This window comes from Saimiri boliviensis, chromosome 13 (genome assembly GCF_048565385.1).
Source record: "Saimiri boliviensis isolate mSaiBol1 chromosome 13, mSaiBol1.pri, whole genome shotgun sequence".
In the NCBI taxonomy this organism is placed as follows: domain Eukaryota; kingdom Metazoa; phylum Chordata; class Mammalia; order Primates; family Cebidae; genus Saimiri; species Saimiri boliviensis.
In genome coordinates, this window is record NC_133461.1 from 93,111,426 (window position 1) to 93,338,452 (window position 227,027).

Here is a 227,027-nt window from a genome sequence, read left to right on the forward strand (position 1 = left end):
CTCTACCTTTTGGGCTCAAACAATTCTCCTACCTCAGCTTCCTGAGAAACTGGGAATACAGATGTGTGCCACCATGACCAACTAATATTTTTGATTTTTTTCTGCAGATGAGATCTCAGTATATTGCCCAGGTAAGTGTTCAACTCCTGGGCTCAAGCCATCCTCCTGCATGGGCCTCCCAAAGTGCTGGGAATACAGGTGGGAGCCACCACACCTGGCCTGAATATACTATTTATAAATCATTTATAAAAAATTATATAATATAATGATAAATCTAAACTTCATAGGACTATTCAATTTGAGATTTCTTTTTTCATTAGTTCTCTTTATACTGAAGATTCTAGATAAATAGTTACTAGGAAAAACAATAAACAAGAATAAGATTTGGAAGTTAGGGTAACCTATTTTAGATACCTAGTCATTCACTGAACAAGTACTTACTCTGTCGAAAGTGCTACTGTAGATACTGTCCAGCAAAGAACAGTCTATTTCCATTTGCCCTTCTCTCTTGTGGCAGATTGTTTTTGCCACGATGGTTATAACAACATCTCCCATTCTACCTGCCCATCTTAACATGCGAGTTGTCACTCCTCACTCTGAGAGGTGGGGACTATCTTCCTCTTCTTCGAATCCAGGCAGGACCATGATACAGCAGGTTAGCCATGCTTCTAACCCTAACTGCTAAGGTTAGGTCCTACAAGTTAGAACAGTTGCTGCCTGGCGCTCTTTGGATGATCACTCTTGGAACCCAACTCCCACACTGTGAGGAAATTTAGGCCACATGGAGAGGCCACTGTGTTCCAGTATGTGGGCGTTTCAGGCAGAAGTTCAACAGCCTCAACATCACTACCCAGATATGTGAGTATGGAAGCTTTAGAGAATAACTCCATTCTTTCAGTTGAACCCCAAAATCATGAGAAATAGTAATACGATAACATACTTATTCTAAGCCACTAAGTTTTGGAGTGATTTGTTATACAGTGATAGATACCCTACTCATTTTATGAACATAAATGATCCCTACATTTAGTAATACAATACATAAAATTTAGAATGATCTCGCTTCTTACCTATTTTACTAAACTAAATGATACCATGTATATGTCATTCTTTGAATGTCAATTTAAAAAATAACAAATTAGGCCGGGCGCAGTGGCTCACGCCTGTAATCCCAGCACTTTGGGAGGCCGAGGCGGGTGGATCACGAGGTCAAGAGATAGAGACCATCCTGGTCAACATGGTGAAACCCCGTCTCTACTAAAAATACAAAAATTAGCTGGGCATGGTGGCGCTTGCCTGTAATCCCAGCTACTAGGGAGGCTGAGGCAGGAGAATTGCTTGAACCCAGGAGGCAGAGGTTGCGGTGAGCCGAGATCGCGCCATTGCACTCCAGCCTGGGTAACAAGAGCGAAACTCTGTCTCAAAAAAAAAAAATTATATTCAAAGTGCTTTCTATGTGACTTTTAGATTGTTATTGATGAGATAAATAGATTTAAAGAATTGTTCAAGCAAGAATTTCAAAAAAATTGGAACCTTCATGACTTGCTGGGACTAAATCACACTTGCCTTGCTTATTGTTTTTTGTTTTTGGTTTTTTCCTTTCTGCCTCATTTTTAAGCCATCTGACTTTCAAACTTACCCCGCAAAATCTGGTGCTCTTCTAGCTTTCCTCTCTCAGTGTCTGTGGTCATCACCCGTGTGGTTGCTCAAGCCAGAGGCTTAGGAGTTGTTCTTGACCTCTTTGCCATCTGACCATTTCTTCCCAAAGAGCTTCTACATTTTTCTGCTTTCCATCTCCCATGGCATGATCTCAATTCAACAGAAACCTATCAATTGTTCTCACCAAATTTCTAGTCTTTACCAATTCTTTACATCAGAATACAAATCTGGTCATGTTACTGCCCTGCTTTTCTTTCGTTTTTTTTTTTTTTTTTTTTTTGAGTCTTACGCCGTCGCCCAGGCTGGAGTACAGTGGCATGATCTCAGCTCAATGCAATCTCCGTCTCCCAAGAGAGAGGCTGGTTTCTAGTTTATGCATATTGAATATTAGTTGAACATCCTGTCCTCCTCTCACCTCCACTTGCATACAGAATTTATGCGGTCAACGTCTTCTTTTGCTTGTCATTGCAACCTTGGTGTTTACACAATTTGTAGCAGAGGCTGAATCAATATTGGTTGAATTAATATGTGATTTGGAGCAATTTGCTTAACCTCTCCAGACTTCAGTTAGGGTTGCACTTTAAGCTTCTCAATTCTTTCAATAGAAATAGCACCAACTGCAGAGAAGATAAAATATTTACCCTCTCCTCCCACCTCAAGAAGTCTGGGATAGCCTGAAACAACTAATTACAGTTCTGATATTTCTCTGGAGTTGCTTTGAAGTTTCATGTTTTGTCTTAAAAACTTGTTTTATGATTCCTTTTACAACTTTCATGTTAATATTCCATACCATTATATGTCAGTATTTTTTTTAAATTAAAATAATTGTATCTCAAGTCTTCTAATAAAATGAATGGCATTGTACCTATTACCTCCAGGCCTATGCAAACTTAAACCAGTTTGACAAACTCAAGTATTCATTAAATGAACAGGAAGGCTCTCTTTGAGCCAAAAGTTTTATGATTCTTGGATTCCAATGAGTTGAACAGCTAATATTTACTGAATTCCTTTCATGTTCAAGTCATAGGGGAGAATACAAGGAACAATGAGATGAACTGCCTTGGAGAAGGAGTTATGATGACAAGTCATGGATATGTACAAAGGTAATACTATGAGGCAGTACAGAGTGCCAAGTGAGTACAGCAGCTTGTTAATGCAGAGGAATTCAGAGTGACTGAGTCCTCTAGGCCTCAGTTTCCTCACCTGTAACATGGGTAACCAGGCTCATGCTTTTATATCACAGGATAACTATAAAGCTCAATAACATAAAATATACCTACATACAAATGAGACACCATCTTCTCAGAGTGGTTTTGATCACATGGATAGGAAACAAGTTGATAGACTAGCATAGCAGAACAGCCTTCATGAAGACACAGAAAAAGAAATACGCCCCAAAGATACAGGAAACTAAAAATGACAATCTTTATGGGGTGGAAAGCTCAAGCAAGGGAGTTATCTCTGAAAAAGCAGGATATTGCAGGCCTTGAATTCTAAGTTAAGAAATGTAGAATCGCTACTGTGGATATTATTTTTAAAAGATAAATTCCTTGGTATATAATTTGGTTCCTATTTTGACACAGCTGGGAACATTTTGGCACAGACGAAAGGGCCATTTTAAATACTTCAACTCCTTTAAAGAATATTAAAAGGAGACTTGAAGAAATCAGATAATTGCTTGCAGAGATTGTCAGGATGATAATATTGCTAAAAGGGTAAAGAAGAGAATATGATTGTTTGTTTAAGTGAAAAACGAATTGGCATTATGCCAGATGTGGGCAAACGGAATAGAAGTAAATTTAAAAAGAGTTTCAATATAATTCTTGATGCTTGGAGGCAAAAAGCAAATGGCCTTCAGCGTAATTTGGAAGAAATTCCAGCATTATTGAATGAATAACACATGGCTTAAATTTTAATCTGAAAGCTCAACCAGTTCTATAAGATGAAAGTGTGGCATTGGTAGAAGAATGAGATTTTTGAACACAATATAGAGGAAACAGTACCTGGTGATGGTAATAATTCTACATATTCAGTCATTTAAATGAGATTTTTGAAAGTCAACTGAAAAGAAAATACACTGTTAATATGCAGTATCAGCATTTGTTTAATGGAAGAACCTAAGTGCAAAACAAATCTTTAAGTTTCCAAAAAGCACATCTCTTTTGCAAAATATGGAAAAGTCCACCAAAGAGTGCTGAAACCATATACCTTTGGGTGCTATTAACGGTGGCTGCATTTGAGCAGTGTATAGTATGCTATAATTTTTGTACAAAAGAAAGAATACATCTTCTTGTTAGCATGTATATAAAATAATAAAATAACCCTGGAAAGATACAAAACAAACCTGTAATTTTGGTTTGCCTCTAGGACATGTGAGTGAAGGGGAGAAATTTTTTATTTAGGTTTTTCTTTTTTCTTTTTTGAGACAGAGTCTCTCTCTGACGCCCAGTCTGGGGTGCAGTGGTGCAATGTTGGCTCACCTCTGCCTCCCCCGTTCAAGAGATTCTTGTGCCCCAGCCTCCTGACTAACTTGGATAATGGGAACCTGCCACCATGCCTGGCTAAGTAGAGACGGGGTTTCACCATGTTGAACAGGCTGATCTCAAACTCCTGACCTCAAGTAATCCACCCACCTCAGCCTCTCAAAGTGCTGGGACTACAGGAGTGAGCCACCCCGGCTGGCCAAGAAATTTCTTTGTGTATCATTTTGAATTTTTGAAGTTTGAATCATATAAGTGAATTTTATAGTCCAATAAACAGACAAATCAAATGACCTCAAATAAAACGGTTATCTCTGATATGGCTTCTAGAGTTTGAAGTTCACTTTATTAATAAATAAGTCAACTTTCCCTACATACTCAGATGGGTAAAACAGTAATCCTCCTTCTCCAGCACATTCTTCCCAAGCTTTTTAGTGTGCATCAGAATCACCTGGGGACTGTTAAAAACAGATCGCTTGGCCTCATCTTCCAGATTTTCTGACTCAGACTGGCTGGGGCAAGTCCCAGGAATTCTCATTTCAACAAGTTCCCAGGTGCTGCTGCTCCTGGTTGTCTGGGAACCAAAATCTGAAAACCACTGTTCTAGCAGTTACGTTGGCAATGAGTCACTGGTGCTGTAAAACACTTCACATTCCAAAGCAGAAATAAAAATGTACATGAACTAGAAGTCTGCCAGGCACAGTGGCTCATGCCTGTAATCCCAGCACTTTGGGAGGCTGAGGTGGGTGTATCACCTGAGGTCGGGAGTTCAAGACCAGCCTGGCCAACATGGTGAAACCCTGTCAATACTAAAAATACAAAAATTAGCCTGGCTTCGTGGCGCATGCCTGTAATCTCAGCTACTCCAGAGGTTGAGACACAAGGATCACTCGAACCTGGGAGGCAAAGGCTGCAGCAAACCGAGATTGCATCGCTGCACTCCAGCCTGGGCAACAAGAGCAAAACTCTGTCTCAAAAAAAAAAAAAAAAAAAAAAAAAAAGTCATCAGGCTCTAGAGAACATAAGCAAAACTTTATAGACCTAAAATGTAACAGGATCTGAAGGTAGCATCTCTAGATAAACTGCTTCATAAAGTCTCCTCTGCGTTGATAAACCAACACTATGCCCAGCACTCAATTATTTCTTATGAATACTCTAATGACATAGAAGATACGCCACTGCCATCAAGAAACTTTGAATCTAGTTTAAACCATGTGTCCCTTTTTGAGAGATGGTCCATTTAAATGTTTGTTTTAATCCTGAATTACATAGCAGGTGCAATTCAAGATGTTTTGGGAAAAGTTTTTGTAGCCCTTGTATTTATTTCTCATTCACTTTTACCCAAATTCAGATCTGTCAATGCTTGGTGAAGAGTAAACAATCTGCAATTTGCACACACAGTGAATTGAAAGCCCATAAAAACACAGATGTGGGCTGGGTGCAGTGGCTCACACGTGTAATCCCAGAATCTTGGGAGGTTTAGGTGGGTAGATTGCTTGAGCACAAGAGTTTGAGACCAGCCCAAGCAACATGGCAAAACCCTGTCTCTGCAAAAAAAATACAAAAATTAGCCAGATGTGGTGGTATGGGCACCTGTAGTCCCAGCTACTTGGGAGGCTGAGGTGGTAGGATCACTTGAGCCCGGGAGGTCAAGGCTGCAGTCACCTACAATTTTGCCACTACTCTACAGCCTGGCTGACATAGTGAGATCTTGTCTCAGGAAAAAAAGAAAAAAAAAAGAAAGAAAAAAAAGAAAAAAGGTGTGTTAAAGGACAAGCTTTACTGCTAACATTATGTAAGCTTAACTTTTCTTATACTGTTTCTTTATCTGAAACTGAGTATAATTGTAGCTATCTCAAATGTGATACTCTGACGGTAATAATAAAATCCAGTATTTATTGAACACTTACTAATAATTTACATGCATTAATCCATTCACTCTTCCCAACAACCCTATGAGATATGTATTATTATTATCATTTTCCATATAAGAAAACAGAAGCTCAGACAGGTTTAAGAAACATGTCCAAGGTTAGTCGGCCAGTAAGGGATAGAGCCAGGATTTGAATACCTGTCCTTTCCATAAGCACTGTGCTTGCTGCTTTTCTTAAAAGTTGGAGATGAAAGTAAACCTTTTTTCACCTCAAACACCTTAGTTCTCTTTAGTAGGTTGTATAAATGGGCCTTTGTACTTTTAAAAACATATTGCCCTGATATAAGTTTCTATAAATGTGGAGAAAACATATGTACTTACCTGATTGTATTGTGTTTTTTTGTGTGCACACAATGTAGTGTTCTGTTAGACCATTGTATATAAGGCTGTTAAGTTCAGGCAATATCTTGGCAGGGCATGGTGGCTCATTCCTGTAATCCTGGTACGCTTCGTGGCTGAGGTGGGTGGATAACTTGAGGTCAGGAGTTTGAGACCAGCCTGACCAACATAGTGAAACCCCGTCTCTACTAAAAATGCAAAAATAAGCTGGGTGTGGTGGTGGGCAACTGTAATCCCAGATATTCAGGAAACTGAGGCAGGAGACTCCCTTGAACCTGGGAGGCAGAGGTTGCAGTGGCCAAGATCGTGCCACTGCACTCCAGCCCAGGCGACAAGAGTGAAACTCCACCACAAAAAAAAAAAAAAAAAAAAAAAAATCAGGTTAATATCTTCTTTTTTATTTTTATTTTTATTTTTTTGAGACACAGTTTAGCTTGTATTGCCTGGGCTGGAGTGCAATGGTGCAGTCTTGGCTCACTGTAACCGCTGCCTTCTGGGTTCAACCTGTTCTTCTGCCTCAGGTAATGTCTTAATTGCAAAAGATATATAGCAAATGTTTATTGAATATTATATTCTTTTCACTTCCTGGTCAACACCCCACTCTCAGCATTAGACAGATTATCTTGACATAAAAATCAGCAAAGAAATGTTTAATTTAAATTGGACTTCAGATCAAATGGACCCAACAGACAGAACTAACATTCTACCCAACAACTGCAAAATATGCATTCTCTTCATCAGAGAATGGAACATTCTCCAGGATAGAATGTATATTAGGCTACAAAACTAGTCTTAACAATTTTAAAAAGTATTATCCGACCATAAATAAAACTAAAAATAAATACCAATATGCCTATAGTACCAACACTTTGGGAGGCTCAGGCAGGAGGATCACTTGAACCCAGGAGTTCATGACCAGTCGGGGCAATGTAGTGAGACTCTATCTCTATAAAAAACAAAAAAGTTAGTTGGGTGTGATGGCACACACCTGTAGTCCCAGCTAAGAGGAAGGCTGAGGTGGGAGAACTGATTGAGCCCAGGAATTTAAGGCTGTAATGGACCATGATTGCATCACTGCAGTCCAGCCTGGGCAACAGAGTGAGACTCCGATTCAACAAAAACACAAAGAAAAACCAAAAGAAGCTCTGGAAAATATGTAAATACATGGAAATTAAACAGCATGCTCCTGAATGACCATTGGGTCAACAAAGAAATTAAGATGGAAATAAAAATTTTTTAGGAACAAATTATGGAAAGAACATATCAAAACCTGTAGAATTCAGTAAAAATAGTGCTAAGAGGAAAGCTGATATCAATAAATGCCTATGTCAAAAAAACTGGAAATGTGACAAATTAACAATCTAGCAATGCACCTAAAAGAGCTAAAAAAAAAAAAAAAAAAACCAAATCCAAAGTTAGAAGAAAATAAATAACAAAGATCAGAGCAGAACTAAATGAAATAGAGAATAAAAATCAATAAAAAGGATTGGCGAAAGGAAAAATTGTTTCTTTGAAACAATAAACAAAATCGATAAAATTAGATTTTATTTTTTAGCGCAGTTTTAAGTTAACAACAAAATTAAGCGGAAAGTTCCCATTCATCTCCTGCCTTCACACATGCATAATTTCTCCCATAATCAACATTCCACCCTCAACTGGTATGTTTGTTAACAATCAGTGGATCTATGTTGACACATCATTATCATCCAAAGCCCATAATTTAGGGTTCACTCTTGATATTGTACATTCTATGAGTTTTGACAAATGCATAATGACATATATCCTCCATTGTAGTAAATAGAATAATTTCACTGCCCTAAAAATCCTCTGGGCTCTGTCTATTCACCCCCTCTCCCCACATAACCCGGTAATTTTTTCTTTTCTTTTATTTTTTGAGACAAGGTCTCACTCTGTCATCCAGACTGGTATGCTGTGGCTTGATCTTGGCTCACTGCAACCTCCACGTCCTGGGTTCAAGTGATTTTCGTGCCTCAGCCTCCCGAGCAGTTAGGATTACGGGTGCCCACCACAAGACCCAGCTAACTTTTGTATTTTTAGTAGATAAGGGGTTTCACCATGTTGGTCAGGCTGGTCTCAAACACCTGACCTCAAGTGACTCACCCACCTCAGCCTTCCAAAGTGGTGGGATTACAGGCATGAGCCACTGCGCCCGGCCATAACCCAGTAGTTTTTAATATATTTTTCTTATACAAATAATGTGTAAGGAGGAAGAAATATTTTCATCCAAATAATATAGTAGGGTTAAGAATGTTTGCTTAGGATAGACATGAAACTAAGTATCAAGAATGTCACACAATTCTATCAAGCACTGTAACTTCAGAATGATAGGATGAGCTTTCATGTATTTTGTACTTAATTCATCCTCCTCTGTGAAGAGGTGAGGATTTCTTAAACTGGTAATTAAAAACACGAACCACAAAAATGTAACTGATAAATACGCATGAACTACTCATCAAAAGAAAATGAGAAGGCAGGCCACAGACTGGGAGAAAACACTTGCAGAGTACAGAGCTTATATCCATATATAAAAGAAACCTATAAACCCTTAGAAAAAGACAAACAACTGAATTTTAAAATGGGGAAAAGACTTGAATAGATCCTTCCTAGAAGAAGTTACCCAATGATCATAATGGAATGAGCATATGAACAAGGGCTCGGTCTCATAGGTATCAGGGAAATGCCTGTAAAAAAACCACATTGCAATGCCATGATATACCCACCAAAATGATGAGTTAAAAACAAACAAAACTCAACAAAAAGCCTGACAATACAAACTGTTGGAGACAATATGGAGCAACTAGAACTCTCATATGCTACTGATGGGGGTGTAAATTGGAAAGGTAACTTTGAAAAATTGCTTCGCAGGATTAAATTGAAGCTAAAGATCTGTATGTACAAGGCATATACAGAAGAGAAGCTAATGCTTTTGTCCACCAAAAGGAATACGCAAGAATGATCCAAGAATGTTCATGGCAACTATATTTACAATAAACCAAACCCGAAAGCAACCCAAATGCTTGGCAATAGTAGAGTTAGTAAATAAGTTGGGGTATATTCATACAATGGATTATACTGCAAGCAACAGGAAGAAATAAACAATTGTTGCATGTAACAAAATGGGTGAATCTCACCGAAAAATGTTTAGCAAAAGAGGCCAGGCACAAAAGTACCTCTCTACTGTTTGTGTGTGTGTGTGTGTGTGTGTGTGTGTGTGTGTGTGTGTAAAGTTCAAATACATGCAAAATTATGGTAAAGAAATTTAGAATAATGTAATAGTAATTATTTCAATGTTCAAGGGCAGCGAACAGTAACTGAGAAGAGATGTGACAGAGCGCTTGGGATGCTGGAATGTTCTATATCTTGATTTAAATAGTTCTGCACAGATGAATATATATGAAAATTCATCAGGTTAAGACTCACGCATTTTACACATGAATATAAAAGAAAACAAAGTCATTCTGATTAATATTATAAAATACAGATTTATAATATTAAAATCATCAGTACTGAAAAAGCACTGAGTATTAATCTAGTCAGAGGGTCTGACTGACCTTGCTAAATATGGAATTGGCACACTTTACCACACAGTGAGTGTGCAAGGATTCCATCAGTGGGGCACTTGAGAGAGAATATTGAATAACTTTCACACAGTGAATATGCTTTTTGTTAAGAGATGCTTGCTTCTAATTGCTTTAAATTTGTGAGTCAGAAACTGCAGGAAGAGGGAGTGGAACATTCCCCACCCTTCTCCCCTTGGCGCCCCTACTGACCACAAACCCTTGGCTTTAATTCTTATTAGAAGTTTTCTGTCCAATTCTATGGTTTTCCGCGTTCTAAAACACACGTTGTATAAATAAATGACACATACTTAGGGCTTGGAGATGCCTTTTGATGTTTCTCAGACTTCCCCATGGGCCAGTTCTCTACCTTCCTGGCATTTGGACTTGAATTCACAGGCAATAGCTGGAATTTTACTTTGGACTTTCTTTTTTCTTTTTTTGAGATGGAGTCTCCCTCTGTTGTCCAGGTTGGAGCGCAATGGTGCAATCTCAGCTCACTGCAACCTCCACCTCCTGGGTTCAAACAATTCTTCTGCTTCAGCCTCCCACGTAGCTGGGATTACAGGCACACACCACCACACCCAGCTAATTTTTGTATTTTTTAGTAGAGGTGGGGTTTCATCATGTTGGCCAGGATGGTCTCAATCTCCTGACCTCGTGATCAGCCTGCCTCAGCCTCCCCAAGTGCTGGGATTACAGACGTGAGCCACCGTGTCTGGCCTACTTTGGATTTTCTTTCTTTACTTTTTTTTTTTTTCTGTTTTTTGAGATGGAGTCTCACTCAGTCACCCTGACTGGAGCTCAGTGGCATGATCTCCACTCACTGCAGCATCTACTTTTCAGGTTCAAGCAATTCTTCTCCCTCAGGCTGCTGAGTAGCTAGGATTACAGGTGTGTGTCACCACGCCTAGCTAATTTTTACATTTTTAATAGAGACGGGGTTTCACCATGTTGGCCAGGCTAGTCTTGAACACCTGACCTCGTGATCCACCTGCTTTGGCCTCCCAAAGTGCTGAGATTATAGGCAGAAGCCACTGCGCCTGGCCTACTTTGGATTTTCATTTGTCTGTTATCCCTGTGGCTCTAGGTAGGATTCAATTAAAGTTAGCTCATAGGATTTCAGTAAACAAATTTTTAGAAATTTTTGGAAAGGTCACATCTACCAAAATGAATTTTTGTATGATGTCCCTTAATGCATGTGAACAATCTGTTGGTGTATCATATGCTGCATTCTCTAAAACTAAACTGGAACATATCAAACATAATTAGCAAAGGGAGAATTCGGTCAGTTCCTGCTTTCAAGTTCAAGGATACATCCTGCCAAGTAGGCAGAAAGGAGACGCTGAAATTTCTGCATAGCAGCTTGACTTAAAGTTTCTGCAAAGACAGCACACCAGAAATGATAAAGAATGTTTGTAAGCTCTTTCTTCACTTACCACTGACTGTGCCGGATTAGGAGGAGCAAAATATCTAGGATCTGGAAAAGACGGAGCCTTATGTTATTCTGATGTACAGTATCAAGTGCGGATTAGGGTTAAGGGTTTATATGGTGCAACATCATTCTGAGATTATAAATATTCTTCCATGCTCACCCCAGCCATGTGCAGGACATAATATTTTCTAATTGCTCTGAATTTGTGCGCTCCTGGACCCTCATTCATCCATGGCCGAGCTGAGGTTTTGGTACATAGACAATGATGATAAGATGTACTTTCTTCCTTTTGTCCCTGAAGATGGTTGCAAAAGGAATCTTCTCAGGATTCTATCATTGGGGCGTCAGGTGAGATCCATGAGGCAGGAATGTCAAGTATGCTAAAGGACATTCTCAAGTGAATTTATTAAAATGATTCTAAGGGAGAATTAAAACTGTGCAACAATTTTTTTTTTACTGGTTTTACACAAAACCTTCATGTTCATAGTTATTTACCTGTCTTTGAAAAGCAGAATTTAGAGAATTGAAATTGCTAGTATGTGATTCCTTAGTCATTTTCTTTATGCTTGCCCTGATTTCTTTCTACCATGATTCATTTCTTTCTCCTCAGCTTAGAGACACTTTGGAAAGTGTGATTGGGTGTTAAGTGTGTCAATTCTAGAGCCAAGGTAACCAAATTCAAATCCCAGCCTGCTAGCTGCATAATCTTACGCATTCTTACTTAACCTCTATCTGACTGTTTCTTCATTCATCACAAAGTGGGGGTAACTATGATAAAACCCAGCTCATGGGGTCATTGGTAGGATGGATGAGTAAGCAGAGACAAAACTCCTAGCACAGTGTCTAGCATGTAGTAAACACTGCATTAAGGATCAACGTTTTTTTTTGTTTTTGTTTTTTGTTTTTTGATACACTCTTGTTGTGTCACACAGGCTGGAGTGCAATGGCGCCATCTCAGCTCATTGCAATCTCTGCCTCCTGGGTTCCAGCGATTCTACTGCCTCAGGCTCTGGAGTAGCTGGGACTACAGGCACGCACCACCACACCCAGCTAATTTTTGTATTTTTTAGAAGAGATGGGATTTTACCTTATTAGGCAGACTGGTCTTGAACTCCTGACCTTGTGATCCGCCAGACTCAGCCTCCCCAAAGTGAGCCACCGTGCCCAGCCAGGATCCACCTTACCTGTGTTCTTGCTAAGGGACTGCCTTGTATCTTTCACTCCATGGCTTGGTTCTTCCTGTTGCTCTTTCTTTCCCGGTCTTCACTCCAGGCTTTGCTCTACATCAACATGCCAACTTCGTTTATTTTTTGGTATCGTTTATTCAAAAGTTTTAAATCCTAGGATCTGGGTGGTGGAGAATGAGGAGGCATTTACTTCACATGTCTATGAAGACCTTGATAGTACATGAAGACTGTCACTTGCTAAGTGACTCATTCATTACCCACTACTGTCATGCACTACTCATGAGACAATCGGAAGGGACAGATGAAAAGAATACCCATCTACTTTAACTGTTATATTCTGGAAATAATGCATAATATTAAAACCACAACTCCAAATCATAAAGCCTCAGGTTTGGAAGAGACCAAAGATCACTCAGCCTAACCACCCAGGTGATGTTTGTGTGCGTTTGCAATATTCTCTACAAATGGTCCAGCCTCAATTAAGTCAACCCTGCCGTGATACTCTTACCAACTCAAGAGGCAGTTTATCTTATCTTTTAGATAGCTTGGATTCTTTGGAGGTTATTTCTAACTGTAGTCAAAATTAATATACTCGCAGTTTCCATTCTATGGAAACTGGAATGGAAAATACATTCCATGTATTTTCATTTATTAATTTACTCTTGAAGTCTTATGGAATAAATGTTACACATCTTTCCATAAAAAGCATCCAGATATTTGCTGACTGTTAGCATGCCTGGAGTCCTCTCTGGATATTCCAGTTGAGCTAAATATTACTCATCTTCTCCAACATGGAAGGTCTGTTCTGAATGAGCTATGATTTGTTAATATCCTTTTAATGTTGGTCCCAAATCGAACCCAATACTCCCTGTATAGTTGAGTAAGTCCAAAATAGTTACTACCCACAACTACTATTCTAGCTTACAGATGGTTTATACTTCTGTTAGTGAACGATAGCCCCATCTCCTTTTCTAGAGTCCTGCTTAGACTTAAACCATCCAGTTGAAGATTTTTATAACAGAAGTTTAATGGATATCAGGAGAGGGAATTATCAAATCCAGTAGCTTAGTCAAGTGCAGGCCCCATGTATGTCTCTAACTATACAACCATTGGAAATATTACGCAAGAATGCCTATAGATCACTTTGCAGAGTCAGTACCCACCATGGCAAATCAATCAGCTTTAGAAGACAGAAGCTGTATATGAGCCTGTTCCAAGGAAACCTGATCCTGGAAACTTGCAGTGAATTCTGCTGCCTTGGCAGTCACATCTCATCTGACAGCCTGGAACAGGAGAACTTATTTAGAGAACAAGCATGCCTTGTAGGAGATTGCAGTGAGTCTGATATTAAACTGAAAACTAGGGGCCTAGGAGATTATGGTCCTGTTTATGTTATCTGTGTTCTACACATGCTATCCTTCCTTAAGTGGTCTTTGGTTAATACATATTCCTTGCTAACAGTTGCTGTATTGAACACAGAGGAACAGACTCATCACTAGACCTTCATTCTACTGGATTTTGCAAAACCAATATTCAATTTCCAGCTCAGCTTTGATAGTAATATTTCCAAATGATAAGGAACAGGAAGTGTTGCAACAGGTTCTCCTGACGATAAGGTCCTGTGCACCTAGAATGTACTGAAAAAGTAAGTGGCTGTGTCTTTGATATGATTTACAAGGTGCATCCAACTACTGTTTGCTTCTGTTCTGCCCAATAATTCTCATCAGTGAAGTCAGGCCCAAAATAAATAAAGTTGTTTTTTATAAACTATTATTAAAGGGCATTTCCACTAACTGAGAAGGGAGAGAAGACATTCTAGCTCACCCTTATTGGCCCCTTAGGGGGCATTGGTGTATCAACACCTGAAAAGGTACAAGTCCCACATAATCAGTGCTCAGAGGGAGAGCAGGCAGTGACTGAACTTGGCCCCAGGCCCACCTATGAAGCCTCCTGAAGACTCTAAACAGCCTGATGCAGAGAATGCCAACTACTGGGGGGGCATGAAGTTTCCAGGCCAAGGTCAAGGGTGTCCCAGTGCACTGGGCCAGCATCTAAGGGAGGCAGGGGTAAAGGAAAGAAAGGAAGAAGCCTAGATTCACCTATGATTTGATCTGTGAGGAGTGTTGTTTATGAGTGGCATCCTTTGCAACTATAGCTTTGCAGGGAAAACAAATGCATGCTATAAATTCCCAGTAAAATCCTGCCTGAAACAGAGGCAGTCACTCCGTGAGACTCCACTGTACAGACAGGGAAAAGAGACATAACTGCAGCTGATTTTGCAATCAGTGGCCACAGTGTCCTACCAAGATGACAGAACAGAGGTCACAGCCAACCTGTAAAGGGCCTCGGGGCTGGCACCGCCCCTTCCCCCTCCACTGCCTTCTTGCCAAACTCATAAACACCAAGCTGGAAAAAGATGACAAGTGTGTCTTCATCTCCCACCCCTGCTGGAACTTTCTTGGATGAACCACTCATAAAGTTTCCTCCTAACGCAGAGGAAGCCTTCTTAAATTTTTTGTTCTGTTACTTTAGGAAATTTGAACAATATTTTTTTTCAGGTAAAATATAAAATTTTAAATAAAATATTAAAAATAAAAAATATTTATTTTTAAATATTTGCATGTCAAAATACACTCTGGACCAGAAACCATTCTTAATGGGAGACTCATCAGATCTTCGTAGTAAGGACTCTGTGTTTTGGCACAGAGTTTTATTTATGGATATTTAAAAAAAAGAGTAACTGAAAATTAAAATGGTTAAATAGACTGCCCCACACTTTATCCATTTCTTTCTTTTTTTTTTCTTTTTGCTCTGGGCCTGAGACCAGCATGGAAAGGTTTTAGCCTCTAAATAGACTCTTTCAGGAAGTTTTGGATACTGATAAAGACAGTATAGAGAAAAGTGGTGTGCCACCCTAACTTGAGCTTTTTAGTTTTTTGGGGGGAACGGAGTCTCGCTCTGCTGCTCAGGCTGGAGTGCGCTGGTGGAATCTTGGCTCATTGCAACCTCTGCCTCCTGGGTTCAAGCAATTCTCTTGCTTCAGCCTCCCGAGTAGCTGGGATTACAGGCACCCACCACCATGTCCAGCTAATTTTTGTATTTTTAGTAGACACAGGGTTTCTCCATGTTGGCAAGGCTGGTCTTGGACTCCTGACCTCAAGTGATCTCCCTACCTCAGCCTCTTAAAGTGCTGGGATTGCAGGCATGAGCCACGGGCCCAGCCACTTGTGCTTTGATAAACATTATTTTCCTATGAAAAAAATTAAAGTGATTGGTGAGCTCCAGGGATTCATTTTTAATTAAATTATGAAGCAGCTGGCATTCATACCCTCTTGGCAGGTAGTCCAGCTCTGGCTTGCTGACTGGAGGAATGAGAGTGGGGAGCTTACCAGCTGTCTAAGCATCTTGGTTCCGGGTAACTGATACTTATCAGGCTGTTGAAGAATTTAGGGAGCACGCCCGATAGCCATCTGCACACAGTCCACATCACTGAATTGCTCTTTTCTTGCTGTTTCAGAAAACTGTATGAGAATATAATTCCAAACTTTTCACATAAACTTTCCCCATTTTTAGGTTTGTTCTGAAGGACTGTCTTTGAACTGAAATGAATACATCAAAACTGCTCAGCTTCTCTGAATGGGAAGTATTGAAAAATGATATTTAAACTTTGGGGTGAATCTGATTTATTTATGGAACTTGCTAAAAATGAAGCGACCCAAGCTAAAAACTTGATATGAAAAACAGCCCTAAGTGTAAAACACTCAGTTCCTCCAAACTCCTAATTCCTCTGAGTTACTCATTCTACTACACGGTGACTCACATAAAAACAATATACAGATGTTCTTTGAACATGGATTTCAAAAGATCCGCATTTAGAAAGAATTCTCAATCACATTCACCATATTCCTAACAGACTCCAAAAGTTTTCAGAACTTATTCCTGATTTTGCTGAGCCTTTGCAGACAAAGGCTCTAAGTCTACATAGAGCCTTTGTTAAAATTTTATTTTAATTCGGTATTGCTTTATTTTGCATAATAATTGTCTACGTAAAAGTCTATCTGCTTCTGACTTTTTAGAAAGAGATTACTTTGTAGAAAATTTTATCAGTGGCTTACACCTATAATCCCAGCACTTTGGGAGGCTGAGGCAGGTAGATCACAAGGTCAGGAGATCAAGACCATCCTGGCTAACATGGCGAAACCCTGTCTCTACTAAAAATACAAAAATCAGCTGGGTGTGGTGGCACGTGCCGGTAGTCCCAGCTACTGGGGAGGCTGAGGCAGGAGAATCACTTGAACCCCGGGAGGTGGAGGTTGCAGTGAGCCAAGATTGCACCACTGCATTCCAGCCTGGGTGACGGAGTGAGACTCTGTCTCAAAAAAAAGAAAGGAAGGAAGGAAGGAAAATGTTATTTATTTCCTATCTGTCCAACATAAGTAAATGCATGCATGAGGACGTTAAGATTCTTTCAAACCACAATTATTAGTATAGGGCACAAGTTGAAAGGGATTGGTGATTTTCCACCCTAAAGCTGCTTATTGTGGTTTCAGATTCAACTTTCCTGTAACTAAGAAAGCATGGGCTATTTTTAATCTTTTTAAACAAACTAGTGATTAAAAAGCTGACATTTTCTATAAAGGACCTTCTTTGAAGCGCATATGATTCCTAAGAATCTCAATTAGTTGGTCACCAGAAAAGGACAGAGAAGGCTTTATAGCTAGCTGACTTTTCTGAGGTTTCATTTTACAATTCAAGAGCTCTGTGTTGTGCTATCACTCAACTGTGAAGAGATACTGTAGGTGGAATAAAGGAGGGAAGTAAACGAGATGAAACAGCTGGCGTATATTAGCCACCTTTAAGAGCTTCAGAATTACCCTGTATTCAAAAAATTATGACGTGCATGATCATTCTCTCTGGGAGAGAAGCCATAGCAGAAATCAAACAGGGATCGAGTATCCAACAAAGGGGCATCTGTTTGGCACCCTGAAGAAAAAAAATCAAACTGCGCTCGCGTCTAGACAGTCTGGGTAAGGTTATCATCTCCTCATAAACTTAAAAATCTAGTTCTTCTAAGATATGCTTCTGGCTCCATTCCAATTACTGTATGACCTTGGAGAAATGTCTTTTGAAGTGTTTCTGTGTCTATAAAACCTGGATAATAATACTGTCTGTCTCAGATGGTTGGAATTGTATGAATTAATTAGTTCAAGCTGGAAAGGTCTTTGATAATGTTAAGTGCTGAATATTGTTACTATGATAGGTACAGGTGGAGGCAACGTTACACAGCACATCTATAATTAGAAAGGCCTAGAAACTGAAAGTGGTGCCAACACCTCAGGAGTTAAGGAGACAATACCCTGTGTCATTTTCTCCCGAGACTCCGTCAGCTTGCTGTGATGGAATACTTAATTCACTCTTTTCCTCTTTGAGAGGCTGAAGCTTGTCTTGGACTTGCCGAGCAAGCAGCAGAGTTTGTATTGGGTATGTGCTTTTTAAGGCAGTGTTTTGAGTGAAGTGCTGGCATTTATTAGAACACAGGATACAGTTTTGCATTTGCAATGCTTGTTAATTGTTCTGAGTCAAGAGAGCAAGAAAGTCCATTAACAGAAATGCATGTTATCTCAAAAATGCAGATTTTTTTTTTTTTTTTTTGAGACAGGGTCTCACTCTCTTGCCCAGGCTGGCATGCAGTGGCAAAATCATAGCTTGCTGCAGCCTCAAACTCCTGCGCTCCAGTGATCCTCCTTCCTCAGCCGCTCAAGTACGCTCGGGACTACAGGTGCACACCATCACAACCAGCTAATTTTTGATTGTTTTTTGTAGGAATGGCGTTCTTGCTTTGTTGCCCAGGCTGGCATCAAACTTTTTGCCTCAAGCTATCCTCCTGCCTTGGCCTCCCAGAGCACTGGGATTACAGGCATGAGCCAACATGCCCGGCCAGGAATTTTCTTGAGCTATAAAATGAAGAAGTCTAAACCTTCCTTTAGAGATTAAAAGGTTTTCTGTTTTTACAAACTGCAAAGTGTTGTGTGGAATCAAAATACATAAAAATAGGCTGGGTTCAGTAGCTCATGCCTGTAATTGAAGCACTTTGGGTGGATCACCTCAGGTCAGGAGTTCAAGACCAACCTGACCAATATGGTAAAACCCCATTTCTACTAAAAATACAAAAATTACCCAGGCATGGTGGTGAGCGCCTGTAGTCCCAGCTACTCGGGAGGCTGAGACAGAATTGCTTGAACCCAGGAGGCAGAGGTTGCAGCGAGCTGAGATGGTGCCACTGTACTACAGCTTGGGCAACAGAGCAAGACTCCATCTCAAAAAATAAAATAAAATGGGTAAAAACTGAGCTGTGCTGAATAAAAGGAAAAAGGGAAAGATTTTCCTTGTCTTTGTAATACCCTGAGGAATGCTGTCAGAATCTAAGGCTTCCCTAAGCCCACTGGACAGTATCATGTCTAAACAAATTTTTAATACCTTATTTTTGAGCATTCTAAATGCCAGTAACATTTAAAAACCTGCACTGCTGGGCTCTTCTAGAAGAGATAGTTTACCCAGATTCATAATTTATTTTACATGCTATCTCCTCTGAAAAACCTCGTCTGACCAACTCCTCTCATCTCACAAATTCAACTACTGGTGAAAGTCACACAGCGCTCCAATTTACCATTTCCAAATTCCTTTGTTATCTTCTTCTTCTCTATTATCATCATCATCGCAAATATTTCTGAAATACTTATGTGCCAAGCATAAGAATGATACAATTATTAAAATGTATTACCTCATTTAATTTTCACAACAATACCATGGGGTAGTTACAGTATTATTCATATTTTAGAGATGAGAATATTCAACACAGAGATGTAAAAGAATTGATCACCTAAGAAATGGCAAAGACAAAAGGTAAAACCCAAAGAGCTTGACTTGAACCTTCTTGGGCAAGAGCAAAAATAAAGATCATCCTGTTTATCACTCGGTGTAGAGTAACTGCCTATGTGTTTACTTGTCTATCTCCAAAACTAGACCTGTCAGTTCCTTGAGAGCAGGAACTCTGTAATGTTCACCACTACATCACTGTGACCCCACCCAGCACCTAACACTCAGCAGTTGTTATTTTTTTCCGCACAGGTTTTTGGGGAAGAGCTGGTGTTTCGTTACATAATTAAGCTCTTCAGTGGTGATTTGTGAGATTTTGGTGCACTCATCACCTGAGCAGTAGACACTGTATCTAATGTGTAGTCTTTTATCCCTCACCCCTTTCCCACTCTTTCCCCCAAGTCCCAGAGTCCATTGTATCATTCTTATGCTTTTGCGTCCTCATAGCTTAGCTCCTAGTTACGCGTGAGAACATACCGTGTCTGGTTTTCCATTCCTGAGTTGCTTATCTTAGACTAATGGTCTCCATTTCCCTCCAGGGTGTTGCAAATGCCACTATTTCGTTCCTTTCCATGGCCAAATAGTATCCCATGGTATATATACCACAGTTTCTTTATCTACTCATTGACGGCATTCACACTGCTGGGATTCATAGTAGGTATCTGGATTAATACTGGGTATCTACCCAGAGGAAAAGAAGTCATCATTTGAAAAAAATACTTGCACACACAGTTCTTAATAATTTTTAAATGATTAAACTGGCAGCATGTTTCCTTCAAAGGATAAAACAGTTTGCCTATGGTTATTCCAAAAAGAAAATATTGAATACCAATTAGAGCTTTTGTTGAATAAAGTTTAAAATTACAAAAAAAAAATAAAAATTAGTTTCTAATAGAAAACACTAAACTTTGAACATTTAGGATGAGGCCAGTTGGGTGGCCAAGCCTAAATTCTTACTTTGCTCAAGAAAGGCAAATTCACACAGCTTTTGGAAAAGGAATTCAGCAATTTCATGTCTGCAGGTTTATCTTATAAATAATTCAGAAAACAAAACAAATAAAGTTATTGTGTAGAAATTATTTAGCCTAAATATTTAAAAAATAAAAGATTTTTGAATGGTCAACAGAGAGATAACCTTATGATTATGTTTTATAGAAACTTCAAAATCACGTATGCAAATATATTCTAATAACTTGAGGATATGGTTTTTTTTGTTTGTTTGTTTGAAACAGAGTCTCACTCTGTCGTCCAGGCTGGAGTGCAGTGGCTCAATCTCGGCTCACTGCAACCTCCTGCTCCTGGGTTCAAGTGATTCCTGTCTCAGCCTCCTGAGTAGATGGGACTACAAGTGCGCACCACTACATCTGGCTAATTTTTTGTATTTTTAGTAGAGACGGGGTTTCACCGTATTAGCCAGGATGGTCTCGATCTCCTGACCTCGTGATCCGCCCGCCTCAGCCTACCAAAGTGCTGGGATTACAGGTTTGAGCCACTGTGCCTGGCCCAGAGGATATATTTAAATCACAGTACTGCATTAAGTAAAAGAAGGAAAATGTAATGCCACATTATATAGGATTGAATGTATTTAATGTACATACTAAATACATTTTCCCAGCTATTGGTAGCAAAGCAAAAGAAAAACAAAACCAAAGAATAATCCCCAAATGATAACATAGGTTAGCTCTTGTTGATTAATATTGTTTGGGTTTTTTTTTCCTCTTGAACATTTCTGCATTTTGAATTTTTCTACAAGAGTATCTTACAATCAAATGAAAGATAAACTAGGTGGTTATTTTTTTAAATGCTGTTAAAGAGCAGTCATCTGGTATCACAAGATCACTTAGGTTAGATCTGGGAAACTCATATGAAATAAAAAACCTTTAGAAGAGCAAACTTGATTGTTTAATTCCTAGAGTCAAATTACATGTCACTGTATGTCACATGGTATATCACATACACACAATCAGTTTCCCAAGTATCAGGAGTTAAGAAGATGCACTTATTGAAATAAGAATTGATATCATGTCCATGTTACTCCTATTTTATTCTACAGTTGTTTCTGCTAATATTCAGTTTTTGGCTCAGCGAGGTGGCTCACGCCTGTAATTCCAGCATTTTGGGAGGCCGAGGTGGGCAGATCACATGAGGTCAGGAGTTCAAGACCAGCCTGACCAACGTGGTGAAACCTCATCTCTACTAAAAATACAAAAAATTACTCAGGCGTGGTGGCGCATGCCTTTAAGGCAGAGGCAGGAGAATCGCTTGAACCCAGGAGGCAGAGGTTGCAGTGAGCTGAGATCATATCACTGAACTCCAGCCTGGGGAACAGAGTGAGACTCCATTTCAAAAAATAAACAAAAACAAGTTTTGAATTTAGATGATGAGGTAAAAATCTGGGCTTGTGAACATATTAAATACATAATTGTTGCTTATAATTCCATTTATCTCTGTCCAGTGAGACTCAATATGACCTACTATATTGCCAGACACAGTGCTAGATGCTTTTTCACTGTATCTCATCTTTCAATTCACATAACAACTTTTTCAAGCCAGTTTTAATGTCCACACTTGACATATGAGAAAACTAACTTCCAGAGAAGTGATCGTTCCAAACTCAAGTTGTTTGTTGGGCTATGAATGCTGATCTAAAGCACCTGAGAATCTTTTTTTTTTTTTTTTTTTTTGAGACGGAGTTTTGCTCTTGTTACCCAGGCTGGAGTGCAATGGCGCGATCTCGGCTCACCGCAACCTCCGCCTCCTGGGTTCAGGCAATTCTCCTGCCTCAGCCTCCTGAGTAGCTGGGATTACAGGCACGTGCCACCACGCCCAGCTAATGTTTTGTATTTTTAGTAGAGACGGCGTTTCACCATGTTGACCAGGATGGTCTCGATCTCTCAACCTCGTGATCCACTCACCTCGGCCTCCCAAAGTGCTGGGATTACAGGCTTGAGCCACCGCGCCCGGCCACCTGAGAATCTTTTAATCGTATCAGAAGTACTCATTTCTCCCACTAAAAAGCTAAAAAGTAACGTTTTATTTAAAAATTTTTAAATAATGATTAAAAAATAGTAATAAAAACAATTCTCAATTTAAAGTTCCAAAAGTCTCTAGGGCTTAGTAACTGGAAGAGCAATAATTGAATCTCCATCTAAAATTATTCTCTCATAGCCAGGTGTGGTGCCACGCACCTGTAGTCCCAGCTATTCAGGAGGCTGAGGTGGGAGGGTCACTTAAGCCCAGGACTTTGAGGCTGCAGAGAGCTATGATTATGCCATTGCACTCCAACCTGGGCAACAAAGCAAGACCTTGTCTCTAAATAAATAAATAAATAAATAAATAAATAAAATAATTGTTCCCTATTTGTTTTTTATTTCTATTGTAATAGTTCCTTCTATAGAGTTTGATGATGGCCACGTACTGTAATGTGTGAACAAATGGTATAGTCTTATGACACAATGCATGCCCAATATAGAATTCTTCTAGACTGTATTCAAACCTACATAAAAAGAAATGAATATAGACAAGCCATGAAAGTGCAACCAGAAACTTATAATCTCACTAAACCACAGCCATTAGGACTCCTCAAAACCAAGCCAGTATATGTGTGAGTGTGTGTGTGTGTGCGTGTGTGTGGTGTGATGAGGTTAGCAGCCACCATTCAGAAATCTCTTTTGAAAGACATACATGCAGCCAACAAATATATGAACAAATGCTCAACATTACTAGTCATCAGAGAAATGCAAGGCAAAACCACAATGAGATACCATCTGACATCAGTCAGGATGGCTATTATTAGAAGCTTTTAAAGAAAACAGATGTTCATTATATCAAAAACACACCTGCATATGTATGGTTATCACAGCACAATGCACAGTTGCAAAGATATGGAACCAAGCTAAGTGCCCATCAACTGATGAGTGGATAAACAGAATGTGGCATATATACACTGTGGAATACTACTCGTACTACTCAGCCATAAAAAGAGAGAAATAATATCTTTTGTGGCAACTTGAATGGAGCTGAAGGCTATTATTCTAAGTGAAGTAACTCAGGAATGGGAAACCAAATACCATATGCTCTCACTTCTAAGTGGGAGCTAAGCTATGGGTGCCCAAAGGCACATAGAGGTATAATGGCCTTTGGAGACTCAGAAGTGGGGAGAGGAGAAGGGGATTGAGGGATTTAAAAACTACGTATTGGTTTATGTGCATAGAATTGTTTATGGTAATCTCTGTTGGTAGTTTGCACTTCTGTAAAATCAGTGGTGATGCCCCCTTTATCATTTTTTATTTCATCTATTCGATTCTTCTCTCTTTTCTCTTTTATTAGTCTGGCTAGCAGTCTATCTGTTTTGTTGATCTTTTCAAAAAACCAGCTCCTGGATTCACTGATTTTTTGAAGGGTTTTTGTGTGTGTTTGTCTCTATCTCCTTCAGTTCTGCTCTGATCTTAGCTATTTCTTGTCTTCTGCTAGCTTTCGAATTTGCTTGATCTTGCTCCTCTAGTTTTTTAATTGTGACATTAGGGTGTTGATTTTAGATCTTTCCTCTCTTCTCATGTGGGCATTTAATGCTACAAATCTCCCTCTAGACACTGCTTTAAATGTGTCCCGGAGATTCTGGCACATTGTGTCTTCATTCTCATTGGTTTTGAAGAACATCTTTATTTCTGCATTCATTTCATTATTTATCCAGCAGTCATTCAGGAGCAGATTGTTCAGTTTCCATGTAGTTGTGCATTTTCAAGTGAGTTTCTTAATCCTGAGTTCTAATTTGATTGCACTGTGGTCTGAGAGACTGTCTGCTATGATTTCCGTTCTTTTGCATTTGCCGAGGAGTGACTTACTTCCAATTATGTGATCAATTTTAAAGTAAGTGTGATGTGGTATTGAGAAGAATGTATATTCTGTGAATTTGGGGTGGAGAGTTCTGTAGATGTCTGTTAGGTCTGCTTGGTCCAGATCTGAATTCAAGTCCTGGAAACCCTTGTTAAGCAAAGAACCAACCCAAATGCCCATCAATGATAGACTGGATAAAGAAAACATGGCACATATACACCATGGAATACTATGCAGCCATAAAAAACGATGAGTTCATATCCTTTGCAGGGACATGAACGAAGCTGGAAACCATCATCCTCAGCAAACTGATACAACCAAACACCACATGTTGTCACTCATAAGTGGGTGTTGAACAGTGAGAACACATGGACAGAGGGAGGGGAACATCACACACAGGGCCCTGTTGGGGAGTGGGAGAGCTAGGGAGAGAGTTAACAGGAGGTGGGGGCATTGGGGAGGGATAGCATTAGGAGAAATACCTAATGTAGGTGATGGGGGGATGGATGCAGCAAACCACCATGGCATGTGTATACCTATGTAACAATCCTACATGATCTGCACATATACCCCAGAACTTAAAGTATAATTTTTAAAAAAAAACTACATATTGGGTATACTGTACACTACTCAGTTGATGGGTACACTAAAACTCAGACTTCACCGCTATACAATTCATCCATGTAACCAAACACCACGTGTACCCCAAAAGCTATTGAATTATATATAAAGTGTATGCATATGTATATATATAAAACCCAACAGATGTTGATGAGGCTGTGGAGAAAAGGGAGCACTTATACAATTTTAGTGGGAATGCAAATTCATTCAGCCACTGGGGAAAGCAATGTGGAGATTTCTTTCTTTACCTTTTTCCTTTTCTTTAAGACAGAATCTCACTCTGTCGCCCAGGCTGGAGTGCAGTGGCATGATCTCAGCTCACTGCAAACTCTGCCTCCTGAGTTCAAGTAATTCTCTTACCTCAGCCTCTGAGTAGCTAAGATTACAGGCGTGTATCACCACACCCAGCTAATTTTTGTATTTTAGTGGAAATGAGGTTTCACTGTGTTGCCCAGGCTGGTCTTGAACTCCTGACCTCAGGTGATCCGTTCACCCTGACCTCCCAAAGTGCTGAGATTACAGGTTTAAGTCACTGTGCCTGGCCTACAGTTCGGAGATTTCTTAAAGAACTTGAAACATAACTACCATTCAACCCAGCAATCTCACTGCAGAGTATATATCCAAAGGAAAATAAATCATTCTGCAAAAAAGACACATGAATTCATGTACTCATCACAGCAATATTCACAACAGCAAAGACATGAAATCAACCTGGACGCCCATCAAGGATAGACTGCATAAAGAAAATTGGTGCATGTACACCATGGAATACTACACAGCCATAAAAAGGAATGAAATTATGTCCTTTGCAGCAATGTGGATGCAGTTGGAGGTCTTTGTACTAAACAAATCAAAGCAGGAACAGAAAACAAAATACCACATATCCTCACTTATAAGTGGGAGCTACACACATTGAATACATATGGACAAAAAGATGGCAGCCATAGACAGTGGGGACTACTAGAGGAGGGAGGGTCGGAAAACTACCTATTAGGTACTATTCTCACTACCTGGGTAATGGGATCCTTCATACACCAACCCTCAGTGACATGCAATTTACCCATGTAACAAACCTGCACATGTACCCCCAGAAACTAAAAAGTTGAAAAATATCTCTTTGGAACCCCTTATAAGAGAATGAATGAAAGATGAAAGAATATTTAGCCTTTTTCTGATAAGCTGGGTAAATCTATTTTCACATGATTTTACAATAGCAGTCCCCGTTCGTAGTGACGTCTTGGGCTTACAATAGCCTCAATATTTTTCTATAAACGGTATTTTAAAAAGAAAACATCTCCCCTACAGGGTCTAAGTTCTTTAGAAACAAATTATGTTTATGTATGCTGTATTTGCAACACTTAGCAGTGGGTAACACAGCTGGTGTTTGATAAATTTTTTTTTTTTAACTGTTGGACTGGATTTTTTTCTTTCTTTTTTTTTTGAGGCGGAGTTTCACTCTTGTTACCCGAGCTGTAGTGCAATGTCGCGGTCTCGGCTCACCAAACCTCCGCCTCTTGGGTTCAAGCAATTCTCCTGCCTCAGCCTCCTGAGTAGCTGGGATTACAGGCACACGCCCCCATGCCCAGCTAATTTTTAGTATTTTTAGTAGAGACGGGGTTTCACCATGTCGACCAGGATGGTCTCGATTTCTTGACCTCATGATCCAGCTGCCTCGGCCTCCCAAAGTGCTGGGATTACAGGCTTGAGCCACCGCGCCCGGCCTTTTTTCTGTTTTTGAGAGAGAGTTTCACTCCTGTTGCCCAGGCTGGAGTGTGATGGTGCAACTTCGGCTCACTGAAACCTCCACCTTCCAAGTTCAAGCAATTCTCCTGCCTCCACCTCCTTAGCAGCTGGGATTACCAGCGACCACCACTACGTCAGGCTAATTTTTGTATTTTTAGTAGAGTTCAGGATTCACCATGTTGGCCAGGCTGGTCTCAAACTCCTGACCTCAGGTGATCTGCTACCTTGGCCTCCCATAATGCTGGAATTACAGGTGTGAGCCACTGCGCCCAACCTGGATATACCTTTTTTTTTTTTTTTTTTAAAAAAAGAAAAGTATATTTAGTTTTTTTAAAAAAAACATTAATTCACTCAACAGTTACATTCAAACAGACATATATGATTTATGCAGATTGTAGCCACATGGTATACAGGTTGAATGAAAATTCTTTGACATTAATGTCCAAATAAAAATATGAGACAAGCTGGTAATGAGAGCAATATATGTAATTTCAAAATTTCTTTCTTTTTTTCTCATTTCTCTTTCCCTCCCTTCCTTCCACCTTTCCTCCCTCCCTTCCTTCCTTCGTCTCAGACTGAGACTCACTCTGTCCTTCAGGCTGACATACAGTGGTGCGATATCGGCTCACTGCAACCTCCACCTCCCAGGTTCAAGCGATTCTCATGTCTCAGTCTCCAGAGTTACAGTCGTGCACCACCACACCCGGCTAATTTTTGTGTTTTTAGTAGAGACGGGGTTTGCCATGTTGGGCAGGCTGGTCTCGAACTCCTGACCTCAAGTGACTGATTCACCCACCTTGGCCTCTCAAAGTGTTGAGATTACACCTGTAAGCCACCGCATCTGGCCAATAGATATAATTTTAAAATTTCTAATAATAAAATTTAAAAAGTAAAGCTTTAGAGGTCTAATTAGTTTTAGTAATATACTTAATTTAGCCTCATCCATCCAAAGTATTATTTAACAATGTAACCAACAAAAAAATTATTCTTATTTTTGGAGGCGTTTGCTTTTTTGGAATACTATGTCTTCGAAATCCATTGTTTATTTTATACTTACAGTTCATCTGAATGAGGACTGGGTTTCTTTCAAGTAAGCAGGAGCCACATGTGACTGGTGGCTGATGTATTCACAGCGCAGCTTGATAGCAGTTCAGTGTCACGATTTCTGTATTTGTTTTTGAAATGAGCTAAACTGCCAAACCTACATATAATACACCTGATAGAATTATATTCTTAATATCATTTGATTCGTTTCTTTAGGATCAACAACTGATTTTTTTCACTTTGCTAACAGAAAAAGTATTATTGTTAAATAGGTACCATGTGCATATGAGAAAACATTTCACATCATTAAATGGTATGAAATATAAAAAGTAAAGTGTCCTTGGCCGGGCGCGGTGGCTCACACCTGTAATCCCAGCACTCTGGGAGGCTGAGGTGGGCGGATCACGAGGTCAAGAGATCAAGACCATCCTGGCCAACATGGTAAAACCCTGTCTCTACTAAAAGTACAAAAAATTAGCCGAGCGTGGTGGTGCACGCCTGTGGTTCCGGCTCCTCGGGAGGCTGAGGCAGGAGAATTGCTTGAAACTGGAAAACTGAAGCTGCAGTGAGCCGGGATGGCACCCCACACTCCAGCCTGGCCACAGAGCGAGACTCTGCCTCAAAAAAAAAAGGAGCGTCCTTTCATTACATCTCCAAGCCGTCTCCTGGGGTAACCACAATCCCGTATACATGCAGATTTTTTCCCACATGTATATGAGTTATGTATATCTTTTTAAAGTTTCAATGAGAGCATAACTTACTTTTCATAGTCCTGATAAAACACCAACAAAAACTTCTCTATGTGCATAAGATTAAATAGGATATTTTCATATGTCAATTCTTCTTCTTTTTTTTTTTTAAGATGGAGTCTTGCTCTGTTGCCCAGGCTGGAGTGCAATGGCAATTTCGGCCGCCTCCCGAGTTCAAGCAATTCTCGTGCCTCAGCCTCCCGAGCAGCTGGGATTACAAGCATATGCCACCTTGCCTGGCTAATTGTTGGATTTTTAATAGAGACAAGTTTTTATCACGTTGGCCAGGCCGGTCTCACACTCCGACCTCAGTTTATCCACCTGCCTCAGCCTCCCCAAGTGCTGGGAGTACAGGTGTGAGCCACTGCACCAGGCCCCAATCTATTCTCTCTAACTGCTTTTTTCCCCTGGCCTAGAGCTCCCTACCATTCCACTGAAATGGATTTTAGAACACACATAGCATTATCACTAAGTCCAGTGGTATTTTTTTTTTTTTTTAATTGAGACAGAGTTTTGCTCTCATTGCCTAGGCGACAGTGCAGTGGCACAATCTCGGCTCACTGCAACCTCCGCCTCCCAAGTTCAAGTAATTCTCCTACCTCAGCTTCCCAACGTGCTGGGATTATAGGCGTGAGCCACTGCACCTGGCCATGATCTTTCATTAGAACTTCCATTAAGGCCGGGCGCAGCGGCTCACACCTGTAATCCCAGCACTTTGGGAGGCCGAGGCGGGTGGATCACGAGGTCAAGAGATCGAGACCATCCTGGTCAACAAGGTGAAACCCTGTCTCTACTAAAAATACAAAAATTAGCTGGGCATGGTGGCACATGCCTGTAATCCCAGCTACTCGGGAGGCTGAGGCAGGAGAATTGCCTGAACCCAGGAGGCAGATGTTGCGGTGAGCCGAGATCGCGCCATTGCACTCCAGCCTGGGTAACAACAACAGAGCGAAACTCTGTCTCAAAACAAAACAAAACAAAAAAAAAAAACTTCCATTATTTTATGGCATTTAGTTTTAAAAATTATTCCTTCTGCAATGGAAAACTGTGGTTTACATAACACCATAACTTGTTTAGCTCTTCTCCCGCTTCTCTATGGAATCATTTTTTTTCTTCTCTAGAAGCTTTTCTGCTTTTAATCTCCTAATTGCGGAAGTTCTTCAGGCTACTACTTGAGCAATTAAGTGCACCTTTTAAATTGTCACTGAGAATCCATTATTTTTAGCTTATCAACGTGTGTTCTACCGAACGCTGTTCCCACAAGACCGCACTAAAAAAGAATCAAGAACCATGACAAACACTTCTCCTTTGCCTACACATCCTATAGAGATCATAAAAATAAATCTTCTTTTTCCTGATTATACTTCCAGACGGAGTGAACATATGATACAATTCTGACCAACAAGGGATAAACTGAAGTCTGTTAACTTTTGCTTTTCTTACTGCTTTTAATATGAACTCAAAGCAGGAACTACAATAGGCAATTTGCAATTTTGAAGGATGGGCTAAATGAATGGCAGGGACATCAGCCTCCAAGCTGCGCTCAACATAGGTCAACAACTGCTTACCTCCTGAGTTCTCGCTACAGAAGATGAATAAAGCCTTATTGTAAGGCCAGCTGCCTTACCAGGAGACTGGACACATCCACCTGTTCTGCACCCAGCACCTATCTCTGCACTTGGCATTGGTCTCTGCTCCTGGCACCTGCCTCTGCACTCGGCACCTAGCTCTGCGCACCGTTCCCCTGGAAGGCTCGGGCGATGCAACCCTAGCCCGGAAGAACCGCCCAACAACCCGCCAACCAATAGCCCGCCCCATCCCAATCCCGCTCCCCTGGAGCCAATCAGAGCACCCAGCTGTTGCTCCTTACCCATAGCCACAAAAACCCCTCGCTCCAGGAAGTCAGCGTGACTTCTCTGGCCTTCCCACCACCCCACCATAGAACCTTGCCCGGGAGCTGAATAAATTGGCATATAATTTTTCTTATACTGGCCTCAGTTTCCTCATTTTAAACTCGGCAATAACCCTTACACGTATTTGTTTGGACTTCCATAATTAGGTGATTTTTACCTTGCAGCAGAACACACTCTTAACTAGATGTAAAAATGCTACACGCTATGTGTCCTTCTTAGAACTTCAGAATGCACATTAGAAAATCAGAGGAACTGAGAAATTCTCAGAAGAAACCTGTTGAATTCTGTTGAATATATCAACTCCTAAATGTAGTTGATCAAGAAGCCCTTTTCTTCTTCCTGTGCTAAACTACCAATATCTCATAGAATTACAGTTCTCTAGCTTTTTGCTTTTCAAAGTATAATTCCTAGACCAGCGATATCTGCATCATCTAGAAACTTGTTAGAAAACCCTAATATTAGGCCCCACCCTGGAATCAATTACATTTTAGCAAGATCTTCAGTTGATCTGTATGACATTAAAGTCTGAGAAGTGCCGCTTGGGAAACACTGATTTAGAGAATAAAGTACAAACCATCCTTAATATCCTTATGTGGCCTACAATTTCAAAGGCATCTATCATTACTATCCCTTAATGCCTACTTCACTAACCATGACACAAGCGTTGGTAAGCTATAAACAATGGATCATCAGTGACAATTTTAAATATGGGCTTAATTGCTCAAGTAGTAGCCTGAAGAACTCACACAATTAGGAGATCAAAAGAAGAAAAGCTTTTAAAGGAGAAAAAAAGTAGTTCTTACTGAATGCTTACTTTGTGCGAGGCATTATGCTAAGTGGTATACTTTTATAATTCTCAAAGCAACCCTATGAGGCAGGTACTACTGTAATCGTTATCTTGTAAATAAGATAGCTAAGGTGCAGAGAAGTTAAGTTGCCTACTGAAGGTCACATAGCTATTAAGTGGCAGAATCCTTGGCTTAAGGACTTAAGGATCACTAAACTATATTGGCTCTCTAAACTTTGGTTTCCAAGCACTTCCTTGCTGTGTGTACTTTACACACATGGTTTCCTCTGCATGCAATATCTCCCCATGTACATGTTGTTAAAAGGTCTCAGCTAAAAAGTCAGTTGTTCTGGGGAGCTTTTCTGATCCCCTATCCCCAAGCCAGGTCAGATCCTCCTGGTATACATTTCCCAGGGTCATATCTTTACTTCATACATAGCAGCTTTTAAAATTATGTACATTTTGTGATTCTATGATTAGTGTATGTCTTTATCAAAAACCTAAGCTCCATGTGGGCTTGAACTATATCCTCTCTGCCTGACATGTAGTTGGCCCATAAATATTTTTTAGAGTATCTTTTTTTTATTTTCTGAGATGGAGTCTCACGCTGTTGGGCAGGCTGGAGTGTAGTGGCACAATCTCAGCCCACTGCAACCTCAGCCTCCCGGCTTCAAGCTATTCTTCTGCCTCAGCCTCCTGAGTAGCTGGGATTACAGGCTCACACCACCATGCCCAGCTAATTTTTGTATTTTTTGGAGAAACAGAGTTTCATCATGTTGGCCAGGCTGGTCTCAAACTCCTGGCCTCAAGAGATCTATGTGCCTCAGCCTCCCAGACTGCTGGGATTACCAGCGTGAGCCACTACACCTGGGCTTTTGGCATATCTTTTACTCTCATCTGAAACGTTCTTTTCCTACTTTGCACCAATAATCCAAGTTCTATCCAGAACAAGCTATAAAGGATGGTGGCAAAACATTTGATTTAGCATCCGAAGACTTGGGTTTGAGGCCTTGTTCCCCTACTTTGTAACTCTGAGCAGTCACAAAAATGCAGACCCACTAATTCCCAGCTCTGCCAAATGGAGATGGTAATAACCTCACAGGATTGGCATAAGAATTAAAATGAGCCCTGTGAGAGATGTGTATAACCTACATACACATCCTAAAAATACGAGTAGCGTTTCGTAGTGATTAAGATCCTGGGTTGTGCTTAAAAGTTTCCACCCTGTAATCCAGAACCTGAGTTCAAATCCCAACTCAATATTTATTATCTCTGCAGTTGATTCGGCAGTCCATTATTTGCTGGATTTTGTCATGTGTTTTGCCAATTGCATTCATAATTTATTATGCATTTATGCTTGTATCTCCTAAGTCATGGTACATAATCTATGCTTTGTGTGTTTTGTCTGACATAAGCTTTTATCAGAGCCTTTTGTACACAGGAATTCAATAAATGGTAACACGATTTACATTTATTTGTTGAATATTGCATATCTGCTGTACCGAAAGTACATTAAGTAACAAAGGCAAGTAAGAAGGGTGAAAAGCAGTGCTCAACAACAGTTCTGCGTATGCTCAGAATTACTGTTTTTCAAATCACTTTAAACAAAAGCTGAACTGCAGAAATAAAAGCCCAGCAGGAACGATTAAACTACATTAGCAATAAAATCATTTGGCCTAATTTTCATAACCACAGATTTCAGAGAATACCACCACCCATGCCAGGTGTACCAGACAATCCCATTGTCTGTTTTAGCCGTGTAGGGGCCGCTGTAGTAAAACCCATTCAGGTTTGCAGAGTGACACCTAGTGGAAGGGGGGGGGGGGGAGAAAACAACCATTAGACCAGAAAAATACTGTTCAGAAACTCTAATTTTGCTAGCAAATACTCAGAACTTTTGAATTATGAATTCTGCCATTTTTCAGACAAGAAAATACTTACTAGTTTTCAAAAGCTGAGAAATTTCTACAACAGATGAATATTTTATTTTATTTTTATTTTTGAGATGGAGTTTCACTTTTGTTGCCCAGGCTGGAGTGCGATGGCATGATCTCGGCTCACTGCAACCTCCACCTCCCAGGTTCAAGCAATTCTCCTGCCTCAGCCTCCCAAGTAGCTGGGGTTACAGGCATGTGCCACCATCCCTGGCTAATTCTGTATTTTCAGTAGAGACGGGTTTTGTCCATGTTGGTCAGACTGGTCTTGAACTCCCAACCTCAGGTGATCCGCCTGCCTCGGCCTCCCAAAGTGCTGGGATGACAGGCGTAAGCCACTGCATCCGGCCTCATTTTTTTTTTTTTAATAGTAGAGACAGGGTCTCTCTATGTTGCCCAGGCTGGTCTTGAACTCCTGAGCTCAAGCAGTCCTCCTACTTCGGCCCTCCAGAATGCTGGGATGACAGGTGTGAGCCATTGCGCCTGGCCTCAGAGATGGGTATTTTAAACTGGTGAGTTTTACTGCCATAAAAAAATCTGAAAATACAACCCAGGCCACTCATAGTGCATTGAAAAATAAGCATTTCAATTTTTGACAGCTTTTAAACAAAAAATTAAAACGAGGAAACAAAAACACATCCCTTTAACCTCTAGCGTTACGACCTCCTGACTCAGAACAGTTAACCTAGTAGTTAGCAAGAGCTAACCAAGGTGAGTGTCAGCAAAGCAAGGCGTGGGGAAGGTGTTCTGCTGGCTTTCCTGGAAAATTTGCACTTACACATTCGTTCATCTGCTGCTAAGACCTGGCTTTCATGATTCAAACTCCCTTCCTTCCCTTCTTTAAATTGCTAGCATATCAATTATTTTAATCTCAAGGATAAGCAAATAAAACCTAAACCACCATTTAAAGTTTTCCCACCCATCAACCAATAATGACTTTTTCCCAGTTGCTGAGTTAATTTTTTACAGATATTGCTCCAACCTAGATGAGCTAGATTATTGACATTAAAAATGTTCCTTTCCTCCTTTGGAGTCTGCAGATTTTGTCCTTGATAGGAATAATTTACATATAAGAATATGTAATAAGTTTATGTGTATTATGAAAATTACCATATTCTTTTTTATTGATATAATTAGTGAAAACATGGTAGAATTAGGAGAAAAGGAGAACATTCACAAGAGACAGTTCTGAACATCTATGGAAAAACCCAAATTATTGAATTGAAAAAGCACCTAATCTACCCACAAGGCTGAATGGCTGGCTTGATCACTTATCAGCTTAATGATCACTCCTGGTGAGCATTCTCAAAGTTCTCCTAATTTAAATGAATGTAATTAGTTGAAAATATGTATGTTACATCTGCAAATGTCAAAGCCTACTGTGTTTTTAAAACAGCATGGAAAGTAATGTTAAAAAAGAAAATATGGGCCAGGTGCAGTGGCTCATGCCTGTAATCCCAACACTTTGGGAGGCTGAGGCGGGTGGATCACGAGGTCAAGAGATAGAGACCATCCTGGCCAACATGGGGAAACCCCGTCTCTACAAAAAATATAAAAATTAACTGGGTGTGGTGGCACGCACCTGTGGTCCCAGCTACTTGGGAGGCTGAGGTGGAAGAATCGCTTGAACCCAGGAGGCGCAGGTTGCAGTGAGCCGAGACTGTGCCACTGTACTCCAGCCTGGGGACAGAAAAAACTCCGTCTCAAAAAAAAAAAAAAAAAAAAAAAAGAAAATATGGTAAATTGAGTCTCCAGAATATATATATTTGCATATATTTGTCTGTCTAGAGACATTTGCTAACTGTATTTTTGTATTTGGTCTATGATTTGAATCCTAGGGAAAACTGACTCTGTGGTCAACATAAGAAACCTTTGCTATTCTAAGACCAATTTACCAGCATCCTTTAGTTTTTAGAGCAGCTTGGATGTGAAACTAGATTGGGGGATGATTGGGGTTTCCCTTGGTGAAGAAGTGGCTGTGAGCACTCACACAAGATGCTACACTAACAAACAAAAGTCATCAACATCCAGTGATTTGTTTGCTATGTGGAAAAACAACATCTTATAGGTGGGTAATATTTATGAAGTGCCAACATTTCATGTAAATTGGAAGAACTTATGGGACAGAAAACAGCAAGAGTAAAAAGGAGGAAAAGATGATAGTCAAACTTCACTAATAGTAGGCATGGTAGAAGCAGCACCAAGTGGGCTGGACACAGCGGCTCACACCTGTAATCCTAACACTTTGGGAGGCCGAGGCAGGTGGATATCCTGAAGTCAGGAGTTCGAGACCAGCCTGGTCAACGTGGTGAAACCTTGTCTCTACTAAAAATACAAAAATTAGTCAGGCATGGTGGTACACACCTGTAGTCCCAGCAGCTACTCAGGAGTCTGAGGCAGAAAAATTGCTTGAAACCGGAAGGCGGAGGTTACAGTGAGCCAAGATCGCGCCACTGCACTCCAGCATGGGCAAAAGAGCTAGCACCAAGTTTCTAGAACAATCTACTTTCTCTCCTTTAATGCCTATTGATTTTTCAACTGCGCAGCTTTATCAGCTCCTTTGATTCCAAGGATAGTGTAGGCTACGTGGGTGGCTTCAGCTAATGAATTGCCTTCCTTTGTTTTCCCTGAACCCATATCTTTAAAGTCAGGTAAATCATTCCTTTGCCCACATTAATATGAATGGTAGTTTTCATTCAGATGTCTTACAAGCCAGTCAGCTGGATAAAGTACGTGGTTTTGACCTCATGATACTATTAGTAATTATTTCTGCATATAGAATTCTTTTCAGAATCAAACATTGTTGATGCTCACAGACAACTTCATGAATTACAGGTAAGTTTTATGTCATACTAACCTAGAAGAACAAGGGGGAAAGAAAGAAGGAGTAGGAACAGGTGGAGAAGATGTTTTTCAAAATAACAGGAAAACCACTAGGGAAAAGACTATCATCACCTTCAAAAGAGAGAGAACTTTGTTTCTCTCCTTCATGCTGCTGGAAATACTCCAGCACCCTTACGAATCATCAAATATTAAATGGACTCAAATATTTTCTTTAAAAGGCAAAATACAGGAAAAAATGACTGTTGAAAACAGTCTGTACAGTGAGTACAACTGCAGTAGTACTCCTTATCTGCAGGGGATACGTTCCGAGACCCTTTAGTGGATGCCTTGAAACTACAGATAATACCAAATTCTGTATATCCATACTATGTTTATTCAGTCTGATAACTGAAACAGTTACGAAATGAACGAGCAGATAACGAAAATAAAATTTACCAAAATGAAGGACGTGATACTGATTGAAAAGAACCACTGAGTATCCACTGTAGTAAACAAAAAGAAGACCACAGCAATGTATTTCACTGTAAAATGTCAGAACTCTAAGGGGGGAATCACTAGGGAATAGGAAGGAAAAAATGATTTACAGTAGTTCACTCTGTTTTTTCCTATAATATACATACCTATGATAAAGTTAAGTTGTAAATTAGGCACAGTAAGAGATTAACAACAACTAATAACAAAATACTATGATTATGTAAAAATATGTCAGCTTTACAGCTCTTGTGCTTTGGGATTGTTATTAAGTCAAATAAGGATGATTTGAACACAAGCACTGTGAAACCGCAACACTGGATCTGATAGCTGAGACTGCTACTAAGTGTCACAGGGGTAGGGAGGGCTTTCAGCCTGAAGATGCCGGACAAAGGGATGCCCCACCTCCTGTGCAGAAGGAAGCCAGTGGTGCGACTCTTTTTGCAGAATGACATGCAATTTAAAACGTATGAATTAGGCTGGGTGCGGGGGCTCACGCCTGTAATCCCAACACTTTGGGAGGCTGAGGTGAGTGGATCACATGAGGCCAGGAGTTCGAGACCTGCCTGGGCCACATGGTGAAACCCCATTTCTACCAAAAATACAGAAATTAGCTCATGTACTCCAGAAATATATAAAATATTTTTTATCAGTAAAAAAAGAAGCAACTATGTGCAATCAAAAATGGAGTTAATTTGCTGACAAAGTAACATAAAAGTATTCAGTCAGAGGGTAGAATTAGGTTTTTACCTAATTCTATTGTAAATGAAATTTCTGTGTTGGGAAAGGCTTGGATTTGATGAATTAATGAAAGCCATAGTAATTGAAAAGTAGTACTACACAGAAAAATTACAGCAATAACAATGCCTCTTTTGTGTGGTATGGGTGGGTAAGAATAGTTGGTTATTAGGATGCCAAATATTTTCCATACATTTATATCCTCTCTCTTTTTGAGAATTTATGCCCTTCTATTTATAACTTATCCATAATTCAGTTTACAAATGTTCTTTATAAAAGTAATAATTATTTTCTATGGCACTTAAACTTTACTGATGTACACAATGAAAAAATCTTCAAAACTCCTTTATTGCTGAAGAATTCTAATAAGAATGATTACTTAATAATACTAATATTACAAATAAAGATCAGCATTACCTCATAAATTGTGTTAATAATTAATGCCTGCCGGGTGTGGTGGCTCACACCTGTAATCCCACACTTTGGGAGGCCGAGGTAGGTAGATCACGAGGTCCTGAGTTCGAGATCAGCCTGGCCAACATAGCAAAACCCTGTCTCTACTAAAAATACAAAACTTGTCTGGGTGTGGTAGTGTGTGCCTGCAGTCCCAGCGACTCAGCAGACTGAGGCAGGAGAATTGCTTTAACCCAGGAGGTGGAGGTTTCGGTGAGCTGAAATCGTGCCATTGAACTCCAGCCTGGGCAACAGAGCAAGACTCTGTCTCTAATAATAATAATAATAATAATAATAATAATAATAATAATAAATGCCTATCAGTGAGCTATCAATTCCATTATGACTACGTTCATAAGACATCAAACCTGTTAAACCACCAGCCACCCTGATCTTCTTCTGCGCAGTTCCCTTCGTAGTTGTCATGATCTCTGTCCCATGTGCTGAATTTCATTCTTTGGTGACTAGCCCACCACTCCACCTCAGGATGAAAATTTCCCGCAAGGGAATCTCCAGCTGTTCCAGAATATTCCCCAATATTCAACTCATATAAATTCTAAAGAAAAAGAACAATTTCTACTATCAGTGGAGTTCCTCTATGACCATTTTACAATCAAGTTTATTTAATAAACAAAAGAACAGGCTCTACTGTATATTTTTATTTCCACTGACTTCAGGGTTATATTGCATATTTTAAGCATTAATTCATGGTTTTACTTAATAGAAAATTGTAGTACCTTTTCATCTCCGACTTTGAAATTCTTATATTGTGCATAACGGCTATTTTTTTCAAAATCTTCAAGGTCGATTTTTAAAGTGTAGTCTTCTAAAAATAACCAAGAAATTATAATTTTAAAAAACGTGTGACATGACATGAACTACTGTGGTTTAAAAATAATTCACTGCTCTATTTTACTTTTACCATTTCCTGTGGCCAAGAATCAGTTTTCAAAGATTGAGCAGTGACTCCATTGTATTTATAACAGGAACATTTTATTGTGTAATTTATTTGAAAAAAAGATGGATGCAATATTAAATGTAAAAAATTTCTACTAGCTCTCTCACAGGTAAAAAGCTAGTGCAATTCACTTAATAATGAACAACGGAAAAAATAAGTTGTTACTTAACGCAATCTAACAATGAAAAGATCGACTTTTTTGTTTGTTTGTTTTTAAGTTTAATAGCTTGTCCTCTTTTTCTTGATTTCAATAAGAATGTCGATCTGGAAAGTAAATGGTGACTATAATGACACTGTATAATCTTTAGTAGCTGAGCAACTAGGTTGTCAAAATGTGGTTGCCATTGCCTGCGTATGTCCGAACGTGGCGATTTTCCTGGTAGCGTAAAAGATTAGCCAGCAAACCATTTAAGAATAATTTGAGGAAGAAATATAAATCCTAATTGTTATCTGAAAACCTTCCTTTGATACTGGCTTGTAAGATCAAGAGAGTGAGAGTGTGAGCATCAATGTTTATAGAGTGGAAGTCATTGGAAGAGAATTTCAGAGACAATAAGGAAACATTCTTGAGAAATGCTGTAACACCGGCATTCTCAATGGCAGAGATGATATCATTACTGGAAAATACACTAACCTCAATGATGCTGAGTAAAAAGGTATTTCTGAAGAGTCGATATCTGCACGTAAAAGTATTTTAAGAATACAATGTATTGGGTATACATTCTGTTTTGTATATGCTAAAGAATGATATATGATGACAACAAATCTCTAAACATTAAAGATGTGCTTTGATGACTGATAATTCTAGGATGTAAAAAATGCATTACATTTTAAAATGATTAAAATAGTTGCTACCTTTAAGTAATCTTTTCTTTTTTATTGTTGCATTGTTTGGAAATAACAAAGACTATTCCTTTTTCAGAAACAGAACTCTTGTTGGGGCACCGAAGGTTATAAATCAAATTATTAGATCATAAGTGTTCTATCCTCCTACTTTGATAAATAAGATATAACAATGACCTGAAAAGCAGGTTAGAATTTAGAGTCTCACATTCCCTGGAGTTTCAAGCCAGACCATGGAGGCACAGAGAAAGAGAGTCCCTGACTAGTCCTATCACCTACGCCCTGTCTATGGTCAGCCTCTTTTCTCTTCCCATCCCCATCTTCATCAATCTTGGCAAGGGGCTTTGGATCCACTTGTGGACATTTTAGGCTGCATATCCAAGCTTTGTTCACATTCACAATAAAAGCCATTTTCAGCCGGGCGCGGTGGCTCACACCTGTTATCCCAGCACTTTGGGAGGCCAAGGCAGGGAGATCACCTGAGGTCAGGAGTTCTAGATCAGCCTGACCAACATGGAGAAATCCCATCTCTACTAAAAATACAAAATTAGCCGGGCATAGTGGCATATGCCTGTAATTCCAGCTACTTGGGAGGCTGAGGCAGGAGAATCTCTTGAACCCAGGAGGCAGAGTTTGCAGTGAGCCAAGTTAGCACCATTGTACTTCAACGTGGGCAACAAGAGCGAAACTCCGTCTCAAAAAAAAAAAAAAAAGCCATTCTTCAGCTTCCCCTCAAGCTTGGGGGTGCATACACCAGCAGCAGAAGAGGACAGACAAGGAAACAGCCTGCAGGAGTCCTAGAAACAAACTCAAGGCTGTTAGGGCAGGGAATGCTGGATTTCTCGTGTCTGGAGTCCCTTTAAGAAGGGATCCGGGATTCTCTTGGGCTTGTTGATCTGGCACCACAAATTCCTTGCCCCGGGGAGCTCTCTAAAGGTAGTAAAGGTTACATGAAACAAGGCTCTAGAGTGTTTAAGAGTAGCAAGGCAGGCTAAGTCAACTGTCTTTAAAAATACAGTGTTAGGTCGGGCGCAGTGGCTCATGCCTGTAATCCCAGCACTTTGGGAAGCCAAGGTGGGTACCACAAGGTCAAGAGATCGAGACCATCCTGGCCAACATGGTGAAACCTCGTCTCTACTAAAAATACAAATATTAGCTGGGTGTGATGGCATGCGCCTGTAGTCCCAGCTACTTGGGAGGCTGAGACAGGAGAACTGCTTGAACATGGGAGGTGGAGGTTGCAGTGAGCAGAGATTGTGCCACTGCACTCCAGCCTGGTGCCTGGAGACAGAGTGAGACTCTGTCTCAAAACAAAACGAAACAAAACAAAATAATAAAACTCTGTTATAGACCAGATGCTTGGTTCACACCTGTAATTCTAGCACCTTGGGAGGCTTAGGCAGGCAGATCACTTGAAGCCAGGAGTTTGAGACCAGCCTGGCCAACATGGTGAGACTGCCTTCTCTACTAAAAATACAAAAATTAGCTGGGTGTGGTGGTGTGCACCTGTAATCCCAGCTACTCAAGGAGGCTGAGGCATGAGAATTGCTTGAGACCAAGAAGTAGAGGTTGCAGTGGGCCAAGGTTATGCCACTGCGCTGCAGCCTGGGCAACGGGAGTGAGAATCTGCCTAAAAATAAATAAATAAATAAATAAATAAAAAATAAAAACTATTATAGGAGAGACGAAAAGTCTCAATTTTGGGGTGCTAACCATTTAAATTACTCTTTGTTCAGTAAGTAAACAAACTGCATTTACCATTTCTAAATCAATTTTATTGCCACTACTTCTAGTCAAGATTTGAGCAGGAGGGATAAAGCGATTCTCAGAGGTAATTCATTAGCCATAAGTGCTCTCATAATTAAAGAAAGCAGAGACAGAAGCACTGCCTATTGTCTGGGATGATGGGATACATGGCTGTGAGTCTAGGAACTGAAAAATACATTTTTACTGCCATGAGATTAGCCAGCCTGAGTACCAAGTTGAAACATGAAAGGGAACAGATTTGTTGGCAAAGTTCATCTGGGCAAATATGTACATCTAAATAACTTGAAAAATAATATGTTTGAATTTCATGTACTTAGAAAGAGCCAAGAGTTACTGCTTTTCATAGTTTCAACAAGAAACCAGATAAATATGAATGTGCAAATGAAACAGAAGTTAGTATGACAAATTTTATATATCTGGCACAAAACACTAAAAATTAGAATAATAGACATGTTGAAGGAAAGGAAGCCTTATGTAAATTTGGAAAGACAAAGAAAGTGTAAGGTTTCTAGGATTACTCATCCTAACATTTATTATGCTAGTGTCTCAAAGAACTTTATAACTGTAATCCTACTATTATAAATATACAAACACCAATCACTTTTCTGAACTTGGATGGAACAAATTCACTCCTGTTTTATTTTAATTAATTAATTTATTTATTTATTTTGAGATGGAGTCTTGCTCTATCACCCAGGCTGGAGTGCCTTGGTACATAAAATCTTGGCTCACTGCAACCTCCGCCTCTCGGGTTCAAGCCATTCTCATGCCTTAGTCCTCAAGTGGCTGGGATTACAGGCATGTGCCACCATGCCTGGCTGATTTTTGTATTTTTAGTAGAGACGGGGTCTTACCATGTTGACCAGGATGGTCTTGAATTCCTGGCCTCAAGGGATCCACCCACCTCGGCCTCCCAAAGTGCTGGGATTACAGTCATGAACCACCATGCTCAGCTGTTTTATTTTTAATGCATTTGCAGTGTAACTTAGCATGCTCTCTTGCGCATTACAGTTGCCTTTGATGAAGCATTCAGGATCAGACCTGAGTGGGACTGACTATAAGCTTGGACTACAACAGAGGTAGGGAAGACAGTGGGTTGGAGCAAAAGAATATGGGAGATAGAAGCTTGGACAATTTCTTATCAAAGCAATAGTGTTTTAGACAAATATAAACTCTAAAGAAAAGAATTTAAAAGTATACAGGGAAAATTGTCCAGATGTCTGCTATTTACTTGGAAATATATATACAGAAAAGATGGATTGATAGATGGATTGAGTAACGGGCAAATTGATAGATATGTGATAAAAACAAGCAAAGTAAAATGCTAATGTAGGGCCGGGCGCGGTGGCTCAAGCCTGTAATCCCAGCACTTTGGGAGGCCGAGGAGGGTGGATCACGAGGTCAAGAGATCGAGACCATCCTGGTCAACATGGTGAAACCCCGTCTCTGCTAAAAATACAAAAAGAAAATTAGCTGGGCATGGTGGCGCATGCCTGTATTCCCAGCTACTCAGGAGGCTGAGGCAGGAGAATTGCTTGAACCCAGGAGGCGGAGGTTGCGGTGAGCCAAGATCGCGCCATTGCACTCCAGCCTGGGTAACAAGAGCAACACTCTGTCTCAAAAAAAAAAAAATAATAATAATAATAATAATAATTGTTAATGTAGGATCCAGGAGGTAGGTTGAAACTTCTTTCAAATTGGTTGCATCTTTGAAAAAATTTCAACATAAACGATGAAAAGTATGTGGAAACAAGGACATTTAATATATTACAGTATTTTATTGCAAAAATAGCCCCAATTCCCTAATTCTTCACCTCTCTCTCTTGAAATATGTCTTCATAACTCCTCCTATTGTTTATTTCCTTTTTTAAAAACATCTCGGCTGGTCCTGTGATTTGCTTTCACCAATAGAAGAAAAATGACTCTGTGCCAGTTCTGAGCCTAGATCTCAAGAGACTTATAAACGTTCACTCTTTTTTCTGGAACCCTGTCTGTGCTACAAGAACAAGTAGCGAGCTGGAAGATGAGAGACCCTGTGGAGCCAAGTGGAATCCTTCCATCTAGAGCAACCACTTCAGTCGGGAAGTTGATTGCAGACCTATGAGCAAGCCTAGCCATGATGAGCAAAATCACTCAGCCAAACTGCAGATTTGTGAGAATTAATAAATGGTTGTTGATTTTAAGCCACTAACTTAGGAAGGGGATTGTTACTCGGTATTACTGTGATATTAGATAACCAACGCTGCATATATAATTTTCAGGAACTCAAGGCATCAAAAAGAAATAATTATGACATTGTATATCCTTTTCAGAAATAGAATATATACATATATATATATATATATATATATATGAATATGAAAACGGTTCCCCCCAACCCAATTCTAGTTTCTTTTTTCTAGTTCTAATTTTAGGCAGCCACATTTTACATTTGGGATTATTGCCCGAAAGTTATCACTACTATCCGCAAATTGTTGCAATTATTGAATTAGTTTCATCTGATTAAAAAAATAGTGTTGTTTTTATTGTATTTCAAATAAATTTGACATCATTCAAACCTTACCTTGAGTGGTCAATAAATGAAGATTTTTATTGCCCAGCCAATATTCACCATGTTTTTGGACAAAATTTCCAAAGCCATTTTCATAGTCATTCCATCCTCTAAAAAATGTTAAGCGGAAGCTGATTTTAGCAAAACTCCATTTGTGGTACCAAGGTGACCCCCACCCGCCCCCTGCTACCACCACCTCCAATATTTTCTTGATTAGTTAATTCATTTTCAGTATTACTTACAGAAAGTGAAATTCTGTCTAATTAATAGACTTCAGAATATGATCAAAATATTTAACTTATAAATCTCATATTTGCTGCTACAAATAAATTCTTATGTCATAGTTAGCACACCTGTTAAAGTTTTCACTGCCATCAGATCGTCTCTGAATTACAGTCCATCCTCCTCCATCGGACATGTCACAATAAACAGAAAATTCTGCTGGGCTCTGGAGAGGTTTGATTTTGTAGAATCCACTGAGCTTATACCCATCATTGAAAACCTCTGAACAATCTGTTGTTAAGACAAGGTAATGTAACATTTATTATGTGTCTTTTTCCCCCTCTAGAGACCCTCTGAACGAGACTACTCAGTATCAATGGAAATAGATAACACATGGTATAGAAATCAGCGTCTTAAATTTGCATCTTGTATATCTTCCAGTGGATATTAGGAAAGTTTTATTTATTTTGCTAATATTTGTCACCTGAATCTTTGATATAATCATGGGTAAAAAGGAGTGAAATAAGAATCTAGTTTTTTGTTTCTTTCTTCTTTTTTCTTTCTTTTCTTTCTTTCTTTCTTTCTTTCTTTCTTTCTTTTTTTTTTTTTTTTTGCAGAGATGGTGTCACTATATTGCCCAGGCTTGTCTCAAACTCCTGGCTTCAAGGAATCCTATCCTCCCACCTCAGACTCCCAAAGTGTGGGATTACAGGTGTGAGCTACCACACCTGGCCTAGTTTCTAATTTCTGAGTTTTGTAGAAAACAATCTTAAAAAGCAAGTTATGTGTAGTGTGCTAATAACACTATATTTAGAACTTAGAGTTCTAAGTGGAACTTACAGTTTTATCAGATAGAATAGTAGAACTTATTTCACCCATGAAGCTAAAAATGAAAGCAGAAATGTAACACCAAACAACTAAGTTAATACAGGTTATCTTGACCTAGAGCATCATAAATTTTTCTGGACATCTGGAAATGAATCCAAAATACTAATCTTGTCAAAGTCTTATAACTTCTTAGCCTTATACGATTTTTTACTAATCTACTGAAGTTTCTAAAAGTCCATACATTCTAAGATGTTTTTGCTAAAAACAGCAAGCTTCTGCTATTCTTTTCATTGTTTAATTATTTTTTGCTGTGGTGTTTCTTCGAACCCTCAAGCAAACATAGCTACCCCTTTGTCACCAAAGAGTGATATCTGTTTCTTTCTTTCTTTTTTTTTTTTTTTGCCTTTGAGACAGAGTTGCTCTGCGGCCCAGGCTGGAGTGCAATGGTGTGATCTCTGTTCACTACAAACTCCCCCTCCCAGGTTGAAGTGATTCTCCTGCCTCAGCCTCTTGAATATCAGGAATTACAGGCATGAGCCTCCACACCCTGCTAATTTTTTTTGTATTTTTAGTAGAGATGGGATTTTACCACATTGGCCAGGCTGGTCTCAAACTCCTGAGGTCAGGCAATCCACCCACTACGGCCTCCCAAAGTAGCAGAATTACAGGGAGCCACCATACCCGGTCTAAAGGTGATACCTGTTTTTTAACCCACTTGAGGTTAATATAAATTAAAATCCATTGGGTCTCATCTGGGTTGATCTGCACAGACTTAGATAATGTGGCAAATAGGGACTTCTCTATTGTTTAGATGCATAGCAAACTATGTTTTAGGATGACTAAAGTAGTGGCCACTAGGAACAGATAGTCTCAAGAAGAGCCATCTACAAACATATGAATAAAAATACTATAACCTCCTCAAATTTCACTTTTACCCTTATCACTTTGTTAGTTTCCTTTAAAACATTTTTTTTTTCTGATTGGATAATTCCATTCTTGTAGCATATTTTAAAGTTCTTTTCGTTTTCATTGCGTTGATACTAAATTGCCAAATTTACAGCTCTCTTGTTTTGATACAGATAAAATATGTTGCACGTTAAGTAGGTTGAATAGGTCATAGAAATCAGAAGAGAAAATAAAACAAAGAATCTCAGTCATTTTATAAAGTCTTCACATGGTTGGGAACAATCTTTGGTGAGATGTTTATCTTTGTAATGATTTAGGCTTTATTTAAACATTTATTTTCCAAGATTCAGAAGCACAAGTGTTCAAATACATGCTAAATTTTAAAAAGGATCCTGTTTTGGCAATTAAACGAGAAGCAAAACAAGGAGAAAATGATTCCCTAAAATTAGATCAATGTTGTTTTAAAGTTTACATCTTGTAGTCAAGTATATTGTACAACACTTTCATTAAAGTAAGCAGATTTTAGCCCTATTAGGAAAGAAGCTGTTTGCTTACATTTAATTTCCTACCAAAGAGCTGAACAGAAAGACTCATAAGGTTCAAACTACTTTCCAGGCAACTATGGAAGTGATTAGCTATAACATTTGCCTCTGGAAAACTTAGTGAATATAAAGGTTTCAGCCAACATTTTCTACTTGTTATTATTTTATGACAACTACAAGCTTGTTATTTTTTTGGTCTGTTTTTTTTTTTTTTTTTTTTTTTTTTTTAGTTTTCCTTCTCCCCAGAAGAAAATGCCAAACTCAACTTAAGAGAAGCTTTCAACTGGAAAAACAAAACAAAACAAAACAAAACAAAACAAAACAAAACCAAAAAAAACCCCAAAAAACAAAAAAAACCCAAAAAACAAAAAACAAAAAAAAAACAGAAACACAACAAAACCCCCAACAAATAAATAAATATTTAAAAAAAAAAAAAAAAAAAAAGCACCAGTTCAACTTGCTCATAGCAAACAAGTAAAGAAGTCTGCTTTGGGAAATGAGACTTAAACCGTAACAGCAGAAAGTTTGAACAATGTAGAATTTAAAATATAAACTTGATATTTAAAATGATAATTTTCAAAACGTTCTGATCCACTCACCCCTGGAGAATAAGTAGAAGAAAAGTAGGGTTAAAGAGATTCATATTCATGGGAGTTTTGTTTAAAAAACAAAAGAAAGAAGGCTGGGCGTGGTGGCTCACGCCTGTAATCCCAGCATTTTGGGAGGCCAAGGCGAGCCAATCATTTGAGGTCAGGAGTTTGAGACTATCCTGACCAACATGGTGAAACCCCGTCTCTTTAAAAAAAGAAAGAAAGAAAGAAAGAAAAATATTTACATAATACTAGAGTGAGGTCAAGGCATCCTGCCTTCTTTTTTGACAAACGCTGTACTAAACTGGGTGATGTGCCTTCTTTCTCTGAATGTTTAAGCTCATAAAGTGAAATGACAGCTTGCCAAATGGGCTTTGTCCTGTTGTTCCCGGATGGTGACTGAGGCTCAAAGCTGAGAACCAAAGGCACAAAGTACCCCACATTCTAAACACAAAAAGAGGTCCGCAGCAGAGGTCAGATTCCACTCCCCAGAGCATACTGGGATACGCCAGAACTAGCCCTGCTACCGACATCTCAAACCCAGGCAACAAAAAGAAAAAAAAATAAAACGATAAAGGAAGGTGGGTACTTAGTAGGTGTATGTACTTACTGAGGTACATGTGATATTTGGATACAGGCATGCCGTGCATAGTAACCACATCATGGAAAATGAGGTGTCCATCCCCTCAAGCATTTATCCTTTGTGCTATAAGCAATTCAATTATACTCTTTTTGTTATTTTTTTAATGTGCAATTAAATTAATATTGAGAGAATGCTATATTCTTGTAGGGTAGAGTGAGTGGGCTCTCTCCCTTGAAAACAAAATATAATATTGTCCACAGATATCTGACATTCACTGAGTACTTATTTTGCTCTAATATATTAAAGATATTAACTCGTTTAATTAAATTAAATTAATTTATTTATTTGAGACAGGGTCTCATTCTCTTACCCAGGCTATAGTGCAGTGACACAATCATAGGTCACTGCAGCCTCCTGCAATCCTGCCTCAGCCTCCTGACTAGCTGGGCCTGCAGGCATGCACCACCAAGCCTGGAATTTTTTCTTTCTTTTTTTTTTTTTTTTTCAGTGTTAGGGTCTCACTGTGTTGCCTAGGCTGTTCTCGAAGTCTTGGCCTCAGATGTTCCTCTCACCTCGGCCTCCCAAAGTTTGAGGATTACAGGCATAATTCATGGCACCTGGCCAAAATACATTCACTAATTTTAATAAATTTTAATCCTTACAACAAATACACAGCATTCTTATCATTGCCATTCTCCAGATGGGGAATATGAGACACATAGAGGTTATATAATTTGCCCAAAGGCCACAGCCAGCAAGAAGGGCAGCTGGACTTTGAAATCAAGCTTCAGAGTCAATACCTTAGGCCTCTTGGTATCCCGCCTCAAGATGTTCACATACAGATTGAGGGCTCCTGCAGAAGGGGAGATAGTGGAACCAGTGGACCTGCCGACTGAACAGCGATGGTGACGCCAGATTGTTGTGACTACCACCAGTTAATGTGAATTTGATACAGTAACCCTTTAATTCATAATTCAGCAGCACCCAAATGCTTAAAAAAAGAGACATCTTAATAATATGTTCTGTAAGATCATGTGATTTGTGCATTGTTTGCACAAATTGCTAGGTTGTATGTAATTGGGTGTTTTCCACCATCAGATAAATTAGAATTCAGAAAATAATTTAATAACAAAAAAGTAACTTTTAAACAAAAACAAAAAATTGGTATTTCTACAGATTATATATATGAATATTTAATTTTTTAAAATTTAAGGATGCCAAAAATATAAACTTTGATGTGAGCAAGTTCTTATATATTTTATACAATATTATATATATACATATTATACTATACTTTACTGTAAGTTTTATGTTATATATTTTATTTATTATTTGTTCTTAGTAACCTCTCTAGTACTATTTGCCTATATGCTAAAAAATAAAGAACAATTGAACTGTAATTATATTTTATATTTTATTCCCCCCTTTTCTCCTTTGATTGTACTTGATACACGAAAAATATTAAGTGTGAATCTAATGAATTCGGATTTTTTTGGCTTTTCTGTCAAAAAACAGTTATCTAGAATTCCTATCATCTATCTTATTTTTATAACAGTCTTAAATTTATAGTAATCATGATAAAATGTTTTTTCTGAACCATCTCTGTATGACGCTTTTATCTAACTCCTGCTTGTACTGTTAATCTTGCTCTGAACTTGGCACTGGAATTTCCAAGTAACTGATTTCTTGCCTTATTCCTTGGTGACCCTTTGCCTTCCAAAGTCTGCTCCCCAGCAGTGTGAACACAAGGATTGGATTTTTCGCTCTTGATATGATTTGGATGTGTGTTCCCACCAAATCTCATAGGGAATTGTAATTCCCAGTGTCGGAGGCAGGGTCTGGTGGTAGGTGATTGGCTCATGGGGGTGAAGTTCTCATGAATGGTTTAGCACCATCCCCTTCAGTACTGTACATCGAGTGAGCTCTCATGAGACATGGTTGTTTTTTTAAGAGTGTCGTACCTCCTCTCACTCTTCCTCCTGCTCTCACCGTGTGAGATGTGCCTGCTCGTGCTTTGTCTTCTTTTGTGATTGTAAGTTCCCTGAGTCCTCCCCAGAAACAGACGCTGCTACACTTCCTTTAAAGCCCGCAGAACCATGAGCCAATTAAACCTCTTCTCTTTATAAATGACCCAGCCTCCGTTATTTCATTACAGCAGTGTGAGAACGGACTAACACAGCCCTTAAGCCTCAGTCTTCCCATGACTGGTTGTAGAGGCCTGGAAACAAACATCTGATTTGCTATCTCCTGCCATAATTGATCCTTGAGTCTGTGTCAATAACCTGCTCAGAATGTGTTTGAATAGACACTACGAGTCTTGGGATTGGTTTGAAATTTGGAATAACGGTGCTCGGCTTGCATCTACCAGTTCCTCGCCCTTGCAATCAGTTTTGTACATACTTTTGGGATCACTTATCGGTATGCTTGTCTCTTGAATGATAGTCCGTTTACTTCCCAAACTGTTTTTCCCTGAACTGTCCCTGGTTCTTCTTTGCTTCAGAGGCACAGGTCATCTTCACGCCATAGCCATCCCCATGACTGCAGACCAATGGCTCTGGCCCCTTTCTGATCTCAAAGGGCCAGAGGTAGGCCAGTTGGATCAAGACGCTGGCCAACAGAGAAGCAGGAGCCCAGGGTGAGGAGTCTGAGCAGAGGGAAATAAGGATCATGGTAGAGAAAAAGGGAGCATTTTAAGAGTCACATGCGCTGCCATCTGAGCTAGCCAGGTGCCCTGAGGCATTTTATTGAAGCATAGCCTCTAAGGTTCTCACAACTTCTGTATCCTACACTTGCATGTTTAGAAGCACAAAATACAGATGTTTCTATTCCCATAAGATTGGCATCTCTTTGAATTCTACAGTCTTTCAGTTCTAGTCAAATATTTTCCCCAATTTATATTTGCTTATCTTGTCATTCCTCTCCCTATGAACTACCTTCCTTTCATTCATGAATATGAGGATCTACTGTGTTCTAGCCGCTCTAATCGTCAATAAAGAGGTACATTAAATATCATCTTAGACCTTACAAAGTGCCCAGTTAATGGACCACAATAGACTCATAAACAGAAATTACAATGTATCATCATTTGCTAGAGCAGACATATGGACAAAGTGCTCTAGCTAGCATCTTTTTGTTTCTGACAATCATTGTTTGTTTACTCTAAAAGATGCCTTTTACTTCTGGAAGAATTCAAATGAACAGTTTTCTGTAGAGAGTAATGATATGTGCAGCCATTAGTGTAATACGTTGCCAGTTTAAAATCATTTAATTCTGGGGAGAAATACCAACCTCATCAAAAGGAACATTATGAAACCATAAAATATACATATAAAAAAACTACTCTTTCATTTTCCTAAGTAATCTGGTTCTTTTTCCTTTTTCTGCTCCTTTATTTTTTACCTTATTTGCCACCCTGATGCCCTTAAGGGTTTTGGAAGGGAAAGTGCATACATGTAGCAAGGAAAGATACACAAATAAACACAAAGCTCAAATGCAAACATTCCCAGTTGTAATCTGCCATGTGTACACCATTTTTTTATTTTTTTTTAGATGGAGTCTCGCTTTGTTGCCGAAGCTGGAGGGCAGTGGTCTGATCAACGGTCATTGCAACCTCTGTTCAAGTGATTCTCCTGCCTCAGCCTCCCAAGTAGCTGGGACTACAGGCACCTGCCACCATCCCCAGCTAATTTTTGTATTTTTAGTGGAGATGAGGTTTCATCATATTGGCCAGGCTGGTCTCGATCTCCTGACCTTGTGATCCGCCCACCTCAGTCTCTCAAAGTGTTGCGATTACAGGTGTAAGCCACTGCATCTGGTTGTGTACACCAGTATTTAAACAATCTATTGTCCTGATTTCTTACTAAATGCTATAAATTCTCAGATATTTAACATTCACATTAAATGACCATTCAATTATAGTCAAATATATTTTCCAATTTATGTCCGCAGAGATGGAAAAACAAAGCGTGAAAGAAGACATTTAAAATTGATACAATGCTTACTGCTGCCTGTTACTAAAATAGGAAAAGCTCTTTAACAAAACCCGAAGTGAACAAATAACTAGCACCATCATTGCACATGGGTGTGTAATGTGATTGAAACACTTAAGTCCATTCTGACCTGCATACTGCCTCTTGCCTCCAGTGTGAACGACACTACTCTCTTCTCCTTTATCAAGCATCTGGACTTCCTTCTCCTGCAAAAGATGCGTGATCTTGACCTGCTGCTGTTTGACCCGGGTCTCAAGCAGGCGCACCTGGGCTCTGAGCCGAGCCTGCTCCTGGGCACAGTCCTCAAGTGCCTGCAAAACAGGTGAGATGACATGAGTCTGCATCTCCTTTTCACGGAAAACAAGTGCTTTTTAAATATTTGGATAGATCAGTGATTCCATTTTGTCTCCCATTCCCATTTCAGAATATTATTCCAACCACAAAGCGGTTTGAACAGTTCTGCTACTACCTGCTATTTGAAGAACTGGAAATTATGACTTATGCTAAAACTTCTGAACTCAAAGGATCAAATAATAGAAAATAATCAGAATCACTATGCTAAGAACTTTATAGTTGTGTCATTCAATCCTCATAACAATTCCATGCTGTTCCATGAGGTCGGAACAGGCTCAGTCCTGAATGCCCGGTGGGTAAGGGGAGGTGGGATTCAAATTCAATTCAAGGACTGTGCTCTCAATCTCTACATGACATTGCTTATGTGTTTTCTAAATAGCAATGTGCTTTACAGATGTTAATTGTATCATTGTCATGTAAATCCCCATAATAAATGAGATTTTCAAATGGTTCTCTGGTATAAATACATATATATATACATATATATATATACATACATATATATGTATGTATTTTTATATATGTATATATATAATCTTATGACATATGGCACCTTTATAAGGGATGGTGGTTTAGGACCTCATATCCTTGCATATCTCACTCATTTTCCTGTTGCTAGAAATTCTCCCGGAGTCCTTTTAACTTTCGTTTATTTGTTATTTTTCTCTCAGCTACTTCAAAAAGGGACAGGAGGAGCCTGAATCTATTATTTGCCTTTTAAGGATGCATGTGAATGAGTTTGCTCTTGTTGCCCAGGCTGGAGTGCGGTGACATGATCTCTGCTCACTGCAACCTCTGCCTCTTGGGTTCAAGCGATTCTCCTGCCTCAGCCTCCCAAGTAGCTGAGATTACGGGCACCTGCCACCACGCCTGGTTAATTTTTGGATTTTTAGTAGAGACAGGGTTTCACCATATTGACCAGGCTGGTCTCGATCTCTTGACCTTGTGATCCACCTGCCTCAGCCTCCCAAAGTGCTGGGATTACAGGCATGATGTATATATTTTGAGATGGAGTCTCACTCTGTCTCCCAGGTTGGAGTGCAGTGGTACAATCTTGGCTCACTGCAACCTCTGCTTCCCAGGTTCAAGCAATTTTCCTGCCTCAGTCTCCTGAGTAGCTGGGACTACAGGTGTGTGCCACCATGCCTGGCTAATTTTTGTATTTTTAGTAGAGATAAAGTTTCACCATATTGCCCAGGCTGGTCTTGAACTCCTGACCTCTGGTGATCTGCCCACCTCGGCCTCCTGAAGTGCTGGGATTGTAGACATGAGCCACCATGCCTGGCCTTAAAATATAATTTAATGCATATAATCTGATGACATATGGCACCTTTGTAAAGGATACTAGTCTAGGACCTTATATCTCTGTGTATCTCACTCATTTTTCTGTTGCTAAAAATTCTCCTGGAGTCATTTTAACTTCTGTTTATTTGTTATTTTTCCCTGAGCTACTTCAAAAAGGGACAGGAGCAGCCTGAATCTGTTACTGGCCTTTTAAGCATGCATGTAAACAAGTTTACCAGCTCCTGTCTAATGCGGCATCTGACTGAGAAGAGCTCTCTGAAGATAAAGCAAATCTAATAGGTGAATTGGAAGGGAAAGATACAGAGGTGAGTCTTCTAGGAAAAGTTACTGAGGCCAAGAAGCTACAATCAAGGTTCTTGAATACTCAATTCTGGGAGAAACACTATGGATAGTGAAAGGAGGGCTTAAGAACAATTTTGGCCATTTTCCCATTTTTACCTTAACATCTCTATTTGCAGCTCATGTCATGATCTCATGTGACAAATATGAATGTTTACTTCTAAGAAATTATGAATTTTAAAATGTAATTGGGCCAGGAATGGTGGCTCATGCCTGTAATCCCAGCACTTTGAGAGGCCAAGATGGGAGGATTACTTGTGTTCAGGAGTTTAAGACTAGCCTGGGCAACATGGTAAAACCCCATCTCTACCAAACATACCAAAAAAAAAAAAAATTAGCTAGGAATGGTGGGGAGCGTCTGTGGTCCCAGCTACTCTGGAGACTGAGGTGGGCGAACAGCTTCAGCTTGCAAGGCAGAGGTTGCAGTGAGCTGAGATTTGGCCACTGGACTCCAGTGACAGGATGACACTCCCTCCTAAAAAAAAAATGGAATCAGCTTACACTACCATTATACAGATTATTTCCTGAAAACAGTCATTCAATTATAGTCAAATGTATTTTCCAATTTATGTCTGCATAACTTCCTGTTCCTATTTGTATGCACTACCTTGCATCATTCCATTGATATGAGGACCTCCTGGGTTCCAGGCACCCTGCTAGGCAGTCAGAACAGCACACTTAGATATCCTAATTCAGGCAAAGGGAAGAGGTACACTGCCTCCCTACAAAGGGCTATAAATTCTCACTATAAATTTCACGAAGTCAAAAATCTGGCCTCAAAACTGAAGGTCATCTAACGATGGAGAAGCGATTGTCATCTCCCCTCTCTCCCATGTCTAGGTTCAAATCATGGAACCTCTCCCAGCCATTTTTCTAGGATGATTCCTTCCTTCTCTCCCTCCCTCCCTCCTTCCCTCCTTCCCTCTTTCCCTCCTTCTTCCTTCCTTCCTTCACAGAGTCTTGCTCTGTGACCCAGGATGGAGTGCAGTGGTGCAATCTCAGCTCACTGAAACATGTGCCTCTCTGGTTCAAGCGATTCTTGTGCTTCAGCCTCCCAAATAGCTGGGACTATACAGGCTGCGTGCCACAACACCTGGGATTTTTAGTAGAGACGGGGTTTCGTCATGTTGCCCATGCTGGTCTTGAACTCCTGGCCTCAAGCGATCTAACCACCTTGCCCCCACAAAGTGCTGGGATTACAGGCATGAGCCACTGCGTCTGGCCTCACTAGGATGATTTCTTATTTGCTCTTGTTGCTCTCTCCCTATCCCTCAGATTTATCCTCTCTGAGAGAGTTACTTGCTTAGCACCGTGACTCACATAGGCTAAAAAATGAACAGCAAGAACATTTTACGGTGTCTGAGTCCTATGTTGTTTTACAATAGCGGGGGTTCAGTTGTGATATTGTTAACTAGAGTGTACTATGCTATTTTAAAATAACTGAAGAGATCACAAGTATGGCCAATCTTTATGAGGCTGCTTATATATATCTAGCAAGCTTATTTAAAACCTAGGAGTTTTCTTTCTCCAAGAACTTTGAATGAACGAGTATTTTGTCTTTTTTATTCAATAATGGAGGACAGCACAAGCTCAATGTAATTACTTTCTAATAATCTGGCTAGTTTTACACTTTCCAATATTGAAAAACCCAAGGTCAATTTTAATTACCATGGACAGTTTCAGATTTCAATATTATATTCCAACCAAATAACTCCAGTGAATTTTTAAAAAATTATTATTTATTGTGAATACTTTTTATTTAAAAAAATGTAAAGCACTTTCGAGTGCTGCTTTCCGATCTGTTGGGTGTTTCCACCAGCCTCTTTCCTTCTCCCTTTGAGTTATTTCAATGACAAGTCACTATAGGTTTAATGTAAGATGAAAGAAAATTCAGGTAAAAGCAGGCATTATAAATATAATAATAGTTTTTATGATAAGCTTACCCAGCTTTCCTTGCCCATTATCAGAGCGGTGGCGACAAGGATGAAACTGAACATCTTTGCCATGTTCCCCCTTGAAAAAACTGCAAAAACAAAAAGAATTTCAAAAATGTCTCAACCTTGAATTTTTCATGAGATCAGAGTTCAGACTTAAGTAGGTCCAGGAAGTCAGATGTAGCTGCAGGCCAACCCTAGTCTTAGAGTTGCCAAGGAAATTGTCCCAGACTTTCCCAGCCTCTCACCGCACAGAATGACATTCATTGTTAACCAGAATTGAACCTGTTCCATCACTAAAACAGAGGAAGGACTCCGGTTCTTTTTGAAGTTCCAATGTGCTGTTTGTGTAATGCTGTGGAAAGGCACAGAAGCATTTTAATCAGTTACCTAATGTTACACAACAAGGAAGTGACTCAGTCAAAATACGGACACAAGTCTCTGCTTACGGAGCTTGAGTCTTTTCTGCCTGTGTTGCTCAGGCTGGTCTCAAACTACTGGGCTCAAGCGATCCTCCTGCCTTGGCCTCTCAAAGTGCTGGGTTACAAGTGTGAGCCACTGCCTAGAATAAGATTCTTGAAAGCGAAGATCACACCTTGCCCATTTTGGTATCCTTAGCATTTAACTCATGTGGCGACCCCAATAACTGTTGTTGCCTCTGCAGAATCAGGAAGTAAGAGCCTTCTCAGAGAGGAAAATGTGATTTCCTTGCTTTGAACTGCAGTCTGTTTATACTGACACACTTTCCTCTTTCATGGGAAGACAAACGGCTAAGTGTAGTTTTGAAGGTAAGAGTTAAGAAGGAGTTGGGGACTTTTGGTTGAACTGAACACATGAATTAAGTGTTTTTCTTCTCACAAAGCCCACTAGAAAATGAGCAAAAAGTGTAAAAGACGCAAATTGACAAAGTCAAAGAGAAAGGGAAAGAACAGCAAGCGTGCAAGGTCAGCATGTTGGTGGGTGAGACCTGGTGCGGTGGCTCACACCTGTAATCCCAGCACTTTGGGAGGCTGAGGCCGGCAGATCATTTGAGGTCAGGAGCTGGAGACCAGCCTGGTCAACATGGCAAAACCCCATCTCTACCAAAAATACAAAAATTATCTAGAAATGGTATGGTGGCTGGCGCCTGTAATCCCGGCTACTTGGGAGGCTGAGGCAGGAGAAATGCTTGTACCCAGGAGTGAAGGTTGCAGTGAGCCAAGATCACACCATTGCATTCCAGCCTGGGTGGCAGAGTGAGGCCCTATTTAGAAGGAAAATAAATGAGAGGGAAGGGAGGGGAGAGGAGGGTAGGGGGGAAGGGGGAGAGGGGAAGCAGGAAGAGGGGAAGGGAGGGGAGCAGAGGATAGGGGAAGGGAGAGGAGAGGAGGAGAGGGGAGGGGAGGGAAGGGAAGGGGAACCTAGAGACGAAAGGGAGGGGAGGGGAAGGAGGGGGAAGGGAAGGGAAGGGAAGGAAAGGGGAACCTAGAGATGGAAGGGAGGGGAGGGAGGGAAAGAGAAGGGAAGGGAGGGGAAGGGAAGGGAGGAGAAGGGAAGGAGAGGGGAGGGGAGCAGAGGGAAGGGGAACCTAGAGATGGAAGGGAAGGGAAGGGAGAGGAACGGAGAAGAAGGGAGGGGAAGGGAGGGGAACGGAAGGGAGGGGAGTGGAGGGGAGGGGGAGGGAGGAGAGGGGAGGGGCGGGAAAGGGAAGGGAAGAGAAGGGAAGGGAAGGAGAGGGAAGCGGAAGTGAGGAGAGGGGAGTGGAGGGAAGGGGAATCTAGAGATGGAAGGGAGGGGAGGGGAAGGGACGGGGAGGGAAAAGAGAAAAGGAAAGAAGAGAAGGTGAGTAGGGGAGTTGGCAAAGCAGCAGCGGACAGGAGGGCCATGAGAAGTGGGAGAAGTCGCATTCGGTGGATTCTGGATTGGAATTGGAGGCATTGCTCGCTTGGAAATGAAGGTACAGGCCAATGCACTGACAGTCAGATCCTCACCTAAACCCTAAGCAGCCAGGGGAATGCTGCTTCTCCTACTCTTTCAGTCTATGGAAGATTTACTTTCTATTAAGATTGCCGGGAGACAGGAGGCTGAGGCAGGAGAATTGCTCAGGAGGCGGAGGTTGCAGTGAGCCGAGATCGCGCCATTGCACTCCAGCCTGGGTAACACGAGCGAAACTCCGTCTCAAAAAAAAAAAAAAAAAAAACCATTGCCAGGAGACGCTCCCGTTGAGAAGGGCGAGGCTTTCCCAGGCCACTTCCCTTGCAGCCGGGCAGCCGGCTCTGCACTCTCCCTGCCACTTTCCAGGCCAGAGAACACGGGATTCCTCACTGGGGGGACGCAGAGCTTCACAGAAAAGGTCTTCAGAGACTGATACTGGGGATTCTCCATCAAAGGAGCCTTTTCCTTGACTGATCACTCTCCGAAGAAGCCCACCAGTTGGAAAGCCTCCTTCGTGCACCCGGGAGAGGTATAAAAGGTACAGGTACGTTCGTTTGCTTATTTTTTTCAATGTAGGACTTCTTTCTGAAAAGAGGCGTATTTTACATTTCATTCTCTGTCCACATCAAAGAGTCTAAAGAGAAACACCAAATTTCTGTATTACAGCACTGGACAGAAATTCATATAATAGCAATTAGTCCTGATTTAACTCTTCTTCCTAGTACTGTGAACAAAGTAACCAAGATGGGCCGGGTGAGGTGGCTCACGCCTGTAATCCCAGCACTTTGGGAGGCTCAGGCAGGTGAATTATCTGAAGTCAGGAAGCGAAAGGCCCATCTCTACTAAAAAACAAAAACAAAAACAAAAACAAAAACAAAAACAAAAACAAAAACACGGCTCTCTGCTCCTCCTGTTCGACAGACAGCCACATCTGTCTCCCACTGCCAGCCACATCCCTGAGACACCATGGCAAAGGTGAAGTTCGGAGTCAACGTTTCTGGTCGTGTTGGGCGCCTGGGTACCAGGGCTGCTTTTAACTCTGGTAAAGTGGATATTGTCGCCATCAATGACCCCTTCATTGACGTCAAATACGTGGTCTGTATGTTCCAGTATGATTCCACCCATGGCAAATTCCATGGCACCGTCAAGCCTGAAAACCGGAAGCTTGTCATCAATGGAAATCCCATCACAATCTTCCAGGAGCAAGATCCCTCCAAAATCAAGTGGGGCAATGCTGGCGCTGAGCACGTGGTGAAGTCCATTGGCATCTTCACCACCATGGAGAAGGCTGGGGCTCACTAGCAGGGGGGAGCCAAAAGGGTCATCACCTCTGCCCCATCTGCTGATGCCCCCATGTTCATGATGGGCATGAACCATGAGAAGTATGACCACAGCCTCAAGATCATCAGCAGTGCCTCCTGTACCATCAACTACTTAGCATCCCCAGCCAAGGTTATCAGTGCCAACTTTCATTATCGTGGAAGGACTCATGACCACAGTTCATGCCATTACTGCCACCCAGAATACTGTGGATGGCCCCTCCAAGAAACTGGCATGACAGCCATGGGGCTCTCCACATCATCCCTGCCTCTACTGGCGCTGCCAAGGCCGTGGGCAAGGTCATCCTTGAACGGGAAGCTCACTGGCATGGCCTTCTCTGTCCCCACTGTCAGCAATATCAGTGGTGGACCTGACCTGTGTCTGGAAAAACCTGTCAGATATGATGACGTCAAGAAGATAGTGAAGCAGGCATCAGAAGTCCCCCCTCAAGGGCATCCTGGGCTACACCTAGCACCAGGTGGTGTCCTCCGACTTCAGCAGTGACACCCACTCTTCCACCTTCGATGCTGGGGCTGGCATTGTCCTCAATGACTACTTTGTCAAGCTGATTTCCTGGTATGACAATGAATTTGGCTACAGCAACAGGGTGGTGGACCTCATGTCCCACATGGCTTCTAAGGAGTAAGACCCCTGGACCACCAGCCCCAGCGAAAGCAGGAGAGGAAGAGAAGCCCTCACTGCTGGGGAGTCCCTGCCACACTGAGTCCTCCACCACACTGAATCGGCCCTGCTCACAGTTTCCATGCAAACCCCTTGAAGAGGGAGGGGCGTGGGGAGTCCCACCTTGTCATGTACCATCAATAAAGTCCCCTGTGCTCAGCCAAAACAAACAAACAAACAAACAAATAAACAAAAATTAGCCGGGCATGCTAGTGCATGCCTGTAATCACAGTTACTCGGGAGACTGAGGCAGGAGAATTGTTTGAATACTAGAGGCAGAGGTTTGAGCGAGCCAAGATTGCGCCACTGCACTTCAGGCTGGGTGACAGAATGAGACTGCCTAAAAATAAATGAATGAACGAAAAATAAATAAATAATCAAGATGTATAGAAAGAGATGAAGTGCTGAGTAAATCACACACCTAAATGAGATAAAACACAAGAATACCTACAATACTCATTAAAGAAAAGCCCTAGTAAGTATCTCTAGATCCAGCCTGGCACAGTGGTTCACGCCTGTAATCCCAGCACTTTGGGAGACCTAGGCAGGTGGATCATCTGAGGTCAGGAGTTCAAGACCAGCCTGGCCAACATGGTAAAATTCCATCCCTGCTAAAAACATAAAGAATTAGCTGGTGGCAGGCACCTGTAATCTCAGCTACTTGGGAGGCTGAGGCAAGAAAATTGCTTGAACCCGGGAGGCAAAAGTTGCACTAAGCCAAGATTGCGCCACTGCACTCCAGCCAGGGTGACAGTGTGACACTCTGTCTCAAAAAAAAAAGTATCTCTAGGCCCATTTTTCCAGTCAAGTTATCTTTTAAACATACGATATAATTTGTAGCAACAATTTATAAGAACTCTGTCATTTCACTCTTTTTTATTATCTTAGTAAATATTTTTCTTTAAAATTCAATCATATATTGAGTATGTATCTACATTAGGCCCAGTGATAGAAATAGTAGATATTTTTATATGTAACTTATTAAATATATTCGATTATATTAAAATATTTGCTTATATTGAAAACAGAGAAAATTAACTTTGTGACATTTAAAATGTTTACCAATGTGAAAAAGAGACACCCTCTGTGTATTTTTATAAAAGGTAAAATGGGGTGAGACTAGAACTGCAAAGGAACAGAAGTAATGAAAAATTGGAAGAAAAGATGATTAGCTTTGCAATCAATTAATATTTGCTAATTAATATAATAAGCTTGGAATTATTTAAGGAACACTTTTCTAGGTCACCTTTATCATTGTCATGAAAGATAAAAATCATTTTCTTTAAGATACCAACCCCGACTGCAGTAAAGAGACTCATTTACAATGCAATAGTGTCCTAAACCTCGTATTCGCAGATGTCAAGATTATGTCTACAAATTAAGAAAATTTCAAGTTGAAATAAATACTCTAAACCAAAGACATCTGGTGTCATCAGCAAACACATCTTCATTCTGATCCTGGGGGTAGTTTCATGTTTTCTTTTTTTCTAGGAGTTTTTAGGAACACACTTCATTCATTGTGGCTGGATTTTTTCAACATTGAATAATACAAAGGATTATATCTGTTACTAATCAGTAGTCAATAATTTTATTGAGAAGTAAACATTATCCACTTAAACTGAATTACAGTAGGAAGATATATTTTTAAAGAAGGCTTAGAAAAAAATGACAATAAACTAGGATGAGATTATTTCAAGCATGTATTTTCTATTTTTAGGGAAAGTTTCAAAAATTGAATGGATTCTATTCCTCTAATCCCTGTCACCAGAAAATTACTGACCTACATATAGCATGCTTTAGTATCTTTTCTTCACAATAAGAGAATAATATTTTAATAATGACACAGAATAATTGCTAAATGGGCTTGTTGGGACAATTACTCTATTCCCATAAAGATGCCAAGCAGCCTGCATGGCCTGGGGCATTATATAAAAATGGATTAGCCGACCAGGTGTGGTGACTCATGCCTGTAATCCCAGCACTTTTGGAGGCTGAGGCGGGTGGATCGCCTCAGGAGATCAAGGTTATCCTGGCTAACATGGTGAAACCCTGTCTCTACTAAATATACAAAAATTAGTTGGGTGTGGTGGCCTGTGCCTGTAGTCCCAGGCTACTCAGGAGGCTGAGGTGGGAGAATCACCTGAACTCAGGAGGCAGAGGTTGCTGTGAGCCAAGATCCCACCACTGCACTCCAGCCTGGAAGACAGTGCAAAATTTCATTAAAAAAAAAAAAAAATGGGTTAGCCATTCAGGTAGAAGGTAGTTCTGCAAGGCTGCAGTATTACCTTCAAGGGCCCATCAAGAGGAGAAGGGCTACTTCCATAAGTCTAACATGTGGACTGGAAAAATGAGGCATACGCATCTGAAACCATACTGTGTTTGTGTTTGGACATCACTGAACACTCTGCTAAACTTTGGCTGGGCGTGGAGACTCGCACCTGTAATCTCAGCATTTTGGGAGGACAAAGTGGGAGGAGCACCTGATGTCAGGAGTTTAAGACCAACCTGGTCGCCAGGCGCGGTGGCTCAAGCCTGTAATCCCAGCACTTTGGGAGGCCGAGGCGGGTGGATCACAAGGTCAAGAGATCGAGACCATCCTGGTCAACACGGTGAAACCCCGTCTCTACGAAAAATACAAAAAATTAGCTGGGCGTGGTGGCGTGTGCCTGTAATCCCAGCTACTCAGGAGGCTGAGACAGGAGAATTGCCTGAACCCAGGAGGCGGAGGTTGCAGTGAGCCGAGATCGCGCCATTGCACTCCAGCCTGGGTAACAAGAGTGAAACTTCGTCTCAAAAAAAAAAAAAAAAAAAACCAGCCTGGTCAACATGGTGAAACCCTGTCACTACCAAAAATACAAAAATTAGCCAGTGTGGTGGTGCACTCCTGTAATCCCAGCTACTCGAGAGGCTGAAGCATGAGAATTGCTTGACCCTGGGAAGCAGAGGTTGCAGTGAGCTGAGACTGTGTCACTGCATTCCAGCCTGGGTGACAGAGCGAGACTCCGTCTTAACCACCAACAACAACACCCCAAAACACTACCAGAATTTAATTGGCCATTTTATTTTATTTTATTAGTCTCACAATGAAAATAAGAAAGTAAGCACGGGGATGCTTATGATTTGCCCAAGACCATGCAACCTCTGGAGATATACTCTGGAAATATTCCCCAGATCACCTGAACCTCTTTCCTTATTGCCTTGTTAAACCTTTCTTAATGTATTAGGTTGAACTATAAGAAATCGCAGATGTTTGGACATTTCTGACTTAGAAAAATGGCAATTTTATTGCTTTAAATTAATGCATATCGGTTAGATAGGAAGAATACACTTGAAATCATTAAAACCATTTATACTAAAATGAATGCCAAAAAAAAAGGTTCAAAATATACTGTTTGTGGCTTACTTGATAAGAGAGAGCAAATTGGCAACAACTTGTTTTTATATCCATGCTGCCTCCCATGTTAATACATTAATGCGTGCCACTTAAAATAGGTTTAAAAAATTGCTAACACATCATCAACACATGGAGTGTCATGGTTTTGCCATCAGCTAATCTTCAGGATGCCTTTAGGAGAAATTACATTTACTTTTTACTAAAGGAAGCTAAAATAGTGAAGCAAAATAACTTTCCTAAGGAAAGACTCTACATTCAAAATTTATACAACATCTAATCACTTCTCACTACCTCTGTTGCTACTGTCTGGACCAAGCCACCATTAGAATATTCTGATGTTGCTTGGCATGGTGGCTCACACCTGTAATCCCAGCACTTTGGGTGGATCACTTGAGGTCAGGAGTTTGAGACCAGCCTGACCAGCATGGAGAAACCCCATCTCTACTAAAATCACAAAATTAGCTGGGCGTGGTGGCGAATACCTGTAATCCCAGCTATTCGGGAAGCTAAGGCAGGAGATTCGCTTGAACCTGGGAGGCAGAGACTGTGGTGAGCCGAGACTGCACCATTCCCTCCAGCCTGGGCAACAAGAGCAAACCCTGTCTGAAAAACAAAAACAAAAACAAAAACAAACCCTCTCCCCCAAGAAAAAAACAAAAAAAGAAAGAAGATTCCAATGTTGCAAACCAGAACTTTTTTTTAGAATTACAATGAGACAGGATTCTAAACTGAGCCTTTTCTGGACAAACCAGGATATGTGGTTATCCTCCAATGAAGCATTAGGTAATCTGTGAACATCCATCTCCCTGATACACCTCCTTTCGCATTATTTTTGCTTGCCACATAGGCCTCTTTGGCATTTTTGGAACACACTGAAATACACAGACCTCTCCGGGCCATTGCACTTGCTTTTCTCTCTATCTGGAAAACTTTTCTGAAAATCTGTGAGGTTTGCTCCCTCACATCCTTCAGGTCTTTGCTCAGGTAGTCTCTTCCCAGAGATACCTTCCCTGACTACCACATCTGAAATAACAACTGCCCCCCATTGTATTTGTCCGTTCTGATGGTGCTATAAAGAACTGCCCAAGACTGGGTAATTTATAAAGGAAAGAGGGTTAATTGACTCACAGTTTGCCATGACTGGGGAGGTCTCAGGAAACTTACAATCATGGCAGAAGGGGAAGCAAACAAGTCCTTCTTCACATGATGACAGGAAGGAGAAGTGCCGAGCAAAACGGTGAAAGCCCTTTATGCAACCACCAGATCTCAGGAGAACTCACGCACTATCATGAGAACAGCAGCATGGGGGTAACCACCCCATGATTCAGTCATCTTTCACCCGGTCCTTCCCACCACATGTGGGATTATGTGAACTACATTTCAAGATGAGATCTGGGTGGAGACACAGGTAAACCGTATTACCCATACATTCCGTATCTCTATTACAGTGGGTTAGATTTCTCCTCAGCACTCATCACGAAATATAATGAAATATGATAATATATGTGTTTATTGTCTACCTACTCCATCAACAATTGAACCTAGCGCAGGTACCAACAGTATGTCTATTGAGTAGATATAGATGAAACTATCTATAATACATATAGCCCCTCAACTCTTGCTGCTTACAGGGCTATATCTAGTATATATACCACTATATCCTAATGCTGCGTGGGTAGTTAGGTACTGTACTAGTTTCTTAAGGCTGCTGTAACAAATTACCATAATCTGAGTGGCCTAAAGCAACAAGAGTCTATTATCTCACAGTTCTGGAGCTTACAAGTCCAAAATCAAGGTGAGCAGGGTCATGCTTCCTTCAAAGGCTCAGGAGAAAAAATCCTTTAAGGCCTCTTCTAGCATTTGGTGGTTGCCAGCAATTCCTAACATCCTTTGACTTGTGGCAGTATCACTTCATTCTCTGATACCATCTTTACACGGCTGTCTTTCCTCTGTGTGTCTCTATTTCCAAATTTCCCTCTTCACATAAGGACATCAGTCATTGGGTTACGGTCTGCCCTAATCCAATGTGACCTCATCTTAACTCGGTTACATCTACAAAGACCCTATTTGCAAAAGAGGTCACATTCACAGGTTATAAAAGTTAGGAATGAATATATTTTGGGGGGCACAATTGAACCTAGCGCAGGTACCAACAATATATCTATTGAGCAGATGATAAGAAAATGTGTAAATCTAAATCAGAGTTGAAGAACTTCCTAATATTTGGTATTGTAATTTTGCAGTTGCTTATCAGAGATCAAATTCTTTTGTGTCTGTTAAATTTATAAGATGTCTTTATCAGATTTCCTCCATCTTCACCCTTCCAACAACAAAAATAACTAAGAACCTATAAAGGAACTATGCTTTTCATAAAGTTTTTTCTGATTTGCAAATATGTAATGTTGATATGTGATAGCTTATTTTGGTTTTAAAAGAGATATTTGGATTTATTAAATCCCAAAAGAAAATATATAATTGAAAACACAATGCTAAGATATTTAAAAGTTGGCTATACAAGTGGGCTAAGGCCAGTATTATAGCTATTTCAAAGTAAGTTTTTAGTTTGACTCATGTTTTCAGTTGGCAATAAATATATTTTTGAGCAAAATTACAATAGCTGTGTTGCTTTTTAAATTTGCACCCCCATGTCCTAGCTATCTAATTTTTAAATTCATTGCAAAATTCAAGTAGCAAAAAGGAAAAAAAATGCCCTTCTGCAAATAGATATTTTAAAAATATAATCAATTGGATAGTCACAGACATACGATCATAAAGCATTTTTCATGTTACAGAAAATAAGAAACAAAAATATTTTATAATAAGCAAGCAAAAGAAAATAAAGATGGAAAACAAAATATTTTAAAAAAACATATAAACAGATTTTAGAAACAGAAAGCCTTATTCCCCAAGGATAGACCATGCAGACAAAACATAATTAAAGGAAATGAGATCATTCAGTAAAGTATCATCAACACTAGAGGAAATGAGGCTCAGAGAGGAAAAATTATTTGCCTAAAGAAATAAAAGAGACTTTCACTAAGCATATTCACACAAGTCTGGGAAATTAGTATAGCAATATGACATGAATACCATTTATTTGTGACTCCCAACTCAAATTTTCCTTCTGACTGAAAAGAACCAATGCATTTAATGGATTTTTAATTAGGATTTTTCTTTGATAAATAAAACTGCTAAGGATCAGTGGTAAAAATAACGTCCTCTTTTTCTTACATGACAGGAAACAAATCTTCATTATTTTAATCCACCCCCAGATAATATTCAGGTGTCAAAAATTAAAAGACATGAAATGTCTGTACCTTCTAGACTTTGCTTTAATGATATCCGTTGAAATTATCTTTTTTATTTGGTTCAAGTTTTTCTATGCTTTTGTGGGATCAAGCACTTTATTTCAGAAATGAATAAATTAGCTTAAAAAGTTAGAGCTTAGCCAGGCATGGTGGCTCACACTTGTTATCCCAACATTTAGGGAGGCCAAGGCGGTCAGATCACGTGGGTCAGGAGTTTCAGACCAGCATGGCCAACATGGTGAAACCCCATCTCTACTAAAAATACAAAGGTATTAGTCGGCCTTGGTGGTGCGCACCTTTAATCCCAGCTACTCTCGGTTGGCTGAGGCATCAGAATTGCTGAAACCCAGGAGGCGGGAGGTTGCAGTGAGTTGAGATCATATCACTGCACTCCAGCCTGGGTGACAGAGTGAGACTCAGTCTCAAAAAACAAACAAACAAGCAACAACAAACATTTAGAGCTTACAAAAATTATTTTCTTATTCCAATGTTTGATTCTGGCTTTTGCATAAATGAAAGTATGTTTTGAAAATGTTTTGGGAGATACACCTATGTCTAATATATAATTTTACCTATGCACACTGTATACATATGTGTATGTATGTACACAACATTATTATACATAATTATATGTATATTATATATACATTATATGACGTAAGATATATAAATATTGCTTAGCAATATTTGGTAAAAAATAAAGGGCTAATGCAAATTTTTTGACAGGTCTCTGTCTCTTGATGTCCTGAAATGTTCACCTCATTGCCATTAAAATAATCGAATAATCAAATTAAAAAGGCATCCCCTAGTTTGGCAGTAAATAAACAAGAAAGCTTTTCAAAATGTAATTATATAAGTTTGAGAAAGTCATTATATTACTTTAACTAGCTTTAGAATAATTCCTGAGAATATCTTAAGTCCTCTACCCATTTTCCTCATTTGTAAGTCTAACCAACATTCTCTATAAGAGAAGAAATGCTAGGTATTAAGAAACTTGCTTTGAAACTCTGGTCTCCATCATTCATTATAGTAAACCATTATTTATTCTGCACTTCTGGTTTACAGTAAAGTTGTATCAACTTATTCTGTTCATTTACTGTATAATTAGTTGATTTCTTTTATAATATTTTTGCTTTAGGCAGTTTCAAACCTTTTAATTATTATAAAATTAAAATTGTTCTCCAATGGCTGTTCTTTGGTGGACTACATTATTTGACAGAAATTATTTTAATGCTCTAAATTCTAATTTCTTCCCCACTACATTTTAAAAAATTATTCAATTAATTACACTGCATTAAATTTACAGACAAACACATTAAATTTGTAAATGAAAAGTTCAACAGGTAATACGTAATTTTTAAAAACAATTACAAAAGTGTATTAGTAGCATGTAAACACTTCAAAATGTATGTTTTAAGCAAGCCATTTTAAAACGATACATAAAAGAAACAAAAAGGAAGGAAAAAGTTATTGAAGGAAGTCTGTTTAATAAGTTAGCATTCACAAATGGACTATAACCTTAATGTAAGACAGTGAGTTAAAAATTTACCCATAAACACGAACTTAGAGTCTCCTTTTAAGCTATTTCCTTCCAATTTTTGTTCTTTTTCTGAAAATAACTATGACTGTGACTTTGTACTTTTCTTAAGAATTCATACTTCCTGAACGTCTTTAAAAGCTAAATACATTTGATCTCCTAATAAATGAAATAAAGAAAAACGTTTCTGAAATTTTTACTTCTGAAGTTAAAATTGTCATATGGTCCATTTTATTTTTAATATTTTATAGTGAAAATGCAAACCTGTCGTTTGCATCAAACTCCCATACAATTCATTTAAAATATAAAGGAAATAGAAAAGTTATATAATTCTAAATCTCTACTCCAAGTTGCAGAAGCAGACTTCTTGCTAGTCAACCTGACTTCTTGAAAAAGCTAACGGCTGTTACTTGAGTTTTGGTTACTATGATACCTGTGGAATAAATTAGCATGATTTCAAGCATGTCAAAAATGCAGACATTAAATAACTTGCCTAAAGTCAGAAATGAGTCAGAGATCCAGCTCAGGCTCCGTCCAGACACCCTGCTTTCCAGTATCCTCTAACTGCATTCAGAATTTGTAATTATTTCTCCATTATTTGATTAGATATAGGGACAATGTTGATTCTGGCTTCAATCCAGAAACAAACGTGGAGATTGGTTTAACTGAAAGAAAACTAAATGAGGAGATTCAAGGGCAAATCTCAACACTCTGACATTTTTCTTTTTTCCCCATTTGTATGACTTTTTGTGAAAGATCCAATAATATATCTTTATAAAAAGCATATTTTAAAACTTATTATTATATTCATTCAGAGAGTTTTTGTACTTTTACTTCAATAATGTTTCATTGAAGATTAAGTAAAACCAAAGTTCAGCTGAAACTTTGCTTTGTATTAAGCATTAAGGTAATAACATTTTACCTAGAAATATATGAATTAAAATGTCATCTCAACTAAACTATGGAGATAAGCCAAATTTTTCCTAGTTATTAAAAAAGAGGCAGGTTAATAATTGCCAAGATGAAATGGTCAGTTTATTTGCCCTCTAAGAAAAACAAAAGTAGTTCCTGAGGGGCAAAATTGTGAAATTTAACTGGAAGTGTCAATTATACTCTGGACAAGTTGTTCCTTTTGTTTTAAAATCCTGTAGAAGATTTTCTAATGTGTGATAGGTGCCTGTTAGCTCCATTAATCGTATTGTGTAACAGTTTCATATCGGAAATCCATGTTTATCATTTCTTCTTTCCTTCTGATGTAACTCAAGCAGCTGTTTGCCAGTTGTCCTGTGGTCCCTATTTATTCACTCAGATTCCAGTAAAATACCAGAGTTGTGTTTTCTTTCTGTTCTTTGTTATTTACTTGACTCAAGCACTGACGATGTTTGGCCTTCCCATTAAAGATTTTCCTGTCCTTCACTCAGACATTTTAAAGATTATTAAGGGAAAGGTAATCCTGTTGATTTACTGGAAAGAAGAAGAAGAAAAAAAGCCAGTTAGGCTGAACTGATTTTCACACATGCAGAAGAAGTGGAAATTATACATTCATAATTGTAGAGAATTCAAGATGCTAATGTCAAATTTCGAAAGCAAAAATACAGAATTATTTAGCTAATTCGATAATTACCTCTGTGGTAAGCTGATACATTTTGAAATACAAATCTCTCTTTCCTTCTTGTATGCCTTTTGCTTTCTCCCCATTCAAGCAATAATTTAGCCTTGTGTTTATTTCCTCACTGGAGGGACATAATATTAACAGCAGCTAACACGTGGTACACTTATCACGTGCTAAACATGGTAATTATATCAACTTGCTCAGCCACACAAGCTTATGAGTAGATACTGTTAACGATCTCCATTTCACAAATCAGGAAACCAAGAGGTTTTCACTTAAACACAGAGGTTTAAGTGAATTACACGAGGTCACACAGGTAGCAAGAAGTGGAGTTGGACTCAAAGGAAATCCTGCTCAGAATCTGTGCTTTTCTCTACTAAAGGTAGACTATGCTGTCTTTTGGGGACATAGCTGGCATCACTGCCTCAGGAGAAACTCGCAAAAGCTAATCACACAGTAAAAACCGACTCTAGGGCCAATATTTTGTGGAGAAATTCCAAAGGCCAGATTTTCTCAGAGTGACATTATCCTTTAGTCCATGGATGTACTGCCATAACATGATGGAAGAACTATCATCAAGAAAGATCAAAATTATTGTTGGGTGTGGTGGCTCACTCCTTTAATCCCAGAACTTTGGGAGGCTGAGGCAGGTGGATCACCTGAGGTCAGAAGTTCGAGACCAGCCTGGCCAACATGGTGAAACCCCATGTATTTCTAGTCTTCACTAAAAACACAAAAATTATCCAGGCATGGTGGTGGGCATCTGTAGTCCCAGCTACTTGGGGGGCTGAGGCAGAAGAATCACTTGAACCCAGAAGGTAGAGGTTGCAGTGAGCTGAGGTCATGCCACTACACTCCAGCCTGGGCTACAGAGTGAGACTTTGTTTTGAATGAAGGAAGGAAAATAGGAAGGAAGGAAGGGGAGAAAGAGAAACAGAAACCGAAAAAGAGAGACAGAGAGAGAGAGAGAAAGAGAAAGAAAGAAAAAGAAAGAAAGAAGAAAAAGATGTGACTTTGTACAACAGTACCAAAGCTGTAAAATGAGAATGAGACCTGAGATCACTGGCTGAAAGAAATACAAGAAAAGAATGATATATAATAGGACAACAGGTATAGTCCCACTAAGATCAGGCTGATTAGGCTCCCAAACAGATTAAAGGAATACTGTCAATTTTTTTTCCTTCTCCTTTTGAAAGACCTTATTCAGATAACTCTTCAATTAGTACATCAGTTACAGCACAGTTTTCATCCAAACCCTCTGAAACCTGTATTATGTCTGCTGGATTGAACACCTGTCCACTCTTTGATACTTGACCCAGCCCCTGTGGGAAAGTACAATTCCAGATCTCCCTGCCTCCAGTCCACCTAAGCTTGCAGCGAGGAACGTGTCTGCTTAAGGCTGTGTGAGGGAACTAGACTCAGACAACGGATCTTATATCCTTGACTCTATTCCACCAGCATAAATTTATGATGGTTATATTTTCCAAACTTGACTCCCACTTCAGGAGGCATCCTTTTATGGGACTTATAAAACATGCTCTGACTACAATGATAACATTTTAAACTTCAAATGTGCCTTTTATTAAAATATTTCGAATGGAATGTATTATATGTATCAAGGAAAGAGATTGTTAATAGTCTTCATTCCACACAACTAGCAGAGCCTCCTCAGGTGGAGGTAATCAAATTTCTTCCTAAAATGTTGGTTTGGTAACATTGCAGGCAGAGCCCTGAAAAACTAGAAAATTTACTTGCACATAAAATAGGTGTGAAAAATTTCCATAGAGAAGCATTTTAAAATTAAAACTAAACCAATTTTACTAGTGAGTCATCCTAAATATCCCCATTGTTGATGTAAGGAGTGGAAAGTTTAAATTAATACATGCTCAAGAAACAGTTCCACCTTCATACGCACTTCTTGGGAAAGATTCTGACAACATGAACTACAAAAATAAGGGTAAAGGCGAATAAAGAAAAAGACGAAGAAAAGGAACCAAGAAAAAGTGAGGTGCTTTGTAACGTGTCAACTTGGGTAGGCGGAACTACATTTCCCAGAATTCCTTTTGCCGAATGGTTTCCATTAGGAACCCCTGGCAGAAAGGAAGTGGCAGCCATCTTTGTAGCTCCCCCACGCTGTCACGTTTCTCATTGGCTTTAAGATAGATGCTAGCCGGGCGCGGTGGCTCAAGCCTGTAATCCCAGCACTTTGGGAGGCCGAGGCGGGTGGATCACGAGATCAAGAGATCGAGACCATCCTGGTCAACACGGTGAAACCCCGTCTCTACTAAAAATACAAAAAATTATCTAGGCATGGTGGTGCGTACCTGTAATCCCAGCTACTCAGGAGGCTGAGGCAGGAGAATTGCCTGAACCCAGGAGGCGGAGGTTGCGGTGAGCCGAGATCGCGCCATTGCACTTCAGCCTGGGTAACAAGAGCAAAACTCCGTCTCAAAAAATAAATAAATAAATAAAAATATGCACCTATATTTAAAAAAAAAAAAAAAAAAGATAGACGCTAAGCCTTCAGCTGTTTCACTTCCCTTTCCATGTAATGTGGAGCCTCCTTTAGCTCATAACAAATGGTCTTGCTTCTGTAGCACACCCACAACCAAGGTCAGACGTAAAAAGGACTGACATAGGTTTCAGTCCGTGCTCATAGATTCCAGCTCCCGCTCCTATTAAAGTGCATCTACGTTCTACGTTCTCACTTTCCCGCGGTTCATACTTCAAGCTACAACATCATCCGCGGAGACAGCTGCCTTTCAAAGAGTGCTTCACCAGATCCCAAACTTGTATTAGGTCAGAACCCTTGTATATCCAAGAAGCTCTGCTTCTCTCATTGAACTTTGTCACTCTGAGGCTACCGGTCAGGTAAGCTGAATGCCACAGCAGGAATTTTCTCACTGCGCTGTTGTTTCTTCCAGAGCCCTCTGTTCTTTGGCTCACATCTGGACCGCTTTCCCTCTAGGCCTGCTACATGAGGCACGTAGAAAGTAATACCGATAGACACTTGACAGATCCCCCAAAATGTGCAGTTTCAGGTTCCACACAACCCGTGTCCTCCCCTGCATACTAGTTAAGATAAAATGAAATGATTATTCACTACTCATCTTTTCAGAGGTTTCTCACCTATGTGTTTGGATTTTTTTTCCCTCTAATTATCAAACTAATCTTAAATTGGTTGCCTAGCCGGAAAAGTGCAAAAGATGTTTTCTTATTTTTTTTTCTGCCACAAAGAATGAAAAGTGTTCTTGCTAAAGAATATGTTTGTTTTTCTTTCTGTGTATATGCAAGGACTGTAGACTTGAGTTTATTTTATGCTTCCGAATAACATCTTTCTTATTAAAGAAGAATCTCCCCAGAAGGTCACGTTATTAAAAAAATAATTTCAACCAAATACACATTGAATTCTAATAGAAAACAGATTTTTTACTGGTAACACATGAAGAAATTTAGCTATATTGTATAAAAATATGTGGGGAGAAAAGAAAACAAGAGTTCTTGCTAAGTAAAACCACATTTTAAAATATGCCTTTAAGAACAGGGAAGACGGAAGGGAATACAAGATACCTGCTTTCATTCTACTACTCAGTTAGGATGCATCTGCCTTTTTTTGATGAATTTGTAACGTATCTTTTCATCCTGATACCTAAATCCAATCTCTATATGTGCCTCTTTTCTCCAGTGTTTAGATTCTTAAAATATCTCTTCATCAAATACCATTCAACTGATTGGAAAAGACGTGATTCCTACCACTATGACAATATCTGAAAGTAGAATCCTCAGGGTTGCAAGCTATTCTGACAACATTTCTGGACTCCAGTAGAAAATGTAAAAATATACATTTGATGAAAATATATTTGCATGTTTGAATTTACATTTTTTCTTTTTTTCTGTTTTTATTTCTTAGAAAAAGGAAGACAATCTAAATATAATTCCCTGAGATATAGTTTCCTGCTTGCGTTTTAAAGTAACTATACATTAGGTTGAGAGACAAAAAACAATTCATTGTATACAACAATTATACACACATTCTGATTAATTTGTTGCTAGCCCATATTTAGTTCATTATGGACAACTTATTTTTCTGCATATGCATTTAAAACCTTTTTTTTTTTTTTTTTTTGGAGACAGAGTTTCGCTCTTGTTACCCAGGCTGGAGTGCAATGGCGCGATCTCGGCTCACCGCAACCTCCGCCTCCTGGGTTCAAGCAATTCTCCTGCCTCAGCCTCCTGAGTAGCTGGGACTACAGGCATGCATCACCATGCCCAGCTAATTTTTTGTATTTTTAGTAGATACGGGGTTTCACCATGTTGACCAGGATGGTCTCGATCTCTTGACCTCGTGATCCACCCGCCTCAGCCTCCTAAAGTGCTGGAATTACAGGCGTGAGCCACCGCGCCTGGCCTAAAACCTTTTTAAATGCATATAAAACCTTTAAAATTTACATTTAAAACTTTGTGGGCTGGGCGTCGTGGCTCACATCTGTAATCCCAGCACTTTGGGAGGCTGAGGCGGGTGGATCATGAGGTCAGGAGAGTGAGACCATCCTGGCCAACATGGTGAGACCCAGTCTCTAGTAAAAATACAAAAAATTAGCCAGGCACAGTGGCACACGCCTGTAGTCTCAGCTATTTGGGAGGCTGAGGCAGGAGAACAGCTTGAACCAGGGAGGCAGAGGTTGCAGTGAACCGAGATCATACCCCTGCACTATAGCCTGGGCAACAGAGCAAGACTCTGCCTCAAAAAAAAAAAAAAAAAAAAAAATATATATATATATATATATATATATATATAAACACACACACGCACACACATACCCATATATATATTTGCACTTGGATGACTTTGCCAATAACTAGAACTCCCTCAAAAACAAAGGCTAGGCACCCAACTCCCATATCCATGACCAAGAGTATACGACAAAGTGATTCCTCTAAGACTGAAATGTTTGTGTCCTGCTTCTCTCTCAGCAACATTGTGGAAAAATTCTAGAACTTTTAGAATAGACATTGTGTGCTTGACTCCAGCAATCAAAGATTCTGAAATACTGAGGCCCCATTTTCAGAGTCATACACCCATACTAGTTTTTGTTGTTGTTGTTTATAATCTAAAGAAATAAACCAGCCATCTAGAGCAAAAATAATTGGATTTGTGGAGGGATACCGACTGAGGTAAATAACAGAATCAATGACCGAATGATACAAGCCAAGGGAAGGCAGAATGATGGCTCCAAAAATCTCTCGAAGATGAGTTCTTGGATTTATTCTGTAGTATGCAGCCCTTAAAACGTTTTAGTTTCAGGGGAATTTTGGCCTCTGTGTCTTTCCAGACAAATCTCACAGCCCTAAGAGGGAGAATCCAATTGGCCCAGTCATCTGTATTCCAATGTACACCTGGATATATGGCACCCACACACTGAGGCCACACCTCTACTCCCTGGCCCGCGGATTCTTGACAAATGTGGCTACAGGGGGAATCTGTTGTGAGCAAGGAAATCTCCATAGTATCCGTCATCATCCTGCTACAAAATTAGGGAATTTCAGGAGAAATGAAAGTGGGGGATCTATCCAGTTTCATGGAAGATTGCCTGGCTCAATAAAGATGCTTGGCAAGCAAGCCTAAGATCTCATCTCCTGTAACTCTTTCACTAATGAATCAACCATATTACACGTGTCCTGTTCCATTGCTGTGATGTATATAGTTGCTACCTTTTTATTTGCCTATACTAATTTCCATGTATCTTTTCTGAATGAAATAAGCCATGCTTAGTCACCAGCCCTTCTTCTAGCCATCCACCAAGGCTAGATGTTCTCCTATGTATTTACTTCCCTTATATCACACATCACTATAAGGATCACTTGAAGCTGGGAGGTGGAGGTTGCAGTGAGCCAAGATCACACCACTGAACTCCAGCCTGGGCAACAGAGTGAGACCCTGTTTCAAAAAAAAGAGTGAGGCAGCAATGTACACACAAGATAATTAATAAATCATTTTATAAAGGTAATTCCAGCCGGGCACGGTGGCTCAAGCCTGTAATCCCAGCACTTTGGGAGGCTGAGGCGGGTGGATCACGAGGTCGAGAGATCGAGACCATCCTGGTCAACATGGTGAAACTCTGTCTCTACTAAAAATACAAAAAAATTAGCTGGGCATGGTGGCACATGCCTGTAATCCCAGCTACTCAGGAGGCTGAGGCAGGAGAATTGCTTGAACCCAAGAGGTGGAGGTTGCGGTGAGCCGAGATCACGCCATTGCACTCCAGCCTGGGTAACAAGAGCGAAACTCTGTCTCACAAAATAAGAAAAAAGGCAATTCCAATGTTAGATGAGGAAGCCACCATGCTCAGCCTGCTGCCTCATTCTTTACACTCATGACATTATTCTTAATAACGTAGAACTATTTGTGGAATGGGGAAGCAGTGAGTGTTGATGCAGACAATACGCTCCTGAAGTCATTTTACTAAAATTCCCAAATTTATCCATGCTTTAGCACAAGGATTTTACATTTCAGTAAGAAAAAAATGTGAAAGGAACTTCTTTAATCTGCAATGGAAGACCTTGTAGCAGAACAAAATTGCTACCAAGAAAATGGAAAAGTAGATAAAATATAATAAAAAGTGTATATGAAGCCATGAGACAGTTACTGAGGCGGCCAAGCTTGAGGGACCAGATTGTGAAGAGAAGTGAAAGCTTGATGCAATCAGTAATTAAGCTGCACAAGACACTAAGAATGTAATAAAGAAAATGAAAAGCAAACTACAGTTGCCACTAGCTGCAGACCTCAGCAGCTTCCTTGTCAGTCCTGCTCAGAATAGCTGCACATGACTGGCATCCTATTTTCCCTATAAGCTCTAACCTCTCCATCTATGTCACTGCTTCAAGAGGGCTGCTTTGTGATTTTTTGATTTCCCAACTTTCCTTTTCTGATTGACTGACTGATACAATGTGAGCATATACAAATCCATACAGTAATTGCACTAAATGTAAATAGTCTATGCCAATTAAAAACAATGCTTCTAAAACAATCTTGAAAAAAATAAAATTAGACAACTCACACTCCTGAATCTCAAAACTAATTGCAAAGCTATAGTGATCGAGGAATTGTGATACTGGCAAAAGGATAGACAGAGAGCAATGAAATAGAATTGAGACTAGAAATAAACCGTCACAGGTATAGTCAATTGATTTTCAACAATGGTGTCAAGACAATTCAATGAGGAAAGAATAGTTATGTCAACACGTGGTGCTGTGACAACTGGATATCCACACGCAAGAGAAAGAGAATGAAGCTGGGCAGGCAGCTACTATTGTTTGCATACATGGGTATTCAGAAGATCTTTATGCTTTACTGCTCAAGCTAATGATGTAATACTACTGGTGTGGACAGAGACTTAGAAGCAAAAAGGACATGTGTTTGGGAAATGGCATGTACCCAGTTTGGCAAGAGGCAAAGTAAAAGGAAATAGTATGATTTGCCTGAAAACTCTTGAGACCTGGATTCACAATGTCTGGAATAAAGTTCTTACTCAAGAACTATTTAAATTGGGATTTTCTGAAAGCAGAGCCTGGGACAAAGATTCAGATACAAGTAGTTGATTTGGGAGGTGATTCCAGGTAGCATAAACAAAGGGGTGGTCAAGTGAGATGGAACAGGGAGGAAAGCCGAAGAGTATCTAATGAGTGGGGTACAGTCATAGACTACTGAGGCTCCAACCTACTGACACCTCTCAGGTGGCAAGAGATCTGAGTGTGGGAATGGATCCTGAAACGCTGTAGTCCAACTCAATATTGGCACAGAGCCTTCTCTGTAAACGTAAATAAGTATTAACATTTAGAAATCCCTTACTATGAGCCAGGCACTCTCTGAACGCTTCCTATGTATTAATTCATATAGTCCCCATAGTAGCCCTTTGAGATATGTATTATTATTTTTAATTCCCATTTTCCCAGTGAGGTGACTAGGACATAAAGAGAGCAGGCAACTTGCTTAACGTCATACCTGCCATGACTTGACTTGAAGCAGACTGTTCTAGAAGCAGGGTCTTATCCATTTGCTGTGGGCTTTGTTAGCTTTATGCTGAGGCTGTGGGGTTCCCAACCTTAGAACATCTGCCAGCCCCAGGCCCTTTTTGCTTCAGGGTTGATTCTGTGGTATTGATTCCACTTGTTTTAATGTAATCCTTCCACCTGTTCTCTGAATCCCCAGCTCCTCCTTTCTTCTTTAGAGCTAGGTGATTACCTTCCATGTTCTCACTTCTATCTTCACCCTTTCCTTCCACAGTCATTTCCCCTCTTCGCTCTACAAACAAGCCCAAGTGTATTAAAACCTAGAAAATTAAAACCTTTCTTATCCCTGCCTCTAACAACTTTCCTATTTATCTTCATTTCAACTATGCTTATTTTTTTTTTAAGAAGCAGACAGTCCACACTCACTGATCCCATGGTCTCTCTTTCCATTAACTTCTCAATGAAAGCCAGTGCTTCTGACATCTCTACTGCAACCGCAGCTGCTCACAATGATGCCACAAGACTCCTCACAGCAGTTTCTCATTGAATTCTCAGGCTGCTCCTTCTTTCTTGAAACTTTTTCTTTGACAGGCTTTTATAAAACCCGTCCCTCTTAGTTCTCTGGGTATCCTCCAAGTTTTCTATCTGTCCTTTATGAAGTATTCTTTCCTTGTTGGTCTGCTGAATGTTAGTGTTTTAACAACTCCCAGATATTTCATTCCAGCTGTTACTCCCCACTGTAACTCCAGACGTGTTTGCCCAACGGCCTGCTAGCTCAGACTGAACTTAATACAGTCTCTTCTCTTTCTCTTCTTTCCCCTTGGGAGGAAAGGCTTGCCTTCGATAGAACCTAGTGAGTTGGCTAAACCACCATTTACTCTTACCCACTCCCAGATCTTGGGATTATCCGAAAACATTCCTCCTGCTCATCCTGCATTTCCAGTTAGTCAATAAGTTCTGCTGATTCTACCCTCTAAATGCCAGACTCTCTTCATCAACCCCATTGCCACTGCCACCTTAATTTATGTCTCCATCACCTTGGCATAATCTACTGGTATCTCTCTCTTAGTTGATCAATCTACTTTCAGTTTCTTCCCCATGCAGACCATCTCCTACAGAGTATAAACCATTATCTTGATGCAAAAAAGATCACTTTACTTCTGTATTTTAAAAGGCTTGGAATTTCTCCATCAACTCAACAGTCAACAAAATAAAATCCAATTTCTTTTTTTTTTTTTGAAGGAAAATTTGTATTATTTTAATTATTTTTATGGACAGAAAACTCAACAGTGAACATTTAACCCAGTTTAGTGGCAAGTTCTTTAGCTTTTGCCTTTTTCAGCTATGCGAGCCACAGACTTGGGACCCAGGACATTGCCTCCCCAGTGACGGCGGATCTCATCATACCTGTCGTAATTCGTCCTGATAGCTTTCACCGGCTTAGCCCAAGAGCCTTTGTCTTCCGAGTTAACCTGTGTGAAGACGACAGGGTGCAGGTCTTCCTGCGGACTAGACGTCCTAGTCTTGCCTTCCCCTTGATAATGAAGTAAGGGACCCCCGTTTTATGACACAAGGCAGGCAAGAAGACAGCCAGCTCGATGGGATCCATGTCGTGTGCAATCACTACCAGCTGAGCTTTCTTGTTCTCCACCGAGGTGGTGACGGTGTTAACTCCTGCTCGAAGGACAGGTGGTCTCTTAGTGGGGACGTGCCCTTTGCCGGCAGCTTTCTTCTCGGCCCGGGCCAACAGCCTCTGCTTCTTCTCTTGCTTTGTCTCTGGTCTGTACTTATGGGTTAGCTTAAGTAGCTGAGTAGCTGTTCGGCGGTCCTGGGTCTGGGTGAACTGGTTCATTGCAGGGGACACTTTACACCACTTATAGAGGATGGTTCTCTGCCACTGCAACCTGATATAGCAGGGCCACTTCACAAAGTGGGTGAGGTCTCTTTTGGGCTGGATGTCCTGCCCAGTGCCAAAATTCTTAGGCCTTTTCTCAAACGGGATTCACCATTTTCTTGGCCTCCTGCTTCTTCACAATGGCAGGAGCCGGAGCCACCTTCTTCCCCTTGGCCTTTTTTTCTTTCAGCATCTTTGGCGGTGGAGGAGAGAGCCCGATTATTTTTATGTGGTGATCTAGCTGGTCCCAGCGTCAGTATCCAGAAGCTGCTCAGGTAGTCCCAATGGCTAAAGCCATCATGAGCCAGCCAGCCTGGCATGCTGTGAGTTCTTTGTGGTTAAAATCTGAGTGTGGGAATGGATCCTGAAACCCTGTAGTCCCAACTCCATATTGGCACAGAGCCTTCTCTGTAAACTTAGATAAGTGTTAACATTTAGAAATTACTTACTATATAGCCAGGCATTCTCTGAACGCTTCCTATGTATTAATTCATGTAATCTCCACGGTGGCCCTTTGAGAGACGTATTATTATTTTTAATTCCAATTTTCTCAATGAGATGGCTGAGATATAAAGAGAGCAAGCAACTTGCTTAATGTCACATATGCCACAATTTGACTTGAAGTAGATTGTTCTAGAAGCAAGGTCTTATCCATTTGCTATGGGCTTTGTTAGCTTTACACAGAGGCTGTGGGGTTCCCAGCCTTCGAACATAATTCCAGCCTGTGCAGGGATCTATAAATCAGAGGTGAACTTTGGAAGCAGCAGAGTGGAAGCTCAAGCTACTGAGGGCAACCTGACCTTGGAACCTAACATTACCAGGAGAATCTTGATTGCCACATCTTCCCAATCCTCTACAGCTCTCTCATCTAACACACACACACACACACACACACACACACACACACACACACAATCTATGAGATGCTTTCACGATCAGAAGTGGAATCATTGCTGCAGAAGATGATGATGGATGGCCATAGGTAACCCAAGCGGAAAGGAGTGAAAAAGGAAGGAGTGAATGAGATAAGAATGGGGAGGAGGATGTGAAGACGGAATGCATCAAGATACCAGGGAGCTGAGCAAGAAGCAGCCAAGGAGACATTCTGGGCTAGAATCTTTGAAGAGCAAAAATCTTTAAATAGTCGGTTTTAAGGTGTTTGCTGCAGCCTAAATTCTTCTTCCTCTTCCCCTGCCTTCCTTGGTTATCGCTGAATCTTCAATGAGAATCTACTGTGCAGAGATGCCTTGTACCTGTGACATTTTGATAACAGAGAAAGAGGCTGTGTTTTGCCTTGGGAATGATATGGAGTGGAGAAAAAGAACAGCCAAAAAAGGCTAGACTTGAGAGAAATCACAATAATTTAGTACAAGCAGGAAATAATAGAAAAGCATTACTTCCGAAGATCCTGGAAGATGCCAGCAAGTGAGGTTAGATTTCACCCTGTAGATGTGATGGAAACATGGTTTCCCCACCAACTTCAAGGCTTGAGAGCATTCAGGTAACTGATATTTATACTATGTAAGTAAAGTGGGTCTGTGTCGTATGACAATTTACATGGGAAATAACTGTAACTCTGTTTTCTAATTGAATTTCAAGGCTCCATTTTATGGGCGCAGAGAAGTCGAATTTTCCACTCATTTCAGCATCATATCAGAATTTAGAATCTCTGTCCAGCCTGGGGATTGCATATGATTTCTGGGGTTTGGGGTGGTGTGAAGTTTGTATAATGTCACAACTGTCTGTTCTTGCTCTGGTCACAGGGACCTCAGCCTTAGGGACTACACTGATTGCTGCTCCACCTTCCCCCTCTTCCTTTTCAGCTATCCAAGGGAAAACACCCCACTCTTCTGATTTCCCACCAAGTCATTCTCTTTCCACCCAGGCAAATTGTGAGGAGTGGGAACTGCTCTGACCGATCTCCATCTTTTCTCATCTGTTGTTTCCAGTATTGCTGGCTGTGACAATTCTCAAAGGAAATGCATGCCTACATCTACTCTGACTGGGGAAAAACAAAATCCAGTATACAAGAAAATATATGGTACTAACTCACACTACAAATATCGTTCAGCTACACCGGATTTATATCCTCCCTTTCTATTGGTTCAAAGTAGTACTCATAAAATAACCACCCTGTAAAGTAATGAAACTGTATTTTCTTCTATTGCTAATTTCTTCTCTGACCTAACATTAAGTATCTAAGAATTTAAGCGTTTAGTGCTCTACAGCAGAGGCCAGCAAACTATCGTATCGCCCACAGTCTAAACTGGACCCATGATTCATTTTTATAGTTTTAAGTACTTGAAATAAAATCACAAATAGATCAAAATTTTGACATGTGAAAATTATATAAAATCTAAATTTCAGTGTCTACAAATAAGGTTTATTGGAATATAGGCATGCTCATTTGTTTATATGCTGGTCTATAGCTGCTTTCATTCTGCAACCAGAGCTGAGAAATTGAAACAGACTGTAGAGCATACAATGCTGAAAATATTTAATATCTGGTTCTTTACAGAAAAAGTTTGGCCAACCCCTGCTCTATACCAGTGTGTTTCACCTATTCTCAAGGTTATACTTGTTTCCTTATCTAGATCAGGGAGTCTTGGATAGTCTGGCCCACCATAAAACATCCTTGGTTTTTACCCCGGGAGATTATTTAGTACTCTTCTGGTAAAGAGAGGGCATTCTCTCTTGCCTGGTTAATCTGAGTTCACACATGTTTTTCTAGTTCTCGCCTGACTTTGGGATCTTTCTCATGGAAGGAGAAATGCAATGTGGAAGGCTTTTTTTGATAAAATATAAAATTATAACATACATAGCTGTCACTTTTCTACATAATGGCGTGAATTTAATGTGGATCACTGCAACCCCAATTGTGCCTCATATGCCTCTGCTAGTCCATGTGGATGCATATTATAAATCTGGTTGTCACCTGCAGCTCTCCTTATTTTTGTGAATTAAGACTTATTTCAGCCAGAGACCATATTTTATAAAGTCACTCCAGATTACTCTGTATAACCATAACAATTCTGAGTCCTTATTTTGCATAATTTTGTTTTGACTAATAGCATTTTTAAAGTAAAAACTGAGGTCGAATTTTCATGCCTTTGTAACATTTTTCCTATGAATTAGGAAACAAAATCCGTATCAGCCCATATTTCTGTATTTTTGGAACTCTCTCACCTAATTATGTAATTTTTCTACTTAATTACAAACATATATCTAGTTATATAGTTCTAGTTGAACTATTTTGCTATAGGGTTGGTGGGAAACAAGGAAAAAGATATCGATTATTTTCCTTGTACTTTTAAAAAATTGTTACTTATATCTCTTTGTTTAAACCTCTCCAACTTGGTATGTCTTGACAATTTACACAAGACTTTACTAAATGATTGCAGCTTTGATTAGATTTTCAGTGAATAGAGAAGATGGTATAAAAACATACAACCCCCCAAACATATATACAAGAAAAATATAGGAAGAATTATGTAGTAATCACAACTCTGTAGAAGTAAAGCCATGTGAAAACTGATGAAATGCAAATTTAGATGAAATTGTCTGAATCACAAGAGTCGCATTTATTGAATGAATAATTTTGAAAGAAAAGGACATAAAGTGGTTATGAAGAAAAGGGCAGTTCAGACTGTTATAAACATTAATATTGTATGTCAACAGCAGCAATTGGCTATTGTTAAATCTAATAATAAAGAATCCAAACTAGGCAGTAATGAGAGATGTTCTGGTAATTAGATCTAGGGAAAACAGAGCAAGGTAAAAAGAGCCTTGATATATTACTTATGCATGTGGATGGGATAGAATTAGTCGATATAATTATATAATGGCTGGTTGATTAGATTATGTATGTCAACTTTTAAGTTTCTGAGCAAAAGAGTTATGGAAGAAAAATCTCCCTTCCCAAACTCCAGAGGATGCTTGGCAATCAATGTCAGGAGACATTTTTGGCTTTTACAATGGGCAGGGGTTTGCTCTAGATATACAGTGGGTAGAGGCCAGGGATGTTGCTAAACATCTTGCAAAACACAGACCAGCCCCCACAAGAATTACCCAGCCTAAACTGTCAATGGTACCAAGATTCAGACACTCTGGGCACAACTGAAAGGTAGAGAAGTTAACAGTGCCAAAATTTAACTAAAAGGTGTAAGAACCAGGTCAGAGGCCTCCAATCAGTCCTGTGTTTGGACTGACCAATCTCTTCTTCCACTTAGTTACCCACAAAGCCAAGTTGTATTTTTCTGCTCTTAATTAATTTGGTGTTTATAACACATGTTCTCACTCATAAGTGGGAGTTGAACAATGAGAACACATGGACTCAGGGAGGGGAACATCACACACCGGGGCCTGTCAGGTCAGGGGGATCTGCCTGCCTCGGCCTCCCAAAGTGCTGGGATTACAGGCATGAGCCACCATGCCTGGCCACCCCCTGCATATTTAACATGTGTGTTGGCTAAGGGAGGGACTGCATTAGGAGAAATACCTAATGTAGGTGACGGTTTGATGTGTGCAGCAAACCATCATGGCACATGTATACCTATATAACAAACCTGCGTGTTCTGCACATGTATTCAAGAACTTAAAGTATAATTTAAAAAAACAAAAAATAAATCTGGTGTTTATACCCATTAAAATGGATGAATCACAGAAACACAATGTTGAATGAAAAAATCAAGTGAAGAAAGCATATATTCAGTATGATATCCTTTATATAAAGCTTGAAAACAGGCAAAATAAAACATATTATTTAGGTATATCCATAGTTATATGAATAAAATGAAGGAAAGATAATATTGAATTCAGGATAGTATTTATGTTTGCAAAGAAAAAAGAGTTTGAATAAAAGTGTGGCGAGGGGTTGGCCTTAAACATCTTAAGTTCTTTTCTTTTTTTTTTTTTTTTTTTGAGAGAGTCTCTTTCTGTCACCAGGCTGGAGTGCAGTGGCACAATCTCAGCTCACTGCAACCTCTGCTTTCTGGGCTCAAGTGATATTCTCCTGCCTCAGCCTCCCTGGGATTACAGGCTTGCGTCACCAAGTCTGGCTAATTTTTGTATTTTTAGTAGAGGCAGGGTTTCACCGTGTTGGCCAGGCTTGTCTCAAACTCCTGACCTCAAATGATCCAACTGCCTCAGCCTCCCAAAGTGCTGGGATTACAAGCGTGAGCCACTGTGCCTGGACACATCTTAATTAAATTCTATTTCTGAGGTTAGATTGTGGGCTCTCGAGTGTTTGGCTCATTTTATGTATGTATGTATGTATGTGTAGAAATAGTCGCCTTATGTCCCTACAAAGGACGCAAACTCATCGTTTTTGATGGCTGCGTAATATTCCATGGTGTATATGTACCACATTTTCCCTATCCAGTCTATCGTCGATGGGCATTTGGGTTGGTTCCAGGTCTTTGCTATTGTAAACAGTGCTGCAATGAACATTTGTGTGCATGTGTCCTTATAGTAGAATGATTTATAATCCTTTGGATATATACCCAGTAATGGGATTGCTGGGTCAAATGGGATTTCTATTTTTAGGTCCTTGAGGAATCGCCACACTGTCTTCCACAATGGTTGAATTAATTTACACTCACACCTGGAAACCATCATTCTCAGCAAACTGACACAAGAGCAGAAAATCAAACACCGCATGTTCTCACTCATAGGCGGGTGTTGAACAATGAGAACACATGGACACAGGGAGGGGAGCACTACACGCTGGGGTCCGTTGGGGGGAAATGGGAGAGGGACGGGGAGGTGGGGAGGTGGGAAGAGGTAGCATGGGGAGAAATGACAGATACAGGTGAGGGGAAGGAAGGCAGCAAACCACACGGTCATGTGTGTACCTATGCAACGATCTTGCATGTTCTTCACATGTACCCCCAAACCTAAAATGCAATAAAAAATAAATAAAATAAATAAAATAAATAAAAAATAAATAATAATAATAATAAAAGAAATAGTCACCTTAAGTTGCTCAGGCTGGTCTGGAGCTCCTCAAGTGATCTTCCAGCTTCAGCCTTCCAACTAGCTGAGATTTCAGGTGTGAGCTAATACGCCCGGTTCTCATTATTGTACTATAGAATTCGATGTAGGTTATATATTCTTTTGGATGTATCAAAAAAAAAAAAATCACATAATAAAAGCAAATAACATCCAGTTAGAGTCTACTGGTCACTGAGGATTTTTCCTTTAAGTTCTATTGCCATCTGCAGGTTAAAAGTAGGTATTGCAGAAAAGTTGTTTTTCAAAGGATAAAAGGTACACAAGGCTGGGTTTCTGTTCTAGTCATGCTTACAATCCATCTGCGGATAACGAGCATACAGAATATATTCAATGGATAAACAAGCGCCAACTGTTATTTTTTCTGAAACGGAGTCTTGCTCTGTAGCCCAGGCTGGAGTACAATGGCACTACCTCAGCTCACTGCAACCTCTGCCTGCTGGGTTCAAGCAATTCTCCTGCCTAAGCCTCCTCAGTAGCTGGGATTATAGGCCCTCGCCACCACTGCTGGCTAATTTTTGTATTTTTAGTAGAGACGGGGTTTTACCATGTTGGTTGGGCTGGTCTCGAACTCTTGACCTTGTGATCCACCCGCCTCGGCCTCCTAAAGCACTGGGATTACTGGCATGAGACACCATGCCTGGCCATGTTATCTTATTAAGTACCACCTGGTTAGTGTCCTACCGAATACCAAGAAACAGAAATAGTATTTTCACATCACAACAACTGATTTAGTTTATGTTAATGAAAAATGAAATCCCTTTATTCTTTCTACTGCTACCTTAGGCTAAGCCTTTTTCAGGACAGGTTAGCACCTTTTCTCCTTGTCTTCTCTTCCTAGTCTGTACAAAACTTTGCTACTAGACTGAAGTCTTAAAATAATCATTTTAATATAGCATTGACCTTTTCCAAAGTCTCAAATGGTTTCCCACTACCTGAAGAACAAAGCCAAACTCATTATTTAAGTAGCTAAGACTTTCTATAGTGTGGCCCCAACCTGGTAATAAACCTTGCTTTCTCTCACTTGCCCATCACTTACCCCATGTAAATTCTTTACTCCAGCCAGTCTGCTTGCTGCCAATTGCTTATTGTGGATGTCTGGTCTGTGTTCTTGCTGTATTCCACTTCCTTGAACACCATTCTGCCATTTGGAACTTCCATCCCTGCATATTTATTTTTAATTTTATTAATTGTTATTATTATTTGAGAGGGAGACTTACTCTGTCTACTAGGATGGAATGCAGTAGCATGATCTTGGCTCACTGCAACTTCCACCTCCCGGTTTCAAGTGATTCTCCTGCCTCAGCCTTCTGAGTAGCTGGGATTACAGGCGTGCACCACCACACCTGGCTAAATTTTGTATTTTTAGTGGAGATGGGGTTTCACCACGTTGGTCAGGCTGGTCTCGAATTCCTGACCTCATGATCTGCCTGCCTCGGCCTCCCAAAGTGCTGGGATTACAGGCTTGAGCCACTATGCCCGGCCAGCCCCTGCATACTTAACACATGGGTTAGGTTATTCTCCTCAATGTGGAAAACTGAAATGTGGTTTCAGTGTTTATCTTTTAGAGACCATTCTTCTGTTTCTTACCTACATTTCCACATATTGCTGTGCCTAATTTCATCCTACCTGTAAATCCTGGAGCTGTCATTATCTCTGAGACAAAACATCCCCATTTTTAACATCTAAATTACTAAAGCAATCAGTGTCTATATCATGTGTTTGCCATGGTGACACATTACTAATACTAAATCGATTCATTTTTATAAAGCTTGTTTCCAAAATTAGGTGTTAAATTTCTAAAAGCCAGGGATAATTTTATAGCTTTTGGTTTTCTTCTTTCCTTCTTCCTCTACAAAGATCAGTAATGCTCATATTGAAGTTTGAGAACCGCTTTTCAATGTAAATATTTCTCAAATTCCTCCTACCTCCTAACGAACAATAGTATTGACCTTCTGGGACTTCATAAATTCAGACAACATAATGACTAATAGGTACTATAATTTCATGCTTTTGAATTTATTAGAATTGTTTTAATGGTAACAGCTTCTACATAAGTTTACTAATAATACGTATGTATAAAACAAAATAATGATAGCTAATATTTTGGGCCTTAACATATACTAGTGTTTTTTTATATGCATTTTATTTAAGAAAAAAAAAAAAAAAACCTATAAGGAAGCAGGTAGACCTGGGTTTAAATCTGGTCTCTACCACTTGTAGCTGCTAGAAGTTTGATTTATATAATCTCTCACTGCTAAGATGGATCAGCTGCAGATCCAGCCTCCTTAGGGTAGCTGTGAGGTTAAGAAAATCACAACAGCTGAAGTGCTTTACACTGTGCCTGGCATAAAATAAACTCTAAGAACATTTTTTTTTAAATCCCTTCAAGTTAGGCAGTATTATTCCCTTCCCCTCATTTCATAGGTGGGGCAATTAAGGCTCAAAAAGGCAAGTAATTTGTCCAAGATGTTAGAGTGGTGGAATTAGGATAGGGCATTCTGGCCCACAGTAAACACCTGAGCGTTTAGCTGCTCTGTGTTCTGAGCTCCCACAGCACCTACCACAGTCCACTTCCCTATCCTTCACTAAAACAAACTCTTCAAGGGCAGGGAGTATATTTTTGCTATCTCAGTACTTAGCGATAGACACACACAATATGAGCAAAGAGTGACAAACAAGTATTAGTGCAAACTGTCATTGCAGTCACAGCTGAAGCTAGGGTGGCAAATTGCAGTGGGTTGGAAGAGCTTTATTTGAATTGTGTAGTGAGATGCAGATCTACTTTTTCGGGAACGATTTTTGTTGATAATTAGAACAATTTGTTTTTGTTGTTATAACCCAGAAAGCGATTCTCCACCTCGTTTTATCTTTATTTTGCTTAAAGTTCTCCCATAATTATAAACTGTATAAAACTAGAATGCCCTGGCACACAACTCAAATTGACAGGTGTTTTAACTCTCCAGTCAGTCACATTGAAGGCCTTGTAACTCAATTTTTTTAAAAGGGGAAACCTGCCAATTTACTCATCTTCATAGAGCTGCTAACAGAAGAGTATAAATAAAAAGAGAAATCAGAGAAAATTTACTGAAATCAAGTTTGGATTAACATCATCTGGTTCTTTTAAGGAACAGGACACTAACCAAAAGTGGCGTTAAATACCAACATTTATGATTCTCCTGCTCAGCAGTTACACATGACCTTTGGCAAACTGTTTAATTTCCGTGGACCAACTCCCTCTTACGTAAAATTAGGGAGTTGGACTAGATTATAAGGGTCCTTTTGTTCCCATCTCTTCATGACCGGGATGTGGGTGGGAAAGGAGCAGACAGCGATCCTGGTCTTGGCTTCTTTTTCCGGCACCGGCCGGAGCTGACACCCCCACGGAAAAATCGCATCCCGCCTCCGCTCTTTCGCCACGGGCTGAGGGAGATCAATCCACTTCCGCATAGGCCTAGGGCCCCATGTTTCGCGATCAGCGCTGGAAGCGCAAAGCATGCTGGGATTTGTAGTCCATCCACCTGTGACGGGCCGGCGTCTAGAACGCGAGGTCGAGTTGGCATTCTGGGATATGTAGTCCCTGGGCGGGGGAGATTCGTTCGTGTAATCCGTTTTCGGCTTTAGGAGCCAGAAACGACAACACGGACTCCGGCGGGTCACGTGACTGCAGTCCAGCGCGTAGATCGCACTGCGGCTCCCGCCCGGGCGAGTTCTCGCCCCCGCGCGGCCGTTGCCGAGGAGACGGCGCACGTCCCGCCGCGCGTCGCCCCCTCTGCAGTTCCCCCGCCCCTCTTCTCCCACCACAATGAGATCCTAAGATGGCGGTGGCTGCGGCGGTTGGCGTCGAGTATCTCATGTCGAAAAGGCGGCCATTGGGCCCTAGGCAGCCAGGCAAAGTGTAGGCCTCCCTGCTGCGGTCTCCGAGGACTGACCGCTGCCGGTGGCGGGTCGTGGGAGCTGACCGCCGCTCCGCCCTTGACGGGAGAGGCTGGTTTCGCGTACAGGTAATGCCGGCGCGTCCCCAGCCCCTGGCAACCGAGGACGGCGCGCCCCCGGGGCGGGAGAGTAACGGCTCCGGGACGCTTGACCCCGTTGGGTCTGGCCGCGGGCCCACGCCTCGTCGTCAGGCTCCCGGGTCTTCTTGCCGCCGGTTTCGAGTCCCTGAGGCGGACGGTCCACCCCCTCCGCTAGGACCGCCCGCCGGGATCCCCGGTGAGCGCCTCGGGACGCGCTGGCGACTGCAGGACCCCTCCTTGCCTCCTCGTTCTCCGGCTGGCCCTGCCGGGGAGGTCGCCCTGCGTCCCGGTGGCCCCGGGAACGCCCCTTGCGGGCGGAGGAAGCGGAGAGGGGGCTCTGGTTTGGGTGCCAGAGGCACGGGGTCGAGTTCGCAGAGAAACAGGCCTTGGTGGCCATAGTCCTCATGCCCACGTTTCCTCACGTTTTATTCTGTGGGGTTCTCGGTGTCTAGACTTTGGGGTGCAGAAGGGCTGATGAGCGACGCGACTCTGAAGAGTTGCTGTTGGGCTTTGAGCTGCGGGATTTCCGCCGTCTCTGGTGCTCGGGGAGCCGAGGGGCCGGGGAGGCGTTCCTGGGAGTGTTAATGGAGTCACTCCCTCACGCTCTCCTTTCGCCCCTTCTGCCTCCCTTCCCGCAGAGCTAGTTAGAATTGGGCCTAGAAGCGGGAAAGACTAAATGCCAAGTGGGGTTGGGGAGACGTTGCTTGCTTTGCAGAAACTGGCGTTTGGGGATTAGGCCCCGCCGGGGCAGCAGGGCGTGCAACTTTGCGTCCTGCCGCCCACTCCTCAGGAACTTGCTTGGTCTAATTTTTTTTGGGGGGGCCGGATTGAGGTCTTTATTGTGTGCCTTACGGGTGACGGTTCGTGTTTGGGCGCTGGAAGAAGCGGGCTTTTTGGGCGCCCCTACTGCCCCCGCCCCAAACCGCTTTTCAGACTCCGCCTACTGGTGTTCTCTGGTTACCGGAGTGGGTGTTGCAGAGCCTGGGTGCACCTGCTGCTTTCTTTCCCTAGCACCTTCCTGGTGAAGGCCACCGAACACCAGTATAAAACAGTTTTTGAACTGAAGGTAAACGTAGTATTTATATAGTGACAAGGTTATTTTATATTACTAAGTACAGCAGTTCGCTTTTTTTTTTTGAGACGGAGTTTCACTCTTGTTAATCAGGCTGGAGTGCAATGGCGCGATCTCGGCTCACCGCAACCTCCGCCTCCTGGGTTCAGGCAATTCTCCTGCCTCAGCCTCCTGAGTAGCTGGGATTACAGGCACGAGCCACCATGCCCAGCTAATTTTTTGTATTTTTAGTAGAGACGGGGTTTCACCATGTTGACCAGGATGGTCTTGATCCATCGACCTCGTGATCCACCCGCCTTGGCCTCCCAAAGTGCTGGGATTACAGGCTTGAGCCACTGCGCCCGGCCAGCAGTTCGCTTTTAAATGAGCAAACGTTTTTTAAATCATCGGATATGCGAGGTTGCTAGTTTGAGTAATAGGAAACTCTTATCAGTCAGAGGAGTAAACTTCGGCATAGACTATTAAAGGTTAATTGGACTAACCATCTTTGTTATACTATTACGAAGTAGATGTCACTTTGCTGTTTGATAACGTTTTAGAAGTTTGGAGGATTTAAGCATTTATGTATGTATATCACATTTTCCATAAGAATTGAGGTAACTTGAATTTAAAATATTGAGTATGTTTTTTCCCTTCTGTTGATCTTTCTAAACACATTTTAGACCAAAAATGTAGTATTTGTTCTGTATTTCATGGTGTAAGTAATTTACTTAAGTGACGTATTTTTAATCCTAAGCAGGAAACAGCTTTGAAGTGTGGAGCAGGAAAGGAGCAGTTTCTGAGCTGCAGAAACTAGTTTCTAAACAGGTAATTTGACATCATCTGTATTATCATCTTGTGTATTCAGAGTTAAAGAAGACTTTATGGTGGAGACTGCTATCAAAATAAAGTGCATGGCTGAGGACCCTCTCTGCTGAGTAAACAAACATTGTGGGTTCACGGCCCTGTTTGCTCTGCTTTTCGGCATGCCGCTTTGGCCTGCCCTTATACCTTTGTTAGGAAAGACCATCCCATTCCTAGTTATTAAATACTAGAATGGTTTATGCAGTACCGTTTGAAATTTCTTTGTCTTCACAGAATGTTTTTCAACCCGTTTCAATTTCCTATAACTGCTTAGCATCTCTTTCCAAATCCATTTAATCTCAAGTTCCCTTTTACAACATTCTTAAATTGGCTGTTAATGAACTCTACTTTTTGAAGTTGTATCTTGACCGGAGTTTAGTTGTCTAGAATTACTTTATTATTTTTTGTACTTCAATCTCCCTTTTCTGGTATAAAGTTACTTTAAACATTAGTTTTAGTGCATAGTGTGTTCTCACGTGCAAGTGATGTAACGGTAATCTCTGTTTAGCCGCAGAATAAAGTCTGTGCTGTAGAATGTAAGTTCACTAAGGAAAGTTAAATAATTGAGAAGAACAGTTTGGAAAAATGTCTAAAAAGTAAGAATTAGAAGTTTGTTGAAAACTTTTTAGAAAAAATTGCTCTTTAAAACTCAATCTGAATTTAATTCTCTTAATATTTTAAGAAAGTTCATTTCAAAAGTTTTGTAGAAATCAGTATGTATTCTTGTTTTCTTCAAAAGCAGACAGTTTTTTTTTTTTTTTTTTTTGAGACGGAGTTTCGCTCTTGTTATCCAGGCTGGAGTGCAATGGCACGGTCTCGGCTCACCGCAACCTCCACCTCCTGGGTTCAGGCAATTCTCCTGCCTCAGCCTCCTGAGTAGCGGGGATTACAGGCACGTGCCACCATGCCCAGCTAATTTTTTGTATTTTTAGTAGAGACGGGGTTTCACCATGTTGGCCAGGATGGTCTCGATCTCTTGACCTCGTGATCCACCCGCCTCGGCCTCCCAAAGTGCTGGGATTACAGGCGTGAGCCACCGCGCCCGGCTAAAAGCAGACAGATTTTTATAGGTCTCTGAGGATGTGAAATGAGACTATCATGAGAAAATACAAATAAGTAGTAGATGTATATCTTAATTATAATTCGCAGTGCGTTACTTTTAACCGGAAGACTAACAAAACAGGACAAGAAAAATAGAACTCGGGAAAGGTCACATGTGAATGTATGTATTAGAGTTCTTATTACTAGAGTGATTGCTGTATGGTAGGCCTCAGTAAAATAAATAATTATAAAATTAGTTATAAAATAATTTTCTTTTTAGCACATTGGAGAAAGATGATGGATAAGAGAAATAAAAATATAGGGTAATTGATTTAACTTATATTGGAAGGCCTGGGTTTTTCAATAGATTTGGCCATTTGTTTCTGAAGGAGGAAAGTGGATTTGAGACTTGGGGAAACTAGTAAGGCTGTAAGATTGACACCACAGAATCCACTAAGAAGCCAATGGGAGATACATAGCAATGCTTTCTTTTTTATGAATTTGGATGCCCTGCAACATGCTATGCAATGACGAAAGTACTAGAGATACAACAATGTGCTGAACAAAGTGCCTTACGTCATGGAGTAAACTTAGGTTTTAAAAGTATTTATGTGTATGTAGAGTGTAGTATACCTTAATAGTGACGGCAGTCAATGCCATTTTTTTTTTTTTTTTTTTTTTTACTGTTTCCCCACTTTTTGATAGTTCGACAACAATAGCAGAGAAAAAGTTTTATCCAGAATTGGGTTGACAGAATGGACAAGTAGGTGAGGAAGTGAGGGATGCTTAGCTAGCAAGGCATTTTTGGAATGACTTACTTGAGTTTGGATTTGAGTAAGGAATTGGGATTGTTGGATTTAGGGAGAGAGAAATAATGAAGGGGCTGGTAGTATTCAGGAAGGCTAAGCAGGCTCAGCAGGAATACAGTGAGAGAAGTAGAATGCAAAACTTAAGATCAGAAAGAAGAACTTTAAAAGTTCAGGATCTTGAACAAATTATCAGTTCAGTATTGGAAGAGAGATGAGACGGATATTGGAATTGAGTCCAGAGTGCTAGAAAAGTCACTGCAAGTGCTCAGGTCATGAAAGCAGAGAATGAAGTAGAGAGTGAAACCATGTGCCAGTTACTGTCCAGAAAAGTACATGACTATCTTGGATATATATTTTCAGAGATGATTATGAATAATGCCATTTGAGAAAAAATAGATTTTTTTCTTTCATGATTACTTTGGGGTTTTGATTTTTTTTTTTTTTGAGATAGAGACTTGCTCTGTCACCCAGGCAGGAGTGCAGTGGTGGGATCTCAGCTCACTGCAGCCCCCGCCTCTGGGGTTCAAGGGATTCTCCTGCCTTAGCCTTCTAAACAGCTGGGATTACAGGCCTGTCCCACCAGGCATGGCTAATACTTGCATTTTTAGTAGAGATGGGGTTTCGTCATGTTGGCCAGGTGAATCAAGTGATCTGCCCACCTCGGTCTCCCAAAGTACGGGGATCACAGGCATGAACCACTGCACCTGGCCTGATTATTTGATATATTTCTGTTATATTCTTATTTCAAGGGTAAGCTGTAGTCATAGGTATTTCCATGGTAATTAATATTGTGATATTCTGTTTAGAGACATGTAATACTTCCCTATAATAAGAATCTTGCTGGAGGATTTTCTTTATTTTTGAGATGGAGTCTCTGTCACCCACACTGAAGTGCAGAGGTATGATCTCTTGCAACCTCCGCCTCCTGGGTTCAAGGGTTTCTCCTGCCTCACACTCCTGAATATTGGGATTACAGGCGAACGCCACCACGCCTAGCCAATTTTTGTATTTTTAGTAGAGATGGGGTTTCACCTTGTTGATCAGGCTGGCCTTGAACTCCTGACCTCGTGATCCTCCCGCCTCAGCCTCCCAAAATGTTGGGATTATAGGCGTGAGCCACAGCACCTGGCCTAACAGGATTTTCTTAAACAAATATATTACTCATTGAAAGTAGCTTAAATTGCCATAGTATTATTTTCATTTTTGTGTCTTTGTAAGAAAGATAAGCCCACTAAGGCTGTCAAAAATAGCTAAATGAAACTTGAAAACAATAGTTTCAACGTTGTTAGTAAGGCATAGTATGAGTAGAAGTGTGTGTTTAAAGTAGAATTTTATTTTTATCCCATTCAGCTGTCCATACTGCTGTCATCAATAACTTCTATCAATGGTTCCCTAACAGCTTCAGCTTTCTTATCTTACTGTCTTTCTGTTAAACTTGCCTGACAAAATTTCAACCTTGGATGGATTCAGTGGAGTGTTTATATTGAGGCTTATGAGCACTGCTGGAAAAAAATTCCATTCCCTACTTCTCTGGAATCTCACAGACACTGCCATCTCACCCTCACATTTAAAGTGCAGTCCTTCCAACTTCACAACACTTGGGAACGCCTTCTGTTTTCCTACCACCACATCTGCTAACCAGCCTCCATCCAGCTCCATGCTTTATTTTTTCAATAAAAGAGGTGTTCCTCTTCCTGTCTAAAGCTAATCATTTGTCTTCTGCTCTGAATCCCAATAGCCCCCACTTTCTCAGACCCCCATGCTATTTGCTTATCTCTTTTCTCTTCTGCATTTTTAGTATCTCCCTCTTTACCAACAAATTTTAAACATACTCAAGATACTTCTACTTTAATAAAACTTTCTGTATGGCAGTCTGTGCTTGGCATCTCATTGTAGGCTTATTTCCTTAGAAGTATTAGCTAATGACTTCCTTTATTTTTCCCCCTTCCAATAATACATTCCAGTTACGGAATTGATCCTCCCCACCACAGCTGGAATTTCTGGCTAGTGTCAACAGTAACTTTGTTACTAAATCCAGAAGAATACTTCTCAGTACTTCTCTTATCTGGCAAGGTAACTGCTTTCTTATCACATTCTCCTTGATACACTTTCTCTTTTTGACAGGCTCTCCTGGTTTTCCTCATATGTTTCTGTACCTTATTAGTGTATTACTGTGTCTGTTTCCTCTGTTGATTTAATTTCAGTGTATTTAAAATCTGGCCTTCTCTTACACTTTATCTTCTCCCTGAGTCCTCTGTCCCACTTTTGGAATGGATGACTCTCCATCCCGGATTTCTTTCTTGAGAGGGAGATGACTATTTGTCAACTAATTTAATTGGGTGTTGTGTAGGCATTTCGTAGGCATTTCAAACTCAGCATTTCTGAAACTTGAACTCATCATCATCCTCTCCCAACAAAGAAAACTTCTTTATTTTCTAATCAGTTTGACTGTGTGTCACATACCCAGTTCCTAGCAACCTAGGGTTTATCCTTTAATGCTTCACTTCCTTATTGCCCACATCATAATAGAGTGGTCCCCCCTTTTCTGTGTGGGATGCCTTCCAGAGACCCCTAGTGCATACTTGAAACTGCGGATAGTACCAAACTCTATGTGTATGTTTTTTTCCTATATGTACATAACTGTGATAAAGTTTAATTCATAAATTAGGCACAGTAAGATTAACATTAATAACTAATAAGTTAGAACAGTCGTAACAATATACTGTAATAAAAGTTACAAGAATATGGTCTCTATCTCTCAAAATACCGTACTGTATTGTACTCACCTTTGTGGTCTCTGTCTCTCAAAATACCGTACTGTACTGTACTCACCTTTTTTCTGACCATGGTTGACTATGGGTAACTATAATCCTGTAACAAAACTGCAGATAAGGGGAACTACTGTAGTTGCCAAGTTCTATTACCTCTGTCACAGAAATCTTGCTTGAATTGGTATTCTCTACATCCTCTGGAAGTCTTTCTGTACTTCTAAAAAATAGTTTGTATTAGTGTGTTTACAGAATAAAAATTTAGAAGCCTGAGATCCTGTTGTTTTTTTTTTCCTTTGAGACAGAGTCACCCTCTTTCGCCCAGGCTGGAGTGCAGTAGTGTGATATTGGCTCACTACAACCTCCGCCTCCTGGGTTAAACCAACTCTCCTTTCTCAGCCTCCCGAGTAGCTGGGACTACAGGTGCGCACCACAATGCCCAGTTTTTTTTTTTGTATTTTTAGTAGGGACAGGGTTTCACCATGTCCGCCAAGATGGTCTCGATCTCTTGACCTCGTGATCTGCTCACCTTGGCCTCTCAAAGTGCTGGGATTACAGGCGTGAGCCACCACGCCCAGCCAGGATCCTGTATTTTTAATGGTGACATTGAGGTGGTTAAAGAGGTTGACATGAAGAAGAGAGAAATAACATGCCATTACCTCTTACAAGGGAAATATTTGCTATTTTGGGGAAGTGTTATGAATTTTTTTTTTTTTTTTTTTTTTTTTTTTTTTTTTTTTGGAGACAAGAGTTTCGCTCTTGTTACCCAGGCTGGAGTGCAATGGCGCGATCTCGGCTCACCCCAACCTCCGCCTCCTGGGTTCAAGCAATTCTCCTGCCTCAGCCTCCTGACTAGCTGGGATTACAGGCACGTGCCACCATGCCCAGCTGATTTTTTGTATTTTTAGTAGAGACGGGGTTTCAACATGTTCACCAGGATGGTCTCGATCTCTTGACCTCGTGATCCACCAGCCTCAGCCTCCCAAAGTGCTGGGATTACAGGCTTTAGCCACTGCGCCCAGCCCTGAATGTTAATATGTTAATAATTGATCCATAGGCAATTACTTCTTTAGCTTCATACTAATAGTTTTACTTTTTAAAGACATACTAATATTGTGCCTTTTAAGTACATTTGGTATCATTATTAAGTTATAAAGTATTGTACCCCTTATGGCAATCAAAGTGTATAACTGGATGAAATTGTTTATTTTACCAACTTAATAGATGAGACTGTTTAGTAAATTGTCTTTTTAAAAATACTGAAAAAAATTATTTTTCTCAAACTAATTGTAGTCTACAGTTTTTTTCTTTTGCTGGAGTGCAGTGGCACGATCTTGGCTCACTGCAACCCCTGCCTCCCGGGTTCAAGCAATTCTCCTGCCTCAGCCTCCCGAGTAGCTGGAACTACAGGTGTGCACCACCACGCCCAGCTAATTTTTGTATTTTCTTAGTAGAGACGGTTTCATTGTGTTGGCCAGTATGGTCACAATCTCTTGACCTCGTGATCTGCCCACCTTGGTCTCCCAAAGTGCTGGGATTACAGGTGTGAGCCACTGCGCCCGGCCTAGTCTACAGTTTTTTTAGAAACTTTTTTTAGTAGTGTTCAAAGCCATTAGCCTATAAATAGGACTTTGGAACAAGGTCTGCAATAAAAGGGAATTTATTGTAATGTTAAAATAGAATGTAAAACATTCTTTCTCCAGATTCATTCTTTTTTAAATTTTTCTTCTTTTTTTTTTTGAAGTTGGGGACATGATTCTGGCAGTGCCAAGGGGGCTGGGAGTCCCTTTCCCTCTCTTTTTTTTTTTGAGATGGAGTTTTGCTCTTGTTACCCAGGTTGGAGTGCAATGGCGCTATCTTGGTTCACCGCAATCTCCGCCTCCTGCGTTCAGGCAATTCTCCTGCCTCAGACTCCTGAGTAGCTGGGGTTACAGGCACGCCCCACCATGCCCAGCTGATTTTTTGTATTTTTAGTAGAGACGGGGTTTCACCATGTTGACCAGGATGGTCTCAATCTCTTGACCTCGTGATCCACCTGCCTTGGCCTCCCAAAGTGCTGAGATTACAGGCATGAGACATGGCACCCGGCCCCTTTCTCTTTTTTTGTTATGCAGAATTAATGCTTTCTTATTTTTTATTTTTATTTATATTTTTTAAATTTTTTTTCTTAGGAAAACAAAAGGAGAAAGAAAGAATAAAAAATAAAAAAAATGAAGAGGAAGAAAGGAAGAGAAAAGGGGAGAGAGAACGGGGGTGTTGCTTTATTGCCCAGGCTAGAATGCAGTCTAAAAATGGGTATGCCTGTAATTGTGCTTGTTAATAAAGACATGAACAAAAAATGAGGGAAGAAAATAACAAGCAGCTAACCAATGTTTCATTTAAACCTGTAAATAGGTGTTATGTGGTACTGATAAGAGTGTATATTTTGTGTATTTAAAGTGGAGAGTTCTATAAATGTTTAGTTTAGTTCAAATCCTGGATATCGTTGTTAATTTTCTGTCTCATTGAGCTGTCTAATACTGATGTTGAAGTCTCCCACTATTATTGTGTGGGAGTCTAAGTCTCTTTATAAGTCTTATATATCTGGGTATTCCTGTATTGGGTGCATTTATATTTAGGATCTTTAGCTCTTGTTGCATTGATCCTTTTTCCATTATGTAATGTCCTCCTTTGCTTCTTATGATTTTTGTTGCTGTGAAGTCTATTTTATCAGAGGCAAAAATTGCAACTCCTGCTTTTTATTTATTTATTTATTTTTGCTTTCCATTTGGTTGGTAAATCTTCCTCCGTCCCTTTATTTTGAGTCTTTGTGTATCCTTGCATGCGAGATGGGTCTGGATGCAACATACCGATGGGTTTTGGCTTTTTTTTTGCCTGTGTCTTTGGATTGGAAGATTTAGTCGATTTAAATTTATAATTAATAATAATTTATGTGAGTTTAATACTGCCATTTAATGTTAGCTGGCTGTTTTGCCTGTTAGTTGATGTAAATTCTTGATTATGTTGATGCTCTTTACTTTTTGGTATTTTTTAGAAAGGCTGATACTGATTTTTCCTTTCTGTGGGTAGTGGTTCTTTCAGAAGCTCTTGTAAAGCAGGCCTGGTGGTGATGAAATCTCTTGAGTGCTTGCTTGTTCACAAAAGATTTTATTTTTCCTTTGCTTATGAAGCTTAGTTTCGCTGGATGTACAATTCTGGGTTGAAAGTTCTTTTCTTTAAGGATGTTGAATATTGGCCCCCACTCTTTTCTGGCTTGTAGGGTTTCTGCTGAGAGATCTGCTGTGAGTCTGATAGGCTTCCCTTTATGGGTAACTTGACCTTTTTCTCTGGCTGCCCGCAGTATTTTCTCCTTCATTTTAACCCTGGTGAATCTGGCCATTATGTGCCTTGAGGTTGGTCTTTTTGAGGAATATCTTTGTGGTGTTCTCTGTATTACCTGGAGTTGAATATTGTCTTGCCTTGCAAGGTTGGGAAAGTTTTCCTGAATAATATCCTGAAGCGTATTTTTCAGCTTGGATTGATTCTCTTCGTCACATTCAGGTACACCTATCAAACGTAGATTAGGTCTTTTCACATAGTCTCATATTTCTTGGAGACTTTGCTCGTTCCTTTTTATCCTTTTTTTTCTCTAATCTTGTCTTCTTGTTTTATTTCATTAAGTTGGTCTTCAACCTCTGATACCTCTTCTGCTTGATCAGTTTGGCTGTTAAAACTTGTGCATACTTCGCGAAGTTCTCGTGTTGTGTTTTTCAGCTCCATTAATTCACTTACATTCCTTTCTAAATTGTGTATTCTTGTTAACATTTCATCAAACCTTTTTTCAAAGTTCTTAGTTTCTTTGCATTGGGTTAGAACAAGTTCTTTTAATTCACAGAAGTTTCTTATCATCCACCTTTTGAAGCCTGCTTCTGATAATGAAACACACTCGTTCTCCATCAGGCCTTCTTCCATTGTTGATGAGGAACTGTGATCCCCTGTAGAAGGGAGAGGCGTTCTGGTTTTGGGTATTCTCAGCCTTTTTAGGCTGGTTTCTTCCCTTTGTTTCAGATTTATCTATCTGGGGTCTTTATAATTACCGTCTTTGTAATTGGGTTTCTGAGTGAACGTCCAACTTGTTGATTCCCAGTGCTAAATTCTGAGCAACCCACTGCGCTGGCCAAAACAGCGGCGTTAAGATTGATGGTGCTTTTCTGACTCAGCACCAAGAACCACTGCACCGAGGCAGCGGCAAAACTGCCTCGCCGGCCACAAGAGTCGTGCTGGCCACCCGTGGGGCTCCTCTGCTGGGAATCTCCTGGTGTGTGAGCAACAAAAATTCGTCTGAAAGTGTTGTGTCCTCTCGTTCTCTGCGCTTTCACTGGCAGCTACATCCTGAGCTGCTAGTGATCAACCATCTAGGATCTCTCTCCTTTTATTTTTATTTTTGAGAAAGAATTTTGCTCTGTTGCCCAGGCTGGAGTGCATTGGTGCAATCTTGACTCCATAGCCTCTACCTCCTGGGTTCAAGTGATTTTCCTGCCTTGGCCTCCTGTGTAGCTGGAACAGGTGTGTGCCATCATGCCCGGCTAATTTTTGTATTTTTAGTAGAGATGGGGTTTTACCATGTTGGCCAGGCTGGTCTCGAACTCCTGACTTCATGATCCGCCTGCCTCGGCCCAAATATATTCTTATCTTAATAAATTTACATTTATCTTATTTTACTATTACTTTATTATTCTATTGATAAGAAGTATAGCTAACATTCACTTTTAATATAAAAATGATATTTAATATTTTTGACTTAAATATCTTAATTTTTCTTTCCAATAATTTTTCTTTCCAATTTGTGTTTCAAAACAATTGCTTTTAGTATTTTTAAATATGGCATCACTTCTTTTGCATGTCTGTATTATTCAGTATTACAATTTATCTCAGTATATGTGGAAAACAGTAGTTGTAAAATGTTTAAATGAATCATTTCAGTTCACTGGACATACCTCTATGGGTATTAATTTTTTTTTTTTTTTTTTGAGACTGTCTCTCTCTTGTTGCCCTGGCTGGAGTGCAGTGGTGTGATCTCTGCTTACTGCAACCTCTGCCTCCTGGGTTCAAGTGATTCCCCTGCCTCAGTCTTCTGAGTAGCTACAATTACAGGCACTCACCACTATATCCAGTTAACTTTTTTGTATTTTTAGTAGAGATGAGGTTTCACCATGTTGGTCAGGCTGGCCTGGAACTCTGAACCTCTGGTGATCTGCCCACCTTTGCCTCCCAAAGTGCTGAGAATACAGGTGTGAGACACCGTGCCTGGCCTAATGATTTTGTAAAGTTTTAAAATATATTTATAGTATAAAAATTATGTAAACTATTCCTGAAAATATCTGAGGCAGAAAAAAGAAGAAAAAATCACCAGTGCCTACCCTGCCTACCCTGTAACCAATAATTGCTTTTGTGAAAGCATTTTAATAAAGTTTCTTAGCTTTTGTTTTATATATAATTTTTCATGCTCCTTTTTTCTTTTTTATATTACTTTTTTCATGATATAAAGACAGGTTATATTGCCCAGTCTTCATAATTACATATTTTGAAGGGTCCTTAGTATTCTACCCAGCAGGTGTAAGACAGTTTGCCTAATAATGTTGATTTTGTCATGTGACATTCAGTGTTATTTTTCAGTTTATCACAATTACGGCTAATACACAACTTCATTATAGTTCTTTCCATCATATTTAAGGTTGTTTTCTTAGATTACATATGGAAAGGTAGAATTACTGCATTAAAAACTCAGTTTTCGTTCTTGATACAGTATTGCCAAAGTGCTATCCATGTATGTTGTACTAGTTTACATTCTCAATACAGTGTCTGAGAATTTCATTTTCCCTGATTGGATAATGTGTAATTTATATGAAAGTTAGCAAATTTATTTATTTTTAATAAATAAATTTTAATTTCTTATTTTAATTTGCAGCTGGACTTTATATATTCGTTTTGTTTTCTTTTGCAAACTACTGATTTTGCTTATGTTTTCCAGTTTTATTTTTTTAAACAAATTCTCTATATAATAAAGGTATTAGCTAACTTTATATTTCTTTCAGATTTTTTTCTCCCAATTTCTCATTTACTATTTTGAGCATACTTAGGATTTACTTTTATGTGAGTAAAATTTGTTGAACTTTTATTTTTTATTTGTGTTCTAAATTTAGTAAGATCTCTATTTTAAAAAAACAGAATATTTTCTTGTCTTTTTAAAATCTTGTTTGAGTTTTGAAATTCTGTTTTTAATCTGTAAGTGTTTTGATAGTATGATACAAGGCAGCCTTTCTCAGCTGGGAGAGAATTAAGCTTCAATGCCCTAAGGCATCTGTTGTGTACTGTGAATTAACTTTTTTTCTGTGTGTCTGAGGTGGATGGTACTGGATATGTACCATCCTTGGAAAAATTGAGAAAGTAGTGACTGAAACCATTTTTTCTTTGTTTTGTGATTGAGGTAAAGAATACCACTTAAGAAAGACTGTTAAAGCTCTAAAGGTATCTTTTTCAAATCTGTTAGCAAATTGTTCTGTCAGTTGTTCACTCCTACATCATGGGATTGTTGTGAGGGTTAAATGACATAATGGGCATAAAATACTTTAGCATGATGCATATAGTAAGCAAAATAAAATGTATTAGCTGTTACTAATTTTTCTTACTACATTTTTCTGATTAGGTGTATTTGAGGATTTTTTTCCTGAGCTAGTACTAATTTAACTATATAGACAGCATTGTTGAGACTATATAGACAGTTAACTTGGATTAGCTTTCTAACCTCCTGACCTCTATTGCTATTCTTGTTTTTATTTTACGGATAGTAAATTTTTTTTCTGTCTTATTTATTCTACCAGAGAAATTTTAGAATCATTTTGTCAAGTTCTAAAAAGAATCCCAGGGGGATTTTAATTGGAATTACATTAAGCCTGTATACATTTAGAAAACATGGTTGGTTGTAATATTTAGTTTGCCATTATGGAAGATAGTTTTCTATTCAAATTTTTTCTCCCATACTGTTTTATAGAGTTTAACAGTGCTTCTTGACATGGAGCCAAATTATTATTCCTAGATACTTTATGTGTTTGTCACTAATATAAGTGGCATCTTTTTTCCCCGTTGTGTTTTCTAAGTGGTATTGGTCATATTTGAAGTTCTGTAGATTTTTTTAAAAAATACATACTCTTTAAGCATACCACCTTTCCTTTTTTCAATATTAATACTCTTTCATATTTTTCTGTTTGATAGAATTTCTGAAAGAATGCTAAGTAATTGATATGTGAATTCTTACTTTGGTCTTTATTAGGGATGTCCTTCATATGTTATTTTAAGCTTAATGTTGACTGTCGGTTTAACAAATACTTCTTTTCAACTCTTTAGAGAATTATGAAAGTAATACTTGCTCATAACAAAACACAAACAAAATATAACTGAGGCAGGGTCAGTTTATTTGTGATTTTTAAGATTTTCAAAATATTTTGTTCCTTTTTTTTCATTTTTATTTTGAGTTAAAATTTAACTTGCTATATAATTTGTTAATATGTTATCCTAACAGATAGTCTAGCATTAAAACATCTGTGGGACAAATTCTTTTTCAGGGCTGATAATCTTTTTGATATTTTTTCTTAGTGAATGGGATGGGCTAGAATCTTAGAATTAAAGCAACTTGGATTTTTATCATTATTATTTATTTATAATTAATTTTTATTTTATATTGTTGAGATGGAGTTTCGTTCTTGTCGCCCAGGCTGGAGTGCAGTGGCGCAGTCTCGGCTCACTGCAACCGCTTCCCTGGTTTAAGTGATTCTCCTACCTCAGCCTCCGGAGTAGCTGGGATTACAGGTGCCTGCCACCATACCCAGCTAATTTTGTATTTTTAGTTGAGATGGGATTTTATCATATTTGTCAGGCTGGCCTTGAACTCCTGACCTCAAGTGATCCCCTCCTTCCCCCACCACTGTCTCAGCCCCTCAAAGTGCTGGTGTTACAGGCATGAGTCACCATGCCCAGCTTACGATTATTTTTTTGTTGCCGTTTTTAGCTGAATGACCTTGGCCAGACTGTCTCTTTTGAATGTCAGTGATTTGTTTGTAGTTTAATGGCTTTTCCTGCCCCTTGAATTTAGGTAAAATTATCTCAACCTCTACTCTTTGAGCTCGCACCTCTCCAACCTGTACAATCCCACAGCTGGTGAAAATCCTAAGTCTTCCACAAGATAAAGCAGAAATCTTGTTTTCTGATGGTTATCTTTGCTTTTGAACCTCTTTTTCCACCGTTGCTGCTTCTGTTTCTCATCTCTTTGACCCAGGTATGAAATTCATTCCCTCTTGATTTTCACTTGTGCAAGCAATAACACCATTTTTATGGGACGGATTTGAGTTTGGTAGTCTTTACCAAGATAGAGAAAGCACTAATACAAATGAAAGTAGGGTAGTAAGCATCACCATTCTTAAAATGTCTTCTGGTCCCTGTACTTTTGGATTTTTTAACCCTAGTCCTGCTTCTCTTTGCCTACCTTATCATCATCTTGTTACTGTACCCTCCTTTCTGTTAAAACCAATACTTTCTTGTTTCTTGCAGAGCAATCCTCTCCTTTCTGAATCTTTGGCACACAACTAATACCCATGTTCAGGATATCACCTTCATTCCAAGTTCATTGTCAGAACAGAGATAGTTTCTTTCCTGAGAGAAGGTCTGGTTCTGTTTATGACATTTTTCCTACGTTACTGTTCTACCTTTTGGGACTGTGTTGAACGAAGTAAGTAATCTTCAGGCATGCAGACTTGTGCGTATAGGATATATTCAGAGGTTTTCCCCTTCTGTATCATTCCAGCTGCCTAACTCATGTTAATCATAACATGCCTATTGCAAGCTAAATCAATATATCTGTAATGTGGTTGACAGTGCCTCTTTTTTATTCATAAAATCAGTGCTTCGAAATTTTATTGCTAAATTTCATGGCATGATTTTAAAATGTAGTTTGTTTTTATGTGTTAAAAAGCTCAGTTCTTTCTTGTTTTGCAGAGAGTTAATTGTTAAAGCCAATATGGCCACAGGAGGAGGTCCTTTTGAAGATGGCATGAATGATCAGGATTTGCCAAACTGGAGCAATGAGAGTGTTGATGACAGGCTCAACAATATGGTATGGTATCTTACTCTTCATGGTGTGTTGTTGGCTATTAATATTAAATTTAATGCAGTTTTCCCCTGACCAAATTTAACCTACTGACCAAATTTCACTTACTGAAGCTCTTTGTAAACACTTGCTGGCCAAGATATTAAGGGACCCTGGGCTGTTTATTATATTAATTGAGGACGTTTTAGCTGCAGGAAGCAGAAATAAAATTGAGTTAGCTTTTAAGCCAAAAAGCAGATTTACCGTTATATAAAGATGTACAAGTTTTTTTTATGGAAACCACGTTAAAGGAGTGCAGCTAGGTTTTATAGGAAGGGACTAGAAAAAGGAATTGGAAAGTTGTCAAGAATTAACTTTTCACCACCCTTACTCTGCATCTGAGTGCATCTGTCTAACACTGCTTTCTTTTCACAGACCAGTTTTCTCTCCTCTGGTCCCTGTGGTATACTGTGGCTGTCCCATTGTTCTAAAGTCTTTAGTTATGAGTGCAATTATGTACTGACTAGTTATCTCTTAGTTACAATTTGAAATTTTGAAGTATAATTATCCTGATTTGGATTAGATATGTATTTCTTTTTTTAGTCTTCCATGGCCAGGGTGGGGTGAGGTAAGTAGTATAACAGGTTGGCAGGACTGTCCACTCACACTCATAGATTGGGTGGAAGGACAGTTTTTAAAGAAGGGGTTTTGTTAAAATCAGGACAATATCCCAAGTGATGTACTATAGTAGTAACTAAAAGAGTTTTACAGTTGGATAAAATGGGAATTTATAGACCTTTTTGTTGAATTAGGTTATGTGGGTATAATAAAAATGTTTTTCACTTTGCAAGTACTTTTTATAATTCCATGTTGGATATTATCATGTACATTTTTACCTATGAAAATAATAATGGCTATATTTATTGCTTACTAAATGGTAGATACTAATTATTTTTAATCCTATTTTGAAGATGACACTATTTTAGAAATTAGGAAACTGAGACTATGGGAAGTGAAATAAATAGCCTAGGGTCACACAGTGGAGAGTTTTCTCAGAAAATAGTAATAAATTTTAGAACCCAGGTCGATTTGATTTCAGATCTTTTTATGATACATATTTACTTTATAGGAGGTCAATAAAGGTATCTAATTTATTTCACGATTCTATCTATAGATAGAAAATAATAATTAAAAATCCTCTTGGAAATATTCAGATTGATTTTGGGGTTAGCATTTGAGGATTTGTGTTCGTTAGTGATGTGTGATAAGTAGTCTATTTTCTGAAGGATGGCCTATAAAATTAGGATAGATGTAATAAGGGGAAAAATGGGTTAATGGAAGTAAATAATTGTCTCTAGGAGTATAAGTCTATGTCAAACATTTTTTGTTTTTATACTGACCAAAACTTTTTAATTATGCCAAATTATTTTCCTGGTTTGATGGAGGCCAGGTTAACTTTTACTTTTACTTTTTTAAAGGACTGGGGTGGCCAACAGAAGAAGGCAAATAGATCATCAGAAAAGAACAAGAAAAAGTGTGGTGTAGAAAGTGATAAAAGAGTAACTAATGTTATTTCTCCGGAGTCGTCACCAGGAGTTGGAAGGCGAAGAACAAAGACTCCACATACGTTTCCACACAGTAGATACATGACTCAGATGTCTGTCCCAGAGCAGGCAGAATTAGAGAAACTGAAACAGCGGATAAATTTCAGTGATTTAGATCAGGTTTGTGAATCATTGTTAAAAATCAAGTTAATTACTAGAGAAATACTTGAAATTGATTAAATAATTTGTCTTAGGAATAAAAAATTGAGCTGTTTATGTAATTTTTTTTTTAAGTTTCTGTGCCTATGGACAGAACTTTAATCACAGGGGATGGTCCTGTGTTCTTTAGAGGGAAATGAAATCTCATTTCTAAATTTGCTAAAGACAGGTATTTCTGGACTTGATTACTATGTTATATGACTAAAGTGATTTTACTATGAAACTAAATTTAGCAATTTAGTAACTGAATAAAATTGGTGTTAAGTAATGGAAAGTTCCAGTTTAGTATATTTATCATTGGCTAAGTGTGGGATGTACTGGGTTACCTCAAATTTAGAATGAAACTATTTTGTAATTATCACCAAAATAAAGTTTATATCTAAAAGCAAGTTGAAGTGATGATAAACTCTTGACAAATATTTTACTGTCAGATCTGTGTGTTATAGAAATAAACACATTTCCAAAAATGTGGAAAGGTAGATCCAAGTCTGATATGATGATGATGATGATCATGGATCATTAATATCTATTTATTACTGAACATTTAACTGTATGTCAGGCACTGAGCTGGACAGTTCTTCATGTAGACACATCTTTAATAATTTACATTGATTCATTAGGTTGAAAACCTATAAAAATGCTATAAGCAAGTAGCAGAAAGCAATGTGAGTTAAAATGTGATTCATGGTTCTAGAATACATTGAGCATTCTTGTTATGAAAATCTGAAATGCTCCAAAATCCAAAACTCTTTAAGTGCCAACATGAGTAAAAAATTTCCCACCTGAGATCTTGTGACGAACTGTAGTGAAAACACAGTCAAAACTTTGTTTGATGAACAAAATTATTATTATCTTTTTTGAGACAGAGTCTTGCTGTCTTGCCCAGGCTAGAGTGCAGTCGAGCAGTCTCAGCTCACTGTAACTTCTGCCTCTCAGGTTCAAGCGATTTTCCTGCCTCAGCCTCGTGAGTAGCTGGGATTATAGGCGCCTGCTACTACACCTGGCTAATTTTTGTATTTTTAGTAGAGATGAGGTTTCACCATCTTGGCCAGGCTCATCTTGAATTCCTGACCTTATGATCCACCTGCCTCAGCCTCCCAAAGTGCTGGAATTACAGGCATGAGCCACCATGCAGCAAAATTATGAAAAATATTGTATAAAATTGGCCGGATGTGGCTCACACCTATAATCCCAGCACTTTGGGAGGCTGAGGTGGGGGGATTCTGAGGTCAGAAGATCAAGACCATGCTGGCTAACATGGTGAAACCTTGTCTCTAGTAAAAAAAAATACCAAAAACATTAGCCAGTTGTGGTGGCATGCTCCTGTAGTCCCAGCTACTTGGGAGGCTGAGGCAGAAGAATCACTTGAACCTGGGAGGCGGAGGTAGCAGTGAGCCGAGATGGTGCCATTGTACTCCAGCCTGGGCAACAGAGCAAGACTCCGTCCCAAAAAAAAAAAAAAAAAAGTAAAATTACCTTCAGACTATGTGCATGAGGTACATATGAAACATAAAGGAATTTTGTGTTTAGACTTGGGTCCCTTTCCCAGGACATATTTCGTGTTTATGCATGTATTCTAAAATTTGAGAAAAAGTGAAATTCGTAACACTTCTTGTCCTAAGTATTTTGGGTAAGGGATACTCAAGCTGTACTTCATTTAAACTAATCTTGTTCATATTCATCAGTTGAATTGCCTAAACAAATTGAGGTCTGGAAAATGCTAATCAAATTTTCATATTTTAGTAACAGACTTATAGAGCCAAAGCTCTTTGAGATCTTACTACAAAGCTGTGTACATCTCAATCAGTATCTGATGGTGAAACTAAGAACATTGGGATTAAAAAAAATTTTTTTCATAAGGTTAATGTTTATGTCATTTAATTTCTTTTTCATACATAGAGAAGCATTGGAAGTGATTCTCAAGGTAGAGCAACAGCTGCTAACAACAAACGTCAGCTTAGTGAAAACCGAAAGCCCTTCAACTTTTTGCCTATGCAGATTAATAGTAACAAGAGCAAAGATGCATCTACAAGTCCCCCAAAGAGAGAAATGATTGGATCAGCACAGTGTAAAGAGTTACTTGCTTCTGCTTTAAGTAATGACCTCTTGCAAAACTGTCAGGTCTCTGAAGAAGATGGGAGGGGAGAGCCTGCGATGGAGAGCAGCCAGGTAATACACATTTCTTTTTCTTGCTCATTTTTTTCCTAAACCTCAAAATATGTACATTAAGATTTTAAAAATTAAGTTATGCACACAGGAATTTTAGTTAGGTGGAATTAAAGTAATTCCTTGACCCTTTTTGTTAATCTACCAGATTTACTTAAAGTAAATTTCTGTTTATCCAAAATAATTTTAGAAGTGGCATATTCAGGTTAATTAAGACTTCTGTTTATTTGTGAAATACCATATTGCCAGTTTTTAGTAAAGGGGGATTGGAAGTAAAGTGATTAATAGATTTTTGTAAGAATTTTTTAAAATGACAGTATAATTTTTTGAAAAGTCGTTGCAAAAGTATTTGTTGTAATACACTTAATTTATTACAGTATGTAAACATTAGAAAACATAAGTAGTTTGGTGTGCAGTTCTAGAAGTAAAATTTTTCTGATACTGTAGATTAAGATTTTAAAATTTATTTTTAAATTCACAGTGATTGGAGTTTTTAGTATTACCAGTTATTTTGATGAAAATCTAAGTTGTATTTAGATTTTTTTGCAACTATTAATTCTCACAGTAATCCAATTATCTTTAGTTATCTTGGAAATAAAAATCTGTAAAACTGTTGCTATTGAATTAATTATGCTCAGTTGTATATATTGTGTACTATTTAAAAAATATTTCCCCTGCAGATTGTAAGCAGGCTTGTTCAAATTCGTGATTATATTACTAAAGCCAGTTCCATGCGGGAAGATCTCGTGGAGAAAAATGAGAGATCTGCTAATGTTGAGCGCCTTACTCATCTAATAGATCACCTTAAAGAACAAGAGAAGTCATATATGAGATTTCTTAAAAAAATCCTTGTAAGTATTAGACTTTTAAAATAATGTATGGAGTTATTTTTGTAGTATCTCAGTGTATATATACTGATGACATTCTGATGCCACTCCAGAGGAGTTAACATATTTTCAAAAAATCGTGCCATCCGTTATAACATTTTATTGCCCATTTTAATAGTTGTATGATTTATACCACTAAAATATTTCAGGCTAGAGAAAATGAGGAGGAGGATGTTCGGACTATAGATTCAGCTGTGGGATCTGGTTCTGTAGCTGAGAGCACATCGCTAAACATAGATGTGCAGTCTGAGGCTTCAGATACCACGGTAAGCGGCTTTTTGGTAATTGAATGGCTGGAAGTGAAGATTTAAACTTTTTCCCCAGTTTTCAAGATGTTATTTTATAGGTGTTCCCTAATGAAAAGTGTATTCCAGGAAAGAAACCCTCAAATTGTTAATGCTGTGTGTATTATTCTGTGTTTAAACACAGAAGTTTTATTTATTAATCCAAAAAATGCTTTCAGTGATCGATTTGAAAATCTGGTAATTTTTGATATTCAGTTTATAGAAACGTTTTTGTAGTTTGTTTTGTTCAGCAAAGCTTCCCTAATTTTAAGAAGCATTAAGCAAGTTAAAATTGATTGTGGAATTAAGGACTATAGGCAACATTAGTGATTACTTAGCATATAATCTTTTGGAAATTGCCAGGTTCATTTATCACTGAGGACTCCTTACAAATATTAGGGTTTTCCATTTCTAGGGCTCTATCCTAGTACTGTAGCAAAACCAGATGACTGAAAAGTTGAGATAAAAACTAGTAAATGGGACAAGATAGCATTTATGTAGTGGTGTATTCACAATGAGAAAAGTACTATAATTTCTGATTTGTCAAAATGAAATTTGTTGAAGTACTGTTTCTCTGAAAAATAATTAGGAATTTACAGAACTTTGAGGAAACATAAAACAAACTTAGTATGTTTCAATACTAGGGTGTTTTTAGGCATTTTAAGCAGATGTGCCTATAACCATGCATTATTAAACTTTAGTATCTGTTACAGACTAGTACAGCTTTTGTTTTGAGAGGATAACCATGTATCTCTTCTGGTTTTAAGGTGTTCAAAATGCCATTCAGCATTAGGAGTTTGAAGGTTTATTTCATTAGTGTTGACCTGCATAGTTCTTATCTGTCTCCTTTTTCTTCCCTCCCCTTCCTAATTTGAAGAGGCAATTTGAATTTCTTTTCTCTACATTATTTTCAACAGGAGATACTTAGCCTGATCCAAACAGTTGTTGAAGAATGGATTTTACTGTGGGGAAATTGTTTTTCTGTTTACAGTGGTGCTGGGAATAACTTCTTTCTTACATTCCAGCAGAAATGGAAGGATTGGGACTATGTGGGCAAAGGAATTCTGTCATGGAGGAGTGGGAACTTGTATAGATTGATTATAATTTATATAAAGAATTCCTTCTGATGACAATTTCGTTCATAATATAAAATCATGACATGAAAGTGGACTAATAACATGTAGCAGAATAGATGTTAAAAATGTGCTTTAATAGTTGTATAGTTTGGAAATTGCATAGGATGTGGTACTTGCTTATTTACCGTAAGCAACCGTCCAGTCTACAGAAAACGTAAAAGACTAAGTTTACTGCCACTCGGAGGGGGATGTGGATTAATTTTAGTTTTTTAAAAAGGTGGACTGGTAATTTTTAAATTGTTTTACAAGGCTGGTTTATATGTTAAACAAGAGTTTGTGTTAAGACATTAATATGCTACACTATTTAATAAAGGAGGAGGCATCTTTTAGTCTGAGAATTTGGCCGTGCATTGAGGACAAACTAGGGAATTCAGCTTCACAAGAACAGGTTTCAGAAATGACGTTACTACAAGTCGAAAAGGGAAAGGTGACAGACCTCCTCAAAATGACAGGGAACTGAGGCCTAATAGGAAATATAGCCAAAAACGTGGATTTCCATCACAGGTATACTTTACAAGGAAGTCTCTAAATGAGTACTTCTTTTGTTCATATTTCCTCTTCTTTATTTGCTTTTCTCTTCTTGCTATAACTCTTCCATATTCATTTTTAATATGGTTGTTATACTGTAATTTGCATTAGTAAAATTCTAGCCCTTAGTATTTTTCTTTATACTTTCTTATGGTTATATCTGGGTTATATCTGACAGCTGTTTTTAGTATATGTTAACAAAGGTTTCGAAATGTAATTCCCTTTTTTATAAATTGTGGGCAAAATTAGTAACATGTTCTTCAACCTTGACTGTCAGTCAGTTGCCCTTTGTTTCTGATATTTGTGTTTACAAATTTAGATGGGGCTGGGCACAGTGGCTCACACCTGTAATCCTAGCATTTTGGGAGGCAGAGGCCGGTGGATCACCTGAGGTCACAGGGCTTCGGAACCAGCCTGGCCAACATCTCTACTAAAAATACAAAAATTAGCTGGCATGGTGGCGCACATCTGTAATCCCAGCTACTCACGGGGCTGAGGCAGGAGAATTGCTTGAACCCAGGAGGCAGAGGTCGCAGTGAGCCAGGATCGTGCCACTGCACTCCAGCATGGGTGACAGAGTGAGCTTAAGTAAAAAAAATAAATAAATAAATTTAGATGGTACCCTTTAATACTGGATTTTTTGGTTTATATTTTTGTTGTTTTTGGAAATTCCTTTCATTCGTTTTTTTAAAAAAATCCAGTTGACTTGGTTGCTACTGTTTTTGCTGGGTTTTTCTGCAGTGTTTCTTTTAAATGGTTTTTAAATTTTCCATGATTTGTGTAATGGCATTCTAGATAGATTTAAAGACAACTATTTGTAGTTCCACTTAAAAGAGTTTGAATAAAAGTATTTATAAAAGTGTTCATATATGTTGGCAAGAGCAAAGTACTATTTTAGTAATTGAGTGTAGGTAAGACAAATTTTGTATGTTTTATTATTGGTTTATTACCTAGGACTACACTTTCCCATTTTGTAACTATTTTAGTTTTTTTTGGTTGGGGGGGGGTTGTCTGTGGCTGTTTATAAATGATAAAACTTAACCTCTCCCAGCACTTTGGGAGGCCAAGGTGGGTGGGACACGAGGTCAAGAGAACGAGACCATCCTGGCCAACACAGTGAAACCCTGTCTCTACTAAAAAATACAAAAATTAGCTGGGCGTGGTGGTGTGCACCTGTAGTCCCAGCTACTTAGAAGGCTGAGGCAGGAGAATTGCTTGAACCCAGAAGGCAGAGATCGCGTCACTGCACTCCAGCCTGGTGCCTGGCGACAGAGCAAGACTCTGTCTCAAAAAAACTTAACCTCTAGGTATTTTGGCAGTTTTTTATTGTTTATTTTTTTCTGGTTCCTACAAGAATTTGAGAACAGTTTGAAATTAGTTACGGGAATTTTATTACATAAAATAGCAAGTAAAAGATGCCCCAGTTCAACAGAAGAGTAAATAGAGTAGCTGATTATTTTAAAAACTAGTAGCATTGGAGAAGAGCAGTTAAATAATTGATAACCTTTGGAATTTTGTTTTTCTGCGTTAATCCTTCTGAATCGTGATGAGCAAAATTTAAGAGTTTAACAGTTAATATGCTATCCACCAGTTCTTTTTTTCCTAAGGCATTACATATAATTTAACCACTTTTCTGTTTTTATGTTTCTTTGAATAATATCCTTACAAATAAGTATTATTCTTTCTTGCATTCACTTCTTTTTTTTTTTTCTTTTTTTTTTTTAATTGCATTTTAGGTTTTGGGGTACATGTGATGAACATGCAAGATTGTTGCATAGGTACACACATGGCAGTGTGCTTTGCTGCCTTCCGTCCCCTCACCTGTATCTGTCATTTCTCCCCATGCTATCTCTTCCCACCTCCCCACCCCCCGCCCCTCCCCCATTTCCCCCCAACAGACCCCAGTGTGTAGTGCTCCCCTCCCTGTGTCCATGTGTTCTCATTGTTCAACACCCGCCTATGAGCGAGAATATACGGTGTTTGATTTTCTGCTCTTGTGTCAGTTTGCTGAGAATGATGGTTTCCAGGTTCATCCATGTCCCTATGAAGGACGTGAACTCATCGTTTTTTATGGCTGCATAATATTCCATGGTGTATATGTACCACATTTTCCCTATCCAGTCTATCATCGTTGGGCATTTGGGTTGGTTCCAGGTCTTTGCTATTGTAAACAGTGCTGCAATGAACATTCGTGTGCACGTGTCCTTGTAGTAGAATGATTTATAATCCTTTGGATATATACCCAGTAATGGGATTGCTGGGTCAAATGGAATTTCTATTTTTAAGTCCTTGAGGAATCGCCACACTGTCTTCCACAATGGTTGAATTAATTTACATTCCCACCAACAGTGTAAAAGTGTTCTTATTTCTCCACATCCTCTCCAGCATCTGTTGTTTCCCGATTTTTTAATGATCGCCATTCTAACTGGTGTGAGATGGTATCTCAATGTGGTTTTGATTTGCATTTCTCTGATGACCAGTGATGATGAGCATTTTTTCATATGTTTGTTGGCCTCCTGTATGTCTTCTTTTGTAAAGTATCTGTTCATATCCTTTGCCCATTTTTGAATGGGCTTGTTTGTTTTTTTCTTGTAGATCTGCTTTAGTTCTTTGTAAATTCTGGATATCAGCCCCTTGTCAGATGGGTAGACTGCAAAAATTTTTTCCCATTCTGTTGGTTGCCGATTCACTCTGCTGACTGTTTCTTTTGCCGTGCAGAAGCTGTGGAGTTTGATTAGGTCCCATTTGTCTATTTTGGCTTTTGTTGCCATTGCTTTTGGCATTTTGGTCATGAAGTCCTTGCCTACACCTATGTCCTGAATGGTTTTGCCTAGATTTTCTTCTAAGGTTTTTATGGTATTAGGTCTGATGTTTAAGTCTTTAATCCATCTGGAGTTAATTTTGGTGTAAGGTGTCAGGAAGGGGTCCTGTTTCTGCTTTCTGCACATGGCTAGCCAGTTTTCCCAACACCATTTATTAAACAGGGAGTCCTTTCCCCATTGCTTGTTTTTGTCAGGTTTGTCGAAGATCAGATGGTTGTGGGTATGTTGTATTTCCTGTGAGGCCTCTGTTCTGTTCCATTGGTCTATATCTCTGTTTTGGTACCAGTACCATGCTGTTTTGATTACTGTAGCCTTGTAGTATAGTTTGAAGTCCGGTAGTGTGATGCCTCCCGCTTTGTTCTTTTTGCTTAGAATTGACTTGGCTATGCGGTCTCTCTTTTGGTTCCATATGAAGTTTAAGGTGTTTTTTTCCAGTTCTGTGAAGAAGGTCATTGGTAGCTTGATGGGAATAGCATTGAATCTGTAAATTACTTTGGGCAGTATGGCCATTTTCACGATGTTGATTCTTCCTAACCATGAACATGGAATGTTTCTCCATCTGTTTGTATCCTCTCTTATTTCGTTGAGCAATGGCTTGTAATTCTCCTTGAAGAGGTCCTTTACGTTCCTTGTTAGTTGTATTCCTAGGTACTTTATTCTCTTTGTAGCAATTGTAAATGGCAGTTCGTTCTTGATTTGGCTCTCTTGAAGTCTATTACTGGTGTATAGGAATGCTTGTGATTTTTGCACGTTGATTTTGTATCCTGAGACTTTGCTGAAGTTGTTTATCAGTTTCAGGAGATTTTGGGCTGAGATGATGGGGTCTTCCAGATATACAATCATGTCATCTGCAAATAGAGACAATTTGATTTCCTCCTTTCCAATTTGGATACCCTTTATTTCTTTTTCTTGCCTGATTGCTCTGGCTAGAACTTCCAGTACTATATTGAATAGGAGTGGTGAGAGAGGGCATCCTTGTCTAGTGCCAGATTTCCAAGGGAATGCTTCCAGTTTTTGCCCATTCAGTATGATATTGGCTGTTGGTTTGTCGTAAATAGCTTTTATTGTTTTGAGATACGTTCCGTCAATACCTAGTTTATTGAGGGTTTTTAGCATAAAGGGTTGTTGAATTTTGTCAAAAGCCTTCTCTGCATCAATCGAGATAATCATGTGGTTTTTGTCTTTGGCTCTGTTTATGTGGTGAATTACGTTTATGGACTTGCGTATGTTGAACCAGCCTTGCATCCCCAGGATGAATCCTACTTGATCATGGTGGATGAGCTTTTTGATATGCTGTTGCAATCGGTTTGCCAGTATTTTATTGAAGATTTTTGCATCTATGTTCATCATGGATATTGGCCTGAAATTTTCTTTTCTTGTTGAGTCTCTGCCGGGTTTTGGTATCAGGATGATGTTTGTCTCGTAAAATGATTTGGGAAGGATTCCCTCTTTTTGGATTGTCTGGAATAGTTTCAGAAGGAATGGTATCAGCTCCTCCTTGTGTGTCTGGTAGAATTCAGCTGTGAACCCATCTGGACCTGGGCTTTTTTTGGGTGGTAGGCTCTTTATTGCTGCCTCGACTTCAGACCATGTTATTGGTCTATTCAGGGTTTCGGCTTCTTCCAGGTTTAGGCTTGGGAGGTTGCAGGTGTCCAGGAATTTATCCATTTCTTCCAGGTTTACTAGTTTATGTGCATAGAGTTGTTTGTAATAATCTCTGATGATGGTTTGGATTTCTGTGGAATCTGTGGTGATATCCCCTTTATCGTTTTTTATTGCATCAATTTGGTTATTCTCTCTTTTCTTTTTTATTAATCTGGCTAGTGGTCTGTCTATTTTGTTGATCTTTTCAAAAAACCAGCTCCTGGATTTATTGATTTTTTGAAGAGTTTTTTGTGTCTCTATTTCCTTCAGTTCTGCTCTGATCTTAGTTATTTCCTGTCTTCTGCTAGGTTTTGAGTTTTTTTGATCTTGCTCCTCTAGCTCTTTCAATTTTGATGATAGGGTGTCAATTTTAGATCTCTCCTTTCTTCTCATGTGGGCACTCATTGCTATATATTTTCCTCTAGAGACTGCTTTAAATGTGTCCCAGAGATTCTGGTATGTTGTGTCTTCGTTCTCATTGGTTTCGAAGAACATCTTTATTTCTGCCTTCATTTCATTGTTTATCCAGTCAACATTCAAGAGCAAGTTGTTCAGTTTCCATGAAGCTGTGCGGTTCTGAGTTAGTTTCTGCATTCTGAGTTCTAACTCGATTGCACTGTGGTCTGAGAGACTGTTTGTTATGATTTCTGTTCTTTTGCATTTGCTGAGGAGTGATTTATTGCCAATTATGTGGTCAATTTTAGAGTAGGTGTGATGTGGTGCTGAGAAGAATGTATATTCTGTGGATTTGGGGTGGAGAGTTCTGTAAATGTCTATTAGGTTTGCTCGTTCCAGGTCTGTGTTCAGGTCCTGGATATCCTTGTTGATTTTCTGTCTGGTTGATCTGTCTAATATTGACAATGGGGTGTTAAAGTCTCCCACTATTATTGTGTGGGAGTCTAAGTCTCTTTGTAAGTCATTAAGAACTTGCCTTATGTATCTGGGTGCTCCTGTATTGGGTGCATATATATTTAGGATCGTTAGCTCTTCTTGTTGCAGTGATCCTTTTACCATTATGTAATGTCCTTCTTTGTCTCTTTTGATCTTTGTTGCTTTAAAGTCTATTTTATCAGAGATGAGAATTGCAACTCCTGCCTTTTTTTGCTCTCCATTTGCTTGGTAGATCTTCCTCCATCCCTTTATTTTGAGCCTTTGTGTATCCTTGCATGTAAGATGGGTTTCCTGGATACAGCACACTGATGGGTTTTGGCTTTTTATCCAATTTGCCAGTCTGTGTCTTTTGATTGGGGCATTTAGTCCATTGACATTTAGGGATAGTATTGTTATGTGTGAATTTGATGCTGTCATTTTGATGCTACCTGGCTGTTTTGTTGGTTAGTTGATGTAGATTCTTGATTGTGTTGCTGCTTTTTTACCATTTGGTGTGTTTTTGGAGTGGCTGGTACTGGTTGTTCCTTTATATGTGTAGAGCCTCTTTCAGGAGTTCTTGTAGAGCAGGTTTGGTGGTGATGAAATCTCTGAGTGCTTGCTTGTTCACAAAGGATTTTATTTTTCCTTCACTTATGAAGCTGAGTTTGGCTGGATAGGAGATTCTGGGTTGAAAGTTCTTTTCTTTAAGGATGTTGAATATTGGCCCCCAGTCTCTTCTGGCTTGTAGGGTTTCTGCTGAGAGATCTGCTGTGAGTCTAATGGGCTTCCCTTTGTGGGTAACCCGACCTTTCTCTCTGGCTGCCCTTAGCATTTTCTCTTTCATTTCAACCCTGGTGAATCTGACGATTATGTGCCTTGGGGTTGCTCTTCTTGAGGAATATCTCTGTGGTGTTCTCTGTATTTCCTGGATTTGAATATTGGTCTGCCTTGCTAGGTTGGGGAAGTTTTCCTGGATAATATCCTGAAGAGTATTTTCCAGCTTGGATTCATTCTCTTCATCACATTCAGGTACACCTATCAGACGTAGATTAGGTCTTTTCACATAGTCCCACATTTCTTGAAGATTTTGTTCATTCCTTTTTGCGCTTTTTTCTCTGTTCTTGCCTTCTCTTTTTATTTCATTGAGTTGGTCTTCGATCTCTGATATCCTTTCTTCTGCTTGGTCAATTCGGCTGTTGAAGCTTGTGCATGCTTCACGAAGTTCTCGTGTTGCGTTTTTCAGCTCCATCAATTCACTTATTCTCCTCTCTATGCTGTCCATTCTCGTCAGCAGTTCGTCCAATCTTTTTTCAAGGTTCCTATTTTCTTTGCGATGGGTTAGAACATGTTCTTTTAGCTCATTGTAGTTTCTTACTACCCATCTTCTGAAGTCTGATTCTGTCATTTCATCACCCTCCTTCTCCATCCGGTCTGGTTCCCTTGCTGGTGAGGAGTTGTGATCACTTTTAGGAGGAGAGGTGTTCTGGTTTCGGGAGTTTTCATCCTTTTTACGCTGGTTTCTACCCATTTTTGTGGGTTTATCCACCTGTTGTCTGTCTCTGTCCCAGGGAGTTGGAGCATTATGAGTTTCCGTTGCACTACTGCCTTTTTTGATTTTTTTTTTTTTTTTTCAGGTCGGACCCGCCCAGCTAGCAGCATGCCTAGCCTCTGCCTGCCCGCAGGGACTTTGCTGAGCTGCTGTGGGCTCCGCCCAGCTGCCCTGAGCTCTTCCCTGTAGTCCTTTTTATATGGGCGTAGTTAGAACTGTCTGGGCAACGGTGGCCCCGCCTCTGTTATGGCGGACTCTCTCTGTTGTGGCAGGTTGCCTCGGCAACGGCGGGTTGCCTCGGCAACGGCAGCCTGCCTCCGTAGCGGTGGAGAGTCTCAGTAATGGCGGAAGCCCCTCCCCCACGGAGCCGGACCTTCCCGGTTCAGCTGTGCTTGGTTTGAAGGGCTCAACCCAGAGGGTTTCCAATTACTGTTTTTGGTTGTTGTTGGGGGTGGAGGGGTGGGACCAACCGAGCCTGATCACCTGGCTCCCTGACTCAGAGTCTTTTCTTTTAAGTTGAACGACCCCGCGTTCCGGTCGCTTGTTGAAAAGGCGCCGGGATCTCCCGTGCTGCGACTCACGGAGTCGGCTCGAACCGCGGCGCCGGCTCCTGGCGGATTTTTTGCCTAGGAATCTCCTGGCCTGACTCGCTATTTCAGATGAATGGGCTATTCTGCCGTCTCAAGGCTCTGCTCGCCAGCTAAGAGGGCTCCCAGACCAGTGGCTTTTGTATGGAGAACCGCAGCAACAGGGAGTGGTCACAGCAGCCGCGCGGGCGGAATCAGCCCCTCGGGGGCCAAAACAGCCGCACCGGCTGGACTGTGATGCTGGCGACCCCTCTGCCTGGGTATCTCCTTGTCTGTGGGCAATAAGAGTTCGTCTAGAAATGCGGCGTCCACTCACCCTCTGCACTTTCACTGGGAGCTGAAGTCCTGAGCTGTTCTTAGGCGGCCATCTTGAAAGTCGGTTGCATTCACTTCTTGGAGTTTATTCCAGTTTGACTTTCTTTAATCTCAGTTCTTAAGGCTATCTCATTATTGTTTTGTTGGTACTCCATTTGCAAAATCATTTTAATTTCTTCAGGAAAAAAATCTTAATTCCTACCACCTGTGTTTATTTTTTCTCTGCTATGCAGGAACTGTCATTGTCACCACCCCACCCCCATTTCCTCTATAGAATCTTTTCAAAATGTAGTATTCTGTTAGGATAGTGTAGAAAACAGTTGAGGTCTTACATGAGATTCGGAGTTGAAAGCAACCTTGAGACTTACACATGATATGAAATGATTGATATTCTAGAGCTGCCTACCAAGGACATGTTCAACTTTATGAAATATTTCAAGACATGATGATATCTTGCATAATTTTACAAAAGACAGTCTCTTTGAGTAGCCATGCCCTCATTGTTTTCCTATCCTCATGACCTCCTCATTTAATCTCACCTCTTGAAATTTATAAGTTTTCTTTGTACCATGTACCTTTGTTTTACCATTAATTTCATCATTGCTAGTTATTGCATTAGAGCTTGCCCTGTCTTCCAGACCAGCTATGCTTCTTCAGACATGGTGTCTTTCACTTTTGTATTTAGAATCCAAGCAGGTAATTTGGAGCAGACAGTATGACATGAAGAATGCTAGAGTCTAAGAACCTGATTTCTCATAACTGTGACATTGGATAAGTCACAGCTTTATCTTCTCTGGGCATATAGTTCTTCACCCTTCACATGAAGGAAGTGGAGTATATAAGTATCTGAAGCTGTAAAAATATATGTGGATCCATGAATTTACTAGGGGATCCTCTGTTGAGTAGAGGAAATGAAGATTGAGTGTTCTCTGAAGTGGGACTATTACATACATGCAACTCAAGATTTCATGCCTAAGTTACTTTAATCTGTAAACTAAAATTCTAGTTGGTGAAAGTGACAAAAAAAGTTCAAATAAAATACGTGTTTAATAAAGAAAAAAACAAAAGTATGTGTTTGAAAAATGAATATACAACTAGCATCCTTTTTGGATTTCTCTTCTAGGTGCCCTCTTCTTGGTATGTTCTTATTTCTACCTCAGTATTTTTATTTTCTCATCTTCTTTTTGTGTATATTTGGTCATAGGCTCTACTCCCATCCATTGGGTCAGTTTTTCTGAGCATCAGTTTGAAATGTTATTTATATGAATGTGAACATTATTAAGTAGTAGTAATACTTCACTAATTTTGAAAATTGTTGAGAATTCATTTTTGGATTAGTGAAAAATTTGAAGATAATTGTGTTTAATAGCTTAGAATTCTTTATAATAGGTTATCACAGGTTTGTAACTAATAAGGATTAAGGAACTTAAAAGTATGGTTTTTTTCTTATTTGCATTGTTTTTCTCCTAATTATAATTTATATTATTTTAGAGGAGCATTTAACCGACCTGGAGAGATTTTTTTTAGTCATTCCATTGATATCTGTACCTATTTGGTTTGGCTTTACATTTTACCATTGACTTTGATGAAAACATTGTAAAATTATTTTTGCTGCATTTTGAGAGGGCTACCTGTTTATAATTATCCCTACCCTTCAAAGTTTGTTTTTTTTTTTTCCTAAAAAAGGAAACTGTCTGAAAACAAGCCAGACTAGGATGAATTTCAACAGAAATGGATGTAAATATTTACAAGATAACTTCCCTTACAGGAGAGAATTGAATAAATAGTACTTAATTGTTAAAAGTTTCAGTTCATTAGAGGTTCAAGACTACAGAAAAATGTCTAATAAATATTGGCTTACCAAGATCCAGGTAGGCTATTTCTTTCCTGTGCTCATGAAGTCGAGAGACAGTCTAGGATAATTATGGCACTGACCATATATAGTTTACATGAAATAATCTAATTATGTTTTACTTCCTATTTGATCATAACTTTCTTGAATATTTAACTCTCTGCCATGTACTTACTTGTTTACTTACTAATTTTATTGATTTCCAAGTCACAGTGTAAAATATTGTCACAATTATTCTTGCTTATTCACAATACCGATGAGTTCTATTTGGGAAGATAAAGGTATTTTTATATAGTACTGGTAAAGGATGTCGTTCAGAAGGGAGTTTCTCTTGAGCCCATCTGTATGCTCCATAATTTCTCTAGGAATCAAATGTGCCTAGGAAGGTGTAGACCAGTACATTTACTATCAAAAGACATCTTTGAACTTCTTTGCTCTCCTTAGTAATTTGTCTAAAATTTACATAAAAGCAATGCAAATTTAAAATTGACCTAGTGAAACAAAGATGGAATATTTTATGTAAATATTAGGTAAAATCATTGAACTTTTAAAACATTTTTTAAACGGTAAATCAGTGATGAAAAAGACAGTTAGGGTACACATTTCAGTGTATAATTTAGCCTGTAATATACTGTTTCCAGGTTGTATTTAAATTTGTCCCTGACTTGCTTTTCCATTTTCTTGTTGGGTTACATTTTGAATAATTTGATGATTAACACTTAAAACTTTATCATTTTTGTAAGTGGCACTTATTTAATTCATCTCTCTACTTTTAGACTAGTTGGTAACCTAGCATTTTGGGGGAATTTGGAAGTATTTACTTCTATTTTATGTCATCAGATTCGACTGAATGAACATAATTTAAGAGGAAAATAATGATGCCTTTGATACAGAATATAAATTTTTTTGTTTTTTTATATGCCGGACAATGTGATTCAGTTAAAATATTTTTACATAAGATTATTAAATAATATATTTTTAAAATTTCAGTTCTTTGTTAGAAATAGTAGGCTTGCCTGCTTTCTAGGTTTTGTTGTTTATAAGTATTACTTCAAGTCTTTTTTTAAAAAAGACTTATAGGTCATTAATCCAGTGTAATGTTCTCCTACTTTAGGGGTCTAGATTCTTCCGGGTGTGGGGGTGTGTGTGTGTGTCCCTCTTGGCCTTTCTGTTTTATGTTTTGTATGTCTTTTACTTTTGTTCATTCCTATTTCTGCTAAGCCATTGTTTATAGCTTTTTACTGTGAAATTGCCTAACTCTTAAGTAGCAGGCTATATCTCTGTGTCATGATTCTATTCTTATTCTTTTTCCTTCATGTCTACTAAAACTATATCTAGGGTTGTATATTTAATTTGTTAATGATGTATGTACTTTGCTATTGTTAATTGAAACAGCAACATGGATTTTAATACTCAGTTAGTTATTGTTGGTCTAATTTTCCAGGCTAGAGATCCTCAGCAGGAGCCTATGGAAGAGATAGAAAATTTGAAGAAACAACATGATTTATTAAAAAGAATGTTACAACAGCAGGAGCAACTGAGAGCTCTACAGGGACGGCAGGCTGCACTACTAGCTCTGCAACATAAAGCAGAGCAAGCTATTGCAGTGATGGATGATTCTGGTATGTCACAGTCTGAGAATATTCTTTTTGTAAGGAAGACTCAGACAATTGTATGGCAGGGTGGATGCTGATTATTATATCATCACATCTTGATTGTTGTCTAGTTTAGAAACCTATATATGAGGCTTATGCTTTCCTGTGCTTTTCTCTGGTTATGCAGAAAAGATTGCAGGGACAACTGCTGGCCATCATATTATATCGTGCAGACAGCCAGATCGCTCTCCTTTTCATCAGAAAATACCCTTTAGAGGTAAAAGAGACAGCCTGTAGTTCTGTTTTGTACATCAGACTGATAAGGCTTGTGATGCATTTATTTCCCTTTTTCCTATTTCTTTCAACGAGGATTGTCATTTTTTGCTTGTTGCCCAAGAAAGAATTAAAACCTTAAATGAGACAGTGAATAAATTTATAAAGCATCTTTAGCATTCATGTTAGTAGTAGGTGTTATTTTTTTTTTTTTTGAGACGGAGTTTCGCTCTTGTTACCCAGGCTGGAGTGCAATGGCGCGATCTCGGCTCACCGCAACCTCCGCCTCCTGGGTTCAGGCAATTCTCCTGCCTCAGCCTCCTGAGTAGCTGGGATTACAGGCACACGCCACCATGCCCAGCTAATTTTTTGTATTTTTAGTAGAGACGGGGTTTCACCATGTTGACCAGGATGGTCTCGATCTCTCGACCTCGTGATCCACCCGCCTCGGCCTCCCAAAGTGCTGAGATTACAGGCTTGAGCCACCGCGCCCGGCCCTTAGGTGTTATTTTAATTAGGTATCCAATTGTATGTACCAGCTCCTTAGAACTCTATTTGTAGTCCATACATTCTTCCTAAGATTCAGAAATTTTTTTCCTCCCTCTTTCATAGCCATGTGTGATCAAGATGAAATTGTGTTGAATTTATTAGTATTCAGTCTTTGTAAGTTTATCATCACTTTCAAACCTAAGAGTTTTAGTTTCTCATTAAAAAAAAAAAGGATAATTACTTATTAACAATAAAACTAAGTTGTGTTTTCTAGTCTATCCCACCATCTCCTTCTAATAATAATTTCTCTTCTTTGAGCACTTTGTTTTGTGGGTGAGTTTAGGTTCTCACTGAAGCTACCCTGTTGTGAATCAGTTTATTTTGCTGTCCAGATGTAGCCCACTGGCTCAACTGTTTAATCCCTGTTATACCTAGTTTAAGTTTTCATTTTCATAAAGAATGTTATCACTTTCAAATAACTTACCCTTTTGGAATAATTATATAACTGTATATCGTACTGTATATAGTAGTAATTAGAAAGATTTTTGTTCCTATTTTTCCTTTGTAAAATTTAAAGTACTATTAGCTTTTCTATTTATATTTAGGAAATAGATAATTTAGGAAAAGATAATTAAAATATTTTAACATAATGACTAAATACTAGTTTGACTAACCTTTTAAATATTTTTCAAGTTTGGAATATCAAATTTAAAAGCTTGTAAGTAATGTAACCTCTGATAGTTACATTACTGTCTATATTTGTATAATCTCCTTTGATCATCAGAGATTTCTAGGTTAGTCAGAGCTTTAGTTCTTATTTTTATGGAGAAGGAATTCTACAGAGTTTGTAACTTGCCTAGATATATATAGAATTTTAGCAGAATCACATTTCTTGAATTCTAGGTCAGGGGTCTTATTTCTGTTTCTGAATATGAACTTTTAAAAGTAAGCAGATAATTTCTTCTTTAAAAATACATTGCATCAGAGAATAGGAGTATAATGCACATATTTTGTACTATTTCAAAAATAATTTTAGTAATTTTAAAACAGATTTACTCTTGTGTTTGTGAGATTTTGCAGGGAAGTACTAATGAAAAGCCACAGTTGAAGTATTTAATCTGGTATATGAGAAGGTACTACCTTGGGATAATTATGTTACTTCAGAGTGTCCCTTTCACCATTTAACTAGCAATTTACATATGTTGTCAGTACTGTAATTACTTTCTTTTCAGCATGGAGTTTTGACTAGATACATAGGATTCCATATAGCTTTGAAATTCTCAGTGGAAAAAAGCTAGTATTTTCCTTTAAAACAGAAGCAATTTATAACCAATTTCCTTTTCTTTCTTTTTTTTTTTTTTTGAGGCAGGGTCTCGCCCTGTCACCCAGGCTGGAATACAGTGGCGTGATCTTGGCTCACTGCAGCCTCCACCTCTCTGGCTCAAGTACTCCCCTCACCTAAGCCTCCCGAATAGCTGAGACTACAGGTGTGCAACACCATGCCAGGCTGATCTTTGTAGTTTTGTAGGGACGGGGTCTGTGTTGCCCAGGCTGGTCTTGAACCCCTCCTCTCAAGTAGATCTGCCTGCCTCACCCCCACCCAAAGTGCTGGGATTACAGGCGTGCGACACTGCACCTGGCCACCAGTGTCTTTTTTAGAGTTGGAGAGTTAGAAGTGAAGGTACGGATGGGGTTATTTGTTGGTAGAACAGTAACTCTTATGAAAATGGTCACAAAACTGCTTTACCAGTATGGGGGCATGTTTTTTAGTTTAAGAAGATAAAAACCACAGTCTTTTAGTATGAGTTGTATCACAAACAGCCACTTTGCTAAATTACACATTTTACTATAGGAGTCAGCAAACTGTGGTCAGCTGGCTTTAGTTCAGTGCCTGAAATAAAGTTTTAGGGAACACAGCCATGCCCATTTGTTTACATCGTCTACAGTTGCTTTTACCCTGTAACAGCAGAGTTGGGTGGTTGAAACAAAAACTGTATTTCCCACAAAGCCCAACATATTTACTATTTGAATCTTTAAGAAAAGTATGCCAACCGTTCTACCAGAGCATTAATTCTATTCGAGAACATAGAGATTGAAACTTGTCAGAATCAGCTGTGCTTTTTTACACTATCACTTAACCTTCTACTCCCCAGTGACCTTAGAAATCCCTGCTCCTCTGAGTCACTGTTATTAATTGGGATGTAACAGTATCCCTCCTGTATGTTGAGACAGAAAAAGATGAACCACTTTACTAGAGTTTTGTGACCATCCCTTTATTTTTAGGTTAGATGGAAGCTTCCAATAAAATGATTATTGGCAGATAGATCAGTGTTAACTAGTTTCAAGTTACTTAGGTAAGCGTTTTAAATGTTTAAAAATTTATTAGCTTCTCAGATTAAAAAAGGCATTTGATTTATTTATATTAATTAATAGTTATTAATTTCCAGTTGCAGAAACTGCAGGCAGCTTATCTGGCGTCAGTATCACATCTGAACTAAATGAAGAGTTGAATGATTTAATTCAGCGTTTTCACAATCAGCTTGGAGATTCTCAGGTAACCTAGTTGTTTCAGTATAGTTGAGTTTAAAAATCACATTAATTAAAACAGTGGTTCTGAAACTTGAGTGAGCATACGTATCATCTGGCATGATTGTTGAGCAGTGTAGGTTTCCGGTTGGTGCGGTCCCCCCACCTTCCAAAATTATGATTCATGGATTTGGGGTGGGCGTCTCCATGTTTGAGTCCAGTGCTGGTGGTCTGGGGACTATACTTTGTGAATCACTAAGTTAGGAGAAAATTTGCTTTGAAATGATCAGTGAAGTTTTTCCTTCGTATGCTACTGGTGGCGTATTTTTTTTCCTCCAATATACTTAATGGTCACAACCATTAAGAGTTTGATTTAAATCTGTGTCCTTTGACTAGATTTATGAGATTCAATATAGTCATGGAATTCTCATTTGAAGGAATATTTTGCTAACAATTTTAAGAAAGTTCTTAATTTGTGAATTAGTGAGTTGTAATCTGATGCACTTTGTAAGTGATACAAGAGCATATTTTCAATATGTGGGCCTTTGGTAAGAAAGGATGAATTAATGCGTGTCCACTGGAAGTGAGTGTGATTGAAGATGCAGTGTCTCATCTTCTTGCTGACCAAGTGAAAATGAGAGAATATGGCGCAACCACTTTGAAGAATTATATAGCAGTACCTGGTAAATTTTTTCTGGGAGACCCATGGCCTACTTGAGAGAAACTCTCTCATGTTTGTGAGAAGATGGATATAAGAATATTCATGGCAGCTCTGTGTTAATAGCAAAAAACCAGAAACAGCCCAAATGTCCACGAACAGAAAAATGGGTTAACGAATTCTGATACAGACATAGAGTGAAATTCTTTACAGGAGTTACAGTAAATAAGCCATGGCTAATGAATGAAAACTTAAAGTTTAAGAAGGACACGACTCAACTTATTTTTTAAAAAGTCTGCATTTTAAATTTATGTATACATAGTATTAGAAAATAAAAACATGTATGAGAATGGTAGATACCTGATTCTAGGTTGTGGTGACCTTTGGAATAGGTAATAATATTATAAAGGGTACAAATAGTTAAATTTGCTTTAGTTAAATTTGTAATGTTATATTTGATGCAAATATGGGTAAATGTTGAAATGTGTCTTAGCATAATGGGAAGTATTCATTATATGATTTTCTAAGCCTTAGTGGATTCTTGCAATGTTTCATAATTTAAAAAAAAAAAAAAAGGCCGGGAGCAGTGGTTTATGCCTGTAATCCCAGCATTTTGGGAGACCAAGGCAGGAGTTTGAGACCCGTCTGGCCAACATGGTGAAACCCCATCTCTATTAAAAATGCAAAAATTAGCTGGGCGTTGTGGCACACACCTGTAATCTCAGCTGCTCGGGAGGCTGAGGGGCAGGAGAATTGCTTGAATCTAGGAGATGGAAGTTGCAGTGAGCTGAGATCGTGCCACTGCACTCCAGCCTGTGCCACAGAGTAACACTTTGTCTCAAAAAGGAAAAAAAAGAAAAGGAACATGAGAGAGAAGTGATGGGAAAAATTGCTGTGTTAAGAAGTTAAAGTTTACAGTGGTAGCTCTAGAAAGAAGGCAAGAGAAAGAATGAGATTTTGAAGGTTTATTTTATGTAACGTGGCATTTTATTACTTTTGATTTAAGTGATGATGTTCAGTGAATCCAAGACCACTGTGTGGTTATGTGTCTATAAAACCACATAGAGTCAGCTCTTAGTATCTGTGGTTTCTACATCTGTAGATTTAACCAACTGTGAATCGACAATATTTTGGGGGGGAAAATAACACTACAACAATTTTTAAATGCAAATTAAAACATATAACAACGATTTACATAACGTTTACATTGTATTAGGTAGTATATGTAATCTAGAGATGATTTAATGTATATGGGAGGATGTGTGTAGATTATATGCAAATACAACACCATTTTATATAAGAGATTTGGGTATTACCTGTCGTTTGTTTTTGGTGGCCTGGGGATCCTTGAACCAACCCCTCAGGGATACTGAAGGATGACTTCATATATTGATAATGGCGGCCAGGTGTGGTGGCTCATGCCTGTAATCTTAGCACTTTTGAAGGCCAAGCCAGTGGATCACCTGAAGTCAGGAGTTTGAGATCAGCCTGACCAACTTAGTGAAACACCTCTCTATTAAAAATACAAAAATTAGCTGGGCATGGTGGCAGGCTCCTGTAATCCCAGCTACTCGGGAGGCTGAGGCAGGAGAATCACTTGAACCCAGGAGGCGGAGGTTGCAGTGAGCTGAAATCGCATCTTTGCTCTCCAGCCTGGGTGACAAGAGCAGGATTCCATCTTAAAAAGAAAAGTGGCATATCAGGAAACCATATTTAATTTGGGAATAGTAAGGGTATATGCTTACCTACCAGCACAACCTAGCAAATATTTGTCTCTCTTTATAAAGAATATTTATGTATTTAAAAAACGAGAATGCATTTAATTGCCTTAGTCTTAATTCTTCTCTTTTTTTGTTTTTTAATAAGCCTCCAGCTGTTCCAGACAATAGAAGACAGGCAGAAAGTCTTTCATTAACTAGGGAGGTTTCCCAGAGCAGGAATCCATCAGCTTCAGAACGTTTACCTGATGAGAAAGTTCAACTTTTTAGCAAAATGAGAGTGCTACAGGAAAAGAAACAAAAAATGGACAGATTGCTTGGAGAACTTCATACACTTCGAGATCAGCATCTGAACAATTCATCATGTGAGTAAACCTGGTTCAGCAGTATTAGGTGTAAGACACAGAAGTATGTATACTGTCGTATAATAGTTAAATTTAGTATTTGATGAATGCACACATAGTTCCTCAAAAATATTTGTAGAGACTTAAGACGTGCATGTGAAAATTTTTAAGTCACAAGCCAATACATGACAGAAGCCAAATAGATGGTAAATAAGTTTTGTAATTCAGAAAAGGGAAAGAATAGTTAGACCTTCAAAAATTGGTAGGATTTTAGTAAATGAAAGGTAGGAGAAAGGTTAACTATTTGATACTTGGATATTATAATACTGTGTTTTTAAACCTATTCAACATTTTCCCATAAAGAAAAATTAGCCGGGCGCGGTGGCTCACGCCTGTAATCCCAGCACTTTGGGAGGCTGAGGTGGGTGGATCACGAGGTCAAGAGATCGAGACCATCTTGGTCAGCAAGGTGAAACCCCGTCTCTACTAAAAATACAAAAATTAGCCGGGCATGGTGGTGCACGCCTGTAATCCCAGCTACTCGGGAGGCTGAGGCAGGAGAATTGCTTGAACCCAGGAGGCGGAGGTTGCGGTGAGCCAAGATTGTGCCATAGCACTCCAGCCTGGGTAACAACAGCGAAACTCTGTCTCAAAAAAAAAAAAAAAGAAAAGAAAAAAAAGAAAAATTAATACAATTAGTATTTTGGTATAAAAACCCAAAACTATTGAAACAGAGTGTTTATTTTAAAAAAAATGAAAAATTTGTATATATGGTTTAGTATAGAGTCCACAACTTCTAACTCCTTGTCTTATATTCATTATTTTATTTTATTTATTTTACTTTAGGTTCTAGGGTACATGTTCAGGTCATGCAGGATTGTTGCATAGGTGCATACATAACCAGGTGGTTTGCTACCTCTATTTCCCCTTCACCTATATCTGGCATTTCTCTCCATGTTATCCCTCCTCACCCTCCCCACCCCCAGCTGTCCCTCTCCTACCTCCACCCCACCCCACCCCTAGTGTATGATGCTCCTTTCCCAGAGTCCACATGTTCTCATTGTTCAGCACCCACCTGTGAGTGAGAACATGTGGTGTTTGGTTTTCTGTTCTTGTGTCAGTTTGTTGAGAATGATGGTTTCCAGATTCATCCAAGTCCCTACAAAGTACACGAACTCATAGTTTTTTATGGCTGTGTTGTATTCCATGGTGTATATGTGCCACATCTTTGTACAGTCTATCATTCTGGGCATTTGGGTTGGTTCCAGGTCTTTGCTATTGTACACAGGGCTGCAATGAACATACGTGTGCACGTGGCTTTATAATAGAACAATTTATGGTCCTTTGGGTATATACCCAGTAATGGGATTGCTGGGCGAAATGGAATTGCTATTTCTAGATCCTTGAGAAATCACTGCACTGTCTTCCATAATGATTGAATTAATTTACATTCCCACCAACAGTGTAAAAGTGTTCCTGTTTCTCCACATCCTCTCCAGTATCTGTTGGTTCCAGATTTTTTAGTGATCGCCATTCTAACTGGCGTGAGATGGTATCTCAGTGTAGTTTTGATTTGCATATCTCTAATGACCAGTGATGATGAACATTTTTTCATATGTTTTTTGGCCTCATATATGTCTGATTTTGAGAAGTGTCTGTTCATATCCTTTGCCCACTTTTGAATGAGTTTGTTTTTTTCTTGTAAATGTTTTAGTTCTTTTTGGATTCTGGATATTAGCCCTTTGTGAGATGGGTAGATTGCAGAATTGTTTTCCCATTCTCTTGGTTGTCAGCTCTGATGATTGTTGCTCTGAAGCTCTAAAGTTTAATTAGATCCCATTTGTCTATCTTGGCTTTTGTTGTTAATTGCTTTTGGTTTTTTAGTCATGAAGTCCTTGCCCATGCCTATGTCCTGGAGTTTTGCCTGTGTTTTCTTCTAGAGTTTTTATGGTGTTAGGTTTTATGTTTAAATCCTTAATCCATCTGGAGTTAATTTTAGTGTAAGGTGAGAAGAAAGGGTCCAGTTTCTGTTTTCTGCACATTGCTAGCCAGTTTTCCCAACACTGTTTAACATGGAGTCCTTTCCCCATTGCTGTTTTTGTCAGGTTTGTCCAAGATCAGATGGTTTTAGATGTGTGGTGTGGCTTCCAAGGCCTCTGTTCTGTTCCATTGGTCTATGTCTCTGTTTTGGTACTGGTACTATACTATTTTGATTACTGTTGCCTTGTTAGTATAGTTTGAAGTCTGGCAGTGTAATACCTCTGGCTTTGTTTTTTTTGCTTAGGATTGTCTTGGCTATGTGGGCTCTTTTGTGGTTCCATATGAAGTTTAAAGTATTTTTTTCCATTTCTGTGAAGAAGGTGATTGATAGCTTGATGGGGATAGCATTGAATCTATAAATTACTTAGGGCAGTATGGCCATTTTCACGATACTGATTCTTCCTAACCATGAGCATGGAATGTTTCTCCGTCTGTTTGTGTCCTCTCTTATTTGGTTGAGCAGTGGTTTGTAGTTCTCTGTGAAATGGTCCTTTACATCCTTTGTTGTATTCCTAGGTATTTATTTTCTTTGTAGTAATTGTGAATGGGAGTTCACTCTTGATTTGGCTCTCCTTAAGTCTGTTATTGGTATATAGGAATGCTTGTGATTTCTGCACATTGATTTTGTATCCCGAGACTTGGCTGAAATTGCTTACCAGTTTGAGAAGATTTTGGGCTGAGATGATGAGTTCTTCTAGATTTACAATCATGTCATCTGCAAATAGAGACAGTTTGACTTTCTCCTTTCCTAATTGAATACTCTTTATTTCTTTTTCTTACCTGATTACCCTGGCAAGAACTTCCAATACTATATTGAATAGGAGTGGTGAGAGAGGGCATCCTTGTCTAGTGCCAGATTTCAAAGGGAACGCTTCCAGCTTTTGCCTGTTGAGTATGATATTGGCTGTGGGTTTGTCATAAATAGCTTTTATTATTTTATGATACATTCTGTCAATACTTAGTTTATTGAGAGTTTTTAGCATGAAGGGCTGTTGAATTTTATCGAAGGCCTTCTCTGCTTCTATTGAGATAATCATGTGGTTTTTGTCTTTGGTTCTGTTTATGGACTTGCGTATGTTGAACCAGCCTTGCATCCCTGGGATGACGCCTACTTGATCATAATGAATAAGCTTTTTGATGTACTGTTGCAATCGGTTTGCCAGTATTTTATTGAAGATTTTTGCGTCACTATTCATCATGGATATTGGTCTGAAGTTTTCTTTTTTAGTTGAGTCTCTGCCTGATTTTGGTATCAGGATGATGTTGGTCTCATAGAATGAGTTAGGGAGGATTCCCTCTTTTTGTATTGTTTGGTATAGTTTCCGAAGGAATGGAACCAGCTCCTCTTTGTATGTCTGGTAGAATTCGGCTGTGAACCCATCTGGACCTGGACTTTTTTTGGTTGGTAGCCTATTACTGCTTTAACATCAGCCCTTGTTATTGGTCTGTTTAGGGTTTCAACTTCTTCCTGGTTTAGTCTTGGTAGAGTGCAAATGTCCAGGAATTTATCCATTTCTTCCAGGTTTACTGGCTTAAGTGCAAAGAGCTGTTTGTAGTAATCTTTGATGGTAGTTTGTATTTCTGCGGAATCACTGGTGATACCCCTTTATCGTTTTTTATTGCATCTATTTGATTCTTCTCTCTTTTCTTTTTTATTAATCTGACTAGTGGTGTGTCTATTTTCTTGATCTTTTCAAAAAACCCGCTCCTGGATTTAATGATTTTTTTGAAGTGTTTTTTTGTGTGTGTGTGTGTATCTCTATCTCCTTCAGTTCAGCTCTGATCTTAGTTATTTCTTGTTTTCTGCTAGCTTTTGAGTTTTTTAAATCTTGCTCCTCTAGCTCTTTTGAGCTTGATGATAGGGTGTTGATTTTAGATCATTCCTTGTTTCTCACGTGGGCATTTACTGCTATAAATTTCCCTCTCGACACTGCTTTAAAGGTGTCCTAGAGATTCTGGTAAGTTGTGTCTTCATTCTGATTGGTTTCGAAGAACATCTTTATTTCTGCCTTCATTTCATTGTTTATCCAGTCGACACTTAGAAGCAAGTTGTTGAGTTTCCAAGTTGTTATGCGGATTTGAGTGAGTCTTTTAATCCTGAGTCTTACCTGATTGCACTGTGGTCTCATAGACTCTTTGTTATGATTTCCATTCTTCTGCATTTGCTAAGGAGTGGTTTGCTTCCAATTATATGGTCAATTTTTGAGCAAGTGTGATGTGGTGCTGAGAAGAATGTATATTCTATGGATTTTTGGGTGGAGTGTTCTATATATGTCTGTTAGGTCCACTTGGTCCAGCTCTGCATTCAAGTCATGGATGCCCTTGTTAATTTTCTATCTCGTTGATCTGTCTAATATTGACATTGTAGTGTTGAGGTCTCCCACTATTATTGTGTGGGAGTCTAAATCTCCCTTTAGGTCATTAAGAACTTGCTTTGTGTATCTGGGTGCTCCTGTGTTGGGTGCTTATATATTTAGGTTAGTTAGCTCTTCTTGTTGGATTGATCCTTTTATCATTATGTAATGCCCTTCTTTGTCTCTCTTGATCTTTGTTGATTTGAAGTCCGTTTAATCAGAGACTAGGATTGAAAACCCTGCTTTTTTTTGTTGTCCGTTTGCTTGGTAAATCTTCTTCTATCCCTTTATTTTGAGTCTGTGTGTCTTTGTATGAGAGATGGATTCCTGAATACAGCACACTGATGAGTCTTCACTTTTTATCCAGTTTGCATCTTTTGATGGGGGCGTTTTGGCTGTTTACATTCAATTTTAATACTGTTAGGTTTGAATTTGATCCTGCCATTTTGTTACTGGCTGGTTTTCTTACCTGTTTGTTGACTCAATTTCTTCATTGCATTTTTGGTCTTTGCCATTTGGTGTGCTTTTGCAGTAGCTGGTACTTGTTTCTTTCAATGTTTAGTGTTTTGTTCAGGAGCTCTTGTAAGGCAGGTCTAATGGCAACGAAATCTCTCAGTAATTGCTTGTCTGTAAAGGATTTTATTTCTCCTTCACCTAGGAAGCTTAGTTTGGCTGGATATGAGATTCTGGGTTGAAAGTTCTTTTCTTTAAGGATGTTGAACATTGGTCCCCACTCTCTTCTGTCTTGTAGGGGTTTCTGCCGAGAGATTCACTGTGAGTCTCATGGGCTTCCCTTTGTGGTTGACATGACCTTTCTCTCTTGCTGCCCTTAGCATTTTTTCTCTTCATTTCAACCCTGGTGAATCTGACGATTATGTGCGTTGGGGTTACTCTTCTTGAGGAATATTTTTGTGGAGTTCTCTGTATTTCTTGGATTTGAATGTTGGACTGCCTTGCTAGGCTGGGGAAGTTCTCCTGGATAATGTCCTGGAGCGTGTTTTCCAGCTTGGATTCATTCTCCCTATCATGTTTAGGTACACTGATGAAGCATGGATTAGGTCTTTTCACATAATCCCATATTTCTTGGAGGCTTTCTTCATTTGTTTTTACTCTCTTTTTCTCTTGTCTTGCCTTCTCTTTTTATTTCATTGAATCGATCTTCAATCTCTGATATCCTTTCTTCTGCTTGATCAGTTTGGCCATTAAAACTTGTGTTTCCTTCACATAGTTCTCGTGCTGTTTTTCAACTCCATCAAGTTGTTTATGTTCTTCTCTAAGCTGGTTATTCTAGTTAGCATTTCATCTAACCTTTTTCCAAAGGTTTTTAGTTTCATTGCATTGGGTTAGACCATGTTCCTTTAGCTCAGAAACGTTTGTTATTACCCACCTTTTGAAGCCTGTTTCTGTCACTTCATTGCACTGTTTCTCAGTCATGTTGTGTTCCTGTGTGGATGAGGCGTTGTGATCCGTTGAAGGAAAAGAGGTGTTCTGGTCTTTGATGTTTTCATCTTTTTTGCACTGTTTTTTCCCCATCTTAGTGGATTTACTTGCCTCTGATCTCAGGGAGCTGCTTGATGAGGTCACTTGTCTGTCTTGCGAGACACTGCAAGGTTTCCAGGGACTCCTTGAGGTTACTAGGTAGGCTTCCTTTGTGTTTTTTGTTTGCACTAGGAGGTTAGGCCCGCCTCTTCCACTGACCTTGAGGCGTTGCTGGGTGATCAGGAACACTGTCCCATTGCTATGTAGGCTTCGTGTGTTTTTTGTTAAAACATGAAGCCTAGTCCCACCTCTTTAACGATGGGTTGCGCCTTTCCTCCAGGGAGCTGGATCAGGCAGTGTTCAGCTCAGACTGAAGCACTGGCTGAGTAACCCGCTAGAGTTAGTGCCTCAGCCCTCTGGGGTTTGTGGGAGAGGGTCGGCACCCACCCAGCCCCACCATCCGTCTCCCCACTTTCAGCTCCCTCTCTCTCTGGGCAGGGGGAAGGGGCAGTAGTTCGGTCCACAGGCTCTCCCAGCCGGCTTATGGGCTTACGCGTTTGCTTAGATCTGTGCGACAGTCTGGGACACCGTCTTGTGTTATTATTCAACTCTGTGCTTGTAATTCCAGGCGCAAAGATCCCCTGTTCTGTGTATTGCTGAGGCCTTGGGGGAAGCGCTATATCTGGACCAGGGTGCTGGAGGGGGAGCCTCTGAGTCACTGGTCAGATGCACTTTCTGGGTGAAGCAGCACCCCACCCCACCTTGGTCTGCTCTGACTGGGCTTTGCTCGCTGTTGAACCAGACCTGTTGAAATGCACCTGGTACCTGGTTGGAGCTAGGAGATCTCTGATTTCTGCGTCTCTCACTCCCTGGGTGTTGTGCACCAGAGTTGTGTCTATTGGGCCACCTTGTTCCCTCCCCCACACCTCTACTTTTAAACCTTGTCCGTATTAATTTTTAAAAAATATGTAATTAATCATCCCAGGTAGCTGTAACTACAGAGCTAAATTTTCTGCTCCACAGATACTTCACCTTCTTTGTCTAGATCAGATCTGGTCTTCAGTTCCTATCCTAATACCTTTTGAAACATAGCCTCTGTCTCTTATCCAAATAGTAATAGAGGCTTAAGCATTAGAAGTTGAAATCAGTAGAGGCAACTTTCCACCGATCTTTAAAACATTCTAGCTGTTGTCTAATTAAAGAGAAGACGAGGGATTTAAAAACAACAAAAACCATTATCTCTGGAGCCTCCGGTCCTTATTCTCCACATAGGTCCTTTTTCTTTGTCACCCACAAAAGAACCTTACTATTCCTGTCCTAAAACATACTTCTTTCTTTTCTCTAACTTTTGCTAGTCTCTTCCTACTCTAGAGTATAATCCTAGTTCTTATCCTTTACAAACAGATGAACACAACTAAGAAAAAACATGAAAGTTGTGTTTAAGTAGTTGTCAGTTTTGTATGCGTACAGTAGCACTCTGTATATTGATGACTCTTAAAGGCCATTTTTATCTTACTGGGAAATAGTGTGAGAGCAGCAGCAAAAGGTGTAGAATGATCAGTGAATAGAATGAGGAGACTACTGGAAACCACCTGCAGGAATTCTACTAAAGTGAGCAACAAATAAGGATGGTTCCTGTGAGAAAGATACTGGTAAATGACCGGAACTTTGAAATGGTAGGAGATAGAGAAGTACAGAGATTCTTAATCTTCATTAATTGCTCCTGAAAGTGAAATTATATTTGAGAGTAAAACAAGTTAAATAGAAAGTAATTGAATTTAGTTCAGGGACCATAGAGGGTTAGCCATTATCTAATTAGCAGATTTTTATTGCTGTTTATTATTTCATGGTAGGGAGGTACCACAGTCACTTTAACACTTTTGCTTTGTCTCCTGGAGCAAGAAAAGTCCCTTCTTGGTGTCCAGATTTAACTCTCTGGTCTGTGGGTGTGAAAAACTGATGAAGACCTAATCAGCTAGGGCTACCCTATGAAGATTACAGATGGAGTACTGTGCATCATTCTTAGTGGCCCTGTTTAATTTAACCTAGAACCAAGTTTATCAAGTTGAGTTACCAAGTTTACTCATTAGTTAAAACTAACTAGAGTACTCCTCTAGTTATTTTTCCAAGGTAGAATATCATCATTCTTGTCAATTTCCATCTTTTTTCTTTCCTTTCTGCTTTAACCCAGTGATTATAATGTAAAGATGATAGAATCTCTGGAAAGAAGAGGTAAACATGTCTTCTGTTTGCAGTTTGGTGTTTTTAATTGTGCAGTATGCTAATAAACAAGTTTCTAAAATTTAAATCTGTAGAAATTGTTAATGATTTTTACTTTGTATTTTTCGATATCTCAGCCAACTGTAAATGTTTGTTTAACTGGTGATTTTTTTTCAATTTTTTTGTTGTGCCTTCTTCAGCCTCTCCACAAAGGAGTGTGGATCACAGAAGTACTTCAGCTCCCTCTGCCCCTGTAGGCTTGGCACCAGTTGTCAACGGAGAATCCAGTAGCCTCACATCATCTGTTCCTTATCCTGCTGCTTCTCTAGTCTCTCAGAATGAGAGTGAAAATGAAGGCCATCTCAATCCAACTGAAAAACTCCAGTAAAACATTTTTTTACAATCATTGTTTTCATAGATTAAAATAATAGGGACAAATTCTGTTTTTTTCCTTTGTGTTGAAAATTCTGGCAAAACGGGATTTATTGAATACTGTAAACATTCTTAAGTGATAGGTAAAAGAGGCATGTGTGTGTTTTGTGTGTGCATACAGTTGTCTAAGACGATGTTTTAACACAAGTAATTTCTGTGAACTGCTGTTATCTTTTTGTTTTTCAAATCACAGATCAAAAATAAGACTACAGTTAGAATATTTCTGTATTCAGATCATTTAGAGACCAGCCTGTAGAATCAGCCCTGAGGTTGTATCACACAAGGCTACGTCACCACCTACAAATAACTTAGCTTTACTAAGTCTGTATTTCCTCATCTGCAAAATAGGAATAATATATCTGTTCATAAATATGTTTTCATTAAAAAATGTTGGTATTGCTCTTGGCCCTTAGTATGAACTCAGCAAACTTAATTGTTATTTTTGGTAAACATAATATACACTCTTTAGATCTGATGGGCACACAAATCAAGAACCTTCTATACATGCTCAGTAATGTCTGTATACCTGATTTGCCTGAGAGGTAGTATTTGAGTAGTACTTCATACTTTTGATACCAGAGAAACCTAGAAATATTTTTGACATCAAGTTTTCTGCTGTTAACATTTATACCTGCTTAAAATGAACAATTAAATTGAATTTGGTTTTCTTATGCTTTTCTTCCTGACACAGCATTAAAAAATAAGATGGTGAGATTTCGAGTAAGCCGTACTTGGCTTTAAACTCATTATTTTACAGTCATACCCCCTGGATAGTTCACTAATGGGATATTTCAGTAGGTCTAAATTTTGTTTGTGTTAGCTGCTATTACATGAAAATAATGTCTGCATTATTTTGCTAAAACGGGTGTAAATCTTATACTTTTTGTTTATCAGGAAGTTAAATGAAGTTCGAAAGAGATTAAATGAACTGAGAGAGTTAGTTCACTATTATGAACAAACATCAGACATGATGACAGATGCCGTGAATGAAAACAGGAAAGATGAGGAAACTGAGTCAGAATATGATTCTGAGCATGAAAATTCTGAGCCTGTTACTAACATTCGGTAAGAACTCTTTTTTTGGTGGTTTTCCCAGCATATTCTGACGTAATACTTTTAATATGGGAACAAAAATACTTCATTAGAGCATTCATTGTTAGCCTGTTATATAAACTTTTTTCTTGCAAATCTATTTTGGTCAGTGTAATCATCTTTGCCCTGTGAAGATAAATGATTAGGGAGGTATGGAGTAAAATAGTTCAGTAAATTTGTGTTTGTTAGATCGAATTCAGTTAAATCATGAGATGTGTCTAACTTAGCATTTTCCTGTCTCTTAGTTTTTAGATGTAATTTTCATTTTTTCTTTCTAGGTTTCCCAATAGCGCATATGCAGAAGTTACTGAAAAGCAGGAGTCGATTATTCAATTTGAATTTAAATGGCATAGTCAACAGTGTTCTTAGTTTGGAGTATTTTATTAGCAGTTCTAAAATTTTGATTACCATCTCTTTTTTGTGTGTGCCTTAAATAACTTGAGGCTGTTTTCTTCTAGGAATCCACAAGTAGCTTCCACCTGGAATGAAGTTAATAGTAATAGTAATGCACAATGTGTTTCTAATAATAGAGATGGGAGAGCAGTTAATTCTAATTGTGAAATTAACAACAGATCTGCTGCCAACATAAGGGCTCTAAATGTGCCTCCTTTAGGTATGACTGCATTTACAGATAATTTTGCGGGTTTTCGTTCATATGTGCTCTTAAGTTTATTTTAAAAATTACCGATTTTAATTATACGTGTTTTCGGCAGATTGTCGTTATAATAGAGAAGGGGAAGAGGAGATTCATGTTGCACAAGGTGAAGATGATGAGGAAGAGGAGGAAGAAGCAGAAGAGGAGGGAGTCAGTGGAGCTTCATTATCCAGTCACAGGAGCAGTCTGGTTGATGAGCATCCAGAAGATGCTGAGTTTGAACAGAAGATCAATAGACTTATGGCTGCAAAACAGAAACTTAGACAGTTACAAGATCTTGTTGCTATGGTACAGGTAAATATTGCTTGGTCTTTTAAAAACCTATTTGTGAAATAGTACAGTCTTAAATAAAATTTATGTATGATAATTACTTTGGTATAATTATACTTGTACGCATTATGTGAAGTTTAAGTTTTAAGCACTTTACGTGCTGTACGTCAGGTCACCAACCTTTTTAAATTACGAGCAAATTGGTTGTATAGTTGACTGGTCATACAGTCTCTGTCACAACTTCACAATACAAAAGCAGCCATACATAAATGAGAAAGATTATTTGCCAGTAAGTTTTCTTTTATTATAAGTAATATAGCTGTTTTTATTTACAAAAACAGAAGAGAACATGTTTTGTTGTTTTGCTAATAACTCTGACCTTATGTAGAACTTGCAGCATCTCAATGAGGTAGATATTAAATAGATTGAAGAGGTCTTAATTGACAAAGTTTATATGACTGTCCCAGCCAGCATTCAGACTTCCTGATACCAGAGCCTGAGATCTTAAACCACTTTATGTAAAAGAAAAACCATATGTTATTGTATTCAGTAAGGTTAAAGGTTAATCATAAATGTTTAAAAAGCAATTTGTACATTTTTTGTGTTGACAGTTACACAATTAACTGTAATTGTATAAATATACAATTGTATATTCTTACAGTTGTAAAAATGTAAAAATATACAATTATAGTTATGTAACTGTTAACACAAAATACAAGCTTATAATTGTATAAATACACTGTAATATAGTTAACTACATAACTATTAACACATTTATAAAGGTGTGTATATACATGAATCATATAAAATGGTTTTTGTGAATGAAGGACTAAAGTTTTACCAACAGTTTCTTTTGAAATGCTTTGTACTTTGAATTACTCAAGTAAAAGGTGAATGTGCGCTCTCAGTTCAAAAAAACTACATATTATTTATTTGGGACAGGATCTTGCTCTGTCACCCAGGCTGGAGTGCAGTGGCATGATTTTGGCTCACTGAAACCTCCATCTCCTGGGTTCAAGTGATTTTTCTGCCTCAGCCTCCCGAGTAGCTGGGATTACAAGCATACACCACCACACCCGGCTAATTTTTCTATTTTTAATACAGATGGGATTTCACCATGTTGGCCAGGCTGCTCTTGAACACCTGGCTTCAGGCAGTCCACCCACCTTGGCTTCCCAAAGTGCTCAGATTACAGGCAAACAAAGGATATATTACTAGTAAACTCCCTCTTCACCTCAAGTAATAATCCCATTCTTCTTTACCGAAGTCACTAGACCTTCTCTGTGCATTTATGTACAACACTATGAACTTATTTTAAAAAAAATACATGAAGTTTTGTGGTATGTATCTTTGTTTTTACAAACTGTATAATACACTAAGTATTATTTTATAACTTTCCTTTTTTCCTCACTCCACAGTGTCTAGAACTTTTCATGTCACTATATATGGTTCTATATAATTAGAAGTAATTCTGAAACACATGGATAGGATAATTATAAAATATAAATAATACTGCACATATATATATAAAACACATATAGTTATTTTTAGCTGCAGTATAGTTTTCTGTAGTGTCGGTGGACCTTAATTTAGTTAATGTATAATAGCATTTGGTTAATATATACTTGTTTTCAATCTTTCACTATTTAAGAGTGAATTGGTTATATAGTTTGGTCTTTCTGGTCATACAGTGTCTGTTACAACTTGACAATGCAAAAGCAGCCATACGTAATAAATACATAAATAAGAATAATTGTTTTCCAGTATAGTTTTATTATAAGCTGTATAGCTGTTTTTATTTATGAAATGCACTAAAGAACATACTTGCAGAAGCTTCTATGCATTTGTTTGTTAAGAAAGATATGGAGGAGGAGAATATATCAGAATTTGTGTACATTTTAATTTTAAAAGACACAACTTAATTGGTCTCTAGAACAACTATTTTCTAGGGAGCAGTTTTCTATATGTATTTTTTATATGTAATTTGTATTTCTATATGCATTTTTGGTATGTATTCATATTTTTATGTATATTTTAAGCAGTGGTATATTTTTATATTTTATATTTTAAGAAAATATATATATTTTTTATTTTAAGCAGCATTTCCATTTTTACTGGCCTGAAATTATATAATAAAATTTAGAGCCACCATAAGTTATCCAAGGAAAATTATGTATAGAGTTTAAAGAGTCACTGTATGTTGATACACTGTAGCTTATTAACCATATTGGAACTGGCCTTTTCCAAATTTTCCCAATTATAAGAAGAGTTGTTGAGGTGAGATAATTATAGTTAACTACATAAGTATTAGCACATTTATAAAGGTGTGTATCCAAATACAGACTTGTAAACAAATGTATGTTGAACACGTGTAAACATACATACAAACATGCTTTCTTTGCTGCTTTAATTTTTTAATGTAAATTTTACAGACTAGTAGTATTTACTAAGGTGTGAATTGGATAATCTCTTTAGGTAACAGGATTGTTTTAATGTAATGATGCTATTTTAGGATGATGATGCAGCACATGGAGTTATCTCTGCCAATACATCAAATTTGGATGATTTCTACCCAGCAGAAGAAGACACCAAGCAAAACGCAAATAACACTAGAGGAAATGCCAATAAAACACAGAAGGATGCTGGAGTAAATGAAAAGGCAAGGTATGTTAAGCTTTCGGTCTTCATTTAATATAATAAAAATTTATTATCTGTTACGGAGTAGGTACTCAGTTAAGTACTGTGTTATGTTGTGCTTAATGCTTCATCAGATTTTATTGGAGTCCATAACTATAATGTCAATTTAATTGTAGAGAGAAATTTTATGAGGCTAAACTACAGCAGCAACAGAGAGAGCTAAAACAATTGCAAGAAGAAAGAAAGAAACTGATTGACATTCAGGAGAAAATTCAAGCACTGCAAACGGCATGCCCTGACTTACAGGTAATTATGAAATTTATTTCTCTTTGTCTGAAAAAAGATGTTTAGGAACTGATATCAACTGAAAATACTCTTTTTCTAGTATTAAGGTGACAGAATCATATCTGTTAATTCGGTGATTAATGGAGTGGATAAACTAATGAAGAGTTGGGGATATACATTTACAGTGTAAAAGAGAGCACATAGGAATTTGCTCTGATTATTTTTCTTCTTACTGGGCTGGCTGGCCATAGAATCAGAACATGAATACTCGTAACTATTTATTATATTAAAATATTCTGGTTTGACTTTTGCAATTATGGACCAGAATTTCCATCTTTTGCTGGCCTGAAATTACATAATAAACACTGAAGCCACCATAAGTTATCTAAGGAAAATAATTGTATGTAAAGAGTCACTGTATATACTTTTGCTTATTAGTTAGTACCTTATACATGGGTCTTGAGATTGAACAGAAAATAAAACATCTTTGATGATATCAGTTAGTCACATAATAATATGGGAAGGGGATAATTTCTTCTGATATTTTCCCAGAGTTTATTGGCGAGCTTTATCTTCAGTTAGGTTGTGTTTTCAAAGAAAGGAAAACACCTCAAATGTGTTTATCTTCTAGACCCTTGCCTTTCCTACTTTATCCTTTTTTTCTCCTTATATCCTGTCTAAATAATATCCTGTCTAAATAATGTCTAGAGAAATACGTGGGAAAGTTGGGTTGAGTATTCAAAATTTTCCATTGTGTTTTATCCCTGTTGTTTCTGTTGTTCCTGAGGGCTACTGTTTGTCAACCTCAGCTTGTGTTTTCATCCTTGTTTTCTTATTTAAAGTTATCTTTGGATGATGATGGCAATTGGGGTCTGCTAATGACACATTAAATATGGCACTAGAGCCCTACAGAAGAAATAAAGTAACTGCTTTTATGAAATTAATGTAATTGCTTTAATTCCTCATAACTTTTTTTGTACATTCTTTTTTAGCTGTCAGCTGCTAGTGTGGGTAATTGTCCCACTAAGAAATATATGCCAGCTGTTACTTCAACCCCAGCTATAAATCAACACGAGACCAGTACAATCAAATCTGTTTTTGAGCCTGAAGATTCTTCGATAGTAGATAATGAGGTATTGTAGATTGTACTGTATTATTCCTGAGTTAAGTCTTTTTTTTTTCTTCAATAAAGTACATCTTAAGAAAGCAAACTGAATATCCTTGAAACATGTTTTGTGCCTTTTTAGTAGACACAAAAATCTAGTAAATACGGGTTATAATCTGTAGATAATTTAGTAGATTATAATGTAAAAAAGACAATTGTCAGATTTTAAATTTTCTTCTAAAAAGTTATTTTCAAAATATTTACGTTCTTAATATTTGGCAGAAATATATAAGAGGGTAGTTACAGCAAATAGTAATCATTTCAGTTAGAAAGAACTATTCTTTGACATTTTATTTATATGTACTTTGTAGAAAATATAATTTTTTCCAAATAATTTCTGAAGTATATTTGGGTTCTACTTGTTTCTATTAAGAATTAATGGTTGCCTGATTTTTTTCTTATTCATAACTAAATTATCATTTTAACCTTCATGGACATCTTAGTGTGAAAAGGAGAGAATGAAAATAGAAAGCTTTGTTGATAGTGCCAGTATTATTAGCCTGTTACTCTTTAAGGCTACAGCAAATCCAAATATTTACTCACTTCTGGTTTTTTTTTTTTTTTAAATAGTTGTGGTCAGAAATGAGAAGACATGAAATGTTGAGGGAAGAGCTGCGACAGAGAAGAAAGCAGCTTCAAGCTCTGATGGCTGAACATCAGAGGAGGCAAGGTCTGGCTGAAACTGCATCTCCAGTGGCTGTGTCATTAAGAAGTGATGGATCTGAGAACCTATGTACTCCTCAGCAAAGTAGAACGGATAAGTAAGGGAGCTGCATAAATCACCTTTCTAAAAACGTCACCTGCCGAAGACTGCCCTTTAGGCTAGGCAGCCACATTTCTCTTCTACAACACAGCATAAATTTGCTCTTTCAGTGAGGCTACAGTTTAACTACCACCTTTGTGACTCAGTTTAACTGAATCCAGCCACTTTCTGTTCTGACTTCTTGTAGCATCAGCTTTCTCTTTTGTCTTAAATTACCATGGCATTTCATCAAATGGTGATACAGATTTTCTTATGTGTATAAGCCTTATTTTCTTATTTAAGTTTTAAGTTTATAAAAAAGAAAATGCTTGATATTTTGTAGTGTTTTTCTGTCACGTTGGAAAGAAGCACTTTTTTATACTTAAATTGAGTTATCTGCTGAATATAAGGTTACTAAGGATCTTAAAACATTTTATTATAATAACAAATTTAATTTTTAGGATTTCAGTTTAAAATGTTCATGTTTAGAATATTTCTAAAGTGTTGGTCATCTGTAAGATCAGTGAATTACTTAGCTATATAGTAATATCCAGATCTAAAATTTTGAAATCCAGATTTGTTTATGACCTTTCCTTTTGATATCCTCAGATGGTATTTCTGGAATTTTGCACCAAGCCCTACTCTTTCTTCTCAGATGAATTTCTATTCCTTGGAGTCCCAATATGCATTTTATTGATCAGACTATATCTACAATATTTTACTCTGTACTGGGTACTACACGTCTCTTGTTTCACAGAGTTCTTCAGACAGTTTTGATGAGTATCTTGTTTCAGAGCCATTGGTCTTGAGTTTTGTTTTCTAGTATGGCAGCCACTAGATATAGGTGGTAATTTAAACTTAAATAAAAAATTTATTTTTTTAGTCTTACTAGCTACATTTTAAGTGCTCAGTAGCTGTGTGTACCTAGCATCTAATGTGTTGAATAACACAGATGTAGATTATTACCATAATTATAGAAAGTTCTGTTAAACAGCACTGATCTTAAAAACTGTCACTCAAGGAAAAATTAAAAGTAGGTTAGTTTTAGAAAATAGTCCCAGGGGATATGATGATTATTTAAATTTATTTGAAGAATTGTTTTGTGGAAGGCAAACTAAACATATTATACATAACAGTAATAAGGAGAGTACTACCCATAGCATAGTTACTGTGCTTAAGTGAAATTTTATATACAGGCATGTATATTTATGTTTGAAACAACGTCTGGCACATAGTATGTAGCTTATCTCCAGAATGACACATGTTTTATGTCTCTTACTAGAACAATGGCAACTTGGGGAGGATCTACACAATGTGCACTAGATGAAGAAGGAGATGAAGACGGTTACCTTTCTGAAGGAATTGTTCGGACAGATGAAGAGGAGGAAGAAGAGCAAGATGCCAGTTCTAATGATAACTTTTCTGTATATCCTTCTAACAGTATGAATCATAACTCCTACAATGGAAAGGAAACTAAAAATAGGTTAGTTTCAGTATTTTAATTTTGTGCTTAATTTTAAGAGGTTTACGTCTTTTTAACCTAAAGCAAGCACTTCTGCAATTCTCCAAGTCAACTGAGTGTCCTGTTGTTCAATTGAGAGTTAATGCAGACCCCACAAGTTAAAGGGCTCTGTTTGGTAAGACTGCTCTTATTTCAGACTTCAAGTGCTTAGTTCCCAGGTTACCCACACTTCTATCCAATGTGGCTCGAAATTTGGGAGTTCCTACAGTAAATCCTTTGGATTTATTTGCTAGAACAACTCACAAAATACAGGAAAACACTTGTGTTTACCTGTTGCTTACAAAGGATTCTGAACAGCCAAATGGAAGAGGTGCGTTAAGTCAAGGTATGGGTTGGTGAGGTGTGCAGAGCTTCCATGTTTTCTCTGTGTGCCCCGCCCTCTCCAGCACTTTGTTGTGTTCATTGACCCAGAAGCTGCTTGAACCTGTTTAAGAGTTTTTAGGAAATTTCATTGCTTAGGCGTAATTAATGGAATTGCTGGCTGCTGGTGACTGGTCCAGTTAGCATAAATCCAGGTCTGGTTGAAAGCGGCTTGTTATGCATAACAAAAGACTGTCACTCGGAAGACCCCAAGGGTTTTAGGAACTCTTGTGTTAGGAACCAGGGACAAAGAACAGATAGATAATTTATTACACTAGAAGAATGTTGTTGCAGTAGATCCATCTAAACTGGATCAATCTGCACTCCTGCTTTTGAGAATTAAGCAAAAATAACAAATTGTAGATAGTGAAAAAAGCCTGTTAACAAATATATTTGTTATTACACTGTTAGTAACAGTGAAAATTTTTTCGAATAAATGATGGTAAAGTAGATAAAGTAGTTCCCCTTGATGAAATGCTAAGTGGTTGAACTTAAAGCATGAAGAATGGAAAAGTACTTGTGACATAATAACTACTTTTATTTTGCAGATTAATTATATGGATTCTTTTGTGTAAAAACTTAAATGAAAAAGTGGAAAGTAATGAAAACTGATAATTGTACAAAACTAAAGATCTGAACTTTCTCCCCTCTCTATATTTTTTAATACTTTATATGTTCTTTGAATTTAAAAGTGAACATTGCCCCATAGCCAGAGTATCAGAGTTTATTGCTGTATTTTAAAGACCAAATTGTTATGTATGATGACTTAATGCTTTCAATCTTGTGTTAGGTGGAAGAACAATTGCCCTTTTTCAGCAGATGAAAATTATCGTACTTTAGCCAAGACAAGGCAACAGAATATCAGCATGCAACGGCAAGAAAACCTTCGTTGGGTGTCAGAGCTCTCTTATGTAGAAGAGAAAGAACAATGGCAAGAACAAATCAATCAGCTAAAGAAACAGCTTGATTTTAGTGTAAATATTTGTCAGACTTTGATGCAAGACCAGCAGGTAAAATTTGCTATGAAATACATTTGGCTTCTATTTTTATAACTTTTGAAGCAATACAACTTTTTCTCAAGTCATCAGTAACTTAACAGAAACTTTCTTTCAATAGACTCTGTCTTGTCTGCTACAAACTCTTCTCACGGGTCCTTACAGTGTTATGCCCAGCAATGTTGCATCTCCTCAAGTACACTTGATAATGCATCAGTTGAACCAGTGCTATACTCAGCTAACATGGCAACAGAATAATGTTCAGAGGTAATCTGTTTCTTAGAAGTATTGAGACTGTAGAATAGCTAACATTGAGCAAAGGTTTTACTGTTAGCTTCTGGGAGAAAAGAGCAAGAACCAAATTGCATATTTGGACATTATCTATCTCTTGAGAATTTTATAAGTGGTGGTTTGCCTAATGTTCTTTTTTAATACCTTGGATTTCTGTTTTTATAAATTTATGTTACTAAATTTTACATTTACTTGGTGAATTTTATGGTGTGTAAATTGTACCACAGTGAAGCCATAAACAAAACAATGAGTTTCTTACAGTTACACTGACTGTTGGACAGAAGTACTAAGCTCAGTTCTTGTTAAAGAGGCAAAGTTACTGAATTAAACCTATAAAGCAAGCAAATATTTGCTGTAGTATCAGAACAGTTTGCATGCTTTTGAATCATTTTTTACATATATTCTTTCTGAATGTACTTTATATGTATGGTGATATAACTGATTTTTAGATTATTTACTTAAATTTTTGTAGGTTGAAACAAATGCTAAATGAACTTATGCACCAACAAAATCAGCATCCAGAAAAACCTGGAAGCAAGGAAAGAGGCAGTAGTGCATCGCACCCTCCTTCCAGTTTATTTTGTCCTTTCAGCTTTCCAGCACAGCCTGTAAATCTCTTCACTATACCTGGATTTGCTAACTTTTCATCATTTGCACCAGGTAGGTGACTTATCCTAAAGAGAAAATAAAGTGTTTGAGAACATAATTTGTCTATTGCATAGATGTTTTAACATTTTCTTTTGGAATGGGGTAGGAAATTTTTGCAAAGAAAGTTACAAAGTCTTTTCTACATTGTTTCTTTTTTCTTTTTTCTTTTTTTTTTTTTTTTGAGATGGTGTTTCATTCTTAAGCCCAGGCTGGAGTGTAATGTCACCATCTTGGCTCACCACAACCTCTGCCTCCCAGGTTCAAGTGATTCTCCTGTCTCAGCCTTCCAAGTAGCTGGGATTACAGGTATGCGCCGCCATGCCTGGCTAATATTCTATTTTTTTAGTAGAGACGTTTCACCATGTTGGTCAGGCTGGTCTTGAACTCCTGACCTCTGGTGATCCGCCCACCTCAGCTCCCAGAGTGGCAATTACAGGCATGAGCCTCTGTGCCCAGCCTGCATTGTTTTTTTCTAAACCAAACTTTAGTAATAGGGTTGCTAATGAAATTTAGTGAACTACTTAGGAATGATTGCTTCAATTTATTTGTTTTTTAAGAGGAGAGAGAATTAACCTGTTCAGTAGCTGCTGTATACCAGGTACTGTATACACACTGGGAGAGTATAGATGAATAAGACAGTGCTCTTCGGGAGGAGTATCATGTCTTCTTAGGGAGATACTGATAGACTAAAGGTGAGCACATTTAGCTTAGGCTTTTCTTTGGATGTTTTTTTCCTGCACTCATTATGTACCAGACACTATGTAAGTTACTGGGATCCAAAGATGAGTAGCACTGATCCTTTTAAGGAATTCAGGGTGTAGTGAGGATGCTATTAATGAATGCTTAGAGTGCAGTGCCATGGGTGCCATAACAGGGGTGCAAATGCTGGGGAGTGTCAGTAAATCAGTCCCCCCTGCAAAAAAAAGATGATATTTAAGCTCAAAAATGAATAGAATTTGTTTCCAGAGAAGTTAGAAATGAAAGGGCTTTCTAATCAGTAGACCCACTTAGTATAAAGCAATGAAATATTATATCACTCAGGGAATTTAGAGATATTTAAGGGTGGCTAGTATTTGGGGGAAGAGTAATTGATGTGGCTGAAGAGTGGCGGAGGCATTTGGTGATGTGCAAAGAAGCTCAGGTTTTATATTGCAGACAGGAAGGGGCCGTTGAAGGACTTAGAGCAAGGGATAACCTGAAATTTATCTTTTACAAAGATTACACTGGTAAAAGTGTTTAGAAGTTGGAGGAAAGGACTGGAGGATCTAGCTGGTGAATAGAAGGCTGTCATAGTAGTATCATCAAAAGAATGATAGCCTGACCTTAGGCCTTATCAGTAGGGGTCAAGAAAATCCATTTTCAGGACAGTATGGCATAAAAAATTTAACAGGCTTTTTAGTTCTTGAGCATCAGTTAATATTGGCAGCAAATGTTAGTAGTAAGAAATTGCAAATGCTCTTCCTTTTTACTAAAAGATACTTAGTACCCATACCAACTCTATGTGAAGGCCTTTATATTCTTCATAAACAGTTCAATTTTTGTGAAACCTTCCCAATCTCTAATTCCCCATGTTGTTAGTAGCCTCTTGTAAATACCTCTGATACATAACACTATTTGATATTTATATTCCACTTTCCCAGTGAAAATAGTAGAAACAACATAAGCTTATGAGCCATACAGACCCGAGATCTAACCAGCTTTTTCATTTATTAGACATTTGATCTCTAGCCCTATTTTCTCACTGGTAAAATGAATAAAATATCTGTTTTATAACATTTTAAGTATTAAACCAAATAACATGTAAAGTGCCTGCAGTAGAGTGTGGCACCCAGTAATAGTTTAGTAAATGTCAGATACTAGTATTTCTAACTTTTAGCTCTTAAGGGAGTGGGGATTATTAGTTGTCTTTGACCGGTGCCTAAAACATAGTGGGCTGGGTAAATAGTGATTGGATAAATCAGAGTTAGCTTTTTTTTTTTTTAATTCAGCAATTTTTTGTTTTGGTGGATTTGAATGGACATTTAATTAAAACTTTTAATTTTATTTTAAGGCTAAAAACGTTTCTTTATTTTTCTCTTACTACTTTACTGATTAGGTATGAATTTCAGCCCTTTATTTCCTTCTAATTTCGGAGATTTTTCTCAGAATATCTCTACACCTAGTGAACAGCAGCAACCCTTAGCACAGAATTCTTCAGGAAAAACGGAATATATGGCTTTTCCAAAACCTTTTGAAAGCAGTTCCTCTATTGGAGCAGAAAAACCAAGGTACCTGATTGTAAATATAATCTGTTATTGCTTAAACATTCACTTTTGTGATTACATCTAACTATATGTAATTTGAAAACACAACTATGAAGTATGTTTCTGATTATTTGGCTTGATAATGTTGGAAATATGAAACTTTGACATATGACTAGATGACATACTGGATTCTTGCTGGTAACCCTGGTACACAAAAAGTTCAGTTTGGAAGGATGTGGCATAACTCATAGGATCTCTGATTTGATACCTGTCTTTAAGGTTAAACCAGTTTGCTGTTCACTGATTTAGGACTAGAAACTATTATTAACTGCTAGAAGATAGTTGTTAAATGATGGTCCCTTTTTTTGATTCCTAGCCCTTGATTAGAATCACTTCCTAAAACCTATTCAGATATAATGTTGAGTACTTTTAGGTTATAAAAACAACTTTTGCCTCATAAGTTTTGAGGATGCAGGGTATTAACCATAGGATTTCTTTTTCCTCATTGTTTCTTACAATTATTATTTTTAATGCTATAATCTTCTGAAACACAATTTTTGACTCAATGTGAAAGATTGGCTCAGTTGAGCTTAATCTGTCAGGTGTGTCTCCATTGTCTTTCCTCCTCCTTAAAAATATCTATAATTCACATTATAGTTCTCTTAGCTATGTGGTTAGGAATGTCTCAGGGTCTTATATTAACATTTTCACACTGCTAAGTCAGGAACTGGGATTATTTTTTTTTTTTACTTGATTAACCAATAACTCTGAGAATTAAAACTTTGTATTCATCACTAGAAATCCTATGATTAATATCCCTTACTTTGCTGACTCCTTTTTTTTAAGTTGTTCTGGTTTTTCCTGTTCAATCTCATGTTGCTTTATAAAAATATTCTATTGTCAGAAGTCTAACACAGTGTTAGTGCACAGGTGCCATTCAGAAATGATGGTTGGATGAATATCCATCACAAGCACTAAGCATTTATTCAAAGCTTCAGTGAATAGGCCTTCCTACCAGAATGAAGTAGGCCTTCCTACTTCATTATTTTCCATGTTTTATATATAATTGATAGTAAAAAATTACTCTGATTTTAAATGAGGTATTTGTGTCATTTTTAGGATGGATCTGAATGTCTAATATTATTTTAGATATTTGGCCTACTTCAGATTAGACCTCATTTCCCCAAATCCTCAAGTGTTGTAATCTCATGGAATTAAATGACTAGAGATAAGAAGTCAGATAAAATCCTATAGTCTTACTCAGGGGTCAGCAAACTTTTCCTGTAAAAGTCTAGGTAGTATTTTAGTCCTTGCTGGTCCATAGTGTTTATCATAGCCATTCCTCTGTGACAGTTTTACACAAAAGCAACCACAGACTACTGTTATGTTAACATGAGTATTGCCGTGTTCTCCAATACCACTTTTTTATGGTCACTGAAATTTTTTTTCATATAATTTTCATTTGTCACAAACTTTTTAAATTTTCTCTTCCAACTAAGAATATAAAAGCCATTCTTAGCTCTTAGGCCATACAAAAACAGGCAGCAGGCTAAATTTGGCTTTTAAGTTATAGGTTTCTAACCCTTGTATTGAGTTAAATCCTATAGGTCACTGTCTCCTAGACTATTCTTAGGAGCAGTCTTGTTCCTGCTAAGTTTTGTGACAAAGTTTTGGACTTCTTGCTCACTCTCAAGAGATTATAAAGCACATTGGTAAATTAAAAGTTCTGAGATATTTTACAGACCTGTTTAACTTTGTTTTATGTGTTTTCTCCCCACCGTAGATGACTAATAAGTACCTATTAATAGATGCTAGTGTTCAGCAGATAAAATTTGGGAAATGACGTAGACTAATAGAACTATGGACTTGAGCGGAGAAATAAATTACTTGTTGAGTGATCAATTGTTTTCACCAAATTCTCATTCTACTTGAACTGCTTTAGGTGAACACAAATACATGGATGTTCCCAAGCCTTCTCCTATAGCTCTTTCTGAGCTGTTCTTCCAGCTTTTGTTCTTCTGTATCCCATCCGTCCTTGATTTTTCTTTTTGTTGTTGTTTTCTAGGGACAGAGTCTCACTTTGTTACCCAGGCAGGAGTCCAGTTGGCATGATCATAGCTGGCTGCCTTTTTGCATTCCTGGGCTCAAGGGATCCTCCTGCTTCAGTCTTCCGGGTAGCTAGGACTGGAGGCATGTGCCACTGTGCCTGGCTTATTTTAAAAATTTTTTGTTGTGATGGGGTTTTGCCATGTTGCCCAGGCTGGTCTTGAACTCCTGGGCTCAAGCAATCCTCCCTCCTTGGTCTTCCAAAATGCCAAAGTTACAGGCATGAGCCACCACACCTGGCCTGATTTTTGTTTTCCGCTGTTTTCCATTGTGAAAGCTAGATCTTTGATGTGGAACTTTTGCCAGTTAAAGTGGTTTAGTGAGATGGGTCCAGAATTAAAACTAATTTAGTACCTTAGCTTATGTGATATTTGCATATTTAATGTGTATTTTTGTGAAAACTTTTATAGCCTTTAAATTTCTTATTTGGCAATTTTATTCACCTAAATCTACTCAAGAGTAGTCTATAAATTAAGTATATTTGGAGTTTTCTTAAAGAAATCTGTAATTGTTACTTATAAAAACTTGTTTTCATTGGTAAGGAATAAAAAACTGCCCGAAGAGGAGGTGGACAGCAGTAGGACACCATGGTTATATGACCAAGAAGGTGAAGTACAGAAACCGTTTATCAAGACTGGATTTGCAGTGTCTGTAGATAAAGCTACAAATAGTAACCGCAACAATCAATCAGATACAAACGGGAGAAGATGCCAGTTTGATGAAGAATCATTGGAAAGCTTTAGCAGTATGCCTGATCCAGTTGATCCAACAACAGTGAGTAAAACATTCAAGACAAGAAAAGCATCTGCACAGGCAAGCCTGGCATCTAAAGATAGAACTCCCAAGTCAAAAAGTAAGAAGAGGAATTCTACTCAGCTGAAAAGCAGAGTTAAAAACATAAGTAAGTATTGAAATTTGTTGAATTTCAGCCTAACGTTGGTAATATTACTCTGACATGTTGACATATATATAGTTTCAGTAAGCCTAGATGGGCAGGTGCTTTTCTAGACTTCACTGACAGTCATTTTTAATTACATATATATATATATATATAATATTTGAAATAGGGTTTAATTTTCTGGATTAATGTTTTTGAATATCATATAGATAAAACCAGTTTTAACGCAGGCTGGCTTTAGTCCTTCTGAAACTAAACTCATACTTTACTCAATCTTGCCATTGAGTATCGTATGAAAGTTTTTTAAAAAAAGTTTTAAAAAAAATTTAAGTTTTCTTTATGGTGTTAGCTGCATACTTCTTAAAAAATAGATTTTCTCTGATTTTTGAATTTTTACTGAGGTGTACTAGGTTAAAAAAATCTACAGTGTTACAGCTGAAGGATATTCTTTTCATGCTTGCAAAGGATGGGCTCTGGCCTTGAAAGGTGGTTCTGAGTTTAAGGAGATAATATTTTGTGCTTAAGGCCAGGCAGGGTGGCTCATGCCTGTGATCCTAGCACTTTGGGAGGCTGTGGTGGGTGGATCACCTGAGGTCAGGAGTTTGAGACCAGCCTGGCCAACATGGCGAAACCCCATCTCTACTAAAAATATAAAAATTAGCTGGGCGTGGTGGCACGCACCTATAATTCCAGCTACTCAGGAAGCTGAGACACAAGAATCGCTTGAATTTGGGAGGTAGAAGTTGCAGTGAGCCAAGATCATGCACTGTACTCTAGCCTGGGTGACAGAGTAAAAAAACGAAAAAAAGGTGGTGTTTAAGAACAAAGTATTCTAGGCGTATAATCAGTAAAGTTTGAAATAGCATTGCACACTGCTAACTCCCTTTCTTGGAAGTTCACAACACATACATAGTAAAGGCCCTGAGAAATCCTGCAGTAAAAAAATACACTTGTAAACTTTGGCAACACTCATCTTATTCACTTTTGGATAATGAAAACCACAGATATAAAAGAGAATGTTTGCACATTTTAAGAAATTTCAGTAATTTGTCTATCCTTGAAGTCGTTGGCTCCTACCTTGAATCCCATGTGAAGAATCTGACTGATGGTTTAAAAAGCAAATTTGTACAGGAGTGACAGGTGACATTTTTCTTAGCATACACATTATCAGCCTTGAAGTAATTTTCTGGTTGTAAAGGTTTAGGAGGAACTGATTTATTTAGTAAATTAATTGGTAATTTGAAGTTGTTGAAAGTTACTGTGCTTTTCCAAGATTACTCTTGGTGCTACCAGAGAACATTTAAGTAGATAATGGCCATTTTGAGACCGGCCCTTTAGACAACTCAGAACTTTCTATTTCCTGGTGCCTTACACCCACAAAGATGCTCTTTGTCATATAAATAAACGAAGAAAAGCTAACCTTTTAAAATAAAAGCATTGTCTCATTCAAATAGTTAATTTAAATCTGCCAGGGCAATACTTCTTAAACTTGTAGGAATCCAGTGAAGTGCAGATTCTGATTCATTTGGGTTAGGGAGGGACATGAGAATCTGCCTTCCAATACAGTTAGGTATTGCCAGTATTGGTCTGTGGACTGCACTTCGAGTAGCAGATTTTAGAGGAACCTTAGCTAATTTTTGGCTTTGTTCACCTAACTGTAGAAGTATTGGTATGTTTGTATTTTTCTGAAACCCCTTTAAGGCAAAGACTGGCCTTCTGATCTTTGTGCTGTCTTCCTTCATATTGAAGGATAAAAACACCTGCTGGAAATGTATATTCACATTTACTCAACAGGCATTCAAGACCACCTGGTGGTGAGAGCCCCACTTTAAGGCACACACACAAACATAATAGGCTTGATAGCAGAATCAGACTATACATAGTAGAGCCAAAGTAATTTGTGGTAAAATCAAACTAGCTAAATCACTGCTATTCAAAATCTGAACTGTGGACAGGCAGCATTACATCATCTGGGTGCTTATTAGAAATGCAGGCTTTTGGACCTCACTTTATGCCTACTAAATCAGTATGTATTTTTCTTCAGTATGCATTTTAACAAGATTTTTTTATATGAAGGAAGTGTTTTGATATGAAGATACGCACATGAAAGTCTGAAAAGTACTGAGCTAGACCATTGGCTTAGGTTGTTTTGCTCCTTTTGTGCTATAGGAATAGTCAAGATTTTTTTAGAAAAAAGGATTTTTACTATATCGTTCTTTTGTTTTTGAGACAGAGTTTCACTCTTTTTGTTCAGGCTGGAGTGCAATGACAAGGTCTTGGCGCACTGCAACCTCCACCTCCCGGGTTCAAGCGATTCTCCTGCCTTAGCCTTCTGAGTAGGTGGGATTACAGGGAGATGCCACAATGCCCAGCTAATTTTGTATTTTTAGTAGGGATGGGGTTTCTCCATGTTGGTTGAGGCTGATCTCAAACTCCTGACCTCGGGTGATCTCCCCATGTCAGCCTCCCAAAGTGTTGTAATTACAGGCGTGAGCCACTACAAACGGCTGATTTTTTTTTTATTGTATCTTGAAGTGCTGCATAGAGCCGGGTGAGGAAAAGTTTGGAAAGCCTGTCAGATTATTGTAACGATAAGAAAAGTGTAGTGTTGGGTACAAGCATGATGAGAGGAATTGGTAACAGATACGACAAATATTTCAGCTAGTGGGAATTATATTCCTGTCTTCAGAAATATAGTACAGCCAGTTACACTGTCCCAAACTTATATAGATTGATTCCTAGATATGTGTGTTTGTGTGTGTGTGTGTGTGTGTGCATGTTGGCAGTCTTTCAGAAGTAGCTTGATAAATCTCATTTAATTTTGTTTCGGTAATGTGTTTTAATCCTTAGAAGGTCTTTGTATGTGAAAATACATGTTGCATGTGAGGTAAGAATTTATAAATTATGTAGTATCTTTTAAACTTGAGATTAGACTTAGACCTTATGAGTTGAAGGTAATGTCCTACCTGAGTTTTTGTGTTAACCAACCTATAATTTTGTTAAACTATACTCGTCAGATATTATTAGAGAGTAGGAACCTAGATTTTTGTCAGTCTTTCCTTGGAAAATTGGATAAAACTGTTAAGGTGCTGACTTCTGGGTTCTCACCATCCTTGCATCTTTATTTCTTCCTTCCTCCCTTTCCTGTTGCTCACTGATGAACATGGACATTGAAATAGATGTCAAACATTAGGCAAGGCAAGACCTAACAGAGTTGTCTGGTAAACAACCAATAAACTTTTTGTCTTTAGAGAGTTATTAATTACTTAGAGAAAAGAAGAGTAGTCCAAGGTGCCATTTCTCTGTGTCCCTTGTCTCACACTTAGAAAGAAGGACACCGAAATAAAAGGGGCTGGCTAACAATTATTCCTTGAATGGTGAGACACTCTGTTGCTGAAGAATCAATGCTATACTGCAGCTAAGCCTGTTCTTAGACTTAAGATGTACCTTCGAAGGGTGAGGAAGAAAGGTCTCATGTTTCATTAGAACCTGACAGGAGATGGGAAACTTTCCTGACAGAATCATCCCGGGGTGAGAGGGAGGTGAGTGGAAAATGTCCATCCACATAGCACCTTCTCCCAAGCCTCTCTTGTCCATATTCCAGGGTGATTCCATGGCCTTCTGCCAAGACAGCTTCCACTGTTATTTAGACCTTAACCTCTCTGTACTGTTGGGATATGTGCAAGGTCTCTAGGGTGCCAGGGCTGAACTGTTTCCCTTCAGTGGAGGCCCAAATAGAAGTACTGTTTCTTCTATTCATGCCAGCCCCTCAGGCTGAGAAAAACAATGAGAATAAGGGGAAGAGTGGTGAAGTGTCATAGAAGATAACACCCTTAATCTCTTACCTGTTGCTCTCAGTAATGAGCATCATCGTTACTCTTGCTATTGTTAGACTTTCTGGCCTAACCAGTGTTACTCAGAAGTATTATTCACCTTCATTAATTCTGCTCTTCCTAAATGATTACTATCAAGATGCTGAAGAGAGAAACAATTCAGTCACACATTAGTATCTTAACTTTGGAAATCCAGCCTTTGATGCTTTTAATTTGGGACTCATTTGTAACACCATAGTTTTTTTCTCTTTTCATAGCCTTCTAATAATTACAGCATGCTTCTCTTCACAGTTTCAGCTGTTTTAGAGGGTGACTGTATGTATGCTTTTTTATAGTACCTATTGGGACTCCCCATTGAGAATTTCGTATATGCCACATTACCAGTATTTTAATTTTGATTAAAATTTATTTAGCACCTTTCATCTGATACAGTAACAGCAGTTAAATGTTTAATTTCACTTATATAAATGTTCATGTTAGAATAACATACTCAAATTTTTTTCCTTTAGATCGTTGTATGTTACTAAATTAACAACAGTACTACCAGTCATGTCATTTTACATACTACTTTGAGCACTCATACCCTTTATAGCTGGACTGGTTTTATATTGAGATCAATAACAATCAAGAGGGCTCTTTTTCAGTAAATTTCATGCAGGCTGGGTGGCAGTGACTAAACTTTAGGCTGAGAGACCAGTGAAAGCACCTGGAACCTAAGTTTGAGCTGATAAAGTCCTTGGAAACAGAGAGGGAGGGTTGACTCCAGATGGTTTATCACAGATAATAAATTGATAACATTTTGGGAAATTGTTTGTTATTAGTAGAGCAGCTACGGTGATCCAGAAGTTGCAAGCAAGCAAGGCTTTAGGAAAGTCTGCTGGCTCTTTCCTAGAGTGTCAGGAGCATGGTCAGAGCTCCATGATTTTTGGAGAAAGCTATATTGGAAGAGATCCATTCATTTCCTCTTATTGTTGACCTTGACCGTTCACCCCAAGAGTAGCAGTCTTTTGCTACTTCAAGCTACTAGTTGGCAGAAGGGTTATTGAATAAGTAGGTGGCAGTCTTACCCCGTATGTGGGAAAGCATTAGTCTTTGCAGCTGAGGAGACTAAGCAGAAGAGAAGCTTCTTCTCATTGTCTTGATGAGGGACTGGCAACTTCCTAGGGAGAAGGTTGCTTAACCACAGGAATGAACTTCCATGCACTCTTATCTTGCCATCATTAAAGCTATTCAGCATTTGAGTCCAGCCTTAAGAGAAGGTGAGAGTCATGACTAGACCAGTGAATATAACAGTGCATATAAAAGGGACCTAATTACCAGAGAGAAAACAGAAGCAGACTACTAGAACAGGCAAAACCTAGTGAAAATAGAATTATTGAACAAATACACTTGAACAAAAAAGGGCACATAAGCAGACTGAATTATAACAAAATCTTTAGAGCCAGAAAAAATTGACCTTCATTTTTAATATGTAGATTATTTGAAAAAGAGGACATGTGCTATAAAGTTCCAAATTACTGGCCTAGAAAATCAAGGGGAAGAATTACGTCATTAAATGGAATGAAAGTACTAACAGATAAAATCAAGAGAAAATGCCGGGTGTGGTGGCTCAAGCCTGTAATCCCAGCACTTTGGGAGGCCGAGGCGGGTAGATCACGAGATCAAGAGATCGAGACCATCCTGGTCAACATGGTGAAACCCTGTCTCTACTAAAAAGACAAAAAATTAGCTGGGCATGGTGGCAATTGCCTGTAATCCCAGCTACTCAGGAAGCTGAGGCAGGAGAATTGCCTGAACCCAGGAGATGGAGGTTGTGGTGAGCTGAGATCGCGCCATTGCACTCCAGCCTGGGTAACGAGAGCGAAACTCTGTCTCAAAAAGAAAAAAAAAAAAAAATCAAGAGAAAATGATGAGAGGCTTACAGGAAGTTCCAAAGTAGGGGAAAAAACAGGTAAATAAGCAATAATTAAAATAATAGGTGGGATAAACAGAGACTTGAGACTGCAGATCAAAACAGCTGACTGTTGTTATCTAGCCAGCAGAGAAGTGAGGGAAACACAAACACCTATCCGTATTCTGGTAAAGACCCTGAATTCCAAGGAAAAAGTAAAAATCTTCTAAGCTTCCACATGAAGGAACAATTTGCAGACAAAGAAAAAGAAGAAAACTGACACCAGGTAATCTTCCTTATCACACAAGTAGTAGTTGAAAAAAGTGGGATGATGCTCACACAGTTGACAAAGAACTGCAACTCAAGAATTTTGTACCCAGCCAAGGGACCCTCCACATGTCAGAATGAAAAGGAGACACTAGCTTATCCTATCTGAGGAAAACTAAAGAACAACCTATGACTCAGAATAGAGGCCTTTATACAGGGGAAGATACAGAGGAGAGAGAAGAGTTTAATAAAGAAAACAGTAGATCAGTCTCTCACTAATATAAATTCAAAAGTAAAAATACTAGCAAATTGAATCTGCCAGTGAATCAAAAGAATTTTAGACTATCATCACTAGAGTTTATTTCAGACATGTAATGATTTGTTACAAGGAAATCTGTCAACAGAATTTATTCTATCAAAAGGACAAAAGTCACAATCATAATAGCAGTAGATTAGATAAAATTTGAAACTATTTTCAAGAAAATTCAAAGTAAAATGGGTATAAGAAGGCAGTTATGCCTGTAATCCCAGCACTATGGGAGGGCAAGGCAGGCGAATTGCCTGAGCCTAGTAGACAGAGGTTGCAGTGAGCCAAGATTGTGTCACTGTACTTGGGCTTCGACAACAGGGTGAGACCCAGTCTCAAAAAAAAAAGGGGCAGTTATTTAAGTCTAATAAAGACTGTTAGCCAGTGTCAATCACAAACACCTGAAAACACTCCAGGGCTATTCCTGTCTAAGTTAGGAACTAAACAGGAATTCCTTCTCTACCACCATCATTATTTACCATTATTTTGGAAGCATTATTTCAAATAATTGGAATTAAAATATTGGAAGAGAAAGGAAACAAATGTTACATTTTGTCTAATGGCATTTTTGAATACTAAGAGCTCAAGAAACACTGGAAAGTAGCTACTAGAGTTACAAGGTAAACTGTTAACGTGGCTGGTTATGGAGTAAGTGTGTCAGTATTTTTCTGTTGTAGTAATATCCAGTAGCATGGAAGTGGAGAGGAATGCTTTTATAGTAGTAGTACCCAAAGTGTTTTGAGTTGGCAGGGCGGTCAAATGTAAGGAATAAATTTAACAAGGAAAGTGCTAGGTCTATAAAAAGCTATAAAGAATTTTTGAAGAACATCAAAAAAGATTGAACAAATATAAAAACATAACCATGTTCTTTAAGATGGAAAAGATGGAAATGCATAAGATTAGTAAATACCAGTTCTCCTCAGATTAATACATACTTTTAATTGGATTCCATTTTGAGTCCTCAGGGATTATTTTTAAAATTGAAAAACAACAATAACAAAAAAACCTCAAAGCTTATGTGGAAGGACAGATGCTTCCTTCTGTCCTTCCACATAAGGAAGGACAGAATAGACAAGAAAAAAGTGAACTAGGTAGGACTTGACTTAGCAGATGTTTGATCATACTTTATAACTTCTGTTTCTAAACGAATGAAAATGGCATTGGAATAGCTAAATTGAACAGATAAAGTGTCCAAAAATAAAACCCCAAATACTGGAATTTAATATATTGACTGCGTATATTTTAATTCTGTGGAAATAGCTTAGGTATAATCATTATCCATATAGGAAAAAAAAAAAAAAGGAATCCCCACCTTGTATCACATATATACCAAAATAAATATTTTTAAAACTTAGGAGGAAAATGTCATAGGATATATGTATAACCTATGGGTTGGTAAGACCTTTTAAACCAAGTCACGTCACATAAAAGATAAGAAAGGCAAACATATTTGACTACTTTCTTTCTATTATGAATGTTTGTATATGTCAGATAGGATTCTTAGGTTTCCTAGTATTAAAAATTGCTAACTTGGAATTCTAGTAGAAATTTGAAGTCATATCAGGGCCACCGTATAGTTACAATTGGAGTATACTCATTAAGATGAGTGAGTATCAAAGGAAGGTTAGAAGTTATTACTGTTACCCCGTGCTTCCAAAGGATATTACAAAGAGATCTCCAAGACATACTTATGTTTTGTATGTAATTTATACTAGGCCTTCCTAGCATTCTAAATTGAGTTACCTGTACTGTTTCACTATGGAAACTGATTTCCCTTTAAGTTTGAGTTAGTTGCAACTGATAACAGTTGTCACTTTTTTTACTCAAGGGTATGAAAGTGCCAGTATGTCTAGCACATGTGAACCTTGCAAAACTAGGAACAGACATTCAGCCCAGACTGAAGAGCCTGTTCAAGCAAAAGTATTCAGCAGAAAGAATCATGAACAACTGGAAAAAATAATAAAATGTAATAGGTCTACAGAAATATCTTCAGGTATGTTCTTTTTTGGTTTGCATTAATATAAGGAGGTCTTCAGCTTAGATTTGAAGAGCTATAATAAAATAGGTTTTAAAATTGGTGTATCACATTTCTATCATGTGGACGGTTTTATAGTGGAGATTATGGTGTGCATTCCTTGATATTGGGAAATATAAACTGAAAATATTTTTTGTTATACTATTTAATAGTTATGGACACATTTTAATAAAATTCTTTCTAAACAAACAAAGGATAGTTACAGTTGTGGAACTCTTTTCAAATTCTGAAAATCTTATCTGAATAAGCATTAGATATGAAATCATGTCATCCTCTGCTTCGATCCTTTGGCTCACTGTGCCTACAGGATAAAGTCTGGATGCCTTCATGGACTGTATATGGCCATCTGGGATTTGGTTCCTTCCTGCCCTTCCAGACATTTCTCACCACCTTCTGCCTTGAAATTTATTCTTTCTATGGCACTGAACTTAGCTGTGACACTCTTTCTCACCTCAGTAGCTATTTTTTCTACCTCACGTCCTTACTGCCTTTTTTGTAAGCTCATTTCTTTGCTGGACTCTTAATAAAATTTTAATTCTGGAACTGTGAAACTCCATTCTAATCCAAGCTGGATGGTTTCCCCTTCCTCCTTTTTGTTTTCCTTGTAGCTTGTCTAAACCTATTTTGTAGCCTTAATCACATTAATAAAGTATTTACTTAAGTGTCACTCTTTTGAGTCCCTTGGCAGCAGATCATACTTTCTTGTATTTGTATGTTAAATGTCAGCATAATACCTGACACATGGTAGGCGCTGTGTTTAGGGAATCAAAGTCATCTGTCTTTGCCACCATTCTAATTTAAATAAGCACCAGTAGTTTACTGATTTGTAAAGAATATCTCAAAGAAATATGGAGAGAGAGAGAGAGGCAGTAAATAAAAGCTCATAATCTTAGTTGTCAAGGCCCTTGTTTAAATAGCAGCTATCACTTCTATCATGCTTCATTATTTTCAAATTTCCAGCAAATCTCATTTGAGCCTCATAATGCAGAGTTGGTTTTATTTCTGTTTTTCAGAGGGAACATGGTCAAAGAGGGTACTTTTTTTTCCCCCAGCACTCATAAAGGCTCAGTAATATAAACTGGTACATCTTTTCTGGAAAGCTTCAGAAGCCATGCCCTTAAGCCGGTAATTGTACATATAGGAATCCATCCTAAGGAAACAAAAGGGAGAAAAAAAAAATGAAGATTTAGCATTGTCTCAACAGTATGATTTCAACTATATAGAAACAAAAATTTGAAAAATGCTTGTAAGAAAATGCATCAAAATGTTAATAGTGATTTTATCATCTTTAAACTCATTTCTAATAAGCATTTATCATTTTGTAATCAGAAAAGAAACCTCACATTTTTTTGCATTTTGAAATGGATTTTTCAAGCTCATATTACTAGGAAATGGTAAAGCTGAACTTAGAATCCTGGGCTTCTGTTAGTCTATGTTCCTTTCTGCAAAAACATCAATCCTGTTCTCAACCTAGAATTTTACTAAAATTTTATAATTTTCATCTCCTTTTACTGTCTTTACCAAATAGTGATATCTTAAAAAAATAAACAGTCAGAGGTTGAAGAAGGACACTAAACTGAAAGTCTTAATACACTGAGTATCAATTACTTAATAATTGGACATAGTATTTCAGGCCTTATTACTGTTACTTAGAAAAATATGACTGAATTTTCGTGAGTTAAAAATATTTGAATAGTGCCGGACGCGGTGGCTCAAGCCTGTAATCCCAGCACTTTGGGAGGCCGAGGCAGGTGGATCACAAAGTCAAGAGATCGAGACCATCCTGGTCAACATGGTGAAACCCTGTCTCTACTAAAAAATACAAAAAAAAATAAAAAAATAAAAAAAATTAGCTGGGCATGGTGGCGCTTGCCTGTAATCCTAGCTACTCAGGAGGCTGAGGCAGAATTGCCTGAACCCAGGAGGCGGAGGTTGTGGTGAGCCGAGATCGCACCATTGCACTCCAACCTCGGAAACAAGAGCGAAACTCTGTCTCAAAAAAAAAAAAAAATTTGAATAGTATAAATATACACGAGTTTACATATTTAGATTCTGAAAAATTTTTTTTTTATTTTGAGATGGAGTCTGGCTCTGTTGTCCAGGTTGGGGTGCAGTGGCACAATCTAGGTTCATTGATACCTCCGACTCCCAAGTTCAGGTGATTCTCCTGCCTCAGCCTCCCGAGTAGCTAGGACTGCAGGCATATGCCACCACACCCAGCTAATTTTTTGTATTTTTAGTAGGGTTGGGGTTTCACAATGTTAGCTAGGATAGTCTTGATCTCCTGACCTCTTGATCCACCCGCCTTGGCCTCCCAAAGTGCTGGGATTACAGGTGTGAGCCACTGTGCCCGGCTCTGAAAATACTTATTTTTAATTATTACTCTAAAATTCTTTATAGCATAATAAAGCATGTTAGTTTTTTTAAACTCTATTCATAATATATGATTACTAGAGTATAGCATATATGACTGCTAGTATTAAATTATGCAGTCCTCTTCTCCCTTGTGTGTTGTGGGAGGTTCACGTTAATGTGATTGCTTCTAAAAATGAATGATAGAAGTTTATTATGATAGTTATTATCAGTTGCATTAACATATGTTCATAGCAAACCTTTTGAGATTTTTTTTTTTTTCTTGAGATTATTTTTAAGTAAAACATAAGCCATACCTGCCTTGTGGTAACATTTAGTTCAGGCAAACAAATTTAAAGAAATTTGCTTATTTCTTTTTTTTCATTCATTTATTCATATTATAGACCCTGTCTTTACTACTCATACACATTTTATGTTCATCCTTATGTCTGCCCTTTCCTACAGCACATGCTAGGAGAATACTACAGCAGTCTAACAGAAATGCATGCAATGAAGCGCCAGGTAACAATCTGCGTAGTTTTGGTGTCCACTTTCTGTTAATTTTTTTCCCATTGGTCCTAAAATTCTCAGTTTTATTGTTCTGATTTTTTTCTTTTTTAGATTTAGCTTAGAGTATACATGTAATGTGACTATTGTTAAAGCTAATTTACATTCATAAGATGTGAATATAAATATTCTGAAGCCTTTCAAATATAATTCTTGGTAAAATTGGCTGCTTTTGTTTTCATTTTCTGTTAGTCTATGTAACCTAACCAACACATTCATAAGAATAATAAACCTTTTTCATGATTTAATACTTGATTGGAGGTTATTTTGTGCTTTTTAAAATGCTTAAAAGCATTAATATTTCTTATAACTAGAAATATAGTTACTTTTATAGTTTATTTTTTCCTTTTTAGTCAACATCTTAGAAAAGTTAAATCATCAAACAAAACAACTATTAAATGCAAAGGCTATAGTAAATAAAGATCATGGAAATTACAAAGATTCCAAAATACTACTTTAGTCTCTAATACAAATATTCTCATTAAACATGATTCTGTATGACAGTATTTAAGTTGAAAGTTTGCGTATCAAATTTTTACCTGGATTTTTTTCCCATTAGTAGGGATTTCTTTCAGAGATAGTTTTGCCTCCTGCTTATTATGTGTCATTTTTGTAATAGTTCATATTTTAAAACTAAGAAGTTTAGTGTGTCACTTCATTTTATACCTGTAACTGAGGCAAAATAGGGAAGTTGCATGTTTATTGTTATATGTAATTAATATATTTTTCTATTAATAATCTAATACTAGTAATGCTATTTTATGCTTGTAGAAATTGAGACCTGAAGATATTAAATTATTAGCTAATTGGTGGGAAGTTTTTCTATTAGAGCATACTCTTTTTGCATTTTCTTATTCCACCTCACAAAAATGAATTAAATCTTTATAATCTTGTATACTCAATTGAAAGCACAATATATTAAAATACTCAACGTTTTAAATTTCTTTCTTAGGTACTTATCACTCACTGATTTTTGCAGGACTTAGAATATTTTACAAGCCATTTGTGGTTCTACTGTTGATCTACAGTTTACAGAATTTGGTAGCTAGAACTACTTGGAGATTTTTATTCCATAGAAAACTCAAAATAGGAACAGTTCCTAATTTGCCTGAATTAAGAGTTTCCTAATGTTCCTAAATTAAGGTTATGACTGTATACCTTTGAGTGTGGTAATTTTGTGTCATGAACAAGTAAATATAGAGAATTGTAGCTAAATAATTGAGTGATGCCTAGATTCTATGAAACTGAACACTTCAGTTGGGTCATTTGCTTGCTCCTGTATACACTGAGTATGTAAATAAGACACTATGGTGAAAGTGACTTCTTATGTTAGGTTACAAATTTGGTTACTCATCAGCACAGGACTTTTCTGTGTGATATATAAGGTTTGAGAATTAGTAGACCAAAATGGATAGACCTTAATCTAGTAGCTGTCATTGGCAGCAGTTTATTCTTTTTTACATTAACAAAATATTAAACTTGCTTTTCTGTAATGAAGTTCATATTTGCAAAACCAAGCAAGAAAATTATTAACACTTAGCTTATTTCTAAGTGTTAAAAGATTTTCACTGATTTTTCCCATAAAATGTTTAATATTTTCTGTATATTATGCTCAGAAATAAACATGGTTCTTTGTAATGCTAGGTAATGTTAGGCATTAAAATTTTATTTTTAGTATAAAATGCATATCTTGATATCTTAAGATTTTCTCTTGGTAATTTTAAGCTTCTTTTCTTCTTTAAAAGCCCTGAAATAGAATTGTGTAAAATAGAATTTTTAATTAAAGCTGAGAGTAACGATGCTAGCTAATAAAAGTTGTCATGAAGATATTTCATCAGTATTAACTTTCTGGTCTTTTATATATTCCAGAAACTGGGAGTGATTTTTCCATGTTTGAAGCTTTGCGCGATACTATTTATTCTGAAGTAGCCACATTAATTTCTCAAAATGAATCTCGTCCACATTTTCTTATTGAACTCTTCCATGAGCTTCAGCTACTTAATACAGACTACTTGAGACAGAGGGCTTTATATGCATTGCAGGTATCTGGTACCTAACATCGTTTTTCCTACCCTATTATCACCTCCTTCATGATTACGTCTGGTTGTTTTCTTAGACTGAAGCACGTACCATGTGAATTTGATCTGTTCTCTGTGTGCTTTCTTGACATTTTATTTAAAATTTTTGTATAGCTTAAGTAGCGTTATTTTTTTTTTGAGTACTTTTTCAGTGTTTTATCTACTTCTTCCTCACACTTGGGAGGGTAGAAATACTAAATTTGTCCTTCCATCTGATTTTACTTTTAAATTTGTAACATAAATGTATGATTAAGCATATATGTTTTATATAAATAATGATCTTATTTTCTTATTTAGGATATAGTATCCAGACATATTTCTGAGAGCCATGGAAAAGGAGACAATGTAAAGTCAGTAAACTCTGGTACTTGGATAGCATCAAACTCAGAACTTACTCCCAGTGAGAGCCTTGCTACTACTGATGATGTAAGCTGATAATGATTAGTGAAATGTAGACATAATTTTGGTATGCATTAAATAAAAGTTAAATAGGTTATTGTCAAATTGTAGGTAGACCTAATGTATTTGATTTTTAAGCTTTTTGGAAAGCTGGGTAAAATGTGTTATTTTATTTGGAGGGCAAGATATAGTATGCAATCAAAATATGGTAGCAAACACCAAAAATTACATATGTATGATAGATTATGAGTGCTAAAATAGCCATACTTATGTCATTATTACCCAATATAGGGGCTGACTCTTAAAAGACATTTACAAATGTATTTTGTATTTATTTAAGACATTCAGTAAACCAGGCAGCAGTCAAATTACAGTAAAAGCTCTTGAATGAATAAATACAGGATAAATCAGGTCTTTGGATTAAAATAAAAAAGCATAGACGAAGTCTTCCAGGAAAAAAGAAATGTAATTTACTGCTTTCTAATTGATGGAGAAAATTTTGAACAGAGTAAAAAGGACCTGGAAGTGGAGAAGAGTGCTGAGGAGAATGATATAAATTCAGTAAGCTGTGTCCTCCAAATAGCACTTAGCTTATTGCTGATTGAATAACTGTGACAAAACTGCTGTGATACCGAAGAGATAATGTGCTTGCATGGTGTTTGGGAATCACCTATTTAAAGGTTCAGAACTTGATTTTATTGTAAAATATTGTATGTCATCATGGGATACACTCCCGCAACCACATACAGCAAATACATTCTTTTTTTAATCACAACTCTAGCACCTGGAGATCCATAGGTAAGAGTTTCATAAATCAGCAAATATCGGCTATAGGTAGAGAGTTGGAAGTTATGCTTTCTCCCTTTTGTTGAAGTGTTAATACAAAGTTTTTTCTGAAGCAAGTTTTCTCAAAGGATTGTCTTGCCTCTTCAGATACAGCAATTGTCTTAAAACTACTAAGTTTTTCTGAATTTTTGCTCTTTAACTTCTACTCATGTTTAAAACAGTACTTCCCCAACTCATCTTTTCTGTTTAAAATGTTTTCCCAGTGGACTCTTGACTCCTTTAGTACTATAACATAAATCTGTGTCTAAAAATTACATGGTTTAAATTCACTTTTTAATGTGAAATGTAAATTAGTATAACTGTTTGCTCTTTTGGATTGTTACAACTAATTAAAAATTGTGTATTTCTTTATATGGGAAATGAAATGCGATCTGCTCCAATACATAAAAAATAGATGATGTTAAATGATATTAAGGCTTATTGGGCATAGAAATAACTTGAGAAAGAATGAACAGTGTCCATTCCTAGACTTCTTTTTCAGTAATTTTATATCCTTAATTTCAGTGCTTTAACTTTTATTCCAGTTTCATACAGGCAACATTACTTCCATTTATTTTAAGATATTTGAGCACATTGGTCTGCACCATCGATAGCACATTTTGAAAGTTGAGCTACAATTTAGGATAAAGTTAACCTGAGAAGGTTTTAAAGTTAAATGAAATTTAAAGATGCTGTACTACTTGATAAGTAAGGACTTGGGATAGTAATTGTATTTAATATTACTTTTAATTAAGTAACTAAATCAATTCTTCGATATTTCTTTTTTTTTTTTTTTTTTTTTGTAGACGGAGTTTCGCTCTTGTTACCCAGGCTGGAGTGCAATGGCGCGATCTCGGCTCACCGCAACCTCCGCCTCCTGGGTTCAGGCAATTCTCCTGCCTCAGCCTCCTGAGTAGCTGGGATTACAGGCACGCGCCACCATGCCCAGCTAATTTTCTGTATTTTTAGTAGAGACGGGGTTTCACCACGTTGACCAGGATGGTCTCGATCTCCTGACCTCATGATCCACCCGCCTCAGCCTCCCAAAGTGCTGGGATTACAGGCTTGAGCCACCGCGCCCGGCCAATTCTTCGATATTTCTTATACAACTTAAATTCAGCATTAAGGTCAACATCTTTCCTTTACTAATGCCATTTAATCAGCAGCACCACAACATCCAGTGTTCATACTTACCGATCAGAAGTAGCACTGTCCAGTAGAACTTTCTACAGTGATGGAATTGTTTTATGTCTGTATTGTCTAATACAGTCGCCATTAGCCACATGGGGCTGGCTAGTACTTGAAGTATATTTATTGTGACTGAGGAACTAAGTTTTAAATTTTATTTAATTAGCATGTGGTTAGTGGTTTTTATATTGGATGGATTTAGAGCCTCATTCTCTAGATGCTTCTAGGCCACGGTCCTTTGAACTCCGTTTATGGAGCTTTTACAAACATTTTAAGATATGGAAGAGATACATATCTTGCCCAGAGAAGGGAGAAATGAAAGTGAAACGAGGCATCTGAGAATTATAAGTCAGAGAGGATGGTATGGAGACATTGAGGTTTAGGAAGAGGAAAAAGCACTTTGTGTCTTCTCCTGATAATAATAAAATGGTAAAAGCACATCTGTCCTCATGTCTTACTTGAAGGAGCAAAAAATGGTTTCCCTATTTCTAAAATACGTTCCCTAATGCCCAGATTTCCTTTAACCAGGGACAACCTTTGATTTCAACACTGTAGATAGAAAACTTTTAAAAAGATCAGTAGTTAAGGGAAAGAACACAACTTTAAAATGTCATAATCAAAATATAAGTGAGACGCTCTACCATCATCACACTATACACAAAATTAATTTGAAATAACTTGAAGTCCTGTAAAAGCCAAAACTATTTAAACTTTTAAAAGAAAATGGGAGGAAATTATGACCTTGAAATAGGCCAAGTTTTCTTAAGACACACAAAGCACTGATATAAAAGAAAAAATAAATTAGACTTCACAAAAATAGGAGTTTTCTGCTTTTCATAAGATACTGTCAGGGGAAAATAATCCTAGTATATATATCTGACAGATGTCTAATATCTAGACTATAAAAGCAAATCTTACAACTCAGTTGTAAACAACTCAGTAAAAAATGGGCAAGAGATTTGAACAGGCACTTAAAGAAGATATATGAATGGCTAGTATGCAAGTTAAAGCCACAGAAAATACCACCACGTCGCATCGAGAATGGCTAAAATGAAAAGATTGACAGTGAGAAGTGTTGGTGAGAATGTGGAACAGCTGGAGCTCTCTCAGTCCTTACGGGAATGTAAAATTGTACAATCACTTTGGAAAGCAGTTTGGCGGTTTCTTATAAATGTAAACGTGGCATATGACCCAGCAATTTCTCTTCTAGGTATTCATCCAAGAGAAATGAATGTACGCGTCACAAAAACACTTGTACGTTAATGTTCATAGCATCTGTAGTCATGGTAGTCCCAAACTGAAGCACCAACAGATAAATGGATAAACTGTGTTATATCCATACAGTGGAATACTATGCAGCCATTGAAAATAAAGGAGCTTCTGAAACACTACCTGGATTCATTTTAGAAACATACTAAGTGAAAGAAGCCAGACAATGAAGAGTGTATACTGGCTGATTCCATTTATATGAAGTTCTACAACCAGCAGAACTGATCTACAGTGATGGAAATCATGAGTAGGGTATGGTGGTGATTGACTGTAGAGGGGTGTGAAGAAACATCCTGGGCCAAAGGAAATGGTCTTTGTCTTCAGCGAGTATGGTTATGTGAGGGTATACATTTGTCAAAACTCAACTGTACATTTAAAATGAGTGTACTTTATATAAATTATATTTTAATAAAGTTAATTTTTTAAAAATGTGAATGTGATTTTTTTTTCCTGTGAGACGACCATTAAGAGTAAAGTAAGGTACTAGACACTGTCAGTGTTTGGAGATAGGAGAATGTCCCTGAGTGTATAGAAATAATTTAAAATGTTAACTTTGCCAAATTAGAATTTTGTCAGTAGCTGGCTCTGTGTATGTTTATCTACATAATCACAGATACTCTGCAAGACTACTTATATTAGTGTTCTCTGTGACTCTGTATTCAACCTTTAATGACTTTGGTTGTATTATGTTGTTTGCATGGAATACTGAGGAAACTTAGGACTTTCTTTTAGGTGTACAATTTAATGCAAATATTTAGTTATCTCTGTTAGATTCTTAATATGAAAATCTTAACAGAAGTATTAGTGATTTTTGTGTTTGTTTGTTTTACTGTAACTTAGGAAACTTTTGAGAAGAACTTTGAAAGAGAAACACATAAAATAAGTGAGCATAATGATGCTGATAATGCTAGTGTGCTGTCTGTATCATCAAATTTTGAGCCTTTTGCAACAGATGATCTAGGTAAGCAGGATTTTTTATAATCTTAGAAATGACTTTAAGTTGATCTGGTCCAGTCTTCGACTTGTATTGATAAGGAAACAAATGTCTAGGAAGGCGAAGTGTGTGTGGTTGAAAGAACGTGGACTTAATTTATGAGTCAAAATTCAACAGTCTTCTGTTAACCCTGTGGGCAAACTGTCTAACATTTCTGACTCTCTTCATATGATAAAGAAATGGGAATCTTACCTATCTTGCTATGTTCTTGTGAAAATACAATGGAATTTACTTGCACGAGTTTAGAAAATGTTAATTTCCTTTTCCTTAGATGAAAGGTCATCCTTTAAAGTTATTTAGTTAATTAATGGAAACAATTCAGGCCTAATCATATTTTCAATAAAAATGTTAACTTTGTAATTTGAGGTAAGCAGTCAAATTTCTTAGGATAAATAATCTGTAGTGAAACCTCAAGTAACTCTAAGGTCTTAGCGCATGGCTTTTTTTTCCCCTCCCATCAGCTATAAAAAGCGGTTTAGAGGGTTGCCTAACCCCAAAGGAGCAAAACTCTAGTCCTGGACTTGGAAAGGAAATTTAAGGAAAAGAAATATATATAGATACTTGATACATTTTCTAGGCTGTGGCCAATCAAAAGATACCTGGGAATTCAATCATTCTGCCATCCAGGGCACTTAGTTGATAAAATAATGTAATTTCTGTTACTCTAGTGTTCACATGATGAGGAGAAGATTTAGATTATTTCAAAGGTTTTTTTTTTTTTTTTTACTATAAAGAAAAGGGCCTAGCTTTGCCCTGTCATTACATTTCTACTGTTCACCAAAACAAAAGTCTTCCTTTTGCTTATTTTAATTATTGAGGACTCTGAGCCTTAGCTGCCCTCTAAATGCTTATTTGGGTCTGCACTAAGTTCATCCTATTAGAGAGAAAATCTGTGTGGCCAACCCTCTTCCCTTAGGTTGTCCCTCCATTTCTGATTTGCCAGAATGCTTTGACTCCTATGTATTTTCTTTCATTTACTGATTTTTTTTTTCTTACAACCTTGTACCACTGCTGTGTCTGAAGTAAAACATAGAATTCGGAAACTTCATTGACAGGCCTTTTTCTTACCTTATTTGTGTATGTTAGGTTGGATTGTTCTCATCAGAATTTTCTCTGTATTATTTAAATGAAACAACATAATGTAGTGAAATAAATATGGGCTTCAGAATTCGAGACCAAAGTTTAAATCCCCATTCCTCCATTTAACTGTGAAACCTTGAGCAAGTTGTTTAAGTTTTCTGAAAATGAAAATACTGTCACCTACTTTACAGGATTATTTTAAAGATTAAATAAGTGTGATAATGTGTATGAAATACCCAACTAGTATAGTGTCTAGAACTTGTTAAAGCTAACTCTCCTTCCTTTTGTTTGAACTTTTTTATTAATGAATTTTGAGGAATAAATGAAAAAGTCCACTTTTACATACTCTAAAAATATATTTGTTCCAAATGTAGGTAACACCGTGATTCACTTAGATCAAGCATTAGCCAGAATGAGGGAATATGAGCGTATGAAGACTGAGGCTGAAAGTAACTCAAATATGAGATGCAACTGCAGGATTATTGAGGATGAAGATGGTGCTGGTGCAAGTACTACAGTTAATAATTTAGAAGGTATATGTTTTTGTTTGTTTTTAGTAGGTTTTGGGGGAACAGGTAGTGTTTGCTTACAAGAGTAAGTTCTTTAGCGGTGGTTTCTGAGATTTTGGTGGACAGGTCATCTGAGCAGTATACACTGCACCTAGTATGTAGTCTTTTATCCCTCACCCTTTTCCCACCCTTCCTCCTGAAACCCCAGAGTCCACTGTATCCTGCTTACGCCTTTGCGTCCTCATCGCTTAGCTCCCACTTAGGAGTGAGAACATGCTATGTTTGATTTTCCATTTCTGAATTACTTCACTTAGATTACTGGTCTCCAGCTCCATCCAGGTTGCTGTGAATGCCATTATTTTGTTCTTTTTTATGGCTACGTTAATATGCTACGGTATATAAATATACACACACACACACTTAATAAACTTGTTGATTGATGGGCATTGGGGCTAGTTCCATATTTTGCAGCTGGAGATTGTGCTGTTATAAAGATGCATGTGCAAGTGTCTTTTTCATATAATAACTTCTTTTTTGGGCAGAAACCCAGTAGTGGGATTGCTGAATAAAATGGTAGATCTGCTTTTACTTGTTTCAGGAATCTTCATACTGGTTTCCATAGTGGTTGTACTAGTTTCCATGCCTACCAGCAGTGTAAAAGTGTTCCTTTTTTACCTCATCCACACTAATGTCTGTTATTTTTTGATTTTTAAATTATGCCCATTCTAAGAGTAATATGGTATCACATTATGGTTTGTGCTTTGATTTGCATTTCCCTGATACTTAGTAATGTTGAACATTTTTTCATATGTTTCTTGGCCATTTGTATATCTTCTTTTGAGGATTGTCTGCTTACGTTCTTAGGCTACATCATCATCTTTTTTTATTTTTATTTTATTTTTTTAATTTGAAGCATAGTCTTGCTCTGTTGCCCAGGCTGGAGTGCAGTAGCTCCATCTCAGCTCACTGTATCCTCTGCCTCCCAGACTCAAGTGATTCTCGTGCCTCAGCCTCCCAAGTAGCTGGGATTATAGGCATGTGCCACCATGCCCAGCTAATTTTTGTATTTTTTGTAAAGATGGGATTTCACCATATTGACCAGGCTGGTCTTGAACTCCTGGTCTCAAGTGATCCACCCACATTACCCTCTCAAAGTGCTGGGATTACAGGTGTGAGCCACTATGCCTGACCTTAGCCCACTTTTGATAGGATTATTTGTTTTTTTGCGGATTTGTTTGAGTTCCTTGTAGATTCTGGGCATTAGTCCTTTGTCAGATACATAGTTTACAAAAATTTTCTCACACTCTGTGGTAGTCGGTTTACTCTGATGATTATTTCTTTTGCTAACAAAAACTTTTTTATTTTAAGTTCCATCTGTTTGTTTTTGTTCCGTTTTCTTTTGGGTTCTTGGTCATGAAGTCTTTGCCTAGGCCAGGATCTAGAAGAGTTTTTCCAATGTTATCTTCTACTAGAATTTTTGTGGTTTCAGATCTTAGATTTAGAAGGTATATTTTTTATTGATTAGAAGTAATCATAATTCTGTATAAATCTTTATGTGACATCTAATAATGGTTTTATTAATACTTTAATTGATAAGATGTTTGTATTATGTTAGCATAAAATCATCAGAATTTAATATTCTTTAAAATTCAACATAAAGGCATATTTATATATATGAATGATAGGCTTTGTTATGCTAATGTATCATTTTCTTTTTAAAAAATAGAAACTCCCATTATTGAAAATCATAGTTCACAACAACCTGTAAGTGAAGTTTCTACCATCCCATGTCCTAGAATTGATACTCAGCAGCTGGACCGGCAAATTAAAGCAATTATGAAAGAAGTCATTCCTTTTTTGAAGGTAAGCAATTATTTTTAAAAATTAAAAAAACTTCGTTTTGTTTTTTAATTCATACAGAAGACCTATTATAATAAAGTTCAACAGTATAGGTAAGTAAAAGAAAAAAAAACTTAAATATCATTCCTAATTTTTTCACCCTGCTAACATTTTGCTTGCCTTACCAACATTCTGTGAACCTTTCTGTACAGTTTCATACACGTGCATATTTTGCTTTTTTCATTTACTATACCATAAACTTATTTCTAGATTATTATTTTTCTACTGCATTTCTTCAGGATTTATTACCCTTATTATTTTATTTTTAATTTTTGTGAATATATTAGGTGTATGTATTTATGGGGTACATGAAATACTTTGATATAGGCCTGCAGTATGTAATAATAACATGGTAAATGGGGTGTCCATCCCCTCAAGAATTTAACCTTTGTGTTACAATCCAATTATACTCTTTTACTTATTTTAAAATATATAATTATTATTGACTGTAGTCACCCTGTTGTGCTGTCAAATACCAGACCTTACTCTTTTTTTTTTTTTTTTTTTTGAGATGGAATATTGTTCTGTCAGCACCCAGGTTGGAGTGCAGTGGTGCCATCTCAGGTCACTGCAACCTCCACCTCCCGGTTCAAGTGATTCTCTGGAAACAGCCTCTCAAGTAGCAGAGATTATAGTCCCCTGCCACCACACCCAGCTAATTTTTGTATTTTTCTTTTTAGTAGAGATGGAGTTTTATCATGTTGGCCAGGCTGGTCTCGAACTTCTTATCTTCGGTGATTTGCCCACTTCGGCCTCCCAAAGTACTGGGATTATAGGTGTGAGCTACTGCACCTGGCATTACTCATCCTTTCTAACTACTGTTTGTACCCATTAACCATCTCCACTACCCCCTACTACCTTTCACAGCCTCTGGTAACCATCCTTGTATACTTTATCTCCATGAGTTAAATTATTACAATTTTTAGCTCCCACAAATATGTGAGAACAGGAAGTTTGTCTTTCTGTGCCTGGCTAACTTCACGTAGCATAATGACCTCCAGTTCCATCCATGTTTTTGTAGATGACAAGAGCTCATTCATTTTTATGGCTAAATAGTACTCCATTGTGTATATGTACCACATTTTCTTCATTTATTCATCTGTTGATGGACATTTAGGTTGCTTCCAAATCTTGGCTGTTGTGAACAGTACTGCAACAAACATGGCTGTGCAGATACTCCTTTAATATACTGATTTCCTTTATATATCCAGCAGTGGGATTGCTGGATCATGTAGTGACTTTTGCTCTACTTTTTGATTTTTTTTTTTTTACTTTTTGATTTTTGAAGAACTTCCAAACTGTTCTCCATAGAGGTTGTACTAATTTACATTCTCACCAGCAGTGCATGAGAGTTCCCTTTCTCTACATTCTTGCCAGCATTTGTTACTGTGTTTTGGATAAGTACCGTTTTAACAGGGGTGAGATGATGTCTCATTGTAGTTTTGATTTGCATTTGTGATTATGTTGAGCACCTTTTATATGCCTGTTTGCCATTCCTACGTCTTCTTTTGGGAAATGTGTATATAGATCTTTTGTACATTTTTAAATTGGATTATTAGATTTTTTTTCCTATAGAGTTGTTTGAACTCCTTATATATCCTGGTTATTAATTTCTTGTCAGATGGATGGTTTGCAAATATTTTCTCTCATTCTGTGTGTTGTCTCTTCATTTTATGTTAGTTTGTTTCTTTTGCTGTTCAGAAGGTTTTTAACTTGATGTGATCCCACTTGTCTACTTTTGCTTTGGTTGCCAGTGTTTTTGGGATATTACTCAAGAATTATTTTTGCCCAGACAAGTGTCTTGGAGAGTTGCCCTGACAAGTGTCTTGGAGAGTTGCCCCAATGTTTTCATGTCTTAGTTTCATAGTTGTAGGTCTTAGATTTATGTCTTTAATCCATTTTTATTTTATTTTTGTATATGGTGAGAGAGAGAGGTCTAGTTTTATTTTTCTGCATGTGGATATCCAGTTATTCCAACACCATTTGTTGTGAAGAGACTGTCTTTTCGCCAGTGTATGTTCATGGCACCTTTGTTGGAAATGAGTTCATTGTAAGTGTGTATATTTGTTTCTGGGTTCTCTAGTCTGTGCTTTGTGTCTGCTGTTTTTATGCGAGTATCATGTTGTTTTGGTTACTATAGCTCTGTAGTATAATTGAAGTCAGGTAACATGATCCTTCCAGTTTAGCTCATTTGGCTCACGATAGCCTTGGCTATTCTGAGCTTTTTTGTGGTTCCATATAAATTTTAGGATTTTTTTCTATTTTTCTGTAGAATGTCATTGGTATTTTGATCACAGTTGCATTGAATCTAAGATTGCTTTGGAGAGTACAGACATTTTAACAATATTGATTCTTCCAGTCCGTGAACATGTAATATCTTTCCATTTTACGTCTTTTTAAATTTCTTTCATCAGTGTTTCAGTTTTCATTGTAGGGATCTTTCACGTATTTGGTTAATTCTTAGGTATTTAATTTTAATTTAATTTTATTTGTGTCTTGTAAATGAGATTACCATTGGCATGTAGAAATGCTACAGATTTTAGTGTGTTGACTTTGTATCCTGCAACTTTATTGAATTTGTTGGTAAGTTTTTGGTTTTTTTTTTTTAAGACATTGTCTTGCTCTGTTTATTAAATTTATCTGAATATAGAATTCTGAATTCCCAGCTAGGCGCAGTGGCTAACACCTGTAATCTCAGCACTTTGGGAGGCCAAGGCAGGTGGATCAGTTGAGGTCAGTAGTTCGAGACCAGCCTGGCCAACATGGTGAAACCCTCTCTCTACTAAGAAATGCAAAAGAAAATTAGTTAGACCTGGTGGCGTGCTCCTATAATGACAGCCACTTGGGAGGCTGAGGCAGGAGAATCACTTGAACCCAGTGTTTGAGGTTGCATTGAGCTGAGATTGTGCCAGTGTGCTCCAGTCTGGGTGACAGAACAAGACTGCAAAAAACAAACAAACAAAAAAACCTGAATTCCCGTCATATGTTATCTTGCATTTCTTTGAGTTTCCTCAAAACAGCTATTTTGAATTCTCTGTCTGAAAGGTCACATATCTGTTTCTCCTGAAATGGTCCCTGGTGCGTCATTTGGTCCCTTTGTTGAGATGGTGATTTCCTATATGGTCTTGATGCTTGTGGATGTTTGTTGGTATCTGGGCATTGAAGAATTAGATATTTCTTGTAGGCCTCACAGTCTGGACTTGTTTGTGCCTATTCTTGGGAAAGCTTTCCAGGTATTCAAACAGACTTGGGCCCCAAGCCCAAAAATGCTGTGGTTTTTGCACACTCACAGAGGTACCATCTTGGTGATCTTAGATAAGATCCAGAAGAATTATCTGGATTACCAGACAGACAGACTTGTTCTCTTTCTTTGCTTTCTCCCAAACAAATGAATCTCTGTGCTGAAATGCTGGCGATGGGGTGATGGAAGCACCCCTGTGGTAGCCACCACTGGGGCTATGCTGAGTCAGACCTAAAGCCAGCACAGCACTGGCAGTTGCCGAAGACATGCTGTAATTACTACCTGGCTACCACCTGAATTCACTCAAGGCCCTAGGGCTCCTACCATTAGAAGATGGGAAGCTAGCCACGTTTATCTTTCCCTTTAGGACAGTGAGTTCCTTTAGGCTCTTATTGGGTCCACAGATAATCTTGAGCTAGGGATTGGAAACACAAACCTTAGAAATCTACCTAGTGTTCTGTCCTACTGTGGCTAAGCAGGCCTTTAAACCTCAAAACAAAGTCCTTCTCACTCTTCCCTCCACTTCCCACAGGCAGAGGAGCCTGTCTCTGCGGCCACTACCACCAACACTGGCCCCATAGTCTACTAACATTCACTTAAAGCCCAAGGCCTTTTAATCAGCTTGTGGTTAATGTTGCCAGGCCTGGTATTCACCCCCTTCAGGGCAGTGGGCTTTCCTCTGGCCCAAGGAAGATCCAGAAATGCTGTCCAGGAGCCAGGTTCTTGAATTGCGGATCTCAAGAGCCTGCTAGGTGCTCTATCCCACTGTGACTGCATCGATACCTAAGGTGTAAGTCAAAGTCCCCTTTTTTCTCAAGCAGAAGGAATCTTTCACCATAGCCACCACAGCTCAGTATATTTTAGGTCTCACCTGAAGCTGGGACATCTCAGAGTGTCGCCCATGGCATACCACATGGTTATCCCTGTTGATTCTGTTGGTTATTCAGGGCCCAAGGGCTCTTTTATCAGCAGATGATTAATCCTTCCAGGACTGGGTCCTTCCCTTTAAGGCAGTGGGTTTCCTTCTGGCCCAGAATATGTCTAAAAATGTCATCTGGAAGCTAGGGCCTGGAATGGAGACCTCACAACTCTGTCTGGTGCCCTATCTTGTTGTGGCTGTGGCTGAGCTCATATCTAAGATGCAAAACAAAGTACTTTTTACTGTTTGCTCTCCTCAAGCGGAAGGAAGGAGTCACTTTAATTGCTGCAGTCTGTAGGCTGCCTGGGGTTGGCGGAGGGGTGGCATCAACAATTCAAGATGGCCTTTCCTACCCTCTTCAGTGCCCCTTTCAGGAATACGAAGTTAAAAGTAGGTACATGATTGCTCACCTGGGTTTTATTCTTATAATGGTGCTTTTTGTCTGTAATTAGTTGGTAAAATTTGGTGTTCCAGGAGAGGAAGACAATTGGTGGAGGCTTGTGTTCTGCCATCTTGCTCCGCCCCTGCCTTTTTTTTTTTAAATGGGTACACAATATTCATTCAAACATATTTATAAGACATATAAGTACATGTATATTAGATAATGATGCAGGCCATGCACAGCATTAAAATTTGGTGATATAACGGTGTCTGTTTTAGACTGGATGGTCAGGGAAGGCGTCTAATGAGGGAACATTTAAGCAGAGATGTAACTAAGGAGCCAGCGTAAACCAAGATCATTTTAGACAGAGTGTAGTGGCCTTAAAGTAGGAATTGCATGTTGAAGGAATAGAGGGAAGGCCTGTGTGGTGGTGGTTGGAGGATATTTGTATGAGACAGAGTTGAAAAGGGAGGCAAGGGCTAATTGTGTAAAATACTACAGGCCATAATTAGAAGTTTGGACTTTGCTCAAAGCTTGAAGGGAAACTCCTAGAAGATTTTAAGCAAGAGAGAAACAAAGTCTGGTTTGTTTTTGGAAAATTGATTGTAAGGGCATCAGGAGTGCAGTGAGACCAGATGAGAAATGATAGTGGCTTAGATATGGGTGGAGATAAGGAAATACATGATGGGGATATAGTTAGGAAATCAGTAGGTCCTACTAATGGTTAGAGTGTCAGAAGCGAGAGATCACTGTCTGGAAGGAAATAGGATTTACTGAAATGAAGAAGGCTTGGGAGAAGAGTTCTGTTTTTTGGTGGTGGTGGTGTTTTGTTTTTTTTATTTTTCGAGGCAGAGTCTCACTCTATCACCCAGGCTGGAATGCAGTGACAGGATCTCGGCTCACTGCAACCTCTGCCTCCCAGGTTCAAGTGATTCTCCCACCTCAGCCTCTCTAGTAGCAGGGAATACAGGTGTATGCCATCATGCCCAGTTAATATTTGTATTTTTAGTAGAGATGGGGTTTTGCCATGTTGACCATGTTGGTCTTGAATTTTTGACTTGAGGTGAACCACCCCCTTGGGCCTCCCAGAGTGCTGGGATTATAGGCTTGTGTCACCACGCCAGCCAAGAGTTTTCTTTAGGACTTTAAATTTGAACTGTCTTGACAACTGTAGAGTGATCAGGTAGTCATTTGGTTACTCAGCTAATTCCAGGCACAGCTAGAGATAGATACAACGTTTATAGCATGTAACTGCTGCCTAAAGCCAGGGCATTTGATATGAGAAGAGAAAGGGGCCTTTAGCAAGGATGTGGGACCAGGTGATACAGCATTGAAGTTGTACAAAAGAGCTAGAGTTGACCAAGAAGGACTGCAAGGAGTTAGTTACGTTGATGGCTGCTATGAGGTCAAGTAGGCATAGAATGCAGTTTTCTATTATTTTTTCATTCCCTATTGTTAAATGTTTGCGTTTATTTACACAACATTTGGTTTCAAAAATATTATAAACACTTCTTCAATGATTTAACGTAATCTGTTCACTTGTTTCTTTAGAAACAATTTTTAAACATAAAGTTTTTAGTTCAAAGGTCATGAACATTTTTAAAGCTTTTGAGACATGGTAATATGTCCTTCAGAGAAACTAACCAATTTATATTCCCATCAACATTGAAAGTATCATAATGGTAAGCAGTATTATTAATTTTATTTAATAAACTTGATCAGGGTAGATGGAGACCTATGCAAGAATAAGGAACAAGAAGACAGGACTTCTTTCTGAGATGGCATTCTTTACATTCTAATTTAAAATGGAAATTGTAACAATTTGAAGTAAAAAGTAATTGTTTTCTTTTCATCCAGATGTGGTAAACTACAAAATACATTGTCAGTGGGCTAATTTCTTAAAATCTACTTGTACTTTAATTTCTCTGTAAGACACGTACCACAGAGAATTGCTTCCATGCACTTGTATTTCTTCCCTCCGCAGAAGTAATTGCTTTTTTTGGAATGTTTTGACAGAAGAGAGATCTTTGAGAAAGCACCTGTAGAAATGTCTTTCTCTGAAGCAGAGTATCTGACTTTACAGCTGAGAGGAGAGTCATCTGTGTCCAGATTATTTCATGTAAAAGCAGAAACACTTAGCCTCGTTCTAGGCCATTCCAGCAGTTCTTAAATGGTCTTACTGTTTTGCTGCTGCTTCTAACCCTTTCAACTCTCCTATTAGAGTTGTTAGCACTTTTAAGGCCTTGGCATTTGCTAATACCTCTGGCTAGAATGTGCTTCCCTACCTGCATGGCTTGTTCTGTTGAACCCCTCAAGTGTTTGGTCAAATGTTAACTTTTGGCGAGTAAACCCCTTTCTTATCCTTTACCTGCTTTCCTTTATCACCATAGTGCTTGCACAGCACCTTTAACCTATTTAATATTTGCCTCTCCATACTAAAATACAAGATTCATGACATCTGAGATATTAATTTCTTTTGATCACTGTCCAAAAATAGTACCTGCATATTGTAGGCACTCAGTAAACATTAATGAATTAATAAATGACTGAACTCTTCAAACCTCAACTGTGGTTGAGCTCTTTAGACTCTGTGTGACAACAACTGGCCCATAGGATAAAGACCAAGTTCAGTATCACTCACAAAACCTTTTGCAGCTTGGTCTGGCCTCTTAAACTTTGTATCCTACTTGACATTGTTGAAAAAGGCACATCACCCACATTGTGTCCTTTGCCTAGAATGACCTTCTCCCCTTTCCTGTCACTTTCTCCTGTTTTTCAGGAGCCAGCCTAAATGTTACTCCATGTATTTACAGGCAGAATTCCTTCCTCTTTTCGCTGTTCCTGAGATACTAGGTCATGCCTTTATTATAGCATTTATGACAAAGGATCATCATTATTTGTATCTCCCTCTAGAATAATATTTCATAGTACTTAACAGCCAGGAAGTACTTAAGATACTGGGTAAAACCAATTTGAGGGATAAGGCATAAATACATCAGCTCTACCAATTGTTCTGTGAACTTATTTCCTGTTACTTATAAATGTTTTTTTTGTTTTTTTTTTTTGAGATGTAGTTTCGCTCTTGTTACCCAGACTGGGGTACAATGGCGCAATCTCGGCTCACTGCAGCCTCCGCCTCCTGGGTTCAGGCAATTCTCCTGCCTCAGTCTCCCGAGTAGCTGGGACTACAGGCACGCGCCACCATGCCCAGCTAATTTTTTGTGTTTTTAGTAGAGACGGGGTTTCACCATGTTGACCAGGATGGTCTCGATCTCTTGACCTCGTGATCCACCCGCCTCGGCCTCCCAAAGTGCTGGGATTACAGGTGTGAGCCACCGCGCTTGGCCAATATATGTGTATATATATGTATTTACCTTCCAAACAATATACATACAGATTTTAAGAATATATATATATATATATGGTACTTATTTCAGTTTGAAACAATTGCCTCAAGTGAATTGATTTAAATTTTCTAAGTTATTGCTTGTTTTCATGCTGGGCCTAAAGTGTTGCCTTTTTTCTTTTATACTTCTATAGTAAATTGTACAATAAATACTTGTAAACATGTCGTTTAAAAAATACTACAAATATACCTAATTTAATTATTTGGTATGTATAGTTACTCTATAAGGATTAAAAAAAACCTAAATGATTTATCTTTATGCTTAGGGAGTACAGCCTTCAGTTAGGAAATTGACTGTTGTTACTATTGTGTGTCTGAATTGATGAAAAAATTACATAAGTTACATACTGTCGGCTCAGAAACCATTATACAATAAAATATTTAATATTTGAATGAAATAGAAATCGCCTTGAGTTTGTGAAATGTTTAAAAATTCATGAATTTAAAAATTATTTTTTTAAAAGTGATTTTTCTTAAATGTCTAAGATATTAGGAAATATTAATGATATTTTAGCTGGCTCAAGTGGCTAGTCGCATATTTAATAGGTTTTCCACTTGACTTTTGAAGAGTTACTAGCATTCCTAGAGTTACCTAAAACACAAGACTTACCTAGTCTCCTTCCTTAAAATCTAAATTGTTCCTCCTCACTTTACCTGTGTAGCCCTGATTTAAGTGAATTCATTTCATGAGGAAATGAAATAAATTTAGCATTTCAAAAGGTTGCAGAGACCAGCAGACTGAGTAGAATTAATAATCTGATTTTAACTAATTATGATGTCTCATTTCACTTTAGATCTTGACTTTTTTTATAGGACTGTAGAACGTTTTTGGTAATTATACCCAGTCAGCAATACCCAGTCATCTAAGTTAGACTTCTTGACTTTCTTGTTGCCATCACTAGTGAGTCAAAAATTGATTCTTCTACTTGGAGCCATCAATTTTTCTTTCTTCTTTTCAGTAGCGTATTTAATTCATATCCTTACCTCTTGCCTAGACGGCCTCTCATACTAGGCATGAAGTGCATTTTTATTAAGCAGTATCCTACCCAAACTCCTTAGTCAAGAGGCTTCACCACTGGATCTGGTGTGCTTTCCCACTCTTGCCACTCTCCAGGCGGGTACACACACCTCAAATTATTCAACATTTCGTATATCTACTGTTACTTTTGGACATATTAGCTCTTTGTACAAGTTGTCTCATCTAGCCAAAATATAAAATACTTACTCTTTTCTGCTTGGCTGAAATATTACTTCTTCAGAAGTATTTGTTGTTGCCTCTAATGTGCTCCCACAGCTCCTTGGAGCACCTAGTGTGTGCGTTTAAAAAATATTTATTCAGCAGGTAATGTCTCCTGTGAGCTAGCCACTGTATTTGGTGATAAATAAGAATCTCTGCAGTTAAAAAAATATTATCTACTAGATTGCACAGAGCTTATAGTGATTATGTACATATCTGATTCCTGCACTAGTATTTGACTCTGAAGACAGGGACAGTTTTTTTTTTTTAATCACCTGTCTTGATACATACATTATTTTAAATGAGCTTAGGTCTGAAAATGGACCTTGAACATCATCTAGTTTGGTTATCTCATTTTATAGATTTGTATAGTGGGGGAAAAAAACTGAACTGAGAAAAGGTTATAGGATTTGCTTAAATGAATTTAGTAGAACAAGAGGGATTAGAACCTTGAGATTCCTTGATATCCATAATTTATGGACTCAGCCTCAGAAAGTTAACCATGATTCAGATTATTTTGTAGCTCACACATACTTCTTAAGGAAGTTTAAGAAGAGACACTTGCCTGAAGTGGTATGTTAAGAAAGTTAGGCGGTGATGTTGACCCTGAATACATGTCAGAATGTCTAAAGGTATTTGTAGTTGTCAAAGTGGTATAGGGAGGAGGTGTTACTGGCATCTCGTGGGAAGAGACCAGGATGATACCCAATACCCTACAATGTACAGGATATCATTAATGTCAAGGTTGAGAAACCCTGAGTTAGAAAATAATAGGGAATTGGGCAGAAGGTAAGTATCCTTTGTTAAGAGTATTTGAAATTAACTGAAAACAGAAAGAATGGCAAAATGAAAACTGTAGCATGGATAGTTCTACTTAAGGTACAGAAAGGAAGTGGTGAAAAGTACTGGATAGGCGAGTTCTTTTACTGGCCATCATCTGCTTTCATGGGTCAAAGTTGCCTCTCAATGTGTATGAATGAAGTGAGAGTTTGGCTTTTCTTATGAATGGATATTTCTAAACAGATAGCTGAAAATTGAGGAAAATTTATGTAAGACAAGTAAAAATTAACATTTTATGTTATATGGATTGATTTCTTTTTTTAAACAATAGGTAAGTTTATATTCTAACCAACTAGGATTTTTCTCAGGAGCACATGGATGAAGTATGTTCCTCACAGCTTCTAACTTCAGTAAGGCGCATGGTTTTGACCCTTACTCAGCAAAATGATGAGAGCAAAGAGTTTGTAAAGTTCTTTCATAAACAACTTGGAAGTATATTACAGGTAAGAGTTTATACTTGTATGATTTACCAATATGTACTATGCAGTAAGGTTTTTTTGTGGGGAACACATTTTCTTGCATTACACAATTTATTCTGGTGGACATCCAATTAGCATCCACTCGGGATGATGTAATACTAATTTGGGTTGTCACTTGGTTAAAAAAATATTGTATCATTAGATTCTGTTTGTATCTTAATTTGGGCGTGTCTCTTATAAGCTTTTACTGGTTTGGTTTTTCTTCTCCTTAGTGAAAACATTTTTAGTTTGAAATGTTGAGAAAGTATTCTGTGACTTTTTCTAAAATAATTGACTAAAGTAATTTGACTTGTCTGGGAAATTTCAGAAGCCAAAAACCAGCTGATCGTAGAGACTTTTTAGGCTGTATCAGTACCCAAAAATTATAGTTAGTCAGTGGTTCTCAACTAGGGGAGAATTTGCCTTCTAGGAGACATTTAGTAATGTCTGCAGATACTTAGTTTATCACAGCAGGTAGTGTAGAGAAGGTAGGGAGGGCTGAGAGGAGGACAGGTACTGGCAGCGAATGGGTAGAGACCAGGAATCTTGACAAACATTTCACGATACACAGGACAGTTACCCACAGCAAATAATTATCTGGCCTTAAATGTCAGTAGTGCCAAGGTTGAGAAATCCCATGTTAAGTGTTAATAAAATTACCTTGTTTCCTCCATATAACATCTTTACCTTTATATTTAACTGGATATTTTCCCATTGAGATAGTTCATTGATGTGTAATTTTACTCCAAATTAGCTCATAAATTTTTTTCATCTTTATTACAAAATTTTCTTATGAAATGTTATTTTTAAACCTTGGGCTTGATGCAAATTTATATCAGTGTAATTTTCCATTTTGTTAGTATAAAATATAAATTGTCCTGGCCTGTTAGTACTAATCACTAATACATAATTTATAAGGACAATGAGACATTGATGGTGTTGTGCATTGTAGGACTCCAGCTCCATTTTAGAATAAGGCTAAAAGAAATTGTAATTTAAATGTATTTTATCAAGATCCATGTAGCCCTTCCTCAGTTTTGCCTACTATGATAATTATGGGCAGATCCCAAAGCATTGGTCTGGAAATAAGATTTTTTTCTCAGTCTCAGGTATGACTGCTTTTCTTTCATCCCATTCTTGATTTTTTCACCAGAGGACATACACGAAGAATAAAAGATAATTTATATTAAATATTGCCCAGAGTCTTGAAATTTTTTTTTATGAGCTAGAGCTTAAATTACCATCTTCTACATTTTTCCTTCTGAAACCTGTTCAGGAATATTTTTTCACAAAGCACCCAGCATATCTTGTATGTTTTACCATAATGGTGCTAGATAAGGCAGTGTTTTGGTAGGGCAAAGGGGCAGTTGTTCAACATCATAGTAGTTTGCCTGTTCTCTAAATAGCATAGTCCGTATTTTTAGAAAGAAAAAGGAGTGGTTTTACGAAAAATGTGTAGCATATACTTACTTATTTGATGATTTTCAACCCCAGATAATCAAAAGGGTCAGAATCTAGTTTAAAGAGAGCTTATTCAGGCAACGAGTTTGAGGACAGCTGCCTGTGAAGCACAGATTCCAAAGAATAGACATCGGAAGTTTGGGATCATTGATATCAGGGGTCCCCAACCCCCAGGCTGGTGAGCTGCAGGCGAGTGAGCAAAGCTCCCCCATTGTTGTCATTACCGACTGAACACCCAAACCTCTTGTCAGATCAGCAGAAGCATTAGATTCTCATAGGAGTTTGAACCCTACTGTAAATTGTACATGTAAGGGACCTAGGTTATGTGCTCCTCATGAGAATCTAATACCTGACCTTTCACTGTGTCCCATCACCCCCAGATGAGGCCATCTAGTTGCAGGAAAATAAGCTCAGGGTTCCCACTGATTCTACATTATGGTGAGTTGTATAATTATTTCGCTATATGTTACAATGTAATAAAGGGCACAATCAATGTAATATGCTTGAGTCATCTCGAAACGTACACCCAACCTCTGGTTGTTGGGAAAAATGGTCTTCCGTGAAACCAGGCCCTGGTACCAGAAATCTTAGGGACTGCTGGTTTATGTGGACAGAGTTTAGAGAAGCTTAGCAGAATTTTAGCATTTTTCTATATAAGGCTTAATGCATTCTTACAACAGTCCAGTTGAGGTGATGTTTTCCTTTCAGAAAAGGTAAAAGATGTAACAGTCCTTGAGTCCTTCTGCCACCTGATCTGACTTAATCTGACTTAGGTACAGGACAATAAAGGAGGCAGTTAATCTGTATCAAAGATCAGTGATTAGAAGGGAGGAGGACTGGTCCCTGATCTCTCCCCTAGTCATTTACAGAACAACAATGAGGAAGAGAATGCATGTTTTGTCTAAGAAGCAGAAATCACCAGCAGTCAACTTGCCAGGGTTTAACTTCCTTCTTAACATAATGAAGGTAAAGGGTGTTGAAATTCTTTTTTTTTTTTTTTGAGACGGAGTTTCGCTCATTGTCCAGGCTAAAGTGGAATGGCACAATCTTGGCTCACCGCAACCTTCTGCCTCCCGGATTGAAGGGATTCTCCTACCTCAGCCTCCCGAGTAGCTCGGATTACAGGCACCTGCCACCATGCCCGGCTAATTTTTTGATAATCTGATTTTTTTAGTAGAGATGGGGTTTCATCATGTTGGCCAGGCTGGTCTCAAACTCCGGACCTCAGGTGATCCACCCACCTAAGCCTCCCAAAGTGCTGGGGTTACAGGCGTGAGCCACCGCACCCAGCCGAAATCCTATTTTCTTTTACATGATCCTATATATCAACTTGAATAGAATTGAAGTTTACTTTTGAAGAAAAATTTAAATTGGAATGGTTTACTCAAGTAAAGGAGGAAGCTTTAAAATTAGTATTTTAATGGTACCATTTAGAGGTAGAAGACTTTGTATTTTTTTCTCATAGCACTTACAATTTATTACTGTAGTATATATGTATCTCCTATACTGTCAAGGAGTTTTTTGGAATTAGGAATTCCTGTTTGAATGCGTTTGTGCCCAGCAGTTATATTAAATAGCAACTACCTATGGATGGCCATATATATTCTTTTCCTGCCCTTGTATGTATTCTTTTAGTAGGAATAGCAATATTCCTATTTAGTAATATAGCAGTATTCTTTAGTTCTAAGTTTTTCAGTACTTAAAAGTATATTGTTCTACAATTGAAGTTTACTATCATCTTTAACGTATTTTGTTTATCTTTGAATAGGATTCACTGGCAAAATTTGCTGGCAGAAAACTGAAAGACTGTGGAGAAGATCTTCTTGTAGAGATATCTGAAGTGTTATTCAATGAATTGGCTTTCTTTAAGCTTATGCAAGATTTGGATAATAATAGTATAACTGTTAAACAGAGATGCAAAAGAAAAATAGAAGCAGCTGGAGTGATACAGTCTTATGCCAAAGAGGTAAATAACATTTATTGTGATTTTAGAATAAATGGCTCATAAATACAGTTCTTAATCATTACTAAGAACTAAAGTCATATTTTACCTCAGCAAAAGTAGTAGTTTTTAGTAATATCAGTTAATCACATTGTAAGCCATTATATATGCTAACCACATGTGGAATCTGAGGAGTAACAGCACTTGCTAAAGATCAGGAATACAGACAGGAATTGATGTTAAAAATGAACATTGTCAGATAATCAGTTCACATTATCATCCTGTATTCAGGTCTCCAAAGAAAGAGAACTGGGATCTGGTCCTGGGCCAGCTGCCTGCCATGGCTGTCATCAATCCCTATAGATTCTCTGAGAATATGCATTACCCAGAGGTGACTCCCAGTCAACACAAATGCTTATTGGTCAGGGCTTTGGTTTTAAATCCCTATAGTTTGTTCTATCTTGTCAAATTACTTTTGATCACATTTGAGACTGGAGGCATACCTAGAAGCTTTTTCCCTAGATGTATGCCCATTTCCTGACCCTCTTTTAGGAGAAGGAAACAAACCAAGACTCAAACAGAAAGAGATGGACTTTGTTTCTTAGAATGTAGACAAAATCAGGCTATCTTTTTGATGATGTCTGAAATTTATTTATATGTAGAAAATAAACATCTCAGCCATTGCTAAGAGCCTGAACAAAATAAAACAGCATGATACCATAATAAATGATTGGAAAGTAATATAGGCCAGTCTCAGGTCTAGAGAATTGCAGAATATCTAAGCATATTGCTAAATTCTGTGTAACCGATTTGTTTTAAAGGCAAAAAGGATTCTTGAAGATCATGGCTCACCTGCTGGAGAGATTGATGATGAAGACAAAGTATGTGCTAATTAATTTTTGCCTAAAAATATGGCCGGGTGCGTGGATCACAAGATCAGGAGTTCAAGACCAGCCTGGGCGACAGAGCAAGACTATCTCAAAAAAAGATAGATTTGCCTAAAAATAATGCTTTTGAAACAATATTATTTTAACAGTGCTTACCTTAATATTTGAGAGCACAGCAAATCGTCAAATGGCCTTTCTTCTGACAGACTTCTTTTAAAAACAAAACTAGACTATCAAAAATGGTTCTTTGTATTTTTTGTTAGTGATCATTATTATACCTTTTACAGTTGTACTTTAAGGAATTAATTACTCAAATATATTTGTGTCTAGGACAAGGATGAGACTGAAACAGTTAAACAGACTCAAACATCTGAGGTGTATGATGGTCCCCAAAATATAAAATCTGATATTTCTGATCAAGAGGAAGATGAAGAAAGTGAAGGATGTCCAGTATCTATCAGTAAGTTTAAAGGCTCTGTACTATCTGTATACATTAGATTTTTTGTAGACCATTTATTGGAACAATTTATTGGAGTGTAATAAGTACAGAATTAAGTGTCAAAGAACCCTGATTTCGAATTTCACTGTGACCCTGACTAAATTATTTGGCCTTTCTGCACGATACGTTTTCTAGTATGTACTCTTTGAAGATTTCAGTACTTTATATAAAGCATCTGTGCCATGCAGGAATGCACTGAACGGTGGCTACTGTTAAGATTATGTGCTGAAATTTACTAAAAATTGTGTATTAATTAATTTAGATTTGTCTAAAGCTGAAACTCAGGCTTTAACTAATTATGGAAGTGGAGAAGATGAGAATGAGGATGAAGAAATAGAAGAGTTTGAAGAAGGCCCTGTAGATGTCCAGACTTCCCTGCAGGCTAACACCGAAGCTACCGAAGAAAATGAACATGATGATCAGGTATTCCCATATTTGACTGACACACTTCCATCAGCCTTAAAAATTTTAACGGCCGGGCGCGGTGGCTCAAGCCTGTAATCCCAGCACTTTGGGAGGCCGAGGCGGGTAGATCATGAGGTCAAGAGATCGAGACCATCCTGGTCAACATGGTGAAACCCTGTCTCTACTAAAAAGACAAAAAATTAGCTGGGCATGGTGGTGCATGCCTGTAATCCTAGCTACTCAGGAGGCCGAGGCAGGAGAATTGCCTGAACCCAGGAGACGGAGGTTGTGGTGAGCCGAGATCGCGCCATTGCACTCCAGCCTGGGTAAGAAGAGTGAAACTCCGTCTCAAAAAAAAAAAAAAGAAATTAACTACTGGAAGCAGATCTTTCTAGAAAATGTCAAAATTTTCAGCTTAAACGAATGCAAGCCTTATTAATAAGATTTTAATAAGCATATTTTTTGTAATTGCTTTTTAGAGACAGGGTTTTGCTCAAGGTAAAATTGTAGCTCACTGCTCATAGCCTCAAACTCCTGAACTCAAGCCATCTTCCCACCTCAGCCTTCCAGAGCTCTGGGATTATAGACACGAGCCACCACACCCACCCAACAATTCATAAGTTTTAAATTACACAGAGTTTTTAGTGGCATGGTTAAATCTCACAGTGGCCCGCTTCTTCCTATTTGAGTTGTGAGTGATTCCATTGTTCAGCATGTCTACACTGTTTATACTATCTACTTATTAATCAATTAATAGCCATCAGGTTAGCAGATGGACTTGCAGTATCACAGTGTTTGTGTTCAACCCTTATTGTTGTTATTGTTGTTAATCTCTCACTGTGCTTACCTTACTAATTAAACTTTATCATAGACAAGTTTCTATGAGGACAGCCAGTATAAATGGGGTTTGGTAGTATCCACAGTTTTGTAACATACATTTTGTGGATAAGGGGGTACTTTTAGATACGTTATTTTCCTCCCTTGTCCAGATTTTATCCTCAGGTGTTTGACATTTTACAGTGATATGCCATCTGTTTACGAGTCTTTTTTCATGCATTTGCAATGCATACTTAGTGATAGTTTTCAATTTGTATCATGTCCTGCTGTTTTGTAAATTTTTAAAATTTTCTTTATTGCTGCTGCACATTTTTCTTCCTTCTGTAATTAATATTTTCAGATATTATTAGTAGTCATGGATCTAATTTTTTCTTTTCCTTATCTATCACTTGTATGAAATTATTTTTATTTCAGCTGTTGAATTTTTAACTTCTACTTTTTTATAGTGCCCTGTTATTTCACAGAAGCAGTATCTCCTATTTTTAAATGTCTGCTGAACCTTGGTTGTTTTTATTAAAGTTCTTTTGGGTTTCCCTGTAGGGCATCTGGGGAGATAGCCAGCATTTTCATAGAAACTCCTAAAAGTCAGTATCTGTTGGTATTTTCTTTGAAATGGTTTAGATTCTGCAAATTAGGATCCTTTGCTGTCCTGCTGTTGGCATTCTGAAGCTAGATGTGGGAATGGGGCTGAGGTCCTACGTTTAAACAGGCATGCACTAAATTCTTCTGTTTTCAGTACTCTTATTTAGGTTGGTGCAAAAGTAATTACCGTTTTGGTCATTCAACAGCAAAACCCACAATTATGTTTACACCACCCTAATACTTTTACTGTGTCCTTATTTGTGCCTCTGTACCCACACCTCTGCTCCCAGTGGCCCCAGGTCTGGGCTCACTCGTTTTTAATTTCTCTAAAATATAATCTGCCATTTTCTGTTGAGGTTGGAGGAGAGAGGTGGCCACATTTTCCTTAAACGTTTTTAACTACCATCACCAGCCTACCTCAACATCATATGCCTTCCTTTCTAGATGTGTTACTTACAATTATGAAGTGAATCTCAGTTTTTGTTTCCTGCTGAAAGCATTTAGCTTTGTTGATCTTCCTTTTTCACTTTCATTCACTTAATGTCTGCATATATATAGGTATCTTTCGGAGTCTGAAAAAAAAATTTTTGAAAATGAAGTCTTTATCCCAGTTTTTTTTTTTTTTTTTTTTTTAAAGAAAACAAGGAAACCCTTTTACTTAGCCATCTTGACATCACAACCAAAGCCGCCTCCTTGAAACAGTTTTATAAGATACTTTTATATTTCTTTGTATGAAGGTCTTGGGTTTGACAAAAACCACACATTTGTAACCATCTCTTTTATAGTGACCATGTTTCAGGCCCTTCTATTAAACATTTTTCTCTTCTAGGTTCTGCAGCATGACTTTGAAAAGACAGCAGAAAGCAAAAATGTCCCATTGGAACAAGAAGCCACCAGTAAAGGTAAGAAATCTAAATCTTTGATTTTAAGATAATTTCCATTTGTTTAAAAGCAAAAAAAAAGTCCATAAAATGTTAAATTCTTAGTTTGAAAATACTTTCGACCTGATGTGTATTTTTCTTCTGCCTATAAAACATAAGAGAAATTTGTTTCTGCAAACAATTATTAAAGAAAAGGTGACAAATATTTACCACACAGATAAAAATTCTGTTAAAGAACATCTTTAGATACAAATATGGGAGATTTAAAAAAACATATCCATTTGTAGGCTTTATTCCTGGAAGTCCTAATTTGTTAGAAATCAGGTGGATTTGAGGAAACTGCTTTTTAAAATGCTCCCAGATCATTTTGAACAACTAAATTTGGGAACTATTGATAACAAAAATTTGTAGTTGCCTTTTCTTTTTGGTCTTAAATGTCTTGATGACTCTTGTTCATGCATATTGTCTTTCCTAGTGTAATAGTAAAATTTAACATTTATTGCATTACACTAATATTGAGACTTTCTTTTGATGACAGATAACCAAGATAGTTCTCCTGTGAAACCCTGTTACCTCAATATCTTGGAAAATGAGCAACCTTTAAATAGTACTGCGCATAAGGACTCACCTGCTACTGTTGATTCACCTAAACAACCTAATCCTTTGCCGTTACCTTTACCTGAAATTGAAACCTTAGTGCCTAGAGTCAAAGAAGTTAAATCTGGTCAGGAAACTCCTGAAAGCTCTCTGGCTGGAAGTCCTGATACTGAATCTCCAGTGTTAGTGAATGATTATGTATGTATTGTTTACATTTCCAAATATTTGTACTTTTCATTTCTGTGCATATTTCTTCATTTTCAGGTTAGCATTTTCAGCATGTGAACCAAACTCCATTTTGTGTTTAGGTTTAGAACTTGTTGGAACGTTTTTCTTAGTCACACTTAAACTTTAGTAGAAGGGTAATAGTGAATTAGGATGACCATCTCAAACCCCACAAGCTGTTGTATGTTTTGTAGTTTAGAACCAAAGAGATGAAAAGAGTTCATTTTAAGTTTGGATCTGAACTGATAATTATATATGAACCATCTTTTATACTAGTACCCATTCTTGACTTCTTAACTCTTTAGAATATTTTGCAAATTTTAAGTAATCCCAAAGGTTTACACTTGGGATGGGAAATAAAAGTTTGACAACAGAATTTTATACAGTGAATGACAAAAAAAAAATATACTAGGAAATCTGCATGATCGTATTAAATAAAAATTAAAGTAGAGCCCAGATCTGAAAAAATACCTAGCAAAGAAAAGCAAAAACCTTAAAAATAGTTAATCTTGCTTAAGCTGCAAAAACCTAAATCAAACCTCACTTGGGTCATGTTAGAACCAAAGCTTCACCCCAGCCAGTCATGAGTAGCCAGCCTACATACGGTTATGTGACTAGGGACTTTCTAACAAGGTACCTGATAAAAGACAATTTTGTAATTGCAAACCAAGCAAATAATTCATTTTACTTCCACATTTTCCAAATAAATACTTCCCTTTGATATTTTCTCAGTGAAAGACTAAATTGCTTTTCGTCTAGCTTTCCCAGTTCCTGAATTGCTTTTTACTCAAATAAACTCCAAAATTTAATAGTGCCTCAGATTTTTCTTTTACAGTTTGGTGTCAGAGTGGGATTCGAAAGAGACCCCACTGTGGCCTCCGGAAGCATCGAGGAACCAGGCGAAAGGTACTCATTCCTCGCTGCATCTGGAGGTCCTGGCTAAGTCCCTCTCGGATTTCAGGCCCCACAGTTTGTGTCCTGAGCTCTCTGAGTTTATTTGAGTAATTTCATTTTTTTTTTTTTTTTTTTTTTTTGATCCAGAAGTCAAACTAGGTGTTTGACAGTATCCACAGTTTTGGAACATACACTCTATCTTAAAGTACCCCCCCATCCATAATGTTATTTTCTGCCAACTTGTACCCAGTTGGCAGCCTCAGGTTGGTGAATTTTAGAAACAGAGTATTCCGGGTTTATTAACACCTAAGGAGTCTGGGACCCCTCTTTCTAGAACTCTAGCAAATTTTATGTTTAGAAATTATGGACCCAAAATGCTGCCTTTCTACAGAAATAGTTGCACTTTACCAGAGAAGAATTAAAGTTACAGTGGAAAAGTTTTAATCTAGGTAAATTTATTTAAGGGGACATTAGAAAAGAAGGGATTCCAAATGCCTCAGAAACAAAAGATATAATTCCAAACTTGCCTCTCTAAAAGATTCCTTACAAAACGCAAGTAAGACAGGCGAAAAGCATAAGCAATGAATTGATGACAAAAATAAATTGTATGTAAGGAGTGACTTCACTCTAACCTGTTACTTTGCTTATCCTCCTCTAGCTAATTATTCTGAATCTATTAACCCATTTTGTTCAGTCATTTTAATCCTTTTGCTCAATTACCCTTTGACTCTGAGGATGATGACAGAAAGGAAGTTAGGCTAATGCTTTATTAAGTTAGACCCTCAGGACACCCAGGTCTGGCTCCTGTAACTACTTTTACTTCTGGATCAAAAGCTGAACTCAGAACCATAGCAAAAGATTATCCAAATCTCAAGGAAAATCCAAAACAGTTTGCTGAGGAGTTTAGAATTAGAATGACCCTGGGCTTTCTGATTTGTCAGTTTATGTGCATGGTATTAGGTGCTGGGGAAGCATATTAATGGATGACTGCAGCAGGATGGCATAAGTCTGAGAAAAGTATAGCCAGTCCTTCAAGAGCTACTTCTGTGGACAGCCCAAAAGATGCTAGGAAAAAAACTGGAAAACATTTCGAAGGTATCCCATGGTCTTTCCACAAACGATTGACTAGTCCATTATTCAGTCATATAAACATAGAAGAAGATGAATCTATTTCTGATTACAGAGCTAGATTGGAAATGTCATTTGTTAAACATCCTGTCTTAAAATACCGCAGGGAGTATTTCCTACATGAACTGAAATGGTTTTATTCATCAGTAGTCTCTGACTAGAGTCTGGTTACTTCATTAAAAAACACGAGATTGGATGACAGCTTGCTAATATGGCTACATCAGTCACCATAGCTGAAGATTTTGAGACAATGTTAGAATGAGAAAAAAAAATCAGTGTCTGTAAACAGACCACTAAAGAAAAGATTGTCCACTAATGATCAGTTTTCTAATGGACCTACCCCTACCCATTTTGGGCCAGATTGTTTCTTCATTAAACATCAGACCTAACACCATAAAAAACCCTAGAAGAAAATCTAGGCAAAACCATTCAGGACATAGGCGTAGGCAAGGACTTCATGACCAAAATGCCAAAAGCAATGGCAACAAAAACCAAAATAGACAAATGGGACCTAATCAAACTCCACAGCTTCTGCACGGCAAAAGAAACAGTCAGTAGAGTGAATCGGCAACCAACAGAATGGGAAAAAAATTTTTGCAGTCTACCCATCTGACAAAGGGCTGATATCCAGAATTTACAAAGAACTAAAACAGATCTACAAGAAAAAAACAAACAAGCCCATTCAAAAATGGGCGAAGGATATGAACGGACACTTTACAAAAGAAGACATACAGGAGGCCTACAAACATGAAAAAATGCTCATCACTGGTCATTAGAGAAATGCAAATCAAAACCACATTGAGATACCATCTCACACCAGTTAGAATGGCGATCATTAAAAAATTTGGAGACAACAGATGCTGGAGAGGATGTGGAGAAATAGGAACACTTTTACACTGTTGGTGGGAGTGTAAATTAATACAACCATTGTGGAAGACAGTGTGGCGATTCATCAATGACCTAAAAATAGAAATCCCATTTGACCCAGCAATCCCATTACTGGGTATATATCCAAAGGATTATAAATCATTCTACTATAAGGACACATGGACACAAATGTTCACTGCAGTACAGTTTACAACAGCAAAGACCTGGAACCAATCCAAATGCCCATCGACGATAGACTGGACAGGGGAAATGTGGTACGTATACACCATGGAATATTACGCAGCCATCAAAAACAATGAGTTCGCGTCCTTTGTAGGGACATGGATGAACCTGGAAACCATCATTCTCAGCAAACTGACACAAGAGCAGAAAATCAAACACCGCATGTTCTCACTCATAGGCGGGTGTTGAACAATGAGAACACATGGACACAGGGAGGGGAGCGTTACACACTGGGGTCCGTTGTAGGGAAATGAGGGAGGGACGGGGGGTGGGGAGGTGGGAAGAGATGGCATAGGGAGATATGACAGATACAGGTGAGGGGAAGGAAGGCAGCAAACCACATTGCCATGTGTGTACCTATGCAACAATCTTGCATGTTCTTCACATGGACCCCCCAAACCTAAAATGCAATTAAAAAAAAAAGTTCCAAGGGTTCAACTCAGTCAACACCAATGGGACAAGGGATCCTCTGGTACGTTACTCTTCGTATGGCCCTTAAACATGGGAAAATGGAGGTCAGCATCAGTGGGAGTCATGTACAGTGTTGGTGGATACCAAAGCCACCATCTCCACTTTCAATCCCATCCTACAGCAAATTTCTTTGAGGAAAGAAAATGTTTCAGGTTTCACATCAAGTTCAGAGAATATCATGTGAACTAGTCCAGATGACACTTGGACCAGTTCCAGAAAAGCATGCTTTCCTACAAAGTGACACTGTTTCAGTAATTAAACACATTGGGACAAGATTTGCTGTCGAAATTGAGAGGGCACATAAAGTTCTCTTGGGAAGGAAAGTTAATTTTAGAGCTTCCTGACCCTTCTACACTTGAACTGTTCTACACTTGAACTGTTCTGTTCCCTACAAGCAGGAATTGAATTGATAATATTGAAACTCACCCTTACACCAACCCAGACCTTTCTGAAGCACCCAGATGTTTATGTATTTTTTTCAACTAACGAAGGGAAGATGAAAAGCGGTGAACCTATAAAAATCCAAATACATTATTCCAAGCCATGTATCACCTGTATTTGTTAGTGCTAAAATGACAACACTGCAAGGCCTTAATGGATTACACAAAAGTATATTTCTACCAGGTGAAGGAGGCTTTTTGTGAACTGCCTACCAGTGATGATCCATGACTGCCTTCCATGACTTAGAACCTGGAGATTGGATCTTTTGGAAACAACAGCAGAGAAAAATTGCCTTTGAGCCTCATTGGAAAAGACTATACCAGATGCTTCCCACTACTCACACTGCAGCAAAACTTTAGGGTTTTGAGCTTTGAGTCCATGTTTCGCAAGTAGAGAGAGCTTTCTTAGACTTTTGGAATTGGCAACCTATAGATGACTTAAAATTAAAGACATTTAAGGGAAAGCCTTCCCTACGTGCAGGTGGCATCGTGAAGTAAACAACTCCCCAACAACAATGGAACAAAACTCCATTTAACTTTTTTCATTAAGATTTGTTTTTGTTTTGCATTAACACAAAATGTTAAAACTTTTGTTAGAACTTTTACTACTCGAACCAAACATCCTCTAAGGTCTGATATTCAAATCATAGCCACTCTCACCAAATCAATTGCTGGCCATGTAGTCATCTAGATTAATGGAATCACAGCTAATACTGTAATCTGCTCCTATACACACATGGGTGAGCAATTCAGGAAACTGGTTTTATGAAAAGGTTTGGTATCCTTCCCTTAGCAAGTTGGTTGATATTTATGATTGACTAACTTTGCACTGGGAAGAAGTTATAAGATCAATTTTTAGGGCATATTTGAAAAGGAAACCAGAAATCCTTATTTGGTGATGGTAGCCAAAAATAATACATAGAAATCTATTTTATCCCTCTTCCTATTTAAATCATAACCATTCTACCTGGCAATGTGCAGATAGCAGATGTGACAAAGAATAACCATGACAGTCACATCATTCCCAACTGGTGGGTAATAGGATCTCCTTTGCCCCTTCAGTAATGCTGTGTTATTCATCTTGTATAGCAACAAAATACATAAATATTTTCATCTATATGGTCTGGACACTGTGGTTTGGGCTATTTCCTACCTAAAATGAGCAAGTATGACTCTTTAAATGGTAGTGAAATTCTTAACCTGAGGTGGTTTGTTCATAAAGTGATCCCTTACAAAAGAACTAGAAGAGGTTCTAGATTTTGTTTTTTTAAGATCCCTTTTTCTTTAGCTGGCAGTCTCTGAATTGGGAAAATCGCCTATGAATATTTCAGCAACCCTTGAAAAAAAGGTTTTAATGATACTTTAGATACTCTTCAAGCAATACAATCTGAGATGAGTAATTCGGCCTCAGTGGAACTCCAGTAGAAAGCTGCTCACAGGAAGGAGCTTCTGCCCTGATTGGTGAAAAGTATTGTTTTTATATTCACAATCAGGTACTGTTGACCAAAATTTAAAATATCTTAACAAATCCAAATTTTTCATCAGGTAAGCAAGGCCTCCTCCTTTGAGTTATTCAGTTGGTTAAATTTTGGCTCCTGGGAATCTTTGCCTAGAGGGATCTTTGAGTTCTTGCTACAGTTTCTGTGTTTTCTTCCCTTGTGTGTTACATCTTCCCCAGGGGTTTAAATGCTTTCCAGCAGCCACTCATTTATCAGATGATTGCCATCAGGAAAACACACTGACTACGTAATTGTTGATGGAGGCTGCAGGACTGAACCCCAACATACCTTTCAATGATAACTTTACCTGACTTTTCATCCCAATATCTATGTCAGTAGTGGGAGTAATGCTGTGCCACCTGGCCATCCCCAAGCTGAGAGGGCAGCCAAAAGAGGGGAATTGTTAAAGCAAAAATAAAATGGACACTAGGCCTGAAAAATACCTGAGCAGAAAAACCCCACATAAAACAAAGGCCTTTAAAGTAGGCTTGATCTTTCTTAAATTGCAAACGTAAGTAAAACTTAACCCAAGTCATTTCCAGTCAGTGCTTTTGTTGGATAGAACTAAAGGGAGTGTGAGACCAGCCTGGGCAACATAGTGAAATCCTGTCTCTACAAAAAAATTAAAAATTAGCCAGGTGTGATTGTGCATGCCTGAGGTCCTAGCTACTCAGGAGGCTGAGGCAGGAAGGTCGCTTGAGCCCAGCAGTTCTAGGCTGTGGTAAACTGTGATTGCCCCCACTGCATTCCAGTCTGGGCAACAGAGTGAAGCCATGTATCTTACCAAAAAAAAAAAAAAAAAACATTTTGTTCTTAAATATGTCTTTATAGTTATGATTTTATAATTTCCCAGAAAGGGGACTTAAAATCTTTCAGAAACATTAGTAGAAAGAGTAACTTTTAACTGTTTTGTTTGCCTCACTACCAGTAAAATTACACATTTAAAACTCTGAAAATTACCTGTTAGGTTTATTCTTATTATCATCTGACGATTTTGTAGAGTTGCCATAAAAGACATTTCATTGAAATTCAGTCAAAAGTAGATTATAAAAGCTCTTGAATTTAAATTTTAGTCCGGGATCCTACTGAATGTTTTTGTGTAAGGAAGTGAAATGGTCAAAGTTATGGGCTGTGAAGATTAATCTGATGACTATAGGATATATTGTCAAGATACAAGGCTCCTACTCTAAGTATGAAATATGAGGTGAACAAACGTAGGGTGAGTGAGAAATACTGCAAGAAGAAAAACCTAAGACTTCTACTTGGATAAACAATAGGAGGAAAAAGTTCAGGAAAAACACAGTTTGAGGTGATCATAAAAGAGAGTTACTAAATTCATGACAGTTTTCTAATTGAGCCTCATCAGAGTTGTTAAATGGAAAAATTTGTAAATGGTTACTTACATTCTGCTGGATACAGCTCTCATGTGTTCAGTAAACATAAGAAACGAGTTGTCTTCCTAACGTTTTTAGTCTTGGTGCTGTAAGTACTATTTCTTCAGCATGTATAAACTGGCCTGCCTTTTTTTTTTTTTTTTTTTTTTTTGAGACGGAGTTTCGCTCTTGTTACCCAGGCTGGAGTGCAATGGCGCGATCTCGGCTCACCCCAACCTCCGCCTCCTGGGCTCAGGCAATTCTCCTGCCTCAGCCTCCTGAGTAGCTGGGATTACAGGCACGTGCCACCATGCCCAGCTAATTTTTTGTATCTTTAGTAGAGACGGGGTTTCACCATGTTGACCAGGATGGTCTCGATCTCTCGACCTCGTGATCCACCCGCCTCAGCCTCCCAAAGTGCTGGGATTACAGGCTTGAGCCACCGCGCCCGGCTTTTTTTTTTTTTTTTTTAAACTGACAAAATGGTAACAGAAAGCTTGACAGTATGTACACAGATGTGATGTGTAGCTTTTCCTGTGAACTCCGTATTTCTGAATTATTCACAGAGCTAAATATAGAAGAAAACCAAATATGATAGAATTACTGATAATTCATTTTTTTTCTTCACATGGATGACTTTGGTTTAGATCTAGAGTATATTTTTTTTCTTTAAATTTATCTTACAGGAAGCAGAATCTGGTAATATAAGTCAAAAGTCTGATGAAGAAGATTTTGTGAAAGTTGAAGATTTACCACTGAAACTGACAATATATTCAGAGGTATTTGGCTGTCTTTAATTAAACTTGTCTTTATATAACAAATATTGTCAACATGAAGAATGATTGGTATTTTCAATTTTCATTCCAAAGGCAGATCTCAGGAAGAAAATGGTAGAAGAAGAACAGAAAAACCACTTATCTGGTGAAATATGTGAAATGCATACTGAAGAATTAGCTGGAAATTCTCAGACACTAAAAGAACCCGGTAAGAGTTACCAGTTTAAATTACTATATTGAAAATCATTGTCTTTATACTGCTATTGTGTTTTATTTTTTAAATATGCCACTATTTCCTGGGAGATTTAAGCCAAATACTGGAGAGATAGCATAATTCTATATACATTTTAGTTCAGCTGTTTATGAAACAGTATTGTCGGATTTTTTCTATTCTTAAAATCTTTAGTTTTAACATATATACATGCACATGGTTTGAGAAAGGTACAAAAATACTATAAATAGCAAAAACTCACTTTTTGGTACTGATTTTTAGGTCTTTAGGAGACTGTAACTCTAAATATTATATTTTATGATTCTTAATGTTTAAGATACAGATAATACCTCTTGTCTACCTGATGGCAAGTGTGTATCTACGCTTACCTCTCCTTTTTCTCTCAGTGTTCAGATCATTTTTAGTTGTTCTACTTTTTACTTTGTATTTTGGTTAAGTATATGTGCATTTTCTTGTTCCATCAAGTTTGGTCATTATTCCTCTGCTGCTGCTCCTCTGCTTTCTTCTAGGTTCTCTGTTCAGTTTTGCCCATATTCTTACATTACTAAAGTTATTAAAGTAAATACACTTATATAATTTAATGTTCTACACTTTCTCTGAGGATGTTTCTTTGTAAATATCATTCTTTGTGGAGCCAAGCAATAGTCTCAGATTTCTTTCTGTAGGAGTCTAATAGCACAGCTCTTGAGCCAGTGTTTCTTGTATCAGGGTCAATTTCTTTTTGTTACTCTCCATCAGTTCATCAGTTGATGAAAATCATGTGATATTTTATTGTGTTTGTTTTTCCTGGAAATGGAGTGAGGATAAGGATGGAGCATTCACATAACAAACCTTCAGTTAATTTCTCAGTTTTCAGCCCATTTCTACCTGTTAGACTATGGTACCCATCTCAGCTGCATCCTGTTGTAAGTATTTGAGCTGCAGCTTCCTCCACTCTCTTTGGGTATGCTTCCATCTGCTTTAAGCATTCTGGTCATTTGTTCATAGTCTCTATTCTGTTTCCTCACAACCAGTCTTCTTTTGTTGATCTAGATTTATTCTATTCTATAGTTCTTTTCTTTTCTTTTTTTTTTCCTAGTGGGGTGTTTTTAGAGAGATAGGAAGTAGCTGCTCAATCTGCCATATTGAATCAGGAACCTCACCTACTCTTTTTCACTGCGTGCTCTTAGGGGATTGTATTAGCAAGTTAAATTAGGATTTCCTTCATAATAACCTTATATTAAAAGTAAAAGCTTTAATGGCAGAGAACAATGTTAAATTCTAGTAATTCAATAAGTAATTTATAAAGCATTAATTATTATTCTGTTTTTCAGAAACGGTGGGAGCCCAGAGTATATGAGATGTCTTCAGAGGCTCATCTCTCTAAATAGTCAGTGCATATATGAAAACAATACTAAATAAACATCTGTTTTGATCTGTATAAAAATGTAAATTAGTTTGACACTGCATTTTTGATAGGTGTGGTAATTTTTGCCCATGGTTATTAAAAACATCAGTAACTCAATTCTGGACAAATTTAAGCCTTGATATACTGTGGATTTTCTTTGGAGGGGAGGGGGGTCTTTTCTTCCCCATTGTGACATTTGGTAACAAATTTAAAACTGTAGTTTTAAATAAAGTTGGGACTTATCTATAAAGTATCTTTTTTGGAAATTATGTTGAATTCTATACAGCAAGTCAATGTTTTATATAACTTAAGGCTGCTCAGGGAAGAGCAATGGTTAAGAGTTAGAGAAATGCATTATTTATTATAAAGCCCATCCATTAGGCCAGTCTTCCAAACAGTGCCAGTGCTGCTGCTGTTGGGTCTGATGTTCTTTTAGGTAACTGCAAGTCCTATTCCTGTGCAAGAATAGGGCAGATACTTACAAAGTTATTATAGAATATATATTAATCCATTGAAATTGGATAGTAAGTTTAGAACATAGGTTCTCAGTATCTAAAACTTACTACATCATTATCTGTTAGGATTTATCCTGTCTGAAAGGATTTACCTCTGTCTGAAAGTAAAAAAAAATAAGCTTTATGTAATTGAGAGATCTCTGCACAGAGAAGTAACATTGTGGTTTTTAAATGAAAAACTTAACTTTTTAAAGTGGTGATAAATAGAACAAAATTTATATAATAGAAAGAATCTATATGCCTTCAGATAAACTTGCCTTTTGAGATGGTAATTTAAGACCAAAGCATAGTAGCTGCTTTTTTGTGAAGTGAGGGAGAAGCAGATTTCCACATAAAGTACTGAAAATTTCTATGACTTTAAGTAAATCAGCTTTTGAAAGATGATTTACTTTTTATCCCAAATTGTCCATATACCCAGTAAGGCTTTAAAAAGCCAGTTAACAATGAGTAAGTCAACCTTACAGATTCTTCCTTAAATATGAATTTGTTCCAATAAGTATTTTAACTTTGTTAACAACTGAAATACCCCATAAAAAAAGAACTTGTTGAGTATTCCTTTAAAACTGTTACTTGCTGTATACCTCAGTATAAAGTCCAATCAAGGAGTATTAAATGAGGATTTCCCTACAAGGATATTTACTGTACTGCTACTTATATTATGGAAGACAATATATAAACTTGAATAAAACCTATTCAGAAAATTACCAATTGAGAATTAGGAATTCTTACCAAGTGGTCTAACTTCAGGTAAATTGGAATAGTCAAATTCTGTATCTTCTAGAGTTTAAGCAGAAAGGCTAAAAACTTTGTTATGGTACTCAAGCCAAGCCTTACATACTGTGGCTGTCTCTCTCTCTGCATGCATCTTAAAGGTAAACTAGAAATTGTATTTATATCTTCGTTATTACTATAGTACTTAAAAACCTTATCAAAATTGCTTATTTGACTTGTGTTATAGCTGCTATTATCTAAGTCGACTGTTTTTTTCTATTTTAGTAGATAATTTAGTTTTAAAATACATAGGGTTTGAGAGCAGATATATTTATTTAATCTGTTTTCTCTAGGAACTATTGCTGAAGGATTAGGCATTAAATATTTCTATTCTAATTTTGAAATTAAAAATTTTGGTTAGAGATAGAGGGAGAAAAAGTCAAAATGAGTGAGAGAAAACGTTATGCAGATTGAGATAATGCCTAAACTAGTGATCTGGCCAGACTGTGGAGGTACTCTTTGTATTTTATAACATTCACTTTGGGTAAATGCTTTTTCACTGTTAATAAATATATATCCTGTATACAACCCTGAATTGTATTTTCTTTTATAATTCACATACTCATTTATGTTTTAGAATTTATTCCACAATTGCAGCTTGACAGTTTTAAATGTAAAACAAAACAAAAAAGACAGAACATGAAAAATGATGTATCAGCCGGAAAGCTGATGTAACTTGAGATTTTTTGTTTTTACAATGAACAGTTGCTCTATTCTCAATCATGGATATTTTATATACTGTTCTAAGAATATATATGTTGAATAATGGTATGATAGAAGTCACTGGCCAAAGGAAGAATAAACTTGAAAGAAATATGTTTATTATACTTAACAGGCCTTAGAGAGTGGGTTACCACCAGTGCGGTGGCTCACGCCTGTAATCCCAGCACTTTGGGAGGCTGAGGCAGGTGGATCACCTCAGGTCAGGAGTTAAAGATCAGCCTGGCCAACATGGCAAAACCCCGTCTCTAATAAAAAATACAAAAATTAGCTGGGTGTGGTGGAACACGCCTGTAATCCCAGCCACTCAGGAGGCTGAGGCAGGAGAATCGCTTGAACCCAGGAGGCAGAGGTTGCAGTGAGTCAAGATTGCACCACTGCACTGCAGCCTGAGTGATAGAGCGAGACTGTCTCAAAGAAAAAGAAAAAAGACTACATGTTACATACAGCAGGGGTCCGCAGACTGCGGCCCCCTGAGGCCATTTATCCGGCCCCCACCGCACTTCAGGAAGGGGCACCTCTTTCATTGGTGGCCGCCAAGCGCGGCGTCACTCACATACAGTACTAATTCCGGTGATGAGGGATACACGCGTCAGGGCTCCGGAAGCACGTCATATGACGCACATCCGGTCTGCGGCTGCAGCGCCCCACACCACCGGAAGCAGTGTGAAATAACAGCAGAAGTAGGAAGAAAGGCAATAACCATTACTACATAGTACAGTGGCCCCCATACTCCCCCAAATGTGCAACAACATAATGGCCCCTATAACCTCCCTTTGCCCAAAAGTCTCCCCCCACGTTACTACACACCGTGTTTTCCCTATTATAAGACCCTGTCTTATATTAATTTTACCCCCAAAAGACGGGGGCTGTCTTATTTTTAGGAGGTGTCTTATAATAGGGAAAACATGCAGCAGTGGGCTTCCCACAGAAGAGGCCCACCGCTGCTGCAGATGTCCAGGACGCTGTATACACAGTGTCACAGGCTGATCACCGCCATCCCTGTGTGCAGCACTGGAGGCGGTGCTGGGCCTGTGACACTGTATACCGCTGTCTGGGATAGTGGAGGCAGCAGCGCTGGCTGTGAAGGGTGTCACACCATGCATAGTCTGGCCCTCCAACGGTCTGAGGGACAGTGAACTGACCCCCTGTGTAAAAAGTTTGGGGACCCCTGCATACAGTCATGGGGAAAGCACTAGATTGTAGTCAGGTGGCATATGACAGGGATAAGGGGCAAGACTAGTTAGATCCTTCATTGAGGTTTCTGCAGGAAAGGCCAGGTGGGGTAAATGGTTTAAGATTGGCTAGTTTGTATAATACTGGTGGGCATTTGGGTAGATGGATGGTATGTGATTTTCTAGGATGAGAAACAGTGGCTTGGTGTTCAAGAATTAGAAAAGGAGGGTGGTTGGGGCTATAGACTTGGGATGGGTTGGTATATATTTGAAAGAGCCCTGAATAGGGTGGCTCCTCTGATTAGCAACCATTTTAAGATGTCACAGCATCATAAAACATAGCAAATAAAAACCATGAATAACATGTATGCTAAAGAGAGAATATTCTTAAATTTAGTCAAAAATAGACTGATTTGTTTCTTGTCCAACTTAATTAGCTCATCTTTCAAAAGGAGATTGACTCTAGATTTTACTTATTTTACTATACAAATACATGTTCCAGGTGGCCTTGACTGTAAGAGCTAGCATTTCTTGTTGTTCTTGTGTAACTCTAATTGTTACTCTTACAATCTCTGTCTTTACATGTCTGCTTTCTTCCTCAGATTCACTGGTATCACTGGCTGGCTCATTTTCTGAAAATTAAGGAAGAGAAGGGAGCTCTGTGCCTACAAATGACTTTGATGCACACATAGACGCGCCCACATGTACACACACAGATTCAGTATCCACAGTTGGAAATGCTCCAAAATCCAAAACTTTGAAGGGCTAACATGACCCTCAAAGGAAATACTCATTGAGGTGTCTGGGATTTTGGATTTTCACATTTGGGTTGCTCAACCAGTAAATATAAATATTCAGAAATTAGAAATTCAAAAAATCCAAGAGTTCTATTGCCAAGCATTTTGGATGAACATTAAACCTATAAATGTGTAAGTGTGTATGTATGCTTCTGATTATTTTATCAGTTCATTTCCTGTTTTCAGATTTAGAAATATCCATAACAAAATAAATGTTGGGCCAGCAATTTAGAGAGCTCTTGATTTGTTTGTTTTAAAAACTAATCACAGTATGAAGTTTCTATGCAACTGAGTTCTGTTATATCACTTTTACAAACTAAATGTAGTTTTTGCCTTAAGACTTTTCCGAAGTGTAGTTAGTTGTCTACCCCCTTATGTAGGTGTAACAAATCACGTGTGATTAATTGCCCCAAACCCAGACAGTCTCGCTGTGTAGCCCAGGCTGGAGTGCAATGGCGTGATCTCAGCTCACTGCAACTTCCACCTCCTGGGTTCAAGCAGTTCTTCCTGCCTCAGTCTCCTGAGTAGCTGGGAATACAGGAGCTTGCCACCACGCCTGGCTAGTTTTTGCATTTTTAAATACAGACAGGGTTTCACCATGTTGGCCAGGCTGGTCTTGAACTCTGGAGATTCAGTGATCCACCCACCTCGGCCTCCCAAAGTGCTGGGATTACAGGCATGAGCCACTGCATCCGGCCCACATGTGATTAATTTTAAAACAAATCATATAGTTGGAAATACTGTTTTGCATGGAATCCTCACCTTTAATAAACTGCATCTCCAGGGTATAGCTTCCTGCCTGTGGCTTTTGTATGGATCAGATCACCAAAAAAAGCTTTGAAAGATACAAAGAGCTATGTCATCTCACACTAGTAGTTTTCAACATTTGTGTTAAGCATCACTTTTAGTGACGCTGTGGATACAAATTTAGAGTTACCCATCTCCATTGGTGTTTACAAAATTTTCACCCACTGGTGTGACTATCAGCTATTGTCTCACAGTTACATTATTTCCCTAGGCTTAAAATGGGTATAGGTTACTCTAATGAAATAATGCTTATAAAAATGTTATAAGTGCTATACAAATTGTCTTTGTTGGAGAAAAAAGCAGACAACCGAGTATGAGTTAAGTTCTGGATTCGGGATTTTTTTTTTCCTTCAGATTTTGCAACATTTACAGTATACTGGTTCAGCATCTCAACTAGAGTTCAAAATGCTCCAGTGAGCATTTCCTTCGAGTGTCATGTCAGCACTCAAAAGGTTTTGGATTTTGGAGCATTTCTGGGATGCTCAACCTATAGTGAGGTTTTACTTTCTTTTCAGTGTTCTAACCAACATATTATTAAATCAGTTTCCAGGGCAGAGTTTTAAACACTCATTGTCCACCAGAACCCACAGTTGCTTCCACGTGAACATGTTCTGGCTACTTTTTGTGAAAATTTTTGTTTTCTTAGGAGGCAGAGAGTAAGGGGCCTTCATTATAATGGATCTCAAACATGGGGTTTCTCCCCAGTGTCAGTTTTGCCATCTCCCGTCTTTCTTTTCCCTCAGTAACCCCTACATCCCCCAGAATATTTAAGATATAGATAATGAATTTTAAGTTACAAAATTATTTCAAGTAGCTCTTTGGCTTACGATTTTCAAATTTACCTTACATTATATAAGAATACCTCTTTTTCCCCCCTCCCTACCTTTCTTTATATTTCATCACCACCAGTTGTCAAATATAATTACACTTATTCAGTAAATTACTAATAACCCATTTTTGTGGTCTATTAAATTCCATTGAATTTACCTGAATAACTTAAAAAAATAAGGCATATTTCAGGTGGTGAAGGTTTTCTAGCCATATATATATGAAATACAGAATACCTATGTATACACATATGTGTGTATATACATATGTGTATGTATGTGTATATACATAGGTATTCTGTATTTCATATAATTCTGAAGCATAGCTGGTAGTTTCAGTGGTCTAGATTTTTTATGTAGAAAAGTTCCATACTCTTCCAGGGCTTATCAGGATTCAAAAGTTCAATTCATGTAACATATAGTTCAATTTTTTTCTTCTATCCATATTAGCAGTCATATATACATTAGATATATGTTAGGATACTTTTGGTTTTAACTTAAACTTCCTTACCAGGCAATATAATAAAGCAACAAAGAGATAGGATTTCTATGACATTTGGAAATGTACAATGCAAAAACACCACCAAAAGATACTGCTAATGTTGTTTAACCCTCTCTATTCTTCATTTTCCTTTCTGAAATGAAGGAAAAATTATCCTAGATCCAAGGATGCTTTTAGTTTTGTCAAAGACATACAAAAAGAATTAAAAATGGAAATTAGTGAATGAGCATTTATACAAATAATTATCAATGTTTACCGAAGTCCCAGTGAATAAGAAAGTGAAAAAACCTATCTATTTTGTAACAGAATTGGGATTAAATTACAAGGATTCAGGTGACCCCAAATTTGGTCAATTTTCTGGGACTTGGGAGACTTCTGGACTTTTCATAGTGGCACAGCCTAAACAAACAAACAAACAAAAAATTTAAAAAACAGGGACTTCTTACTGTTCCTTAAGTCTTCTTGGGGCATGTTACTTAATCAACAATACAGAAAAAGGGTACTACTATAAACTGTTTTTCTTCCCACTTACAGGCTTTGAAAAACTAAAGTCAGTTACTGTAGTTCATTCTCCAACCTTAATTAAATGTAAATAACTAAATGATATTTTAAGTTAGTCTTCCACTCTTGGCATTAGAGTATTTCTTTATGGTAAGATTTAAAAAATTCATATGGAAGTATGTTAAGGTTTACATAGACACTGGATATGTGAAGTGTGTTTAAAACTGAGCTGTTGGTTGCCTGACATCTGATTGTTCCAGTCTTCTCATCTTAATAAGTGGCAATTCCATCCTTCTACTTTCTTAGGACAAATCCTTTGACATTGTCTGTGGCTCAGCTCTTTCTCTCAAACCCTTCATCCAACCCTGCAGCTCTACCTTTAAATTTTAAGTAGAATTTAGCTAGTTTTCACTACTCCTTCCACTACCTGCAGTCTTTATTCAAGCCATTCTTATCTCTGGCTTTGATTCCTGCCTCCTAATGGCCAGACCCCTCACTTCCTTGACTTTCTGTAATATAGTCTTAGCACAGCAACCAGAGTGATACTATTCAGATGATACAAGTAGCTTCCTATTTTATTGTAAATAAAAGCAAAAAATGCCTTCAGAAGGCCCTACAGGACAATTCTCTACCTCTTTCTCATTTTCCCTCAGCTTCAGTTACACTGACCTCTTTGCTGTTCAACATGCCAGGCATCATGGCATGCAGGGCCCTTTGCATTTATTGTTAACCTCTATCTAGAATGTTCTTTCCTCAGATATTTTTATGGCACATATTTAGTGACATCTCTAGGTATCCAACCTAAAATTGCATCTCCCCACAATTTATTTCTATCTTCTTGCCCTCGGCTTATCTTTCTCCATATTAATTATCAACAGTTAACAATATATATTTTACTTATTTTATGTCTTTCTCCACCCCCTCAGTTAGAATGTAAGCTCTTTAAAGGTAGGAATTTTTCTCTGCTTTGTTCACTGCAATATTTCTCATCTTTAAGCAGTTCCTGGAATGTAGAAGGTTTTCAAAGTCTTCAGTACATTTTATTTAGAAGGATTGGACATCTTACTCAACTATGGCAAATGGATTCTTCTCCACTTCAACAATTTTAACATGAACAGTGGAATATTCTTATAATAGTACTTTCCGATAAAGTTTCAGCTGAGGAAAATGCAAATATATACTTATCTATTCAAGTCTGCTAATAGGTAAGTCATATTAGTTGATTGATGTTATATGAAATTAAGATGGAATTTAAATTTAAAATGCAGTGAATTCAATGATAGATACAAGAATAGATTTTAAAGTAATCATTGGAAACCCTTCCAAAAAGACTGGGCTTTTAGTCCAATTTAAGAATAGCTCTTAAGGGTTTCTAGAAAGAGACCCTTGACTAATTTCCCACTAAAAGGTCCATAAAAATGGATGCCACCTGTACTTCAGCACTATGCACTAAAAAGTTCAAGATACAGTCTTTGGCATAGCAATTTAATTTCTAGAAATCCTAACAGTATCTTAAGTTCTAAGAATTCTTTATATATATAAAATACATGGATAATACTTTGTCCTACATATTTAAGGTCTATCATCTATTTAATGCAGTTTTTTGTTTGTTTGTTTTGGTATGGTGTGAGATAAGGATCACGTTTTTTCTCCTATATGGACATCGCATACCCTCATTTGTTGAAAGGACTTTTCCTATTGTCTTGTCACCTTTGTGGAAATCAATTGACCATACATGTGTGGCTCTATGTCTGGAGTTTCTATTATGCTCTGTTGATTTATATGTCTATTTTTACATTAGTATGACACTGTCTCGACAACAATAGCTTTATAGTAAGTCTTGAATTAAGAAATCTGAGTCCTTGGCTTGATGACTTGGGATATAGGAAAAAAAAAGTCTCCTCTGAGCTGTTCTAAGTTTCTCTTCATCTTGCTCACCAAAAACAAAGAAAAGAAACATAAGTCCTCTAACTTTGTTCTTCCACAGACTTTTTGGCTATGTTTTGCATTTTCAATTTCAGTTTTCACAAACCAAAAACCTGCTGGGAGTTTTGGAATTGCATTGAACTTACAGATTTGGAGGAAACGGAAATGTAAACAATATTTTTTGCAATCCATGTACACTGTATAGTTTTCCCTTCATCTAGGTCTTCTTTTGATTCGATACAGAAATTTAGTTGAACATTTTTTTTCTTTTAACACATTAACAATGTCATAGTTTTCTGGCTTACATAGTTCTTTGGCTAGAAGTCTGCTGTCTTTTCCTTTTCTGTGTCCTTTTCCTTTTCTGTGTCATGTGTATTTTTCAGCAATTTGAGTGTGACATGCGTGGATGTATGAATTATGCTTGGGATTCCTTGAGCCTATGTGAGTTTGTAGTTTCCATCAAATTTGCCTCACATGCTTGAGTTATTCTCTATCACATCATTTTCTTTTTTTTTTCTTCCTATACTTGTCACCATCTGAAACTATCATTAGTATATTCACATCTGTCTCTCCTTGTTAAGGAGTCAAACCTGTTCAACACTGTATCCCCAGCAACTGAACAGGACCTGGCACAAAGTTGGGCTCAGTATTTGTTAGCTTTGTGTATTACTGCCTACAACATTTACTACTAGGATAGTAACTCAGCTGTTCTAATATTTTCTGTACATTAGCTATCCACAGTATTCTTAGCATTGCTGATTTGAGTGTCAGATACTGATATGTTAAAACAGAAAGGATTAGGCCGGGCGCGGTGGCTCAAGCCTGTAATCCCAGCACTTTGGGAGGCCGAGGCGGGTGGATCACGAGGTCAAGAGATTGAGACCATCCTGGTCAACATGGTGAAACCCCGTCTCTACGAAAAATACAAAAAATTAGCTGGGCATGGTGGCACATGCCTATAATCCTAGCTACTCAGGAGGCTGAGGCAGGAGAATTGCCTGAACCCAGGAAGCGGAGGTTGCGGTGAGCCGAGATAGCGCCATTGCACTCCAGCCTGGGTAACAAGAGCGAAACTCCGTCTCAAAAAAACAAAACAAAACAAAAAAAACAGAAAGGATTAGGTAGATTTTTCCAAATACTCTATTGTTGTAGAAAGGGGGTAATTATTACTAAATCACCATTGTTATTACTGCCTGATGGTTAAATGAATGGCTAACTTAAGGGAAACCAAAACAACTTGATGTCAGTTCTTCAAAGGAAATGGATTCTACTCTGTCTACCTCTCCAAATAGAAAGCCACATATCCCAAGGACTTACAAATTATTGTTACTGAGGATTCTACATGTGGGAGGAGTATAGGGCAGGGCCAAACTTATCAACACTTTGGCCTCAAAGGTAAATGGAACCTTCCCCTCAGTGTTTCCCTATAACTGCAGATTTTGGTTAAGTAGAGCAGAGGAGAAAGAACAGCATTAGTGTCTGTCGTTTTTGTCTGTAGAGAGTATGCTGATCAAATGAGAGCTCAGGTAATAGCCTGCAATATTATCAAAATGTTAAGCCACCATTGTCTACCTACATTTTCCATCTAAAACAGTGTTATTTCCTATTTGCTATTTTTTAGAAGGTCAGTTTCTTCATACATCTATCTATATAAATACATATTTTTTTGGCTGGGGTGGGGGTAGGGGGCATATACATTTGTGTCAACTTTCCAGTGACACTATTTCCAACAAGGTTTAAGTAGGACATCAGTGATTGGTCAAGCCCTTTGAAGGCTGTCTCTATGCCAAAAAAGATTTTTTTAAAATGTGGAATGTACTATGTAATCAGCAAAGCAGCAGACTTATCGAGGAGAAATGATGCAAAGAAGTTTGGGTAGAGGAAAAGGTTAATTTGAAATATTTCTTTTCTTACATTATAATTACATTAGGTCTTTAATAGCTGGCAATACCTCTGATAGCGGCTTTTCAATGAAATTTTAAAAATTCTACATTCTACTTTCACTGGAAAATGTATCAAGTTTCATTGTAAAATAAGGGTAAGCTCAAAAGAGTAACAACAGAGAAAAAAATAATCAGGTCACTATTTAGAAGAAATGCAATGAAAGTTGTCAATAGTATATTGGCTCATGTGCTGTTCTGCTTCCCCACCCTTACCATCATTCTTCCCTTGCACTGAAATTAAAAGAGAAAGGATAAGAGAAAGAAAGTATATATGTGGAACTCTATTCTGTTGGTAGACTCTATACCTCTCCTTGATTTGAGAACTTCTGTAACTCCAGCTTTAACAATTAGACACAATCTCTTTTAAAACCATGAAAAATAAATGAATGCCCCTAATCATAACTTACATTCCACATTGTAGTATAGATTTTACCCAGTATTGTAAGGCAGGAAAATAAAATCTGTCAGAATTTGGAAAGAAAGAAAAAATGGGCATTATTCACAGATGATTTGTTGTCAACAAAGAAAATCCCAATCTACAGAGAAAGCATATGAAAAAGTGTGTTTAGCAAAATGGCAATATATAAGGTGATAATTTTAAAATTACTTTTATATATCAGCAGTTAATAAGTAATGTTTTTAAAGTTATTTAGAATTGTTTGAAACTTACAAAAATGTCACAAAAGATAGAAAAATTATAAACTTTTGAGTCATTAGAAGATCTCAATAAAGAGATGTACAATATTTTTTGAGAATACAACTCAATAATGTGTAGATTTCAGTTTTTCCCAAATTGATCTAAACATTTAATACAATCAAAATCAAAATTCCATGGATATTTTTCAAAGAACTAAGAGTTGAACTGCTATTCAACCCAGCAATCCCATCACTGGATACGTATCCAGAGGAAAATAAATTATTCTACCAAAAACGCCTGTGTACCTGTGTGTTCACTACAGCACTATTCACAATAGCAAAGACATGAAATCAGTCCATATGCCCATTAACAGTGGTATGGACAAAGAAAAGATGGTATCCATACACCATGAAATGCCATGCAGTCATAAAAAGAGAGCAATAATCATGTCCTTTGCAGAAACACGGATGGAGACTATTATCCTAAGTCAACTAATGCAGAAACAAAGTCAAATACTTTACTTTCTCACTTCTAAGTGGGAGGTAAACACTGGGTACCCATGGACATAAAGATGCGAACAAAAGGCATTGGGGACTACTAGAGGATATAGAGCAGGAGGAGGGGAGGGGCTAAAAAGCTACCTCTTGGGTTCTAGGCTCACCCAATGTGGGTGATGGATTCCTTCATACCCCAAACCTTAGCACCACACAGTGTACCTTTGTAACAAATCTGCACATGTACCCTCAAATTCTAAAATAAAACTTGGGGGAAAAAATCAAAATTCCAACACAGTTCTTCAAGGAATTGATAAACTAATTTTAAAAGTAATAGAGAATATCAAATGCCCCCCAAATAGCCAAGATAACTTTGGAAGCAAAAGAACTCAATGTAGGGGCAGTGGTTTATATATAAAATCTTATAACGGCTACAGTAGTTAAAATAGTGTACCTAGGCTCAGGGATGGGCAAACTGAATAATGGAAGAAATTCAACCATATATAAAATATTTGACAGAGAATGTTATAGAGCAGTAGTGAAATGAACTAATAACTACATGCCATCCAGTGATGATCCACATAGAAAAAAATTAGATTATCTCCCTTGTCTCTGATCATATGTAAAACCCAACTCCATGTGAATTGAAGACAAATGTGAAAGAGAAAACTCGATTAAGGAAATACAGGAGAATATTTTTAAATTTGAGGTAAGGAAAGATTTCTTAGACACAAAAACAACCCATCAAAGAAATGATTGGTAAATTCTGTTATAGTAACAATATGGACAGATCTTAGAAATATTGTTGAATAAAGGAGCAGTTGCAGAAGATTATATGTGCATGATTCTATTTTCATATTGCTCAAAAAAGACTAATACATGGCTAAGGAATATATACATAGGCACTGATTTTTTTTTTTTTTTTTTTTTTTTTTGAGACGGAGTTTCACTCTTGTTACCCAGGCTGGAGTGCAATGGCGCGATCTCGGCTCACCGCAACCTCCGCCTCCTGGGTTCAGGCAATTCTCCTGCCTCAGCCTCCTGAGTAGCTGGGATGACAGGCAGGCGCCACTATGCCCAGCTAATTTTTTGTATTTTTAGTAGAGACGGGGTTTCACCATGTTGACCAGGATGGTCTCGATCTCTCGACCTCGTGATCCACCCGCCTCGGCCTCCCAAAGTGCTGGGATTACAGGCTTGAGCCACCGCGCCCGGCTGATTTTTTTTTTTTAAGCATGAAGGGCAAAAGATAAATTTTAGGATAATGATTCGCTCTGAGAATAATGAGAAAGGCATGAGAAGAAACAGTAAATTCAGTGTGAGTTGACAGTGGGTTTGATACTGTTGTTTCATTATTGTGCTTCACCGTTTATCTATACCTTACTTATATGCTTTTGTATGTATCAGATACTACACAAAAATTTTAAGGAGTGAATATTCACACAGTCCCCCAACTCTTCAACCCAGTCAGTGATAGGGATATTACTGTCCCTTTAACAGGGACATTACTATCCCTTTTCTTGGCATAGACAGAATAGGTTAGCAGAGTATTATTTCACCAGGGGAGAGTGTCAAAGAATAATGGGTCAAGCGAAGAAATGGTTTTCCTTGGAGGACCTAAGCAACATACAGTGGTGAATCGGGATCAGTAAGATGATCCTACTGACGTGGGAAGGAGAGGCTGGACTGCAGGGCAACATGAGTTGAAGGCGTTACCTGAGAAGCTAGTGAAGAAGGGCTGATAAGGCCACTTAGAGTTCTTCAGTGGATTGGGCACATGGATGTTTCAGTCTTGCGTGCAAGTTGGTTCAGTTCTTATTTGACTATTTCAACTGAGAATTGGTAATCGATGTAGGAAGAGACATTGTGGGCCTTTCCATTGCCATGTGTGGCTTGAGGACTCGCCGCCCTTAGGCTGATCATTATGGACTAGAACAGTCTGCACTGTTCTTTGAGCAAGAGGAAGATACATGGCTCTCTTCGAAAGCAGGAGTAGCTAGGAACCTGCCCGCCACCAGCAAGCTGATCATCTGAGGTTAGGAATTCAAGACCAGCCTGGCCATCATGTGAAACCCAACCTCTGCTAAAACAAAAAATAGGTGGGTGTGGTGGTGGGTGCTTGTACTCCCATCTACTAGGGAGGCTGAGGCAGGAGAATTGCTTGAACCCTAGAGGGCAGAGGTTACAGTGAGCTGAGATCATGCTGCTGCACTGCAAGCTGGGTGCCAGAGGGAGATGCCATCTCAAATGAATGAATGAATGAATGAATGAATGAATAAAAGAAAAACAAAAAGCCCGTGAATGCCTCATGGACCCTGTAGTCAGCCACTTTTTGGCGGATTGTGTGCGAATCCATACTGACACCATTTTGCTCCCCAGTATGTTTAAGGAAGTTGTCTTAGCATCCAAGTCAATCCTGCAGGTATTCATTAATCTTGCCCCCATACCTGCTGTTACCACTCACATCTCCTCACACCCAACCCCAAGGTGCAAAGGGAAAAATGGAAGCCACAGCTAGAAATAGAATATCCAGCCTCTTCACCTGTAGCCAAAGAACACATTTATATTCTTCTTAATGTCTTCATAGGTGTGTCTGAATTGAGCCTTTGTTACTAACCCAATGCTAGCTCTTCTGAGGAAAACAAATAGGCTTTTCTAAGCACAAAAATGATAATTTTCTCTGTAAACAGAAATAAGAGAACTGCATCCTATTCCAAATAGCTGCAAACTCTAGTTTCAGACTCTTAGATCAACCAACTCTAGCAACCGTTGCTTGAGGTGATGATTTAAGAAATCCTGCTGGTGATAATAATTTGCTGCCGTCACACAATAATCACCAGAGAGAAAAATTACATGGCCTGAAGTGGAAACTGATGAAAGAAATGGAAGGGAGGATTCTTTGCTTAATACCTTAAAATCCACAAAGACAGAGACTTTGCCTCGTCTTTTCTTTTTTTGTTCAACATGGTATCTCCAATACCTAGCCAACCATCTGTATTGTTGAATGTATTCTCAGTACATGTTTCACAACTTTAAGGATAACTGTCATATAATCAAGTGTACGTTAAAATGTACAATTTGCTGGTTGATACATGTGACGCTATCACTACAATCAAAACAGTAAACTTATCTATCATCCCCAAAAGTTTTCCAATGCCCTTTTGGAATCTCTCCCTCCCACCTTTCCCATACCTAACCCCATCTCCAGACAACCACTAATTTACTGTCACCATAGTTTGCATTTGCTAGAAATTTATATAAATATAACCATACTGTATACATGTTTTTTGGTCTGTTTTATTTCACTCAGCATTATATTTTGACATTCACTCAGGTTGCAACAAGTATCAATACTTCACTGCCTTGTATTGCTGAATAATATTCCATACCACGGATATACCAATTTGTTTATGATGCATATTTGGGTTGTTTTTGGTTTGGGGCTAATACAAGTAAAGCTGTTATTGAAAAACTGTGTACAGTTCTTTGTGTAGACATGCTTTTATTTCCCATGGGTAAATACCTAGGAGTGAAATGGCTTTATCATATGGTAAGCGTGTGTTTTTAACTTTAAAACAAACTGCCCCATGTGTTTCCAAAGTACCATTTTACATTATTTCAACTTTACACTTGGAACATCCCAGTGCTCCACATCCCTGCCAGTGCTTTGTCTTATCAACATTTGCAATTTGTGTACATTCTAGTACATTTGTAGTTATATCCCGCTGTGGTGGTGACTTGTATTTCCCCAATAACTAATGATATTGAACACCTTTTCATGTGCTTATTTGCCAACTATATATTGTCTTTGAAGTGTTCAAATATTTTGCACATTAAAAAAAAAATCGGTTTTCTTATTATTTAGTACCCATATATCTTTTGGGTGAAGCATCCATATATTTTGTCCATTTTAAAAACAGGATTGGCTGGGCATGGTGGCTCCCGCTTGAAATCCCAGCACAGTGGGAGGACAAGGTGGGTGAATCACCTGAGGTCAGGAGTTCAAGACCAGCTTGCCCAACATGGTGAAACCCTACCTCTACTAAAAATATTAAAAAATTGGCCAGGTGTGGTGGCAGGTGCCTGTAATCCCAGCTACTCAGGAGGCTGAGGCAGGAGGATCACTTGAATCTGAGAGGCAGAGGCTGCAGTGAGCCACTGCACTCAAGCCTGGACAACAAGAGTGAAATTTTGTCTCAAAAAAATAAAAACAAAAACGAGATTGCTGGGTTTCTTATTTTTGTGTTGTGAGTTTTATATGCATTATATATACAAGTGCTTTATCTGATAGTGTTTTTTTTTTTTTTTAATTTTTGTGGCAGGGTCTTGCTTCATCACCCAGGTTGGAGTGCAGTGACACGATCATGGCTCACTGCAGCCTTGACCTCTGTATTTGTTCTTTTTACACTGCTGATAAAGACATATCCGAGAGAAGGAAAAGAGGTTTAATTGGACTTACAGTTGCACATGGCTGGGGAGGCCTCAGAATCATGATGGGAAGCAAAAGGCACTTCTTACATGGCAGTGGCAAGAGAAAATGAGGATGAGGAAGATGCAACATTGGAAACCCCTGATGAACCCATCAAATCTTGTGAGACTTATTCACTACCATGAGAACAGTATGGGAGAAACTGCCCCCATGATTCACATTATTTCCCACTGGGCCCCTCCCACAATACATGGGAGTTATGGGACTACAATTCAAGGTGAGATGTGAGTGGGGACACAGACCAAAACCCTATCAACCTCCCTGGACTCAAGTGATCCTCCCACCTCAGCTTCCCAAGTAGTTGGGACCGTACGCACACAACACCATGCCTGGCTAATTTTTTGTAGAGACAAGGTCTTATCATGTTGCACAGGCTGGTCTTGAACTCCTGGGCTCAAGCAATTTGCCTGCCTCAGCTTCCCAAAGTGCTGGGATTACAAGTGTGAGCCACCGTGCCCAGCCTGATCAATTTTGAATTCGTCTTTGCGTATGTGTGAAGTATTCATTAATGTTCATTGATTTGCATTTAAATATCCAGTTGTCCCAGCATCATTGTTGAAAATGCTTATCCTTTTAGACTCCCACACAATAATAGTGGGAGACTTTAACACTCCACTGTCAATATTAGATCAATGAAACAGAAAATTAATAAGGATATCCAGGACTTGAACTCATATGGACCAAGCAGATCTAATAGACATCTACAGAACTCTCCACCCCAAATCCACAGAATATACATTCTTCTCAGCACCACATCACACTTATTCTAAAATTGACCACATAAATGGAAGTAAAACACTCCTCAGCAAATGCAAAAGAACGGAAATAGTAACAGTCTCTCAGACCACAGTGCAATCAAATTAGAACTCAGGCTTAAGCAGCTCACTCAAAATTGCACATTACATGGAAACTAAACAACCTGATGCTAAATGACTACTGGATAAAAAATGAAATGAAGGCAGAAATAAAGATGTTCCTTGAAACCAGTAAGAACAAACACAGCGTACCAGAATCTCTGGTACACATTTAAAGCAGTGTCTGGAAGGAAATGTATAGCAATAAATGCTCACAAAGGAAATGAGGAAAGATCTCAAATGGACACCCCAATGTCATGATTAAAAGAACTAGATTAGAGGAAGGCAGGGTGTGGTGGCTCATGCCTGTCATTCTAGCACTTAGGGAGGCCAAGGCGGGCAAATCGCAAGGTCAGGAGTTTTGAGACCAGCCTGGCCAACATGGTGAAACCTAGTCTCTACTAAAACTACAAAAAATTAGCTGGGCGGTGTGGTGGGCACCTGTAATTCCAGCTACTTAGAAGCCTGTGGCACGAGAATCATTTGAAACCAGAAGGTAGAGGTTGCAGTGAGCTAAGACTGCACCATTGCACTCCAGCCTGGGTGACTGAGTGAGACTGTGTTTCAAAAAAATAAAAAAAAAAAAAAATAAAATAAAATAAAAACCACTAGAGGAGCAAGAGCAAACAATTTCAAAAGAAGACAAGAAATACCTAAGATCAGAGCAGAACTGAAGGGGATAGATACACAAAATACCCTTCCAAAAAAATCAATAAATCCAGAAGCTGGTTTTTTGAAAAGATCAACAAAATAGACCACTAGCCAGACTAATAAAAAAGAAAAAAGAATCAAATAGATGCAATAAAAAATGATAAGAGGGATATTACAACTGATCCCACAGAAATACAAGCTATCATCAGAGATTACTACAAACACCTCTATCCAAATGAACCAGTAAATCTGGAAGAAATGGATAAATTCCTGGACACTTAACACCCTCCCAAGACTAAACCAGGAAGAAGTTAAATCCCTAAATAGACCAATAACAAGGTCTGAAATTGAGGAAGCAATTAATAGCCTACCAACCAAAAAAAGGAGCTAGTACCATTTCATCTGAAACGATTCCAAACAATACAAAAAGAGGGAATCTTCCCTAACTCATTTTTTGAGACCAACATCATCCTGATGGATGATGGCAAAAACAAGGCAGAGACAAAACTAAAAAAGAAAATTTCAGGCCAATATCCATGATGAACACTGATGCAAAAATCCTCAATAAAATAATACCAAACTGAATCCAACAGCACATCAAAAAGCTCATTAATCACAATCAAGTAGGCTTCATCCCTGGGATGCAAGACTGGTTCAACATACACTAATCTATAAACATAATCCATCGCATAAACAGAACCAAGGCCAAAAACCACATGATTATCTCAATAGATGCAGAGAAGGCCTTCGGCAAACTTCAACAGCCCTTTATGCTCCAAACTCTCAATAAACTAGGTATTGATGGAACATATCTCAAAATAAGACCTATTTATGACAAACCCACAGCCAATATCATATTGAATGGGCAAAAACTGGAAGCATTCCCCTTGAAAACTGGTATGAGACAAGGATGTCCTCTCTCACTACTCACATTCAACATAGTATTGGAAGTTCTGGCCAGGGCAATCAGGAAAGAAAAAGAAATAAAGGCTATTCAATTAGGAAAAGAGGAAGTCAAATTGTCTCTATTTGCAGATAACATGATTGTATATTTAGAAGACCACGTCATCTCAGCCCAAAATCTCTTTAAGCTGATAAGCAACTTCAGCAAAGTCTCATGATACAAAATCAACGTGCAAAAATCACAAGCATTCTTATACACCAGTAACAGACAAACAGAAAGCCAAATCATGAGTGAACTCCATTCACAATTGCTACAAAGAGAATAAAACACCCAGGAATACAACTAACAAGGGATGTGATGGACCTCTGCAAGAAGAGCTACAAACCACTGCCCAAGGAAATGAGAGGACACAAACAGATGGAAAAACATTCCATGCTCATGGTTAGGAAGAATCAATATTGTGAAAATGGCCATATTCCCAAAGTAATTTATAGGTTCAATGCCATCCCTATCAAACTATCACTGACTTTCTTCACAGAATTGGGAAAAAACCACCTTAAATTTCATATGGAACCAAAAAAGAGCTTGCATAGCCAAGACAATCCTAAGGGGAAAAAAAGAAAAGAAAAGAAAAAGAAACAAGAAACACTAAGCTGGAGGCACCGTGCTCCCTGACTTCAAACTATAACACAAGGCTACAGTAAAACAGCATTGTGCTGGTACCAAAACAGAGATATAGACCGATGGGACAGAACAGAGGCCTGAGAAATAACACCACACATCTACAATCTGACAAAAACAAGCAATGGGGAAAGGATTCCCTTTTTAATAAATGGTGTTGGGAAAACTGATTAGCCATCTGCAGAAAGCTGAAACTGGATCCCTTCCTTACACCTTATACAAAAATCAACTCCAGATGGATTAAAGATTTAAACATAAGACCTAACACCATAAAAACCCTAGAAGAAAACCTAGGCAATAGCATTTAGGACATAGGCATAGGTAGGGACCTCATGACTCAAACACCAAAAGCAATGGCAACAAAAGCCAAAACTGACAAATGGGATCTAATTAAAGAGCTTCTGCACAGCAAAAGAAACTATCATTAGAGTGAACTAGCAACCAACAGAATGAGAAAAAAATTTTGCAATCTACCCATGTGACAAAGGGCTAATATCCAGAAACTACAACGAACTTAAATTTACAGAAACAACCCCATCAAAAGTGGGTGAAGGATATGAATAGACACTTCTCAAAAGAAGACATTATGCATCCAACAAACATGAAAAAAAGCTCATCATCACCGGTCATTAGAGAAATGCAAATCAAAACCACACTGAGATACCATCTGATGCCAGTTAGAATGGTGATCATTAAAAAATCTGGAGACAACAGATGCTGGAGAGGATGTGGAGAAATAGGAACATTTTACACTGTTGGAGTGTAAATTAGTTCAACCATTGTGGAAGACAGTGTGGCGATTCCTCAAGGATCTAGAAATAGAAATTCCATTTGACTCAGCAATCCCATTACTGGGTATACATGCAAAGGATTATAAATCACTCTATTATAAAGACACATGCACACGTATGTTTATTGTGGCACTGTTCACAATAGCAGAGACTTAGAACCAGCACAAATGACCATCAATGACAGACTGGATAAAGAAAATGTGACACATATACACCATGGAATACTATGCAGCCATCAAAAAGGATGAGCTCATGTCCTTTGGAGGGACATGGATGAATCTGTAGTTTATTAAAAAATAAAAAGCCAGCCGGGCGCAGTGGCTCAAGCCTGTAATCCCAGCACTTGGGAGGCCGAGGCAGGTGGATCACGAGGTCAAGAGACCGAGACCATCCTGGTCAACATGGTGAAACCCCGTCTCTACTAAAAAAAATACAAAAAATTAGCTGGGTATGGTGGCGCATGTCTGTAATCCCAGCTACTCAGGAGGCTGAGGCAGGAGAATTGCCTGAACCCAGGAGGTGGAGGTTGTGGTGAGCCGAGATCATGCCATTGCACTCCAGCCTGGGTAACAAGAGCGAAACTCCATCTCAAAAAAAAAAAAAAAAAAAAAAAAAAGATGATGATCATCTATAAACAGTCACATGGAAAGGGGTTCATACTGTTGAATAAAACAAAGGCCACATGTGGTGGCATATGCCTGTAATCCCTACACTTTGGGAAGCTGAGGTGGGAGGATCGCTTGCGCCTAGGAGTTCAAGACCAGACTGGGCAACATAGTGAGACTTTATCTCTACAAAAAAATAAAAAGAAGCTGGGCATAGTGGTGTATTTTTGTAGCTCCAGCATCTTGGAAGGCTGAGGTGAGAGGACTGATTGCACCCAGGAGGTTGAGGCTGCAGTGAGCTGTGATTGTGAGTGACAGAGTGAGGCCCTTTCTCAAAACAGTCCGGGTGCACTGGTTCACACCTGTAATCCTAGCACTTTGGGAGGCTGAGGTAGGTGGATCACCTGAGGCCAGGAATTAAAGACCAACCTGGCCAACATTGTGAAACCCCAACTCTACTGAAAACACAAAAATTAGTTGGGTTGGTGGTGGGTGCCTGTAGTCCCAGCTACTTGGGAGGCTGAAGTTGGAGAATCGCTTGAATCCTGGAGGCAGACGTTGCAGTGAGCCAAGATCATGCCACTGCACTCCAGGCTGGGCAACAGAGTGAGACTCCATCTCAAAAATAAACAAACATGACCACAGAGCCAAACAGAGAATATGGGTAAGGGGTTCCCTCTGGGGAGAGAAGTGGGATTTGCAAGAGTGAAGTAAAGAGGAGACTTCTGTTTATTTTCTTAAATGTTTTATCAAAAAATTTATTATTTGCATATGTTAAATACAATTTAAGATAACCTAGCTCATTGGTTTTTAAATGATTGTACTTGATGAAATAGAGAAAGTGTCAAGTAGCTCAGACATATGACCTGATAAAAACAGCTCTGATGCAAGCTTAAGGTGCTATATCTCAGCAAACAAGTCTAATAAATGAAATCCTTTATTTTGCTGTACATGGTTCACTTACCTTTACTAGTCAAAATTTAAAATTACTATTGAAGTTGGTAGCAATATCTAAAGCAAAGCATGCAAAGAAAATATTTCTTCAAAATAAATTTGTCATAGGCACGTAGACCCCTGAAATAGAATAGAGAACCCAGAAATAAACCCAAATACTGATCTTCGACAAAGCAAACAAAAACATAGTGGGGAAAGGACATGCTTTTCAACAAATGGTGCTGGGACAATTGGCTAGCCACATGTAGGAGAATGAAACTGGGTCCTCATCTCTCACCTTATACTAAAATCCATTCAAGCTGGATTAAGGACTTAAACCAAAAATGAAACTATAAAAAAAATTCTAGAAGGTAACATTGGAAAAACCCTTCTTGACTCTGACTTAGGCAAGGATTTCATGAACAAAAACCCAAAAGCAACTGCACCAAAAACAAAGATAAATAGCTGGGACCTAATTAAACTAAAGAGCTTTTGCACAGCAAAAGGAACAGTCAGCAGAGTAAACAGACACCCACAGAGGGGGAGAAAAATCTTCACAATCTATACATCATATACATTCATATCCAGAATCTACAATGAACTCAAACAAATCAGTAAGAAAAAAAACAAGCCCATCAAAAAGTGTACTAAGGACATGAATAGACAATTCTCAAAAGAAGATACACAAATGGCCAAGAAACATATGGAAAAAACTACTTAACATCACTAATGATTAGGGAAATGCAGATCAAAACCGCAATGTAGTACCACCTTACTCCTGCAAGAACTCCCATAATCAAAGAATTGAAAAACAGATGTTGGCGTGGATGCAGTGCTCAGGGAACACTGCTACACCACTGGTGGGAATGTGAACTAGCACAGCTGTTATGGAAAACAGTGAAGATTTCTTAAAGAATTAAAAGTAGAACTACCATTTGATCCAGCAATCCCACTACTGGATATCTACCCAGAGGAAAAGAAGTCATTATTTGAAAAAGATACTTGCACATGCATGTTTATAGCAGAACAATTCACAATTGCAAAATTGTGGAACCAACCGAAATGCCCATCATATACATACATGATGGAATACTACTCAGCCATAAAAATGAATGAAGTAACAGCATTTGCAGTGTGACCTGGATGAGACTGGCAACTATTATTCTAAGTGAAAAAACTCAGGAATGGAAAACCAAACATCGTATGTTCTCAGTGGTATGTGGGAGCTAAGCTATGAGGACGCAAAGGCATAAGAATGATACAACAGACTTTGGGGAGTTGAGGGGGAAGAGCTGAGGGAGGGGCTGAGGGAGAGAAGCCAACAAATACGGTGCAGTGTACACTGCTTGGGCGATGGGCGCACAGAAACTGCACGAATCACTAAAAAGAACTCGCTCATGTAACCCGATACCACCTATAATTTATGGAAAAAGAAAATAAATTTTTAAACAGAAAAACTTACATTAAAAAAAATTATTTTTAAAAAGAAAAACATCAACATTAACACATCTACAAATGGTTATTTTAAAATTTTATTTTAAAGTATTTTATAGAAAGTGATACACCAAATAGCAATTGCTTTGGTCATGATTCTAATAAACGGCTGAACTTTTTTTATTACCTCGTGTATATTTTATTTTTCTGAGACAGGGTCTCACTGTGTCACCCAGGCTGGAGTGCAGTGCACTGTCTCAGCTCACCGCAACCTCTGCCTTCCGGGTTCAAGCAATTCTCTTGCCTCAGCCTCCCCAGTAGCTGCAGCTACAGGCACTTGCCACCATGCCAGGCTAATATTTTCTATTGTAGTGGAGATGGCGTTTCACCATGTTGCCCAGGCTGGTCTTGAACTCCTGAGCTCACGCAATCCATGTACTTTGGCCTCCCAAAGTTGGGATTACAGGCATGAGCCACAACACCTGACCACTCTTGTGTATTTTTAATGCTAGATTTGACACTGTTTTTAAGTAGCTAAGTTGAAAAAAGAAATGCAAGTTAACTAAGCACCTGTACTTAGCCCTTGAAATGTTGGTTCTAGCAGAATAGTCTATAAATTATATGATAAAAATATTAAGAACTACAGTATCTTTTCCTCAACAACCACTTAAGCTTAAAAAAAAATCCATCATATTAGCTCTTAGCATATTGAGAACTAAAGTAGATGACAGAGAACTATTTTTAATATTATTAGATTATTTTGGCCATGGCAGATTTTCCACATGGAGAATGATTTGAAAAATATTAATTTTCATCTGGTCTATAATAGTATTATTCAGTACAGATTAATATGTCATAGATTTCTGTATTATTTTGGTTAAATAAAAAACCAGCCAAACAACAAAGGGTTGTCAACTTTTTACAGTCCCTTGTCTTTGACAGCTAAAAATTTTGTAGCTATCAAAGGTCTTTCATAGTGCCTCAGTTTCTTCACATTTTAAATATAGGAAAACTGAGTGTTAGATACAACACAAGAACAAGGCTCTTGAGTTCATCTTCCCCTCTGTACACCATCATTCATTGGCAATGAATGTTCTAACTTAAAAACTACTGTGTATGTGTCTTTGAGACATAAATGAGTGTGTGTGTGTGTGTGTGTGTATGAAATTGATATCCTTGAAGGCAAACAAGTGAAAACTTTACATGTTCTTCTCATGCAGCAACTGTAACAATCAGAAACAAAAATCTAATGAAACTCAACTACTGAAACTTGGATTTTCTACACTAAGACAGTCAACTTAATTCTCTAATGACAGCCAATCACAGAGTGTTTGATCTACAAAGCAATACT

The 227,027-nt window shown here is 38.2% G+C and overlaps 2 protein-coding genes and 2 pseudogenes across 26 annotated transcripts; 2 read left to right on the forward strand and 2 right to left on the reverse strand.

Moving 5' to 3' along the window:
* Positions 1-32,624: 32,624 nt before the first annotated feature.
* Positions 32,625-68,084, reverse strand: FGL1 (fibrinogen like 1). Its single transcript, XM_003935566.4, has 8 exons — positions 67,979-68,084; positions 55,341-55,420; positions 51,530-51,710; positions 44,093-44,252; positions 43,752-43,849; positions 38,358-38,446; positions 37,989-38,176; positions 32,625-32,985 (listed from the first exon to the last, which is right to left on the reverse strand). The coding sequence occupies exons 2-8, from the start codon at positions 55,401-55,403 to the stop codon at positions 32,826-32,828; spliced, it is 939 nt and encodes a 312-aa protein (XP_003935615.1). The 5' UTR covers positions 55,404-55,420; positions 67,979-68,084; the 3' UTR covers positions 32,625-32,825.
* On the forward strand, positions 57,611-60,101 carry LOC104652583 (glyceraldehyde-3-phosphate dehydrogenase pseudogene; annotated as a pseudogene).
* A 10,320-nt stretch (positions 68,085-78,404) lies between the features above and the next one.
* On the reverse strand, positions 78,405-79,194 carry LOC101044543 (large ribosomal subunit protein eL8 pseudogene; annotated as a pseudogene).
* A 688-nt stretch (positions 79,195-79,882) lies between these two features.
* Positions 79,883-204,533, forward strand: PCM1 (pericentriolar material 1). 25 transcript variants are annotated; one of them, XM_074383989.1, is made up of 44 exons: positions 88,710-89,014; positions 90,835-90,905; positions 103,688-103,870; positions 104,143-104,320; positions 104,587-104,704; positions 106,156-106,401; positions 108,340-108,609; positions 109,287-109,457; positions 109,643-109,759; positions 122,525-122,702; positions 122,863-122,952; positions 125,885-125,991; positions 128,488-128,704; positions 136,977-137,160; positions 138,103-138,273; positions 138,759-138,913; positions 139,014-139,249; positions 141,738-141,889; positions 142,039-142,168; positions 143,140-143,280; positions 143,883-144,073; positions 145,337-145,537; positions 146,727-146,946; positions 147,053-147,198; positions 147,695-147,882; positions 149,966-150,137; positions 152,762-153,120; positions 161,244-161,408; positions 164,268-164,324; positions 166,239-166,411; positions 166,745-166,873; positions 170,969-171,089; positions 172,577-172,735; positions 174,438-174,574; positions 184,932-185,078; positions 188,323-188,520; positions 189,318-189,377; positions 189,714-189,843; positions 190,145-190,305; positions 192,536-192,608; positions 193,126-193,382; positions 201,011-201,103; positions 201,194-201,308; positions 202,646-204,533. In XM_074383989.1, the coding sequence occupies exons 5-44, from the start codon at positions 104,609-104,611 to the stop codon at positions 202,669-202,671; spliced, it is 6,339 nt and encodes a 2,112-aa protein (XP_074240090.1). In that variant the 5' UTR covers positions 88,710-89,014; positions 90,835-90,905; positions 103,688-103,870; positions 104,143-104,320; positions 104,587-104,608; the 3' UTR covers positions 202,672-204,533. The 25 variants fall into 25 exon arrangements, with proteins under 25 accessions (XP_074240098.1, XP_074240080.1, XP_074240081.1 ...); XM_074383986.1 differs by having other exon boundaries at positions 90,838-90,905; XM_074383991.1 differs by lacking the exon at positions 103,688-103,870.
* Positions 204,534-227,027: the final 22,494 nt, after the last annotated feature.

What these genes read in the sequence shown, in the direction of transcription:
- FGL1 (XM_003935566.4), bottom strand. Translation starts at nt 55,403, where the DNA reads ATGGCAAAGATGTTCAGTTTCATCCTTGTCGCCACCGCTCTGATAATG. An exon ending in GGCAGTGAAAACTTTAACAG is followed by an intron (nt 43,850 to 44,092) that starts GTGTGCTAACTA and finishes AACATTTTTTAG; the next exon opens with AGGATGGAATGACTATGAAA. An exon ending in TCATTTATTGACCACTCAAG is followed by an intron (nt 38,447 to 43,751) that starts GTAAGGTTTGAA and finishes GGTTATTTTTAG; the next exon opens with AAGACTACACTTTAAAAATC.
- PCM1 (XM_074383979.1), top strand. Translation starts at nt 80,417, where the DNA reads ATGCCAGCAAGTGAGGTTAGATTTCACCCTGTAGATGTGATGGAAACA. An exon ending in CGGCATGCCCTGACTTACAG is followed by an intron (nt 142,169 to 143,139) that starts GTAATTATGAAA and finishes ATTCTTTTTTAG; the next exon opens with CTGTCAGCTGCTAGTGTGGG. An exon ending in TACAGTCTTATGCCAAAGAG is followed by an intron (nt 188,521 to 189,317) that starts GTAAATAACATT and finishes TTTGTTTTAAAG; the next exon opens with GCAAAAAGGATTCTTGAAGA.